The sequence below is a fragment of the Hemiscyllium ocellatum genome, chromosome 6, assembly GCF_020745735.1.
Source record: "Hemiscyllium ocellatum isolate sHemOce1 chromosome 6, sHemOce1.pat.X.cur, whole genome shotgun sequence".
In the NCBI taxonomy this organism is placed as follows: Eukaryota; Metazoa; Chordata; class Chondrichthyes; order Orectolobiformes; family Hemiscylliidae; genus Hemiscyllium; species Hemiscyllium ocellatum.
Genome location: NC_083406.1, coordinates 118110037 through 118398394, shown reverse-complemented (window position 1 = coordinate 118398394; position 288358 = coordinate 118110037). Strand labels below are relative to the sequence as shown.

The 288358-nt window shown below is 42.4% G+C and overlaps 2 protein-coding genes and 1 non-coding gene across 6 annotated transcripts; all 3 read left to right on the top strand.

Moving 5' to 3' along the window:
• Nucleotides 1–19163: 19163 nt before the first annotated feature.
• On the top strand, nt 19164–19235 carry trnak-uuu (transfer RNA lysine (anticodon UUU)). Its single transcript has one exon. It is a non-coding gene; the product is annotated as a tRNA-Lys (tRNA).
• A 30961-nt stretch (nt 19236–50196) lies between these two features.
• On the top strand, nt 50197–64256 carry tsku (tsukushi small leucine rich proteoglycan homolog (Xenopus laevis)). Of its 4 annotated transcripts, none has more exons than XM_060826307.1 (3): nt 50197–50441; nt 55302–55528; nt 59717–64256. In XM_060826307.1, exon 3 carries the CDS (start codon nt 59724–59726, stop codon nt 60801–60803), a length of 1080 nt encoding a protein of 359 aa, XP_060682290.1. In that variant the 5' UTR covers nt 50197–50441; nt 55302–55528; nt 59717–59723; the 3' UTR covers nt 60804–64256. The 4 variants fall into 4 exon arrangements, with proteins under 4 accessions (XP_060682290.1, XP_060682294.1, XP_060682293.1 ...); XM_060826311.1 differs by lacking the exon at nt 50197–50441 and adding an exon at nt 51078–51148; XM_060826310.1 differs by lacking the exon at nt 50197–50441 and adding an exon at nt 51172–51255.
• Nucleotides 64257–89545: 25289 nt separating this feature from the next.
• Nucleotides 89546–276149, top strand: acer3 (alkaline ceramidase 3). Its single transcript, XM_060826306.1, has 11 exons — nt 89546–89658; nt 127594–127704; nt 159729–159781; nt 169087–169139; nt 182507–182588; nt 183917–183952; nt 243835–243893; nt 249911–250012; nt 255579–255686; nt 261556–261601; nt 271462–276149. The coding sequence occupies exons 1-11, from the start codon at nt 89556–89558 to the stop codon at nt 271516–271518; spliced, it is 810 nt and encodes a 269-aa protein (XP_060682289.1). The 5' UTR covers nt 89546–89555; the 3' UTR covers nt 271519–276149.
• The last annotated feature ends 12209 nt before the right edge of the window (nt 276150–288358 follow it).

Sequence of the window (288358 nt, the reverse complement as noted above, 5' to 3'; positions counted from 1 at the left end):
GTTACCATTCACCAGAAATTGAACTGACTAGCCATATAAATACAGTGGTTATAAGAGATGGGCAAAGATGAGGAATACTGCAGTGAGTAATACAAACCTCCTGACTTCATCATCTACAAGACAAAAATCAGGAATGTGATGGAATATTGTCCATTTGCACTGATGGATGCAGCTCCAAAACACTCAAGAAGCTTGATGCCATCCAGGACAAAGCAGCTGACTTGATTAGCACCACATGCACAACCCTTCACCACTAACACTCAGTAGCAGAACTGTGCACCATTTACAAGATGCACTGCAGAAATTCATCAAAATTCCATAGCCAGTACCTTCCACAACCACTACCATCTAGAAGGACAAGGGCAGCAGATACATGGGTACACCACCCCCGCAAGTTCCCCTCCAAGCCCCTCACTATCCTGACTTGGAAATATGTTGCTGTTCCTTCACTGTCACTGGATCAAAATCCTGGAACTCTCCTCCTAACAACGTTGTGGATTTACCTACAGCATATAGACTGCAGCAGTTCAAGAAGGCAGCTCAACCTCACCTTCTCAAGGGCAATTAGGGCTGATCAGCCAGCAAAATCTGTGTCCCACAAATGAATTTAAAAAAGATTTAATTTAACTTCTACCATCCCAATAGTCAACAATACACCTAGAATTGAGTTATTGGCTGATCATAGCACTCAATTGGGCTGAGAGGTGGTAAATGGAATTCAATTCAGCTAAATGTGAGGTGATGCACTTTGGGAAGAATATCAGAAAGGCAGAGTACTGGATTAATGGAAAGATTCTTGGTAGTGTGGATGTGCAGAGGGATCTTCGAGTCCATGTGCATAGATCCCTGAAAGTTGCCACCCAGGAGGATAGTGCTGTTAAGAAGGCATACGGTGTGTTAGGTTTCATTGGTAGAGGGATAGAGTTCCAGAGCCGCAATATCATGCTGCAACTGTACAAAACGTTGGTGTCAGCCACACTTGGAATATTGTGTACAGTTCTGGTCACCCCATTACAGGAAGGATGGGAAAGCACTGGAAAAGGTGCAGAGGAGATTTACCAGTATGTTGCCTGGTCAGAAGGGAAGATCTTATAAGGAAAGGCTGGGAGACTTGTGTCTGTTCTCATTGGAAAGAAGAAGGCTAAGGAGGAATTTGATAGAGACATACAAGATGATCAGAGGATTAGATAGGGTAGACAGTAAAATACTTTTTCCTAGGATGCTGACATCAGCGTGTACGAGAGGGCATAACTACAAATTGAGGGGTGATAGATTTAAGACTGATGTCAGAGGCAGGTTCTTTATGCAGAGAACCTGGCGTGGAATGCCCTACTTGGTAATGTAGTCAACTCAGCCACATTAGGGAGATTTAAATAATCCTTAGATAAGCACATGATGATTTTGGGATAGTGTCGGGAGATGAGCTGAGAATAGATCACAGGTCAGCGCAACATCGAGGGCTGAAGAGCCTGTTCTGCGCTGTATTGTACTATGTTCTATGTTCATTGTTCAATCTCCATCAATTAGTCTACAACAGATCCAAATGTATAGGGAGAGAACTCTCAATGTTGGAAAGTTTTGGGAATGATAGATCCAAAGTCATTTCTCCCTACTAAGCAGTGATCATGTTACATTTTAAATTGCTCAAGTAACATATCCCAAAATCTGATTTTCTGAAAGCTGTGAATCTTGGCCAACTTTCACTGAGCACCAATCCTCTGGATCTAAACGTTTGTGCGCAAGTTCTACTTCAAAAACCTGCTCCACAAATATAGCTAGATTTTTCAAGCAGTAGGTAAATGAAGGGCTACAGGGAAAAGGCAAGAACGTGCAGTTGAGGATGATCAGATCAGCCATGATTTCATTGAATGGCAAAGTAGACTTGATGGGCTAAATGGCCTACTCCTACACCAATATCTTCTGGCCTTGTAGTTGAAATCCTCAGTGCTATACTGCAGGGAGTGCTGCATTGGTGGGACTGCAGACCTTTGAAAGAGAAATTAAATTGAATCCCTGTTCCCTCTCAGGTGAGTGTGAAAGATCCCACAGTACTTGGCCCCTGTGTCCTTGCCAACATTTATCCACCAATGAACAAAAGCTAAAAAAGAAAAATGGGTGAGTTGATTGTTTATGGGATCCTGCTGTGCTCAAATTAGCTGCTACATTTTCTACAGAAATAAGATGACTACACTTTGCATGTACTCTACCAACTGAGGTCATGGAAGGCCCTATCAAAATACAAGTGTTCTTTCCGTGCTTATCTAAATGGCAATTAATGAATTAACCTCCTCTTGTTTCCCAGCAACGTGTTGTGAGTGTTGACTAACTGCAGCTTGTGTGAGGTTTAATTTCCACCCTTTCTCTCTGTTTGCTCTTTGTGTACAGTTGGACATCTTGGAGGTGTCAAACATTGAGGGATGAGTGAACAATTGGGAAGAAAGCCCTTTTGCCTGCACAGATACATGCAAAAGATTCCCCAGCCGTTGGGATTCCCTGAGGTGGCATGGGAGTTCAGTGGTTAGCACTGCTGCCTCACAGCACCCAGGTCCCAGGTGTGATTCCACCCCCAGGTAACTGTGTAGAGTTTGCATATTCTCCCCATGTCTGTGCTGTGGTTTCCTCCCACAGTCCAAAGATGGACAAGTTAGGTGGATTGGCCATGGGAAATGCAGGGTTTTTACAAGGATGGGGGGGGGGGGGGGGGGGCATGGGTCTGGGTGGGGATGCTGTTTGGAGAGTCAGTGTGGACCTGCTTCCATTCTGTAGGGATTCTATGATTATTCTCCCATCTCTGTTGAAGTGTGCTCCCTGAGGTGGATCAGGGCTTTTGGATCAACTTGCCCTTTCCCTTTCCCACCAGTTGGAAAATAGTCAGGAATGAAATGGCTGTCTGATTCATACCAGACATGAGGAAATGAGCTGCCAAACTGCTGGTGGCCTGGGAATGTGAGAGTTTGTCATGTCCAGACCTGTTTAAAAGGTGGGGAGGGGCTTGAGCTGTTGTAAAGCCACCATTTCGACTGGGACAACACATCTATCCTGGGACAGGCTAAGCAAAGACATGCCAGAGAATTCCTACAGGCCTGGCAGTCCAACCACAACACCATAAACAAACACATAGATCTAGATGCCATCTATCAACCCCTCAGAAAATGAACAGGAAATGACATCACCACAAACCCCAGGAGAAAGATATAAATAGAACGCAGGAGACAACAGCTTCACTTCACTTGGAGGTCGCCACTGTTGATGTTACCTAGCCAGGTAATGAAACGTCTGGATATCAAACCTACAGCTCAGTGAGCAAATCTACACCCTAATCAGAACTAACCCTAATCCTACAGGTATACATCCTACAGGTATAGTGCACATCTTGAATGAGTACACACACAAACGTTCATTTGAGTAGTGTCTTCTGAAACCTTATCAAAGTACCTGACAGCAAACAAAGTATCTTAAAAGTGTAATTCCTGTTGTAATGTAGAAAACACAGCAGCCCATTTGTACACGGCGAGGCCACACAAATGGCAATGTGATAAAGACCAGATAGTTTCCTTTTGTGATATTTGTTCAGTGGTAACTATTGGCCAGGCCACTAGACAAAAGTCTCCTGTTAGTTTGCTAAATAACAGCCAAGTAAAAAATGAGGTCTGCAGATGCTGGAGATCACAGCTGCAAATGTGTTGCTGGTCAAAGCACAGCAGGTTAGGCAGCATCTCAGGAATAGAGAATTCGACGTTTCGAGCATAAGCCCTTCATCAATAACAGCCAAGGAATCTTTCATATGTACTTGTGCAAGCAAAGGGGTTTTCTTGCCAGTTGTGCACTCATCCCTCAACTTTTAAAGGGCTCTTTGACATCCCTCTGTGTTCAAAGAGCAGACAAGGCTTCGGTTCAATGCCTCTTCCCACAGACCAGCATTTGGCCAGTAGGTGGTCAGTTAGCTGGATAGTTGTTCTATCATGCAGAGTGACAGCAACAGCATGGATTTAATTCCTGCATGAACTGTGGTTACCATGAAGGGCTCTCCTTCTCCTCCTCTCCCCTTACCTGAAGAGTGATGACCCTCAGGTTAAGCCACTACCACTTGTCCCTCTAACTCCAATGAGAGAGAAGTCCTCTGGTCTGGTAAGGCTGTGGAGACTCTCTCTTTCCTCTGCCTAGAACTTTGTTGGACTGAGCCTCAGAGTGAGAGTGGTTCCAACTGCAGACATAGTCATAAACAGCACACAAGATGAACAAATTTGGGTGAAATATCAGATTGTGTGCAGGCTCCAGTAGTCAAATAGCCATTATGCAAATTCATGCATAACAGAAGGCAATGAGTGGCAACTGAGACAATTCCTGAAAAATGTCTGAGGTGATTGTAAACTGCTAGCACAATGAATTTTTGTTTGATAAAAATGATCCATTCAGCCCCTCAAACCTGCTAGCCCCTTCCCTCCATACTGGTTGTGGTTTTAGTTCTGCCTTTCCTGACTGTCCTCCATAAGACTTGAACTTCATGTCAATCAATATTCTTTGTAACTCAGCTTTGAAAATATTCAATGATACAGCCTCTGGTGCTCTCCCCCCGAGTAAGCAACAAATTCTCCTCATCTCAGTCCCCTAGTTCTAGATTTCCCCACAAGGTGAAACATTCTTTCAGCATCCAGCCATCAGTCTGCTCAGCATCTTTATGCTTCACTAAGACTTTCAGTAGAAAGACGAAGGTTGAGGGGGGACCTGATTGAGGTCAACAAAATCATGAGAGGTACAGACAGGGTGGATTGCAAGAAGCTTTTTCCCAGAGTGGGGGACTCAGTGACGAGGGGGTCACCAGTTCAAGGTGAGAGGGGAAATGCTTTCGGGTGATATACGTGGAAAGTTCTTTACGCAGAGGGTGGTGAGTTGCCAGCGGAGGTGGTAGAGGCGGGCACGATAGGGTCATTTGATCTGTATCCAGGCAGACACATAAATGGGCAGGGAGCAAAAGGATACAAATCCTTAGAAAATAAGTGACAGGTTTAGAACGAGGACCTGGATCGGTGCAGGGTTGGAGGGCCGAAGGGCCTGTTCCTGGGCTGTAATGTTCTTTGTTTCTTTGTTTCTTTGTTTGTATCACATTTCACCCTCCTCAACTCTTGTGCTCTCAGCCTAAGAATGTGGCGCTGTCTCCTTATCAACTCCATGTGATAGTGAAAATTCATAATCTGCTTAATCCTAATCTGTTTTGGAGCTCAGGCAATGAAACCTGATTCACTTGTGTCCATAATGCACCCATTAAGACCCTACACGTCATCAGCAATAATAGCACTACTTTGCTGGTGTCAGCTGACAGTAAGGTTGATCTAATCTCCACAGTGTATAATGTCAGCTTCACACGCAAGTCCATCCTCAAAACCTTTCACAGGTATTAGCAACACAAGCACTGCAATGGGATGTCTGGTGGGGCAGTGGCTAGTGTCCTGCTTTCAGAGCTGGAAACTCGGTGTTCAAATCCCAGTTCAGGACTGAATGAAAGGAAGGCATGCTCGCAAAATCAGTGAGCAGATGGAATCTTGACTTGTTTAAATCCTTCCACCAATAGCAGGTGGTAAAATTCAGATGGGTACCTGTCCAGTCATTTGGTGGTAAATAATCTGAACCTTCTATCATCATTGATCATAGCTCTGGCCTACAACATGCACATAAAATTGCAATTCCTTAAGGGAACTTCCAGAAGAAGTGGTAGATGCAGGTACAGTTACAACATTTAAAGCACATGGTGGCACAATAGATAGCACTGTTGCTTCACAGCGCCAGAGACCCAGGTTCAATTCCTGCCTCAGGTGACTGACTTTGCACATTCTCCCCGTGTCTGCATGGGCTTCCTCTGGGTACTCTGGTTTCTTCCCACAGTCCAAAAATGTGCAAGTTAGGTGAATTGGCCATACTAAATTGCCCATAGTGTTAGGTGAAGGGGTAAAATGTAGGGGAATGGGTCTGGGAGGGTTTCGCTTCGGCGGGTTGGTGTGGAGTTGTTGGGCCGAAGGGCCTGTTTCCACACTGTAAGTAATCTAATCTAAAACACATTGGACAGGTAAATGAGTAGGAAAGATTTAGAGAGATATGGGTTAAATGCAGGCAAGTGGGTTCGTTTAGTTTAGGAAATCTGATCAGCATGGACGCGTTGGACCGAATGGCCTGATTCCATGCTGTCTGACTCCATGACCAAGGTAGCTGGAATGGATCAGATTGTTGCCAGTAATACAGGATTCAATCCTCCGTCCAACCAGGCAGCAGCTAGAGCTGGCTCCTAGCCCAAACTAAAAAAGGCATGCCATCCATAACTGGGTGCCTTGAATAATCTATTTCCCAGCAATGTTACTTACATCTTGTAATGAAATAGTTTATTTTTACCTATTTTCTTAGGCTGTGCCAAATTGTTATTCCCTTTGAAATTTGGCATTCTTACATCTGCTGACTGCAAGATGAAAAACTTCAACAACACATCTCTCTTCAGCAGCCTTCAATGTTCTGTGATCCAGGTGTAATTTGTTTATTGTGCCCAAGGGGGAATTTATCTTTATCAAAGTGACGGATGTCAGTGTGATGATCAGACAATCATTTAATTTCCGTAAGGAAAATCTCTTGTGTTTTTACAACATCTTGCACAAACTCACACCTTCAGAGTTGATGAAGTTTTTTTTATTCATTCATGGGATATGGGTGACACTGACTGGCCCAGCATTTATTGTCTGTCCCTAATTGCCCTTAAGAAGGTGGTGGTGAGCTGCCTTCTTGAACTGCTGCAGTCCACGTGCTGACAATACCAACTGTATTTACTGTTGTAACATGAGAAACACAACAACTAATTTTTACACATCAAGTGAGATATCAGGATGGCTGACATTGATACTGACAACTGGGAGACATTCGCTGACACCGTAGGGATTCTATTCTATTCTACAGGGATAGGTTGTGTCTGGGTCGGATGCTGTTTGGAGGGTCAGTGTCAACTTGCTGGGTCGAATGGCCTGCTTAAAAGAAAGGGGTGGCACGGTGGCTTGGTGGTTAGCACTGCTGCCTCACAGCTCCGGGGACCTGGGTTCAATTCCAACTGTCTGTGTGGAGTTTGCACATTCTCCCAGTGTCTGTGTGGGTTTCCTCCGGGTGCTCTGGTTTCCTCCCACAATCCAAAGATATGCAGGTTAGGTGAATTGGCCATGCTAAATTCCTCATAGGGTTTAGGGATGTGTAGATTCAGTGTGTTAGCCAGAGATAAATATAGGGTAGGGGAATGGGTCTGGGTGGATTAATCTTCAGAGGGTCGGTATTGGGCTGAAGGGCCTGTTTCCACACTGTAGGGATTCTATTCTATCTCTGACTGGAAGGGCACTGACAGATAGAGGTAAAACAATAGGACTGGGTTAGGAACAATGCTGGGTTAGTATTCCCAAAGCCTGGATTCATGCTATGCAGGCATGGAGTTCAAAAGCCCCAGAGCAATTGACGAACTTAATATCAACTTAATAAATAACGACCGATGCCAGTAAAAGTGGTGACCACGTAATGACAGCATAATTTCTGAATTGTCACTCATTAATATACTTTGGGTTACTGTCCTTACCCAGTCTGGCCTACATCTAATGCTTGACCCATGCAATGCAACTGACCTTTATTATCCTCTAGCAGTTTGCTCATCACCACCATATCCAGTTAGGGATGGACAATTAATACTGGCATCGCCACCAATACTGACACCCCATGAGTGATTTTTTTAAGAAGTCCCCATCTCCAACATTATACCTGGTCCCTTTCCCCAATCCTTCTCTGTTTCCCCTGCAGATGTTCCAGATATAAATATCTTTATTCCATTAGCCAACGATAGCTAACAGAAAGTTGTTTACTTGATTGTCAGTCGCTGACCAGCATTGATTCCTGGTTTGTACACTAAGTCCTGCAGGGATACAATATAAAGGAAAGATAGTGTCACACTGGAGCTCAAACACCACATGAAATCCCGTTCGACTTGAGCAGTTAGTGTAGGTGCTAAATGAAAGCAAATAGAAACAGTTTGGTCAATGGGTTTGCTGTCAATGGGTTTGTTATATTCCTTTATTTTTCAGTCAGTTTGTTCCTTAATTCTTCCTATAACCTGTAGCTACCTGCTGGAACACACCTCCATGGATGCTGACAATCTTCCAATACCTCTGTCATCAAAGTTAAAAATCGCCCAACAGGTTGGACTATAACCTGGTGTTGTGTGATTTTTTTAACTTTGTACACCCCAGTCCAACACTGGCATCTTCAAATCATCTTTCAGCAAAAGTTTTCACCTGTTAATTCAAGGGGTATATGAACTGATGTGTACCTTCCTCAGTCCATTATGTAGACTCAAACTCAATTCATTTCAGATGAAATTAGTATATGTTTGTGCTATGAGAAAATTAACTTGCCTGGGGCAAGTATTTTGACTGTGGAGGAAGACTACACATGCTGATACACATATCTACATTCTGATAGACACACACTCACGCACACATATATAGATTCTGACACACACAGACTCACATATGTACATTCTGACAGACACACACCACACATGTGTACATACTGATAGACATACATAAACACACAGATGGACTCACATATTGACATACAAAGACACACATATTTAAATACTGCAACATGCACACATGGATATATTGACATACATATACACATATACAGAACTCACACACATTGACACGCAGACACATAAAACAAATGCTGATGCACATAAACACAAACAGAAAAACTGTAACCTGGTGTTGTGTGATTTTTTTAACTTTGTACACCCCAGTCCAACACTGGCATCTTCAAATCATCTTTCAGCAAAAGTTTTCACCTGTTAATTCAAGGGGTATATGAACTGATGTGTACCTTCCTCAGTCCATTATGTAGACTCAAACTCAATTCATTTCAGATGAAATTAGTATATGTTTGTGCTATGAGAAAATTAACTTGCCTGGGGCAAGTATTTTGACTGTGGAGGAAGACTACACATGCTGATACACATATCTACATTCTGATAGACACACACTCACGCACACATATATAGATTCTGACACACACAGACTCACATATGTACATTCTGACAGACACACACCACACATGTGTACATACTGATAGACATACATAAACACACAGATGGACTCACATATTGACATACAAAGACACACATATTTAAATACTGCAACATGCACACATGGATATATTGACATACATATACACATATACAGAACTCACACACATTGACACGCAGACACATAAAACAAATGCTGATGCACATAAACACAAACAGAAAAACTGTCAAACAGACGCACACCAACACACATACAGACATTACATATAGACACACGCAGATATGCACACTGTAACTCATGCATGTCGATAGATGTTTGGACAGGCACACAAACAAATACACACACACACACACACACACACACACACACACACACGCATAGAAATGTACGGAAAGGTGAACTGACAGACAATTACATAGATGCAAACACAGAGATGGACATAAAGACACATGGACACAACAACACATGAACATACACACAGGTACAAGTCACAGGGAAACACAGACACAGTGAATCAAGTAATTAAGCTCCTATGTAATTTACTTTTCTTTCCATCAACAATATATGAAAGAATTATTACCATTAAAAAGCTCCCTATTTAGCTAGCTATTGGCCAATAGATGAGTGAATCAGATCTGACTATGGGAAAAAAGCCCATGTTAATTAGCACCCACCTTTCCTTTGAAAGTCACTCTGTATCCTTTCAGCTATTATATCCGAAGAGGGTTTTGAAACTATGGTGTCTGGTTAATGATTATATGGAGCAATGTACTAGATGCCTTTTGCCACTGCCTTCTGCAGTATGGCTGACCAGCAAACCTTATTCCTCTCAGCACCCACCAGCACTGACTCTGTTGGACCACAGGATGAACACTCCTTCCAGGTTGGTAAGTCCTGCAGTTGGACCTGAACCTGGGACCACTGTTCCAGAAAGCAGGGACACTCATCCACCTCACCACAAGACCTCCGAGCCCTCACGGCTTGACTCACAAAAATCTGTCGATTTTAATGCTGAACCTCAACTGCACTCTGAGGGTTTTCCTGAAATCCCAGAAAAGTGGAAAGGTGACAGCAGAAAAACAGTCAGTTCAGTCCAGTATGTGTAAGGCAGTTCTTAGAAAGAAAAACTTAGTTGGTTTCACTTCTTCACCCTCTCCCCGTGGCCATCTAAATTTTCTTTTTGCTTGTTCGAAGGAAAGCATTTAAGATTTATAATATCGGTTGTGTGAATAAATGCCTTCTGATTTCACTCATGAACAGCCCAGCTCTGATCTTTTTTTAATTTCAAAATATACTTCATTCATAGAAATAAATCTTTGGTACCTGTACAATTTGTCATGTCTTTCATAGATATATACATTGCATGTCTTAACATTACAAAGAACAGATTGTATTAATCAAATTTACAGTTTTCCTATTCACAGTTCCCTTTTTTATCCATCCAGTCTCTTATTCTTTAGCTGTGGCTTCAGCGGAACCCACCTACTGAGTGGGCGCCCTGTTATACAATAGCAAAGGAACCTTCTTTAACTCCCAGTTTATGGGGTTGAACAGCCCAACTCTTATCTTTCCTTACTCTTCGGTTCCCCCATTGGAGGAAATAGTTTCCCTGTCTCTATGGTATGGGAATCCTTTTAACATTTTAAGCTGTTTGGTCAGATTAACCCTTGACTTCCAACACATCACATGGCTCCAAAGTGTGAAGGTCGCAAGCTGATCTATTTGGTAAGATTCCAACAAGTTTCCATGCTTTACATCCCTATGATTCCATGACTCTGTGATTCTCTAACACCTCTCTTTGGAGCTGGTGATTCAAATAGCTGCGCATTCCTGTAACACTGCTGCCCTCTGAAGAGCTGAACTTGCCTGTGCATGTTAATCGAGTGGGAGATGGAAGGTCCAGTAGGTCTGACCTCAGTGCATGGCCTCATCATAGCCTTGGTCCAAATGAGAACACAAGACCTAATTTCAGGGGTGAGGTAACAGTGACTGGCCGTGACATCAAAGCCGCATTTTATTGAGTGTAACATTGAGGAGGAGCCCAAGCAAAACTGGACTTAATAGGAATCAGGGAAATTCTCCACTGGTTAGAGTCGTACACTTTCATCTTGTTTCTCTTACAGAAATGTTTTATTTGAGTGAGAAAATAACAACAGAAATCCAAAACTGTTTAAACCTGCTAGAGGGGCCAGAGTGAAGATGGCGACTTGTTGTGCACCAGTGATGCCCAGTCAGAGCACATGGAAGCCCTTATAGAAAGACAGCAATGGCTATCCTTTCAGCTTTATTTCTCATTTTCTGAACTGATGCTTTGTATATCTGTAATGCAGTGTAACTCTTATTATTTTCTCTATTTTTTGTGTCTAAGATTTGTACCTGAATACCTTATACCTAAGATGGCACCATTGTAAAGTGACATTGTGCACTTTTCACTGTACTCCTGTTCTTTGGTAACTTGAGGACGCCTGACAATAAACCTAACTCTAATTCTAAAATATGTATTAGAAGAATTTGACTGTAACTAATCAATTAGTGAGTCTACCTTGAGAACATATCCTTGTCTACAAAACAGCGCTTGTGAAACTTTCTCAGGGAGACCCTCACAAGTGAGTTCAGGAGCCAATTTGAGGCATTGTAGCCTTTTCCCTGAACGTATCTTACAGCAATACTGAGAAAAAGGGTGGTCTTTGTGGTAGGACACATTTTACTTTCACCAAAATTCTTTTAGCGGATTTGGTCGAAGATGCTCATCAAATATCTTTCCTGCCCACAGTATTTGGGTTGATGATCCTCCAGGCACAATTGAAGTTTGCCCTGATGTGTCTCCTGAAGAACTGCCGTACAGCCCACAATCCTGTTTCATGAAACTATTCGGGAACAACTTCAACAAAAATCATCACATCTCCTTCCAGACCTACACTGCAAAGGGCTAGTCAGTGTGGAGAAGGTAGTGACACAGTGGCTATTTCTCTAAAGTAGTAATCTAGTAACCTCTGGCTAATGTTCTGTAAATATAGGTTCAAATCCCACCATGACAGAGAGCAAAAATGTCTCTTTCATTCTTGTAAAATCCCATCTGGGTCACTAATGTCCTTTATAGAAAGGTAATCTGCCATCTTTGCCTGGCCTACATTTGCCTCCAGAACCACAGCAATAGGATTGAGCAATAACAGTTGCCTAGCCAGTGACCGCCAACATTCTCATACCCACCAGACTGATTTCAATGTAATGTGTAAAAACCTGAATCAATTTTTCCACTATGACTTTCTCTAAGATTGCCCTCAAAGCAATGGCCTGTCGGAACTGAGTTTTCCATAACAGTAAGAATATACTGGTGTCCTGCTTTTGGTTTTCATAAAAGCTCTACTATCACCTTACTGGCACAGTTTACAAAACTACACAACCTCCTTTTGATGACCTGACCACCAAAATTGTTGGTTCATCAGTGACAAAAACAGGTATTGCTGGGGAAACTCAGAGCAACATGTGTGGAGAGAAAACAGAGTTAGTGTTTCAATTCCAGTGACCCTACAGGATGGTCAACAATTATTAACCAAGCCCAATAATTGTGTGGAACCTAATGATTCTATAAGTTCTATTTTATAAGTTCTATAAAAATGCAAGAGTTTCTTTTAACATCTGTAAAGCATGTCAACAGATCCCAAGGTTATAAAAGGTGCTGTATATTTGTAAACTTAGGGAGGTGATGACCTAGTGGTACAAAGTAAGAAAATCACACAACACCAGGTTATAGTCCAACAGGTTTAATTGGAAGCACACTAGCTTTCAGACAATCACCTGATGAAGGAGCGTCGCTCCGAAAGCTAGTGTGCTTCCAATTAAACCTGTTGGACTATAACCTGGTGTTGAGTGATTTTTAACTTTGTACACCCCATTCCAACACCGGCATCTCCAAATCATGACCTAGTGGTATTATTCCTAGACTATTGATCCAGAGACCTTGGTAATGTTCTAGGGACCCAGATTTAAATCTTGTCATGGCAGGTGGTGGAATTTGAATTCATTTTTGTTTTTAAAATCTGTAATTAAGAACCTAATAATGACCATGAAACCATTATCAATTATGAGGAAAAACACATCTGGTTGTGTAATGTTCTTTAGATAAGGAAAATGGCAGACTCACCATAATGTGATTGACAGTTACCAACAGGGATGGGCATTAAATGCCAGCCTAGCCAGCAATGTTCATATCCTGTGAATGATTGAAAAGAAATTCTTAGTTGTTAATTATTGCAATCTGGAGTGATATATCGGCCAGATCAGGTTACCATGGCAACTTTCTTCTTCTAAAGGACATTAGAGAACCTCATGTGTTGTTCCTCCAACAGTTTTATGGCCATCATTAGACTCTTAATTCTGACATAGCAGGATTTGATCTCCATTCCCCAGTCTGTTATCTGGGTCGGACTGAATTAATGGGTGACAATACCACTATGCCATCACCTCCCTCCCTCCCTCATTTGGTTGCCAAATGGCAAGTAGAGCAATTAGTGAGTGAGTGAGCTGAATCTATCGTTATCTTGTGATGTTGTATCTGCAGAATGCCCATAATTGCCACATGCACTAATAATCTGGCTCCGAGGTCAATGATTCTGTTAGCAAAGAAACAGTACGAGACAAGCAATCTAGCTTCTTGTGGAAGATTAGGCCAAAGAACAAGAGAAGAGTAATTTTAGGAAGGAGATCTTATGGCACAATGGGTCATGACGCAAAGGATAGCGTCCTTGCCTCTAAACCTGAACCTTCAAATTCAAGTCTGACTCCAGTGCTTGTTGACCTGTGAAGGCATGTTTGTAATCCAATATCAAATCCTTCTAACACTCGCCAGAGCCAGCTGGGAAAGATTCCAGGTCAGTTCTGTGATGGGAACAAAGTTGCACCCTCTGCCATCACTGTCTGTGGCCCCAGACTATAACATTGCCTGTAAAAGTACATATTCCAGCTGTGAATCAGGATCCTTGGGGGAGGAAGGGATGGTTGCAGTTGATTATACTGCCGCTGATTGGTGCCAATAGTATGGGGTTTAATCCCTGCTCTGATTACAGTGGATTTGAGCCCTGTCTGCTTACCCTAACAGTGTTGGTGATCATAATGCTGTAGATCAGACCTGACAGCAGTAAGAGAGCTGATGAAAATGAAGAGGAAAAGTTGGGATGAGTTGATTAAGGTTCAGAAAACATGGAAGCTGCCATCCTGGCCAATGGGACTGCTCATTATTGAAAGCTAGAGGGTCCTCCAACATCAGGAACCCATCTGATGGTCTGGAGCATTGTAAATAGCAGTCAAAATGCTGAAAGCCCATGCCATGCAATATCAAAATCCTGAATTAGCATCCAGCTCCAGAATCTGAAGCTTCCTCCCTCAATAAAAGGGAGCACTGCATGAGTGTTCAATTGTTCAAATTTTGATCATTGTGAGTCTGTTTACTGTTGAAGCTCACTGCACTTGCCAGATCAGAGAAAAGTTATCAAAACTGTCGAAAGAATTGGTGTGACAATACTATGGCTTCAAGAGGTGTATTTCCTCCTTTTTTTTAATGAAGAGAGCTTACATACTGAGCAGCTGCTCCACAGCCAATAAAGTAAGACCTTGGAGCTTATTTTAAATTGGAACAACAGAAGTAGCCTGAACGAATGGGGTCAAATTCCCACAGAACCAGGAGTTTTAGTTCTAGCTTTCAGCAGTTGCTGAGGTCTGGAAGCTGGATGTGGAAGCTCTTGTTCCTCTCTCTGTTACAGCTAAAAGCTGGGATTCTCTTCCTGCTGCTAGAATTGAGACAATCTATTTTACTGAATTTGCCTTTACCAAAGGTGTGTTCTGGGATGTTACTATATTGGAACAGTTAAATTGCAGTAGTTAATATATATATTAAGCATTTTGACAGAGTTACGTTAAGCCAATGGTTGCCTTTTATTTTTATTTTGTCCATATTTTAACTGTAGGATATGAATGACGTGGGTTTTGTTTCAAGCCTGGTAGTTTGACCAATCAAATTGCATCTAGAAAACAATGCTTTACATGTACCATTAAAATAAGAAAACGTTAGGGTCTAGACCATCGTCTTAATATATTTTGAGGGAATTTGGACTGGTCCATAGGGTACCAAAGAAGCATGAAGTAGGCATTTTACAGCCCCCATGCCTACAATGTGTTATTCCTGTAGATGACTGAGCCACTCTGTATAGCCCTGAGAGATATTAAATAAAGAAGGTTGTAAAGAATATTGGGATGAAAATGATCTCCTGAAATATGTTCAACTCACCTGAAGTGGGCAGTCAAAGGGAAATTTTCCTCAGACCCACAACCCCTCCAACATTAGCCTGAATTTTGATATGATTTAGTACCTCTTCCAGGAGACTGAATCATTTCAAGTGAAATTGAGGACACTCACCAATGGCAGGTGTGAGATATTCCAGATCAGTTCTGTGTATTGTGCTGTACAAGTGTCAGAGCTGGGAGGGACATGATGGATAATCCAGATTCGTCATCTCTCCATGATTACTTGTAAGCCTTCTGTACCCATGTGCCTTTTAGTAATCCCACACTGACCTCCTGACTTTTATCCTTCAGTGGCGCGTGCTGTAAAACTTCTGGAATGTGTCCGAGGAAAGAAACCTGTTCACATAGAGCTTAAGTGGATGGCAGAGTGAGCTCCTGTTGCAGGAGGAAGGATTGGATCCTGCACACTATAGGACATTGCCAGGTGATCCAATCGAGGTGCTGCGGATGATCCAAAGGGTTTACAGGGTTGATCGGGAGAAACTATTTCCTCTGGTTGGAGGAGTCTAGAACACAGGGTAAACCTTAAAATTAAAGTTAATTAGAGAAAACAGGGAACTTTTTAATGCCATGATGAATTTTCTCCCAAGGTGCATGTGGCAGAGTCTTGGATTTTAATAATTAATTCCTGGAAATTCCAAGACAATCCTGGAGAGTTAAAAGGAGAAAGTGAGGTCTGCAGATGCTGGAGATCAGAGCTGAAAATGTGTTGCTGGAAAAGCGCAGCAGGTCAGGCAGCATCCAAAGAGCAGGAGAGTCGACGTTTCGGGCATCATTCCTGAAGAAGGGCTTATGCCCGAAACATTGAATCTCCTGTTCCTTGGATGCTGCCTGACCTGCTGCGCTTTTCCAGCAACACATTTTCCATCCTGGAGAGTTAGCAACCCAATGCTAGAGATAGGTGAATCCAGTACATTTATTGACATCCTGACTTTCTGATTGCGCTAGCTTCAGTAGCTCTTCATTTGCCCAGGGTGGTGGACTAGTATTTCACTGGTCTGGTAATCTAGATGCCATCCCACCATGGCAGAAGGAAGAATTTGTTAAATCTGGAAAGAAAATGCTAGCCTAATGGCTAGTATGTAAACATTATCGTTCAAAATTCATCTGGTTAAATATTGCCCTTTCAGAAAGGGAATCCGCCATCTTTAACTGGTCTGACCTACATGTGACTCCAGACCCATAGCCACATGGTCGACTCTCAACTGCCTTCAGAAATGGTCCAGCAAACCAAACAGTTCAAGTACAACTCGGCAAAACACAAGGGACTGAGGAGGCTGGAAATCTGAAACAAAACCAGTCATTGCTGGAGAAACTCAGCAGGTCCAGCAATATCTGTGGAGAGAAAGTAGGGTCAACATTCTGGGTCCCGTCACCAGGGTTCATTGCATTCTCAGTTTTTTATATTAGTTCACATGATGTGGGCATCACAGGCTGGCCATGCCAGCATTTATTGCTCATCCTTAATGAACCTGAAAATGGTGGGAGTGAGCTGCCTTCTTGAACTATCGCAGTTCATGATGTGTAGATACACTCACAGTACTTTCAGGAGGACGTTCCACTTGTTACCCTCAACACCCGTGGCAGGGTGCACAACTGATCCCAGCAGTTGGATTGGGGACTTTGAAGGAAGGTGAACCTGCAGTACCAATGTCAATGAGTAGGTGGCAATATTTGCTGTGCCCATCACCTTAAAAGGTTGTTTGCAGCAACGAATGAGCTGCATTCAGCAAGAATTGCTCAGGTACTTTGGTGAATGTTTCTGTGAGGAGTTCCATTGGAGGCTGGGACTTGTGTAGGAGCAGCGTGACAAATGTTCCATCCGACTTGTTTTATTGCAGGTGTTGGGCATTGCATAGTCATTCTAACATAGCGTGCCTGCTTTTTGGAAACTGATGTGAAAAGAAGACCAGGGGACCCAGTCAGTTGCTCAGAGACGGTCGAAGCAGAAGACTGATACCTTCAAGTCTGCTCATCAGTCAGACTGGCTGAAGAGGTCCAGGCAGCAAAGCTGCTGTTATAACCGGGTGGAGGGAGGGGGCTTAGTGAAATGTTGGAACTCAGGTGTCATAGGCAGTCCTGAGAAGGCCAGTGAGATGCAGTCTTTGGAGAAAATATTGATGTACAGGTCATTCTGCTATAACACGTGAGTCATTAGTGCGAATTTGCTGTAACGCGATTGACAAATTATGACACCGTTTCTAAAGCGCGAACATTTAAACTGCGTGTTGGCTGTAACACGATTACATTGCCAACACTTTAAGCGGTGTTTCTAAAGTGCAATTTTTCTATAATGCGGAGCTGCACAAGAACACAACCATGGCATTATAGAAGAACTACCTGCAATTGTTCTGAAGAAGAATCACCGGACCCGAAACATTAACTTTGCTTTCTCTCCACAGATGCTGCCGAGTTTTTACAGCAATTTCTGATTTTGCTTGGGTAGCTGGGATGTGAGCAGTGGTTGTTTGCAGAACGGCTGAAGACCTGGGACCAGGCCTATGTTTGGATGTTGGAGTGGAGCCTGAACAAAACGGAGGTACAGAGTCCGAGGAGGAAAAGCTGAGCAGTTGGGTGGTGAGCTGAAAATGTGTTGCTGGTCAAAGCACAGCAGGCCAGGCAGCATCTCAGGAATAGAGAATTCGATGTTTCGAGCATAAGCCCTTCATCAGGAATGAGAGAGAGTAGCCAAGCAGGCTAAGATAAAAGGTAGGGAGGAGGGACTTGGGGGAGGGGCGATGGAGGTGGGATAGGTGGAAGGAGGTCAAGGTGAGGGTGATAGGCCGGAGTGGGGTGGGGGCGGAGAGGTCAGGAAGAAGATTGCAGGTTAGGAGGGCGGTGCTGAGTTGAGGGAACCGACTGAGACAAGGTGGGGGGAGGGGAGATGAGGAAACTGGAGAAATCTGAATTCATACCTTGTGGTTGGAGGGTTCCCAGGCGGAAGATGAGGCGCTCCTCCTCCAGCCGTCGTGTTGTTATGTTCTGCCGGTGGAGGAGTCCAAGGACCTGCATGTCCTCGGTGGAGTGGGAGGGAGAGTTAAAGTGTTGAGCCACGGGGTGGTTGGGTTGGTTGGTCCGGGCGGCCCAGAGGTGTTCTCTGAAGCGTTCCGCAAGTAAGCAGCCTGTCTCCCCAATATAGAGGAGGCCACATCGGGTGCAGCGGATGCAATAGATGATGTGTGTGGAGGTACAGGTGAACTTGTGGATTCTTCTGTAGATGAAGAACAGCAGGGGTCCTTTGCAGGTCTGTGAGAGTGTTGTCCTGAGCTGGGGTAGGGCTGATTGCAGCTAACCAACAAGGAGATGTAAATCAAAGGAGAAGCAAGACAGCCTTTTGGAGCTGCTGTTGTTGAGAGAGTCCTGAGGTTAGATCTCAGAAAATGAAGAATTTAAATTCCTTGTGAGGAAGGCCAAGTTTAATACGATTTGCTGATTCACAGTGTCACTTAATGTGGTGGATTTCTGAGAAATCTTGACCACATCTAACTACAGTTTGCCTACGGACCCATATTTACCTCAAGTTAATTCTAGATGTTAGAGTACTCCTATATTGTCGATTGTTCTACTTTTCTAATTTATTGCAGTAAAGTTTATTTTCATTTTAGTTCAAAACTGAGGAATATTGTGGTTTTATTCTTTTAGTATGTAGCTGGGTTTTCAAACTTTGTCCACTATAAGCAAAAATATTACTGGTTCTGAACAATAATATCACATAAAGGTAATTGTCTGGGACTATAACACTATGAAGTAAATAACTTGGGTTGATCTTAAGATTCCCTGGTGGTTTAGTGGTTAGAATTTGGCGCTTTTACCGCCGCGGCCCGGGTTCAATTCCCGGTCAGAAAACGGTTGCACTCTTAAATTATGTTCGTTAATGTATTAAGGGGCGGCACGGTGGCTCAGTGGTTAGCATTGCTGCCTCACAGCGCCATGGACCTGGGTTCAAGTCCTACCCCGGGCAACTGTCTGTATGGAGTTTGCACGTTCTCCCTGTGTCTGCGTGGGTTTCCTCCGGGTGCTCCGGTTTCCTCCCACAGTCCGAAGATGTGCAGATTAGGTGAATTGGCCATGTTAAATTGCCCGTAGTGTTAGGTGCATTAGTCAGGGGTAAATGTAGGGGAGTGGGTCTGGGTCGGTTGCTCTTTGGAGGGTTGGTGTGGACTTGTCGGGCCGAAGGACTAGTTTCCACACCGTAGGGAATCTTAAAAAAAAGAATCTAAACTACAATCAGAGCAAGCTCTGCATCTTGATCGCTTGAAGAAACAGTTTAAAATAATGGTTTCACCTTGCTGAATTCTGTGAAAGGTTCTATGGCTAATCCCCTTGTCTCACAGTTGGAATGCTGCAGTAGGACCTGTCCACACAGGCACTCCCAATGTAGTTCTGAGACAGATCTGCACAGACAAAGGCAATTTACTTTTCAGAGAAGGTATTACACCAGATCTTCCCAAAATGGGCAGTTGGGACTCCAGGTGGGGTCTGAGCTGAAATTTTGGGGTCCCAATCTCCATGGCCACTTTGAGTTAAAGCAGTTAATTGCCTGCTGTAACAGGCCCCCACTCTCCCAGTTCCCCACACTCCCCACACTGAGAGTTCACAACAATTCAAAGGCCTTGAAATGGGGTCACAGATGGAAAATGTTCTGGAAGCGCTGCATCAAACAGAGGACCTGTCTGCCCCCTCACATCAACCCCACGGCATGATGTCAACAAAAAGCAGGGCAATTCTTTTCGAACCCAGTGTCAATATTTATATAATATCTAGCAAACACAGATTGTCTTGTTTTGTTGTTTATGGAAGCTTGCTTCCTACATTATAATGACACTCGGTAAAAATCTGAGAACACACCTCAATCCACGCTGTGGGTGCACCTACAACAGAAGAACTGCAGAGGCTCAGGAAGCTGACTGGCTGACCACTACTTTGTCTGAATGGGCAATGGTGATACCCACATCTCCATCGTACATCTTACATCCCCAAGTAAGATTTAAAAAGAATGGCTACATTTCAGAAGTACTTGACAGGCACATTGGGACATCCTGAAGTAACTCTTTATTACTTTAATAATAACGCAGGAGTGTTGTAAAATCACAGCTGACCTGCCTGGCAGTGTCTGTGGAGAGGAAGTTTAAAAATCACACAGCACCAGGTTATAGTCCAACAGGTTTATTTGGAAGCACTAGCTTTCAGAGCACTGATCCTTCATCAGGTAACTAGTGGGGCAGGATCATAAAACACAGAATTTATAGCAAAAGGTCACAGTGTCATGCAATTAAAACAATATATTGAACAAACCTCGATTGCTGTTAAGTCTTTCATCTTTTAAAACAGTCTTTCAAAACAGATTCAGCATTTTGACTTTTCTTTGGATCACATTTTACTTTTATTTTCACAATTCCTTTTCTTCTCAATTTGCTCACTTTAAAACTTCATCTTGGGGTGCAGCAGTAGTGACCCTACATCTGGGCCAGGGGATCCAGTTTCAAGTCCCACCTGTACCAGAAGTGTGCCCGCACAGGGAGATCCAAAATATCTAAAACTTTATTGAGGCATTCAATTTCAGCCAACAGCCTTCAATCTGCCAGGTTTGTGCAGAGGAGGGGACAGGGATTAGAATCATCTCCCTTGTGGGTAACAAATAAATAGATGGCATGGGGTCTGTCATGGTAGTGGGATCTCTTTTCCAAATTCATGATGGGTTCTCCTTCAATCAACATCATTGAGAGAGAAACATTGAGAGATTTTACCATGTGGCAGAATGGATCTTGCAACTGATCCTGGGATTGCAGGCTTAGTTAAAGATTTCTAGAATCCTAGATCCTAGAATCCCTACCACGTGGAAACAGGCCCTTCAGCCCAACAAGTCCACACCAACCCTCCAAACAGTCACCCACCCAGACGTATTCTCCTACCCTTTAAATTGTACATTTAACCCTGACTAATGCACCTAACCTACACATCCCTGAACACTATGGGTAATTTAGCATGGCCAATTCACATAACCCGCACATCTTTGGACAATGGGAGGAAACCCACGCAGATACAGGGAGAATGTCCAAACCCCACACAGACAGTTGCCCGAGGCTGGAATCAAACCCGGGTCCCTGGTGCCGTGAGGCAGCAGTGCTAACCACTGAGCCACCATGCCAATACAATCATCAATGTAACGGAGAAAAAGGTGGGGAATGGTTTTCTTATAGTCATTACAGTCATTATATTTTACTAATATAAGATTTTTATTCAAAAGACATGTGGATAGATACATGGATGGGAAAGGTTTGGAGGAATATGGGCCAGGAGCAGGCAGGTGGGACTAATTTAGTTTGGGACGGTGGTTGGCACTGACTGGTTGGACCAAAGGGTCTGTTTCCGTGCTGTATGGCTCTATCTCACCATGGCAGCACCGTGTACTATCTACACGATGCACTACAGCAGCCCTCTATCAACAGTATTTTGCAAACCTGGAACCTCAGCCACTTGGAAAATATTGTGACACCACCAGCTGAGAGTTTGTTCCAAATCACCAATCTGATTGGGAATAATACTGGCATTTCTTCAACGGCACTGGGTCAAAATGGTGGAACTCCCTCTTTGACATTGCCGTGGGTGTCCCTACACAGTGGTTCAAGAAGAGAGCTCACCACCATCTTCTCATGGGCCATGGAAGCTCCTTCGAATCGACTCACTTCCTCCAGATCAAAGGGTTCACCACAGGCATCCGTATGGGCCCCAGCTATGCCTGCCTCTTTGTATGACATGTGCAACAGTCTATCTTCTGCAGTTATACTAGCACCATCCCCCACCTTTTCCTCTGTTACATTGATGATTGTATCGGTGCCACCTTGTGCTCCCAAAATGAAGTTGAACAGTTCATCAACAAACACCATCCACTCTCTGACCTCAAGTTCACCTGGACCACCTTTGTCACCTCCCTCCCCTTCATGGACCTCTCCGTTTCTATCTCCAGCGACTGACTCAACACGAAGATCTATTTCAAACCCACCAACTCCCACAGCTACTTGCACTCCACCTCGTCCCACCACACCCCTGCCGTAAAAATGCAACCCCTTACTTCCAACTCCTCTGTCTCCACCATAACTATTCCCAGGTGGTGCAATCCCACTCCAGGACATCTCAGATGGCTTTCCAGGGATCTTCCTGCACATCCAAACACCTCATCTACTGCTTCCGTTGCTCTTGATGTGGTCTCTCTACATCTGGGAGACAGAACGCCAAATCGTGGAGGGAACATCTCTGGGATGCAGGCACCAAACAACCCCACTGCCCTGTGGCTAACCACTTCAACTCCCCCTCCCACTCCGCCAAGTACATGCAAGTCCTGGGACTCTTTCACTGCCAAATCCAAGCCACCCGAATCCTGGAGAAAGAACGCCCCACCTCCTGCCTTGGGACCCTTTAACCAACATCAACTTCACCAGTTTCCTCGTCTCCCCTCCCCCCACCTCATCCCAGATCCAACCCTCTAACTCAGCACTGCCCTGTTGACCTATCCTACCTGTCGTTCTTCATTCTCACCTGTCTGCTGTGATTATTACCCCCCCACCTGCATCTACCTATTGCCATCCCAGCTACCTTCCTCCACTCCCAAACCCCTAGTTATCTCTCAGCCCCCTTCCTCCTCCACATTCCTGATGAAGGGCGTATGCCTGAACCATCCTTCCTGTTCGGACGCTGACTGAAGTGCTGTGCTTTTCCAGCGCCACACTTTTCGAATCTGACTCTCCAGCGTCCGCAACCCTCACTTTCTCCCCATCGGGGATAGGCAGATAATGCTGTTTTCCCAGTGATGCCCACATCCTGTGAACTAAATTAAGGGAAATGGTTTCCTTTTGTTACCTCACGCAGTTTACATTACCTTTAAGGTCAGTTGTTCTTTGAAAAAAATGTACTTTGTGCATAAAATGTTCTTTATCAACATTCGCAGGCACTAAAGCAATTCTGTACATTCTTAGCATGGCAAGAAAATCAAAGATTGGAATTTGATATTCCGTGCAGTTGCGAAAACCAAAGACATTTCTTACACATGCAGGATACCATCTCCGTGCACTGATGTGAAAGGCCGGTGTTGGACTGGGCGGTGAACAAATTCAGAAGTCACATGGCATCAGGTTATAGTCCAACAGGTTTGTTTGCAATTACAAGCATTTGGAACACAGATCGTTCATTAGGTGACGAGGAAGCAGCACTCTGACTGTTTGTGATTTCAAATAAACCTGTTGGACTATAACCTGGTGTCATGTGCCTTCTGACTACATACTCTGAGGCAACAAAAAGGTCTGATCACTGAACAGACCCTTGTTATATTTTGGTAGAAAGACCTTAGACAGTGGTCTTTCCCCACTTTGCCTTAGCAGCAGCTGTTCCCAAGCTTTAATGCATTACCTTTAAGTTTTATTATTTAAAAAGTTATACAACAGCATCGTGTTGTGTTGCAGTGCTAATGCTGGCTACACTCCAAGCCCCTAAATGCCACTCCCTCCTAATTCAATTGAACCTAACAAGCCAACTAAATGCCAGTTATGAAGGTGTTTCCACAAGTCATAGTCATAGAGGTGTACAGCATGGAAACAGACCCTTCGGTCCAATCCGTCCAATCCTCTCGCAGCTCATTCCATACACGTACCACCCTCTGCATGAAAAAGTTGCCACTTAGGTCTCTTTTATATCTTTTCCCTCTCACCCTAAACCTATGCCGTCTAGTTCTGGACTCCACGACCCCAGGGAAAAGACTTAGCCTATTTATTCTAGCTATGCCCCTCAGAATTTTGTAAACCTCTATAAGGTCACCCCTCAGCCTCCGACACTCCAGAGAAAACAGCCCCAACCTGTTCAGCCTCTCCCTGTAGCTCAGATCTTCCAACCGTGGCAACATCTTTGTAAATCTTTTCTGAACCCTTTCAAGTTTCACAATATCTTTCCGATAGGAAGGAGACCAGATTTGCACGCAATATTCCAACAGTGACCTAACTAATGTCCTGTACAGCCGCAACATGACCTCCCAACTCCTGTACTCAATACTCCGACCAATAAAGGAAAGCATACCAAACGCCACCTTCTACCTGCGACTCCACTTTCAAGGTGCTAAGAACCTGCATTTCAAGGTCTCTTTGTTCAGCAACACTCCCTACGACCTTATCATTAAGTGTATAAGTCCTGCTAAGATTTGCTTTCCCAAAATGCAGCACCTCGCATTTATCTGAATTCAACTCCATCTGCCACTTCTCAGCCCATTTGCCCATCTGGTCCAGATCCTGTTGTAATCTGAAGTAACTCTCTTCGATGTCCACTACACCTCCAATTTTGGTGTCATCTGCAAACTTACTAATGTACCTATTATGCTCGCATCCAAATCATTTATGTAAATGACAAAAAGTAGAGGACCCAGCATCGATCCTTATGGCACTCCATTGGTCACAGGCCTCCAGTCGAAAAACAACCCTCCACCCCCACCCTCTGTCTTCTATCTTTGAGCCAGTTCTCTATCCAAATTGCTAGTTCTCCCTGTATTCCATGAGATCTAACCTTGCTAATCAGTCTCCCGTGGGGGACCTTGTCGAATGCCTTACTGAAGTCCATATAGGTCACATCTACTGCTCTGCCCTCATCAATTTTCTTTGTTACTTCTTCAAAAACTTCAATCAAGTTTGTGAAACATGATTTCCCACATGGAGAAAGTGAGGACTGCAGATGCTGAAGATCAGAGCTGACAAATATGTTGCTGGAAAAGAACAGCAGGTCAGGCAGCATCCAAGGAGCAGGAGAATCGACGTTTCGGGCATAAGCCCTTCTTCAGGAATGCCCGAAACGTCGATTCTCCTGCTCCTTGGAATGATTTCCCACGCACAAAGCCATGTTGACTATCCCGAATCAGTCCTTGCCTTTCCAAATACATGCACGTCCTGTCCCTCAGGATTCCCTCCAACAACTTGCCCACCACTGAGGTCAGGCTCACCAGTCTACAGTTCCCTGGCTTGTCTTTACCGCCCTTCTTAAACAGTGGCACCACGGTTGCCAACCTCCAGTCTTCCAGCACCTCACCTGTGACTATTGATGATACAAATATCTCAGCAAGAGGCCCAGCAATCCCTTCTCTAGCTTCCCATAGAGTTCTCGAGTACACCTGATCAGATCCTGGGGATTTATCCACCTTTAACCGTTACAAGACATCCAAGACTTCTTCCTCTAATCTGGACTTTTTGCAAGATGTCACTATCTATTTCCCTACAGTCTATATCTTCCATATCATTTTCCACAGTAAATACTGATGCAAAATATTCATTTAGTATCTTCCCCATTTTCTGTGACTCCATACAAAGGCTGCCTTGCTGATCCTGGAGGGGCCCTATTCTCTCCCTAGTTACCCTTTTGTCCTTAATATATTTGTAAAAACCTTTGGATTCTCCTTAATTCTATTTGCCAAAGCTATCTCATTTCCCCGTTTTGCCCTCCTGATTTCCCTCTTAAGTATACTCCTACTGCCTTTATACCCTTCTAGCGATTCACTCGATCTTTCCTGTCTATACCTGACATATGCTTCCTTCTTTTTCTTAACCAAACCCTCAATTTCTTTAGTCATCCAGCATTCCCTATGCCTACCAGCCTTCCCTTTCACCCTGACAGGAATATACTTTCTCTGGATTCTTGTTATCTCATTTCTGAAGGCTTCCCATTTTCCAGCCGTCCCTTTACCTGTGAACATCTGCCTCCAATCAGCTTTTGAAAGTTCTTGCCTAATACCGTCAAAATTGGCCTTTCTCCAATTTAGAACTTCAACTTTTAGATCTGGTCTATTCTTTTCCATCACTCTTTTAAAACGAACAGAATTATGGTCGCTGGCCCCAAAGTGCTCCCCCACTGACACCTCAGTCACCTGCCCTGCCTTATTTCCCAAGAGTAGGTCAAGTTTTGCACCTTCTCTAGTAGGTACATCCACATACTGAGTCAGAAAATTGTCTTGTACACACTAAAGAAATTCCTCTCCATCTAAACTTTTAACACTATGGCAGTCCCAGTCGATGTTTGGAAAGTTAAAATCCCCTACCAAAACTACCCTATTATTCTTACAGATAGCTGAGATCTCCTTACAAGTTTGTTTCTCAATTTCCCTCTGACTACTGAGGGGGTCTATAATACAATCCCAATATGGTGATCATCCCTTTCTTATTTCTCAGTCCCAACCAAATAACTTCCCTGGATGTATTTCTGGGAATGTCCTCCCTCAGCACAGCTGTAATGCTATCCCTTATCAAGAATGCCACTCCCCCTCCTCTCTTGCCTCCCTTTCTATCCTTCCTGTGGCATTTGTATCCTGGAACATTCAGCTGCCAGTCCTGCCCATCCCTGAGCCATGTTTCCATAATTGCTATGATATCCCAGTCCCATGTTCCTAACCATGCCCTGAGTTCGCCTGCCTTCCCTGTTAGGCTCCATGCATTGAAATAAATGCAGTTTAATTTATTAGTCCTACCTTGTCCCTGCCTGCCCTGACTGTTTGACTCACTTCTGTTCTCAGCTTTACCCGTCTCTGATTGATCTCTTTCCTCACTATCACCCTGGGTCCCACCCCCCCTCCTCCATCCCCCACCCCCTCCCACCTTACTAGTTTAAATCCTCCCAGGCAGTTTGAGCAAATTTTCCTGTCAGTATATTAGTCCCCTTCCAATTTAGGTGCAATCCGTTCTTCTTGTACTGGTCACTTATACCCCAAAAGAGATTCCAATGATCCAAAAATGTGACTCTTTCTCCCATACACCAGCACCTCAGCCATTCATTCATCTGCTCTAACCTCCTATTCCTGCCCTCACTAGCTCATAGCACTGGGAGTAATCCAGATATTACTACCCTTGAGGACCTCCTTTTTAAATTTCTGCCTAACTCTCTATAATGTCCCTTCAGAATCTCAGCCTTTTCCCTTCCTATATCGTTGGTTCCAATGTGGACAATGACCTCTTGCTGGCCCCTCTCCCCCATGAGAATATTCTGCATCGTCTCTGAGACATCCTTGATCCTGGCACCAGGGAAGCAACACACCATTCTGCTTTTTCTCTGCTGGCCGCAGAAACGTCTGCCTGTACCTCAGACTACAGAATCCCCTAACACAATTGATCTCTTGGAAGCTGATGTACCTCTCGTTGCATTAGAGCCAGTCTCAATACCAAAACTTGGCTGTTCGTGCTACGTTCCCCTGAGAATCCATCACCCCCTACATTTTCCAAAACAGCATACCTGTTTGAAATGGGTATATCCACAAAAGAGTAAAAAATGAGGTCTGCAGATGCTGGAGATCACAGCTGAAAATGTGTTGCTGGTCAAAGCACAGCAGGCCAGGCAGCATCTCAGGAATAGAGAATTCGACGTTTCGAGCATAAGCCTTTCGAGCATTCCTGATGAAGGGCTTATGCTCGAAACGTCGAATTCTCTATTCCTGAGATGCTGCCTGGCCTGCTGTGCTTTGACCAGCAACACATATCCACAAAAGACTCCTGCCCTAGGTGCCTACCTCTCTTACCCTTCCTGGAGTTAACCCATCTGTGTGACTGTATCCGAGACTTTACCCCCTTCCTATAACTGCCATCCATCACATACTGTTGCTGTTGCAAATTCCTCATTGCTTCTATCTGTCTCTCCAATCAATCCACTCAATCTGATAAGATTCGCATCCAACAGCATTTATGGCAGATATAATCCGCAGTAAGCCTTAAACTGTCTTTAAACTCCCACATCTGACAAGAAGTACATATCACTGCAAAGGCCATTTTTGCTCCTTCACAATCTACAGACCCAGAAAATAACACCGTCTTATTCCTCTACAAACACTGCCCCAGGTTAAATTAATAGCTATGGCTTATATTTTAAGTTTAATCAAGAGACTTATCTCCAAAAACATATAATCAAGAAAGAACCTACTGTACTCACTACTGCAGCCTTTCTCTTGGACAGACTTAAAACAACAATTAACTTATCTGATTCTGTGCTGTGAACTTCACCCAACAGTTCCTCCAAGATTAGTTGTGAATTTCACTGTTTGCTAATTTTCCAAGATGCACTCCGATGTCCAGCGATACACGAATTTAAAAACAGCAAAGGCAGTAACTGTACAGATTCTCTCTCTCTCTCTCTCTCTCTCTCTCTCTCTCTCCCCCCGCACTGACCTCACCAGGTGCTTCCTTTGTCTGCTCTTCTCCCTTTTAAAACTGCTGTTGTTTTGACTTTTTTTTCCTAAAGTTCCAAAACAATGCAACAGTATATAAAACAGGAATTGGTGTTCCTGGAATTCGAGGAAATCACCTCCAACACCTAAAATACCTCAAAAAAAGGAGCAGCTCTTACAGCCAGAAATTCTTCCCGTCCTCCATCTTGGATTACCCAGAATCCGTGTTTATCTTGAGAAAGTAACAACTTCAATTTCTAAATCACTTTCATTCTGACCAGCTGTCTGCATTGTCTGTCGCCAATAATTCCATTTATAAACATTCCTCACAAGTTGGGAAATGTATTGACCAGGAAGACTGATGAAGGGCTTATGCCCGAAATGTCGAATTTCCTGTTCCTTGGATGCTGCCTAACCTGCTGTGCTTTAACCAGCAACACGTTTTCTCGGGTGAGCTGTTAACATTGTTGATAGCTAGACAATATGTTGAAGGTGTTTCACATTTGCAGAGTTACATTGCACTTTGCTGAAAAACTGCATACATTCATGTAGAACTCGGACCTCAAAAACTGCAGGAATTTATGTAAAACTCTGTTATCTCACTTTTTAGATTAGAATCAATCTAAACATCAGGTCATAGACAGAGAACACAGGGGCCAACACCTTCAACATATTGTCTAGTTATCACCATTGTTGGCAGCTAACCCGAGAATGCAACTTTTAAAAAAAGGGTTTTGTGATTTACACATGAAAGAAGTGAAACTATCACTGTATTCTAACAGATGAAAGGCTTAACAGACAATCAATTTTTCAATGTATAATTTCAGTTACATCACACTGCAAATTTTTGCTGTAAATTCTGTGTTACGATCGAGCCCTCCACTAACACCTGGTGTAGGAGCATCGCTCTGAAAGCTAGTGTGCTTCCAATTAAACCTGTTGGACTATAACCTGGTGTTGTGTGATTTTTAACTTTGTACACCCCAGTCCAAGACCGGCATCTCTAAATCCATAATCCATAATGTCTTCGGTGGAGTGGGAGGGAGAGTTAAAGTGTTGAGCCATGGGGTGGTTGGGTTGGTTGGTCCAGGCGTCCCTGAGGTGTTCTCTGAAGCGTTCCGCAAGTAAGCGGCCCATCTCCCCAGTGGCCTCCTCTATATTGGGGAGATGGGCCGCTTACTTGCGGAACGCTTCAGAGAACACCTCAGGGATGCCCGGACCAACCAACCCAACCACCCCGTGGCTCAACACTTTAACTCTCCCTCCCACTCCACCGAAGACATGCAGGTCCTTGGACTCCTCCACCGGCAGAACATAACAACACGACGGCTGGAGGAGGAGCGCCTCATCTTCCGCCTGGGAACCCTCCAACCACAAGGAATGAACTCAGATTTCTCCAGTTTCCTCATTTCCCCTCCCCCCACCTTGTCTCAGTCGGTTCCCTCAACTCAGCACCACCCTCCTAACCTGCAATCTTCTTCCTGACCTCTCCGCCCCCACCCCACTCCGGCCTATCACCCTCACCTTGACCTTCTTCCATCTATCACATCTCCATCGCCCCTCCCCCAAGTCCCTCCTCTCTACCTTTTATCTTAGCCTGCTTGGCACACTCTCCTCATTCCTGATGAAGGGCTTATGCCCGAAACGTCGAATTTCCTATTCCTTGGATGCTGCCTGACCTGCTGTGCTTTAACCACCAGGGCATTTGTGAGCCTTCTCTAGAACATTGTGTCCACTTCAGGTCGCCCAGTTATAGGAAGGATATTATCAAGTTGGAGAGAGTCAGAAGAGATTTACCAGGATGTTACTGGCTATGGAAGGTTTGAGTTAAAAAGAGAGGCTAGATAGGCAGGGGCGTTTTTTCACTGGAACATAGGAAGTTGAAAGGCAAACATATAGAAGTTTATAAAACAATGAGGTGTACAGATAGTGTTAATGGCAGTTGTTTTTTCTCTAGACTCAAGACTGGGGGCAGATGTGTAAGGTGAGAGGAGAGAAATTTAGAAAAGATATGAGGGTAAGATTTTTCACACTGAGAGTGGTTCGTGTGTGGAATGACCTTCTTGAGGAAGTGGTGGCTGTGAGTACAATTACAACATTTAAGACACATTTGGCTAAGTACATGAATAGCTGAAAATGTGTTGCTGGTCAAAGCACAGCAGGCCAGGCAGCATCTCAGGAATAGGGAATTCGACGATGAAGGGCTTATGCTCGAAACGTCGAATTCCCTATTCCTGAGATGCTGCCTGGCCTGCTGTGCTTTGACCAGCAACACATTTTCAGCTGTGATCTCCAGCATCTGCAGACCTCATTTTTTACTTAAGTACATGAATAGGAAAGGTTTATAGGGACATGGACCAAGTACAGGCAAGTGGGACCAGTTTAGTTTAGGATTGTGGTCAGCACGGACTGGTTGGACTGAAGGGTCTGGTTCCGTACTGTATGACTTTATGTATCTATTTTTCTAAGAATTAGCTGCCTTTAACCATGATCCTCAAAGCACCATCTAAGCTGGACCGGTAAGGGTAAGCCTGACCTCCCAGTCACTTCCCATTTCAAATCCCTTTCCCACTCGCTCTCTGACATGTCCATCTTTGGTCTCCTCCATTGGCACAGTGAATTGGACTGTAATTTAGAGAAACAACACCTTATCTTCCGCTTGGGCAGCCTACAGTCCAGAGGACTCAACATTGAGTTCTCCAAGGTAAAAACAATGACTGCAGATGCTGGAAACCAGATTCTGGATCAGTGGTGCTGGAAGAGCACAGCAGTTCAGGCAGCATCCAACGAGCAGCGAAATCGATGTTTCGAAACGTCGATTTCGCTGCTCGTTGGATGCTGCCTGAACTGCTGTGCTCTTCCAGCACCACTGATCCAGAATTGAGTTCTCCAATTTCAACTCCCTTTCCAATCCCACTTCCTCCCTTCCATCCCTCCAACTGACCCCTCTTCCAGCTACCAACAGGATACATTCCTCCTACTGACCTACTAGGTTGTACCTACCACCTGTATTCATCTATCACCACCTCACCACTCTGTCCCTCCATGACCCTTACCCCCCTTCTCTTTGTCTGGAGCTCTCCCTACCCCACCTCCATTCCTGAAGAAGGGTAATACTCAAAACATTGACTTCTCCACCTCCTGATGCTGCCTGGCTTGCCGTGCTCTTCCAGCCTCCTGCTTGTCCACTTTAGAGTCCAGCATCTACAGTTTCTTTGTCTCCAATCAGATAGCCCAAGCAACTAAATCAGGCAGAAAGTCCTGTTTCAGGAATATCTGATGTGATAACAGTTTAAAGCCAGTGTTACGTTAGTATCCTGGGGTGAACAGCAGAGTTACTTGGAACATATCTCTCCAGCGCAGTAATTATGTGCTAATGGTCTTATTTCTGTCCTCACGATCCATCTGGCTTCATTTCCTCTGTCACATAAAAAATGCACTTTTGATTTGGTTAATTTGTATAAGCCTGTTACACAAAAGAACTGTTTTTGTAAGTTAATGCAATTATGTTTGGAACAATGCTGCCATTGATGGCTCTGTGTTCATTGTAGAAAATAAGACAACTGCTGGCTTAATTACCTCTATCAAATCCTCTCCCCTGACTTCTCTCTCTACCTTCAACAAGTATAAGGAGGTTATGGTCTTCTTTGTCACTGTGATTGCAACCATCTGGTTATTGCTTCCTCCTCTTCCCACTGCACAAAACCCCATCCAAAGTCTGAAAAAGAGTTATACCAGATTTGAAATATTAACCCTGTTTCTCTCTCCACAGATGCTGCCGAGTTTCCTCAGGCCATTTAGCCCATCAAGTCTACACCAATCCTCCGAACAAGATTCCCACCCAGATCCTCCTGCCTACCCAATCCCTGTAACCCTTCCTTTCCCATGGCCAATCCACCTAACCTGCACATCTTTGGACTGTGGCAGGAAACTGGAGCAGCTGGAGGAAACCTATACAGAGACCAGGAGAACATGAGTCAAGAGCATTATGCTGGAAAAGCACAGCAAGTCAGGCAACATCTGAGAAGCAGGAAAATCAATGTTTCATGCAAATTCCCTTCACTATGAATGAGACTGGGAGTCTCGGGGTGGAGAGATAAAAGGGGAGTGGAGTGTGGGACTGGAGGGAAAGTAGCTGAGAGTGCAATAGATGGATGCAGGTGGGAGTAATGGTAATAGGTCGGAGAGGACTGTGGAGTGATAGGTGGGAAGGAAGAATGACAGTTGGGGCAGGTCAAGAGGGCGATGCTGAGCTGGAAGGTTGGAACTGGAGAAAGATGGGGGAAGGGGAAATGAGGAAACTGGTGAAATCCACATTGATGTCATGGGGTTGGAGGGTCCAAGGCGGAAGTTAAGGTGTTCTTCCTCCAGGCGTCGAGTGGTAAGGGAGTGGTGATGGAAGAGGCCCAGGACCTGCATCTCCTTGGCAGAGTAGGAGAGGGAGTTGACATGTTCAACCAGAGGGTGGTGGGTTGATTGGTTCTGGTGGCCCGGAGATGTTCTCTGAAGCACTGTGCAAGTAGGCATCCTGCCTCCCCCATGTAAAGAAGACCACATTGAGAACAACGGACACAGTAAATGACAAGTGTGGAAGTGCAGGTGAAACTTTGATGGATGTGGGGCCTTGGATTGAGGTGAGGGAGGGACGTGTGGGTGCAGGCTTTGCAATTCCTGTGGTGGCAGGGGAAGTGCCGGGAGGGGAGAGTGGGTTGTTGGGGGGCCTGATGTGGAAGCCACAGAGGGAACAGTCTTTACGGAAAGTGGATGGGGGTGGGGAGAGAAATATATCCCTGGTAGTGGAGTCCATTTGTAGTTGGTGGAAATGGCAGAGGATGATGCGATGTATACGGAGGTTGGTGTGGTGGAAGGTGAGGACCAAGGGGATTCTGTCCTTGTTGCGATTGGAGGGGTTGAGTTCGAGGACAGAGGTGCAGGATTTGGATGAGATGCACTGGAGGGCATCATCGACTACACAGGAGGGGAAATTGCAATCTTTAAAAAAGGAGGTCATCTGGTGTGTTCAATGGTGGAACGGGTCCTCCTGGGAGCAGATGCGGTGGATGCAGAGGAATTGGGAATTAAGGAGAACATGCAAACTCTACATAGACAGTCACCCAATGCTGGAATTGAACCGGGGTCCCTGGTGCCATGAGTCACTGAGCCACTGAGTTAGCCTCTAGCTATCCCATAGCTGATTCTACATCCTCATGACTTCCTTATGTAATGCATGCATACAAACAAACACATGAGGAGCAGGTAGGTCACTTAGGCTCTCGAGCCTGATCTGATATTCAGTAAGGTCACAGTTGATCGGATTGCTCCACATTCCAGCATAACCTTTCACCCCATTCCTTATCAAGAATCTATCACACTCTGCCCTAAAATATCACAGACTCTATTCCCATCACCTTTGAGTTCCAAGGGCTCACAAGCCTATGTGGAAAATCATTTCCAACCATCTCTGTCTTAAAAGGGCAATGCTTTATTTCTGAAAAGTGATCCTTAGTTCGAGATACAAACAAAGGAAGAAATATTCTCTCCACATCTACCCTGTCAAGACCCATCGGGGCATGTCCCGTCTTACTCTTCACAGGTCCAGTGAATATATGCCCAGTCTTCTAGCCTTTCCTCATAAAACAACCCATCTTTCCAGATATCAATGAGTTTCATCCCACCATCAAACTCAGCGTTGACTACTCTCTAATATCTGTCTCATTCTTAGATACTTGCATCTCCATCAAGAATGGGCACCTCAGCACCTCACTCTACCGCAAATCCACGGAAACCCTCATGATGCTACACTTCTCCAACTTCCACCCGAAACATATTAAAACAGCCATCCCCTATGGACAAGCCCTACGCGTACTCACGATCTGTTCAGATGAGGGGGAACATGACGAGCACTTGGAAGTACTCAAGGATGCCCTCATAAGAATGGGGTACGATGCTCAACTCAGCGACCGCCAGTTCTGATGTGCCATTGTGAGAAACTGCAATGACCTCCTCAGGAGACAGACACGTGCTGCAACTGACAGGGTACCCCTCGTTGTCCAGTACTTCCCAGGAACTGAAAATTTATACCAAGTTCTTTGTGACCTGTAACACATTATCAATGAGGATAAGCACCTCGGCAAGACCTTCCCCACACCTCCACTACTCACCTTTAAACAACAGCCAAACCTCAAACAGATCATTGTTCGTAGCAAGCTGTCCGGCTTTCAGGACAACACCATACACCCTTGTCACGGTAGACACTGTAAGACGTGTCAGAGTGTCTACACAAGTACCACCGTGACATGTGGGGACACTACCCACTGTGTAGGTAGCAGGTACTCATGCAACTCAGCCAACATTGTCTATCTCATACACTCCAGGCAAGGAATGCCTGAGGCGTGGTACATTGGCGAGACCAAGCAGAGGCTACAGCAACAGATGAATGGACACCATACAGCAATCAACAGTCAGGAGTGTCCCCTCCCAGTTGGAGAACACTTCAATGAACATCTGGGACATTCGACCTCAGATCTTTGGGCGACCATCCTCCAAGGCGGACTTCAGGACAGGCAACAACGCAAAGTGGCTGAGCAGAGGCTGATAGCCAAGTTCGGTACCCATGGGGATGGCCTCAACCGGGACCTTGGGTTCATGCCATACTAAAGGTGACTACACCACACACACACACACACACACACTCTCATACACAAGCTCTCTCTCATATGCTCACACATGCACTCCTATACTCACATCACACACGCGCACTCACACAGACTCATACCCCTTTACACTCACACTCATACACATACACACATACACATTCTCTCACAGACACTCAAATCTGCATCCCAGCACCCCTCCCACCCCACTGTGCATGCACACATACATATAAGTTTGCAGGGTGAATTTGTACTTGAAGAATTACATTTTATTTTGCACAAAAACTGCATGAATCCATGTAAGATTCTGTAAATCCCTTCTTTTTTAGAGATAGAATCAGTCTGAACATTGGGGCACAGACATCCTCACACAGGGCACCTCACACCTTCAATGCCTTATCTGGGCCTAATGGCACCTATTGTTAAAGTTCTCTTGAGAATATAACTTTTAAAAAGTTCTGCGATTTACATGTGAAAGAACTAAAAACAACATGTTCATTCTAAAAGATTACAACACTAGGTTATAGTCCAACAGGTTTAATTGGAAGCACACTAGCTTTCGGAGCTTTTGGATCATGGAGGGCTCGATCGTAACACAAATATATAGCAAAAATTTGCAGAGTGATGTAACTGAAATTATACACTGAAAAATTGATTGTCTGTTAAGCCTTTTATCTGTTAGAATACAGTGATAGTTTCACTTCTTTCATTTGTAAATCACAAAACCCTTTTTTTTAAAAGTTGCATTCTCGGGTTACCTGTTAACAATGGTGATAGCTAGACAATATGTTGAAGGTGTTAGTCCCCTGTGTTCTCTGTCTATGACCTGATGTTTAGATTGATTCTAATCTAAAAAGTGAGATAACAGAGTTTTACATAGATTCCTGCAGTTTTTGAGCTCAGAGTTCGACATGAATGTATGCAGTTTTTGAGCAAAGTGCAATGTTACTCTGCAAGTGTAAAACTCTGTTATCTCACTCATCTGGTGTTGTGTGCTTTTTAACTTTGTACACCCCAGTCCAACACCGGCACCTCCAAATCATTCTAAAAGATGAGAGACTTAACAAACAATCCAGGTCTTTTTCAATATATAATTTCAGTTAATCACACTGTAAACTTTTGCTATAAATTCTGTGTCTTACAATCTTATACTCCACAACCACCTGATGAAGGAGCATCACTCCGAAAACTAGTGTACTTCCAATTAAACCTGTTGGACTATAACCTGGTGTTGTGTACCCCAGTCCAAAACCAACACCTCCAAATGATCCTTTCCAGATATTAGTCATAGAGGGTCATAAAGATGAACAGCACATGCACAAAGCTATGTTGACTATCCCGAATCAGTCCTTGCCTTTCCAAATACATGTACATCCTGTCCCTCAGGATTCCCTCCAGCAACTTACCCACCATTGAGGTCAGGCTCACCGGTCGATAGTTCCCTGGCTTGTCTTTACCGCCCTTCTTAAACAGTGGCACCACGGTTGCCAACCTCCAGTCTTCCGGCACCTCACCTGTGACTATCGATGATACAAATATCTCATCAAGAGGCCCAGCAATCACTTCCCTAGCTTCCCACAGAGTTCTCGGGTACACCTGATCAGGTCCTGGGGATTTATCCACCTTTAACTGTTTCAAGACATCCAGCACATCCTCCTCTGTAATCTGGACATTTTACAAGATGTATTTCCCTACAGTCTATATCTGCCATATCCTTTTCCACAGTAAACACTGATGCAAAATATTCATTTCGTATCAAGTAAATTTTCTCTGAACTGCTCAGAACATATTTATGAGCTTCCGTATCTGAGGTGATCAGTACTGTACACAGTACCACAGGTTCAAATTATCTTACCCACAAACCCTGCACCTTCCTCTCTCGAACACATTCTCGGAGTACTGATAGCCAACTTCCCTTCAGTCCTCACAATATAAGTGATATTGTAAACAGTTCCCTCTCCTCAGCTACTGTCTCATTTACTAGCATTGTCACCCTGCTACTTGGTAGAACAATCTTTACTATCTCTGTCCTTGCAAGCTCCCATCCCAACATCAATAGCCCTTCTAATGGCATTTCCAGCCAGTAGATGATGGTATTGTGATAATGTCACTGGACTATGAATCTGGGAACGGAGGCTGTAGGGACATGAATTCAAGATCTACCACAGCAGCTGGTGGAATTCTATTCAATTAATTAAATCTGGAATTGAAAGCTAGTCTCGGCAATGGTGACCTTGCAACTACCATTGATTAGTGTAAAATCCCATCTGGTTCACTAATGTCGTTTATGGAAGAAATTCTGCCATCTTTACCTGGTCTGACCTACACAGAATCCCTACAGTGTAGAAACAGGCCAATGGCCCAATAACTGGATCAGTGGTGCTGGAAGAGCACACCAGTTCAGGCAGCATCCGAGGAGCAGCGAAATCGACGTTTTGGGCAAAAGCCCTTCATCAGGAATAAAGGCAGTGAGCCTGAAGCGTGGAGAGATAAGCTAGAGGAGGGTGGGGGTGGGGAGAAAGTAGCACAGAGTACTTTGGGTGAGTGGGGGAGGGGATGAAGGTGATAGGTCAGGGAGGAGAGGTTGGAGTGGATAGGTGGAAAAGGAGCTAGACAGGTAGGACAGGTCTGGACAAGTCATGGGGACAGTGCTGAGCTGGAAGTTTGGAACTAGGGTGAGGTGGGGGAAGGGGAAATGAGGAAACTGTTGAAGTCCACATTGATGCCCTGGGGTTGAAGTGTTCCGAGGCAGAAGATGAGGTGTTCTTCCTCCAGGCGTCTGGTGGTGAGGGAGCGGCGGTGAAGGAGGTCCAAGACCTCCATGTCCTCGGCAGAGTGGGAGGGGGAGTTGAAATGTTGGGCCACGGGGCGGTGTGGTTGATTGGTGTTGGTGTCCTGGAGATGTTCCCTAAAGCGCTCTGCTATGAGGTGCCCAGTTTCTCCAGTGTAGAGGAGACCGCATCGGGAGCAACGGATACAATAAATGATATTAGTGGATGTGCAGGTAAAACTTTGATGGATGTGGAAGGCTCCTTTAGGGCTTTGGATGGAGGTGAGGGAGGAGGTGTGGGCACAGGTTTTACAGTTCCTGCGGTGGCAGGGGAAGGTGCCAGGATGGGAGGGTGGGTTGTAGGGGGGCGTGGACCTGACCAGGTAGTTACGGAGGGAACGGTCTTTGCGGAAGGCGGAAAGGGGTGGGGAGGGAAATATATCCCTGGTGGTGGGGTCTTTTTGGAGGTGGCGGAAATGTCGGCGGATGATTTGGTTTATGCGAAGGTTTGTAGGGTGGACGGTGAGCGCCAGGGGCGTTCTGTCCTTGTTACGGTTGGAGGGGTGGGGTCTGAGGGCGGAGGTGCGGGATGTGGACGAGATGCGTTGGAGGGAATCTTTAACCACGTGGGAAGGAAAATTGCGGTCTCTAAAGAAGGAGGCCATCTGGTGTGTTCTATGGTGGAACTGGTCCTCCTGGGAGCAGATACGGCGGAGGCGGAGGAATTGGGAATACGGGATGGCAGTTTTGCAAGAGGTAGGATGGGAAGTCAGTTGTCATTAATGGAGATGGAGAGGTCCAGGAAGGGGAGGGAAGTGTCAGAGGTGGTCCAGGTAAATTTAAGTCGCCCAAGGCTGGACTCAAACCCAGCTCCCTGGTGCTGTGAGGCAGCAGTGCTAACCACTGACCCACCATGCCACCCTACATGTGGCTTCACATGGTTAACCAGACTGCTGTTAGTCTGCAGTCACATGTTAGTCAGACTAGATAAGGTCAGCAGATTAACTTCCCCAAAAGACCTGGATGGAATGTGTTGGTGAAGTTGATGAATTGTTCAACCTCCTCGTGGGAGCATGAGGTGGCGCCAATGCAGTCATCAATGTAGCGGTGGAAGAGGTGGGGAGTGGTGCTGGTGTAATTACAGAAGATTGACTGTTCTACGTAGCCAACAAAGAGACAGGCATAGCTGGGGCCCATACGTGTGTCCATGGCTACCCCTTTGGTCTGGAGGAAGTGGAAGGATTCAAAGGAGAAATTGTTAAGGGTGAGGACCAGTTTGGCCAAACGAATGAGAGTGTCGGTAGAAGGGTACTGTTAAGTCCACACTGACCTTCCGAAGAGTAACCCACCCAGACCCATTCCCTGACCTATTATTCTACATTTCCTCTGACTAATGCACCAAATCAACACATCCCTGGACACTATGGGCAATTTAGCATGGCCAATATCACCTAACCTGCACATCTTTATGCTGTGGGAGGAAACCCACGCAGACACAGGAAAAATGTGCAAACTCCACACAAACAGTCGCCCAAGGCTGGACTCAAACCCAGCTCCCTGGTGCTGTGAGGCAGCAGTGCTAACCACTGACCCACCCATGCCACCCTACATGTGGCTTCACATGGTTAACCAGACTGCTGTTAGTCTGCAGTCACATGTTAGTCAGACTAGATAAGGTCAGCAGATTAACTTCCCCAAAAGACCTGGTTCAAAAAAGATTTACAAGGATGTTGTCAGGGTTGGAGGATTTGAGCTATAGGGAGAGGCTGAATAGACTGGGGCTGTTTTCCCTGGAGTGTCAGAGGCTGAGGGGTGACCTTATAGAAGTTTATAAAATCATGAGGGGCATGAATGAGATAAATAAACAAGGTCTTTTCCCCAGGGTGGATGAGTCCAGAACTAGAGGCATAAGTTTAGGGTGAGAGGGGAAAGATGTAAAAGGGATCTGATTTTCATGCAGAGGGTGGTACGTGTATGATATGAGCCACTAGAAGAAGTGGTTGAAGCCAGTACAATTACATTTAAAAGGCATCTGGGTGAGTACTTGAACAGGAAGGGTTTAGAGGCTGTGGGCCAAATGCTGGCTAATGGGATTATTAGGTTAGGATATCTGGGCAGCATGCATGAATTGGACCGAAAGGTCTGTCTGCGCGCTGTACATCTGTATGATTCTATGACTCTATAATTAGTCCAGTAACATTACCACTGCATGATTGCCTCCTCAAATGCAAGGTGCAGTATTGGTCAGTTTTGAAGACACAATACATGTCTGGTCTATAACTCCAATGAGGAGAAAGTGAGGACTGCAGATGCTGGAGATCAGAGCTGAAAATGTGTTGCTGGAAAAGTGCAGCAGGTCAGGCAGCATCCAAGGAGCAGGAGAACCGACGTTTCGGGCATAAGCCCTTCTTCAGGAAATCTTTTCTTCTTCAGGAAATCTTCTTCAGGAAAGAAGGGCTTATGCCCGAAACGTCGAATCTCCTGGTCCTTGGATGCTGCCTGACCTGCTGCGCTTTTCCAGCAACACATTTTCAGTTCTATAACTCCAATGGCAAACTAAGCTTGAGACCCAGACCACCCACGTGGGCACCTGTCGTTTCTGGCAAGGCGTACACAACATAATGGGCTACAAAGCAAAGTTGAACAGAATCTTGGGCAACAGTACATCCCAACTTGATGAGCTCACTGCATTCTACTCTTGCTTTGAATAGAAGGTTCATGAAATGACATCACCTATTCTATTGGCCTTGGATGCACTTGCATCCATGGTCACCACCACAGACGTTAGATCAGTTTTTTTAAGAGTGAACCACGGAAAGCGATCGGCCCAGATGGAATTCCTGGTTGTGCGCTCAGATCCAGTGTGGACCAGCCAGCAAGTAACCTCTCCTTACTATGATCTGAAATCCCTACCAGCTTCAAGAAGACCACCACCATCCCTGCACCAAGGATAAATCATTCAGCATACCTCAGGCACTACTGCCCAATAGCTCTGACCTCCATAATTATGAAATGCTTCGAGAGGTTAGTTAGTCATGGCCCACCTCAACTCCAGCCTCCCAGGTTGTCTCCATCCTTTGTAATTCACCTACCAGTACAACAGGTCCACAGCAGATGCCATCTCTCTGGCCCTACGCTCATCCTTGGGACATCTGGAAAACAGGATATCTATGTCAGGTTCTGACTTATTGTCTACAGTTCAGCCTTCAATATTATAATCCCAAACAACCTCATCTCTAAACTCCGAGACCTCTGTCTTGACTCCTTGGGAACTGAACTGGTCCAGCCATATAAATACTGTGGCTAGAGTCAAAAGGTGTGTCTCTGGAAAGGCACAGCAAGTCAGGTAGCAACCGAGGAACAGGAGAGTCGAGATTTTGGGCATAAGCCCTTCATCAGGACATTCCAAAACATCAACTCTCCTGCTCCTCGGATGCTGCCTGACCTGCTGTGCTTTTCCACTGACACACTTTTCAACTCTGATCTCCAGCATCTGCAGTCCTCACTTTGTCCTAAATACTGTGGCTACAAGACCAGGTTTGAGGCTGGGAACTCTATGGCGAGTAACCCATTTCCTGTCTCCCTCACGCCTGTTCTATCAACAAAGCAAAAGTCCGAAGTGTGATGGAACATAGCCCACTTGTCTCAGTGATCACAGCACCAGCAACACTATGGAGGCTTGTCATCATCCAGGACAAAGCAGCCCACTTGATTGGCACTACATCTACCATCTTCAACATTAACTCCCTTTACCACTGATGCACAGTGGCAGCAGTATGCACTATCTACAAGATGCACTGCAGTAATTCACCAAGGTTCCTCTGAGAGCACTTTCCAAATCCATGACCTCCACCATCGAGAAAGGACAGATGCATGGTTCTGCATGCCCCTTTTCCAAGCCATTCACCATTTTAACATGGATCTGTATCATTGTTGCTGAGTGAAAGCTTGAGAACTCATTTCCTAACAGCGTTGGGAATGTAATCCCAAGGGCAATCAAAGCACCAAAAATGCAGCTCACCACCACCTTCTCCAGGGCAAGTAGAAATGGGCATTAAGTGCCCAGCAATGCCTGCATCCCATGAACAAATTAAAAGAAAAAATGGCTCGATCTCAAAGTTCATTTTATGAGCTCCGGTGAAACACATTGAGAACATTTTGTTACAATAAAGGCACTACATAACTATTTGCTACCACACTTACTCGGGCTACAACGGGATCTTGGTTAAGAGTTCAGTAATTTTTTAGGGACACCTGTACAATGTTATGTTCAGAAAGGAGGAATTTCTTAGTGTCATTGAGCTAAGAGATGAGAATCCAAAAGTCCAGGACGGCCACCCCCTTATTTTGCAAACATTGCAAATTTCTGAGCGTGGCCCAGATTTTATATATCACAAGATGTTATCATAACAACTCCAAATTCAGAAGTAACTAACAATTACCATGTAATTATATCGACCAAACCACTTTCATCCTGGCAAGCTGTCTGCACATCTATCACCATTAAATCTAGTTACAATCATCATTCACAGGATAAGAGACAGACTGGGCAAACATTCTGCTGTTTTAATTCTTTTATCATTCCCTGGTGTCTTCAGACTGATGCTAATAACTCTCTTCAGGGTATTTTAGCAGTATGCACATTTGCTTTGTTTACAGGGAGCGGGTCGGAGCCTGGAAAGCATGTTGTCTATTCCGGTTTCTGACGGATTACATATTTCCCAATATCCCAAAGAAACATAGGAGCAGGAGTAATGCCTTTCAGGCTTCTGAACACAGTACACCATTCAACATGTTCATGGCTGATCTTCCATACCATCCCCCAGCTTTCTCCCCCACGCTCCATGGCACCTTCCACCTCTAGAAATCTATCTATTTATTTCTTAAATACCTTCAAGGACTTTGCCTCCCCAGCCCTTGGTGGTAGAGATTTCAGTTAACGGCCTGCCTTGTACCCTGAGATTGTGACTCTTTATTCTGAAAACCCAGCTGGGGAAATCATCAATCCTGCATCCTGTCTATCGAGCCCTGTCAGAACGTTATACGTTTCAGTGAAATAAGACCAGATGTAGGAGCACGAGTTGGCCATTCAGCCCATTAAGTCTGCTTTTCCATTCAATGAGATCTGATAATCCTGACTCCACTTTCCTGTTTTTCCCTCTTATAACCCTTGCTTCCTTTACTGATTTAAAACCTATCACAGCCTTGAATATGTTTAATGACCCAGTCTTAACAGCCCTCTGCAATCAAGAATTCCACAGATACACTGTCCTCTGACAGAAGAAATTCCTCCTCATCTCTGTTAGATATGTGACCATTACTCTGAGATTAGGCCCTTTGATCCTAGGAAAATATCTAACCACATCAATCCTGTCAAGTCCCCTGAGAATCTTGAATTGAATTGAATTGAATTTATTGTCACATGTACCGAGGCACAGCGAAAAGCTTTGTCTTGTGAGCAATATATACAGGCAGATCACAGAGTTAAGTAGCATAGACAGTAAATAATAGGTAAACAGCGACAAAAACACAGGTACAGGCAAATGTTAAGAGTATGTGAGTCCATTCAGTATTCTAACAACAGTAGGGCAGAAACTGTTACAAAACCAGCTTGTGTGTGTGTGTGTGTGTGTGTGTGTGTGTGTGTTCAGACTTCTGTACCTTCTCCCCAATGGTAGAGGTTGTAGAAAAACATTGCCAGGGTGGGTGGATTATTAAGAATGCTGGCAGCCTTTCCTTGACAGCAAGTGTGGTAGATGGATTCTATAGATGGGACTTTGGTCTTTGTGATTGTTCGGGCCAAGTTCACCACTCTCTGTAACCGTCTCCGATCTTGAATAGTACAGTTGCCATAACAGGTAGTGATACATCCAGACAGAATATTGTATGTTTCAATAAGATTACATTTTATTCTTCTATATTCCAAGGATTATCTGCCAAATGCACTCAACCTTTCCTCATAAGACAGCCCCTTTATACATATTATCAGCCTAATGAACTTTCATTGCCTCCAATGCTCATAGATTTTCCCTTGGATCAGGGGTCCAAAACTGGTCTCACTACTCCAGCTGTGGTCTGACTAGTACCTTGTATCATTTTAGTAAAACTCCCTACTTTTACACACCATTCTCTTTGAAATAAAAGCTAATAGTCCATTTGCCTTCTCTATTACCTGCTGAATTTGGATGCCAACATTTTGTGATTCATGGACGAGAACTCCCAAATCCCTCTGTTCTGCAGTCTTTCTCCATTTAAGTAATATTAAACTCCTCTATTCTTCCTGCCGAAGTGCATAATCCCACATTTTCCCACATTGTATTTAATCAGTCATGTTTTTGACCTCCTGCTTAACCCATGTACATCCCTCTACAGACTGTGTCACCCTCACCACTTGCCTTCTCACAGAGAGTCATACAGTACAGAAACACACCTTTTGGTCCAACTAGTCTATGCTGATCATATTCCACACTAACCATTCCCCTTAAAAATGTGCCCCCTAGTTTTGAATTCCCTCACCTTGGAGAAAAGACCTTTGCTATTCATCATAACTATGCCCCTCATTTTTTATAAACCTCTATAAGATCATCCCCCAACTTCCTGCATGTTTTTGTATCTTTTGCAAACTTGGCGACAGCACGTTCTTTTTTTTTATCCACGTCGTGAATATATATTATTAATGATTGTGAGCCGAGCACTGAGCCCTGAGGCAGCAGTACAGGTTGCCAGCCTGAAAACAGTAAAAACAGATCATAAAAACAAAGAGCTACTGAAGATGAAAATCTAAAACACAAACAGAAAGTGCTACAAAAACTCTACAGATCAGGCAGCATCTGCAGAGAGAGAGGCAGAGTTAACATTTCGGTGTCCAGTGAGGTTTCATCAGAACTGTCAGAACACCAATCTGGCAAAGGGTCACTGCTCTTGAAATATTAACTCTACTTCTCTCTGTACACGTGCTGCCAGACCTGCAGAGTTTCTCCAGCACTTTCTGGTACTGATTGGTACTAATATCAATGGCTGACTCCTCCAACCTTTCCATCAGTTTGACCAGTGTCACCAACACAGTTGCCTGTTGCTTCTGCATCTGCGTGCACATTTGCATGTAGTTATGAATGACTGATTTAATGAATTCATGAGTTAATGAGCTTTGTTGTCATGTGCACTCTAAGGAGTGTAGCAAAAAGTTTGCAATGTCGCTATTTATGGTGCCATCTTAGATACAATGTACCTAGGTACAGATTCTCAAATATTTAGTACAAAATCAAAAGAATAATAAATAAAAGTCAGCATAAGAATAAAAAGAAAGAGAAGTACTCGATTTACAGTCCTTTCACTCCACTCCACGCCAGCACTGAGCCTGTAGACAGCACCAGGCCAAGTCCCCAGACCACGCTAGGCTTCAAAGTTCAAGGTTCGCTTCCAGTCCTCAAAGGCCTCACCTCCCTGGCACAGCCTTCCGTCTGGGACATACTTCCCTGGGACGGCCTTCCATCTGGGACATACCGCCCCGGGACGGCCTTCTGTCTGGGACATACCTCCTGGGACGGCCTTCCGTCTGGGACATACCTCCCCGGGACGGCCTTCCGTCTGGGACACACCTCCTCGGGACGGCCTTCTGTCTAGGGCACACCTCACTAAGACAGCCTTATGTCTGGGACTCACCTTCCCAGGATGGTCTTCCGTCTGGGACAGAACTTCCCCAGGACGCCTTCTCTCTGGGACACACCTCCCCAGGATGGCTTTCCGTCTGGGACACACCTCCCCGGAATGGTCTCCGGTCTGGGACTCACCTGCCCGGCATGGCCTTTCATCTGGGACACACCTCCTCCCCGGAATGGTCTCTGGTCTGGGACTCACCTGCCCGGATGACATTCTGTCTGGGACTCACCTCCATGCTGGCCTCCCCTCCAGGACTCACCTCCCGGGGATGGCCTCCGGTCATGGACTGTGTGTCCTCCCTGCCTGGGACTGAGCGAGTGTCTGGTCTCTGGCAGTCTACTGAGTGCCAGCAACTTGGGATGCTTCTTTCTCATCCAGTTGTGAAGACCTGGTCGTAGTGTGTTCACCAGAATGGGTTCCCAACTGTACTCTTGCTAAATACCCACAGAGGTGGGTAACTTTGTATACCCACAGAGGTGTCTATATCTGAGTTGGTGGCATCTTCAGGAGACAGTCAGTGTTTCATTGAGAATTATGTGGCTTCCCCTTCTCCCTCAGAGAGGAGGAGAAAATGTCTTTAATTGCCAGTCACTTCACAGCAGAGACAGTGCAGGTGCCACCGGTACCTGCAGGAGACAAAAGAGAGAATGAGTTGTGAAATAGGGTTTTGGTGAAATTATATTCATGGTGGCAGTAATGGGAGAGCAGCATAGAAACTGGCAACGAATTATATTTGGTTATAGAGTATTAGAGATATACAATATGGAAACAGACACATGTTGACTATCCCTAATCGGTCCTTGCCTTTCCAAATACATGTCCATCCTATCCCTTAGGATTCCCTCCAACAACTTGCCCACCACCAACGTCAGGCTCACTGGTCTATAGTTCCCTGGCTTGTCTTTACCACCCTTCTTAAACAGTGGCACCATGTTAGCCAACTCCAGTCTTCCGGCACCTCACTATCAATGATAAAAATATCTCACCAAGAGGCCCAGCAATCACTTCTCTAGCTTCCCACAGAACTCGCAGGTATTGGGGATTTATCCACTTTTAACTGTTTCAAGACATCCAGCACTTCCTCCTCTATAATCTAGACATTTTGCAAGATGTCACCATCTATTTCCTACAGTCTCTCTCTTCCATATCCTTTTCCATAGTAAATATTGATGCAAAATATTCATTTAGTATCTCCCCCATTTTCTGTGGCTCCACACAAAGTTCACCTTGCTGATCCTTGAGGGGCCCTATTCTCTCCCTAGTTACCCTTTTGTCCTTAGTATATTTGTAAAGACCCTTTGGATTCTCCTTAATTCTATTTGCCAAAGCTATCTCATGTCCCCATTTTGCCCTCCTCATTTCCCTCAAGTATACTCCTACTTTCTTTGTACTCTAAGGATTCACTCGATCTATCCTGTCTATACCTGACATATGCTTCCTTCTTTTTCTTAACCAAACCCTCAATTTCTTTAGTCATCCAGCATTCCCTATACCTACCAGTGCCAAGATGTGGAAGTGTCACAGTCCTTTCCCCTAAAGCAAGGATCTGCTCCATACACAGTGTGAGGAAATGGATGCCAGGCACCTCAAAACCCATAATAGAAACAAAGAACTGTGGATGCTCAAAATCTGAAACAAAAACAGAAAGATTTTCATTTCTCTCTGGCAAGACAGCAACTGTGACCCAATGCTACCACAGACATCACATGCAATTACACTTGCCAAAGGGCACTATATTTTTCACACAATAAGCCTTTTCCCTTGAATAATTTACTATGAAAACTGCCAGTCAAAGGCAGTGATGTTAGTACTGTAAGCATTCTTTTGTACCCCAAAACCCATCTTGCCTCTCTCTTGCAGGATATGGTCTGTGTGGAGTTTGCACATTCTCCCTGTGTCTGCGTGGGTTTCCTCCAGGCGTTCTGGTTTCCTCCCACAGTCCAAAGATGTGCAGGTTAGGTCAATTGGCCATGCTAAATTGTCGGTAGTGTTAGGTGCATTAGTCAGGTAGATATAGGGGAATGGGTCTGGGTGGGTTACTCTTTGTAGGATCGGTATGGACTGTAGGGAATCTAATCTAATCTAATCATACTTTCTTCTGGAATAAGTCAAAGTGAGATGTAAGTAGCTTGCACAGCTTTTAGTGCTGATACAGTGAAAGAAAAATGGGGTGGTGGTCCAAGTGAGTGAACAGGCAGTGCAGAGCAATGCGGGGCTAATAGTATGAGGGTATTGAGGTAGCTGAAAGGAAGGGAGAGGAGATGATGCATGCAATAGTGAGAGTAGTAGCTGGTGGGAGGTGCAGCAGTTGCAGCTACAATGAGTGTGAGGTACCTCTGTGGAGTCTAGGAGGTCATTAATCTTTTACTCACACTAACTCAGGTAGTGACTTCATTATAGACTGGCAGGATCTGATGCTGTTGTCTCCTCTTATGGGCCTGAGCACCACCCGTTCCCCCGACCTCTCAGCCCCTATCGATGAAGTGGGGTATCAATTTATCTCTACTGACCCTCTCTGGGGCAATCTTCAGGAACTGTGAGGGGCAGCTCCAGACTGACTACATTTGACCCCTTGGTGCTTGGGGATTCCAGCTGTGATGTACATGATAAGGCAGCTGCACAGTCAACTGGCTTCTCTCACACAGAGAAATCCACAGTGAAATTTTCCAACACTGATACTCAATCGAGAGGGAAGTGGTGACCCAATAGTATTCTCACTAGACTATTAATCCAGAGATCCAGGTAATGTTATAGGATCCTGGGTTCATAATCCTGCCATGGTCGGTAATGAAATTCTGAATTCAATTAAAAATATCTGGAATTAGAATAGATTAGAATATTCTTTATTGTCATGGGTACTGCATTGAACGAGTACAGATAAAAGTTTTTACGATGTCGGTCTCTTATGGTGTCATCTAGGTACCAGCCCGAAACATTGACTCTCCTGCTCCTCGGATGCTCCCTGACTTGCTGTGCTTTTCCAGCACTACACTTTTCAACAAGTACCTGGGTACAAATCTTGGATACAAAAGAGTAATAAAAAGTACTTGCATTACTTTACAGAGTTTTAAAAAGTTAGAAATAAGACATTGTTAAAAGATTGACTTTACAGCAAGGAAAAAAAATTCAAATAAATTTCATTGGAGCAACTCAGCACAGGATGCCCACATGTGGTCTGACTGTCTGCACCAGACCCCAGTCCACCAGGCCTCCCCGGTCCACTCCAAGCCTCCAGTCCGTTCTGTACCAGCACTAAGCTGCTTCGAGGTAAGTTCCAGGGCTGCCTCCCCTATGCCGGTCTCTGCCCAGGGCTTGCTGCCTGCACGCTGCTCTGGGACTCACTCCCCTCGATGATAACTGTGAAACAGTTGCTGATTGTCAGGGAGGGGAACCCCATCTGGTTCATTAATCCCTTTTGGAGAGGGCAACTGCCATCCTTACCTATAGAAGCAAATTACTGCCGATGTGGAGTCTGTACTGAAAACAAAAATTGCTGGATATCAACGTGGGTCAGGCAGCATCCATGGAGAGAGAGCAAGCTAATGTTTTGAGTTTAGATGGCTCTTCAGAGCTGACATGAAGCTTGCTCTCTCTCCATGGATGCTGCCTGACCAGTCCTGAAAAAGAGTTACACCTGAAATGTTGACTTCTCCACCTCCTGACTTGCTTTGTTCTTTCAACCTCCTAGGTAAAAACAAGGACTGCAGATGCTGGAAACCAGAGTCTAGATTAGAGCGGTGCTGGAAAAGCACAGCAGTTCAGGCAGCATCCGAGGAGCAGGAAAATCGACGTTTCGGGTAAAAGCCCTTCATCAGGAAAACTTTCAACCTCGTGCTTGTCCACCTTGAATTCTAGCATCTGCAGGGTTTTTTTTTACTTCTAACTGCTGTGTGCTGTGATCTGCAGCCTTTCTTGTTTTCAGTGCCATCCTTACGTGGTCAAGCCTAATGTGACTCTAGACGCAAAGCAATGTGATTGACACTCAACTGCCCTCTGGGCAATGAGTGAGGGGCAATAAATGCTTGAGATAAATAAATGCTAGTCTGACCGGTGAATAACTTTTTAAAAATCTTAGCTGCATTTTGTTTTGGTAAAATTCAGCCCAAGCTTTCTGGTCCAGATCTCATCTTAGCACTGTGATAGTCATGGAGGTTGATTGAAAATCCATGAAGAGAAAGTGAGGACTGCAGACGCTGGAGATTAGAGTCAGGATTGTGGTGCTTTTGCTGGAAACCTGGATGTTCCTGCTCCTCGGATGCTGCCTGACCTGCTGTGCATTTCCAGCACCACTCTCTCGACTGATGGATTTTCAAGATCAGAGAAAAGCACTGCAGGTCAGGCAGCATCCGAGGAGCAAGAAAATTAACGCTTCGGGCAAAGAGCCCTTCAACACCAACGAGCGTCAGTGGGAAAATTTGATACAACTCTCACGTTCCATTTTAGAACGTCACCCGGACGCGGCGCCGCTGCTGATTGGCCAGTCGCTCCCAGTGTATCTATCGCCCCCACGTGGTGTCTGGCGGGAAGTGGAGGCCTTTCCCAAGTCATTGTGCAAACTGGTGCATATGTGGCGGTACAGAGGTGAGCGTTCGTATTGCTAACCTAGGTTCCACCCCCCCACCCCGTTCACGGGGCTGGGAAGCCAAAAAGGGCGTGCATGATCGCTGCTGATATCTCGCTCAAAGCCCTAAATCGGGCTGAGATAATGCAAACATTGCAGTGAAACTTGCAAGCCGACTCCCCGAGGGACTGCTCCCGGCAGAAGTTTGGTGGCTCTGACAGTACACGTTGCAGAGCCGGTAAGTCAGTTAAACTTCTCAAGACGCGAGACGCTCTGATGGGGTGGGGGGAGAGAAGTAGGGTCGTTCTTTTCACGGGAGGGAAAGTTGGAATTCCTCCCCATCCGAATCCACATGTTAATTTCAACACGGGTTCGTTCACTCAAAGCGGACTGCACCGTTTATAGTTTAGGCGATTATTAATCCCTCAACAACTTTTGAAACAAATTCGCTTTTCTGTTCCTCCTTCCCAATCGGTTCTCAATCTTGGACCCCGTGCACTTAGATTGAATCTGCATAGCGACGAGGCAGAAAAATGTAAGACGATTTATTTCTAGAAAATGCACAGACTTCAGTTTTCGTAGGGAAAAAAACACGCATGTTTCAAAAACACGATTTTCAACGGATTAGTTGCATTTCCAAGTCTTTTTTTTAAAAAAACCAAATTCTATACCAGAGTTTGAGATCTATTCGTTAAATGCAGCACGGGTCAAATTTCAAGCCCTGAACTCTGGTATTGCTCATCCCCCTCCCCCAGGCGCTTTTATTGTAAATGAGAGTTATTTCATCACCGATTTCTGATTAAACCGGGTGAAAAATCGGGATTGTTCGATAATGTATAACTGTTCTGTCCAACGTGGAAGCATTTTTTTTAAAGTAGGGCTTTATTAAGCTGTGCGGTTTGTGATTTCTGGAATTGAAGAGGTGGGGGAAGGATTTTCTTTTAGGTGAGTTCGACTGAGTTTTGTTTGACTTTGTCAGGACAGGGAGCTGCGGTTTCGGTGCCGCAGCCTCGCTGGGGCGCTGCAGGTTGCAAGTGAGTTGGCGCTCAGGGGTGAGTTGAGTCTCAGTCGCTACTGCTTTTGTGCGGAGTTCTGCCGCCCTCTCCCCAACGCCCACCGGGGTCTCACCAGTTCAGCCTCTCTCTCTTTCTCTCTCTCTGTGTGCGAGGGCTGGAGGGAGGGAAAGTTTTTTTTTGCCTTTGTCCGTTTCCAGTGTGAACATTTTGGGGGAAAAAAGGGACAAATGTCCAGTCAAAAATATGTGAGATGCAGCTGGCGATTTACCAGGGAGGACTTTCTGACAGAACACCTCGTCAGAGGATCTCTGTCCACTCGCAACTGATGTGAAAACAGCGCTTCGAAAGGTGGTGTTCTCAAATAAACCCGTTGGACTATATAACCTGGTGTCCTGTGATTTTTGACCGTGTCACTTTATAGAAGTTAATAGCCTTGTAACAAGTCGAATAAAAGCAAACTGACCGCTTGTGCTGCAGATCTCAAACCAACACAGAAGTTGCTGGGGAAACTCAGCAGGTCTGGCAGCGTGAGGAGAGAGTAACAGCTAATGTTTCAAGTCCCATACGACGACTCTTCAAAACAGTGACAATTTTGATGTTAAAACTGGCACTGACGTCTCCTGCACATCATGAGGGGCAAGTCCTGCGGATGCTGGAGAGGTGACACAGAACAGAAAATGCTGGAAAAACGACTCAGAAAAAAATCTGTGGCGAAAGAAATTGTTAGCGTTTCGAGTCCAACTCGGTTACACTGAAACCGTAACTCTGTTTCTCTCTGTCTCTACAGACCTGCTGCGTTTTTCCACCAATTTCTGTTATTTCACTCACGTACAGGGGCCGTTTTGAAAAAAAAATCGAAGTTGGTTTAAAAAAAAATTGCCGGGGCGATTCAACAAAAGGGGCTTTCGGGAGATTTCAGGGTGTGATTGGAACCGTTTGCTCGAATGGCGGAGCATGTTGGATGGGCCGAATGGCTCGTAAATGGTATGGTTTGAGTGTGAGATTTCAGGCCCTGTTTGTAGTGAGGGAGAACGGTCATTGCCTGCATGGTCTGGTGCACGCCTTGTCAGCTAAATCTTTTGGGAGATTCTGTTTCTGTTGAGGATGGTAAATGAGATCCGGTAGCGCCTCCCTCTTCCAGTCCCTGATCGAAGGTGCAATATCACGGAATATCTGCATATTTGCTGCAGTCAAATTAGAGTGAAATCTGGTGCCAGGCAAGTCCACTCCCCTCCCTGGGGTTGTTCAGTGTTGTGCTGAATTCCCCCCCCCCCCCCCCCCCCCCGTTGGAAATGATTAAATTGTGAAAAGGCTGCGAGTTAATGGTCAATATTTACAAAGAGGGCAAGAATTTTTAGTCAGAAGTCATATGACACCAGGTTATTGTGGATACAGGTTTGCTGGCTGAACTGGAAGGTTTGTTTTCAGACGTTTCCTCACTATACTAGCTAACATTCTCAGTGAGCAACTGTTTGAAGCACTGGTGGTGGATCCCACTTTCTACTTAGAGGAACCTCGATTATCTGAATACCAATTATGCAACAATCGTATTATCCGAAGGAGATCTTGACGTCCCGATGGAAACATTACATCAAAGACATGTTTCCAACAGTAATCCCGTCTTTTGTTGCCAGTGATTAAACAGGCACCATCTCCAAATGACTGACTGCCCACCCTCTCTCTCTCTCTCGTCCCACACTTTCCCTGGAGTTCTACACAGGGGTGTATCCAAACCCCCTCTTCCCCACATAATCCTTCTCTCATTTTCTTGTACAGGGCAAATATGGAAACTATCAAAAGGTTGTGTGTGTAGCTGTGGCTGTGTGTGTGTTTGTGCTATTTGGAGACTTGCCCGACAAACGCAACTGCATCAGCAGCAGTCTTTGTTGGTGTCTAGTCCAGCTGCCCCGGAGAGGGAGTGGGGGGCAGTGTTGGACGGGCTTTGGAGCCGGGGGAGATGTTGCATGGGGTTGGGGGAGGGGGAGCGGCTTTTGTGCTGGGGAGGTGTTGCATGCGGTTTGGGGCAGGGGGAGGTGTTGCATGCGGTTTGGGGCAGGGGGAGGTGTTGCATGCGGTTTGGGGCGGGGGGAGGTGTTGCATGCGGTTGGGGGTGGGGGGAGGTGTTGCATGCGGTTTGGGGCAGGGGGAGGTGTTGCACGGGGTTGGGGACGGGGGGAGGTGTTGCATGGTGTTGGGGGCGGTGTCGGTGGCGGAGCCTCATGCGCTGTGTGCTATTGCGATCTCCTGAACGGGGAACAGACTTTAAAGACTCCGAGCCTTAGAGGAAAGGCATTTAATCAATTAACCGAATAATCGATTATCTGAACAAAATAGTGCCCGCCCATCACGTTTGGATAATTGAGGTTCCCCTGTATATGTTTGGGTTTCCTTGGGTTGGTGATGTCATTTCCTCTTCTTTTTCTCGGGGGTGGTAACTGGTATCCAAGTCATTGTGTTTGTTGGTAGTGTTCTGGTTGGAATGCCATTCTTCTAGAGTTAAGACATCTCAGAAATGGCTGCCAGACTACTCAGACCCTTTGGCATCATGGTAGCCCACAAACCCACCAACTCACTAAAACAGCAACTAATGAACTTGAAAGACCCTATACAGACAGCAAGCAAAACTAATGTCATTTACAAAATACTTTGCAAGAACTGTAACAAACACTACATTGGACAAAAAGGCAGAAAAGTAGCCACCAGGATACATGAACGTCACCTAGTCACAGAAAAGACATAACTCATTCTCACATGTGGATGAGAAAGGACACCACTTCGACTGGGACAAAACATCCATCCTAGGACAAGCCAAATAGAGGCACGTATGAGAATTCCTAGAAGCATGGCATTCGAATCGGAACTCTATCAACAAACACATTAACCTGGATCCCATTCCCCCCCACCCTGAGAAAAGTTACCGGAAATGGTGTCACCACAGGAAATGACATCACCGATACAAGGAAACCCAAACATATAAATAGAAAGCGGGCTACACCACCAGTTGGATGTTACCTAGTGTGGTGATAAGACATCTGAAAAACAAGCCTTCCAGCTCAGTGAGCAAACCTACATCCAGAACCTCAACCTGAGCTACAAATCTTCTCAAAACTCACTAACACCAGGTTATTGTCCAACAGGTTTATTTAAGATCACAAGCTTTTGGAGCACTACACTTTAGTCAGGTGAAGTTCTGACTTTGTAAAAACAAGGATTGCAGATGCTGGAAACCAGAGTCTAGATTAGAGTGGTGCTGGAAAAGCACAGCAGGTCAGGCAGCATCCGAGGAGCAGGAAAACCTGATTTTGTCCACCCCAGTCTAACAGCAGCATCTCCACATCAAGAATTTTTATGGGTGAGCCCAACCTTGTGAGTAACCTGATTTCAAAATCATCAAACTGTACTTTTTTAAAAAAAAATTACAATAGGAAAGCTATAGGGAGGGGCTGAATACACTGGGGCTATTTTCCCTGCAGCATCGGAGGCTGAGTGATGACCTTACAGAGGTTTATAAAATCGTGAGGGACATGGGTAGTGTGAACAGCCAAGGTCTTTTTTTCCAGAGTAGGGGAGTCCAGAAAGAGAGGTTTAGGAAAGATTTAAAAGGGACATAAGGGGCAATGTTTTAATGCAGAGGATGGTGTGTGTACAAAAATGAGCTGTCAGAGGAGATGTGGAAGCTGGTACAATTACAGTATCTTAAAAGACATCTGCATGGGTACATGAATAGGAAAGGTTTGGGGGATATCGGCCAAATGCTGGCAAATTGGATGAATTTAGGATAGTTGGTCTGCATGGGCAAGTTGAACCAAAGTGTCTGTTTCTATGCTGTACATCTTTGATATGTAAATTGGCAACGTCTAGTCAGTTTCTGCTATGACAATGTGTCCATTCCTCTCAGAGTCTGAGCCAGAGTCTTGAAGGTCAACAGAACCTGAAAGGCAGAATACTGAATTGAACTAGCGCTAAACAAAACCACAGAATACACAACTTTGGCAAGTCTTGTTTCATTTTAAGGTAGGACAAAGAACTGCAGATGCTAGAAATCTGAAACAAAAACTGTAACTCTGTTTCTCTCTCCACAGATGCTGCCAGACAGCTTGAGCTTTTCCAGCCATTCTCTGCCTTTGTTTCAGGTTCAACATTCCAATATCTTTTACACTGCTTGTGCTGACTGTGCCCGATCTATCCGAAGAGAGAGAACTGGAAAATGGAGTGCTGTGTTTGATTAAACGAAGAAAAAAAAATTACCATTAAATAATCAAGACTTTGTACTTTTGATTTTCATAAGCCCTGTCATCCTTAGCACTGGGTAAGAGAACAACTTATTCAGTAACTAAACTGTTGAATAATTGTATGTTAGATTGGGAGTGGTGACTGGGGAGAATCAAATGTGTAACATTTTAGTATATGGCCTGTCATGAGACTGGGTGGCAGTGAGAAGTGTTGCTGCCTATCACTGGGTTCAAGTCCCACTAGAGGGCTTGCTGGCCAAGGGCAGTACATTCACTATGCAGCCAAACCTATGTACAACAGGGAACAACTTGTCCCTTGGAAGTTGCTCCACCGTTCAATAAGATCACGGCCGATCTAAGTTTAACCTCAACTCTAGGTTCCTGCAGACCCGGAATATTTGTCCATCTCCTTTATAATCAAGAATCTATTTGCTTCTACCTTAAAATATTTAAAGGTTCTACATCAAGTGACTTTTGAGGAAGGGAATCCAAAGAGACTCAACTTTCTGAAGGGAAACAATAGTTTCCTCATCTATTTTCAATGGGTGCAGTTTATGTTTCAAGTATGACTCATGGTTCTGGATTCTCCTGTAAGAGGAAACATCCTTTCTATGTCCACCTGGTTAAGAGCCCTGAGGACCTTACATATTTTAATTAATTCACCTCTAACTCTTCTAAACCCCAGTTTGTTTAGCCTTTCTTCATAAGGCACTCCATCCATTCCAGATATTAGCCTCGTAAACCTTCTGTGAACTGTTTCCAAAGAATTAACATTCTTCTGTAAATATGATGCTCAGTACTTTACACACTTCTCCAATGGTCTCTCCAGTGCACCGTATAACTGAAGCGTAACCACTCTACTCTTGCATTCCATTCCCCGCAATAAACCAGAACAATTCTATTGGCTTTCCTGATTACTTGCTGTATCTGCATACCTTCTTGTGACTCAAGCACCAGGACACCCAGATCCCTCTACATCTGAGCTCTGCAACCTCGCACCATTTAGATAATGCGCTTTTGTATTCTTGCTGCCAAAATGGACAATTTCACTTTCCTAATTGTACACCAGATCTTTGCCCACTCACTTCACCTCTCAGTATCCCTTTGTGCTCTTGTCACCACTAAACTTATCTTTGTATCATCAGCAAATGTAGCTACCATATCTTTGATTCCTTCATCCAAGACATTTCTATAGATTGTAAAGAGTTGAGGCCCCAGCATCACTCCTGTGGCTCACACTTGTGACATCCTGCCAGGCTAATTTTAAAAAAACCTGGAGATTCTTGTAGAGAGAGGAGGAAAACTTCTTCAAGGCAGGCATCCTTGCAAGAGGATTCGCAGTAGGGTTAAAATCAACGAGGTAAAACTTATTTATTCCTACTATCTGCTTCCTGTCAGCCAGTCAATCTTCTATCCTGATGAAGTGCTTTTGCCTGAAATGTTGATACTCCTCTTCCTCGGATGCTGCCTGACCTGCTGTGTTTTTTCAGCACCACGCTCTCCTCTCATCTCCAGCATCTGCAGTCCTCACTTTCTCCTAATCTTCTATCCATGCTAATATGTTACTTTTCTCAATAACCTTTGATATAGCACCTTATCAACTGCCTTCTGGAAATTTAAGGACAATACATCTGTTGGTTCTCCTTGATCCACAGCTGGATTGTTGATTGTCCCCTTTTTGTGCTATAAATTATGCTGAAAAAGAATGCTTTCCTAGGATTTCTTTTGTGCATCTAACATTTTGCACTTATCGTGCATACGTATCTGCAACTTTAACTCCTGCTAAAACTAGAAATCACTAGATTGGCACAGTACAGTACCTTAAATGTCAGCAGAGATTGTGAAATTTCCAAATGAAGTATTTGTAGTCTTCCAAACAATTGACTGAATTCCATATATATTCTTCCATGGTATTATCTTCAATCTTCCTAGATATATCAAAATCTGACCACACCTCATAAGCAATAAATAAGTCATCGTTCTTTTTTCCATGCAAGTTAACAAATCTGCCCAAATCTTCATCCATGTTCGAATCCTCAAAGTGAAATTCTGAAAAAAAATGTTGTTTCTTATCCTGCTTTTGCATGAATAAAAGTCCTCAGCCACATTTTCTCTTTGTTAAAGAAGGAAATCAAGTCCACATGGTAGCTTATTCTTCCACTGGTCATGAGGCTGTTTTTCAGAAAACAGGAATAAGTAATCATATCCCAAAACTTTGACTCCAAACACCAGATGATGACTATTTAACCGGAGACTAGGTTACACATTTTTAGTGAGAGTTTTATTTGTTAACCACACTCTGTAAAACTTTGATCTACTGATTTCTAGCTCCCTGTATTTATGCAGCAAATTCATATCTAATTAACCTTTAGTACGTCAATCACTAGTTCCCTTGTTCCATTAGGTGTCAGGCATTCCTCTGGGTCATATTGGATGATCACAGGAATCAGCAGGAGGTTTCCTTGTCCCTATATGACCCAATGCAATGACATGTCATTGGGTCTGAAGTCATGTTTGAGGATTCCCAGGAACTCCCTCCCATCGGTACAACACAGGCTGCCTCCTCTGGTGGAACTTTTCTTTAAAACTGAACATACCTAACGATGGTGACATCAGTGTCGAGGGCATTGTCTGTAAGGTATGGTTCTGTGATTATGTCTATGTCAGGCTGTTGGTTGGTCTTTGGAACAGCTTGTTCAATTTTAGGACAAACCTTCAGATGTTAGAGGAGGACTTTGTAGAGTCAACAGGGCTGTGTATCATTGTTGTTTCTGACACCTTAGTCATTGATGGGTGGTCATCTGGTTTCATTCCTAATAACATTGAACTGGTCCTCATGCAGTGACCCAAGAGCACTTGCAGGCAAGTTCCGTGAGGATTGATATGTATCCTCATTATCTACAGCTTCTCTGGAACCAAAAACTAAAGATCATTATTATGCTAAAGGTTGCAGATGGTGGTGGTCCCATGTCTCTGCTGTCTTTGTCTTTCTAGACTGTAGTGGCTGTGGGTTTGGAAAATACTGTCTAAGGGCCATAGGTTTGGAAAGTGCTGTGTTATAATCCTTGGTGAATATCTCCAGCGTATATTATAGATGGTGTAAATTGTTGCTACTGAGGGTTAGTGGTGGAGGGAATTAATGTTAGTGATTGTGATGTCAATCAGCCAGGTGGCTTTATCATGGATGCTTCCTGATACCTGTTGGAGCTGAACTCATCTGGGCAATTGCGGCATATTTCATTGCAGTCCTGATTTGTGCCTTGTAGATGCTGGACAGAATTTGGGAGGGGGCAGGAGGTGAGGTACAAGATTCCTCACTTTGTTGCTACGATTACTTGTGTGACTAGTCCAGTTCAGTTTCTGATCAAGTGATAATCCCAGGATGCTGATAGTGGAGATTCAGTAATGGTAAGAACATTGAATGTAAAGGGGCGATGGTCATGTTGTCTCTTATTGGAGATGATAGTTGCTTGGGACTTATGTGGCAATAATCTTAGTTGCCACCTGTCAACCCGAGCCTGATATTGTCCAAGTCTTGTTGCATTGGGGCATGGACTACTTCAGTATCTGAGAAGTCGCAAATGGTGCTGAACATCTGCACTCTGACCTTATGGAGGGATGTTCATTGATGAAACAACGGAAGATGGTTGGGCCAAGGACACTGGCGTGAGGAACTCCGGTGCGGTAGCACCTTCCTAGAAGGAACGTCTTATGCATATTATACTTAGGAGAATTTTAAACACTTGATTAGATTAGATTACTTACAGTGTGGAAACAGGCCCTTCGGCCCAACAAGTCCACACTGACCCGCCGAAGCGCAACCCACCCATACCCCTTACCTAACACTACGGGCAATTTAGCATGGCCAATTCACCTGACCCGCACATCTTTGGACTGTGGGAGGAAACCGGAGGAAACCCACGCAGACACGGGGAGAACGTGCAAACTCCACACAGTCAGTCGCCTGAGGTGGGAATTGAACCCGGGTCTCAGGCGCTGTGAGGCAGCAGTGCTAACCACTGTGCCACCATGCCGCCTTTGATATTTTGCCATTTCAGTACCTTAAAGGATGTTAATTACCATCAACCCATTATACATTATTTTAATACTGATGTGAGAAATTCTGTGAAATCCTGGGGCAAAATTAGCCACAAATGCATGAGGAGGATTACAGGCAACCTTATTTTTCAGTGTGCTGTGTCCAATTCTATAAGATTGTTTCTAGACAGCCCTTAGTGACTAATCTCTCTTCTTTTACAATTTAGGTAAACAATGGCTTACTCTGCCTGGTTGATTTTGGTTATCTTCCTCCTGTCCTGTGATGATGGCCAGATGACGTGCTTCCCAGGATGTCACTGTGAAGTGGAAAGTTTTGGAATGTTTAGTAGTTTCAGTCTGACTAAAGTTGACTGCAGTGGGGTTGGGCCCCAGCTTACCGGTGTCCCCATACCGTTGGATACCTCTTACCTGGACTTATCCTCTAACCACTTGAAGACCATCTCCCCCTTGATGTTTACTGGACCTGGCTACACAACGTTGGTGAGTCTCGATCTTAGCTACAACGAGATTATCGGCATGCCTTTCAACACATTCTCTAAACTGAGATACCTTGAGACGCTTAACTTAAGTCATAATTCCCTGGAGGTGCTCGAAGAGGGAATATTTTCAAACTTGCCTCTTGGAGAAATTGACCTCAGTGCTAACAAACTGCATGATATCAACTTCGACATTTTCACATCCAAGGGACATGGGAAGCCCCTAAGTGTAGACCTTTCAGACAATCGAATAACCACTGTTGTCCGAAGTCTGGATAAAAGTGTTCCCAATATTTATAGCCTAGATTTGTCAGAAAATAAATTGGAGTCTGTGCCAACACGTTACCTTTCTGGTGTTCCACTACGCTATCTCTATCTCGGTCATAACCTCATCTCTAGTATTCCTGAGAATGCTTTCACGGGATTGCAAGAACTGACCCACTTATCGCTACGGAATCTTCCTAGACTGATGGAACTATCTCCCAATAGTTTTAAGGGGCTGCAGAACTTGCAGGTCTTAGACTTGTCAAGTTGTGTGAACTTGAAATTCGTAAATGTGGCTGTGTTTGGAGGCCTGAGCTCCTTGCAGGAGCTCTACCTGGAGAAGTCTGGAGTTGCAACACTGTCAAGTAACATTTTGAACTACCTGCCTTCCATTAAAAGAATCTCTGTTGGAACCAGCTTAATGAGATGTGGGAAGACGGCAAAAGAAGGCTCCTTCCATCGACAGTTTGGCTTTGTTCAGAAGGAACAGACGTTGCATTGCTTAGATATTAGTGGGTCCTCAGACACTGAGTATGTCTTGAAATTAAAATGAGCCAAATCTGAACAGCAGTGAAGGACGGGCCTTTATTTTTGATAACTGTGCCCTTCTCTTTGAATGAAACAATAAGTGCCTTCATTTACTAAACATCCTGATTCCAAAAATCTTTTTAAGAGTCCCTGCCTTTAAAAGCTTCACTTTCTTGTACAAATTTGTATGTGGAATTTTACTCCCATCGGATGCAAGTTGACTCCCTGCCTTTTTTAGTTTCAGTAATCAGGGGCATTCGGAGCAAAAATATACAGCAGTCTTCAACAAACACAAAAGCCTGCATGAATGTGCCTAGCCTAATTTGGCTTTCTAAGCAACTGTCTGTCCAAACATTGAGTGATGCTGTAGATGTAATTTCTAATTTGCACAATATCGTAACTGTGGGTGAGACTTGGAAATTCCAAGTTGTGATGGTGGAATGATGATCTCTTTCTTAAATTCTTGTATGTGCCACATTTTCATCCATCAGCAGAATTGTATTCTTCTGGAATAGAGTTTGTTTAATTTTTCAGCCTGTCGCTTAAATGGAAAAACTGTGCTACTTTGACATAAGTTGTTCAAGACAAGCTGTTGATTTCACATACTCAGCTTTATTTTTCACCTAAATCACACCCCCTTTTTCTTTGTTTTAAATAAATTTATAATTTAGATGTGTAATTACCTACCTCCACTTTGCTACAGTAAGATTAAATATGTGGCTCAGTAATAAAACTGAGGCATCAGATCACTTTACATTGTATTATATAATCCTCGCTGTTAGTCCAATGTCTTCCACTTTTGTATTGTTAAATCTGATTATTGATGTATTTCGTTTGATTTTTCTCTCAACTTAGGATGTAGGTTTGCTCGCTGAGCTGTAGGTTTGATATCCAGACGTTTCATTACCTGGCTCGGTAACATCATCAGTGGCGACCTCCAAGTGAAGCGAAGCTGTTGTCTCCTGCCTTCTATTTATATCTTTCTCCAGGCTGGGGTTCCTGGGGTTTGTGATATAGGAGACATTTTGGCAGTACCTGTTTTCTTAAACATTCATGCAGGAAGTACAGTTGTTCGCGGGTGGAACTCTCTCGGATGGCATTCCTTTCCCATCTTCGAGCAAGTTGTAGCGTGTTGCGCCCATAGGTGTTTGCAAGGTTTGTGAAGGTTTGTAGCTCAGGTTGAGGTTTAGGATGTAGGTTTGCTCGCTGAGCTGTAGGTTCTCTCAATCTCTAATCAGAAATTGTCAGTGTTTTAAAGTCACCCTCTGGTACCTCACTCCTAGTTTGTCATTCATTGAGAAGTGAGTGTGGATTAAGAGTGAGACCATTTTTGGGCTTTGTGGCTGAGAGCAGGAATCACAGCTGCACCTGATCCCAACCTCAACTGATTCAGGAGATGTACTTTCTGGTATGATGTGTCATTCAGCTGTGGGAGGCTTCACAGTGGAGGTTGATCCTGTCCTCAATCAGCATTCCAGTGGTCAGTGACCAGAAGCAGGAACCGTGACTGTTTTCATCTCCTGTTAACATTGATTCAAGTGTAGCATCTGAACATGGTGCAAATTTGACAAGATAGTTTAACAAGTGAGCTGAAGCATTTTATGCTTTAACCAGCTGAGCCAATAGGGATAACATTATGGTTTATTTTTTTCCTCTCTTCTTCCCTCCTCCTCTTCTTCCCCCAAACCCCCGTGCACATGCCCCACAACCACCATCACTCTACACCACCTGCTGATAGCTGGCTACCCAGAATATCTGGACTGTGCACTCAGTCCATTAGTGCTGCGCAGCTGTAGCTCTTGGCTCCTGTACAGGGCTCCTCTTAACCAAGGCCAGCCGTTTTGTAATGATGAGCTGAGCAGGGTCTTTTTGATTTGCCCAAGCCAAGCTGCAACAATCTTGCCTCAAGAAAAGTAAAGATAAACAGTGGTGAGTTAGTGGAAGCAGCTCATTTCAACATCCCAGCTGGTGAGGTATCCAATTCCAACATTATCCCAGGAAATATGAAATCAGATTTTAAAAAAAGACACCTGTGTCATTTAGAATTTTGACAATACAGCCTTTTGGCCCATTACTCTTTTTTTTGACATTTTCAATTGCTGACACTTGGTGAAACAGTTAAAGTTTTAATTCTTCAGCAAATTGTAGTTTGTTTCTATATAGAGTATGTTAGATGGTGTAACATCAGCATAGGGCCTTGAGTATTTGAAGTGGTGACTTAAGTGTTCAAGTTCCACCCCAGAGAACTCGGTTTTGGGCTGACACTTCAATGTTGCTTTATTGAAGGCACCGTCTTTCTGATGAGACTTCAAAGCAAGACCCACACGTCTTCATTCCGAAAGAAAGTGTAAGAGAACCCATGATATTATTTGGAAAAGGGAGGGTGCAGGACAAGCACACTCGCTTAAATGCAGTGGGCTTTGATGAAATCTCTATTTTTTTGTTTTTTAAAAAAGATTTTTCGTAATCTTAGATCCGGTGGGTTTGACATTCGGGGTTTCTGTTCTATGACTGATGTTCTCATCCATGCTAGACTTGATGAAAATCTTATATTTATATACATGGTTCTGTAGCACCGATCTGCTGCTTAAGGCATCGGTATCTTGCTATTCTTGGTGGAACAAGGTGTACAGAGTCAAGAGTATAAGTAATTACACTTGGTGTCCAGCTGTTGTCTCTGACCCTATTTTGAGTTAACATTGAGTGCATAAAAAGATATGAAAACAGAACTTCAAAACAGTACAGCTTTCCTCTCCCTTCCCCACTTTAGTGTTTTTGTTTCACTGTGCTTTATGAAATTATTGAGAAACAATTTAGTAGTTCCTTATCTTACAATGCAATTGAACTTTTGGACATATGGGTGCTGATTACATTCTGCACATTTAAAATAAAATGGTTGGGTCTTGTTCATTAAATTATAGGAGCCATCTGTCTGCTGAACATAGTGTCTCTGTCTAGCTTTCTGCTGATCTCCTAGGAAGTTCCATTTGAAGCATGGCTTATAGAAGAGAGCGCTTTTCGTGCGTGAAAGTGTACTGTCAAGGATGGCAGATGAATAGTAGGTACTTGGCTGCCTGCCAGGTGAGGTCTGGGCACAAGGAATCCATGCCTTCAAGAGTGAAGTTGAAATAAAAGGAGGGGTGAGATGGCTCTTGCCTTTGAGAGTACTGGTAGAGTTGCTCTTTTTATAATTGTTAATGACACTTGCTTTCATGGATATATGTAATGATATATGAACACTAATGTTGCCTTTGCATTCCTGTGGTGTATAGTTGGATAATGTGACAATCAAATCAATGCTGAGATGACAATAAAGGCTTCATGCACTTGCAAACTGCCACATGACACTACTATCTGAGAATTGCTGTCTTTCTCAGCATAATTTTCATTTGTCTCGTGGCCATTTTTACGGTTTCTCTTGGTTGTAATTTGAATTCTGATATTAAATATTGGTGAAATAAATTGCAGTTCTATAAAAGATTGGTTTGCAATTGTGGTATGCTTGTTCCTGAATGGGAAGAGGCTAGAACATTATGACTGTGTTTGTATTGGTGGTCGTGGGGGTGGGGTGGGGGAGGATGGATGGTAAACTAAGAGTTAAAATGTCAATTAAGTGTTAAAATAGTAATTCCCTATAGGTGTGTTAAAAAATATGAATGAAAAATGGGTTCTTCTTACTTTGCTAACTTTTGTTTCTCCTCTGTTCGATGTGACTAAATGTAATATTTAGTAATTGTATTTTCACACCTTATTCTTGGAGAGAAAATTGCAAAACTGTGGAAAGTTTCACAAACATTGACGCTATTTTCTCTTGGTGTTCATTGTGAATTCCTAGGTTTGTAGATGAGCAGGCTGGGATCTCAATGGTCCCTTCTTAGCCATAATCATCTTTATGCTAGCCTATTTAAGTGATTGGTCCTATGTAGCAAATGTGTTTAATGGGGTTCCTTAACCCAGGTGTTGCCAAATCTTGTGATTTAAAAACTGCACTGCATTTTTAAGGACCATTGTGCTTCTTGAAAAGTAAGTGATGCTCCCCTCCTCCCACTGAACTGATTGAAGTTTGCTGCATTAAAGATACTTAGAACACTGAAAAGCCCCCATCCGAAAGCAAACTTGTATCCCAACCTCCTCTGATGGGGACAACACCCAAGTGTCCCTCATTTATGTCAGTATTGTTGGGCTATTGCTCTGTAGAGTGCATCACAGCTCAACCCCGTCCTGTTTTTGCTCAATATCTGTGCACAGTTTCTTCCAGCAGATGTGCCCGTGTTTGATTAGGAATGAAAATGTGGTCGTTTTGTTTTTGCATTTCCCCTTTCTGAGGCTAATGAAGCCAACAGTTAAAAATCACACAACACCAGGTTATAGTCCAACAGGTTTAATTGGAAGCACACTAGCTTTCGGAGCGACACTCCTTCATCAGGTGATTGTCTGAAAGCTAGTGTGCTTCCAATTAAACCTGTTGGACTATAACCTGGTGTTGTGTGATTTTTAACTGTGTACACCCCAGTCCAACATCGACATCTCCAAATAATTAAGCCAAAGCTGGGCAGTGGGAGTAACTGAGTAGTACTTCCACGGCTCCAGCACAGGCGTAGCAAGCTGAATAGCCTCTTTCTGTGCTGTGATTTATTTCAACTGTGGAAAGTTTCACAAGCATTGACGTTATTTTCTCTTGGTGTTAGAATGTGGTCAGTGCTGGAATCCAATCTTGTCTCAATCTGTAACTCTGCTGTGGCTGACTCACTGGAGACCGTCTCGGGACTTGATCTTGTTGCCTGCTGGGTGGCATTGTTCAGTATTGCACTTCAAAGGGTTTATTCACTAAATCCTTCGGGTGGCTGCAGTGAGATGACTACTTGATATAGATGAGGGTAGCTCTTTTTAAAGAAAGTATGTCTCTACATAAAGCATCAGTTAAAATGTAAAACTAAAAGGCACTGCCCCATGACCTTTGAATTCAAGTTCTATTTGTGCTTATGGGAGCCATTCTGTAACTCAACTGGCAGATACAGAAGGTACCCTGTCCTCTTGACCTATAGAAGTTGCCCAGAGCTACAATTATCACACTCATCTCCATACGCATTGTTCACATTATATGGCCACCAGTAGTTTTGCACTTTTAAGTCATAAAGATATTGTTTCCAAGCTCAACTCCAAGAACCACAACACACCCAGTGCACTGCTGGGAAATGCTGTATGTTTGGAGGCTCCATGTGTCACATGTGATGTTAAAACTGAGGCCCATTCTGCCTCTACATGTGGACACACACTGGCAGAGGCCCAGGGAAGAATGCCAAAAAGCTTCCTTTCACCAATATGTGTCCCTCAATGATCTTCATTTTAAACAGAACATAATATGGTCATTATCATGCTGCCTGTGGGATCTTGCTATGTACAAATTGCTGTGCTTGCTACATTATTACCACCTATTGTAACAGGAAAGCTTATAATGGGATATTGAGTTTAGCTGTGTATTCAACAGCTTCCTGAGTTTTCACAAGAGGTAAGGTACCTTTTCCAAAAGAGGCAGTTTGATGTGGTGAGTTCTGAAACCATGACCACAATTGAATTTTGAGTTGTTCCTCACCTTTAATTTGTGAAACGGGTAGCCACATCATCCATGCCTAGTGTAGTTGATGCTCCAACCATGTTTTTTTTACTATTCATTAAGAATTTGCCAACTAATGTCATCAAGAATGTGACTGAATGTCTGAAAGTGGCCTCCAATCTGAAAAGTGTGAAAACATTTCCTGCAAAAGAACATTAGTTGTGTTATACAAGATATAAATCCTTTGGGATGTCGTTGTTGGGAGTACTATAAGTACAAAATTTCTTTCCATTCTGTTTCACTCTGCAGAAAGCTTCTACCTACCAACTCTCAATATTAACAACGATTAGTCACATTTCCGCCAGTCCTGCTGAATGATGAACATTTTTGTGTCCTTCCTACTCTACACATCCACCAAACTTCCTCTCCAATCCCCCCACCAGACAGACAAAACTGGTCAAGATACATTGCATTGGAGTGACAGGAATAAACTGAACATGTCTAATCTGAGCTCTTGTATTTTAAAGAAAGACAGGTTGTACTCCTGAAATAGTCTCTGAAGCTCCTGTCTTGTATAGGCACCACAGTATGCATTCAGCCCTGTGTTTGGCAGAGAGGAGGAGCCATGGAGGGACTGCAGTACTTTCATAGGCAGTTTCTGTAGGCGTGAGCTCTGCAGCATGTTTGGGATTACACAGTGGAGCTCTATGAAGTGAACTGTTTTTTTTCCGAAAAAGCAAGGAATGCTCTCGCCTGAGCAATGTATTGTGCAAGAAAAGTTATAATCTCAGTATGGCTAGTCATATTCACTTGGTTAACTAGGATGTGACTTTTCCAAAAGTTGTTGTTAAATCTCATTTGTTAGGAACAGTGATTTGGCACAACACAACATACCATATGGTTTATATATAAGCCACTGAGTCCTGTTATTTGCTCTCCATCATTATGCATGAGAAATTATCAAAGTTGTTATGAAGGTGATTCTAAAAGGAACTTGTTGGTAAGATGTTAAGTCAAGGCCTAAATTCCTTAGATGGATATTAAAGATCCCCTGGCATTGTAGGGGAGTTGGCCCCCAATTCCTGGTAAATATCTCTTCATCAGCATCATTAAAACACTATCTGGTTAATATCTTACTGATATTGGTGGGAGCTAACATGTGCATATTGTCTGCCATGTTTCCTGTATTACACAGTGAATGTACTTCAAAAGTACACAGTTGGATGGAAACGTTTCTGAAATAATTCACAATAAATTTATTGTTGTATGAATGCTGTAAAATACCATTGCAACATTTACCTATCTCACCATGAGTTTAGCCCACCCTCCAATGAAGATGCTCAATCCTCCTGAAGTACAAATCCACAAAAGGCAAGCTGCCTATCATAATCACACACAACTGGCCACCCACACCAGGCCCTGCTTATGGGAATCAAGAGCCTTTTGGACCTGAATAGGAACAGTGGGGGAGTCTGAACTGTTCCGCATCTTCTCAGCATAAACCACTGGATGGAGACCAAGGGGTTGATTTTCACTGCCTTCAGCAGGCAGTAAAAGTAAATTGCATAGTCCTACCAGACCATTAGAAAGAGGGTTGACAGGTGGTGGTTTATTGTGGGAGTCAGTCGCCATGCCTCAGGCAAGGGGAGAGGTTGAGGAAGAGAGCCCTTCGTCGTTACCTCAGCTGGTGTGGGAATTAAACCCACAGTGTTGGCATCACTTTGCATCACAAATCAGCTGTCCAGCCAACTGTACAGCAGGCAGTAAAGGTCTTGAAACCCTTTTTGTTTAAAATGTGTCCTTCACAGAGTTTCGATGGATGTGATATAATTCAAAGAATTACAACCACTACTAACAACAGTGATGCAATTAACCCCCTTTTTTCAGGTGTTTTAAAATGTAAGTGGGAGCTCAATTATTATTTTAGGTCAGCGCAGATCAGGACACTGCCAAGTATGATGAAACATAGGCAACACATTTGCACACAGCAAGGTTCCACAAATAGCAATGTGATACTGCCCAGATAATCTACTTTAGTGACGACATTCAGTAAATGTTGGGCAACATCTTGCTCTTAGTCAAATAGTGCCACAATCTTTTTACATCTATCTGAGGGGGGGGTGGGGGGGGAGCTGGGTCCTTAGTTAATCTCCCATTCGAAGGATAACAGCTCTGATAGTGCAGCTTTTCTTCATGAGTGAACTAGTTTCGGCCTAGGCAAGATCTCCAAAGAAAAAGAATGTGCTTTAAAGGCATTATGTTAAAGCGCTTATAGTCAATTCAGAAACATTCGCTTCTAAAGTGGGTAAAGTAGCACCTTACTCTGCTTACAACATGTTCCCACAAACAACAAAACGATTATCACAGGAAAGTCTGTTTTAGGGATGTTGATTTATGGATCAACCTTGGCCAGGACACCAAGGAGAATTCCATTCTTCAAAATGGAGACATGGGACCTTTTACATTCACCTCAGAGAATAGTCAAGGCCTCAGTTTAGAACCTCATTCAGTAGTGTTGTACAGATACATCAGCCTGGATTTTGTGTCCAACTGTCGGGAGATTTTAAAAGGTAAAATAAAAACAATGACTGCAGATGCTGGAAACCAGATTCTGGATCAGTGGTGCTGGAAGAGCACAGCAGTTCAGGCAGCATCCAATGAGCTGCGAAATCGATGTTTCGGGCAAAAGCCCTTTATCAGGAATAAAGGCAGTGAGCCTTAGGCGTGGAGAGATAAGCTAGAGGAGGGTGGGGGTGGGGAGAGAGAAGCATAGAGTACAATAGGTGAGTGGGGGAGGGGATGAAGGTGATAGGTCAGGGAGGAGAGGGTGGAGTGGATAGGTGGAAAAGGAGCTAGGCAAATCGGACAAGTCATGGGGACAGTGCTGAGCTGGAAGTTTGGAACTTGGGTGAGGTGGGGGAAGGGGAGATGAGGAAGCTGTTGAAGTCCACATTGATGCCCTGGGGTTGAAGTGTTCCGAGGAAGATGAGATGTTCTTCCTCCAGGCGTCTGGTGGTAAGGGAGTGGCGGTGAAGGAGGCCCAGGACCTCCATGTCCTCGGCAGAGTGGGAGGGGGAGTTGAAATGTTGGACCACGGGGCGTTGTAGTTGATTGGTGCGGGTGTCTCGGAGATGTTCCCTAAAGCGCTCTGCTAGGAGGCGGGATGTGGACGAGATGCGTTGGAGGGCATCTTTAACTACGTGGGAAGGGAAATTGCGGTCTCTAAAGAAGGAGGCCATCTGGTGTGTTCTGTGGTGGAACTGGTCCTCCTGGGAGCAGATACAGCAGAGGCGGAGGAATTGGGAATACGGGATGACATTTTTGCAAGAGATAGAGTGGGAAGAGGTGTAATCCAGGTAGTTGTGGAAGTCGGTGGGTTTGTAAAAAATGTCAGTGTCAAGTCGGTCGTCATTAATGGAGATGGAGAGGTCCAGGAAGGGGAGGGAGGTGTCGAGATGGTCCAGGTAATGGAATGTGTTGGTGAAGTTTGACCCTGACCTTAAATTTACCTGGACCATCTCTGACTCCAACGCATCTCGTCCACATCCCTCACCTCCGCCCTCAGACCCCACCCCTCCAACTGTAACAAGGACAGAACGACCCTGGTGCTCACCTTCCACCCTACAAACATTCGCATAAACCAAATCATCTGCCGACATTTCTGCCACCTCCAAAAAGACCCCACCACCAGGGATATATTTCCCTCCCCACCCCTTTCCACCTTCTGCAAAGACTGTTCCCTCCGTGACTACCTGGTCAGGTCCACGCCCCCCCTACAACCCACCCTCCCATCCTGGCACTTTCCCCTTCCACCGCAGGAACTGTAAAACCTGTGCCCACACCTCCTCCCTCATCTCTATCCAAGGCCCTAAAGGAGCCTTCCACATCCATCAAAGATTTACCTGCACATCCACTATCATTTATTGTATCCGTTGCTCCCGATGTGGTCTCCTCTACATTGGGGAGACTGGGCACCTCCTAGCAGAGCGCTTTAGGGAACATCTCTGAGACACCCGCACCAATCAACCACACCGCCCCGTGGTCCAACATTTCAACTCCCCCTCCCACTCTGCCGAGGACATGGAGGTCCTGGGCCTCCTTCACCGCCGCTCCCTTACCAACAGACGCCTGGAGGAAGAACGCCTCATCTTCCTCGGAACACTTCAACCCCAGGGCATCAATGTGGACTTCAACAGCTTCCTCATTACCCCTTCCCCCACCTCACCTGAGTTCCAAACTTCCAGCTCAGCACTGTCCCCATGACTTGTCCGATCTGCCTAGCTCCTTTTCCACCTATCCACTCCACCCTCTCCTCCCTGACCTATCAGCTTCATCCCCTTCCCCACTCACCTATTGTACTCTATGCTCCTCTCTCCCCACCCCCACCCTCCTCTAGCTTATCTCTCCACGCCTAAGGCTCACTGCCTTTATTCGTGATGAAGGGCTTTTGCCCGAAACGTCGATTTCACTGCTCCTTGGATGCTGCCTGAACTGCTGTGCTTTTCCAGCACCACTGACCGAGAATGGAGATTTTAAAACACTTCCTTCACAGGTTGTGATGTTTCTGGTTAGGCCATCCCTAATTGTGGGTGAGATGTTCTTGCTGAACTGCTGCAGACCATGTGGCAGACTTAAATCTATCAGCTATTTACTGAGGATGCTGTCAAGTGAGCCCACGCTGAATAAAAACTAAGGTATTTTGTGATGTTCCAAGACTGAGAGTTATTTTGTGTTTTTTTAATGAAGTTAAAATATTCAACATAATGATAATGCCAAGTTTTGCTTACTTACACATGCCTGGCATGTGACCCCAACAATTTGGTAGGATTTTCTTTTTTGGTTATTCTTTGATGTGATGATGTTGCTAGCAAGGCCAATGTGCTGCCTCGCCCTAATTATTCATCAACTGAGTGGCTGGTTAGGCTATTTCAGAGGGCATTTAAGAGTCAACCATATCAGTGCACTCCCGTAGTTATATGTAGGCCAAACCAGGTAAGAATGGCAGATTCCTTTGCAAATGACATTAGCAAACCAAATTGATTCTGACAATCAATGATAGTTGCATGATCATCATTACTGAGCCTATATTTCGATTCAATATTTAAATGAACTTAAATTGCACCAGCTGTTGTAGTGGAATTTGAACTTGTTCAGACCATTAGCCTCGAGCTCTGGTTTCTAGTCGTTACATTCCTGTTATGCCATTGTTTCCCCTGCTGAATGGGGAGTGACCTTAAACACATTATCAAATGAAACAATTTTAAAGAGAGAAACCTGGCAGTATTTGTTTACAAATCTCTGAGGTGCCCCAGGTCAGATTAACAAATTAATAAATCTTATGACCTTCTGGGATTTATGAATAGAAGCACAAAGTACAAATGCAAAGGTGTTATGCTAATTCAATATAAAGCAACAGTCAGATCAATTTAAAGCACTCCATTTTATGAGGGTACAGAGGAACTTCAGTGAAATGGTTTCAGAAATGAGGAATTACAGTTATGGGGACATTTCCATAAAGCTTCTCTTCAGAGCAGAGAAGGTGAACAGATTTTCAGAAGTGTTTATGAGCAGGAAAAATTTATATGAAATAAATAAGGAGAAACATTTTCCAACGACTGAAGGGTCGATATCCAGAGGGTTTGTCAAAATAACCAGAGAAGAGTCAGTGAATTTCTTAGCCTTGAGCCTTAAAATGAGATAAGATGTGTCAAGGGAGAACTGACACACAAAAAGAAACTAGTCTACTGGTAGGAGCCAGTGAAGTTCCATTAGGTCAGCAGAGATACACTGGGAATGCCAATAGATAAGGAAGACTTAACGTCCATGCAGTGCATTATCAGACCACTCAGAAAACGCTTCAAAGTTCTTTATAGACAATCAGATGTACTTGTAGCGAATGTAGAATTAAGTACATTTCTTCCAGATGGAGCCTTTTCCCTGCAATTAATCTGCCCACATGTTTATATGGGGTTCCTGGGCCAGTTGCTTCAGGAAATGTAGAATTCAACCATTTTGTTTAATTAAAAAAAAACCTCATAGCTTTACAGGTTCCTTAAAATGCAAAAAATCTAAATGGCACTTAGCTTTAATTATATTTAAGGTGATGATTAGATTGTTTCTTTCCTGACGATTAAACTCAACAAATTAATCCACCTTTCATACTGAAGAAGAACAAAGAAGTCTGTGAATTTCTGCATACATGTCCTTATACTAAACCTTGCAAAGGATTAAGATGGTCAAAACATGAGGTCTTACTTCAAGGCCCCCTACAGTAACATTCATCAGTCAAAAATAACTTAATTTATTATGTTAATGGTTAAATCATCAGAAGGATCTTAACAGATCAATTATTAAATAAAATTTGACACTGAGCCATGTTAGGATATATTAGCACGGATGATCTCAAGCTTGATCAAAGAGTTAAAAATCACACACAACACCAGGTTATAGTCCAACAGGTTCATTTGGAAGCACAAGCTTTTGGAGTGCTGCTCCACAACCACCTGATGGGGGAGTGGTGCTCCGAAAGCTAGTGCTTCCAAATAAATCTGTTGCACTATAACTTGGTGTTGTATGATTTTTTTTAAACTTTGTCCACCCCAGTCCAACACCCGGCACCTCCAAGACATGTTGGTCAAAGAGGTAGGACTTAACAAGCAATTTAAGGTATGAGAGCAAGTTGGAGAGAGATTTAGGGAGGAGATTCTGGGGAGTTTATGGATGAGCAGCTTATGGCATGACTTACAACAGATAAAATATAATGTCAGCTAGCAGAACAAACTCCATGTTCAGAGATCATCGTGTCCAAATTGGACATCGCTTTTCCCAGACCACACTGAGGAATTTGGGGCATTGAGGACAATATATCAGCAACACGATTAGGGGGAGTGGACCAAAAACAGTTCCAACAAACCTCTGCTTTTCTTTCAACCTTTTATGAGTAAAATGCCACAGTAGGCAGATACTTCTAGAGTAACCATCAGGAGATGTCTCAGAGGTGATGGTCTCTTATATTTCCAATTAACAAAGTTACAATAAGGAAAGCAGATATGGATGCAGTCGTACATGTGAACACCATGTCACTGACATCTATGTGTGTTGTATGTTAGGAAAGCTTCCTTTATGAGGTAGATCTAGTGTCAGCCGTGACTCGTGATAGCATTCTTGCCTCTCAGTTAAATGGTTATGGGTTTACTCTACACTCTATAGACATCAGCACATAGTCTAAGTTGAAAAAAAAATGAAAGAACTGTGGATGCTGGAAATCAGACACAAAAACAGAAATCGCTAGAAAAGCTCAGTAGTCTGGGAGCACCTATGGAGAGGAACCCGAGTTAATGTTTTGGGTCCAGTTGCCTTCTTCAGACCGAAGTTGATACCTGAATGCAGTACCAATGCATTGATACAAAATTGCTGCTATATATCTGTTCTCCCTCTTAGGTGAACAATACACTATTTTGAAGAATAACAAGTGAATAGTTATCCGCCAAACAACATCACTAAATATTAGAGTATTTGATTTTCATTACGCTGCTGTTTGTGGAAGTTGCTGTCACAATTTGGCAGCTGTTTCCTAAATCACAACAGTGACAATACTTCATAGTACTTCAGGATATCAAAATATTGTGAAGGAGGCGATATAAAAGCACGTCTTTCTTTCTCCCTTGATTTACATCTCTAATTTCTGACTAGAAAACTTGGTAGTGACTGACATGTATAATGCTGCAGTTGATGCATAATGTTGCCAGAGCGATTTCCATGGAAATTCAGAAAAATACAACTGCCCTTTTCAGAATTATTGATGTTATATTCCTCTGCCCTCGTGTACTCAGACTGGGGAATCTTTGTCTGAACAGAGTTGCTGAATATTTGGCATTTTGAAGTACGATAAATTCATATATATGTGTGTTGAGAAGAATTTCTGTTTTACCACTTTACACACCCACAGAAATTCTGAAACACAGTTGCTGCAGAATAGTGATTAATGGTTCAGCCACAGCCACAGCCCAAATAATTGAGTACCATGGCATACTGATAATATTAACGGAGTCATAATCCATAACCCTGGACTAATGATCCACAGACAAGAATTTAAAGCCAACCATGTTAACTGGAGACCCTAAATGCAATTAAATTTATCTTGAATAAAAAGGCAGTGTCACTATGATGAAAACAGGCTGAATCTTAACAGTTATGGTTAAGTTCAATTTTACTGAGTTTCACGGAAGGTTTCTCTCTGTGAGACCTAAGCAAATTTTCTCACATTATCATTCTCAACTCAGCTCACTAACTGTTGAAAATGTGTTGCTGGTTAAAGCACAGCAGGTCAGGCAGCATCCAAGGAATAGGAAATTCGACGTTTCGGGCATAAGCCCTTCATCAGGAATGAGGAGAGGGTGCCAGGCAGGCTAAGATAAAAGGTAGGGAGTAAGGACTTGGGGGAGGGGCGATGGAGATGTGATAGGTGGAAGGAGGTCAAGGTGAGGGTGATAGGCCGGAGTGGGGTGGGGGCGGAGAGGTTAGGAAGAAGATTGAAGGTTAGGAGGGCGGTGCTGAGTTGAGGGAACCGACTGAGACAAGGTGGGGGGAGGGGAAATGAGGAAACTGGAGAAATCTGAGTTCATCCCTTGTGGTTGGAGGGTTCCCAAGCGGAAGATGAGGCGCTCTTCCTCCAACCGTCGTGTTGTTATGTTTTGGCGGTGGAGGAGTCCAAGGACCTGCATGTCCTCGGTGGAGTGGGAGGGAGAGTTGAAGTGTCACTAACTGCCTACCTTACCCATCATGTCTGATGCTAGCTGAATTCTACCAGTTGCCATTATTGAAGGAACTCACCACTCACCCAGATAACTTGGAATAGAATGGCATTGCTGGTGCCATCTTCAAAGTTCATTGTGCACTCACACAATCACTGTCAGTCTGGAGTTGCCCAACAAGGTTTGTGACATTTGCCTTGTCATAGCAGGTCAGCAGAAATTGACTGCCTGTTTTGTGGATTGGCCAGTGGGAAGCAGTGACCATAATACAATAAGCTTCAATCTGCAATTTGAGAGGGAGAGGGTACAATCGGAAGTGACAATATTTCTGTTGAATAAAGGGAACGATGGAGCTATGACGGAGGAGCTGGCCAAAGTTCAATGGTGCAATACCTTAGCAGAAATGACAGTGGAGGAACAATGGCAGATATTTCTGTGTATAATGCAGAAGTTGCAGGATCAGTTCATTCCAAAAAGGAAGAAAGATCCGATGAGGAGGCAGGGGTGGCCGTGGCTGACGAGGGAATTAAGAAACAGATAAAGTTAAAAGAGAAAAAGTATAACATAGCAAAGATAAGTGGAAAAATGGAGGACAGGGAAGTTTTTAAAGAACAACAGAGGATTACTAAGAAGGAAATATGCAGAGAAAAAATGAGGTACGAAGGTAAACTGGCCAATAATATAAAGGAGGATAGAAAAGTTTTTAAAATCTGATTGAAGATTTGTAGCTCAGGTATCCGTTGTTGTGGTTCTGCTCGCCGAGCTGGAAGATTTTGCTGCAAACGTTTCGTTCCCTGGCTAGGGAACATCATCAGTGCTGTTGGAGCCTCGTGTGAAACGCTGCTTTGATGTTTCTTCTGGTATTTGTATTGGTTTGTTCTTTTAGGTATGTGAAAGGCACAAAAATGGTTCAGACTAAAATTGGGCCCTTGAAGACAGAAACTGGGGAATATATTACAGGGAACAAAGAAATGGCAGAAGAATTGAATTGGTACTTCAGATCTGTGTTCACTGGGAAGACACAAGCAATCTCCCTGAGATAACAGTGGCTGAAGGACCTGAACTTAAGGGAATTTATATTTGCCAGGAATTGGTGTTGGAGAGACTGTTAGGTCTGAAGATTGATAAGTCATCGGGGCCTGATGGTCTACATCCCAGGATACTGAAGGAGGTGGCTCAAGAAATCATGGATGCGTTGGTGATTATTTTCCAGAGTTCAATAGATTCGGGATCAGTTCCTGCGGATTGGAGGGTGGCTAATTTTTTTTTAGATTAGACTTACAGTGTGGAAACAGGCCCTTCGGCCCAACAAGTCCACACCGGCCCGCCGAAGCGCAACCCACCCATACCCCTACATTTACCCCTTACCTAACACTACGGGCAATTTAGCTTGGCCAATTCACCTGACCCGCACATCTTTGGACTGTGGGAGGAAACCGGAGCACCCGGAGGAAACCCACGCAGACACGGGGAGAACGTGCAAACTTCACACAGTCAGTCGCCTGAGTCAGGAATTGAACCCGGGTCTACAGGCGCTGTGAGGCAGCAGTGCTAACCACTGTGCCACCGTGCCGCCCAAATGTTGTACTTTTTACAAAAAGTGGGAGAGAGAAAGCAGGAAATTATTGACCAGTTAGTCTGACCTCAGTGGTAGGAAAGATGCTGGAGTCAATTATAAAGGATGAAATTAGGACACATCTGGATAGTAGTAACAGGAGTCAGCATGGATTTATGAAGGGGAAATCATGCTTGAATAATCTTCTGGAATTTTTTGAGGATGTACCTCTAAAGATGGATGAGGGAGATCCAGTAGATGTAGTGTACCTAGACTTTCAGAAAGCTTTTGATAAAGTCCCACATAGGAGGTTAGTAGCAAAGTTAGGGCGCATGGTACTGGGGGCGAAGTACTAACTTGGATTGAAAGTTGGTTTGCTGATAGGAAACAAAGAGTAGTGATAAACGGCTCCATTTTGGAATGGCAGGCAGTGACCAGTGGGGTACCGCAGGGATCAGTACTAGGACCGCAGCTTTTTACAATATATGTTAATGATATAGAAGATGGTATTAGTAATAACATTAGCAAATTTGCTGATGTAATTAAGCTGGGTGGCAGGGTGAAATGTGATGAGGATGTTAGGAGATTACAGGGTGACCTGGACAAATTAGATGAGTGGTCAGATACATGGCAGATGCAGTTTAATGTGGATAAGTGTATGGTTATCCACTTTGGTGGCAAGAACAGGAAGGCAGATTACTACCTGAATGGAATCAATTTAGGTAAAGGGGCAATACAGAGAGATCTGGGTGTTCTTGTACACCAGTCAATGAAGGTAAGCATGCAGGTACAGCAGGTAGTGAAGAAGGCTGATAGCATGCTGGCCTTCATAACAAGAGGGATTGAGTATAGAAGCAAAAGAGTTTCTTCTGCAGCTGTACAGGGCCCTGGTGAGGCCACACCTGAGGTACTGTGTGCAGTTCTGGTCTCCAAATTTGAGGAAAGACATTCTGGCTATTGAGGGAGTGCAGCGTAGGTTCACGAGGTCAATTTCTGGAATGGTGGGATTACCTTACACTGAAAGACTGGAGTGACTGGGCTTGTATACCCTTGAGTTTAGAAGACTGAGAGGGGGTCTGATTGAGACATATAAGATTATTAAAGGATTGAACACTCTGGAGGCAGGAAACATGTTTCCGCTGATGGAATGCTGACAGCCACAACAAGCTTCCTGACTTTGATGAGGTTTAATAACAGGGCAAGATTGAATTTCTCCCCTATCCCACTCTTAACCTAAAGAAGCTCGTTAGAATTGCCTCTTCGTCAATTTCTTGGTCACTCAGCCTAATGTTCCATTCATACGGCTCAATGTCAAATTATGTTCAATAATTGCTTCTATAAAGTGACTTGGAAGGTTTTACCATGTTCAAAATTGAAATAGATGCAAGTTATAGTTATCTTCATTCCCTTTTTTATTCATGCACAGATAGTGGGCAACACTCATAAGGTCAACATTTATTGCTCATCCCCAACTGCCCTGGACAAAGACGTCAAAGTTATTTTGTTGAAAACCTGAAGGACCTTTACAGGATTTAGTTTTTTTTTTCAAGTTTAACATTGATTGATGGATGATGTATGGAGACATGGCTATGACCTTGGGATAAGTAGTTGGAGGATGGTTGAGGGCAATAGCAGAAAAGTTAGGAGATACAGCCAGCCACATGGAAGATGTCATAGTGGCCTCAGGTAGTGAAGGTGGGAACTTGGAATGGCATTGGTAGATTGCAGACAGTGGTAGCAGTGTGGGTGGTCTTGAGGAAGGAAGGACAGAGGAACCTCGATTATCCGATCAACATGGGTGGGGAGTATTTTGTTCAGATAATTGAATTCTGGAGAGCACAGCTAGCCAATCATCGGGACCTTGCGATCTTGTTCGGATGATCCGAAATTCAGATAATCGAGGTTCCTCTTTACAGGCAGCTGGATTTGCTGCAATGTGAGAGAGGAACTACATGAAATTCCACAGCACTTATAGCATGGAATCTGGACAACTGATCCATGCCAGGAGAAAGTGAGCACTGCAGATCCGGGAGATCAGAGTCAAGAGCGTGGTGCTGTAAAAGCACATCAGGTCAGGCAGCATCTGAGGAGCAGGAGAATCGACGTTTCGGGCATAAGCCCTTCATCAGGAATGAGGCGTCGCGACCTTGAACATTTCTTCCACAACCTCCAGCTCTGGGCACACTTTTTCAATCAAGACTCCTGCCCACCCACCGAAGGCCCCTTCTCCTGCCTCCCCCACACCCCATCCACCCAGACACTCCATAATGGTCTGTTACCTGCCCTTGATCTCTTCATTTCTAACTGCCACCGTGACATTGACCGCCTCAATCTGTCCACACCCATCACCCACCCGCCCACCTTCACAACGCGCAACCCTACTCCAACCTAGGCTCTAACCCCAATCTCACCACTAAATCTACAGACAAGGCACCAACCTCTATCCTGCTGAAGCCAGGCACCAACTTACAGACACCTCCTCCTACTGCCCCCTTGATCACGACCTCACCTCCCATCACCAAACCATCATCTCCCAGATCATCCACAACCTCTTCACCTCTGGCGATCTCCCATCCACCCTCCAACCTCATCGTCCGTGAAACCCGCACCGCCTGATTCTACTTCCTACCGAAGATTCACAAACCTGACTTCCCTGGTCGACCCACTTTCTCAGTCTGCACCTGTCCCACTGAATTCATCTTTGCATTCCTTGACACGCCTTGTCTCCCTTAGTCCAGGAACTCCCCACATACATTTGGACACCACTCGTGCCCTTCATTTCCGCCAAGACTTTTATTTCCGTCGCCCCCAATGCCTCATCTTCACCTTGGACATCCAGTCCCTGTACGCATTCATCCACCACGACGAAGGTCTCCAAGCCCTCCATTTCTTTCTCTCATGCCGTCCCAACCAGTACCCTTCCACCAACACTCTCATCCGCCTAGCTGAACTGGTCCTCACTCCCAACAACTTCTCCTTCCAATCCTCCCATTTCTTCCAAACCAAAAGAGTAGCAATGGACACCCGCATGGGACCGAGCTATGCCTACCTCTTTGTTGAGTACATGGAACAGTCCATCTGCAGCTCCTCCAGCACAACCCCCTACCTGTTCCTGCTACATTGATGACTGTATCGCCACTAACTCGTGCTCCCACAAGGAGGTTGAACAGTTAATCAACCTCACTAACACCTTTTACTCTGACCTCAAATTCACCTGGACCATCTCGGACACCTTCCTGGACCTCTCCATCTCCATTTCCAGTGATCAACTAACCATGGACATCTACTAAAGCCCATTGACTCCCACAGCCACCTAGACTACACCTCCTCCCACCCTACCTCCCATAAAAACACCATTCCTTATTGCCAGTTCCTCCGCTTCTGTTCCCAGAATGACCAAATTTACTTTGAAAAATCCCAGATGGCCTCCTTCTTCCAAGACTGAAATTTACCTTCCCACGTGGTTGTTGATGCCCTCTAGCGCATCTCCTTCACTTCCCGCACCTCTGCCCTTGAACCTGACTCCACCCAAAGCAATAAGGACAGAACCCCCTGGTTCTGTCCACCCCAAAAACCTCCGGATACATCGCATCATCCTCCACCACTTCCGCCACCTACAAACAGACCCCACCATCAGAGATATATTTGCCTCCCCAGCCCTATCAGTGTTCCAGAGAGACCATTCCCTCCATGACTGCCTCCTCAGATCCACGCCTCCCACAAACCCACACCCAACTCCCGGCACCTTCCCCTGCTACCATGGGAAGTGCAAATCCTGCGCCCACAACTCTCCCCTCACCTCTGTCCAAGATCCCAAAGGATCCTTTCACATCCGACAGAAATTTGCCTGTATCTCCACCAACATCATCTACTGTATCCATTGCACCCAATGTGGTCTCCTCTAACATCAGGGAGATAGGATGTCAACTTACGATCATTTCAGAGAGCATCTCTGGAACACCCGCACCAATCAACTCCACCACCCCATGGCTGAACACTTCAACTCCCCCTCCCACTCTGCTAATGACATGCAGGTCCTGGGCTCCTCCATCGCCAAACCCTTACCACCCAACGCCTGGAGAAAGAACGCCTCATATTCAGCCTTGGGACCCTTCAACCACACAACATCAATGTGGATTTCACTAGTTTCCTCATTTCCCCTCCCCCAACATTATCCAAGTCCCAAGCCTCTAACTCGGTACTGCCCTCTTGACCTGTCCATCATCTTTCCCATCTATCCGCTCCACCCTCCTCTCCGACCTATCACCTTTTCCCCAACCTTCATCTACCTATTGCATTCACAGCTATCTTCCCCCAACCCCACCACCTCCCATTAATCTCTCAGCTCCCCCCGGATCACAAGCCTCATTCCTGATGAAGGACCTATGCCCGAAACGTTGATTCTCCTGCTCCTCGGATGCTGCCTGAGCTGCTGTGCTTTTCCAGCAACACACTCTTGGCAACAGATCCATGCCAATGTTTACAGAGTCATACAGCATGGAAAAAAACCCTTCGATCCAATTCATCCATGCTGACCCAAGTTTCCAAACTAAAACTAGTCCCACTTGCCTGAGTTTGGCCCATATCTCTCTAAATCTTTCCTATTCGTGTCTCTGTCCAAATTTTGTTTAAATTTTGTAACTTTATTTGCATCTATGACGTCCTCTCACAGTTCATTCCACATATGAGCTACCCTGTGTGAAAAAGTTACCCGTCAAGTCCCTTTTAAATTCTTCACATCTCATCCTAAAAATATGGCCTCGTGTTTTGACCCCCCCCCCCCCCCCCCCCCCCACTCCACTTTAGGGAAAATATCTTTGCTATTCACATTGTCTATGTCCCTCATGATTTTATAAACCTCTATAAAGTCAAACCTCAACATCCTACACTCCACTAAGCAGCCTATTCAACCTCTTCTCAGTTGCTAATGGAAATGTCCTGAAGTTTAACATAGAGTCTCTGGAACAATTCTGTAGAGTTGAAACTAAAATAAAATAACTTTGTTTACTTCATGCTTTTTGTTTACTATGTTTTCAATTCTTTGCATGACTTTGCCCTGCCCGATTTCTGTAATCTCCCTCAATTCCATGATGCTCAGAGGTATGGCTTTATTCTAATTCTGGCCTCTTCTGCAACCTAATTACAACTACTCCACCATTTTAATGTGACTTTTACATCCAAAGCCCTAAACTTTAGAATTTATTGCCTATATTTCCCTGTTTCTATCTCATTCTTCTCCTTTGATAAGTAACTACTTCTTTAATCCTATGCATTTGACCAATTTGGTCATATCTTTTATGGCTGGGTCTCATATGTTGATTTATAAGGTTCAAGCAAAGCGCCATGGGTTTTTTATGTTAAAGTACTAAATAAATCAAGTTAAAAATCACACAACACAAGGTTATAGTTCAACAGGTTTATTTGTTGCTTCCGTTGGATTATAACCTGGCATTGTGTGATTTTTAACTTTGCAAAGGTGAGGACTGCTGATGAAGGACTTTTGCCCGAAATGTTGATTTTCCTGCTCCTTGGATGCTGCCTGACCTGCTGTGCTTTTCCAGCACCACATTCTTAACTCTGATTTTTAACTTTGTCCATCCCAATCCAACACTGGCTCCTCCAAGTCATAAATAAATCAAAGCTGTTTTGTGAAGCTATGTTCATTTAAATTCATTCACACAGTCAGACTAGCAGTTATTCCACATCCCCAATTCCCCAGAGAGCAGTTAAGGGTCATCCACATCGCAATGGGTCTGAGGCCACATGAAGGCCAAATGAAGTAAGGGTGGCAGCTTCCTTCCTTGAAAGACATTGGTGAACTATTTTCTTTTCCTGACAAATGACAATAGCTTCATCGTTAGTTTCATAATTCCAGATTTTAAAAAAAGTCAAATTCTACTGTCCATCATGAAAAGATCAGAACCCATGTTCCCAAGTCTCTCGATTAAAAGTCTCCTAACAACACCGCTGGGCCATCACCTCCCCTTGTTTCTTAGTATCATATTTCATTCTTGGACTTCAGTTCTGCATGCACTACATTTTTCAAATCTCATTCCACTGCAAGGGCACCTATGCTGTTGTTACTTGCTAAAGTGATTATTAATTGAACCTCCCATCTCTGCAGACTAACATCATTTACTAATTGTGTGTAATTATCTGTTGCCTGGTTGCTATAGTCATCTTTCCAAAGCTTCTCCGTTTTTCTTGGGAGGTTAAATCCCTTCTTTTGGCAGAATATAGAAACAGCCTGTTTTGACTTGTCTAACCCTGGAAAAGTAAAGCTTGCCAAATATTATAAGTAGCTGCTGTTGGTTTCTCCAGCTCTTCTTTTATTAAGAAAATGAGCCTCTCGGACAGTTGGTTCAGGGATGAAATGCATTGACTAGGTGGTCAGTGACTAATACACATCAAATAGGTCACAGGTTCAATCCCTAACCTGAAGAAAGTTCAGTAATCTCAAATAGAACAGCAGTAGTTATCAGCAGAATCACTGGGCTAGGTGAGGGTAAACATGATCTGCTGTGATTCAAAGGGCAGCACTCTGAACTAAACCTGCAACCTCACTACACTCCTTCACAGTGGTTAGATATAATCAGCATATCCTAAGTGGGCGGAAAAAGTTTTCACATTTCGTCTCATGTCTCCACAAAATTATACACATAGGAGCTGATGCAGATTATTCAGTCCATCAAGTCTGCTGTCTCAACAGATGGATCCTCAATATCTCTTGGCAAAAGAATCCCAGCTCAGAATATCACTTGGCAGGACAAAGACATCAACTCAAAACTGGAGCATGGTAATTTCATCAGCATACGCTCATTGTTAAGTCAACAATGTCTTCACTGGCTTGGCCTTATTCATTGGATGGACAATGGCTGTATACAAAGACCATATGTATAGTAAATTAGCTACTGGGTCAATATTCTAAGGTACCTAATTCTCTGCTAAAAGGACACTTGCAAATGACGTATGATAATATCCGACATACATACTGACAACTGGAAGAGAGTCAATGATAGCTAGGACCTCTGGAGCCTGACAACTTGGAATTTTTTCATGTATTTATTCATAGGTGCCATTGTTATTGCTGTGCCTAACTGCCCTCAAAACGTTCCCACCTCAAACCACTGCAATCCTTAGGGTGTAAGTATATTCACAATGTTGTCAAGAAGGGAACACCGGAACTTTGACCCAGTAACAGTGAAAGAATGGTCATACAGTTCCAAATCAGCTTTGCAAGTGATTTGAACAGGAACCCGCAGGTGTGGTGTTCCCATGCATCTACTGTCCTTCAGTTTCTGCACAAGAGTAACCGCCAAGATGTTATTCGGAGATTCAGCAATGGTAATGCCACTCAGTGGCAGGAGGAGGTGATTAGGCTCACTCATTTGAGGTGGTCATCGCCTGGCACTTGCGTGGTGCAAATGTGATTTGCCATTATCATCACATTCCTGAACGTTTGTCTTGGCCATGCAGCACATGGACACAAACTGTTTCAGTATTGGAAACAATAAGCAGAAGATTAGCATGATCATATTGAATACTGAAGTAGGTTCAAAGGCCCATATGATGCACTCTTGACCCTTTCTTTTTTTCCCAAAATAATTTGCAATCTGATGAAAGGCAACAATAATTGCTAATTATTGCCAATCAATCCCAGCATTGAAAATTAACTTTAAAATCACAATAAAAAAAAGGCTAAGTTTGTGAGAAGATTTGTAGCTTGGGTGCTCGTTGTTGTGGTTCTGTTCGCCGAGCTGGAAATTTGTGTTGCTGACGTTTCGTCCCCTGTCTAGGTGACATCCTCAGTGTTTGGGAGCCTCCTGTGAAGCGCTTCTGTGATCTTTCCTCCGGCATTTATAGTGGTTTGAATCTGCCGCTTCCGGTTGTCAGTTCCAGCTGTCCGCTGCAGTGGCCGGTATTTTGGGTCCAGGTCGATGTGCTTATTGATTGAATCTGTGGATAAGTGCCACGCCTCTAGGAATTCCCTGGCAGTTCTCTATTTGGCTTGTCCTATAATAGAAGTGTTGTCCCAGTCGAACTCATGTTGCTTGTCATCTGAGTGTGTGAATACTAAGGATAGCTGGTCATGTCGTTTCGTGGCTAGTTGGTGTTCATGGATGCAGATCGTTAGCTGTCTTCCTGTTTGTCCTATGTAGTGTTTTGTGCAGTCCTTGCATGGGATTTTGTACACTACATTGGTTTTGCTCATGCTGGGTATCGAGTCCTTTGTCCTGGTGAGTTGTTGTCTGAGAGTGGCTGTTGGTTTGTGTGCTGTTATGAGCCCTAGTGGTCGCAGTAATCTGGCTGTCAGTTCAGAAATGTTTTTGATGTATGGTAGTGTGGTTAGTCCTTTGGGTTGTGGCATGTCCTCATTCCGTTGTCTTTCCCTTAGGTATCTGTTGATGAAATTGCGGGGGTATCCGTTTTTGGCGAATATATTGTATAGGTGTTCTTCTTGCTCTTTTTGCAGTTCTGGTGTACTGCAGTGTGTTGTGACCCTTTTGAACAGTGTCTTGATGCAACTTCTTTTGTGTATGTTGGGGTGGTTGCTTTCGTAGTTTAGGACTTGGTCTGTGTGGCTTTCCTGTATATCTTTGTGGTGAATTCTCCGTTCGGTGTTCTCTGTACCACCACGTCTAGGAATGGGAGTTGGTTGTCCTTTTCTTCCTCTCTGGTGAATCGGATTCCTGTGAGTGTGACGTTGATGATCCGGTGTGTGTTCTCTATTTCTGTGTTTTTAATGATTACAAAGGTGTCATCCACATATCTGACCCAGAGTTTGGGTTGAATTTGCGGTAAGACTGTTTGTTCTAACCTTTGCATTACTGCTTCTGCTATGAGTCCAGAGATGGGTGAGCCCATGGGTGTGCTGTTGATTTGTTCATATATTTGGCTGTTGAATGTGAAGTGTGTTGTGAGGCACAGGTCCAGTAGTTTGAGTATGCAGTCTTTGTTAATAGGTTCCCCGTCTTGTTGTCTGTTCTGTATGTCCAGCAGATTGGCTATTGTTTCTCTGGCTAGGGTTTTGTCGATAGAGGTGAACAGTGCCATTACTTCGAATGAGACCATAGTTTCTTCCTTGTCTATGTGTATATTTCTGATGATGTCCAAGAATTCCTGTGTTGACTGTATAGAGTGTCTGTGTTTCAGTTTCTGCTGTAGTTCTTTAGTCAGTTTGTGTGATGGTGTCCCTGGTAGTGATACTATGGGTCTGAGTGGGATGTCTGGTTTGTGCACTTTAGGTAGTCCATAGAATCTGGGGGTGTTGTTGCTTTCAGGTTTCATTCTCTGTCGGTCAAACCTGGTTATCTGTCCATTTTTTTGTAGGTTCCTTAGTGTGTTGTTTATCCTATTGTTGAGCTGTGGGGTGGGGTCAAACCCCCTCTTTTGGTAAGTGTTGGTATCTGCAAGTAGTTGTTGCGCTTTTTGGATGTAGTCTGCTTTGTCCAGGATGACCATCATTCTGTCTTTGTCTGCTGGTAGTATGATTATGTTCTTATCATTTCTTAGTGCTTTTAGTGCTTCCCTCTCCTTGGTGTTGAGGTTATGTGTTTGTCTTTTCCTTGTTATCAGGGGTACGATACTTTGTCTCACTGTTTGTAACGTCTCTTCTGTCAGTCCATTGTTTCTGAGTGTGCATCCTAGTGCTGCTAGAAAGTCTGCTGTCTTGGCGTCCCTGCGGTTGTAGTTGAGTCCCTTGGCCAGTATTGTTCTTTCCGTGTCTGTGAGTTATTTGTGGGAGAGGTTTCTAACCCAGGAGTGTGTTGTGGTGTCCTCTCTGTTGTGTGTTAGTTTGGCCATTTTTTCTTTTAGTGCCGTTTTTTTGCGGTGCGTGGTCCTGTTCTGTACTATGGTGATGGCCTGTTCTATGGTCCAGGTCCATTCCTGATTGGTGGTTTTTGAAATTAACGATTTTTGGCGGGCAATTTCTTGCCTGTATTTGTGTAGTCTGTTGTGTGCATCTGTAATCATTTCCTGGATCATCCTGAATCCGTTCTGTCTGGCTGTGTACCTGGCTTGTGGGTTGTTGACTGGTGGTCTGTATCTGACACATGGAGGAAGGATTCGATTCTTTCGGCATTTGAGCAGGAACCGGAGTTGTTCGTATGTGGCGCTTAGGCGGTTGGCACAGGATTCCCAACTCCTGGCTTGTCTTAGCGTCTCTTGCCCATAGGTGTTCAAAGTTTGGGAGAAGAACACCTACACAATGTATTCGCCAAAAACGGATGCCCCAGCAATTCAATAATAGATGCCTAAGGGAAAGACAATGGAATGAGGACATGCCACAACCCAAAGGACTAGCCACACTACCACACATCAAAAACATTTCTGAACTGACAGCCAGACTACTGCAACCACAGGACTCATAACAGCACACAAACCAACAGCCACTCTCAGACAACAACTCACCAGGACGAAGGACCCAATACCCAGCATGAGCAAAACCAATGTAGTGTACAAAATCCCATGCAAGGACTGCACAAAACACTACATTGGACAAACAGGAAGACAGCTAACGATCCGCATCCATGGACACCAACTAGCCATGAAACGACATGACCAGCTATCCTTAGTATTCACACACTCAGATGACAAGCAACATGAGTTCGACTGGGTCAACACTACTATTATAGGATAAGCCAAATAGAAAACAGCCAGGGAATTCCTAGAGGCATGGCACTCATCCACAGATTCAATCAATAAGCACATCGACCTGGACACAAAATACCGGCCACTGCAGCAGACAGCTGGAACGGACAACTGGAAGCGGCAGATTCAAACCACTATAAATGCCAGAGGAAACATCACAGAAGCACTTCACAGGAGGCTCCCAAGCACTGAGGATGTCACCTAGACAGGGGATGAAACGTCTGCAACACAAATTCCCAGCTCGGCGAACAGAACTACAACAAAAAAAAGGCTATTCACCTCATTGAATCTGCTCTGCCATTCAATAACATCATTGTTGATCTGATAGTGGCCTAAATTCCACTTTCGTGCCTGTCTCTCGCAACTTCTGTTCCCTTGCAAATCAAAATAGTGGGTTGCATGCTGGCACAGTGGTTAGCACTGCTGCCTCACAGCGCCAGAGACCTGGGTTCAAGTCCCGCCTCAGGTGACTGACTGTGTGGAGTTTACACATTCTCCCCGTGTCTGCATGGGTTTTCTCCGGGTGCTCCGGTTTCCTCCCACAGTCCATAAATGTGCGGGTTAGGTGAATTGGCCATGCTAAATTGCCGGTAGTGTTAGGTGTAGAGGAATGGGTCTGGGTGGATTGCGCTTCGGTGTGGACTTGTTGGACCAAAGGGCCTGTTTCCACACTGTAAGTAATCTAATCTAAGTAAAACATTTGTCTAATGTAAAAATAAAAATCTTAATCATATCCACTGACTTAGCCTCCACTACTATCTGTGGAAGAGAATTCCAAAGGCGAATGACCTTCTGGGTCCATTTTATGTTTTTTTGTAAAGTATTAAAAGAAAGAATATGAATGTGAATGAAGGCCAATGAGAGGAATAGCTAAATCTTGCCTCTGGTAAAAGACTTACTTGCTTTGAAAATTCACTATAGCCAGGCCAAAACATTATTCCTTAAAGACCATTTGAAATAAGATTTGAATTAGAGGTTCTTTCTTCACATGACATGTACTAAATCGAAGGAATTATCAACTTCACAAAGCTATGAATATTCGGTCTTTCCATATACTCAAGACAGAAGTAGATGGATTTTGGTGAATTCTAAGTGGAATAAGAGGATCTCTACAGCAGACAGTGGTATAATGATAATGTCATTCGACCAGAGGTCCAGGCTAATGCTGGACAAAGATTTGAATCTCACCATGATGGCTGGTGGAATTTAAATTCAATTACTAAAATCAAACTCAGAATTAAAGCCTTGGGATTTTTCTTTCTCTAATTCATCATCCCATTCTGGGGAGAGATCAGTTAACTGGACAGCTAGTTTGTAAAGTCGAGAGTGTGGTGCTGGAAAAACACAGCAGGTCAGGCAGCATCCGAGGAACAGGAGAATCGATGATTTGGGCATGAGCCCTTCATCGATTCTCCTGCGCCTCGGATGCTGCCTGACCTGCTGTGTTTTTCCAGCACCATATTCTCGACTCTGATACTCCAGGATCTGCAGTCCTCACTTTCTCTGAGCTAGTTTGCAAAGCAGTGTCATGCCAACAACTCACCATGTCAACTCTTGCATGAGCTGAGGTTACTATGATGGCCCCACCTTCTCAACTTTGTCCCTTGACTGAGGTGTGGTGATCCCCAGATTAAACCACCACCAGTCATCACTTTCTAATGTCAGAGCAGTCCTCCAGGACTATGGTGACTTTACCTTTAACGACCCATTTTCACAAACAAAATGCTTGAGAGAGGGAAAAAATGAGTTATATGAATAAAGGTCAAGCAAAGGAATTGCAAAAGATTTGGAATGTGGTGAAAGGCAATGACAATGGATTACTGCCAACTAAATAGTGATTGAAATCGTATTAGTTTAGGAGAGTTTTTTTTAAGAGATCGAGGTTTAAACTAGGGTGATTATATATCTTCTGAAGAAAAGGTTATTTCTCAGTTCCGCAGAAGTCATGCTGGATTTGAAACATGAATTCTCCCTCTATTGAGGCTGCCAGACCTTCTCCAGTCTGTCCTTAATAAAAGCTTCTCTGCCTTTAATAAAACAACATATTGGATCCCCGCAGTATTTTAGATTTTTTTTAAAAAAGAAAGGTGAAATATTGATCCCTCTTTAAGAAAGTCCGATCAGGAGGAAGTGTTTCATAGAGAGTTTGAGGTGTGAGTGGGAAGTGTGAAGGTCAAGGCAAGGCAGGGCCAAGGCTGCAAGGGGAGGGTTGCCATGGTGACGGGGCCTAGTCCCACCGCCTCTCCACCTCCTCCTTCAAACATGGCGCCCGTCTATGACCGGCCAGGCTTCTGGGGAGAGCCCACCTCCACTCTGGACTGGTGTGAGGAGAATTACGTCGTGTCTTATTATGTTGCCGAGTTCTGTAAGTTCACCAAATTAATCATTTATTTTTCCTCCGCTTTTTGTTTTAATCCGTTCCTCACCCTCCGAGCAGCTTCGGGCCTGCCTCCCGACCTCGTTCTCCCAGTGACCTGAAGTTCAAACCTCATCCCCCCCCTCTCTTTCTTTTGTTTTCAAATAAACATTTAACCCATTCTACAATCCCTCACTCCAGAAGAGAAGAATTTAAGGCTGACATCGTTTTAATTTTAAAAAGAAAGCAAATAAAACGTGCCGGCCGGAATGCTACTGCGCATGTCAGTCCTTTTAAAATAATTTTTAAGAAGGAGTTTGTATCGGAATTACAGAGTTGTAATTGTGTTGTTTTGTTTAGATTTTGGCAGACGTTTTCATTACCGTGTCAAGCCCTCAATGGAAATTTTGTTGCGTGTTTGTGAAAGGTCTGCATTTGCCCTTGGACACTGGTTGCATTTCATGTGTCCTTTGAATGACTTCAGTAAAATGTTGTGTGTATAAACCCATATCTGTCATGTCATTTTTGGCTATCTGCATGAAAGCCATAAACACTGTATTCGTTGTACAAACTTACTTTTATTTTGACATAATACAGTGATTTTGACTTTTTTGTAAATTTGTAGCTCACTAATTTTAGATTTTGTTCTAGGGGCATGGATGCCTGGTTTACTGCGTGCCTATACTTCTCTTTCCCTGTGAAGGTGATTTAGTTTTCCCAGTTGGTGTAATTCTTTGCATGATGGTATTAGGTGGGAATTTCAAGATTGTGGCTCAGTGTTGTTAGTAAGCTGGTGTACATCAGTGTCAAAAATGGTGTGTGTGCGCGTGTGTGTTTGTATGTATATCTATGTTTTTAGTGTTATTTCAGCCCCTACTGTGATGGAAACCACAGGACCAGTCGAATTTGAACTGTATAATATTATTTTGCCAGATATGCATGATGATCTAGTTGATAGCAAATGTTTCACTTAAAGATCACACTTTTTAAAAAATATTTTTATTGAAAAAATTTTCTTTACAACATTGTAATTTTACAAAAATATGAAAATATAACATTTATAATAAAAATAAATAACAAACAATAAACCTACTACTCTACAAAAGAACTCACAACCACCCTCATTACACATCAGTAACTAAAAAAGTAAATAAATAACACTGGTCAGCATAACAAGACATCAGCTCTCAACCTTCGATAGCCCACGTTTTTTCGAAATTCTTCGTCTCTGGACATTAGGTTATTAAACCAAATCACCATGGCTAGACAAAAGCCCTAATTAAAATGGCGGAGAGATCTGCTTCTAAATAATTCAAAAAAGACTGCCATGTCTTATAAAAATTGTCCATTTTCTGATGCACCATATTTGTAAGAAAATCCAAAGGAATGTATTCCATAATTAACTTATGCCATCTCAGTAGACCCAGGGGGTTCTCAGATACCCAGCACTTCAGAATGTTCTTCCTCGTACAAAAAGTGAGGATGCTGAAAAGCTTTCTCCCATGTACATCTAAGGGAGCTAAATTTGGCAAACCCAGGAGAAGAGAAATCAGGTCCACCTTGACTTCGGTCCCCAACACCCCCTCTATTACTCCTGCCACAGTGCTCCAATATGTGTGGAGCCTGTGGCAGGACCACAAACAACAAGTGAGGGTACCTGTATTTATTTTACATTTGGGGCAAGTTGAAGATGCTTCCTGCTTAAATTTTGCAAGACGATCTGGGGCCAGATGAGCCCTATTAAGAATCTTTAACTGCATAGCACGGGTCCTATTACATATTGAAATCTACCTCGTACTTTCACAAATGTCCTCCCAAGTTTCTGGAGTGATCTCTACCACAAACCCACTCTCCCAGACCTCCTGTAATCGCTCAATGTTACCTGAGGAGCCTCTCCCCAACAAATGAGAGTACTTGCTGAAAGAGTGCTCTTAGCCTGAAGCACCCTCTTTTCCGTATCAGATCTATAACCTTCAGTCAGAAGTGTAGTCTCTTTTCGGATAAAATCCCTGATCTGTAAAAAAAAAATGGGAGAGGTCCCTGCTCGATAATCCATACTTATGAATTATTTGATCAAATTACATTATCATTTCATCTTCAAACAGGTCACCCAAACAAGAGACTACCCTATTTGCCCAGGACTTAAACCCGAGATCCATTGTCCCTAGCCGGAAACCTGGCATACCAAGCATGGGAGTTGGGAAAGATGTTTTAGACATATTATCCTCCATCTGTCTCATTGCCCTCCATGCTTTGACAGTGTTAATAACAATTGGATTGCAGTAATGTTCCGCAACAATCCTAATTTTGACCAGAAACAGCAGGTTAATGAGAGGGCACTGCTTGGGAGGCCTCAATGTCCAACCATATCAATGTCGAGTCCTCACAGGCCCGATCACTCACAAAAGATAAGACAGAGCTCAATTGATATCTTCTGACATCCAGGAGTTTCACTCCTCCCAATCCCTGGGGCATTTGCAATTTTGTAAGCTTGATAAGAGGCTGCTTATGGCGCCAAATAAAAGAACTAAGCCAACCATTTAATTTCTGAAACATTTGTCTGGGAAAAAGCAAGGGAAGCATCCGCAGACGATATACTGAGCAAGGAAGAACATTCACTTTAATAAGAGCAACTCGACCTCACCATATTGGAAGAACGCCAGCCCCATCTTTGAAGGTCTTGATTAATCTTGTCAAACAAATGAAAAAAATTAGCCCTGAATATCTGATCAAAACTAGGGGTAACAGAGAGGCCCAAATAAGGAAAGCCTCCCTGTGCCTACTTAAAGGGGAACCCACCTTCAACATCCGGTATTCCCCTAAGACCCCCACGTAGGTATAGTCTCCGATTTTGAAAAAGTGATCTTATAATGTGTGAAAAAAAAACAAATGAATTAATACATTGTATCAACTGAGGCACCGAATCTGCTGGGTTTGAAAGAAGAATGAGAACATCATCCACAAATAATGTGATCTTCTGCACCTTTGACCTTACCTTTTGGGGCAGCTATATTAGGGTCCCCACGAATAGCCTCTGCCAGCGGCTCAATCACCAATGTGAAGAGCAAAGGTGAGAAGGGACAGCCTTGCCGACTGCCCCTACCAATGTTAAAATTATCAGACTGTATACCATTAGTGAGAACTGCTGCCAGAGGATCACTTTAAAGTACCCTTGCCCTCACTGAGGACGAACGATCAGTCCTCAGCAAAGGACTCGCCTTCATCCCCTCCGTCCATGCATCAATGAATTTAATACACGTCGTGACGTTGAACAATTCTTCTTTCGCCTCCGCCTCCGAGCTTACTTTAACAATCAGGATTCCCGGCCACCTTCCAAGGACCCCTTCGCCCACCTCCAACACACTGCATCCACCTGGACACCCCGCGCTGGCCTATTACCTGCCCTCGACCTCTTCATTTCCAACTGCCACCGAGACATTAACCACCTCAACCTGTCTACCCCACTCCAACCTCTCACCCTCACAACGCGCAGCCTTCCAATCCCTCTGCTCCAATCCCAACCTCACCATCAAGCCAGCGGATAAAGGGGGCGCACTGGTAGTCTGGCGCACTGACCTCTACACCGCTAAAGCCAAACGCCAACTTGAGGACACCTCTTTCTACTTCCCCCTCGACCATGACCCCACCCCCCCATCACCAAACCATCATCTCCCAGACCATACAGAACCTCATCACCTCAGGAGATCTCCCACCCACAGCTTCCAACCTCATAGTCCGGGAACCCTGCACTGCCTGGTTCTAAAAATTTCTTTCAATACATAAGAAACAAATGACAGGCAAAAGTAGACATTTGGCCACTTCAAACTGATGCTGGAAGCCTAGTGATGGGAGATAAGGAAATAGCAGGAGAACATAACAGGTACTTTGTGTCAATCTTCACAGTGGAAGACATGAGTAATATCCCAACAATTAAAGGGAGTCAGGGGGCTGTGTTGAGTATGGTTGCCATTACAAAGAGAAAGTGCTAGAAAAGCTAAAAGGTCTTAAAATTGATAAATCTCCTGGCCCCGATGGGATACATCCTAGAGTTCTAAGAGAGGTGACTGAGGAAATAGCGGAGGCATTGGTTGAGATCTTTCAAGAGTCACTGGAGTCAGGGGAAGTCCCGGATGATTGGAAGATCGCTGTTGTAACCCCATTGTTCAAGAAAGGATCAAGACAAAAGATGGAAAATTATAGGCCATTTAGTCTAACCTCGGTTGTTGGTAAAATTCTAGAATCCATCATTAAGGATGAGGTTTCTAAATTCTTGGAAGAGCAGAATCTCCACCTCCTCCAAGATTTCCGTTTCCCCGGCCCCCAATGCCTCATCTTCACCATGGATATCCAATCCCTCTCCACCTCCATCCGCCATGACCAGGGCCTCCAAGCCCTCCGTTTTTTTTACTCTCCAGACGTCCCCAACACTAAACTTCTACCGACACACTAATTCGTTTGGCCGAACTGGTCCTCACCTTAACAATTTCTCCTTCGAATCCTCCCACTTCCTCCAGACCAAAGGGGTAGCCATGGGCGCACGTATGGGCCCCAGCGATGCCTGTCTCTTTGTTGGCTACGTAGAACAGTTGATCTTCTGTAATTACACCAGCACCACTCCCCACCTCTTCCTCTGCTACATTGATGACTGCATTGGCACCACCTCGTGCTCCCATGAGGAGGTTGAGCAATTCATCAACTTCACCAACACATTCTACCCTGACCTTAAATTTACCTGGACCATATCTGACACCTCCCTCCCCTTCCTGGACCTCTCCATCTCCATTAATGACGACCGACTTGACACTGACATTTTTTACAAACCCACCGACTCCCACAGCTACCTGGATTACACCTCTTCCACCCTACCTCTTGCAAAAATGCCATCCCGTATTCCCAATTCCTCCGCCTCTGCCGTATCTGCTTCCAAGAGGACCAGTTCCACCACAGAACACACCAGATGGCCTCCTTCTTTAGAGATCGCAATTTCCCTTCCCACGTGGTTAAAGACGGCTTCCAACACATCTCGTCCACATCCCTCACCTCCGCCCTCAGACCCCACCGCTCCAACTGTAACGAGGACAGAACGCCTCGGTGCTCACCTTCCACCCTACCAACCTTTGCATAAACCAAATCATCTGCCGACATTTCCGCCATCTCCAAAAAGACCCCACCACCAAGGATATATTTCCCTCCCCACCCGTTTCCGCCTTCTGCAAAGACCGTTCCCTCCGTGACTACTTGGTCAGGTCCACGCCCCCCTACAACCCACCCTCCCATCCTGGCACCTTCCCCTGCCACCGCAGGAACTGTAAAACCTGCGCCCACACCTCCTCCCTTACCTCCATCCAAGGCCCTAAAGGAGCCTTCCACATCCATCAAAGTTTTACCTGCACATCCACCAATAACATTTATTGTATCCGTTGCTCCCGATGCGGTCTCCTCTACATTGGGGAGACTGGACGCCTCCTAGTAGAGCGCTTTAGGGAACATCTCCGAGACATCTGCACCAATCAACCACACCGCCCCATGGCCCAACATTTAAACTCCCCCTCCCATTCCGCCGAGGACATGGAGGTCCTGGGCCTCCTTCACGCTGCTCCCTCAATACCAGACGCCTGGAGGAAGAACGCCTCATCTTCCGCCTCGGAACATTTCAACCCCAGGGCATCAATGTGGACTTCAACAGTTTCCTCATTTTCCCCTTCCCCCTCCTCACCCTGGTTCCAAACTTCCAGCTCAGCACTGTCCCCATGACTTGTTCAGACTTGTCCTACCTTCTTATCTTCTTTTCCACCTATCCACTTCCACCCTCTGCTCCCTGACCTATCACCTTCATTCCCTCCCCCACTCACGTATTGTACTCTGTGCTACTTTCTCCCCACCCTCGCCCTCCTCTAGCTTATCTCTCCACACTTCAGGCTCTCTGCCTTTATTCCTGATGTTGGGCTTTTGCCCGAAACGTCGATTTCGCTGCTCCTTGGATGCTGCCTGAACTGCTGTGGTCTTCCAGCACCACTAATCCAGAAACTGGCTTTCAACATCTGCAGTCATTTGTTTTTACCCCATCGAGTAAATACTTCACCCAGGCCAAACTGCTGTAAGTTATAAAAAAGGTACTGCCATTCCTCCCGGTCAAATGCCTTCTCCGCATCCAAGGAAACCACCAACTCTTGATCCGACTGTTGCTGGCTCACTTCAATCATATTATCAGTCTCCTCACATTATTAGAAGATCTGTGACCCTTTATCAGGTCCGTTTGATCCTCAAAGTTTGGGAGAAGATTTGTAGCTCGGGTGCTCATTGTTGTGGTTCTGTTCGCCGAGCTGGGAATTTGTGTTGCAAACGTTTGGTCCCCTATCTAGGTGACATCCTCAGTGCTTGGGAGCCTCCTGGTGAAGCGCTTCTGTGATGTTTCCTCCGGCATTTATAGTGGTTTGTCTCTGCCGCTTCCGGTTGTCAGTTCCGGCTGTCCACTGCAGTGGCCGGTATTTTGGGTCCAGGTTGATGTGTTTGTTGATAGAATCTGTGGATGAGTGCCATGCCTCTAGGAATTCCCTGGCTGTTCTCTGTTTGGCTTGCCCTATAATAGTAGTGTTGTCCCAGTCGAATTCGTGTTGCTTGTCATCTGAGTGTGTGGCTACTAAGGATAGCTGGTCGTGTCGTTTCGTAGCTAGTTGGTGTTCGTGGATGCGGATCGTTAGCTGTCTTCCTGTTTGTCCTATGTAGTGTTTTGTGCAGTCCTTGCATGGGATTTTGTACACTACATTGGTTTTGCTCATGCTGGGTCCTTCATTCTGGTGAGTTGTTGTCTGAGGGTGGCTGTTGGTTTGTGTGATGTTATGAGTCCTAGTGGTCACAGTAGTCTGGCTGTCAGTTCGGAAATGCTCCTGATGTATGGTAGTGTGGCTAGTCCTTTGGGTTGCTGCAAGCCCTACTATTATAGACAATCCATTTGATCCTCCTTTATAGAGGGCAACACCCTTCTCAACTTCATGAGAATCTTCAATAAAATTTTAGAATCAGAGTTTAAAAATGAGATGGGTCTGTAAGAAGCACAGTCTTCCAGGGTGTTCCCTTTCTTGAGGATAAAAGAGAGATTAGCCTCGCTGAAGGATGGCGGGAGGCAGTCCCGACTAAGTGAATAGTTATACATGTCTAGCATCAGTCCTGACAGTATATTTACAAATTCTTCATAAAACTCACTGGGCAAACCATCAGGGCCGGGCGCCTTCCCACTTTGAAGTCACCTCACCACCTCCTGTAGCTCTTGGGTTGTTAACGGAGCACAAGGGAGAGATGCCTATTCAGCACACACAACAGGAAGATCCATATTCCTAAAAAAAAGACTCCAGCTTATCTCATCTGTCCTCACAGCATTCAGACTGGTAAAGTTCAGATTAAACCCTGAAACACCTCATTGATCTTTTTAGCATCATAAGTAAGAGTCCCATTCCCTTTCCTAATAGAACTAATAGACTGGGAGGCATTCTTCTTACTGACTAAATATGCCAAGTATTTACCCAGCCTATCCCCATACCCAAACAGCCTATGCTTCGCAAAGGAAAGTTCCTTTCTTGCTGTATGTGTTAGCATGGAATTTAAGGTGGATCAGAGAGCTGTGATCCGCTGTCTACTGCAATATACCGTTTCAGCTGCCTTCAGTCGTGCCTCAAGCAGATATTACTGCTCTCCCTCTGCTGCTTCTGGCTGGCAGTATATGAGATATTTATCCCTCCAGCATAGGCGAACAGTGGAAGGATTACTAGTTGGATCTGAGTTGGTGGCCAAGAAAACTTCAAATTCCCTATAGAATAGTCTTCAAACTTGCTGTCCTTAAGAGTGAAGGGACCCATTTGTCAGTACTGTGAGCCCATTGCATCACCCTTAATCTTTAACATTAAATACACCGTTGCATGATTAGAGATGTAAATATTCCCAATTCAGTAAAAAAACTGAGGGAGCTAGGAAATGATCAATCCTTGTGTGACATTTAATGAGGATTGGAAAAGAATCTAAAAATCTCTGCTTGTAGGGTGTAACGTCTCCAAATGTCTACCAACCCCAGTTCAACACGTAGGCTGCCCAATGACTTAGATTTTGAACAAAGCTTTGGGGAGGCCTTTGGGAATTCTATCCAGCAAAGGAACCATAAGACAATTGAAGTCCGTTTTCTCCCCCCCCCAACCCCCTGTACTAACATGCCCCGATGCCAAGGCCATCAGCTTAGTGCATCAGTCAGAAATTTAAGAGGGTGGGCTGGAGGGCAGTAAGACATATTCCTTGCCATGTATGGAGGCCTTAAGAATAACAAACTGACCATACTTTAACACAATCTATTAAATTAAATGGGAGACACTTCTGGATGAGTATTGCTGCTCCTCTGCTCCTAAAAGATGGGAATAACACCCAATCAAACCCACCCTGCTGTAACTTAAGTGTTCCTCGTCATTAAGATAAGTCTCCTGTAACAGATTCCTGAAGAACGGCTTATGCCCGAAATGTCGATTCTCCTGCTCCTTAGATGCTGCCAGACCTGCTGCGCTTTTCCAGCAACACATTTTTCAGCTCTGATCTCCAGCATCTGCAGTCTTCACTTTCTCCTGTAACAGGGAAACATCCACCCTCTTCTTTATAAGGCTTGACCTTTTTTCTTTTAACTGGCAAATGAATCCCTCTGATATTCCAGGTGCACCATTTAAGAATGCTGCTAACTATGATCCTTTACAATTACCTTTGACCTGCTGAGAGGAAGCATTTGTCTTACAATGCACTGACCATACTCAAAAGGAGTCTATTTACAAAAAAAACCCCAAAAATTAATTACAAAACACAAAAGACACTGATGGGGTAATCTACACCCAGCCTACAGAGGACGCTTACATTTCCTACACATACTTCCATCCCCTCCCCCTTCCAGTTCGTGCCACACTTCAAACCCAAGCAATGGAAGAGACCAAACAAGGGACATTGTAAACACAAAAGGTAGAACAAAACAGTGAGCAGTCTGCCTACCCCCCACAATATATCAATACCACTCCAGCTCTGAGAGAAAAAAGCCCATTAACAACAGCTTCTTTGGGAGAAGAGTGAAAGTATAAGAAATAAAAGCAAGACAAAAATAAAAATCCCACCGTTGTCCATGTCTGTAAACACATCTACATTATTTTAAAGTGTCCAAGAAGGTCTTGGCTTGCTCCAAGGAATGAAATGACGGCACCGTAAGTAATACAAAGCACTGCTGTGTATCTCATTGAATATTGAATACCGAGGTCCTTGAACTTGCTCTTAACCTCATCAAACGTTTTCCTTTTATGGTTACTGCCGCGGAAAAGTCCTAGAAAAACGTTATCTTAATTCCCCAATAGATCTTTCCCCAACCTTCTAGAAGTTTCCATGACACTCTACTTGTCCCTGTAGCGTTGAAATCATATCAGAACCAGCCGGGAGTGCTGACCCTGACTGGATTTGTGCATGCAACCCGGTGAGCTCTGTTTACCTTCACCTGGTCTGCCCTCGGCATCCCAATCAAGAAATTGTGACAACTAGTCTTCAAAAGAACCTGCTGGCTGCCCACCTTCTACTCCCCCTGGCAAGCCAATGATCCGGATATTTTTCCTCCTACCTCTATTTTCCAGGTAATCAACTTTCTCAGTCAGGGCCCCAACCTATTTCTCAAAGTCATGGATCAGCCCCAGCGAGGACTCAACCTCAGTCTCCGATGCTGTGGTCCGCTGCTCAACCTCTTCAGCTCGCTTCCTGAGCCCTTCCAACTCCTTCTCTTGCTTTTGCAGCATGGTTGAAATGGGCTTCAGTTGATTACGAGTCTCTTCCCTCATCTCCTGGACCAGCTATCAGGTTGCTCCAAGTTCCTCCACAATGTTCTGCGCATACATTTCTTTCACAGCTGCAGAGGGAGCCACAGCTGCTTCCCTAGTTGCAGACCCGGATCCACCTGCTGTTTTCGAGTATCCCGAGTATTGAAGCTTGGCCATTTGTTTACCATTAGTCGTTCTTGCACGCTCGAAAAAGGATTTAAGCGGTTGTTTTACCATTTAACAATAATTTTTTCCAATAAAACTAAAGTGGGGGGTGAAAAAATATTACTATGTTGGGTTGGGGTGAAGAGCTCAGCAAGGCTGATGTATTTAGATTACCGCCATCTTGAATCCCCCAAAAATCGCACTTTAACCTTTGGCTGAAAGACTTAACCACAGAATACTACAGCTGCTCTAATGTCAATGTTAGTTTGAGACAGCTTAAGAGAATGAAGGTTGTATAAAATGGTAATACAAATCTTAACCCAGATCACTTTTGGTTGTGCCAAGATTACAGAGGATAAAGTGAGGACTGCAGATGCTGGAGATCAGAGCTGAAAATGTGTTGCTGGAAAAGCGCAGCAAGTCAGGCAGCATCCAAGGAGCAGGAGAATCGATGTTTCGGGCATGAGCCCTTCAGGAATGATTCCTGAAGAAGGGTTTATGCCCGAAACGTCGATTCTTCTGCTCCTGGGATGCTGCCTGACCTGCTGCGCTTTTTCAGCAATACGTTTTCAGCCAAGATTATAGACCACACTACAACTTGTATGTTTTTTTATAAAACAAAGAACTGTAGATGCTGAAAATCTGAAACAAAAGCAAAAATTGCTGGTGACACTCAGCAAATCTGACAGCATCTGTAGAGAGAAAGCAGAAATTGCTGGTGACACTCAGCAAATCTGACAGCATCTGTAGAGAGAAAGCAGAGTTAACTTTTCTGGCCCACTGACCTTTTTATAGAGGTTTATCAAATCATGACAGGCATGGATAGGCCTTTTCCCCGGGGTTAGGGAATCCAAAACTAGAGGGCATAGGTGTATGATAAGAGAGGAAAGAGTTAAAAGGGACCTGAAGGGCACCTTTTTTCACACAGGATGGTGCCTGTGTGGAACGTGCTGCCAGAGAAGATGGTGGAGGCCAGTACAATTATAACATTTAAAAGGCATCAGAATTGGTGCATGAATAGGAAGGGTTTCGAGGGGTATGGGCCAAATGCTGAAAAATGGGGCTAGATTAAGTTAGGATATCTGGTTGACATAGGGAAATTGGACTGAAGGGTCTGTTTCCGTGCTGTATGACTAAATGACCCTTCTTCGCAACCCCTGAAGCAGGGTTAATGGATCTGGAGCATTGTACATTTTCTTTGTTACTTTTAAGATCAAAATGTTTAGTTAATTGATTTAAAAAATAGTATGTCATAATTTGGCGATGTCAGTATTGGACTGGGGTGTACAAAGTTAAAATTCACACAACACCAGTTTATAGTCCAGTGATGTCACACTGTAAACCTTTGTTATAAATTCTATGCCTTACAATCTTATTTTCCACAACCACCTGATGAAGGAGCAGTGCTCTGAAAGCTAGTGCTTCCAAATAAACCTGTTGGACTATAACCTGGTGTTCTGTGATTTTTAACTTATAAAAAAAAAGTAGGCTTTGAAGTAGAAATGGCAATGGGCAGAAACAACGAATACCATGCAGACATTTGGGCCAAAGAAAATTTGGAATTTGCTTGCAGTTTGACTCAGCTTCACACAGCAGCCAGAGAGAGAGATTTGATGGCCATAAAGTGATCTTTTGATAGAGGTTGACTTTTGTGCATTAGTATTGGAGGACATAGAATCAATGAAGATCACTGATTGTTAGAGCTGGTTGTTAATGCTACATGTCTGGTTGCAAGTGGAATGATGAATGCAGATGATGTCTGCAGGTGAAAGTTTTTGATCAAGTCAATGGCGGATGCTTCTGGGACTTCAGGTCATCGTGGGTCACTGAGCAGCAGCTGTTTGAGATGATAGACTTTGTTGGGTTCAGTAGGAGTTAAAGTTTATAAGTTACAGACTTACATGGGAAAGGATGATGTGACAGAGTGTGAATGATGCAGAAAAATCAAAGATGGCAATGCATCAAGTACTGCTATGGAGGCTAAAACATTCAATTGTTCAGAATGGAATCGGATGTTCAGATGGTTTGGGTAGGGGATGAATTTTGCTCAACATTAATTTTTCTTACTTTTTATGTTCCTGTGTACTGTTGAACATAATTCACAATCAGCCATATTAATAACACAATTATTTGGATGTTAACTTAAAAACCTTCTGCCTTGGGTTTTTAAAAATCATTTAGTGATTGATAACTATATATTAATTTCTGAGAAAGATACGTTAGACAGCTTTCTGTGATAGGCACACTACTCCTAGATTATCCCTTATTTTGAAAAGAAATGGAGGGGAATAGTGCCGAGAAGTGTCCTGGTGATAAAGTTGCAGGTGGTGAACACAAAAATATGGCTAGAACACTGGACGAGAAGCTTGATGTTATAAAGCGTTTGGAGTCTGAGGAGAGAATGTGATATAGCTCACTTAACAGGAATGAGGGAGTCTACCTCACACGCCATGATAACCCTCTGTCCCTGCGTTTAGAATACTTTTTAAATGTATTGTGTGAAATTTACTTTTGTTTCATTGACAAATATGATTTATACCTTCATTTAGGCTGTACTATACTTTGTATTAGACCTTTGGGTGACTTTTGAGCGATCATGAGTGATTTTTTTTCTTTGGTCTGCCCCTAACTTCACTTTTCCCATTGGCCCATTATTTTTATTATGCAATTTTCTATTAAGCAAGATTTCACTAGAATGCAATGACGGTGTTATAGGAGAACTACCTATAGTTAAGATAGAACCAAAGAAAACAAAGGGCGGCACGATGCTCAGTGGTTAGCACTGCTGCTTTACAGCATTACGGACCTGAGGTCAATTCCTGCCTCGGGCAACTGTTTACGTGGAGTTTGCACATTCTCCCCATGTCTGCATGGGTCTTCTCCAGGTGCTCTGTTTTCCTCCCACAATCCAAAGATGTGCAAGTTAGGTGAATTGGCCGTGGGAAATTGCCCATGGTGTTAGGTGCACGAGTCAGGGGTAAATGTAGGGGAATGGGACTGAGTGGCTTACTCTTTGGAGGGTCAGTGTGGACTTGTTGGGCCGAAGGGCCTGTTTTCTCACTGTAGGTAATCTAATCTAATCAAATTAATGACTTGGAGAGAGCAAAGTGTAATCCATTCACATTTGCTGATGTTTCAGAAATAGATGGAAGGGCATATTGTGATGAGGACATAAGGATTCTGCATGAGCTTTAGGTTGAGTGGATAAAAATGTGCCAGATGGAGTCCATGTATTTTAGTATGAAGAATTAAAAGGCAGAAGTATTTTAATAGAAAAAGTTGTTAAACATGCAGCATATAGAAATCTGTGCATTCTTGTATATGAAACATCAGTGATTTTGCAGGTGCAACAAGTCATTCATGGGACTTGTTCATTCATGGGATGCAGGAGTCATTATGTAGGCCAGCATATAATGTCCATCTCTAATTGCCCAAAGCACAGTTGAGAGTCAACCTCACATTACTGTGGGTCTGGAGTTGCATGTAGGCCTCACCAGGTAAGGATGGCAGTTTCCTTCCCTAAAGGCCATTAGTGAACCAGATGGATTTTTTTGCCAATCGATCTTGCTTTCATAGTTATCTTAATTCCAGATTTTTACTGAATTCAGATTCTACTACCTGTCATGGCAAGATTCAAACTTGGGTCCGCAGAATATTATTTGAATCTCTGGATTAACAGTCCAGTGGTAATACCACTAGGTCATTGCAAGCACAGAAGTCTTGTTATAACTGTACAGGGTATTGGTGAGGCCACATTTAAAGTGTTGGGTACAATTTTGGTCCCTGTATTTAAAAAAAAAAGTACCAATATTGGAGGCTGTTCAAGCAATTCATTAGTCTGATTTTTGGGAAAGAAGGGTACAATATATCAAGAATGGCTAAACAGGTTAGGCCTTTATTCAGATTAGATTACTTACAGTGTGGAAACAGGCTCTTCGGCCCAACAAGTCCACACTGACCCTCTGAAGCGCAACCCACCCAGACCCATTCTCCTACATTTATCCCTGCCCCTAACACTACGGGCAATTTAACATGGCCAATTCACCTAACCTGTACATCTTTGGACTGTGGGAGGAAACCGGACCACCCAGAGGAAACCCACGCAGACACGGGGAGAATGTGCAAACTCCACACAGACAGTTGCCCAAGGTGGGAATTGAACCCAGGTCTCTGGCGCTGTGAAGCAGCAGTGCTGACCACGAGAGTATAAAGGGGCGATGTTATTAAAACACATGTGATTTTGAGGGAGTTTGACAGGGTAGATGTTGAAAAGTTGTATCCATTCATGGGGAAATCTCAAACTAGAGGAGATAGTTGCAGAATAAGAGGACACTGATTTAAAACAGATATGTGAAGGAATTTTTTTTTCTTGCAGACAATAATGAATGTCTGAAATTCTATGCCCCAAATAGTTATGGAGGCTAGATCAAGAAACTATTTAAAGTGATAGTAGTCAAATTTTGAAATATCAGGGAGTTGATGGCCATGCTGAGCTAACAGGAAAGGGGACTTGAGGCCTGAGGCAGACTAGCCATGATCTTGTTAAATGGTCGAGCAGGCTTAAGGGGCCAAATGGCTCCCTCCTCCTTCAATTTGTTTTGTCCTTTTAAAGACTTCAGATAATTTCATATCAAATGTCTTAAGGTCAGCATTTAATGATTGCTGTAGATGCTCTTTTGAAGCTGGTGTTGAACTGCATTCTTGAATCTGGAATGAGTGGATTGCCTTATGAGGAAAGGCAAGACTGGCTAGGCCTGAATCCTCTGGAGCTCAGCAGAGGTTAGGTGAATTAATGTACAGTGCCAACCCTGAAGAGACTTAACTGTTTGGATGTGAAAAGATGTTTTCTCTTGTGGAAGAATCTAAAATTAGGAGTCATAGTTTAAAAATAAGAGGTTGTCTGTTTAGACAGGTGAAAATTTTGAGGCTTGCGGGACTTTGGAATTCATTACCTTAAAGTGTAGTGGATGCAGAATCTTAAATATTTTTAAGGAAGAGGACGAAAAATGCTTGATTATTAAGGGGATGAAAGATCATCAGGCAAATGCAGAAATGTGGAGTTAAAGTTGAAATCAGAGCAGCCATCTTATTGAATAACAGAAGAAATGAAGGAATGAGTGACCAACTTTTTGTTTGCTGCAGTCCATGCGATGTAGGTATGCTCACGGTGCTGTTAGCCATTAATTTGCAGGAATTTTGCACTAGCCACAGTGAATGTGTGGCAATTATAGCTCCAAATCAGGATTATGTCAGATTTGGAATGAAATCTGTAGGTGTTCCCAAATACCTTCTGTCCTTGCTCTTCGTGGTTGTAGAGGTTTTAATTTCAGGAGGTCACTAAGTGCTGCTGCATTTTTGTGGTGCATCTAGTGGATAACATACCACTCCATTGGTAATTCAATTAGCATCTAGTTCTCAATTAAGTGGATTGGTGCTAACAAGCTTCCTGTGCCTGGCTCCCTGATTTATAGATTCAGGAGAGACTATAGACATTCAGAGACTCGTCTCTTGCCAAAAAATATCCAGATTCTGACCTGACATTGTAGTTGTGGCATTAATATAGCTGGTCCACTGAGCCTCTGATGAGTGATAGGTCTCAGGATGTTGGTGGAGGATTTGGTGAAGATGATACCAATTGAATGTCATTGGGTGATGTTCACAATCTCTCTTGTCTTAGTGCATTTGTATAGACTGCTTCATTATATAAGGAATTGCATTTGGTGCTGAATACTCTACAATCATAAGTGAATAGCTCCTTTTCTGGCCTTTGTGATGCAGGGCAGGTTTTTCAATTTTGATTTGGTTGTACATAAGTGCCCAGAGGGGCTGAGGTGTTTCTGGGACAGAGATGATTGGCTTCTCAACCATAGCCATCTTCCTTTGTACTGGCTATGATTCCAGCTGGTGAAGAGATTTCCTCCTGATCAATATTAAATACAGTTTTGTCACGGCTAAATGTTGCTACATTCACTCAACTGCAGCCTTGATGTCAAGGTCATTCACTCAACTCACCTGAAATTCAGGTCTTTTGTCCATCGTTGCATAAATGTTGGTGTTTACCTGCAGATTTTCCAGCTTAATAAGCTGCTAATTAGCAATCTAAGATCATCTCAATTTTTAAAATACTGTTGTTTAAATATAATTCAAGTTGGTCAAGGAAAGGCACTTTTATCAAAACAAGAATGTGTTTGGGAACATTTATTTTCAGAAGGGTTGAAAAGCTTAGACTCGCCTGCATCTAAAGGTGGCTTGTGATTATTGTGTACTTCCTGTCTTAATTTTTGGATTTCCATTACATGTGGATTTTATTACAGTAATTTCCAATCAATGTGCATTTAAATAGAGGCACATTACTTCCTCTCCTTTCTGCATATTACAAACTTACAGTTTAATAAGTCTGCTCACTTGTGAAAGTTGTTTGTCTATTAACCTTGCTTGTCTCTCCTTTGGCTTTGGCCAATGCTGGCTTGACTGACATAGCTCTGGAGAAGATTTACATTCTGAACAGTTACCTGGCTGTGGCTCAGTGTAGTATTTTAGTGTCAGAGTCAGAAATTTAAGGTGCTCGGAGTTCCACTCTAGAGGCTTGAGCGCAGTGTGTAAGCTGATACGGCAGTGTAGTTTTGAAGGAGTACAGCAGTGTCAGTCATGATGTGGAGGTGCTGGTGTTGGACAGGGGTGGATAAAGTTAAAAATCACACAACACCAGATTATAGTTCAACAGGTTATTTGGAAGCACTAGCTTTCGGAGCACTGCTCCTTCATCAGGTGGTTGAATAGACAACCACCTGATAAAGCAGCAGTGCTCCAAAAGCTAGTGTTTCCAAATAAACCTGTTAGACTATAACCTGGTGTTGTGATATTTAGCAATGTCAGTGTTATTGTTCTTTGAGTGAAGTCAGAAGTCTGCCTGCAGGTGAGCATGACAGATTCTGACAGCCCTTGAGAGAGAGCCTGGAAAGTTCTCCTTGGTGTACTTCAAAGGCCAGATGGAATTTGATTTCAATAAATCTCTAGAATTAAGAATTTAAAAATGACAGTGAATCTGTTGTTGATTGTCAGAAAAACCCATATGGTTCACTAATGTCCTTCAGGGAAGGAAGCTGCCAGCCTTACCATGTCAGGCATACATGTGACTCCAGACCCTCAGCAATGTGGTTGACTTAACTGCCCTCTAGGCAGTAAGGGATGTACAATAACCGCTAGCCTAGCCAGCGCTGCTGTCATCCTGCGAATGACTTAAAACAAATTACCCTGCACTAAAACAGATTGTCTGTTCATTAGTACTTTGCTGTTTATAGGAGATTTGTGCACAAATTGACTGCCATTGCAACAGTATCTATGCACCAAAAGCATTTTATCAACTATAAAATACTTTTGGGATAGCCTGAGGCCATGAAGGTTAGTAGTTGTTTTAATGTTGCGCGAGGCTGCTATCTGCATTTGCAAAATGTGTGTCTCATGCATTCAACAATAAAGCATGAAAATTAACTTGAGATTTGCTGCAGGTGTCACCAGGGAAAGCCTTTTTCTTTTCTTGGGAGTGAACTTGAATCAATCTAAAATTTATTTTGAAATTTTCACTAACTCTGTTGGAGCTCCCAGTAAGAGCACACATCATGGAAAACAAGAGCAGAGAAATTCCATCTCATAGGTGCTCACTTTTATACTTAGCTTTATCTGTAGATTTTTAAAACACAAATCTGCTTTGTGTTTTAGCACCAACTGAATCTAGGGTGCAGACTACTTTTGACAAATTGGTAAAACTCTTTGCAGAAAGTGCACATTTGCATGTCTAGCAATTTGATTCAAACAATCTGAGCAGCACTACAAAATGGGATTTGAGTTGTTCAGCAAAAATAAATTAACAGAAAAATTGAATGGAATGCCTTTGAATTAAGAGGGCTTGACAGCATTTCCGACAGTGATATTAACGTACTTATACAAAGCAAAAATGCCAAACTTTTGGCAACTATGTCTTCAGAGGCATTTGCCCCCCTCCATTAACTCAGTTTCCTAAACTCTTGATTCTTGCATTGTCTGGCCTCTTTGTATTGTTCGCTTATATTACAAGTTTATTCTCTGAAAGCAAAACAGATTGAGCCAGGATAATGTTTTCTAGCTAGGATTAAAATCACTTTTTGTATCCAAGGTGTAGCTATACTTACTCAGGGTCAGATGGTCTTCTGATTTAATTTCAGTTGCCTAAATGTGGGGGTAGTGGAGATAGAAAAGTATTACCTTGATTTTTCTGAATGAACTTTGGTTTTTATCTTTGTTTCTTTAAAGTCTTTAAGGAGATCAAATTCCCAGGTTTTTTTATTTTTGTACATGTGGGCCAGATCAGGTAAATATAACAGATTTCCTTCCCTAACTGACAGCAATGAGCAAAATAAATTTTTACACCAATTAACATATTACTGAGACTAGCTTTCAACTTCAGATTAATGTACTTGAATTTAAATCCCACCTTGGTTTTGAACCCACATCGCTGATGGTCTGTATCTCTGAATTACTAGTCAAGATTAGAGTGGTGCTGGAAATGCGCAGCAGGTGAGGCAGCATCCGAGGAGCAGGAAAATCAAGTTTCGGTTCCTGATGAAGGGCTCCTGCCCGAAACCTTGATTTTCCTGCTCCTCGTTGCTGCCTGACCTGCTGTGCATTTCCAGCACCGCTCTAATTTTGATTCTGATTTCAAGCATCTGCAGTCCTCACTTTTGCCCATCTCTGGATTACTAGTCTAGTGACATTACCATTACACCACCATCCCCCATATAAATTGGAAACAATTCTATAGGCTGTGTTCCATGCAGGTCTTCTCCTTTGAGCCTTTTTTGTGTGTCACTCTGCAAGTCCCAGATCACCCTGAGTTGGAATGCAGTGTGCGATCCCTTCACTTTTGCCTGGTCAAATCCTGGAACTCCCTACCTAACAATGGCACTACATGAATGTTAATGATTTAGAAAGCTGGCATACCCCCATCTTCTTAAGAACATTTAGAGATGGTACCAAATGCTGGCCAAGCCATGGTGGGAATAAATAAAACAAAACATTTGTCGAAACTTTGTGATAAACTATTACATGATCCATGAATTGGACTGCACTATTACTGAGATACAGTAATGCTGCACAGACTTCAAACGTTTAAGTGCAAATTTCCTAAAATACATCGCTCACATTTGACCCTACTTCTGTATCAGAAGGTCCGGGTTCATATCCCACCTATCTCTAACGTGTATCAAAACAGGGCTGATTAAATATAATGAAAGCTGCTAAGTTGGGTCTCTGTTTTGCTTCTGTTAACCATTTGTTCCAAGATATGGTGGTGGTGGAGGGTTGTTTTTCAGACTGGAGGCCTGTGACCAGTGGAGTGGTGCAAGGATTGATGCTGGGTCCACAACGTTTTGTCATTTATATAAATGATTTGGATATGAGCATAAGAGGTCTAGTTAGTAAGTTTGCAACTGACGTCAAAGTTGGAGGTATAGTGGACAGCAAAGAAGGTTACCTCCGACTACAACAGGATCTTGATCAGATGGGCCAGTGGGCTGAGGAGTGGCTGATGGAGTTTAATTTAGATAAATTTGAGGAGCTGCATTTTGGGAAAACAAATCAGGAGAGGACTTATCCACTTAATGGTACAGTTCTAGGAAGTGTTGCTGAACAAAGAGACCTTGGAGTGCAAGTTCATAGCTCCTTGAAATTTGAGTCGCAGGTAGATAGGATATTGAAGAAGGCATTTCCTTTATTGATCAGAGTATTGAGTACAGGAGTTGGGCAGTCATGTTGTGGCTGTATAGGACATTGGTTAGGCCACTTTTGGAATATTGTGTGCAATTCTGGTCTCCTATGTGAAACGTGAAGGGTTTCAAAAAAAGATTTACAAGGATGTTACCAGGGTTGGAGGATTTGAGCTATATGGAGAGGTTGAATAAGCTAGGGATGTTTTTCCTGGAGCGTCGGAGGCTGAGGGTGACCTTTATAGAGGTTTATAAAATCATGAGGGGTTTGGCTAAATTTGAACCTGAGGTCGGGGAGTCCAGAACTAGAGGGCATAGGTTTAAGGTGAGAGGGGAAAAGGTATTAAAGAGACTTAAGGGGCAACATTTTCATGCAGAGGCTGGTACGTGAATGGAATGAGCTGCCGGAGGAAGTGATAGAGGCTGGTACAATTGCAACATTTAAAAGGCATCTGGATGGGTATATGAATAGGAAGGGTTTGCAGGAATATGGGCCGGGTGCTGATAGGTGGGACTAGATTGGATTGGGATATCTGGTCGGCATGGACGAGTTGGACTTGAAGGGTCTGTTTCCATGCTGAACATTTCTATAACTCTATATAAACGTCTCAACTGACTACAATATTTGTATGTGTGCTTTTGTGACTTTTCTCCACAAGCAATGCAGACATTTGTCAGTTTTGAAAGTGGCTGTACTACTAGTGTGTGAACAGAGATTAGTAATAGCTCTTGTCCACTTTGTTTATGCTGTCATAGAGGAGCTGAGCCTCCAGGCTTGCTGAACATACTGGGGAATCTGCTTAGTTAGGGAGATACTAAATAGGCCAATTAACTGAGCGATCCAAGCTGTAGTAAAGAAGCTCATTGTATTTCAGTCAGTATGCAAACATGCTGCCCTGATTTCATGATCTTTACTCACGAGCATTTCAGACTACCTCAGCATCAATCGGGTCTCCCCTGCTGATATGCATAAGATTTGGCTACTTGTTAAAGTGGCAAGCATATGTGAAATCATTACCCAATGGGTTGTTTTGTACAAAGCTTATCCACTTAAATATCTCTGTCCTGCAACATTTCAAACAGAATCAATGTAGTTACAAAAAATGATGTTGGGTCTCACTTATATCCCTTTCTGTGTGTTAATAGACCTATGTTTAACCTGGCTTAGTATGATAAGGGCAGTTCCTGGTTTTAATCTTTCGTTGGTTGTGAGCTTTGTGATTTAAACTGATAAAGTAGTCACGCACTGCAGCATCCAAACAGTAGAGATTAAACAAAATATTTTAGATTTTTTCGCTCCTATTGTTAACTAATACCTTTCTTCTTTTGAAAATCTTTATAAAAATCATCTATAAATAGTTCTAAATCAGTTCTGTAACTTCGTTGTAGAGAGAAAAAAAAACAAAACATTGAAATTTTGACATTTCTCTGAGCTTCTCTTCAGTTGCAAAAATAGGCACTTCTACTTGTGCAAGAACTTATTTATGTTCATTTTGAGGCACCGAGCAGGTCTGATAACTGAATGAATCCTCATTGTACTTTGGCAGACAGCCTTGGATGGCAGTCTTTTCCCACTTCAGCTTGGCAGCAGATGCCCCAAGCTTTAATGCATCCCTTACCATGTCATCTTGAACCCTGGAATATGCCAGTCTGCAACCAAAAGAGAAAATGCTGGAAAATCTCAGCAGGTCTGGCAGCATCTGTAAGGAGAGAAAAGAGCTGATGTTTCGAATCTAACTGACCCTTTGTCAAAGCTGCCAGTCTGTAACACTTGATTGAGGTCAGATCTTTGCACTGAAAGAGCAACATATTTTGGGGAGACCAAACAACATTTTTCAACAAGATGATGGTCCTCCAGGTGCAACCAATGTTTGTCTTGGTGTGTATCCTGGGCAACAAACCATAGACCACAGTGTTTTGCGTAATGAGCTACTAGGGTGTACCTAAACAAACCAATGCATCTTTCCAGACTTTCTTTGCAAAGACATATTCCAGAAAGTTAAAAATCACAGGTTATAGTCCAACAGTTTTATTTGGAAGCTGTAGTTTTCCGAGCACTGCTCCTTCGTTAGGTGACTGTGGAGCATAAGATCGTAAGACACAGAATTTATAACAAAAGTTTACAGTGTGATATATCAGAAATTATATATTGAAAAAGACCTGGATTGTTTGTTAAGTCTGTCATCTTTTAGAATGACCATATTGGTTTCAGTTCTTCATATGTAAAACCCATAACTTTTTAAAGTTACATTCTCAAGTGAACTTTAACAATTGGTGCCATGTCGGCTCAGATAATGCATTGAAGGTGTGAGCTGCCTTGTCTGTGTCACAATGTTCAGAATGAATTCTAATTGAAAAAACTGATTTATGAATCTTACATGGATTCATGCAGTTTTTGAGCAAAATAAAATGTAACTCTGCAAGTACAAATTCACCCCACAAACATTTGTGCGTGTGTGGGGTGGGGTGGGGGGGGGGTGGAGGGAAGCTTTATGAGTGTCTGAGCGTGTGTGTTTGTGTGTGAGTGTAAACGGGTAGAAGTCTGAGAGTGGGTGCGTGAGCGTGTGGGAGTGTATGTGTGAGCATATGAGAGAGGGTCTGTGTGAGTGTGTGTGTGTCTGTCTGTGTGTGGTGCAGTAGGGTCACATTAAGTGTGACATGAACTCAACGTCCCGATTGAGGCCATCTCCATGGGTACAAAACTTGGCTATCAGCCTCCGCTCGGCTACTTTGCATTGTTGCCTGTCCCAAAGTCCACCTTGGAGGACGGTCACCCGAAGGTCCGAGGTCGAATGTCCCAACTGCTGAAGTGTTCTCCAACTGGGAGGGAACACCCCTATCTGTTGATTGTTGTGCGGTGTCCATTCATCCGTATGAGATAGACAGCGTTGGCTGAGTCGCATGAGTACCTACCATATACATGGTGGGAGGTGTCCCCTGTGGATTGATCAACACTCTAACTCTCATATGCTCACACAAATACTGCAAGCAAGGATGCTCTGAGGCATGGTACATTGGCGAGACCGAGCAGAGACTACGGTGACGGATGAATGGATACCGTACAACAATCAACAGACAGGAGTGTCCCCTCTCAGTCAGAGAACACTTCAGCAGTCCGGGGCATTCAACCTCAGACCTTTGGGTGACCAAGGCGGACTTCAGGGCAGGCAACAACCCAAAGTGGCCGAGCAGAGGCTAATAGCCAAGTTTGGTACCAGTGGGGATGGCCTCAACCGGGACCAGGTTCATGTCACACTACAGGACCTGCAATGCTTTTCCAGCACTACACTCTTGACACTACAGATCACCCCAGTGCAATACGCATGCACATACAGACAGACGGATGGGCACGTGCATTCACGCAGACCACCTCTCATACACAAGATCTCTCTCATATGCTCACACATACATTCCCACACACTCGCGCGCACACACCCGCTTACAGACTTATACTGCTTTACACTCTTGCTCACACGCATATATGGACTCTTTCAAAATCCCACCCACCCCCTCACACAAATCCACATGCGCGTGAGTTCATCTGCCTTCCCTGTTAGGCCTCTTGCATTGAAATCAGTGCAGTTTAATTTATTAGTCCTACCTTGTCCCTGCCTGCCCTGACTGTTTGTTTGACTCATTTCTGTTTTCAGTTGTACCCGTCTCTGATCGATCTCTTTCCTCACTATATCCCTTGGTCCCACCCACCCCCACCTTACTAGTTTAAATCCTCCCAAGCAGTTCTAGCAAATTTCCCTGCCAGTATATTAGTCCCCTTCCAATGTAGGTGCAATCTGTCACTTCTACCCCAAAACAGATTCCAATGATTCAAAAATATGAATCCTTCTCCCATACACCAGCTCCTCAGCCATGCATTCATCTGCTCTATCCTCCTATTCCTGCTCTTGCTAGCTCATAGCACTGGGAGTAATCCAGATATTACTACCCTTGAGGACCTCCTTTTTAAATTTCTGCCTAACTCTCTATAATCTCCCTTCAGAATCTCAACCTTTTTCCTTCCAATATCGTTGTGACCAGAAATCCCGCAGTCACTTTACAAAAGCAGGATTATTTCTTTAATAAAGCGCAGTGAGTGGAAGATAGTTAACAAAGCAAATAAGATGCATAAAATCAAGAATCTAGCCAAGACTTGTCGATCTGAGCAACCTTTAATACTGAACTAAGTATTTGCAGTCAACTGTTAATTGCAAATTGAACGTGTAATTTCACTAGCATCTCTCCTGTGACATTACTCAATTTTATAGTTTTAAAGCCTCTAATCTGGTTTGCTTTTTAAAGGCAACCATTTGTGGTATGCAAATATAGGTAATAAATTTCTGTTTAGAAAGTTATAATTTGAAGGTAATTGTAAATTTCATTTGGCCAGTCAATGACTTGCTCAAATTCTCATCACTTTGTATTTGCAACATTGTGTGACCTTGAAGGGTAGTAACTGCTATAGATAGATACATTGGTTAATAGATATTACACAGTGTATGAATATGTGGTTCATAAAACCTGGTTTGTAGGTGTTTGATCTATGACAGAGGTTTTAAAATAGTTGGTAACTGCATTTGTCACTGTGACAATAAAATTATATTTAAAAATAAAATATTTTTGGATGGAATGCGGGTCAGGGTAGGCCAGTATTAATTGTAAATCCTGAATTGTTCAGAGGGCAGTTAAGGGTAAGTCATATTGCTTTGGACTTTGGAGTCACATGTTGGCCAGACCAAGTAAGGACATGAGATTTCCTTCTGTAACGAACATTTGCAAACCAGATGGGATTTTACAACAATCACTGATTGGTTACATGGTCACTCTTAGGCTAACTTCTTAATTATAGAGATGTAGAGATTACAGCATGGAAACAGACCTTTGGTCCAACTTATCCATGCTGACCAGATATTCAGGGCGGCAAGTTGGCTCAGTGGTTAGCACTGCTGCCTCACCGCACCAGGGTCCCAGGTTCAATTCCAGCCTCTGGCGACTGTCTGTGTGGATTTTGCACATTCTCCCCGTGTCCGCTTGAGTTTCCTCCGGGTGCTCTGGTTTCCTCCCACAATCCAAAGATGTGCAGGTCAAGTGAATTGGCCATGCTAAATTGCCCATAATGTTAGGTGCATTAGTCAGAGGGAAATGGCTCCGGGTGGGTTACTCTTCAGAGATCCGGTGTGGACTTGTTGGGCCGAAGGGCTTGTTTCTACACTGTAGAGTGTCTAATCTAATCTAGTCCCATGTGCCAACATTTGGCACGTATCCCTGTAAACCCTTCCTATTCAACTACCCATCCAAATGCCTTTTAAACGTTGTAATTGATTAATTCCAGATTTTTATTGAATTTAGACTTCAACATCTGCTATGTTGTAATTCCAACCATGTCCCCAGAGCATTATCTGTGGTTCTGGATTACTAGTCCAGTGATATTACCACTGTGCCTTCATGACCTCATTGACAACCACAGTAGATGGATCAGTTAGCTCAGTTGGCCGGATAGCTGATTTGCTATCAAAAGCATGTCAACAGTTTGGGTTCAATTCCCGCACCAGCTGAAGTTGCCTGTTAAGAACTCTACTTTTCAACCTCTTCCCTTGCCTGAGGCGTGGTGACTCTTAAGTCACCACCAGTCACCTCTTTGTCTCTGACAGAGCATTCTGGTAAGACTATGGCAGCTTCCCTTTTACTTTTTAGTTGGGTGCTTAATTAAGTGAGAGAAAGCTAAGTGTAATGTCTTTCTTTGAAATAAATGCTTTCTTGAGACTGTAAGCAGTGATTTAAGGGTGGGAATTTCAGTAAAGAGTAATGTCAGGTATGTGCAATTTTATTGCCAAGTCCTTTGGGGCACTAAAATCCTCTAATTGTTGTTATTAACTCCAAAATTTCTGAATTAAATCAGGAGAAAGCATTTTCTAATGTACTATGCTGAGGCACAGTGCTAGTGATCAGAAACCTGTCAATGAGTGGGATCTATCTAACATAAAAAATTCAAAAACATCACTAAATGTCTACTACAAAATAGCTGCTGAGGCTATTGGCCGTTAATTGATTTCAGGGGATGTTTCTTTTGTTGGGCAAGTTTCTCAAAGATTGGCAGCTGCTAACCTAATTTCAGGAAACATTTGACTAATGAAGAAGCCATTTCACCTGTTTTTGATTGTTAACGTGTAAAACCATTTGTTGCTATGATTGGAATGGTGTTGATAAGTTAGCTGTTGATGCCTCTCTCCTTGCAACTCTAAACTGCCCGTTAATAAGTTGCTGATTTGAATTAATTAGGAATCCTTTGGCCATGATGCCAACATTTCAGGAATGATCATTTAAAGAAAGTGGCAACGTTTATTGGAGTGAACTGACTCTTTGTACAGTCACAATGAAGCAGAAGTCATGTTGGTAATGGTTTAGATAAACGTCTGTGGTTCAGCCAGTTTTTGCCTGAGCCATTTTGAAAAGGAAATTTTTACTTAAACTTCAGGTAGTGCTGTTTCCAAGATCAACTATTAAATATTCATGTTAAGAGGAGTTGATGTTTGTTGTAAGTGTATTTAGGAATAGAAAGTAGCTTTTGGTAACTGCAGAGAAAATCGTGTTTTAGCCAGTTTATTTTATATTACAATACTTTTGTAGCTTTTACTTCCAATTTGTCTTGGGGCGGGGGGGGGGGGGGGGGGTGGTGCGGTCAGTGTTAGATGTATTTAAATGCTTGTACTTCACTTTATTACCACTTAGGTCAAAATTGACAATGCAAGGTCAAACTATTTGGTTGTACTAAAACAGGAAATGAGCAATTGGTAAGAAAAAGGGAACAGAACCTTGTTTCTTGATATACTTTCAGCATCCTGTGATCAGTTCATTCTTGAATCTTTGTCGGTAACACTTCTTTCCCCCTACTCAGAACACTCATTGTGTCATTGTGGCTGAAATTGTAAACTCAATATTACCTTGTGCCAGTTCCCTTATTTCAACTGAAAAATCCAGATGGAGGACTGAGGAAGTAATGTTTGATGCTGAACACATTTCGTTATTGAAATTACAGTATTCCAAATCTCTAGGTAGTTATCGAACTTCAGGAGTGAGGAGCAATTGCAGTTTAGGAGAAATGAGAGAAAAGGGGTGGGTTTGACCTTGCACCAATGCCACCTTAGGGTTTCAAGAGCTTTACGATCTTTTGAAGTGTACTCACTGCTGTGATTTAAGAATTGTGGAGCACCTTCAGCTTCCCTGTACATTTTAAGCTGGGATCTTTTCTGTCCTGCCAAAGTGCATAACCTCATATTTTCCCACATATATTCTATCTGCCAAATCTTGCCCACTTACTTAACCTGTTGACATACCTCTGTAGACTCTGATGGGAAGGCAAGTAGCAAGAATGACACAATGTATTTCAACTACAAACCTGGTGATAGTATGTTCACTTCCATCATTCAAGCCATTAATATAGGCATATTGTAAATAATTGCATACCCAGTACTGACTCTGGTTGCACCCCACTCCAGTGGCAATTTATAGGTTGCCACTGAAAATGCCCCATCTTTCTAGATTCTTCTTCGTCTCAGTTATCCATTTTTTTTCCTTTATTCATTCACGGGATGAGGGCATCATTGGCTAGACAGCATTTATTAGTCGGGGAGAAAGTGAGGTCTGCAGATGCTGGAGATCAGAGCTGAAAATGTGTTGCTGAAAAAGCGCAGCAGGTCAGGCAGCATCCATCGAACAGGAGATTCGACGTTTCGGGCATAAGCCCTTCTTCAGGAATGTTGCGCTTTTTCAGCAACACATTTTCAGCATTTATTACTCATCCCTAATTGACCAGAGAGCAGTTGAGAGTCAACCACATTGCTGTGGGTCTGGAATCCCATTTGGCCAGACCAGGTAAGGATGTCAGATTTCTTCCCCTAAAGAACATTAGTGAACCAAATGGTAATGCTAATATTACTCATGCTAATATACTACCTTGCAACATCATGGACTAATATGTTAAATAGCCTGTGTAATACCATATTGAATGCCTTTTGAGAATCCAAATATATTGCATCTAGTGGATCCCCTTCATCTGTCCTGCATGTTACCTTTTCAAAGAACTGCAATTAAATTTGTCAGGTATTATTTCCCCTTTCTGAAGCCTTCTGACTCTTCTTGATTTTATTATAGGTTTCTAAATGCCTTGCTGTTACATTCTACATTAGGAACTAACATTTTGCTCATGACAGACAATAAGCTAACTGGCCTTTAGTTATCTTGTTTTTTGTGTCACTCCATTTTTTTAAAGAAGGGCATTGTATCAGCAGTTATGAATCCTCTGCGACATTTTATGAATGTAATAATTTGTGGGTAATTACTACTAGTTCATCCATTATCTATGTAGTTATGTTGTTTCAAATTCTATCATGTAACCCATCAAGTTTAGGGAATCCATTACCCTGTAGCCCCATTACTTTCCCTCGCACTTACTGTTTGGTGATATTTTTTCCTGCTCCTTTTCCATTTTTCAGGTCCTTGACTATTCAGTATTTTTGAAATTATATAAGTTTTCTTTACTATGGATCAGGATGCAAAGTATTTAACTCCTGTGCCATATCTTGTTCCCCATTATTATTTCTCTAACTTCATTCTCTCAGGAGCCTGTGTTCACTTTGGCCTCTTTGTTTTATTTAACATATTTGAAGACACTCTTGCTGTCTTGTTTTATTTTGCTTGCCACTTTGCCCTCAGTTTATTTATATTTATTTTTGGTTATCTTTTAAAACTTTTCCAGTCTTCTGGTTTACTACTAATCTTTGTTACATTCTAGGCTTGTTTTTTTTTTCAATCTAATACTGCCCTTAACTTCCTTGATTAACCTTTTTTTAAAACCATTTTCCCTCCCTAGGAGGAGGGGAGGCAATGGCCTAATGGTATTATGGCTAGACTATTTTTCAAAAATTCATCTAGTATTCTTAGGACTCCCAGCAGATGGTGGAATTTGAATTCTATTTTGAAAAAAACAAATCTGGAATTAAGAATCAATTGACCATTATCAATTGTTGGTTTAAAACATCATTTTGCTCATAATGTCCTTCAGAGAAGGAATCTGCCATCCTCGCCTGTTCTGATCCACATGTCACTCCAGAGCCATTTCACTGTGTTTGACACTGAACTGTCATCTGAAATGGTCTGGCAAATCACTCACCACTACCTTCTCAAGGACAACTAGGGATGGGCAATAAATGTTGGCTCAGTTAGTGATACCCATGTGCTAGAAGTGGGGGGAAAAAAATTCCTCCCTTACTAGGATGTATCTTTGCTGTGCATCATTAATTATTTTCTTAATTGTTTGTGTTGTTCTTCAATCATCTGCTCAATTCCTTTCAGTCCATTTCAACCATTTCTGCCCTCATTCCTATGACATCATTCTTATTTAAGTTTAGCACAGTTGTTTCCAACCAAGTTTCTCACTGTCAGTTTGAATGCTGAATTCTACTATGGTATAGTCACTGCTCTCCAGGGCAAAGTCAGAAATCATACAACACCAAGTTATAGTCCAACTTGTTTATTTGAAATCACAAGCTTTCAGAGTGTAGTCCCTTTGTCAGGTGTAGTGAGTGGGAAGCACATAGAACACAGAATTTGTAGGCAGAGATCAAAAGATCATACAAATGGTATGAGTGGAATGTTGAATAATAAGTATGTGCAGGTGGCCAAGACTGTTAGATGGTGTGAGTAAACTGTCAATAGCTGAATAACTGAAGGCATCACTTATAATCTGACGAAGTGAGGCAGAGAGATACTTATAAAAAATTAAATATAAGTTAGTTGAGTCCATGAAAGGGGATTGGCATTTAGCCTGTTCTTAACTAGGCTGTCCTTTCAATGAGTGTGGTGCTGGAAAAGCACAGGTCAGGCAGCATCTGAGGAGCAGGAGAATCAACATTAAGGCCTCATTCCTGATGAAGGGCTCCTATCCGAAATGTCAATTCTCTTGCTCCTTGGATGCTGTCTGACCTGCTGTGCTTTTCAGCACCTCACACACTCGACTCTGATCTCCAGCATTTCTCCTGCTCTTTCAATGAACACTTTGAAGATAGCCATGCTCAAAGTTCACAAGTACAGAATTTTAAACTGCCGATTTACATAAATTAACACTTTTAGCACCTTTTTATCTAACAATTGCACGCACTCAGTCCAAGCTTAACATTTGAAAAACTCCATTTCTGACATACAGTTCATCCTTTACCTGGTCAGAAATTTTACTCCAGGTTTGTGCTCAATAATGGAGTTTTTAAAAAAAATTCATTCATAAAATTTAGGCATTGTTGGCTGTGCTAGCATTCATTACCAATCAGTAGTTGTCCTTGAGCAGGCCTTCTTGAGCTGTTGCAATTCATTTTAGACCGACAGTTACTCATCAGGGAGTTCCAGTATTTTGACCCCGCAACATTGGAGGAAGAGGGTCAGGATACTGAGTCATTTAAGTCAGGCTTGTGAATGGCTTGCAGGGTTGGTGTTTACTTTTATTTGCAACTGGGTTGTTCTCTTTATGGAAGTGGTAAGGGATTTGGAAGATGCTGCCTCAGGATCCTTGGCAAAACTCTGCAGTACATACTACTAATGAACATCAGTAATGGAAAGACTGTGTTGGTTTATGGATGTTGTTGATCAAGCGGGACATTTTGTCCTGTATGGTGTCAAGCTTTTTGAGCGTTGTTGGATATGCACACATCCAGCCAAATGGGGAGGATTCCATCACATTCCTGATTTGTGCCTTTTGGACAGTAGATGGTCTCTGGAGTGTCAGGAGGTGAATCCAGCACTGCAGGACTTTTTTCCATGACTTGATTTTGTAGCTGCAGTAATTCAGCGGCTAGTTCAGTTCAGTTTCTAGTCAATGATAACCCCAGAATCTTGATAGTGAGGGATTCAGTGACCGTTGTGCTGTTAAATGCTAAAGGGAGAAGATCAGATCTCTGTTCCTAGCGATGATAATTTATGTGGCATGACTGTTAAAGGGTTAAAAAAATGCTTTCCCTCAATTCCCTATTAAATGTATTAGTGTCTAGTTTTACTTATGACTTGTAGTTTTGAACAGACAACAGTACTGACTTCATGGCAGAATTGCCATGTATGTTGGATGATGTGCTGCTCATAACTGGATAGACATTTTTTAGGTTACCTCTCCATCTTCCCTATTTTTACAGCAATGTCCCACTACATTAAATTATGTCCTTTTTGTTATTAACATTGATTATAAAATATCAAATATTTTAATTCATGTTACCACTGGTATTATTTTTTTGGGATGTTGTGTAGGAAATATCTGCACTTGAAGTTTCATCTGGCGAACAAACCTTTTTCTTGACTTGAACCTGTGGTGGGTGCATACTTTGAAATACAAAGTACTCTAATTAAAGTGCTACAGCTAAGGCTATTTTTTTTTTATTTGCTTTATGTCGGTATCAGATTTTCAAGTTAACTATTCCCCATTCAACAATAGTGCCATTTGACTATTTTTCACAGTAATACAGTTGGAAAGTCTGAATCCCGCAACCAGTACTGCTGTCCAGTTGTATTGAAGAGCTCTGTCTGATATTTTCCATTCTGTACAAAATCGGCTGATCTCTGCCAGGGGTCCAATTTGGATGCTGCAGTTGGTTCAAGGAAACAGGGAGGAGAGAGAAATTCTCATTCGTAATGTTTTTTCCATTGACTCCTTCAACAGTGGGCATGCGTGTATGTTTTGTTAAACTAGTAATACTCTGTACTTTTGAAGGTAATGAGTGGAGGGGAACAGGATTAAGCCACAGAAAATATCTGTGCATCTGTTGAGAACAGAAATAAGGCCATTCAGCCCATTGAGTCTGCTCTGCCATTCAATCGTAGCTGCTAAGTTTCTCAACTCCACTCCAGTACAGAGGAACCTCGATTATCTGAACGAGATGGGCAGGCAGTATTTCATTCAGATAATTGATTATTTGGATAATTGATTCAGTGCCTCTCCTCTGGTACTCAATTTTCTGAAGTTTCCTTTTTCCTTGCTCTGCCTGCCTCGCTCCCTCTCTCTGTCTGAGGATTTGTTTCTGAGCATATACACACTTGTGTGTAAGAGGCCTGCAGAACCCCGCCCCTGCCTCAGAAGTACATCCCTGCTTTTCTATTCAAGTCCTCTCAACATAAATGCCATCCTTGCATTTGCCTTCCTGACTACTGACCAACCCTGCAAGTTTACCTTGAGAGAATCCTGGTCAAGATCTCCCAGGTCTCTTTGCACTATAGACTTCTGAATTTTCTCCCCATTTAGAAAATAGTCCATGTTCCTTTTCTTATCAAAGTGCATGACCTTGCACTTTCCCACATTGTACTCCATCTGCCACTTCTTTGCCCATGCTCCTAATCTCTTTTTTTCCAAATCCTTCTGCAGTTTCCCTGCCTCCTCTATCTATCTTTGTTTCATCTGCAAACTTAGCCAGAATGCCCTCCATTCCTTCATCTAGATAATTAATGTATAAAGTGAAAAGCTCTGGCCCCAACACTGAGCCTTGCGGGAAACCACTTGTCACCAACTACCTTCCTGAGAAAGACTCTTTTATCCCCACTCTCTGCTTTCTGCCAGACAGCCGATCTTCATGGAATAGAAGTGTTGCTTACTGCCTTGAGCTGAGTAAATTGGGCCTAGATTCTGAAGTTTAGAAGAAAGAAAGATGATCAGATTGAAACATGGAAAATTCTGAAGGGGCTTGACAGAACTCCTGGCTATGGATAAAGGACTAATCATTTAGGATTGTGATGAGAAAAAAGGTTTCACTCCATTGCAAAAGTTTGGAAATGTCAACCTGGAGGATTTTGACTGCTCCATCATTGAGCATTTTCAAGGCTGAGTTTTGTTTGGTTTCTTGCAACATCGAAGGTTATGGAATAGGGCAGAAGTGAAATTGAAATGAAGGTTGAGCCTGCTATGCCATTCAGAACCAATCAACCAACTGGCCTTATCTTGCATTATGTTGGTCAGTTATTGGAAATTTTCGTACAAATGAAACAACCGAAAAATCACGCATTAAGCTTAGTAATTTTAATAAGACGAAGAAACATGCATGTTTGCTGTAATGGTAAAATAATGTAACTTGGAGCTTCGCACATTCCCTTACTTGCTGTGAAATCTTCTGGGATAATTTCAAAACTTCTCCATGTCTCTCTAAAATGCAGACTATTTATTGCCACTGCTGTGCTGGCCAATGGAATAAAATCAGAACATGTTGGAGGAGCTTTGCAGGTTTGGCAGAATCTGTAGAGAGAAAAACAAATATTTCCCCCAGTATGACTTCAGAAGGCAGCTCACCATCCCCCTTACACACACACACAGACGCACGTGCACACACACACACACACACACACACACACACACACACAGGCACACAGACACACACACACAAAATCTGGTCTTTGCAAGCTGTGGAAAAACTTATATTCCGTCAAGATTGCTGTGTTATTCTACATCATGGTTGATCATATACCCCAGCATTCTATTTTCCATGTCACTCAATGTCATTAGTTTTGTGAAATTTATCAATCTTTGTACTGAGTGTACTTGATGATAACCTCTAAAGTTTTGGCTCCTGTTCCAGACCTGAAGCCATCAGTTTTATTTCCACTTTATTCTCTCATTGAATTCTAAAATGGCTGCCAGCAAAAGTATAAGTGAGCTGTTTTGACAAAGTTAAACAATTCTTCAACTGCTCAACTTTTCTGGGGACTGTGGCATGATTGACCCTGTCCACTCCTATCGTGTCCCATAGTGGAAGTGATGTTTCTAATTTCCCAAGATCTGAACTGGTATTCTATCATCTGTCCACTTTTCTCTATCTCCAAAATATGTCAGTTGGACTTGCAGCTAGCAACAGAAGGTAGCTTTTGTCCCTCAGTGTGGACTGGATTTAACAGATCTGTGAAGAGTACGTAGTGTGTTGACTCATTGTATCACACAGTTACTGAAAACTGATATATGAGAAAGGAGTCTGTGTGAATACTGTAGTTGAGCTGTATTCGATGCTTAGGATGTTTTTAGATTGGCACATTTATGCAGTGTAACCTGAATAGAAAGGTTTTGGACTGCTGTGGCTCCAATGCAGTCCATTTGTATATCCTCAGATGAACATTCAGTAAAATTACACTTTTTTTTTGTTTTGCTTGGACTTAGTTTTCATTAATAAGAGGAGGGGATGTATTCCTACTTTGTTTTCAGAGTGAAAATTTGCACAGTAAGCATTCTTCCTTTGTCACCTTTTCTACTAAAAAACGTGTGGAGCATTAAACACAACACATTTGAGTTTCAGAATGTCTTGTCAGCTATGGAATTGCTGCACATTGATTCGAGCGCCAATTATTTTTCCTCTAAAAATGAATGCTATTTAAAGATAAAAATCACGTAGTGTTTTGTTTCAGGGTGACTGTCAAGTGTATACTGTCACATGTTTTGTCTGAGGTGGAGATTGTGTTTAACCTGTTGAAATCCATGGTTTCAATGGTTGTATTTAGGGACATCATGAAGTAAGACTGAAAACAAAAACCGAATGTGCTGGAGAAACACAGCAGTTCTAATAGCATTTATAGAGAGAATAATGTTTATGTTTCGAGTTCAGTGACCAATTGGCAGAAGTGACTGAGATTGGGAACAAAAGTCTCTGAGGATTCTGGAATTAGTTGCACTTAGAAGTTCACATCATCTGAGCTCTGATGGCTGATGATTCTAACGGTATGGTATAGCAGGCTGGACAAGACTGAGGCTTGTTCAAGAATCTGGAAGGTATTTTGTAATCAACCTATTCAGAAGTGTTATTTCATACGTCCTGGAGCAGATGGACCCAGATCTCCTGGCGCAGAGGTAGGGGCACTGCCACTACACAATGAGAACCTTCAGGAATTTGTAAAAAGGCAATTATAAAGTTGCTGCAGCTTTTTGTTAACTTGAAAATAACATTGTTTAATCTGTGCCATCCAGACCATTGTGCGCACAATTGAGGGGTCCTATAAGACGTGCCATTTTGACAAGGCTGTTTTCATGGCATTCTGTTTCATTGTATAGTGGTGGCAGCTGGAGATCAGGCCAAATTCTAGAAATGGTGATAAAATTCTTGATAATGGAGTTGAATCTTTAAGGACTCTGTGACTGAGAGTGATAGGTTGAATAGGAGAAAGTGAGGACTGCAGATGCTTGAGATCAGAGCTTAAAAATGTGTTGCTGGAAAAGCGCAGCAGGTCAGGCAACATCAAAGGAACAGGAGAATCGACGTTTCGGGCATAAGCCCTTCTCAGGCTGAATAGTCTCAACCAATTTGTACGATTTAACATGTAATGTATAATTTATGTAATTTATTATTTATCACAGTTTGTTTTTTGATTCATGTTCTAATGACCTAATATAAAATTTAGTGTCAGGTCAGTTTGGTTCTTGTGTAGCAAAAAGTATTTTGGTTTAAATCAAGAGAGTCCAACCTGTTTGAAAAGGGTTTGCATTTTGATTTTTGTCACTCATGAGGTAGTTGAGCAAACTTTCAGGAAAATAATGCATTTTAAAGTTATTTTGCTATTAATAACCATTAACCCCTCCAGACTGATCTTAAGACTCTGTGACGTTGGTCTCAGCTCTGCATTCTGCAAATGGATCCTCAGCTTTCTGACCCACAGACTGCAATCGGTGAAGATAGGTAACTGCACCTCCACAATAACACACAACACTGGAGCCCCTCAAAGTTGTGTCCGCAGCCCTCAACCGTATTGTTTGAATGCCTACGACTGTGTTGCCAAATTTCGAACAAATATCATCGATAAGTTCACTGATGACACCACCGTAGTAGGATGGAGATCTAACAACAATGAGCCAAACTTCAGATGGGAGATAGAGGGTTTTGTGACATGGGTGCAATGAGAACAACCTCTCCCTTAACGTCAGCAAAATTGAAGAATTGATCATTGACTTTAGTAAGAAAGGAGGAGAACACACTCCTATCTACGTCAACAGAACTGAGGTCGAGAGCGTCCAGTTCCTCGGAGTGATGATAACTGACAATCTGTTCTGGTCTTATGTAGTTGCGACAGTCAAGAAGGCACAACATGCCTATTCTTCCTCAGGCAGCTCATGAAATTTGGCATGTCCATAAGGATCCTCACCAACTTCTACAGATGCACAGTTGAAAACATACTGTCTAGGTGTATGACACCTGCTCTGTCAAGATTGTAACCAGCTACAGAGGGTGGTACACGCAGACCAGGCCATCTCAGAAGTCAGCCTTCCATCCATAGACTCCATTTACTCTGCTGCTGCATAAAGGTTGCCAACATCAAAGACCCTTCGCACTCTGGTAGTGATCTCTTAAAACCTCTTCTGTCAGGCAGGAGATACAGAAACCTGAACACATGCACCAGTTGGTTTAGGGACAGCTTCTTCCTGGTCACTATTAGACTATTAAATGGGCACTCCAGCCTCAAATAATGCTGATCTTGCTAACATTGCACAGGGCGTACAAGAGAGTTCAATGTAACCTGTATGCCTTTGTCTAAACCTTTTGTTCTGTACATCATTATGAGCAGTACAGGCAGATCATAAAAGGCAAACAAAGGTTTTCACTACTTTGGTACATGTGACAATAAATTAATCAATAAATAATCAAATCAACAAAAGTTTGCATTTTTATGAGCAAACTTCAAATGAGAAGAATACCAGTCTTGCCAGAAATACCCATTCATTAATGGATATAATAAAATAATGTCCACGTTGCTGAGAATTTATTTTGTTTCTTTTTAGTGCCACGTACAAATCTTACAAATTTGGACCAAACACAGTTTAAACAAGTTACTTGCTTGCTACATGTTTGAACTGGCATAATGAAGGTACTTCAAACCTTCTATCTTTATAAGGAAAAAGATGATTTCTGTCTCAATTGGAACAAATCAGAAAGCAGATCAATCATAGAAAAATTCAAATTGATTACATTTAGAGCAATTATGACGAGATTCAATAATCTCAAGTTTGATCTCTGTATGAAATATTTAACATGTTGAGAGAATGGCTGAATAGTAGAAAAATAGCTAGAGTTTACTTGGGCAGTGAAACCTTGTCTGAGGGGCAACGCTACACCTATTGCAACACCATTCACAAGTTCTAGATAATGTACAAGAGTTGGCAATCAAAAAACATTTGATCTGGTATTGGTGATTGCAGAGTCCCTCTTGCATCAGGTTGGGGAACATTTGCATGATACCAAGAGCACAAAGTGAGTCTGAACAGCCATTGCTTTCTCTTACTGAAGAATCTTATATAGGTAGGACAGTGATTGGTGGTATTATATGGCAGTCTCTTGGAGCAGCTTGGTCTATCCATAAGACCATAAAATAAAGGAGTAGAATTAAGCCATTTGGCCCATCGACTCTGCTTTGCCATTCAATAATGGCTGTTTTGTTTGTTGGCCCCATTCTCCTGCCTTTTTATCCATAATGCTTGATCCCCTGACCAATCAAGAACCTACCTACCTTTGTCTAAATACACTCAGTGACTTGGCCTCATAGCCCTCTACAGTAATGAGTTTCACAGATTAACCATTCTCTAGCTGAAGAAATTCCTCCTCGTCTCAGTTCTAAACAGTTGTCCCTTCACTCTGAAGCCTCCTGATCCTGGTCTCTCCTTCAGTCCACACACCATCCTGACTTGGAATTACAACTCTGCTCTTTCATTGTTACTCAGTCAAAATTGTGGAACTCCCTCTTTAATGGCACTGTGGGTGTTCCTGCACCCCAAAGACTGCAGTAGTTCGAGATGACAGCCCATTGCCATCACCTTCGGGGCAATTAGGAATGGGCAACAAATGCATTGATACTCCTGCCTCATTAACAAGTAAAAATAACATTAAGAAGAAAATAGAAATTTGGAGGCCTGTTCCAGTGTTCCACATTAAAGATGGTGCGACATTATTCTGAGTAGAAGAAAAGAAACAGTGTATAAGTTATGTCTGCTATCTTGACTAAGGTCATTTACCGGTCATTTGTCTGGATGTTGCCTTCCTGATTTGTGTGGCTCAACTACTTGGTTTGTTAAGGGTTTCATCAGAAGAGCTTTCTAAATTATTTGTTGACCAAGATGTGCAGCTAAATCGCAATGTATTTGTATTCCGAATTCAGCTGGACTTCTTGTGTAGACCAAACACTGCAGCGATTGTTAGGTCCTTGGCACAACCCTCACTCACTCACTCTCTCTCCTAATTCTGCAGGGAATACTGTAAGTAACCTGATTATGATTCTACCTCCTATCTATGGTGCGATTCAGACTGTAAGAGATGGCCTTGAAACTCGCTACCTAGCTGCATTTTTGGGTCTTGCAGGTATGTTCTTATTTTGAGTGTTGTTCCATTTCCAATTTGTGGTATTTGCTGCTAAAATGTCTTTTTTTTTGTTCAAATTTTGTATTTTCATTTTATGCTATGCACTGATGAATATCAATGATGTGGAGTTGAACATATTTTTCTACAGCTTGCTCCTAATGGCAAAATTGAGTATCCTGCTAATTGCCAACTTTTTTTCTCTATGGTCTCTTGCCAGCACTCGGCGAACTCTCCAAACAATGCCCCAAAGATCCACAAATCCCCACCCTTCAGTGAAAGAATATTATTTTAATTCACTACATCAGACTGACATTGATGCCTTTGAGCATCACAATGTTACATTTAAAATTCATTTATCATAATCTTTTGTCCCTTAACCTTTTAAAACAAGTAATACATTTGTATTGACGGCACTGGAAGACCTGACTTTGAACAGATTTGGTGCTCATGCTCTGTGATTTTTCTGTTCAAATCCTTGTCCTGACTGTTCAAGAAAATCAACCCAAAAATGGCAAAATATTATTGCTATTGTGTGGCAAGCAATCAGCAGGTTGATAGTAGGACATGCTTGATCCCTATAATTCATCTGATTTGCTGTTAGCCTCAGCAAAGTGTAATTGGCCATTTGAGACAAAATCTTACAAATGTGAAATTTGCACGAGGGAAGGGGAATCTTGTTAAATCAGGGTTCCCTGATCCCTTGCCAAGATTAACTAAGTATCCTGTGTGAGTTAAGTTAAAAATCATACAACACCCAGGTTATAGTCCATCAGGTTTATTTGGAAACACTAGCTTCTGGAGTGCTGCTCCTTCAGGTGGTTGTGGAGCATAAGATCATACGACACAGAATTCATAGCAAAAGATTACAGTGTGATGCCACTGAAATGATATGTTGAAAACACTGGATTGTTTGTTTAGTCTTTCATCTTTTGGAATGAAAGAAACAACAGTAAAGACTTAATTTATGCTGTGCCTTTCAGGATCTTGGGGCTGCCAGTGAGTTACTTTTGATATAAAGAAATGTAGCAACCAGTTTGAATAATAATGTCTCTCAAACTGCAGTGTAGTAATGACCAGGCAATTTGTTTTTTTTGTGTGTCAGCTCAAAGATAAACAGTAGTCAGAATGCTGCCTTATATCCAGTGTTCATCAATTTCTCAGCTGTTTGAGACTATGATATCCAGGTCAGGCTCTGTATTGACTTGAGCTTATGGTTTTGACCTAAGCTGCATGCCCACGATTTTGTGCTTGCAGGAACCTAGACAATAGTCCAATGCAGAGCTTCAGAGATTCCTGTGTGTTCCCACGCCTAGAATCTTCTAACTGGCATGGTTGAGGTTAACTAAAAACACATTAAAGGTTGGCTCTGAGAGCTTTATAGCCAGTATTTTCTGTGTTTTGGACTACAAGACGTATTTAGAGTCGTAGAGATATACAGCACAGAAACAGACCCTTCAGTCCAACTCATCCATGCCAGTCAGATATCCCAACCTAATCTAGTCCCACTTGCCAGCACCCGGCCCATATCCCTCCAAACCCTTCCGATATGTATACCCATGAAAATGCCTTTTAAGTGTTGTAATTGTACCAGCCTCCACAACTTCCTCTGGCAGCTCATTCCATACACATACTACCCTCTGCAAGAAAAAGCTGCCCCTTAGATCTCTTACCTTAAACTTCTATGCCCTCTAGTTCTGGACTCCCCCACCCCAGGGAAAAGACTTTGCCTATTTATCCTATCCCTCATGCCCCTCCTCTTAAATCCTCCAACCCTGGCAACATCCTTTGTTAATCATTTCTGAACCCTAAAAAGTTTCACAACATCTTTCCAATAGGAAGGAGACCAGAATTGCATGCAATATTCCAATAGTGGCCTAACCAAAATCCTGTACAGCCGCAACATGACCTCTCAACTCCTGTACTCAATACTCTGACCAATAAAGGAAAACATACCAAACGCAGCCTTCACCATCCTATCCACCCGTGACTCCACTTTCAAGGAGCTATGAACCTGCACTCCAAGGTCTCTTTGTTCAGCAACACTCCCTAGGACCTTACCATTAAGTGTATAAAATTTGCTTTCCCAAAATGCAGCACCTTGCATTTATCTAAATTAAACTCCATCTGCCACTTCTCAGCCCATTGGCCCATCTGATCAAATTGCCATTGTATTCTGAGGTAACTACCTTCACTATCCACTACACCTTCAATTTTGCTGTCATCTGCAAACTTATTTATCCACTGATATATTAGCAGAGAAGTTATTTCAAACAGTTTAGGCCTACTTTTGGATCTCTTTCTGGCTGTACTTTTGAAAAGTTCCCCTCATTCCCATTAATGTTTACAATTTTATACAAAATATGCAAAAGGTGAAAGGGATGATTGAACTATTACAGGACTGTCACTTCAGTAAATGAATTTGATATACTTGTTACGCAGTGTTAAAAATATATTTCAATTTAATTTGGATCAGTTTAGAAGAAGGCCATTTGACCTACCTCATTCCATCCATGAAGGATTCTGTTCCTCCAACTAACCAAATATAGTTTTAACATCAGCTTGAACAGTCCGCAATATTATCTAGAAAACTGTATCTTGGATAATATTTGGTACAGTATTGGCAAGGTGGCTTTGTATACTGAGAGGGCAGTATGCTGCCTGTTCGATTAAACTGATAAATCTTCAAGTGTGTTGTGTACCCTTTACCCCAGCTAAGTGGTAGCAAATTCATTTTCTATGTAAAAGTAAAATAATTAATGTTTAGCTCATGATATGCTTGGTTCCACATATGTTCTATATAATAGTACCTTCAATGCTTTTCAAGATGTTTTTAACTATGTAAGTGTGCAGACATACAGTTATTCCTCATTCAATTGTGTTCTGAAATGTAAACTGAGAACCAGTGACCACTTAGATCACGGTAAATGCTACCGAGCAACAACAGGGAGCCTTTGGATCTTTACCTTTAACTTGGTGCTGTTTAACCTACTAATCATCAATTTGTTCAGAAAGGAAGCTTTTTAATGACTTTGCTTTTCTCTCAAATCCATTTGAGTGACCACCATTCTTCAAAACCAATATTTCCACCCAGGAAATGAACTCAAGCTATAAATTCTGAAAGGTTGACCTCCAGTCTTTCAGTTATGACAGGAAGTTTGCCTTTGTCCCCCATTCCTAGAATTCAACTGTTACGTGGTATTTAGAAGAGAAAATATAGCATGAAACATTAAATCGTTTGGGATTGCTGTGTTCTTGCAAAGCTCCTCACCAACATTGTTCTGTGATCAATGATACCTCGTGCAGTCATGTAATAAAGTACTAAAAGGGACCACACCCTTAGTAAAATAGATCATGCACAATGTCTAAAGTTTTAAAGGGAATATTGTCTGTCATGCTCTGTTTCCCCTGTTCCCTGAACATGAAGATTAGTTTTGATGCTGAATTGCAAATGATGGTCTTGTGCTTGATGGTTACTGTGCCAAGGTGAGAATGAAAAGAAATGTTAAAGTTTAAGCATATCAGTTAGATAACCTAGCACGTTGCTTTACATTCACAATTAAGTATATAACTTGGACTGCTTTGAAATTACTATTTGTTTGTATCAATTAAACTAAAGGAAATAGATTGACTTTTGTCTGCCATACTGCTCAGTTAATGAATGATGTACAGCAAGCTTTGTTTTAAACGGCACCTTATGAACTGGCATACTCAATAAACTGGCAACAGTTATACACCTGAAATACCAGAAGTTTACAGTATCATTGTGATCTCTGCATTGGCCGAGTAGTCAGTTAATGCAAGTGAGAAGAGATAAGTTCTATTTGTTGTTATTTGTGGTGTAAATAAAGCATAACAGTGGTATGTGTACCCCCTGCATTACATCTCTATTACGAGGTATATGTTTTTATGTTGATTATGTGGACTACTTGATCAACCAGTAGCACTCCTGGTCTCATAGGTGCTGGTTAATTAAAAAGTTAAAAGCAAATTACTGTGGATGCTGGAATCTGAAACCAAAAGAAAAAAATGCTGGAAAATCTCTGCAGGTCTGGCAGCATCTGTGAGGAGAGAAAAGAGCTGACGTTTCGAGTCTGACTGACCCTTTGTCAAAGCCCACAAAGGATCAGTTAGACTCAAAATGTCAGCTCCTTTCTCTTCTTATAGATGCTGCCAGACCTGCTGAGATTTTCCAGCATTTTCTCTTTTGGTAATTAAAAAGTTGCTGCACTTGCTGATTTCACCTTGGTATGATTCTATAATTTGCATTCCAGACTTGGTCATACGTCTGTGTGCATTGTGCATGTCTGTATGTCGGACATGACATTGTTGGCTGGCCAGCATTTATTGCCCATCCCTTGTTACCTTGAGAAGGTGGTGGTGAATTGCCTTCCTGAACCAGTACAGTCCACATGCAGAAGATTGACCCACAATGCAATGGCCTGTAGTCATGGCTGAGTGGTTAAGGTGATGGATTAGAAATCCTTTTGGGGTTTCTCTGGGCAGGTTCAGATCCTGCCAACTATGTTTCCACAGTTTGCAGAGCTTAAATTATGAGTTATTGCTCAAAGTCTAGCAAACCCACACTTTTTTTTTAGGGCAGTACAGTTGCTCAGTGCTTAGATCTGCTGCCTCACAGCTGCAGGGACATGAATTCGATTCCAGCCTCGGGTTACTGCCTATGTAGAATTTGCACATTCTCCCCATGTCTGCATGGGTTTCCTTTGAGTGGCCCGGTTTCCTCCCACAATCCAAAGATGTGCAGGTTAGGTGAATTGGCCATGCTAAATTGTTCAGGGGTGTGTAGGTTATGTGAGGGGTAAATGTAGAATAATAGGGCAGGGGAATGGGTCTAGGTGGGTTACAGTTCTCAGCGTTGGTGAGACCTACAGTTCTCAGGTTGTCAAGTCAAATGACCTGTTTCCACACTGTAGGGATTTTGGAAACAAAAGTTTGCTTATGGAGGCAATTCAAGGATTTTGACCCAGCAACAGTGAAGGGACAGCAATTTACTTCCAAGTCAGGGTTGGAGGGAAACTTGCAGGTGGTAGTGTTCCATATACCTACTTTGCCCTTGTCCTTCCAGTTGGAAGTGGCCGTGGTTTTGGAAGGTGTCTTAATGAATTTCTGCAGTATAATTTGTAAATATTACACACAGTTGCTCCTATGCATTGGTGGTGAAGGGAATGAATGCTTGTGGAAATGGTGCCAATCAAGCAGGCTGCTTTGTCCTGCATGTTGTCAAGCCTCTTAAGTGTTGTTGGAGCTGCACACATCCAGGTAAGTTGAGAGTATTCAGTCATACTCCTGACATGTGCCTTGTAACAGGCTTTGGACAGTCAGGAGATGAGTTATTTGCTGCAGCATTCCTAACATCTGATCATCTCTTGTAGCCACTGTGTTTAGTTGGTGAGTCCAGCTGAGGTTATGGTCAATAGTAATCTCATGAGTGTTGACAGTGTGGGATTTAGTGATGGTAACATCATTGACTGTCAAGGGGCAGTGGTTAGATGGTCTTTTATTGAGATGGTCATTGCGTGGCATTTGAATGGTGCAAATGTCACTTGCTACTGTCAGCCCAAGCCTAGATATTGTCAGATCGTGTTGCATTTGAACATGGACCGCTTCATTATCTGAGGAGTTGTGAAAAGTGCTGAAGATTGTGCAATAATTGAAAAACATCCCCACGTCTGACCTTATGATGGAGGGAAGTCCATTGATGAAGCAGTTGAAATTGGTTGGATGTAAAACACCATTGGGTGTAAAACACCTTGCAGAGATGTCCTGGACCTCCAAACACCACAACCATCTTCCTCTGTGCCAGGTTTGACTGTGACCAGTGGAGAATTTGCCCCTGATACATATTGATTCCAGTTTTGCTAGGGCTCCTTTAAGCCACACTCTGTCAAATATGGCCTTGATGTCAAGGGGATGTCACTCTCAACTCAGATGACAACTCTTTTGTCCATGTTTAAACCAGTGCTTTAATGAAGATAGAACCTGAGGAAAGGTCACTCGACCCAAAGCGCTAACTCAGATTTTTCTCCATAGATGCTGCCAGACCTGCTGCGCTTTCTCAGCAATTTCTGAGAAGTGATCACATGTCTGGTTTTATGCTTCTCTCTATAAAAATGCTTAAACGATATAGTTTGAGTGAAAGAGACTGTTAGCTGTTCTGCATTCTTTATTTCTTTTTGTCTATTACTGGTGAGAATTTGGTTATTGCTGACACATGCATCTGAAATAGACTTTGTGTTCTAAGCAGGACTTTGAACTTGGTAGAACCATTGGGCAGTTAGCTCAGATGGTTATAGCGTCATGTTAATAATGCCAAGGTCATGGGTTCAATCTCCACACTGGCCAGGTGTAGCATTGGGGATTGCAAGTGGCAGGTTCGCACTTGGAGTCTGTGTTTAAGGGTGGCTCAGTGGTTAGCATTGCTGCCTCACGGTGGCACGGACCCAGGTTCGATTCCAACCTTGGGTGAGTGTCTGTGTGGAGTTTGCGTGGGTTTCCTCTGGGTACTCCGGTTTCCTCCCACAATCCAAAGACGTGCAAGTCAGGTGAATTGGCCAAGCTAAATTGCTTAAAGTGTTCGGTGCATTAGTCAGGGGCAGATATAGGGTCAGGGGAATGGGTCTGTGTGGGTTACTCTTCGGCAGGTCAGTGTGGACTTATTGTGCCGAAGGGCCTGTTTCTGTAGGGAATCTAATCTAATCTAATTGCCCCACTCCATGCATTATGAGATTATAGTACCTTCAGAATTCTTACTATTATATTACTTTCTGCGCTATACTACTGGTGCACATTCAAGCAATGGGGACTTTGTTGGCTGGACTAGCATTTTTTGCTCATCTTTGTTTTTCTTTGGGAAAACAGTGGTGAACTGCTGCGGCCCATCCATCGACAGTGCTGCGAGGCAAGGGGTTTCGGGGTGTTGATATAGTGATCAAGATGTTGAGTGGCATCAAATGAAACTTGCTGGTGGTCATGTTCATATGTATCTGTTGCCTTTGTTCTTCTAGCTGGTATTGGTTGTGGCTTTGAAGTGTTGTTTAAGGAGTCTTTAGTGAATTTCTGCACTGCATCTTGTTGTTGCACACTGCTGCTAGTATTGTCGTTGTGGAGGAAGTGGATGTGGTACCAATCAAGCTGGTTGCATTGTCTTGGATGATGTCTGGCTGCTTAAAGTATTGTTTGAACTCCATTCCTCTGGACAAGTGTGGAGTATTGCATTCTCCACTCCATCTTGCTTCTGTCTTGTACCTTATAGATGGTGAACAGGATTGGTCAGTCAGGAGGTGAGTTATTCTCTGCAAAATTCCTCGATCTGACCTGTTCTTGTAACCACTGTATTGAGATATGTCTCGCCTATTTTTGTTTCCAGTCAATCATGTAAGTGTTGGGTTCTCTCTTGTTGGAAATAGTCATTGCTTGATACTTTTGTGGTACAAATATTACTTGCTGTTTGTCAACCCAAACTTACATATTATCTAAGTCTTGTGGTATGTAGGTATGAACTTTAGCGCATATTTCAAATGGCATTGAACATCGCACAGTTGTCAGTGAATATCACCACCTCTGACTTTATTGAGGAGAGGTCATTTCAGAAACAGCTAAAGATGACACTATTCTGAGGCGATCCTGAAGTGGTGTCCTGGTGCTGAGATGACTGATCTCTAATAACCACAACTATCTTCCTTTGTGCTCAATATGACTCTGAATTAAAGAAGAGTTTTCCCGATTCTCATTGTCTCTGGTTTAGCTGGGATTCCTTATTCAATGCTCAGTCAAATGCATCCTTGATGTCAAGGGCAAGAATTCTTGCCTTACCTCTGGAATTCAGCTCATTTGTCCTTTTTGAACTACATGAAGTCAAGAGATGAATGGCTCTGGCTGAACTCCATAAGACATAGGAGTGGAAGTAAGGCCATTCAGCTCATCGAGTCCACTCCGCCATTCAATCATGGCTGATGGGCATTTCAACTCCACTTACCAGCGTTCTCCCCGTAGCCCTTAATTCCTTGAGACAACAAGAACTCGATTTGAGTATCAGTGAGCACATCATTGCTGAGCAAGTTCTGCTCAATTACTCTGTTGATGATCCCCTCTATTGTTCTACTGATGAGCTGACTGGAGTGGTTATTAGTTGGGATATATCCTGTTTTTATGTAGACAAACAATACCTCGGCAATTTTCCACATTGTTAGGTAGATGCCAGCATTATTGTTGTACTGGAGCAGCTTGGTTAGGTGCAGTGCATGTTTTCAGAATATTGTTAGGGCTCATAACTATTGCAGTATTTGGTATCTTTTGGTCATTTCTCAATATCATGGAGTGAATCAAATTGCCTGACATTTGACATTTGAAATGCTGCAAATCTCCAGAGATAGCTGACATTGATCATCCACTTAGCACTTCTGACTGAAATTGTTGTAAATGCCTTTATCTTTTGCACTGGTGTTATGGGCACTCCCATCATTGAGGATGGGCATGTCTGTGGAGCCTCCTCTACCAGTGAGTTATTTAATTGTCCACCATTAATGATTGGATATGTCTGAACTGCTGAATGTAGATCTAGTCTGCTGTTTGTTGAATTGTGTAGCGCTGTCTGTCACTTGCTGCTTATGCTTTTAGGCATGCAAATAGTCGTATTTGTAGGTTCACCTGGTCGATGTCTTAATTTTAGGCATGCCTAGTGCCACTCCTGGAATACCCTCCTGCATTCTCCATTGAACTAGGAGAATCCCCTGGATTGATGGAATTAGCAAAGCGGGAGAATAAGTTTGACCTTGAGGCTGCAGATTGTGTTTGAATTCGTGCTCCCTTCTCATAGCTCGCAGCTCCCTAGTAGTTCAGAACTCTGCCTACCTCCTGTTTAAAAGCTTTCAGTGATCTAACCTCCACAACACTCCGTATTAATTCAGGAAAAGTTGGTTGTTGTCACTACAGGAGATGTGACAGGACTATCGGTACAAATCACTACCTGATGATGATCAAACAGAAAAAGCGAAATAAGTCAGTGTCTCCGTGATAAAGCAGAAGAAACAGGACGATTATCTCCATAATGAGTGCTGACTGTTAGGTTTCAACATGAAATATCAGTGATTGTCGTTAAACATGCTGTTGACTTCCTTTTTTTTTAAAAAACTAATAACATGGCAAGCTGAACTCCTGATGACCATGATTATTGCACCCTGTCATTACGAAGGCATAGTGTGGAAATCTGATGGAACAGTTGTGGTTTCTGAAGGCACTATCCATTCCTTCCATCTGAGTCATTTTCAGTTTGTGTTGTGTCATGCCTGTCAAAAAACCTGAACTGGCCTTTTTCTACTAGTAGAGGTTGAGGGCTACAACTCCTGCGTGCCTTGGTTGTACTAGTGCATATGTAGAATGAGCTTAAAAATCACAGGTTATAGTCCAACAGGTTTATTTGGAAGCACTAACTTTCGGACTGCTGCTCCTTTATCAGGTAGCTGTGGAGCAGCATCATAAGAAACAGAATTAATTGCAAAAGAGTAATCTTTTGCTATAAATTCTGTCTATAGTCCTGCTCCACAGTTACCTGATGACATCTGACCACCATAACTGTGTGCCAGGTGTGTCTCTAAACAACAGAGATTTTCCCTGTTTTCCATTGAGTCCAATTTTTCTAGACTCCATGTTGTCACATTTGGTTAAATGTGACCTTCCTGTCAAAGGCAGTCAATCCCACCTCACTCTGGACTTCAACTTTGTTGTCCATGTTTTGACAGAGGCTGTAATGTGATCAGGAAGTAAATGGTCTTGGTGGAACCCGAACTGGGAGTCAATGCACAGGTTATTGATGTGCAAGTGCAGGTTTGAAAGCTCTGTTGGTGTCCAGTGTTCCTCTTAGCTGTAACATGGCACTCCAATGTTTTCTGTGCTGCAGTTGTATCAGCACGCCCACGGCATCATTGACTTTCTGGTTCCAGAAATTTCTCCCAAACACAGGCCTCGGAGGCCCATGTGGCCATTAAGAAAAGGAGAGGGAATGCTGTTCTATCATTTTACTGGTGATCAGGACCAGACTGATGGGGTGTTAATTGAATAAATTGGGTTTATCCTGCTTTGTGTGTAGAGGGCATACCTGGGCAATTTTCCACATTTTTGGGTTGATGTCAGTGTTCTAGATGTACTGAAACATCTTAGCTAGGGGCACAGCAAATTCTGGAGTGCATATCTACAGTACTATTACCGGTATGTTGACAGGGTCTTTGCAGTATCCAGTGCTTCCAGCCATTCTTGATACAGAGTGAATTCAATTGGCTGAAACCGTGCATCTGTGAAGTTGGTGATCTCCAGGGTATGCCCAGTTTTGGGTTGGTTGTTTGTTTTGGATCTATCCCATTTAGCATGATGATAATGCTGCACAGTATGATGGAGGCTAGCCCAAAGTGAAGATGGAACTTGCTCTGCACAAAGACTGTGTGCAGTGGTCATTCTTATAGATACTGTCATTGGGTAAGGATGATGATGGAAATTTGTTTTCCTCCTCAATGGTTCCCTTAGCACCTGTCAGCTCAGACATTGATGCCCCTTATCCAAAACACATTTTGCACCCTTGCTACGTCATGTTTTCCCCCAAGTGATCAACATATGGAAGCACTGATTCATCAGGTTGCGATATGTTGTAATCAGGAGTTTTCTCATTTCATATTTGAAATTTTGCCATCATCATTATTGAGGGGAACTGTGTCCCAACTCTGTACAATTGTTCTGCCTGCTATGCTGCTGGATCAGACATGCCAATGGGAGAGGGCATACCCAGGGATAGTGATGATGGAGTCTGGGAGCTTGTGTATAAGATATTGTTTCATGAGATTGATTGTCTCAGGCTGTTTGACTAGTAAGGTTGTTCTCCCAATTTTGGCACTTGTCCCCAGATGTTGGTTAAGATGAGTCTTTGCAGTGTCAATAAGATCAAGAGAGTTGTTGTCTTTTCCGGTGCCTAGGTCTGGTTTAGCTGTTTTCAGAGAGCAATTAAGAGTCAGTCATATTGCTATGGGCCTACAGCCATATCCTGTTAAGAACATTAGTTTTATAATTATTATTATTGTGCTCATTCCACCATCTGCTGTGGTGGGATTTGAACCTGGGCTCCAGTGCATGATCTAGGTCCTGGATTACTAGTCGATTGATAACAGCATTTTACCATCACCGTTCCACAGAAGACCAGGAGATCAAAAATAAGCAAAATTGGATGTGATCTCACCAACAATGCTGAAGCACAAGTTTTCTCCACTTATATTCAATTTCTCTCGCTGTAACATTTTAGCTTTCCTAATGGTTCAAAATTAGGGGTATATTTTTAAATGAGAGTAGAGAAGGGACCTGAGGGGCAACTCTTTCACACACAGGATGTTTTGTATGTAGAATGAACTACCAGAGGAAGTGGTAGATGTAGTGCCAACATGTAAGATAATTTGGATAAATTCATGAATAGGAAAGGTTTAGAGGGAAATGGGTCAAATGCATGCAATTTGGACTAGTTTAGTTTGGGAAACGTGATTGGCATGGATAAATTGCACCGAACGGTCTGTTTCCATGCTGTATGACTAATTACTTGCTGTATGACTAATTACTTGCTGTATCTAGTTCAGAGGAGATTTACAAGAATGTTCAATGATTGTCTCGCGTTCCTCTCTCCCATTTCCTGATTTAAGGAAGCTTTTGGGATGTAATGTGCTTTAGTAAAGATCAATGCAGGTATCTGTTCAGTTTAATCTTGGACATCGTGATTTCTTGAGCTGCACCACAGTTTAATATGCACTGCAATTCCAACAGCCTTAAGTTTGAACCAGTCATTGTACCTGTAATGCTCCCTTATTAGATGCTGGGATTGACAGGAATACAGCGTAGAACAATGAACTGATCAATTAAACTAGATTTACTTCAATGCAAGAGGCCGAACAGGGAAGGCACATGAACTGAAGACAAGATTGGAACGTGGGACTGGGATATCATAGCAATTACAGAAACATGGCTCAGGGATGGGCAGGACTGGCAGCTTAATGTTCCAGGATACAAATACTACAGGAAGGACAGAAAAGGAGGCAAGAGAGGAGGGGGAGTGGCGTTTTTGATGAGGGATAGCATTACTGCTGTGCTGAGGGAGGATATTTCCGGAAATACATCCAGGGAAGTTATTTGTGTGGAACTGAGAAATAAGAAGGGGATGATCACCTTATTGGGATTGTAGTATAGACCCCCCAGTAATCAGAGGGAAATTGAGAAACAAACTTGTAAGGAGATCTTGGCTATCTGTAAGAATAATAGGGTGGTTATGGTCGGGATTAACTTTCCAAACATAGACTGGGTCTGCCATAGTGTTAAGGGTTTAGATGGAGAGGAATTTCTTTCGTGTATACAAGACAATTTTCTGATTCAGTATGTGGATGAACTGACTAGAGTATGTGCAAATCTTGACCTACTCTTGGGAAATAAGGCAGGGCAGGTGACTGAGGTCGGGGGAGCACTTTGAGTCCAACGACCATAATTCTATTAGTTTTAAAATAGTGATGGAAAAGGATAGACCAATTGAAGTTCCAAAGCGGAGAAAGGCAAATTTTGATGGTATTAGGCAAGAACTTTCAAGAGCTGATTGGGGGCAGAAGTTTGCAGGTACAGGAATGGCTGGAAAATGGGAAGCCTTCAGAAATGAGATAACGAAAGTCCAGAGACAGTATATTCCTGTCAGGGTGAAAGGGAAGGCAGGTAGGTACAGGGACTGCCGGATGACTAAACAAATTGAGGACTTGGTTAAGAAAAAGAAGGAAGCGTAGGTCAGGTATAGACAGGATAGATCGAGTGAATCCTGAGAGTATAAAGGCAGTAGGAGTATACTTAAAAGAGAATCAAGAGGGTACAAAGGGGACATGAGATAGCTTTGGCAAATAGAATTAAGGATAATCCAAAGGGTTTTTACAAATACATTAAGGACAAAAGGGTAACTAGGGAGAGAATAGGTCCCCTCAAAGATCAGTAAGGTGGCCTTTGTGTGGAGCCGCAGGAGATGGGGAGATACTAAACGAATATTTTGCATCAGTATTTACTGTGGAGAAGGACATGGAAGGTATAGATTGTAGGGAAATAGATGGTGACATCTTGAAAAATGTCCATATTACAAAGGAGGAAATGCTGGATGTCTTGAAACAGTTAAAGGTGGATAAACCCCCAGGACCTGATCAGGTGTACCCGAGAACTCTGTGGGAAACTAGAGAAGTGTTTGCTGGGCCTCTTGCTGAGATATTTGTATCGTCAACAGTCACAGGTGAGATGCCAGAAGTCTGGAGGTTGGCTAACGTGGTGCCACTGTTTAAGAAAGGTGGTAAGGACAAGCCAAGGAACTATAGACCAGTGAGCCTAACGTCGGTGGTGGGCAAGCTATTGGGACAGGATGTACATGTATTTGGAAAGACAGGGAATTATTAGGGATAGTCAGCATGACTTTGTGTATGGGAAACCATGTCTCACAAACTTGATTGAGTTTTTTGAAGAAGTAACAAAGAGGATTGATGAGGACAGAGTGGAAGATGTGATCTATATGGACTTCAGGAAGGTGTTCGACAAGGTTCCCTATAGGAGACTAGTTAGCAAGGTTATATCTCATGGAATACAGGGAGAACTAGCCATTTGGATACAGAACTGGCTCAAAGATAGAAGACAGAGGGTGGTGGTAGAGGCTTGTTTTTCAGACTGGAGGCTTGAACTCCAACTAGCCACCAAACGACATGATCCTCTCTCAGTAGTATCCTTACATACAGATAAGGAAGGACACCACTTCGACTGGAACAACACATTCATGCTAGGACAAGCTAAACAAAGATACGCACGAGAATTCCTAGAGTTCCGTTTGGAATGCCATGCTTCTATCAACAAACACATTGAGTTAGACCCCCATCTACCACCCCCTGAGAAAAGGAGCAGGGAGTGACTTCACCATAGGAAATGGCATCACCAACCCAAAGAAACCCAAACATATAAATAGAAAACAGGAATTTTCAGCATTGCTTTGCCTGAGGGCCACTGAGGATGTTACCTAGTAGGGTAATGAAACGTATGGAAATGAACCTTCCTGCTCAGTGAGCAAACGTACATCCAAAAGGTTTGTTTCCATGCTGTCCATCTCTATGACTCTAAGTGGTGACCTAGATATTACATGTTGAACAGCCATCTTTTATAGGATGCTATTGTATGATTCTGACAATGAGTAGGCTTGCACCAGTGACTTCTGAGGTGAACAAGTTCTAGTACGAAGTGCAAGAACATTTGGCTAAAAATTGGGGGAAAAATACATTTACACAAAATCCACCATTGTTTGAGTATATTTGACACTCTGAAATGGTGGTCCTATGCTTCCTAAACTTGAGGGAATCCAAAACTCTGCTCTCATCCTTCTTCACATCAAGTCAACTTGTTTGTCCTCCTCTTTTCCCCTCCACTCCTTCATTGTTGGCTGTGCCCCTTCAGCCCCCTCCGCGAATCCCTTGTCAGGTTCACATCCCCCTACCAACCCAACCTTCACTCCCGGCACCTTCCCCTGCAACCACAAGAAATGCAAAACTTGCGCCCATACCTCCCCCCTCAATTCCCTCCAAGGCCCCAAGGGATCCTTCCATATCCGTCACAAATTCACCTGCACCTCCACACACATCATTTACTGCATCTGCTGCACCCGATGTGGCCTCCTCTACATTGGGGAGACAGACCGCATACTTGCGGAACTTTTCAGAGAGCACCTCTGGGACACCCGCACCAACCAACCCAACCGCCCTGTGGCTGAACACTTTAATTCCCCCTCCCACTCAGCCAAGGATGCAGGTTCTTGGCCTCCTCGATCGCCAGACCATGGCAACACGATGGCTGGAGGAAGAGCGTCTCATCTTCCGTCTAGGAACCCTCCAACCACAAGGGATGAATACAGATTTCTCCAGCTTCCTCATTCCCAACCCCCCCACCCCCACCCCACCTTATCTCAGTCCCAATCTTCGGACTCGGCACCGCCTTCTTGGCCTGCAATCCTCTTCCCAACCTCTCCGGCCTATCACCCTCACCTTAACCTCCTCCCACCTATTGCATTCCCAACACCCCTTCCCCAAGTCCCTCCTCCCTACCTTTTATCTTAGCCTGCTTGGCACTCCCTGGCAATTGTATTTACCTACTGTGTGGAAACAGGCCCTTCGGCCCAACAAGTACACACCAACCCTCCGAAGAGAAACCCACCCAGACCCACTCCTCCACATTTACCCCTTCACCTACCACCACAGGCAATTTAGCATGGCCAATTCACTTAACCTGCACATTTTTGGACTGAGAGAGGAAACCGGTGCACCAGGAGGAACCCCACGCAGACAAGGGGAGAATGTGCAACTCCACAGAGACAGTTGCCTGAGGCAGGAAGGGCTGAAGAAGGGCTTATGCCCGAAACATCGATTCTCCTGCTCCTTGGATGCTACCTGACCTGCTGTGCTTTTCCAGTAACACATTTTTCAGCTCTGTGCCCCTTCAGCTGCTTGGGTCCTAAGCTCTTGTATTCCTTTGCTTTAACTTTAACTTTAACATTCATCCTCTCTTTCTTCCTGTAACTTCTAAAATTCTTACCTTCTGAATTAAGTTTTTGGCTGGCTAGCCTAATATCCCCTTGTGTAGCTGGATGTTAAATTTTGTATTATGATGTTCCTGTAATGCACCATAGAACTTTTTATTACATTTAAAAGCATTGTATAAATCCAGTAGGTGTTATTGAAATACCTTGAGGCATTTCATCACATTAACAGCATTAAGTATGTACTTTTTTAATCACAAACAAAACATTTTTTTAATTGTACTGCGGGGTGTTCCACATTCCACAGTGGTTAGCACTGATCCCTCACAGCGCCAGAGATCCGGGTTCAATTCCCGCCTCAGGCAACTGTCTCTGTGGAGTTGCACATTCTCCCCTTGTCTGCGTGGGTTTCCTCCTGGTGCACCGGTTTCCCCTCTCAGTCCAAAAATGTGCAGGTTAAGTGAATTGGCCATGCTAAATTGCCTGTGGTGGTAGGTGAAGGGGTAAATGTGGGGGATTGGGTCTGGATGGGTTTCTCTTCGGAGGGTTGGTGTGTACTTGTAGGGCCAAAGGGCCTGTTTCCACATTGTAGGTAAATACAATTGCAACATTCAAGAGGTATTTGGATGGGTATATGAATATGAAGGGTTTGGAGGGATATGGGCTGGGTGCTGGCAGGTGGGACTAGATTGGGTTGGGATATCTGGTCAGCATGGACAGGTTGGACTGAAGGGTCTGTTTCCATGCTGTACATCTCTATGACTCTATTTCAAATAGTCTGAGTTTGAATATTGCACATTCCATGCATTGCAAATCATTGAAATTCTAATCACAACAATGAAATTGGCTGCACTTTCAGAAATATTGCAGCCTTGCTTTCAAGATGGGTAGCATAGTATGTGCAGTGTCTATGAAATCTGCCTTTGAGTACTTGAACAGTCTGGCTTAAAATAATACATTCTTTCACATTTCTTGATTTCTTTTTTCCCTTAAAGGAGGAGAATTTTTCAAGAATTTGGAAAACTGGAAAAGACTGAGCAATGAAAACATTTGTAGCAGTTCACTCATTCCTCCATCTGAAGAAGGGTGGTTGGACTCAATGTTCCTTCCGATTATGCTGCCAGACCTGAGTTTTTCCAGCAATTTGTTTTCATTTGTATTCCAGCATCTGCAAATTTTTTAACAGAGAGAGTTCTAGGCCTGCAGATACACAATTCCCTGAAAGTGGCAACACGTGTGGAAAAGGTAGTAAAGAAGGCAGATCGGATGCTTCCCTGTTATTGAAGAGATTTTGCCCAAAACACTGATTCTCCTGCTCCTCAGCAGCTGCCTGACTTGATGTGCTTTTCCAGCATCACACGCTCAACTCTGCTTCCCTTCTTTGGCAGGGAGTCAAGTGTAAAAATTGACAAGTCATGTTGCAGCTGTATAGAACTTTTAAGGCCACGTTTAGTTCTGGTTGCCATACGTCTAGGAGGATGTGAAAGCATTGGCGAGGGTACAGACAAGGTTTACCAGAGTAGTGCCTCATTTGGAGGGTGTAAGCTTTGAGGAAAGATTGGAGAAACTTGGTTTGTTTTCACTTAAACTTCTGAGGCTGAGGAGTGACCTGATAGAGGTCTACAAAATTGAATGGCCAGAATAGAATGAATAGCTGGAGTCTATTTTTCAGGGTAGAAATATTAGTTACTAGGGGGACATAGGTTGAATGTAAAAGGGAGAAAGTTTAAAGGAGATGGTTGAGGAAGCCAGGATCAGACAAGGCTTGAGAGAATTACAAGGTAGCCAAGAAAGAAGTGAAGAAAGGACTTGGGAGAGTTAGAAGGAGGCATGGAAAAACCTTGCTGGGTAGGACTAAGGAAAACCCCAAGGCATTCTACACTTATGTGAGGAACAAGAGGATGGCCAGCGTGAGGGTAGAGTTGATCAGGGATAGTGCATGGAGTTGGAGGGAACTTGTGCCTGGAGTCTGAGGATGTAGGGAAGGTCCTTAATGAACACTTTGCTTCAGTATTCACTAGTGAGTGGGAACTTGCCTTTATGTGGACAGCGTGAAACAGGCTATTATGCTCAAACAGGTTGATGTTAAGAAGGAGGATGTGCTGGAAATTTTGAAAAACACAAGTTTGGAAATGTCCCCTGGGCTAGACTGGCAATACCCAAGGTTTCTACGGAAGCGAGGGAAGAGACTGCTGTGCCTTTGGCGATGATCTTTGCGTCTTCACTGTCCACTGGAGATGATTTGAGGGTGGCATGTGTTATTCCCTTGTTCAAGAAAAGGAATAAGGTTAACTCTAAATTATAGACCAGTCAGTCTTACGTCAGTAGTGGGCAAATTATTGGAGAGAATTATGAGACAGGATTTATAATTATTTGGAAAAGTATAGCTTGATTAAAGATAGTCAGCATGATTTTGAGGGGCAGGTCATGCCTCACAAGCCTTACTGAATTCTTTGAGAATGTGACGAAACATATTGAAGGTAGAACAGTGGATGTAGTGTACATGGATTTTAGCAAGGCTTTTGAAAAGGTTCCTCAAGGTAGGATCATTCAAAAAGTAAGGAGACATGGGATACAGGGAAATCTGGTTGTCTGGATACAGAATTGGCTGGCCCACAGAAGACAGAGGGTAGTAGTAGATGGAAAGTATTAAGCCTGGAGCTCAGTGACCAGTAATGTTTTGCAGGAATCTGTTCTGGAACCTCTGCTCTTTATAATTTTTAAAAATGAGTTGGGTAAGGAAGTAGAAGGGTGGGTTAGTAAGTTTGCCAATGACTGGAAGGTTGGTAGGGTTGTGAATAGTATGGAGGGCTGTTGTAAGTTGCAACGGGACAATAACAGGATGCAGAGCTGGGTTGAGAAGTAGCAGATGGAGTTCAACCCTGAAAAGTGTGAAGTGATTAATTTTGGAAGGTCAAATTTAAATACAGGTTATGGAGTGAAAGGCAGGATTCTTGGCAGTGTGGAGGAACAGAGAGATCTTGGGGTCCACTTCCATAGATCCCTCAAAAGTTGCCACCAAGTTGATAGGGTTGTTACGAAGGTATATGGTATGTTGGCTTTCATTAGCTGGAGAATTGAGTTTAAGAGCCACAAGGTTATGCTGCAGTTCTGTAAAGCCTTAATTAGATCACACTTGGAATATTGTGTTCAGTTCTGGTCACCTCATTATAGGAAGGATGTGGAAGCTTTAGAGAGGGCGCAGAGGAGATTTACCAGGATGATGTCTGGACAGAAGGGCATGCCTTATGTAGAAATGTTGAGGGCTTTTCTCATTGGAGCGAAGAAGAGTAAGAGGCAATTTGATAGAGGTGTACGAAATGATTAATGACGTAGGTAGAGTGGATAGCCAGAGACTTATTCCCAGAGAGGAAATGGTTATCATGAAGGGGTATGAGTTTGTGATTGAAAGGTGGTTTAGGGAAGATGTCAGAGGTAGTTTTTTTACTCAGAGGTGGGTGCATGGAATGCACTGCCAGCAGTGGTAGTTTGAAAAGTGTGTTGCTAGAAAAGCACAGTCAGTCAGGCAGCATCCGAGGAGCAGGAGAATCAATATTTCGAGCATGAGCTCTTCAGGAATGAAGGAGTGGCCCAAAGGGCTGAGAGATAAATGGGGCTGTTTTGTGGGGAGGTTGGAATGAGGCTAAAGGGTAGGTAGCTGGGAATGTGATAGGTAGATGAAGGTGAGGATGTGATGGTGACAGGTCAGAAAGGAAGATGGAGCAGATAGGTGGGAAGGAAGATGGACAGGTAAGACAGTTCAAGAGGGCAGTGCCAAGTTAGAAGGTTGGATCTGGGATAAGGTGCGAGCAGAGGAAATGAGGAAGCTGGTGAAATCCACATTGATCCCATGTGGCTGGAGGGTCCCAAAGTGAAAGATGAGGCATTCTTCCTCCAGGAGTAGGGTGGCTAGAGTTTGGTGGAGGAGGCCCAGAACTTGCACGCCCTTGGTGGAGAGGGAGTTGAGTTTCAAGGGTAGGGGTGCGGGAAGTGGAGGAGATGTAGTGGACCATCATCGACCACATGGGAGGGGAAATTGCAGTTCTTGAAGAAGGAGGCTGTCTGAGAGGTGGAATTGGTCCTGCTGGGAGTAGATGCAATGGAGGTGGAGGAATTGGGAGTAAGTGATAATAGAGTCAGATATATTAGGACATTTAACTGGCTCTTGAATAGGCATGTAGATGATAGTAAAATGAAGGTTAGTTTGATCTTAGAGTAGGAAAAAGGGTCGCCACAACTTAAGGGCTAAAGGGCCAGTACTGTGTTCTATTGTTCTATGTGAGAAGCAAGTCTTTTTTGGAATGCACTGCCTGAGAAGTGGTAGTTTTTGTATTTGCTTCTATGTTGAAGAGGAATCTTGACAGATACATGAGTAGGCAGGCAATACAGGGATACAGATTGGTTAGAGGCAAAAGATTTCCAGTATAAAAGGTGTCATGTGTTGGTAGAGATTTGATGGGCCAAAGAGTCTGTTCCTGTGCTGTTCTTTGTTCACCAGGTGGATTGATGCATCATCACCTGTGCCAGAATAATTCTATGATTTTCTGGTACTTTTACTGATTGCCTTAAATCTCACCTCTCATTATTGAATTTTTGCCACAGGAAACAATTTCTCCTTGTTTACTCTGTCAAAACTCTTAATGATTTTGAATGCCTTTATCAAAAAATCTCTCAACCATGAGCTCCATAGGTGACAGTTTAAGTTTCTCTGTTTTCTCATTAAGAACTCTTTCTTCTCTGGTATGACACTGACTAATCAGCTGTGCAAGGCTTTGACATCCTTCTGAATGTTTGGTGTCCATAATTGACCATAATGCTATAGCTGGGGTGATTGTTCTATAAAGGTGAAGCATAACTTCTTGCTTTTGTACTTAGTGGAACATGTTGATAAAACTAAAGATCCATTTGCCTTTTTAACAGCTTTTCAACTTGGCCTGCCATCTTCAAAGGCTCTTGTACATAAATTCTCAAATTATTTTATACTGTGCCACTAGAGACAGATAGGTTGACCTGGCAGACCATTATCACTACTTTGATCAGTTTCACACACAATCACCTTTTATCTCAGCAATTTCTTTCCGATCAGAATAATGCAATTAAAATTAATTAACAATGGATAGTAATGCTACATTATAAAAGACTGAACAAACGTCTGATGAAGATTCTGGATGTAGGTTTGCTCACTGAGCTGTAAGGTTTGTTTTCAGACGTTTCACGACCATACTAACATCTTTGGTGAGCCTCTGGATGGAGCACTGGTGGTGTAGCCCACTTTCTATTTATATGCTTGAGATTCCTAGGGTTGGTGAGGTCATTTCTTATGGTGACATAATTTCCTATGGTGATATCATTTCCTGTTCTTTTTCTCAGCGAACAGTAAATGGGATCCAAGTCAATGTGTTTGTTGTTAGAGTTCCGGTTGGAAAGCCATGCTTCTAGGAATTCTCGTGTTGTCCCTGTTTGGCTTGTCCTAGGATGGGTGTGTTGTCCCAGTCGAAGTGGTGTCCTTCCTCATCCGTATGTAAGGATACTAGTGAGAGGATGTCATGTTGTTTTGTGGCCAGTTGGTGTTCATGTATCCTGGTGACTAGTTTTCTGCCTGTTTGTCCAGTGTAGCATTTGTTACAGTTCTTGCTTTATCAACAAACACATTGACTGGGATCTCATTTACCATCCCTTGAGAAAAAGAACTGGCAATCCTATCACCATAGGAAGTGGTATCACCACAGGAAATGGCATCACCAACCCAAGGAAACTTAAACATATCAATAGAAAGTGGGTGACACCACCGGTGCTTCATCGGAGGCTCACTGAAGATGTTACCTAGTACGTTGACAAAATGTCTGAAGACGAACCTTCTAGCTCAGCAAGCAAAACTACATCCAGAACCTCAACCTGAGCTATAAGTCTTCTCAAAATTCGTCTGATGAAGATGTTGGCTGAAAGCTCCTTTCTCCTTCCATTTCCTGACCTACAGCAATTTTGTCAATCCTCATTGATTTAAACATGCAACAGGGAGAAAGTGAGGTCTGCAGATGCTGGAGATCAGAGCTGAAAATGTGTTGCTGGAAAAGCGCAGCAGGTCAGGCAGTATCCAAGGAGCAGGAGATTTGACGTTTCGGGCATAAGCCCTTCTTCAGGCCTGAAGAAGGGCTTATGCCCGAAACGTCGAATCTCGTTAAACATGCAACAGGCACGTAAGCACCTGATTGATCGAGAAATATATCACCATTCCTTCAGTGTTACTGGATCAAAATCCTGAAACTCCCTCACTTAGTGTCATTGTGCTCGTACCTACACCACATGAACTGCTGTGTTTGAAGAAGGCAGCTCACCCCTATCGCCTTAAGGGAAACTTGGGATGGATAATAAATGCTGGCCCATGGAAACTTCAAATTCCCCTTCGATCCACTCACCATCCAAACTTGGACACCAATCACCATTCCTTCAGTGTCACCTCATCAAAATTATGGAACTCTCTCCTTAACAGCACTGCCAGTCTACCAACAGGACATTAACTTCAGTGGTTTAAGAAGACAACTGACCGCCACTACCACAATTACCACCTCCAGGGCAAATTGGGATGGGTAATAAATGCTAGTCCAGCCAATGATACCCAATCCCATGTATGAATGTAAAATTATGCATTAAACAACACGTGAAGTTGAAGCTTTTTGTTTTGCATCTTTCAGGACTAGGATGCAAGAAGTGAGAGTTTGAGCTAGTGCTATTTTGGTGCTAGGTGTTTAAGCCTATGAGTATCAAAGACTGGCAGGTAGTATCAAACAGCACAGTCCTTAACCATTCACAGTGCTCAGTATGCTGACTATTCTCAACTAGCCTGTGTTTGCAACCTTCCAGTCACCATGTCCATTACTAAGTAAGATTATGGTATTTGAAAACATTTATTAAATTATCTTGCTCAGAAATATACTGGAAGCCAATTTAAGATTATTATTTGGGCTTACAGTGTGATTCATTTGTGTGCGCGAGAAGCTCATCTATTCACAGGCGTCCTGTTCTTTGTCAGCAAAAGGAATTTATTCACATGGCAGTTTTTGCATTGAGGTTATGGAGACTATCATTTCCTTCTGCAACCACCATGGCAATGGCAGTTTCCTGACCAATCAGAGTTTATCTGGCAGCCCTGAGTTTATTCAGCTAGGAATGACACATAGCTGTAAATCAGGTAAGTGAAAGGAGGGAGGAACTCAAGGAAACTTAGTCATCAGGAAGTTGTACTAAGTAAATTGTTGATGCTGAAGACAAACAAGTTCTGTAACAAATCCTGATCCTCTGATCTGAAAAGAAGTGAGGCGTGAGATGGTTGATATGTTAGTCTAGGTTCAGGGAACATTCCATTAAATTGGAGAATAGGGTAAGTAACTCCCTTATTCATAAAGTGAGGGAGGCAGAAGACAGGAAACTACAGGCCAGTCTGCTTAACATTGTCAGAGGGAAGATGTAAGAAGCTATTATTAAAGACATCATAGCAGGACACTGAAAAATTAAAGTTAATCCAGAAGAATCAACATGGTTTTGTGAAAGTGAAGTCCTGTTTAACCAATTTATCAGAATTATTTGAAGAAATAACGTGCTATTAATAAAGAGGAGCCAGTGGGCATACTGTGCTTAAATTTTCAGATTACACTTGATAAGTTGTTTGATAAAGTTTCTTTAATTCATTCACAAGATTTGGACTTCACTGGCTGAGTAAGCATTTATTGAAGGAAATAAAAGCTTGTAGTGGAAGGGTCTTACATAATTAAGATTAGCTAGCTAATTGGAAGCAGGCATTTTCTGGTTGTAAAGATGGAAAAAAATGGTGTGCCACAAAGATCATTGCTGTTGCCTCAACTTATTACAATTTATTTAATGACTTTAATGAAGACATTGATAAGTTATTCTTGATAACTGCACTGATGGCATAAAGATAGGTAAACAAGAAAGTTGTAAAGAGCACATGAGGCTACAAAGGGAAAATATTGAGTCAGCAAATATCTGGCAGATGGAGGGCCATGTGGGGGAATGTGAAATTGTCTATTTTGGTAGGAAAGAGAAACAAAGCCTATTATCTAAAAAGTGACAGGATGCAAAAGGATCTGGGTGCCCTTGTGTATTAATCACAAAAGGTTGCTATGTGGGTACAACAAACAATTAAGAAAATTGATAGAATGTTATTGTTGGTGTGAAGGAAATTGAATACACACCTGAGGCATAAAATGCTTGCTTATACACTGCATTGGAAAGACCTCATCTGGAATATGATGTACAGCATTGGTTTCCTTATTTAGAACATAGATCATTGAAACATACAACACAAAACAGGCCCTTCGGCCCATGACGTTGTGCCGAGGATTATTCCTAATCCAAGATAAAATAACCTAACCTATGCACCCCTCAATTCACTACTGTACATGTGCATGTCCAGCAGTCGCTTAAATGTCCCTAATGACTCTGCTTCCTCCACCATCACTAGCATTGCATTCCATGCATTCACAACTCTCTGCGTAAAGAACCTACCTCTGACGTCTCCCCTATATCTTCCTGCAAATATCTTAAAACTTTGATCCCTCGTGCCAGTCAATCCTGCCCTGGGAAAAAGTCTGTGGCTATTGACTCTATCTATGCTTCTCATTACCTTGTATACCTTGATCAGGTCACTTGTTTTCCTCCTCTCCAGAGAGAAAAGTCCAAGCTTATTCAGCCTTTCTTCATAAGGCAAGCCCTCCAGGCCAGGCAGCATACTGGTAAATCTTCCTTGCACCCTCTCCAAAGCCTCCACATCTTTCCTATAATAGGGCGACCAGAAATGGGCACAATATTTCACGTGTGGTCTCACCAGGGTCTTGTAGAGCTGCAGCAAAACCTTGCGGCTCTTAAACTCGATCACCCTGTTAATGAAAGCCAAAACACCATATGCTTTCTTAACGGCCCTATTCACTTGGGTGGCAACTTTGAGGGATCTATGTACTTCCACACCAAGATCCCACTGTTCCTCCACACTGCCAAGAATCCTGTATTCAGCATTCAAGTTCAACTTCCAAAATTCATCACTTCATTTTTATCCAGATTGAACTCCATCTGCCATTTCTCAACCCAGCTCTGCATCCTGTCTATGTCACGCTGCAGCCTGCAATCACCCTTGATACTATCAACAGCACCTTTGTGTCATCAGCAAATTTACTAACCCACCCCTCGACCTCCTCATCCAATTCATTTATAAAAACTACAAAGAGCAGAGGCTCAAGACCAGAGCCATGCAGGACCCCACTCAACACTGACCTCTGGGCAGAATACTTTCCATCTACAACCACTCTCTGCCTTCTGTCAGCCAACCAATTCTGAATCCAGACAGTCAAATCTTCCTGTATCCAATACCTCCTGACTTTATTAATGAGCCTACCATGGGGAACCTTATCAAATGCGTTGCTGAAGTCCAGATACACCACATCCACTGCTCGACCTTCGTCAACTTGTCTGGTCACCTCCTCAAAGAACTCAATTAGATTTGTGAGGCATGACCTGCCCCTCACAAAGACATTCTGACTGCCTTTAATCACACTATGCTTTTCCAAATATTCATAAATCCTATCCCTCAGAATTCTTTCCAAAGCCTTGCTGACCACAGACATTTGACTGACTTATCTGTAATTGCTCCGAAGTTTCTCCAGCAACTTCTGTTTCTGTTTCAGATTTCTTGCATCTGCAGTCCTTTGTTTTAATTTTAATTAAGCCAGCCTGATTTAAGCTTTTCATTATTTTTGGGGATAAATTTCTGGTGACTTCTAAACAAGTTAGCTTCCTGTCTAAAAAAACTGAAGACTGGTCAGACTAGTGGACTTATTGTACTCTATGTTACTTTCCCCCCACCCCCACCCTCCTCTCATTTATCTCTCCACCCTTCAGGCTCTCTGCCTGTATTCCTGATGAAGGGCTTCTGCCTGAAATGTCGATTTTACTGCTCCTCAGATGCTGCCTGAACTGTTGTGCTTTTCCAGCATCATTCTAATCTAGACTTCCATTGGTGACATGTTGCACCTTTGAGCCGTGGAGCAAAGCAAAAGCAAATCCATATCTCAGTATAGGTAACCATACTAACTGAATATTTCAGCTGAGGGGATGCAGAATTTCAGAGAAGAAATTAAACCAAAACCTCCGTCAGCCATCCCAAGTGAGTGTCAGATCTCATCACGATTTTGAGGGAATGCGTTGGAATCCATCTCAGTGATCTGGTTAATATTTATTGCCCAGTCAACATCACTGAAATGGTATTGGGTCATTTATTTCATAATCATTTGTAAGAGCTTGCTGTGGGCAAGTAGGCTGCTATGTTTTAAAGTACAATATTGATTACATTCCAAACAAGTACTTCAATAGCTTCAAAGTACTTTCAAGGCATCCTGTGGTTGTGAAAGACACTGTATAAGTGCAAACTCATGATTTGCTTTTGGCAGATTAAAAACACATGTTACTGCAAACAATTTATGACTCTTGCTCCAATTTTCTCCTCATCCAACATTTTGCCGTAGCACAGATTTCTCTTAAATGTGGCTGACAGACGTCACTGAATTGGCTTTGCTGGTAGGACATGCCTCATGGAAGCGTGCACTTGATGTACTCCCTCTGAAGAGAATTACATTAAGAGTTTCCCATTTACTTTGGATTAGGTACTCATCATGCATACAGTTAAAATCCTGAAATTGTGAAAATATTTTCATGTTTTCATACCTGAAATCTGAAACATTACAGCATGAAGTAACCAATCAGCCGTTGTGCTTGTGCTGCTAACTGTTCTTATTTGCTTATCCATTCCATATATTCATAACATTTCATATGGAGTTGAATGCAGTTTTAAGAAAGAATGTAAGTTATTATTTCTACTGTAGTTAAACCTCCTGTGAAAAATAATTCTTCTGATTTCCCACTATTAAGTGATAATTGGGCCATGATGCTTGAAGCCGATTAAGTTATTAACCAATGGGAACAGGCTTTTCCTTTCTATTCTAAAATCTTCAACATATTTGAAAAATTTCCAAACTACTTGACCAAAAAAAAGTCTGTCTTTCCAGCTTTAAGTTCTCTTTCTGATACTTCATTTCTTATTTTTAAGTGTAGATTTCCTAGGTTGTGGAGCAGTAAGTGGCATCTATTCTGCTAGTAGGAGTTTATTTGGAAGATGTTCATATTGTTGACTTTTTGCATTTAATCAGGAAAGTAATTATTTAGCCTAGCTCTGGACTCCATGTCGAGTTCAATAACTTTAGTGCTTGAGTTCTCCTATGTCCTTACCCCATCAGGCCTTGCTATCATATAGTAGATAAAGACTCGTCTACTGAGGTGGTATGGGCTGAGGTTAGGAACAGGAGGAGAGGTCACAATGCTGGGAGTTATTATAGGCCTCCACAGAAAGGAGCAGAGTGGTCATTATGGGGGTCTTTAACTTCCAGAACATTAACTGGAAATGCTATAACCCTAGTAAGTCAGTTGGATCAGTTTTTGTGCAGTAGGGTTTCCTGACACAGTATGTCGAAGGGCTGACGAGGGGAAGCCACACTGGGTCTGGTGCTTGGTAATAAACCAGGCTAGGTGTTTGCTTTAGTGGTAGGTGAGCACTTTGGAGAGAGTGACCATAATTCAATTACATTTAGCTTCGGAATGGAAAGGGATAGGTACATGCTACAGGGCAAGAGTTATAGATGGGGAAGGGCAATTATAATGTGATTAGGCAAGAGTTAGGTGGCATAGAATGGGGCAGTAAAATGCACAGGATAGGTACAATTGAAATGTGGAGCTGGTTAAGGAACAGAGATTGCGTGTCCTTGATAGGTCTGTCCCTGTCAGGCAAGGAGGAAGTAATAAGGTAAAGGAACTATGGTTTACTAAAGAAATTGCATCTCTTGTTAAGTAGAAGAAGAAGGCTTATGTGAAGTTGAGATAAGAAGGTTCAGATGAATAGGTAGAATAAAGGAGAACCCTAAAGCTTTCTTATAGGTATGTGAGGAATAAAAGGATGACTGGGGTAGGAATTAGGGTCTGTCGAAGACAGAAGTGGGAAGTTGTGTGTGGACCCTGTGGAGATAGGAAAGGTGCTAAATGAATATTTCGCAACTGTTTTTCACTCAGGAAAAGGAGAATATTGTAGAGGAGAAGAATGAGAGATGGGCATTAGACTATAAAGGACCGAAGTTAGTAAGGAAGAGGTGTTATCAATTCAAGAAGTCCCTTGGGTCAGATGGGATTTATCCGAGGATTCTCTGGGAAGCTAGGCAGGAGATATTGGAGCCTTTGGCCTTGATCTTTGAGTCGTCATTGTCTACAGGATTACTACCAGAACACTGGAGGATTGCAATTGTGCCCTTGTTCAAGAAGGGCAGGAGAGATTAGATTAGATTAGATTCCCTACAGTGTGGAAGCAGGCCCTTCGGCCCAACCAGTCCGCACTGACCCGCCGAAGAGTGACTCACCCAGACCCATTTCCCTCTGAGTAATGCACCAAACACTATGGACAATTTAGTATGGCCAATTCACCTGACCTGCACATCTTTGGACTGTGGGAGGAAACCCACACAAATACGGGGAGAATGTGCAAACTCCACACACACCGTCACCCGAGGCTGGAATTGAACCTGGGATCCTGATGCTGTGAGGCAGCAGTGCTAACCACTGAGCCACCGTGCCGCCCTTGAAAAGTAGAGATTGGATGACACGGGTAATTACAGACCCAGGTAATTACAGGCTGTTGTAGGAAAAGTTTTGGAAAGGATTATAAGAGAGAGGATTTATAATCATCTAACAGCAGCAATTTGATTTCAGGTAGTCAACATGGTTTTGTCAAGGGCAAGTCACGTCTCACAAACTTCATTGAGTATTTTAAACAGGTGAGGATAGGGTAGTTGACCTGGTGTACATGAACTTCAGTGAAGCCTTTGATAAGTTCCACATGATAAGTTGTTGGGGAAAAAAATGCAGAGGCATGAGATTGAGGGTGATTTAGCAGTTTGGATTAGGAGCTGGCTTTCCGTAAAAAGGCAGTGAGTGGTGGTTGATGGAAATTATTCAGCCTGGAGTTACTAGTGGTTATTAGTGGTGTGTCACAAGGATCTGGTTTGGGACCACTACTGTCTATCATTTTTATAAATGACTTGGACACAGGCATAGATGGATGGGTCAGTACGTTTGCAGATGACACTAAAATCGGTGGAGTAGTGGACAGTGTGGAAGAATGTTGCAGATTGCAGGGGGACTTGGATAAACTGCAGAATTGGGCTGAGAGGTAGCAAATGGAGTTCAATGCAGCTAAATATGAGGTGATTCACTTTGGTAAGAATAACAGGAAGGCAGAATACTGGGTCAATGGAAAGATTCTTGGTAGTGTGGATGTGCAGGTGTGATTTGGAACTTCCAGTTAAACCTGTTGGACTATAACCTGGTGTTGTGTGATTTTTAACTTTGGATGTGCAGAGGGATCTTCAAGTCCATGTACATAGATCCCTGAAAGTTGCCACCCAGGTGGATAGTGCTGTAAAGAAGGTAAAAACAATGACTGCAGATGCTGGAAACCAGATTCTGGATCAGTGGTGCTGGAAGAGCACAGCAGTTCAGGCAGCATCCAACAAGCAGCGAAATCGACGTTTTGGGCAAAAGGCTTTTGCCTAAAACGTCGATTTCGCTGCTTGTTGGATGCTGCCTGAACTGCTGTGGTCTTCCAGCGCCACTGATCCAGTGCTGTAAAGAAGGCATACGGTGTGTTAGGACTTTTTGGTAGTGGGACAGAGTTCCAGAGCCGTAATGTCATGCTGCAACTATACAAAGTGCAAGTGCGGTTGCATTTGGAATATTGTTTACAGTTCTAGTCGCCATATGTCGGGAAGGATGTGAAAGCATTGGAAAAGGTTCAGAGGAGATCTACTAGGATGATTTGCCTGGTCTGGAGGGAAGGTCTTATAAGGAAACGCTGAGAGACTTGGGTCTGTTCTCATTTGACAGAGACATACAAAATTATCAGAGGATTAGGCAGGGAGGGCAGTTAAAGTCTTTTTCCTAGGATGATGATGTCAGCTTGTATGTGGGAGCAAAGCTACACATTGAGGGGTGATAGATTTAGGACAGATGTCAGAGGCAGGTGCTTTACTTAGAGAGTGGTAAGGGCATGGCGTGCCCTGCCTGCTAATGTAGTTAACTCACCCACATTAGGAATATTTAAATAATCCTTGGATAAGCAAATGGATGATGATGGGATAGTGTTGGGGGGATAGGCTTAGATTAGTTCACAGGTCAGCGCAACATTGAGGGCCGAAGGACCTGTTCTGCACTGTACTGTTCTATTTTCTATCATATAAAATGGAGAGAACTGCAGGTGCTGTAAATCAGAAACAATAACAGAAGTTGCTAGAAAAGCTCAGCAAGTTGGCAGCATTTGTGGAGAGAAATCAGAATTAACATTTTAGGTCTGATGACCCTTCTTCAGAACACTCCCTCCACCTTATCCTCTGCATATAAACCAACCTTTTCCTTAGAACTGATGGCAGGTAGGAAGGGTCACTGGACACAAAACATTAACTCTGATTTCTTTTCACAGATGCTGCCAGACGTGTTATTGCTGCTATTACATACCACCTATTGTTAGCCATTAATAGTCCCCAATAACAGCTATTCACCCTCCTAGCCTGATTGTTATCCACTCTTTCGTCTGTGCAACTGCTCTTCTCTCTCTTTGGGCTCTATCCCCACCTATCACTTACTCCTTATTGCTTCCGCCCATCCTGTCTTCTGCATGTAAACTGACATTTTCCTAGCTACCACCAGTCCTGAGGAAAGGTCACTCGATCTGAAGTGTTAACTCTGATTTCTCTCCACAAATGCTGCCAGACTTACTGAGCTTTTCTAGCAATTTCTATTTTTGTCTCTGATTTACAGCATCTGTGGTTCTTTTGGTTTTTACTTGGTTTATTTTGCTCCTCAAGCCAATTCCTTGACAAATGATTGGGGCACCTGGACAGAGGAGATTAAGTCATTGAAAAATGAATTGATTTTGTTGGCGATGGTCTGGGATGTTAGCGTCAATGAGGTGACGAATAAAGTGTAGACAATAATCCAGCGACATTGAGTTTCTATGTTTGGAGACTTGTTGGTGAGATAAAATACTAAGAAGTGTAAGTGAAAAACCTTTGTTCCTGATATTGGAAAGAGGGTGACTGGTAATATATTCTGACTTTTGAATGTCTGGCCTTGCCTTTGCACATTTGCCAAGAACACACAAAGCATAGAGCCTTGTTTTGAATGTAGCTATGTAACCTAAATGCACAATTAAAATGAAAGAGAATTAATTAAAACAGTTTACTGGCAATAGAATAGCTCTCTTGTGATTTTAGACAGGAAGTAGGTTTAAAGGATGGCTGCTTAATTGGTTTTGGACATGGGGGGTGTGGGGAAAAGGGGGTGTGATGAGTTGCAGAGGATCTTATGTGGCTTAACTGAAGCACAGTTGTTGAAAGTGCCAGTTCAGCACTTTGCAGTGTTCTGTCTGAACAAACAGTAAACCTTGTGTATGTTGCGAGTGGGACCATATATAGAAAAGAGTAAGAAAGTCAAAGTTGCAATTAGATAAGCTTTTCAGCTTGACGCTGAGCTCCCTGGTATAACCTGCCAAATATCAGTTGGCACAAATTCAGGATTAGTGCTGTAAGAGAGCTTGAGCTTGAGAATTTTTTTTCATGGAAAAAACTCTTGGGATATTTTGCCAGATGTTGTTATTAAAACCAGGTGAATAAAGATCTGCAGGGGGGAATTAACTGAGTGTTTCAGAGAAAATGCAAAATGGTTCTATAATCTTTGGAAAGAGAGCAGAGATGTGGATTCAAATAACTGGAAGCTCACACAATCATGCTCAAATCTGAGATACTAAACATTTTGAGCAGCAGTTTTGCACTTTTTTGAGGATAAAGAGTAAAGTACCTGCGGGTCCTGTGCGATTGATATATTTTTATGTAACATTCTCCCTGAATAGTGTCAGCGGCCATCTATATGACGTGTGCCAAAAAAGGCAGCTTTTAATCTATTCTCATTTTTTTGGACATCTTTAATTTTATTCTGTTGGTGTATATGAAAAGATTAATCTTGAAAATGTAGGCTGAATGGTCTGCTGCTGTTCTACAAATATCAATGATGGCCTGGTACTATAACAGATGACATCATAGTTTTAAAGATCCAATTTGTTTTGTTCAACTGAAACATGGCAAAATCTCAGTAATGTTGAAAAAGGCTAAAACCTTAAGCATAAGCTACTAAATTGCACAACTTTCTGGCATTAATGTGAAGTTATTTCATGAGTTGTGAAGTGATTTACTTTGTTCTTTCAGTCTTTGATATTAAATTGATACTGAGATTTTGCCCATTTATACCTATGTTCTCCCCATCTCCCAATCTTTTAATTCTTGTCCTTTTATTGTTTCAGCTGTGGGAATAGGGTCCTGGTGCTTCCACATGACATTGAAATATGAAATGCAGGTAAGCAACTGCGCAGCTATCTCATTCACTAAAGGTTCGGTTTCTTGGCTACCTGTTTATATTTTGAATATTCTTAGTATGTGTGACAATTTGACATGATTTATTATTGTCACATGTACCTAAGTACGGTGTTTTGCGTGCAGTACAGATAGATCATAGCATACTAGGGCATACAGTTCCTAATATGATTGAAGTTATGGCTGCACAGAAGGTGTACAAAACACAAGTTCACAACAGTTAACATCATACTTCAACTTCATAACCATAAGAAAGAAGAGCAGGGTTAAAATCTGGTCCACCATGTCGATGAGATGGTCAAGAAAGCACAACAATGCTTGTGCATCCTCAAGAGGCTAAGAACATTTGGCATGTCAGGAAAGACCCTTACTAATTTTTATAGATGCACCATTGAAAGCATTCTGTGCAGATGTATCATGGCTTGGCATCTGCTCTGTCCAGTCATGTAAGAAACTACAGAGAATTGTGAACACAGCCCAGTCCATCATGCAAACCAAATGTCCATCCATTGACTGTGTCTATATTTCTTGCTGCCAGGGAAAGGCAGCCAACGTAATCAAAGACTCTTCCTACCCCAATTTTATAATCTGTTCCAACCTCTTCCACCAGACGGAAGATACAAAAGCTTAAACACACACACAACAGATTCAAGAACAGCTGGTTCCCTGCTGTTATTAGGTCCTCCCAAATTTTAAATATAATATTGACCTTGCAGTCTGAGCACCTTCTCTGCAGCCATAACATTGTATTCTTGCTCTGTTCTATTAACCTAATGTACTTTATATGAAGTTAAAAGTCACACAACACCAGGTTACAGTCCAACAGGTTTGTTTATTTCGAAGCACTAGCCTTCAGAACGCAGCTCCTTCATCAGGTGGTTGTGGAGTATAAAATTGTAAGGCACAGAAGCTATAGCAAAAGTTTACAGTGTGATGCAACTGAAATTATATATTGAAAAAGACCTGGATTGTTTGTTAAGTCAGTCATTCTAAAAGATGAGAATGTTGGGATCAGTTCTTTCTTTTGGGAGTGGCACGGTGGCTCAGTGAGGCACTGCTGCTTCACAGTGCCAGGCACCCGGGTTGAATTCCAGCCTTTGGGGACTGTCTGTGTGGAGTTTGCACATTCTCCCTGTGTCTGTGTGAGTTTCCTCTAGTGCTCCGGTTTCTTCCCACAGTTCAAAGATGTGCGGGTTAGGTGGTTTGGCCATGTTAAATTGCCCATAGTTTTAGGTGCATTAGTCAGAGGGAAATGGATCTGGGTAGGTTACTTTTTGGAGGGTTGGTGTGGACTTGTTGGGTGAAAGGACCCGTTTCCACACTAGGGAATCTTAAAAAAAATGTAAATCCCAGAACTTTTTTTTTAAAGAAGTTCTCTGGTAAACTTTAACGCTAGGTGCTGTGTCAGCTCAGATAATGCATTGTAGGTGTGAGGTGCCCTGTGAGAGACTGTCTGTGCACCAATGTTCAGACTGATTCTATTTCTAAAAAAGAATTTACAGAATCTTACATGGATTCATGCAGTTTTTAAGCAAAATAAAATGTAATTCTGCAAGTACAGATTCACCCCACAAACGTGTGTGTGTGTGTGTGTGTGTGGGTATGTGTGAGAGAAGGGCAACAGACAAACGGAAGCACCAACCCTGCAAGTTCCCTTCCAAACCTTGCACCATAGAGTTGGAACCATATTACTATTCTTTCACCATTGTTGGGTCAAAGTCTTGGAATTCCTTTATTAACAGCATTGTGAGGATACCTATGCTATGTTGACTGAGGTGATTCAAGAAGGTGTTGTGCAACATTGTTGTTTGAGGGAAATAATTGGAGGAGTCGGTTAGCTCAGTTGGCTGACTCGCAATGCAGAGTGATGCCAGTTACAATAGCTCAATTCCCACACTGCCTGCGGTCATCATGAAGGACTCTCCTTTCAACCTCTTTGTTCATCTGGAGCATGGTGACCCTTCGGTTAAACCACTACCACTTGTTTCTCTCTAAGAGAGCAACCTTGGTCTGTTAGGACTTTGGCGACTTTGCCTTTACGTAACTGTCTTGGTAAAAATGGAAGAGAAACGCTTGCAATTCTGTACCGCTGACATTTAAAGCATCAATAGCATTCTATGTACTATTTTATATTATTATAGTTTTCTTGTTTCTTGATTCCTCAGGAGTGCGCTGGCGCAAGCTTTCACAGGTTGCGCTTATCCAGTTTTTTCCCACATTTAATAGATGAATTTTTTTAAAACACAGTTTATTTGTGGGATGTGAGCTTCAATGGATGGGCCAGCATTTATTGCTGATACCTGATTGCCCTCAAGAAGGAGATGCTTTCTTGAGCTGTTGCAGCTCATTTGGTGTAGATACCCACACTGCTGTTAGTGAGGGAATTCAACCTAAGATTTCAACTCAATGACTGTGAAAGCACAGTAATGTATTTTCAAGTCAGGACAGTGACTGACTTGGAGGGAAACTTGCGGATGGTGGTGTTCCCTTGTATCTACTGCCGCTGTCCTTCTGAATGATGGTGGTCATGTGTTTGAAGGGTCTTGTCTAAACAGCCTTGATAAATTTCTGAAGTGCATCTTGTGGATTTGGTGGAGGAACTGGATGCTTGTAAATGTGGTGACAATAAGATGGGCTGCTTTATTCTGAATGGTGCCAAGCTCCTTGAGTGTTGTTGGAGCTTTTTTGTCCAGGCAATTGGGAATTATTCCATTGCATTCCTGACTTGCGTCTCTTTGACAGTGGCTAGGCTTTGTGAATCAGGTGAGCTTATCACTTCAGAATTCCTAGTCTCTGACTCTCCATTGTAGCCATGTATTTGTATAGTTCAATTCCTGGTCAGTGGTAACCCTCCCAAGGTGCTGATTCTATACTGCTTTTAATTGTCAAGAGCCGATGGTTACATTCTGTCGAATGATAGTTGTTGCCTGGCATTTGTGTGGCATGGCTGTACTTGGCACTTCGTGGTACAAACCGATGTTGTCCAGGTCCTCCTCCATTTGAATACGGACTGCTTCAGTGTCTGAGAAGTTGCAAATGATGCTGAATATTGCACAATCATCAACCAGCAACTCCACATCTGACCTTATGATGGGAAGAGCTGTTGTGGTGTCATGGTAAAGTTCTTACCTATGGGCCAGAAAGCCTGGATTCAAGTCCCAGTTGCTTTTCTAAAACAAATCAATTATTCAGAAGTATTTTTGGGAGGGTGTGTGGTAGGCTAGTATTCCAGAGCTCTAACTAATACAATAGAGATGAGAGTTAAAATCCCAGAAACTTAAAGGCTCTTGTGCTGCAGTAGCAGTGTCCCTACTCTGAGCTAGGAGATCTGGTTCAAGGGCCAGTTGTGCCAGAGGTGTATAATGACATCTCTGAGCAGGTTAATTAGAAAGTCCCTGAGGAAGTATTGCAGAGATGTCCTGGAACTGGGATAACCGATCTCAAACAGCCATAACCATCTTCCTTTGTGCTAGATATGACTCCAGCCAGTTGAGTTTTGGCCTCTTATTCTCACTGGAGTCTTAACTTTGCCATGGGCACTCCCAGTCAAATGTAGCCTTGATGTCAAAGGCAGTCGCACTCTCCTCTCATCTTTTGGAATTCAGCTTTTTTGACTGTTTGAACCAAGGCTGTAATGAGGTCAGGAGCTGAATAACCCTGGCAGGACCCAAACTGAGTGTCAATGAGTGCTGCTCGTTAGCACAGTTGGGACCCCTTGTGTCACTTTACTGATGGTTAGGAGTAGATTCGGAATTTTAGGTTTAATCATTCTTCTGCTGATGTAACCAAAATTGTATCTTGGATATTGCTTTTTTCTTCCATCTTCCTGTATAGTCGGGGAGTTAAGGGGAATGGAATTGTTCCTCAATTCTTTCTGGTCCCTGCAATTTTGAAGTATACATATGTGGAGTTTGAGCAAGACCGATTGAGTATAACCTGTTTCCACTGCAAATAACCTGTTTCCTCGCCCACTTACCCTAATCAAGGTTGCATGACCGACAGTGTTTGCAAGGCATTGGTTGTGTTCCTGGCTGTGGTATCTTCCTCAATATCTTGCATTTACATTGTTCCAGTTGGCTTGTAAATTCCCATTGTTTGAGTGCTTCCTCTGAGAATTGCAGCAGTCCTCTTGCTACTGTCAACAGTTGGTATCATTATCCAAGTCAAAGTTTATCATTGATCTTCAGAGTGACTTAGGTTTGCGCTGGTATTTGGACTTCATTAAAAAGTTAGGCAATTAGTTAACTATCTTATAGTTATGATTTGGAGATGCTGATGTTGGATTAGGGTGTACAAAGCTAAAAATCATACAATAACCAGGTTATAGTCTAACAGGGTTGTTTGGATGCACTAGCTTTCGGAGCACTGCTTTTGGGGAACACGATTTATTATGCATTACATGCAAGGAACTACTCATGTTCCTGATGTTTCCTGCTTCTCTATCCAATTTTACCCTTTCCTGAGCTTTGACTTACCCCTTTACGTTTCTCCAGTTTTCACTGTCTTCCCCCTCCAGTTTAACCTGTCGTCCTTGAGCGTGTTAAACTGAGATGAGAAGAACCTGGAAATACTGTCACTTTAAAGTTCAACACCATCGTAACTTGGACATGTCTAAGTTCTTTCATTGTTGCATCGCCCAATGCCATTCAATATGGTGGATCTTCTGATCCATCTTCTCAAACAACAACTCAGGTTGGTCAGTAAAGATGAACTTTGCTAGCAAAATCCACACCCCTACAAATAAAAGGGATGAGGGAAAAGTACCTGGATAGTGAGGTATGACCAGAATGCTAATTGTCACTCAGACCAATGTGTGACGTGTAATTTAACCTCCAAGTTAATACCATATCAGGATCTCTGAAACAGCTGAACTAACAACTGAATGTGGGTGTCAGCACAGAACTAGACATTTGTTACATAGTAACAGAAACAGGAGTAGGCCATTTGGCCTGTCGAGCCTGCTTCACAATTCATTAAGATCATGGCTGATTGATCTCAATTCCTCCTACCTTAATTCCTCTACCATGAAAAAAAACCCATCAAACTATGTCTTGAATATGTTTAATGAACCTGCCTCTCCTGCTTCCTTCGGGAAAGAATTCCATAGATTTACTACTCTCTGGGAAAAAACTTCCTCCTCATCTCTAATCTAAATCTACTTCCCCTAAGCATGAGGCCATATCCCCTAGTCATCGTCTCACCGACCAGCGGAAACAACTTGCCTCCCTCTATCTCATATATCCCTTTCATAATTTTATATGTTTCTATAAGATCCCCTCTTGTTCTAAATTCTAGCATGTACTGTTCCAAGCAACTCAACCTCTCCTCATAGGGTAATCCCCCTCACCTCCGGAATCAACCTAGTGCATCACCTCCAAGCCAGTATATCCTTTCTCAAGTAAGGTGACCAGAACTGCGCAAATACTCTGTGTGGCCTCACCAACACCTTGTACAATTACAGCAGAACCTCCCTGCTCTTAAATTCAATCCCACTAGCAAAAAGAGCCAGTATTCCACCTGCCTTCCTGATTACCTGTTGTACCTGCAAATCAACTTTTAGCAATTCATGTACGAGCACTCCTAGGTCCCTCTGCACAACAGCATGTTGCAATCTTTCACTGTTTAAATAATACTCTGACCTACTATTTTTATTTCCAAAGTGGATGATCTCACATTTTTAAGCATTGTACTCCATCTGCCAGGCCGTTGCCTACTCACTTAACCTATCTAAATCTCTGTGCAGACCCTCCACATCCGCTGCACAGTTTGCCTTTCCATTCAATTTAGTGTCATGAGCAAACTTGGATATGTTACACTCTGTCTCCACTTCTAAATCATCTATAAACATTATGAACAGTATGAGATAGACAACGTTGAACGAGTTGCACGTGTAATGATGATATCTGTGTCGACACTCTGACACGTTTGCAGCGCCTGCCATAACAGGATTTTAGAGTGTTGTTGTCCTGAAGGCTGGGCAGTTTGCTGCAAACAGATCATTGTTAGCAGAGTATTGACATGGATGCCACCATTACACATAAGGATACCTCCCACCATGTGCGCAGCGAGCACTTGTGCGACACGGCCAACATTGTCTATCTCGGACGCTGCAGGTAAGGATGCCCTGAGGCGTGGTACATGGACGAGACCGAGCAGACGCGACAACAATGGACGAATGGACACCGTGCAACAATCACCAGGCAGGAGTGTTTCTTCCCAGTCAGGAAACACTTCAGCAGTCTGGGCCATTCGGCCTTAGAACTTTGAGTGACTATTCTCCAAGGCAGACTTCGGGACAAGCAACAATGCAGAGTGGCTGAGCAGAAGCTGATAGCAAAGTTCAGTACCTATCGGGATGGCCTCGACCGGGACCTTGGGGTCATGTCACACCACAGGTGACCCCACTGCACGATATACTCTCTTACACACACATGCTCCTACGTATTCACATACACATGCTGACCCTCTCTCATAGACAAGCTCCCTCCCATATGCACACATGTACACTCTCTGCACTGTCACCCAGGCACGCACTCTCTCACAGACACATAACCCATCACACTCAACCAAACTTACACACATACATACACCACACACTCTTTCATGTGCGCACACACCCACATGCACAATCACTCTGCCACTCCTACACGCGCACACAAATTTATGGAGTGAATTTGTTTTTGCAGAATTACATTTTATTTTACTCAAAAACTGAATGAATCCATGTAAAACTCTGTAAATCCCACCTTAGACATAGAACCAGTCTAACTCAGCATTGAGACACAGGTAGACCTCACACCTTAATGCATTGTCTGTGTTGAGATGGCACCTATTGTTAGAAAAGATAGACCTTTCTTAAGCATGTAATTTAAAAGAATTCTAGGATTTATACATCAAAGAACAGAAACCATCATGTCCCAATTCAAGAGATGAAATACTTGATCTAAAATTGTTTAATGTATCATCTCCATGACACTGTAGTCATTTGGCTATAAATTCTGTGTCTTATGATCGTATTCTCCACAGCCACCTGATGACGAAGCAGTGTTTTGAAAGCTATTGTTTCCAAATAAATCTGTTGGGTTATAACCCGGTGTTGTGTGATTTTTAACTATTTCTTCTTTAATAGCCTCCAGCATTTTCCTGACTATAGATGTTATGCCAACTGGTTACAGTGCAGGAAGAGATTATTTAGTATTTCAAGTCTGTATTTGCTCTCTCTCAGCTTCTCACCCAGTCTTATATTCCAGTCTCATTCCTCTAACCATGTATATTGTTCCTTTTCAAATAACTGTCTAATTTCTTTTGTGGGTCTTCCCTCTGTTGCACTCTCAGTCATGCATTTCGGAGCCCAACCGCATACTGTATGATAATATTTTTCCTTCTATCACTTATGCTTTTTTAACGCTTTAAATCTGTGTCCTCTTGTTCTAGATTCTTGCAGTGAGAATTCTTTCTATTCATTTACTCTGTCTGGATGACTCTTCATTGTGAATATTTCAACTGTATCTCCTCTGAGCCTTTGCTTCTCCAAGGACAGTGGTGCCAGCTTCTCCAATCTGTTTTCATAACTAAAATTGCTAATCACTGGATCCTTTCTTGTAATCCTCTTCAGCACTCTATCCAATGCCTTCCGAAAGTGTGACACCCAGAATTGATGTAGTACTTCTACTGAGAGGCTAAACTTTTATTTTACAGAAGTCGCCTGAGTCGGGAATTGAACCCGGGTCTCAGGCGCTGTGAGACCCGGGTTCAATTCCCGACTCAGGCGACAGACTGTGTGGAGTTTGCACGTTCTCCCCGTGTCTGCGTGGGTTTCCTCCGGGTGCTCCGGTTTCCTCCCACAGTCCAAAGATGTGCGGGTCAGGTGAATTGGCCATGCTAAAACTGCCCATAGTGTTAGGTAAGGGGTAAATGTAGGGGTATGGGTGGGTTTCGCTTCGGCGGGTCGGTGTGGACTTGTTGGGCCGAAGGGCCTGTTTCCACACTGTAAGTCTAATCTAATCTAAAAAAAAGTCAACGTAACCTTCCTACTCCTTTGTGCTATTCCCTTATTGTTAAAGCCTAGGATATTGTTTGCTGTATTAACTGCTTTCACAATTTGCCCTGCCAGTAAGCCTAACCCAAGTCTCTCTGCTTTTGCTAACATTTTAGAATTGCACCCTTTGTTTTATATTGTCAGTGATCTTCCTGCCAAAATGCATCATCTCTCACTTCTCCATATTGAACATTACCTGCCTCTTATCCGTCCATTCCTCCAATTTGTTTTTGATATTTCCAACTTTTGTGTCACCAGCAAAATTGGAAATTACACAAAGGCTATGATCAATAATGTGTATGGAAAATCTGGTATACTAGCACAAGCCCTGGGAACCTGTATGACAAACTTTCCCCCAGCCTAACAAACATCCTTTTAACCATTCCAGTATCTGCAGTTCTTGGTTATATCCTTGAATTGTTACTTGCCATAATTCTTTACAGATGCAAGGCTGTGGGGAAAGGAAATGAGAAGGGAAGTTTCCCTGAAATTTTCTATCTTTAAATCAATTTTATGTTTTTAAAGTTGTTTCACTTCAAAAACATAAAATTGATGTAATTATGCAATTAATTTTGCATAACTTTCAATCTGGGGGAAAAAAACTCTGATATTCATACTCTTACACTGCTCATTATGGTCTTAACACCCGTCTTTCTCCTCTAAGATTGTGTGCATTGAATGGAAAGATTGACTGAACCATAAAACCCGCAGGCTAAAAGAATTTTGTTTATAGAAGTATTATGAAGTCCAAAATCTCCAATATCAAGTTTTTTTTTAAACCAGTTTCTCAGACTGTGGAAATATAGCGTCAAATTATTGCTATATTTAAAAAAAAACTTGCAAGATCTTCAAAAATAGAGTCTCAATTAAGGGATAAAATAGTGGTTTTCAATTGCTTTGACTCTTCAAAGCTCTGCTTCTCTCCCAGAATGCACACTTGAATCACCAGAAAGCTAATAGTTGTATTTGCTATTTAAGTTGCTTAATCACAAAAAATCAATGAGCAGTTCTAGGGAGTCTTCAGAAGCTAATTATGAGGCTTTTTAAAAGCGAAAACAGAAATGCAATTTAATTAGAAAAAGTATTTGGTTCCATTGGTCTGCAGGTGCCTTTAACGTGTGTGATGGAATCGTTAAAGTAACGTTGCAGACACCTTCAAGCTATACTAATATAATTTATGTAGGAATTATATTGGATATACTGTACTTTACCAGTAAAATTCATTCTCTTATTTTCACTTTTTGTCCTAGTTGTTGGATGAACTTCCCATGATCTACAGCTGCTGTATATTTGTCTACTGCTTGTAAGTACTTGAAAGTAGTTTTGGATTCTCATCAGAGTTTATAATTCATGACTTATTTTGCATAATTCAAATTCTAAAACAGCCAAACTTGCAGAAGGAAATCTAGTTAAACCATAATCCCATTCCATCACTTAATCTTCTCTGTGCCATTTTTTGTTCTATTAACTGCTTCTGTTCCCATTAAAAGTATGTTTCAGCATCAAAGTCAGAAAGGAATGCTCAGAGTCTTCTGTTGCACAACTTTTTAGCTTGGGCTTTTTCTTTTTCATTTGTGCTGTATGTTTGATAATGCTGTATGTTTGATAATGCTGTGAAATATTAAAAAGATATGTGTATGCCTGTCAGCAAATCTGTCTCCACAGGCTATATTTTGGCTGCAATTAACCTATCAGTAGAGGAATGAATTCTGTAGCATTTATATTTCACAACCCTAACCCCACCAATTGACCAATTGGTTGAAGTTTATTAAAACTTAAAAACAGAAATTCCTGAAGAAACTCAGCGGCTTCGATAGTATCCATGGAAAGAAAGCAGAATTAACTTTTCAAGTCCAGTGATTTGATTTTATTATCGTCACATATATATTGAAAATAATTTTTTACGTGCTATCGAGGTAAATCATAGCATACATAAGTATGTTGGGGTAACAGAACAGACTGTAGAACACCTCAGACACCCCAAAGATCTTGAAGCAAGAATTCATGGCATTGACGAGATGGACCAAAGGCTCTGTTTCCATGCTGTGCAAACCTATGTCTCTGTATAATTCTTACTCTAGAGTGTTACAGGTGCAGAGAAAGATTAACGTGAACATAGGAGGCCAGCACAGTGGCTCAATGGTTAGCACTGCTGGCTCTCAGCATCCAGGGACCCTCATTCAATTCCACCCTCGGGTGACTGTCCTTGTGGAGTTTGCACGTTCTCCGTGTGTTTGTGTGAATTTCCTCCAGGTGCTCCATTTTCCTCCCATAGTCCAAAGATGTGTAGGTTAGTGGATTAGCCATCCTAAATTGCCTATAGTATCTAGGGATGTGTAGGTTAGGTGGATTAGCATGGGAAGTGCAGGGTTACAGGGATAGGCTGTGGGGGTGGGACTCAGTTGGATGCGCCTCTCAGAGGGTCATTATGGACTTGATGGGCCAAATAACTTGCTTCCACATTATAGGGTTATATGATTTCTGGACCATTACAAAGTCTGAGAACAGCGGGGAAAAAGCTGTTCATGAATCTGTTGGTATGTGTTTTCGAACTTCTGTATCTTCTGCCCAGCAGAAGAGGATGGAAGAGATTGTACCCAGGTTGGGAGTGGTCTTTGCTTATGTTGGCTGCTTTCCAGAGGTAGCAGGAAGTATAGATGGAGTCACTGGATGGAACGCTGTTTTGTGTGCTGGGCTGGGCTGTGTTCACAATTCTCTGTAATTTCCTATGGTCTTGGGCTGAGCATTTACAATATCAAACTGTGATACGTCCAGATAGGGTGCCTTCTATGGTGCATTCATTAAAACTGGTAAGAGTCCTTATGGACATGCTGAATTTTCTTAGCTTTCTGAGGAAATAGAGGTGTAGGTGTATTGTCATGACGTTAACATAACGTGGATAGACCAGGATAGATTGTTGGTGATATTACTCCTTGGAACTTAAAGCTGTCAACCATCTCCCCCTCAGCACCATTGAAGATAGGGGTGTGTTCTCCACTCTGTTTCCTGAAGTTGATGACCAACTCCTTCGTTTTACTGACATTGAAAAGAGATTGTCTTTACACGATGCCACTGAGCTCTCTATTTCTTTCCTGTACTTTGTCTTGTTGTTAGGAGAGAGTGAGGACTGCAGATGCTGGAGATCAGAGTCAAAAAGAGGGGTGCTGAAAAAGCACAGCTTGTTAGGCAGCATCCAAGGAGCAGGAGAGTCGATGTTTCAAGTATAAACTCTTTATCAGGAATGTCTTACTGTTTTAAGATTCAACTGACTACGGTTATGTCATCAGCAAAACTGTTGATGGAGTTAGAGCAGAATTTGGCCATATAGTCATGAGTGTATCAGGAGTATAGTAAGGAGCTAAATATGCAGCCTTGTGGAGCACTGGTGTTTAGGATTATCATGGAGATGGTGTTGTTGCCTAACCCTACTGATTGTGGTCTGTGGGTTAGGAGGTCAAGACTCCAGTTGTAGAGGGGGTTGCAGAGTCCTAGGTCTTGGAGCTTGGAGATTTGTTTGGTTGGAACTATGGTGTTGAAGATAGAGCTGAAGTCAGTAGTTAGGAGTCTGACCATAGGTATCCTTGTTATCTAGAAATTTCCAGGGATCAGTGTAGAGTCAGGGAGATGGTGTCTGCTGTGGACCCTTTGCCACAATAGACAAATTTATAATGGATCAAAGTAATCTGCGAGGCTGGCATTGATGTATGCCATGACGAACCTCTTGAAACACTTCATAATGAATGATGTCAGACCTCATCGGGGAGGGATGCATTGTTGCCAGCGATTCAACTTGACTTCACTTTGTAGCTTGTTCTTCAGTGATCCTTCTTGGAAGCTTCAATGTCTATGTCTCATTGTTAGATTGCTCCAGTAATGTTATTGAATGAGATCAATTCTAGTTAAACAAAAGATGCTGTAACTCTTAACCAGCTGAGAAACAAATCCAGACTCAAGAATGCATTTTGTTCTTAAGTCACATTGTTGTAGTTGTTGTAGTTGTTTTGAATACAAACTAAATAATTGTAGAAGAGGAGCACTGCAGCACTATGCACTGTGGCAGCGTCCAAGTACCTTGTGACAGGCAGTCCTTGTTCACATTAAAATGTTTACAACTTTTATCAATGCTTTATAATGAGTAAATATGTTAAATATTGACATATAAGTAGCTGCGCTGATTTAGAGACAAAACAATCTGTGGCAAGAAATGTGCACTATTTGCAATTCTTTATATCTGATGAGTCAGTTCTACTTGGTATTAACTATTTGGTAACGGGCAGGAGTTCTGTACTAATAAACTATTTATTTAGCTTCTTCAGGCTTCCTGAATCGTTTGCCTGTTTGAACTGATTATCTCATTCTTATTTGGCTGTTCATTCATCAGCTGGTTATGGGATCCATTTTATTGTGTGAATCTGATAGAAAGTCTTAAGAGTGTCTTAAGAATTATAATGAGAATTGTGTTTTGAGTATTGGGAGATTTACTGGAGATTTTTTACAAGTCTGAAAGTTTTTAATGAAGTTGACAGGGCGAGGATATTTCCATTAGCAGGGGATTTAGTAACCAAACGATACAGATGTAAGATAACTGGTGATAAAGGGGGATGAGAATGTTTTCAATGTAATGAATGGGAGACTGTCAGTCCCAGGAAGCAGGTTCAGTAACAGCTTTCAAAATAGTGTGGGATTAATATTTGAAGTGGAATAGAAACTACAAAGCTATAGGAAAAGAGCTGGGAATGTATTGATAATTGGATAACTATTTGAAAGAGCCAAAATAGACCTGATGAAAAGCAAAACACTGCAGATGTTGGAAATCTGAAATGAACACAGCAAAAGCTGGAGAAAATCAGCAGGTTTGGCAGCATCTGAGGAGGGAGAAAGAAGTAATGTTTTGAGTCTGGCATGACTCTGGCAAAAGTTGCTATTTATTCTTTCTGTATTTTTGTATTGCAACAGTGAGTGGAAGTTAACATAACATAGTCATAGTCATAGATGTACAACGTGGAAACAGACCCTTTGGTCCAACTCATCTATGCTGACCAGATATTCTAAATGTTCCCATTTTCTAGCGGTTGGCTCATATCCCTCTAAATCTTTCCTCATCATATACATGTCCAGATGCCTTTTAAATGCTGTAATTGCACCAGTCTCCAATATTTCCTCTGGCAGCTCATTCCATACACGCACCACCTTCTGCATGAAGAAGTTGACCGTTAGGTCCCTTTTAAATCTTTCCTCTCTCACCTTATGTCCTTTAGTTCTGGACTCCCCTACCCTGGGGAAAAGACCTTGGCTATTCACCCTATTCATGTCCTTTATGATTTTACAATCCTTTATATGGTCACCCCTAAGTCTCTGATACTCCAGGGAACATAGTCCCAGCCTATTCAACCTCTCCCTATAGCTCAAACCCCCGATCCTGGAAACATCCTTATAAATATATTCTGAACCCTTTCAAGTTCGACAACATCCTTCCAATAGGAGGGCGACCAGAGGTGAAGGCAATATTCCAAAAGTGGCCTCACCAATGTCCTGTACACAACCTCCCAACTCCTATACTCAATGCATTGAGCAGTAAAGGCAAGTGTACCAAACACCTCCTTCACTAATCTGTCTACCTGTAACTCCATTTTCAAGGAAATATGAACCTGCACTCTAAGGTCTCTTTGTTCAGCAACAGTCCCCATGACCTTACCATTAAGTGTACAAGTCCTGCCCTGATTTGCCTGACCAAATGCAGTGCCTCTCCTCAGTCCATCTGATCACGGTCCCATTATAGTCTGAGGTAACCTTCTTTGTTGTCCACTACACCATCAACATTGGTGTCATCTAACAATCTGACTAACTATACCTCCCATATTCACAACCAGCACCGATCGTTGTAGCACACAGGTCTCCAGTCTCAAAGACAACCCTCCATCACCTCCCTATCTCCTACCTTTGAGCCAGTTACGTATCCAAATGGCTAGTTTTCCCTGTATTCTTGTGATCTGACCTTGTTAACCTGTCTACCATGGAGAACCTTACTGAATGTCTTACTAAACTCCACACAGACCATGTCCACTGCACTGCCTTCATCAATCCTCTTAGGCACGTCTTAAAAAAACTCAAATCAAGTTAGTGAGGCATGATTTCCCAGGCACAGTGCCATGTTGACTATCCCTAATTAGTCCTTGTCTTTCCAAATACATATAAATCCTGTCCCTCAGAATTCCCTCCAACAGCTTGCCTACCACCAATGTTAGGCACATTGTTCTGGCTTTTCCCCATCAGCTTTCTTAAACAATGGCACATTGTTCTGTTCGCCGAGCTGGAAGTTTTTGTTGCAAACGTTTCGTCCCCTGGCTAGGCGACATCATCAGTGCTTTGGAACCTCCTGCGAAGCGCTTCTTTGATGTTTCTTCCAGTATTTATAGTGGTCTGTCCTTGCCGCTTCCTCTTGTCAGTTTCAGCTGTCCGCTGTAGTGGTTGGTATATTGGGTCCAGGTCGGTGTGTTTGTTGATGGAGTTTGTGGATGAATGCCATGCCTCTAAGAATTCCCTGGCTGTTCTCTGTCTGGCTTGCCCTATGATAGTAGTGTTGTCCCAGTCGAATTCATGTTGCTTATTGTCTGCGTGTGTGGCTACTAGGGATAGCTGGTCGTGTCGTTTCGTGGCTAGTTGATGTTCATGTATGCGGATTGTTAGCTGTCTTCCTGTTTGTCCTATATAGTGTTTTGTGCAGTCCTTGCATGGTATTTTGTACACTACATTAGTTTTGCTCATGTTGGGTATTGGCTTCTTCGTTCTAATGAGTTGTTGTCTGAGCGTGGCTGTTGGTTTGTGTGCCGTTCTGAGTCCTAAGGGTCGCAGTAGTCTGGCTGTCAGTTCTGAAACGCTCCTGATGTATGGTAGTGTGGCTAGTCCTTTTGGTTGTGGCATGTCCTCGTTCCGTGGTCTTTCTCTTAGGCATCTGTTGATGAAGTTGCGCGGGTATCCGTTTTTGGCGAATACCTTGTATAGGTGTTCCTCTTCCTCATTTCGCAGTTCTGGTGTACTGCAGTGTGTTGTGGCCCTTTTGAATAGTGTCCTGATGCAGCTTCGTTTGTGTGTGTTGGGGTGGTTACTTTCATAGTTTAGGACTTGGTCTGTGTGTGTTGCTTTCCTGTATACCCTTGTGGTGAATTCTCCGTTCGGTGTTCTCTGTACTATCACGTCTAGGAATGGGAATTGGCTCCAGTCTCCCAGCACCTCACCTGTGGTTACTGATGATGCAAATATCTTAGCAAGGGGCTTAGCAATCACTTCACTCGCTTCTCAAAATTCTGGGATACACCTGATCAGGTCCTGAGGACTTATTCGCCATTATGCATTTTAAGACGTCCAGCACCACCTCCTCTGTAATATGAGCACTTTTCAAAATATCGCAATTTATTTCCTCAAGCTATCTAGCTTCCATATCCTTCACCATAGTGGACCCTGATGCAAAATACTCATTTAATATCTCCCCCATCTCCTGCAGTTCTGCACATAGGCAGTCTTGCTGGTCTTTAAGGGTCCCTATTCCCTCCCTAGTTACACTTTTGTTGCCAAAAGCTTTCTCGTGTCCACTGTTTGCCCTCCTGATCTCCCTCTTCAGTAAACTTCCACTGCCCTTACTCTTCTCGGGATTCACTTGATCCCTGTTTTCAAACCTGGTACACACTTTCTTCTTTTTCTTGATCAGAACCTCAGCTTTCCTCGTCGTCCAGTATTTCCTACATCTACCAGCCTTATCCTTCACCCTAACAGAAACATACTGTCTCTGGGCTCTCATTATCTCATAAGAATTGAACTTTTGAACAGCGGCTTGTTATAAAAAGGCAATAAACACATTTTCAGGCTGGGAACTAGCTCAGAAAGGCTTGATACCTGGAGTTAAAGCTGTCACAGACCAGAGTTGAATTGGCCATTCTTATTATCCTCTCTTGTATTAAATAGAATTGTAAAAAAAAATATCTTTTGTAAGTAGGCAGTGGTGTGTTTCCCCCCAAATTTGGTTATGAAGTCAAAGTTAAAATGATCTGCAGCAAATTGTTTAAGGTTACAACAAAATAGAGTTTGTTGTTGCATTCAAAACCCAGGGGGATTGGCTCATGCATATTTATACATGGGCATCATAAGGAGAAACAAAAGATAAAGGAAACAAGTTAGAAGTTGATTTAAATCCAATATGTTACAGAGTTCAATTGAGATTCTTCAATTGACAGTGCACAGAGGTCTCCCTTCTAGAAGTCCAGATGGAGTGCAGCTTCTAGTGAAGGTGCAATAATTATAAGCAACATATATACAGATGTTCCGATGTTCCTCACATGATTGTGGAATTTCAGAAATCATTGCTGGCACGAGACTCTGAGACCTGCATAGTCAATAATAAACTTAGAGGGGACCTTTCTGCTTTCTTTCCAGAAATCAGATTCTTGAGAGATTGAGACTGGTAACAGGTGTTCAGCAAGGCCTGGAGCTTCTTACTCTTCTGAATTTACAAGCAGATGATGAACAGAAATTCAGAGTTGTATAATTAAAGATGATCCAAACAAGTCAATTTCAGTAATGTCACTGGGGCTTAGTGTTGAGACACTCAGCTAATGAGGTGAATATGATGTGCCTCATCAAAATCCATTGTGTATTATAGCAGATAATTGTGGAATCATTGGCTTCAAGTCAAGTCATAATGGGTTCCTATGTTCAGACCTGGCTGAGGTAGACATTTTGTCAACTAGTCTTTGGTGTTGGCCTGGAAGGAATGTTTGTACAAAGAGTGCCTGGCCTGATAATTGCTGGGAATTTCTGAAAGCAGTCAATTTGTAAGCTTTGTGTTTGAAAAGAGCTTATTTTAAAATAAAGACAGGATAACAATATAATTCTTTAAAGAAAAAAAAACTAGATTGTCTGCTTCCTGCCTTATTGGAGTGAAATATTATTAGTCCATATTTTAGCAAAATGGTTAATTCTTATGTGATAAAAGTTTTACAATATACTGCAATATTGCAAATTTGGAATTTTAAAATAGAAGCAGATGTGTGATTTCAGTTCTGTGGAGGTAACTTTAAGGCCAGAAGCTACTTGGAACAGAGAATTAAATACATAATTTTCAAGAAGGCATGTCATTCAATCAGCTGCCTAGCAGGATACCTGTGTTACTAATGTATGAAATGTTTATACAGCTGAGTTTATGGGGCCACGAGTTTCGCTTTTGATTTAGGTTCAGGTTCAGAAGCAAGAACAAATTCCACTTCGGAAGGGTTTTAGTTAGCAAAATCTCCAAGCTGTGAGAGTTTGTTAGAAATTGTCAGACTGAAAAGACTTGGACTGGCAGTTCCTGAAGGAAAACTGGACAGAGTTAGTTAAGTAAATCATGAAAGAGTTGAGATAAGAGTGATATTTCTCTAGGATTTGAACATCTGCAAGAGGTATTGCTGAGAAATGCTAAAATTTAATGTTGCTCTTTGTGAAGATCTTTCTAAGCTGTCATATATAGGTGTGTTTCTTTTGTGTGATTTACTTGCATTCTTTTGTTAGAGAACATTTGCAGTCTCATTTATTATCAAGTGAATAACCACCATGGTAACCAACTACAAAAATTAACCTGATGATCTATCAAACCAGTTTTGCTCTGGAATCTGATTTCTCCACCATTAACAGCAGTTGGGATCATAACATTTAGTTTATCCTTGATTACAATTTCCTCTGTGACCTTACCCTACCTCATCTAATCTGAAATTCCCTCCAATCTTACAACCTCCCAGAACACTGATCTATTTCTGGTCTGTTAAGGATTCCCCATTTCAAACACTTGACCATTAGTCATATCTCAAACTGAGTCCTAAGTTCTGGCATTCCCTCTACAAAACGTCCCATCCTTCTACTTCACTTTTCTCAATTGAGGTCATCCGTAAATCACACCTTTTTAACTCTACCTTTGGTCATCCATCCTTGTATCCCTTTAAGTAGCTTGGTGTCAGATTTTGTTTTTAAGTGCTTTTGTGAAGCATATTGGGATGTTTTATTCTTTTAAAATTGCAATATAAATGTAGGTCATTGTTGTAGATCTGAGAATACTTAGAAGTCCAAACTCTGGTGTGTTTAGCAATTATGGAAACTCTATTTTGAATGAGTGTTTACAGTGAAAATGTTAGTAAGGGAGTCTCAATATATTAATGTAACTGAGAATTGACTACATATCTGGTAGCAGCCAATATGAGGTGTTCTTGATTTAGAATACTGCAGTTACTAAACAGACAGTGATCTATGACGCCATATTTGATAAGTAATTGACCATGGAAACCAAATGCAAAATGCTACTACATGCTCATTGATCCATGAATAGTAACCAATAATTTAAAATGTCCATTGCTTTCCAGCATTCTGCTGCATTTTAGTTAATTACTTAATTGAGGTGAGGCCTAGAACTTAGGAGCAGAAGTAGGCCATTCAACCCTTTGTTTTCTACATCTAATGCCAGACCAGATTCAATGAGGGGCTTGGATAAAGTGGACAGGAAAGACTTGTTTCCCCGAGCAGCGAGGTCAGTTATAAAAAGAAGGATTAAAAGAAACCGGTTGAAGCACGAGAGGGGATTTAAGGGAAATCCTATTCACCCACTGGGTGATGGGTGTCTAGAATTCAGTGCCCAATAGGAGCATTGACATACAGAAGGATCTGAGCGTACAGGTCAACAGATCTCTGAAAGTGGCAACACAGGTGGATAAGGTAGTCAAGAAGGTAAATAGCACACTTGCCTTCATTGACTGGGGCATCAAATATAAAAATTGGCAAACTGTATAAAACTTTAGTTAGGCCACATTTGGAATATTGCGTGCAGTTTGGGTAGCCACACTACTGGAAGGACGTGGATGCTTTAGAGAGGGGGCAGAGATAGTTTACTTGATTGTTGCCTGGTTAGATAAACTCTGATTGAATGGAAAGATGAAGGCTGAGGGTTAGAGGTCTACAAAAGTGAGAGGCATAAACAAGGCCTATAATCAGAGGCTTTTTTTCAGGGTGGAAAGGTCAACTAAAAGAGAGCACAGGTTTGATGTAATGGGGGAAAGTTTAGGGAACAAGTATGGGGAAAATTTTTCACAGAGGTTGGTAGATGCCCAGAGAGCACTGCCAGTGGAGGTGGTGGAGCAGGCACATTAACAGCATTAAGGTGCATCTTGATAGAAACACGAATGGGAGCTCAACAATGGGATAAAATCTATGCTTGGGCAATAAGCGGATTGAAATAAGGATTAGGAACCGGCCCAGGATTGGAGGGCCTGTTCCTATGCTGTAATGTACTGTATTTGGCAGTTGAGGTCGCAATCCTGAACTCATTTAAAAGGAACCTGGATCTACAGCTGAAGTGTTGTAACCTGCAACTTGACAGACCTGGTGCTGGTAAAATGAGGCTAGAATAAACAACTAGTTTATTTAGCTGGAGAAAACACAAAGGGCTGAATAGACGCTTTCTGTACTGAAACATTTCTATCATTCTGTGCTACTTCGCACCATGCTGTGTGAGCTATATCAGATAGATTATCATCCTGGTCAGTTGTGAGGAGTCCAAAAGCAACCCTTATTGTGCCCAGCACACATGTGGAGCAGACTTCAGAGGTTACGTGACCCACTACCTAATCCTGTTTGTTTCCACGTGGTGAACTGCTGGGGTAGAAACAAGTAACTTCTTTTCCTTTTTTTTGGAGTAGTATGAGAGTAAAAATGAAATACTGCGGATGCTGGAAATCTGAAATAAACAGAATGCTGGAAAAACTCAGCAGTTCTGGCAGCATCTGTGGAGAAAGAAACCGTTAACATTTCAAGTTCAAAATGACATCTTAGAACACTCTCATGAAGTCTACTGAAGAAGATTCATACTGGATTTGAAATGTTAACCCCAATTATAGCATTTGATTTTCCAAATTTGGCTTAGATCAGCTAACTCAATACAGCTGAGAAATCAAACTCCATAGTCTGTGTAACTCTACCCAATTCAGAAATCTTCTGGTTGAATACAAAGTATTTTAATGCTGCATTTCTAGATCTAGCATACGATATCAGAAGTACTTTATGCCACTGGAAAGAGTTGTGAAATTCATTTGCTTGGTCTTTTCATTCTATTTTTTTTTGTAAATAAACCATTGAATAGGAATCTAGATTCATCCTATTTCAATAATGTAGCCAAAGATGTAGGAACATGTCTAAGACAAAAAAAACCTACAGATGCTGGAATTGAAAATAGACAGGCTGGAAGAACACAGCAGGCCAGGCAGCAATAGGAGGTGGCGAAGTCTGAGTTTCAGGTATAACCCTTCTTCAGGAAGGTTGATGAAGGAGCAGTGCTCCGAAAGTTAGTGTTTCCAAATAAACCTATTGGACTATAACCTGGTGTTGTGTGATTTGTAACTTTCTTCAGGAAGGGCTGTCTGGAGACAGCCTTGCAATCTGACCCATAGCATAAATGTGGGTTAGTTAATGCCCTATCGGGTTACAGACCATCAGTAAAGTAAATGCAGGTAGTTGCTCTCTGGGTCTCTGTTTTAAGAAGAGCTCAGGCTAACTAATTAAACATTGTTAAAAATAACACAACACCAGGTTATAGTCTGATAAAGGAGTGGCACTCTGAAAGCTAATGTGCTTCCAATTAAACCTGTTGGACTATAACCTGGTGTTGTGTGATTTTTAACTTTGTACACCCCAGTCCAACACTGGTATCTCCAAATCATAATTAAACATCACATTTTTAACTTCTTACACCCCATCCAACACTGGCATCTCCAAATCAGGCTAGCTACAAATCCTGAAAAAAAAATCAGAGAGCACTTCTATCCCAGAATAAAAATAAATCTAACCCAACAACATAAAGCTTTTTAGCCATTTGGGCCCATGTAATTCAAGACATTAAGATGAAGAACTTTCTCCCTCTGAGGGAATGAATTTATGGAATTGTTACAGAAATCTGTAGAGGCTAAGTCATTCAGAATATTCCAGACTGCGATGGCCAGATTTTTAAATCAGTGAGGTACTTGAGTGTTGTGGGGATAAGGCAGGAAAGTGGAGTTAAGGATTGTCAAATTAGTCACGATCTCATTGAAAGGCAGAACAGACATGATGCACTGAACAGTCTAATTCTGCTCCTACATTTATGGTCTTAAAATGAAATTGGATTTCTACTTATTTTCTAACCAACAAATTCAGAAATTTTATTGCACACCTCTGAAGCAGGTGGGACTTGCACCTAAGCATTCTGGTCCAGAGACAGAGGACACTGCCACAAGGCTGCTCAAGAATTGTTTGAATCTCGGAGAGCTTCTCTCCACAGAAATCTTTAGTAAAAGACCAAATTTCCAGATTAAATATTGAAAAGAAATGTATTTCTGTTTCACTGCTTTTAGATAGTTAATTTTTAAAAATATCAGACAATTCTTAGTTGTTGCTTCTTTATTCAGTAATTTAATAAAATTTGCAAATGTTGACCTCCTTTCAAGATAAAAGTGTTCACCGTTTCAGTTTGAAAATGTTTTTGACCTTTTGCTATTTACACAATGTTATTTGCTATAATTAAAAGTTTTCTTTTGCTGTAACATCTGAAAATGATGAGATGTTCGGCATGTTTTCATTTAAGTTCAATAATTTGCAGTCGTCGTAATGTGGCACAATGCAAACCATAGAGAGTCGGTAGGAATCCTGTGTAACATTATGCTCGATGTCAAACTGACACATAATGAAGTTGCATTTTCTACGGTGGTATCAGAGCACTTAAGCTACCCCAGTTTACTCAGAAGCTTGAGCATCAGGTGATCAGACAAAGAAGGCCAACTTCTTTAAGAATGTGCATGCACTAAATTCTTTTTTGCAAGGTTTGTAGCTCAGGTTGAGGTTTAGGGTGTAGGTTTGCTCGCTGAGCTGTAGGTTTGATATCCAGACGTTTCATTACCTGGCTAGGTAACACCATCAGTGGCAACCTCCCAAGTAAAGTGAAGCTGTTGTCTCCTGCTTTCTATTTATATCTTTCTCCTGGATGGGGTTCCTGGGGTTTGTGATATCATTTCCTGTTCGTTTTCTAAGGAGTTGATAGATGGCATCTAGATCTATGTGTTTGTTTATGGTGTTGTGGTTGGAGTGTCAGGCCTCTCGGAATTCTTTGGTATGTCTTTGCTCAGATATCAAACCTACAGCTCAGCGAGCAAACCTACACTCTATGCACTATATTCCTTTGTGCAAAGCCATGGGTTGAAAGAGAAAAAGATCAAGCTGTATTCTGTTTCCTGTTACCTGGATCCAGTGTTGCTTTAGATAAAGAAAACTCCAGCTCAACAAAAATGTTCCCCACCATGTAACCTCACAGCACTTTTATTTAAATACATACAATAAGATTTACTTGCTTGGGTCAGATATCTAGCAGCTACTCCCTGATGGTTGAGAACTTGTTAGTTGCATTTCACTGGCCAGAGTCTTGAAGAGAGAAGTAGTGAAAACCAAAAGGCTTTGAGTAATTTTTGGTCCTAGACACGTACAGAGAAGATGATAAATTGAAGTTGACCTTGAATAGTATATCTTTGAAAATTAGAGTCCGTGATTTCCCAAATATGTGTATAACACTTTTATCAAAAATAGGTTTGTGTCCTTTTAGGTCTCTTGAGTCTAATATTCTGTTATTTTGTTCAGGTACGAATGCTTCAAACACAAGAACACGCGCAACTACCTTCTAGCTTTTATACTGGTACTATTCAGTGGGCTAGTGACCATAGTAAGTTTATATTCCTACTTCTTTTAAAATTACTAACCGTGCAGGATATTCACTTTTATATTGCATGATAACTGTTTCAAAATAAAGATGAGTTTTTGATTGGGACCATTGTCTTTGAATCATTGGTGGTCTTGCATCAATGAAATACTTTTGCCCAATCTTTAATTCCAACATAATATTATTTATAGTGGGAGATTGAATCATGCTAGGTAACATCATGAGCAAATGTGTTGGCACTGAGAGAAGCCAGCAGCTGTACTGTACTTGCTTTTTTTAAAAAGTTGATGTAAGGGTGACTTCGGTCATTGAAAGAAAGACAGACTTGCATGTCTTTAGTGTCTTTCACAATCTAGGGACATCCTGAACAGCTTCACAGCCAATAAGGATTTTAATGTATTCACTAATATATGGGAATGTGGCAGATATTTGCACAGTGCAAGTTCCTACAATTTGAGTCGGATAAGTGACTAGCAAAGCTATTTTACTGGTTTTAGCCAGGACATTGAGAAAACTCCCCTGCCTTCATAAGTAGTGCTGAAGGATCTCTTACATTTGCCTGAGAAGGCTAATGGGCCTTGGTTTAATATCCCATCGAAAAAATGGCACCTGCAACAGTGTAGCATTGAGAAGTGTCAACCTACATTTTGAGTTGAAGTCTCTGGAATAGGCCTTTTAGATAACAAGTTTCTGACTCCCCAGCCAAAAGTGCTACCAAGTACTACTACCTGAGATTTAGGGATTCTTCTTGGAGTATGGCTCTTCATTGTGAGTTTTCCTTCCAAATATATTGCAGGAGTCCACCTCTCCTACTGTTTGAGCATTTCAAGATAGTGGCAACCCAAGCAATTTCCTACTGAATGTACCTTCTGTCCAGAGTGGTGATTGGAAGCTTGGTGATATGAAGGGGATTGCCCCTGTATTCACGGTTGTGCAGGGACTTCAAGGTGTTGCCCTAATGCCATGATTAGCAACTTGATGCACATTTTGTAACCGGTACAATGTGTATGAAAGTCAAAATTAAAGTAGCAAAGTGATGAGAAGAAATGTAAACAATCCTGCAGTTTTTCAAGTGAATTGCATTAAGACAAGGCAAATAATGTTTGCACTTGTATATATTGGAACTACTGGAATTCTATGTGGGGCTTGGAGAAAGCCTGGCATTTTTCAACTTAATCTGCCTTAATAACTACTCTTTTTGACTTGGGTGTTGATACTTGGGTGTTCCTTGACCGAAGAACAATTGGGAATATTTAGTGATCCATTGGTTATTTTTAAAGGCTTTTTTTGTTTGTTCTGTGTTCCAGTTATGTTGTTCTTGTTTTGAACAGGTATATCTCCAGTGGAAGGAGCCAGTGTTTCACCAGGTTAGTACTACTAAAGATTACGTTTGGAAGAAGTCCTCTCAATTGGAATGTGAAGAATGGCAGAGTGATTACTTTGAATTCAATAGTTATTAAATTCACAGTGAATGACAAGTTGGTCCTTTCTCCAAAATTCTAAAGATAGCAAAGATAATGGAGTGCTTTTGGCCCATCTAATTTGTAAATGCTCACATAATTGGGATAACATTTTAACATGGATAGAAAATGGTTGGCTAACAGGAGATGAATATCTATGGGGACTCTTTCCCTGCATGGCAAATTGAAACAAGTTGTGTGCTGCAGGGATCATAACTGGGATTTCAACCATTTGCAATTGACACAAATGTCTCAGATGAATGCTTGGAATGTGTAGTTGCCAAATTTGCTGATAACATAGGTAGGAAAGTTTGCAAAGGGACTGTAAGGAGATTACAGAGACTGTGGCTTGATTTTAGGGTGAGAGGGGAAAGATATAAAAGAGACCTAAGGAGCAACTTTTTCATGCAGAGGGTGGTACTTCTATGGAATGCGCTGCCAGAGGAAGTGGTGGAGGCTAGTAAAATTGCAACATTTAAAAGGCACCTGGATGGGTATATGAATAAGAAGGGTTTGGAGGGATATGGGCCAGGTGCCGGCAGGTGGGATTAGATTGGGTCGGGATATCTGGTCGGCATGGACCAGAATTGGACCGAAGGGTCTGTTTCCATGCTGTGCATCTCTATGACTCTATGATAAGTCAGGTAAATGAAGTATAATGGGAATATGTGAAATTGTATGTTTTAGACAAGAAGAATAAAAATGAAGTGTATTACCTAAAAAGGCTAGACTTTACCGAGCTCTGAATGCAGAGGGATCTATCAGAGGTGTGTAAATCAGTACATAAGTCTCAAAAGGTTACTCTATAGGTAAAGGGAATAATAAGGAAATCTAATAGAATGTTACAAGTTATTGTGAGGGAGTTTAAATACAAGAGTAGGGAAGGCTTTGCTTTACTTGTACAGGGCACTAATAAGACCACATCACACTAGTGTTGGTTTCCATACTTAAGATATGCAAATTCATTGGAAGCAATTCAGCGATGATTTACCAACCTAATACTTGGAATGAATGGCTTGTATTGTGAGGAAAAGCTGGACAGGATCTTATATTTGCTGGAATTAGTAGAGTAGCAAGTGCCTTAATTGAAACTCCCAACACTCCTGAAAGGTCTTGGCTGGGTAGCTGTGGAGATGTTGTTTCCTCTCATGGAAGAATCCAGAACTAGGGGTCAGTGTTTAAAATAAGGGGTTAGCCATTTAAAACAGAGATAAGGTGAATAATTTTTCTTGGGCAGATTGTGAATCTTTGGAACTCAAAAGCAGAGATGGCTAGACTCCTGTTAAGCAAGGGAATGAAAGGTTATTGGGTAGGGAGGAACATGAATTTGAGGTTACAGTCAGGTCAACCATAATCTTATTAAATGGCACTGTTGAGTTGAGACACAAAAGCTCTACCTCTTGCCGTTTGTATGTGTGTATTTTAGCCTGCTACATTGACATAGGTTGGTTTATGAAGCCATGTGATGCCATAAGCGTGGGTTTAATCCTCACACTGACTGATGTTACCATGAAGGATTCTACTTTGCCATTGGTGAGGCCTCTTCTGGTGTACTGTGTCCAGTTCTGGTCTGCCTGTTATAGGAAGGATATTATTAAGCTGGGGAGGGTTTAGAAGAGACTTAGCAATGTTGCTGGGAATGGAGGGTTTGAGTTATTAGGCTGGGACTTTTTTCACGGGAGCATAGAAGGTTGAAAGGCAACCTTACAGAGGGTTATAAAAATGAGGGATCTGGTTAAGGTGAATGGCAAATGCCTTTTTCCCTAGCGGTTTCAGGCCTAGGGGTTGTACTTTTAAGGTGAGAGGAGAAAGATTTTTTTTAAATAGACATGAGAGGCAATTGTTTTACACAGTGATTTGTGAGTGGAATGAACTGCCAGAGGAAGTGGTCAAGATCAGAAGTCACATGATGCCAGGTTATAGTCCAACAGATTTATTTGAAATTACAAGTTTTCTGAGCACTGCCACTCAATCAGGTGAATATTTAAAAGACATTTAGATAAGTGCAAGAATAATATATGTTTGGAAGGATATGGACTAAGTGCAGGCAGATGAGACTAGTTTAGTTTAGTTTGGGATTATGGTCAGTTGGACTGAAAAGTCTATATCTGTGCTGTATGACCCCCATTGCTGGAGATGTGGCTCTCAGGTTAAATGACCACCAGTCACCTTTCTCTAACTGGACAGCAGGTCTAGTAAGACTATGGTGACTTGACTTGACCTTGACATAACTGTAATAATTTTAAAAATCACACAACACCAGGTTGTGGTCCAACAGGTCTTTTTGAAAGTACAATCTCTAAAATGGAGGAGGGGGAGGCATGTTGTTAAATCATTAAGAAATGACTTGCTGTGGCATGTCTCAAAATGCAGCATTGCGTAGGGAGGCCAATTACATCAGAAAGTTTCTGCAGATTACTTAAAATAACCTAACTTGAGTTTTGTCATGTCCATGTGGCTACTTTTTTTTTACTGGGATGTATGGAGTGCACTTTTAAATACACAGTTTAGTGAATCTGAAAGCTACATCGTTTCACCATTCGGCAATTAAGTTTGCTTCTCGTGATATTATACTCCCTACTTTGCCAGCCACAAAACCACAGGTTGGGTGTGATACAAAATTAACTTTACCATTGCTGCAGGCAAGTAGATGAGCATGGGAATTAGGTAATTATTCTAAATGATATGCAATACATTTTTTCAACTGGTTGAAAGGAAACGCAAGTCTGGGTGGAGTACGAGTTATGTAGTTGACACTTGGAAAGGTTCCACTAAATCATTGAAACATATAAAATCCTTAGAGGACATGACAGGGTAGCTGCTGAAAGGCTGTTTCCCTAATGGATAATTTAGAGCAGTACATAATCGATTCAAAATAAAGGAACAGTTAATAGAATGTTTAGAACGGAGATGAGGCATTTCTTTACTCAGTGTTGAGATTTTTTTGCAAATCTCTTTCCCCATGACCTGTGGGTGTTTGTTTGTTGAGTATATTTAAGATTGGGATCAGGTGGACAGTGGATTTGAATCTGGACAATGGTCTTATTAAAAGGAGGAGCAGTCTTCTGCTCTTATTTCTAAAGTTTTATTAGAATCTACTCTACTCTACTCTGTGTATCGTCTGGTTTCTTTACTGAAGAATCTACAAAATAAAACCAAACTAGTACCTAAGGGGAAGTAATGCAGTTCAGTCAACTTTCACCTGGATTTCAATCTAGTCTTAGCTAGCAAGATGAAAACTGTCTCTGCCTGCTATCTGTATGTGAAATGGATGACAAAAGCCCATGGTGGCCACAGGCCTATAATACATCCTCATTTGGACAAATTGGGCATTGTAATGGTTGAGGCTGGAGTAGTATGCTGTCACTCTCGTCAAACTTTTCTACAGGTCGAAACATAAACTAAAAACTTGTTTCCCCCTCAGTTATATCAAAATGACTAGTCAAATACCATAACTATGTCAGGTTTTGAACAACACAATCCAGCAACCAGGTTCATTCTGGAATCTAATCATTAGTTTATCATCAAAACAAAACTTGCTTAATGAAGATGCAATAATTGTTCAACACACGCAGTTAGCAATATGAAAGTATAACTGCTCATCCTTTCAAAAGAACAAAAATGTTGAACACTGATCTCAACGAGAAATGAAAGTGATCAGCTGGGCAGTCTGTTCTTGGTAAACTCACCTGCAGCTGACCCTGTTCTTGGACTTTCCAACAATGGAACCAGATAATAACTTGCATCTAATAGAAAAGATGGCAACATATTTCTGGTAGTTTGTTTTTCTTATTGGGTAAATCAGGCCACCTTCACACAGTTTGTGCAGTACTTTCTACTATGCTTATGCAATATTTATTATGTACTTTTTGCCCCCAAATTCTTTTCATAGAATCATGGAAACCATACAGTGTGGAAGCAGGCCATTCGACCCATTGAGTCTATGCCGACTCTCCAAAGAGCATCCAAGCCAGACCTGCCTCTTTCCTCCCCCCCCCCCCCCCCCCCCCCGAAATCTTGCATTTCCCATGGCTAATCCAGCTAGTCTGCACATCTCTGCATTGTGGGAGAAAGCCAACACAGACGTAGGGACATGGTGCAAACTCCACACAAACAATAGTTGGAAGCTGAATCAAACCCTGGGTCTCTGATGCTGTGAGGGGCAGCAGTGCTAACCATTGAGCCACTGTACCGTCCACAGGACTGTGCCAGCTGGAGTCTTCTGGCTTTTCCATGTTGCATCAGGTCACGAGCCAGTGTAGCCACTGTCATCAACTGAAGTGCAAAATGTGCAAACTTTAAGTATTTGTTACTTCAAGAAGAAATGGCACTTGGTGGCAAAAATAGCATAGCCACAGGATTTTTCCAAGGATGACGCACTTGCCTTAATATCCTTTAGGAAGGGCATCTGTAGTCTTATTCATCTGATTGACATCTGACTCCAGACCCACAGTAATGTGGTTGCCTGTTAACTCTCCTCCAAAATGGCTGCGCAAGGCATTCAGCTCAAGGGCAATGAGGCATATCCAGAAAATGTTGGCCATGGTTAATGGTGACCAGAACTCATGAAAGAATAAAAAAGTTAGCCTTGCCATTACTCTCCTATCCTTTCTAGGATGACACAACACAACCAGTGACCATTCAGTCCATTTTGTATCTGCTGTCTCCAGCAGAGACTTTTGTTTTTTTTCACCGCTACTGTTTTGTTCCTCTGTGGTCTCAAGTGCCATGTTTTACAGATTCATCCTTTCTCTATCTCTCGTGATTGAGAATCATTCTACATATTTTTTTCTCCAAAGTTCCTCACCTTACACCATCTTCCTGTCATTGTACAATTTTCGGACTTTTAAGCCAATGCAATAGTACCTAACCAGATTACCTTGTCTTCACTCCTACTGCTTTCAAACTTGATAATGTTATATACAACAAATTTTTGAACTTCGTCCCTTTTATTGAGGCTCCTTACTTTGCAGACATGTAGTGAAAGTGTTGATTGAGGTCCTAATGTGGTTAAGTTCCCAGTACACTAGTAAACATTTGCTAATTTTTCATGGAGATGGTGTTCGATGAATAAAGGCATGTCTTAACTTTTGTATTTTGGCCACTTATACAATCATAAAATCCCTACAGTATGGAATCAGGCCATTTGGCCCATCAGTCCAGACCCAACCCCCTACCCTATCCCTGTAACTCTGCAATATGTTGTTGGTTGTTTTGACAGTATACTTGCTTTATATTCTGGATTAGTGGTGCTGGAAGAGCGCAACAGTTCAGGCAGCATCCAAAGCGCAGCAAAATCGACGTTTCGGGCAAAAGCCCTTCATCAGGAAGGGCTTCCTGATGAAGGGCTTTTGCCCGAAACATCGATTTCGCTGCGCTTTGGATGCTGCCTGAACTGCTGTGCTCTTTCAGCACCGTTAATCCAGAATCTGGTTTCCAGCATCTGCAGTCATTGTTTTTACCGACTTGCTTTATATTGTCCAGTGCACCTAAATAAATACGGAAAGAGCCTAGTGAAGTCTAACTCTGACACATAAACACAAGCAAAGTATTTTGTGAGAGATTTGAGAAGCTAATAAAGAAATGAATGAATAAATACTGTTTTTGTGGTTTTACAAGAATGTGGCAAGTACAAGACTAAGCAGATTGATGTTATAAAAAATGTCAAACATTACAGTTTATTGCTAAGGGAACAAAATTGAAAGGCATAGAACTTGTATTCGATTTATATTAAACCTTGACTAGTTGAAACCAAGAGCACCATAAACAACTCTAGTTGCCATTTAAAAAAAAGGTAAATAGACATACTGGAGAAAATGTAAAAAAGAAATAAGGATAATTTCAGTACTGCAAAATTATATATATAAAGAAAAGATACCTCTGATCACATAAATTATGAGCGTTTGACCCTGGCAGACATGTTTTGCTATTCAATAAGATCTTGGCTGATCTGATTACATGCCTGGTGATAAGTTGAGTCTAGTCTGTTGAAAGAAAAGGAAATTATGGACGACTTGATAAGAGTAGACCCACAGCATGTGGTGAACTAAAGGCCATCCATAAAGGATAATCATCAAGAAATAAATGCAGAATTCAGCCTAAACCTCTCGACTTAAGGCGTGAGACTGTAGATCTTGCTATGAAAGGAGTGATTCGGATGGATGGTATTGATGCATTAATGGCAAGGAAAGTAAGCCCATATGGGAAAATAGTATAGCAGGTTATGCTGAGATTAAATGAGGAAGGAAAGAAGGAACTTGAGTGGGAAATAAAGGCTAGCCTGGACTGCTTAGACAAAGTGACCATTTTCTGTGACCATTCTTTATAATCCTGTGTTTGTGTAATGACGGCTACACTGCTATTGTACCAATGTCCCTTTTTAACCTTTTCTAATAAAAGTGGCCAAAAGCAACAGGCTTTATTTTCCACAGGATAAACCAGCAGTAGCTCACAGTGAGTGTAAATATCCTAGCTTTTTGAGGATTTGTGAACGTTATGTTGTTTCTCCAAATGCCTGATTGACTGACAGAAGGTGTTTACTTTTTCTGCTAAATAAAGATTCAAATTCATACTGAAGATGCATTGTCTGCAGATGTTCCTGACAGCCTTGGCTTAGTGGTTACACCCTCCCATCTGACATGAAGCCAAACGTGAAGGATGCAAGTACCATTCCAGAGATGAGCAATTAATCTGGGCTGGCTGTAGTGGCACAAGTGTAGTGTCCAAACCTCTGAGCCAGGAGACTGAGAGTCAAGTCCCACCTGATTCAGAGGTGTGTAATAACATCTCTGATTAGAATTTTTTTTGAATTGAGGCTGATACTTCAGTAAAGTGCTGTTGGTGTTTTGCACTGTCAAATCATCTTTCCGATAAGATGAAATCTGTTCTCTCAGTTGTCTCTTGGGTGCTGGCAGGTGGGACTAGATTGGGTTGGGATATCAAGTTGGCATGGACGAGTTGGACAGAAGGGTCTGTTTCCGTGTTGTAAATCTCTATACTCTATGACTATGAGTTTGTCATGAAAGATATTTTTATTTGTTCATCATGCGGGTGAAACATCATCTTTGATAAGGCTGTGGTGAGCGACCTCTTTGAATTGTTCTGTTCATGCAGTTTAGATACTTGAAGTATTGGGTAAAGTGTTTCATGATAAGCCTGTATATGGGCCAAGTTTTGTGGCATGCAAACATAGAATACTTCAGTGCTGAGGATTTGCAAGTGGAACTGTACATTTGAAATCACAACTGAACATCCCTGAAGGCAGTGAAAGTTCCAGATGATGGATGGGATGAAGCTGTGAGACTACCTGGGAACAAATTCTCTCTCTCAACTGTATATATTGCACCTCATCTCTGAGACAGGAAATGTTGAGGGATAGTAGTAGAGGGATTTTAAAGCATTTCCTTTTGGCTTGAATGCATTACAACATTCCATAGTGGCATAAATCCATTGTTCCATAATTAAGAAAAGAAAATGCTGCAGATACTCTGATGCAGCATCTGCAGAGAGAAATGAAGTTCAAGTTTCAGGTCTGAGGCCTTTTCATTAGAACCAATGTTCCCAACAATTTGCATATCATGACAAGTAGTTGCATTTTGTCTTAAAAAAAAATGCTACTTGGTTTTGACTTCTGTTGAGGAATATAAGGGAAAATGGGTGTTTACAAAGTTACCTTGACTGAAAACAAGTGACGTCCCAGTTTAATTTGATGTATTGCTGTGACAGTTGTTTGATTGATTTGCCAAATAGGTAACTCGGAGGAATCCAATTTGAAACAAAATCTGCTCTTCAGTTTGTTCAAATATGCATTTTCTAAGGGTTTTTCAGTACAAAACCAGTTGTTTAAACTCAGCTCGACTCTAGAAATTGTTTCCAAACAATTTATCAGCTTGGCCTTTGCAAGCCAAGTCTTTTATCTGAAACATTCAAATAAACATGCCATCTTTCAAATCTTCTGTCTGAATCTTCTGCAGAATGTTGACTACTCAAATAGTTTAATAATAGGTGAGATGATTATGTACTATAATTTAACTAAGTATAAGAGCTTAAACTGTTGATTTATTTTGTTATGAATGTCTTTTTGTAGCTGTAACCAAGTTATCTTTCTGCTTATTATTTGAAAGGCTATTTATTTGGCAATTAACATTTATTTGAGTGTAACTTTGCTTCACTCAAAGACCAGAACCACCCTGTTTAAGCACAGAATTGCATCACTGACTTGAGTTTTCCCCTTCCCGAGCATTCTTTCAAAATTTGTCTTCAGCGTTTATCTTAAGAATGTAGGGACTGAGAACTCACCTATAGGAACTATCAGAAACATACATGGAACAACATCTGGAATAAAAGAATTCCATGTAACTTATGTCCTGCATTGCTGTTCTGATATTGTGAGTGATCCTGCAGTGTGACAGCTTTACTAGGAACTGTCTACAAGCCTACAAAAAAAAACAGCAAACAAGAAATAAGTTTGCGTTTTTAAGGTTCAGTTACACAGGGCTTGTGGCTGCAGTTTAGTGGTGCCTATTCTACTGAAAAGTGAATCTTGTAGCAGTTAGTTCTAGTTAATTGTTATTAACAAGGCTTTGATTTCTGCATTATAAAAGGTTCTGTATAATGTTCAACATTAAATTCATTTAGTTTGAAAAAATATTCTGACTCTAGTAGATATTGTTCAAACCAAGTTTAATAAACAAGATTCCCAGGCAGAGTCAAAGAAACTGATAACATTCATGAAACTAATAATGCATTCAAAGTGAGTTAATCCAGTTCTGTTGTGCTTTCCTGTTCAGTGACTCATCAACTGACTCCAGATTGACAGTGGCACTCACAAGTATAGTAACCCTGGCATAACATTCAAGACTATGGGTCAAGCGTTGGAGTGTGGCATTTGTGTAGATTTAGAGTTTGTTGTTGGTGTAGTTATTATGGGCTAAAGGATTTCTACTATATTCTGTGATTCTAAGCCCTCCCAGGGGAGTCATGAAAAGACTGCCCTCTCCTATTTTTATTTTACACCTTCAGAATACAGTACTCACTTGTTGAAGCTGAAAACATTTTTTATAATTATCAAGCTTGGAGACAATGAAAACCTAAAGTTGCTGGAAAAGCTCAGCAGGTCAGGCAGACTTAACATTTTGGGTCCGGTGACTCTTCTTCAGAGCTCTGAGTTCTGAGGAAAGATCACCGGACCAGAAACGTTAATTCCGATTTCTCTTCACAAATGCTGCCTGATCTGCTGAGCTTTTCCAGCAATTTCTATTTTTGTTGGAGTCGATGAATTCAAACTTTAAAATTTATAAGTAGGCTTCTTTTGGAAGAAATTGCTTTTGACAGAGAGAGAAAAAAAAACTAAGGATGCACAACAAAAGGATAGGGAACCTTCTTTTGTTTTCTACTTAACTGTGTGGTTAAGTTACTTGACTACACAGTTAACAGTTAACTGACTACACAGTTAAGGACTACTTAACTGTGACCTCAAGTAAAAACCTCATGCCTCAAGGACCCCGAAGAAACAATATTCATTATTTTTCTTTTTGTACCGGCCCCTTATCAATTTTGTATATGTTTGTAAAGACAACGTCACATTACAGATGCCCAACATTTGATCTTTATTATTTTTCTTGGAATGAGCTGGTAATAAACTTGCTGTTTCTTTAATTCTGGAAAAGCTTGTATTTGGCTCCTTACAGCTGCAGTAGGAATCAACTACACTAACTGGAGATAGTCAAAGCCTTGTACTTGAAACAGCGTAAGCCTTTGTCGCGGCCAACTGGAGAGATTGAAAAGAGGACAGCTGTTTCACCCCTCGTCATCTGGTCATATCACTGATATTCTTGCTTTTGGCCTTCATAGTGGTAGAGACATTGTTGAAATAGTCTTGTGTTAATTGTTCTGTTGCAATCTTGTTTGTGTCAGGTGGCAGTAGCAGTCCCTTGATGAAAGAAATGGGTATTGATATGTGGCAAGGTGCTCAATAAAATAAGTTCCTTTATTCTTGATAGTTATTTCAGTGGCACCCATTCTGAACAAAGCATCATAGATGATCAACAGAAGAACTTCTTGCTTTCAGGTACCTAGCCTCAGCCCCTGTAGAAACCAAGAGTAAAGTTACAGTCCTCTGACAGCCCCTGTCTTCAGAGTGTTGTGAGAGACTTATTACCCTCTGTTTGCTCAGGCTCCTTTATCAGATTTGGTTAAATGGTTTATGTAAGTCTAGGGCTTATGTCGTTCCTTTGGCACTTGGCTCTTCCATCTGTGATTGGATTAAGGGTAGGATGAAGTCTGCAGCCACCTGGCTGCTGTGGAGCACAAACTGAATATCTGTAAAAAGGTTATTGTTCAATGCTTACTCACCAATGGCACAATTAATGCTACTTTCCAACACTTTGTTGATGATCGGGAGGAGCATCATGTAGGAATCTATTCAATTAAATTGATGGGGAATACCTTGTCATTTATAAAAATGATTTGGATGTGAATATAGGAGGAATGGTTAGTAAGTTTGAAAATGCCACCAAAATTGGGAGTGTAGTGGACAGTGAAGAAGGTTACATCAGAGCATAATGGGACCTTGATCAGATGGGCTGAGGAATGGCAGATGGAATTTAACTTAGATAAATAAGGTGTTGTATTTTGGTAAGTCACATCAGGTTGGGACATATACTTAATGATAGGGTCCTGGGTAGTATTGTTGAACAAAGAGATTTATAGTTTCTTGAAGGTGGAGCCACAGGTCGATAGGGTAGTGAAAAAGGCATTTGGTTCACTCCTTTATTGGACAGTGCATTGAGTATAGAAGTTGTGACGTCCTGTAACATCTGTACAGGACCTTGGTTCAGCCACTTTTGGAATATTGTATTCAATTCTGGTCTCCGTGCTACAGAAAAGATGTTGTTAAACTTAAAGGAATGCATCAACTATTAAGGATGTTGCCAGGATTGGAGGTTTGAGCTCTAGGGAGAGGCTGAATAAGCTGGGGCTATTTTCCCTGGAACATCTGAGGCTGAGGGGGTGACCTTTTAGAGGTTTATTAAACCATGAGGGATAGGGTTAGGATGAATTACCAAGGTATTTTCCCTATGGTAGGGGAGTCCAAATAAGAGGGCCGAGGTTTAAGGTGAGGAGGGAAAGATCTAAAAGGGATCTGAGGGGCAACGTTTTCACACAGAGGGTTACACTTATATGGAATGAGCTACTAGAGGAAATGGTGGAGGCTGGTACAGTTACAAGGTATATTTTGATGTCTGGATGGATAACTGAACAGGAAGGAGTTCAAAGGATATCTGACAAATGGGACTAGATTAATTTGGGATATCTGCTTGGCATGGACGAGTCGGACCGGAGGGTCTGTTTCCATGCTGTACAACTGCATGACTCTGACCCGGGCACTCCTCCAAATTGTTGGGTAGGTGTTACCATTGTTTTGGTACTGGAGTAATTTGGTTAAGTAAATAATTAGTTGTGATGCACAAGCCTTTAAGATACATATGCTCATACATTTCATGCCAGAGTTAGGATATTTTCAAGATAATAATGCATCCGGTTGTATGTTCAGATTTTCAATGACAGAGCTGGGATATTGTCAGGACAGTGACGTGTTTAATTCCAAAAATAATTAATATTAAATGACTGGAAGTTGGTTGTTTGAGAGCGTGGACTTCAGTTGGAGGCAGAGTATTATTCTCCATTTTGAAGAAGCAGGTTTTTCTCCAGTCACTAACATAATTGAATAAAAGCAAAATACTGTAAATGCTGGAAATCTAAAATAGAGTGCTGGGGAAACTCGGGTGTGCTGAAAGAGAAATTAGAATTAATGTTAAGAGTCCAGTATGACACCTTCAGAATTGCTAAAAATAATGAATGTTTTGTGATTCTCAGTGACTAGGGCTTGATCTGGGAAAGCCAGAGGATCAAGCAACCATCATTATGTGCAATAGACCACATTGGAAATTCAGTAACTGAAATCTGAACAGTGACTACTTTGTTGAATTTATAAATTCTGTTTGCAAACTGGAGCATCTGTCAAGTTAATGGAATGAATAAATAGATTGCTGGGACATGGGGGTTTGGTGGAGGAAAGCATGGGGGAGGTGGTGGTGGGAGAAGCTGAATGGTTTTTAAGAATTTTAAACGTCTAGTTGAATATATTTGAAATCAAGGTAAGTGTTCTGTAGTGAAACGTTTCCACATACTATGTAAGCCACTCTGCACTTGGAACTTCAAAGGTACAGTTTTAACTAAAATAACTGAATATAGTCTGTTAGCCATTCAACCAAGTATTCTAACTTTGTTCAGTCTGGAGTCCAAGAAACAGCAGTGAGATGAATGACCAGTTTGTTAGGTTTTTTTTATGCAGCCTGTTGAAAGGCAGCGTTGACTGTTGCATTGAGGAAACTTCTCACTTGGAATGTGCAGTTAAATTTTCCTTCATAACCACCAGACCATGCTCACAGGACACCTATATAATATGTTGCTTTTCACAGTGTTATTGTAACTATACAGGGGACCCGCAATGCTATATTGGAGCATGGATGCTAACTTACACTGTGAAGTTATGACCTGTGTGACTAATCTACAGAAAGTAACGCTGCAGATGTTAAAGATCGGAGAGAAAAACAGCTGACCATTTCAGATATTTACAGTGGCCATTAGACCTGCTGAAGATTTCCAGCATTTTTAGTTTTCAATATTCATTTAGTATCAAACTGGGTGTGCAGTATGTTTCTCTTCTCATTGCATCAACAACATGAAACGGTGTGAATGCATTTTCTTTTTAATTGCATAGTTTATTTCCCTCATTTAGTGAATTTGTTTGCTTTGTACTTTTAGGCCTCTTCTTGAAAATAATGCTTTTGCAGTCCCCTCCCTCGTTCTTTATTTGAATGTTCACAATATAGAGTGTAAAGTTTCTGCTGTTCAGTTAATTGTGTCACTCTGACCATAATAAATATGTCATTTATAGCTTGTTAAAAACTACTAATTAAAGGGAGGCTTTGTCCTCTAGTATGAAGTGTACTGTTTGATCACACGCACACCTTTTAAATACCACGCACCTTGAAGAAATTAGTAGGTCTGACATCTTGGAACTTGAAAGGTACAGTTTTAATTAAAATAATTGATTATAGTCTGTTAGCCATTCAACCAAGTATGCTAACTTTGTTCAGTCAGGAGTCCAAGAAAACTTTAGTTACAAACACAGCCAGCAATTGATGGAGAAACGTAGCAGGTCTGGCAACATCTGAGGAGAGGAAACAAAGATAATGTTTTGAGTCTTGTTACCCTTCTTCAACACGTTTCAGCTGGATTTCTAAAGCAATTTCTGTTTCTTTGTTTCAGATCTACTGTTGTCTTATTTTAGATGTTGACCACTCCACCTGATCTGAAAATGTGTTGCTGGACTACATTCCGACCAACAAAATTTGGACCCAACCAGGACAACCTGTAATTCCAGCAACACATTTTCAGCTCTGATCTCCAGCATCTGCAGACCTCACTTTCTCCACTCCACCTGATCTAGCTTCAGGAAAGAATGGAGGCTCTGGCATTGCCTGATGTACACTTCCCAATAGGGTAGTGAAAGCAGATTCAATAATAACCAGTCAAGCAAAATATATTTAAAAGAGCTACTTTTAGGGCCATGGGGAAAAAAGCAGGGAATTAGCATTACTTTGATAGCTGTCTCAGTGTTAACACGGATGGCTAACTGGCATTTCTTTTGCAGTATTTTATTTTATTTGATAATACAATAATTAATGCAGTTAATGTGTTTGGTTGTTTTTTTTAACTGCTTAATCACCAAGCTTTAGAATCACATTGACGCCACTCCACCATGGGGACCTGTAACTCCTTTATTGGTTCAGTAAACCAGCACAGCTGTAAGGTTTTAGACAGCAAGAGATTTAAATGTATCTGCTTCCTGTCATAGACATTTGTGATACTATGATATTTCCAGTATTGTTTTGAGCCAGTATTCCAGAATGTAGTTAATCTGCAACTTAACCCAGTTCAATTGCATACGCACTTTGTATATCAAATGGAACTTTTATTCTTGGACTTCAGTATTAAATATCGTTAGATTCTTTGTGCAGTGCGTGTTAAATATTTTGGAGGATTAGCTTTGCGTTTAGCCTTATATGTAGAGGGGAACTAAGGCTCTCAGATATTGTTTATTAGTAATAAACAAATATGACTGAAAGCTCTTGGTTGATTAAACATTTTCTCTTTTTCTGCTTTAGTTTTTTTGTTCCTCAGTTCTAAGTGGGATTATTCATAATTTCATACAATGCTTTCAGAGATCACTGAAATCCCCTTAGCATATGCGAGTTCATGGTTCTTTGTTTTTCTATCTCTTTCCTCTTCCACCTGCAGCAGGAACTAGAGTAATTCAGCATGCATCAGAAATATGCAAGCTAAAGTGCAGTTTCTCATCTGCAGATGGAACTGTATCCAGATGCAAGAACAATAATGCAACACCAAAGTGGTCTGTCTCAATGCTATTTCTTTTCTTTGTAGGCTGACGAAGGCGATGATATCCACTATACCCACAACATGTTAATATTCAGATCAGGAATCAACATCCCCTCAAAAAGATGTTCATATCAACAAACAGTTGATTTTTTTTAGGTGAAAGGATGGGTATGTGAGCCATTTTAAAAAGTAGTATCCCTAAGTAATGCTCCAGTGAAAGTGCATGAAACATTTGCTGTTTCTGAGGAAGAGTTGCTTTTAAACTTTGTTGAGGTGCCAAGTTTGCAAATTGGTTCCACTGGGAGCTTAGCAAAGGGCTGACATATTTTGTTTGCAGATCACACATGGCTTGGAATTGTTCTCTACTGTTTCCAAAGCTTAATGTTATCCCAAGGATGTGTCAAAACCTTTACAGCTGTGAAAATGAATATGCAAATAGTATGGTGCTATGTTCATCCTGCTTTGCAAACATCTGCTTGAAGATTAACTCTGTGTGCAACACATTAGGGTGAGCACGAATTTACTCCAACTTGAAATCTTAATGTTTGGTCCCCAATGCAACCTCTGATCTGAAACTTCCAATTCCACCCATGTCAGTGCCATTATCTGAGGCTAAATGGATTGTTCTGGAGATTGTGTAATTGTTTGACCTGAACTGAATTGCCGACTCCCTATGCTTCCCATTGTCATGAATATATGCGTCCATTCAGTTAAGCTACAGGTTGTATAAGGAAAGATGGGAGCCTGGTCACGACCATAAAAATAATCAAGCCTAGAGAGAACTCGAGAATGGATACAGCCATCAAGGCTGTATTATTCTGACACATGTACAGCTATGTCTTCTCAACTATGAATTATCCTACACCTCACCTGCTGCTAGATTATTTAGGTAAAACTTTTAATAGCATAGAACACCAGTTGCTTTAATGAGTTTTGTTTCAGTGTAAATATTACAGAATGAACATTTTATCTTTGGATTCATGGAAATTTAAGTGCTGATATATATTGAAAGGAGGCTCAAAGTTCTGAGTTCATTCATGATTCATAGTGTTGAGCTTAGTATTCCTGACACTTGCTACATAATTGCTAGAATGCTTATCAGTATCAGTATGTGTAAATCTATGGATATGCAGCATGCTCTACATCACATGTATTCCAAACCATTTCTATATTGATTTTCTCTTGCAAAAGGTTTCGAGAACATTTGCATAACACCAGCTGTAAACATAGCCTTCACACCCTAGAGACATCTATGTTAGTAAATGCAGTTGTGAGGTGTACATTATACAGACAAATAAATTGCAGATGCAGCAATCCAAAGTAGACAGGCAGGAGGCTGGAAGAACTCAGCAGGCCAGGCAGCGTCAGGAGGTGGAGAAGTTGACGTGAGTCCTGAAGAGGGGTTACACCCGAAACATTGACTTCTCCACCTCATGATGCTGCCTGGCTTGCTGTGCTTTTCCAGCCTCTTGCCTGTCAACTTGTGAGATGTATACAACAGGAAAACCCCTAATACAAGCCCTGGCTTCTGATTTACCTTAAGGTAATCGCCATCTTTCAGTTTATGGAGAATTATCCATGACTTTGCTCCTGACGAGGACTGTCAACCAAGGATTCCTTCTGAAAGTCATTGTGTGTGTTGCATGAGTACAACAGTGCTGTTTCTTCTGGATATTCTGGTCAAGTAGCCTGCTGAAACTCAGTGTAGGCTTGTACCTGAGTGGTCGTTTGAATGTGGTAATGCACAGTTGTTGGGGCACCTAGTTAATAGTATTCTAGGTAAGAGTTTTTTTCTGTCATGTAAAATCACCACATTGCTTACACAGCATTATATTATAAATAAACAGACTCCAGCAATAAATACAATTTCACCACCCCACCTTTAAATATGTATTGTCTAACAGTATTTGGAACTACATTATGTGCAAGGAATCATTATGAAAACAGAACAAACTTCATTTGTTTAACTGATCTCTGCTTCCTAAAGTAAACAATGTATTAGCTGTGCCGCACTGAGTCATAACATCATGGGTTCAAACCTCCAGTCTAGGGACTTAAACATGAACACAAAATCTAGTCTGACTTTCCAGTGCAATACAGAATACTATTTCTCTCTCATCAGCATTAGTTTTACATTGCTCTTTGTGAGACTTTGTGTGCAAACTGTTTACCCTATTTTCCCTAATACAACAGTGACTAAACTCCAGCAATACTAAATTAGCTATAAAATATTTGGGAAACCCTAAGGTCAAAGGGTACTTTTAAAATGAAAGTCTGTGTTGCTCTTCATTTATGTGTGCATTCAGTTCTAAGCATGGACTTCAAGGAGGATGTATTCACCCTGAAGGAGCTGCAATCTATCTTTGCCACCAAAATATTGAAGAAGAAAGTTACATTGAGCATGTTTAAAAACATGGTTTGTATTCTCTTCAATTTAGATAATTGGGGGTGATCCAATTGAGGTGTTCCATATCATTTAACAATCTTAGAGTAATGGAGAGAAGCCATTGTTGGCTTCATTAGTACATGTGCCAAAGTGTTGATCTGAATGAAGACTTGGATATCACAAGGGCAGGACTAGTTGGATGTTCTGGGATTTAGATGTTTCACAAGGAATAAAGAGGAAGGTAAAAGAGGTGGGTGACTGGCATTGCTGATCAGGAATAATATCACAGCTGCAGAATGGTTGGAGGGTGACAAATGTTATTCCCTTGTTCAAGAAAGGGAATAGAGATGACCCAATGAATTACAGACCAGTCAGACCACCAATCGGTGGTGGGCAAATTACTGGAGAGGATTCTGAGGGACAGGATTTATGATTATTTGGAAAAGCTATGACTTGGACGTTCCGGTGTTAGATTGGGGTGGAGAAAGTTAAAAATCACAATACCAGATTATAGTCCAAGAGGTTTATTTGGAAGTATTGGAAGTGGTGCTCCCAAATAAACCTGTTGGACTATAACCTGGTGTTGTGTGATTTTTAACTTTGTTTAGAAAAGCATAGCTTGATTAGAGATAGTCAGCATGCTTTGAGAGGGGCAGGTCATGCCACACAACATCAATGTGATGTAACCCTGCTAATCATTCTGCCATGTGGAACCTTGTCAAAGACCTTGCTAAAGTCCTTGAAGACAATATCTACTGCTCTGCCTTCATCTATCTTCCGTGTAATCTGTTCCAAAATTTCAATCAAATTTGTGAGACACTATTTCCTATGCACAAAGTCATGCTGACTATCCATAATCTGTCTTTGTCTTTCTCAATGCGTGTAGATCCTATCTCTCAGAATTCCCTCCAACAACTTACCCACTACTGTAATGCTCATTAGTCTGTAGTTCCATGGCTTTTCCTTGAAGCCTTTCTTAAATAACAGCACAAAATTAGTCACTTTCCAGGGCCCCTCAATTTTTTTTTAAACTTCCCATAATGTCCTGGGAGACACTTGATCAGGTCCGGTGGATTTATCTACCTTTGTATTTTAAGATCTCAAGAACCTCCTCTTCTATAATGTGGATTCTTTTCAAGATATCATAATTTATCTTGTCTAATTCTGTAGCTGCCATGTCTTTGTCCATGATAAATACTGATGCGAAATATTCATTTAAGACCTCACCCTTCTCCTGTGGTTCCAAAAATAAACAACCTCGTTCATCTTTAAGGGACCCTATTCTTCTCCTAATTAACTTGTTTTGCCCTTAATATACTTGCAGAATCTCTTTGGATTCTCCTATATCCTATCTGCCAAAGCTATTGTATGTCCCTATAGGTCTGATTTCCCTCAAGTGTACTCCTATGCACCCTATATTCCTCAAGGAGTTCACTCAATCCCAGCTGTCTATACCTGACGCATGTCTCCTTTTAATTGACTAGGCCCTCAATATCTCTCACCATCCAATGTTTCCCACTCCTGCCAGCCTTACCCATGCTGGCTCTGAACTCTCATTTTCTCACTTTTGAAAGTCTTCCACTTGCTAGACATCTCTTTACCTGCAAACAGCCTCCCACAATCAACTTTTAAAAGATCCTTTCTAATGTCATTAAAATTGACCTTGCCCCAACTTCGAATTTTAACTTGTGAACCAGGCCTTTCTTTTCCATAACTATTTAAAAGCTAAAAGAATTACATCACTGGTACCAACGTGCTCCCTCATTAGCACCTCAGATATTTGCCCTGCCTTATTTACCAAAAGATGGTTCAGTTTTAGCTGCAGCTGCAAATGTGTTGCTGGTCAAAGCACAGCAGGCCAGGCAGCATCTCAGGAATAGAGAATTCGACGTTTCGATGCTCGAAACGTCGAATTCTCTATTCCTGAGATGCTGCCTGGCCTGCTGTGCTTTGACCAGCAACACATTTGCAGCTGTGATCTCCAGCATCTGCAGACCTCATTTTTTACTCAGTTTTAGCTGCACTCATCCAGACAAATGGAGAGATGTTTTTACTCGCTCCTGAGCATTGTTATCGCTGGCTGGCCAGCATTTATTTCCCATCCCTAGTTGCCCTTGAGAAGGTGATGTTAAGCTGCCCCTTTGAATTGATGCAGTTTCCTGCTGTAGGTGGCCTAATGTATTCCTGGTTTCATGTCCGTATTTATCATGGACAAAGGCATGGCAGTTACAGAATTAGACAAGATAAATTATGATATCTTGAAAAGAATCCATCTTATAGAAGAGGAGGTGCTGGAGGTCTTAAAATACAAAGGTAGATAAATCCATCCTGTAGATGGTATTCAGACTTTGGGAGGTGAGGAACTGAGTTACTTGTCACAAATTCTAATTACGCCTGCAAATTGTATCTATATCTCAGTGAAAACGCTTGGACATCTAAAATTCTGGAAAGGGGTAAGATGGTTCTTTGCATGACTCTCATCACTGTGCTGTCCTTGTATTGTGTACTATTCTTGAAGAGATTAAAATTCAAACTATATTCATATAGAATCATGGGAGCGGTTATTCCCACTCTCTGACACTTTCCCAATATCCCTATATTATTGTCTCCAGATATTTACCAAATTCCTTTAAAACTTGCTATTAATCCTATTCCTACCACCCTATTGTGCCATGTATACAAATCCTAACCACTCACTTAAGTCTGTTACTGAGTTATCAGGTATGGCTCCCTTTCTAGTTTGACATGTGAGCTAATTTTCACAATCCTTTTAGTTGCAGAATACACTTGAAGGAGATGTGTTAATCAAGGTGCACTGTTTTCACAAAAACAAAATTTAACCTTGTTCAGTTAATGTAAAACAATAGTTCTGTCATTGTAAACATGAAAGCATATTTATCATGACTCTATTTCTCTCAACCTACCTCAGGATGCTTTTTAAAACCTACCTCATTGACTCCATGATTTTGATCACTTTATCTTAACATAACTTTAGCTGGATTTCTAATTTTGTTTGGTAATCATTCCTGAAAAGCATTTTAACATTGTTTAAAAAGGGTCTAAATACAAGTTGTGGCCATGTCAATATTGTACGGACGTACACCTGTGTGTTGCATCCTGCGAGACTGTTAAGCAATGGAGTCTGCTTGACCTTAGCCGCATAATGTCGTTTTTATACAGTAGATTGGAGATTATATTATTCTTCTTAAAGTATTTCTAAAGAGCTATTTAGTTGAATAAACAAAATGTTGGAAGCCCTCAAGAGCTCAGGGAGTGACAATGACCAATCATTTTAATTATCAGTTAAAGATTTAATAGTTTCTAAATGGGCACAGAACCAGGAAGAAAAAGGTTGGAAGATCTCTGCTCAGCTCAAAGACATGACTGACTAAATTATAAACTGGGTGATGGTGCAAGGCAAAAGTAGGTGATAGCGAGACAAAGTAGATGTAAATTTGTTGAATAAGTCTTGCATCTGACTGGTGTAGGCGATAGTAGCTTTTTTGGATTTATTCACGAAACATCAGTTATGATATTGCATATGACTGTGTTTTGCTGGTTAAAGCACAGCAGGTCAGGCAGCATCCAAGGAACAGGAAATTCGACGTTTCGGACCAGAGCCCTTCATCTTGGAGAGGCAAGGATTAGTCACTCAGCATGGTTGTGTTAAGAGGAGGTCATGTCTGATCAACTTGACTGAACTTTTCAAAGAGGTGACCAGGAATCAGATGAGGATAATGCATTTAATCTAGACTAGGACTTCAGCAAGGTTTCTGCTAAGGTTGTTACGGAAGACTGATAGTCAAAGTAAGAGCCTGTGGAATCCCAGGAAATTTAGCTAATTCAGTCCAGAATTGGCTGAGTTGCAGGAAGTAAAAGGTGATTGTTCAGGGGTGTCTTTGTGACTGGAAGCATCTAGATGGTTCAATAGGAATCTGTGTTGGGCTTTTGCTGTTTAAGGGAGAGATGTGATTGGCGAGGGCACACACATTTCCCAGGAAAGTGTCTCTGGGATGGCTACTTGTGGTTGTGAAGAGAGGTTAGATAGATTGACATTGTTTTCCATGGGGCAGTGGCGACTGAGGGGGAACATGTTTGAGATGTATAAAATTGAGGGGCATAGAGTAGACAGGAAGGAACTTTCCCCTTGGTGGCATAATCAATGAACGGGAGGTAGGAGCTTTAGCGAAGATATAAGGATTTCTTTCACCAAAAGGATGGTGGGAACCTGGAACTCACTCCCTGTAAAGGGTATAAAAGAAGAACCCCTTATACCATTTAATAAGTATTGAGAAGTGCACTTCTAATACAAACACATGCAAGGCTATGGGCTAAGTGCTGGAAATGGGTAACTAGGTGCTTGCTTTTGACCAACATGGATTCAAGGGGTTGAAGGGTCTTTTTCTATGCTGTTGACTTCTCTGATTTTATGACTGTAAGTATGTGTTTATGCATCCCTTTTAATGCTATGTTGAGTGCCTCTGAATTGGTTATTGCCAGATAAAGTTTTTTTCTCAATGTTGCTGATATTTAAGGTGATGCATTTTTTTTAATGCTTGTTAGGATTAGAGTTTGACTATCTTAAAGGGAGAGAAAGCATCACATATAATGCAAGCTAAGATTCTTCATAAAACCTCAATCCTGTCTTTCCATACGCTGTTCCAATTCCCTGCATTCATCTCCATAAATCACTGACTAGGCTGTGCTCTTGTGCCTTGACTGGTTTTATGTGCAAGCGCAGATGGCATATGCTGGTGTGCTGTTGTGCTCTGGTCAGCCCTGGAGCTATGAGTTAGAGACTGAAGCCTTATGCCCAGAATGTTTGCAGTTTTGCTGTAGTGATGTACTATGTGAAGTCAGCCACTTCTCCACAACAGGGAAACAATGCGACTATTCTAAAGCTTGTTAGAAGAATTTTGAGAGTATACTTAAAATAATTTTTTTAAAAAAAAATCCCTTCAGTCACTATTTTAAGTTTGTATCAACTGAATTGCACTTTTAAAAGTGGCTTTTGGGTTGCCTTTAGCGGGTGCTTACGTCCTGCCTGAGCCCCTCATCTGGTTCCAATCAGTATAAATCCTCTGGCAGTTCAGTGCAAGGTCTGTTTCCTTTGAGTCATGCTGTTTCTATAAAACATTAAACATGTGGTCCTGTTAGACGATGTAGGCTGTCCTGAGTTGACACTTAACTATTTAATTCCCTAGGTGTCTTATCTTTATTTATGGATTCAGCCTCTGATCCTTAACATTGCTGTTGATGCAGGCAATGCTGAATGTAGCACCATAATTCATACAGACCAGATGATTTAATTGAAATTTCCATTTGACCAACAATGGAGTGAATCCAGTCAGACTGGATTCTGTAGTCCTTGTCAAGCATGTTAGAGATGTCCAGTTCCAAGCGATTGATTGTGACCAAGGGACTCTAGTCAGAGGCACAGGCAAACATTTCTGCAGCCAACAATTAGACATCAGAATGTTGTTAAAACTAAAACAACTGCAGATGCTATAAATCAGAAACAAAATGGGCAATTGCTGGAAAAGCTCATGTCTGCCAGCATCTATAGAAAGAAATCAGACTTAACATTTTGGGTAGAGTGACCCTTCCTCAACCACCATCAGATTGGTGTGTTGCTTTCCTGGTGCCAATGTTGCAGTTGTCTGAAATGGTGCAGAATATTCTCAAAGGGGAGAGGGACCAGCAGGAGGTCGTTGCACACGTTGAAACCAATGACATAGAAGAGAAAAGGATGAGGTTCTGAGGAGAGAATATAGGAAATTAGACAGGACATTAAAATGTACGTCCTTGAGGGTAGTAATATCTGCATTACTCACAGTGCAACATGTTATTGAGAATAGGAAGAGGAGGATAGAACAGATGAAGGCATGGCTGAGGACCTGGTGCAGAGGAGAAGGATTCACATTTTTGGATCATTGAAATCTCTTCCAAGGTAGAAGTGACCTGTGTAAGAAGGACGGATTGCACCTGAATTGGAAGGCGACTAATACGCTGGTGGGGAGATTTGCTAGAGCTATTCGGGAGAACCTGAACTAGTAGAGGTGGGGGGTGTGAATGGTATGCAGAGGGATAGTGAGTAACGAGGTCAGTCTGAGGATGGTGCTATTGGGAATAGGAGTAAGTTAAACAGTCCTGGGAGGCAGGAACAAAGCAGAGAATGAGGTAGGTCTGATAAATTATACTGTGTTTATTTCAGTGCCAGAGGCTTAACAGGTAAGGTTGATGAACTTTGCACGATTGGGAACGTGAGACTGGGATAACGTTACAATTACAGTGGCTCAGGATTGGACAGGACTGGCAGCCATAGGAGGAATAGAAAGTTAGTGAAAGAGGAGAGGAAGTGGCATTTTTGATTAAGGATAACATTACAGCTGTACTTACGGAGGATATTCCAATGAAGTTATTTGGGTTGGAACCAAGAAATAAGAAAGGGATGTTCACAGTGTTAGGATTATACTATAGACCCCCAATAGTCAGTGGGAAATTGAGAAGTAAACTTGTGAAGAGATCTCAGTTATCCATAAGAATAATAGGATCATAATGGTAGGGGATTTTAACTTTCCAGAGCATTAGCCTGGGTCTCTGGACTAATCTGTGTTTTTCCAGCACCACTCTAATCTTGACTCTAATCTGCAGTACTCGCTTCCGCCCCTCTGGACTAATCGTCCAGTTGAGTTTCCACTTTGCCACTGGCCCCCCCATATAGTATTCTGTTTTGGATGTAGGTTTGCTAACTGAGCTGCAAGGTTCATTTTCAGATGTTTCATTACCTTACCAGGTAACATCTTCAGTGGACCTCATGCAAAGCAATGCTGAAAATTCCTGCTTTCTATTTATTTGTTTTGGTTTCTTTGGGTTGGTGATGTCATTTCCTGTGGTGACAATAGACAGTAGGTGCAGGAGTAGGCCATTCTGCCCTTGAAACCAGCACCACCATTCATTATGATCATGGCTGATCATCCTCAATCTGTATCCTGTTCTTGCCTTATCCCCATAACCCTTGATTCCACTATCCTTAAGAGCTCTATCCAACTCTTTCTTGAAAGTATCCAGAGACTTGGCCTTCCCAGCCTTCTGGGGCAGAGCATTCCACACACCCACCACTCTCTGGGTGAAGAGGTTTCTCCTCAACTCTGTTCTAAATAGCCTACCCCTTATTTTTAAACTGTGTCCTCTGGTTCGGGACTCACCCATCAGCGGAAACATGCTTCCTGCCTCCAGAGTGTCCAATCCTTTAATAATCGTATACGTCTCAATCAGATCCCCCCTCGGCCTTCTAAACTCAAAGGTATACCAGCCCAGTCACTCCAATTTTTCAACATAAGATAGTCTCGCCATTCTGGGAATTGACCTCGTGAACCTCCGCTGCACTTCCTCAATAGCCAGAATGTCTTTCCTCAAATTTGGAGACCAAAACTGCACACAATATTCCAGGTGCGGTCTCACCAAGGTCCTGTACAGCTGCAGGAGAACCTCTTTGCTTCTATACTGAATTCCTCTTGTTATGAAGGCCAGCATGCTATTAGCTTTCTTCACTGCCTGCTGTGCCTGCATGCTTGAAATCACTTCCTGTTCCTTTTATCAGGGGGTGGTGGATGGGGTCTAACTCTATGTCTTTGTTGATAGAGTTCCGGTTGAAATGCCATGCTTCTAGGAATTCTCGTGCGTGTCTTTGTTTGACTTGTCCTAGGATGAATTGTCCGAGTCATAGAGATGGTACAGCATGGAAACAAACCCTTTGGTCCATGCCGACCAGATAGCCCAACCCAATCTAGTCCCATCCAAATGCCTCTTAAATGTTGCAATTGTACCAGCCTCCACCACTTCCTCCACCCGGCAACTCATTCCATACCCGTACCACCCTCTGTGAAAAAGTTGTCCCTTGGGTCTCTTCTATATCTTTCCCCTCTCACCCTAAACCTATGTCCTCGAGGGAAAAGACTTTGCCTATTTACCCTATCCATGCCCCTCATAATTTTGTAAATCTCTATAAGGTCACCCCTCAGCCTCTGACGCTCCAGGGAAAACTGCCTTAGTCTATTCAGCCTCTCCCTATAGCTCCAACCCTGGCAACATCCTTGTAAATCTTTTCTGAACCTTTCAAGTTTCACAACATCTTTCCAATAGGAAGGAGACTAGAATTGCACGCAATATTCCAACAGTGGCCTAACCAATGTCCTGTACAGCTGCAACATGACCTCCCAACTCAGTGGTGTCTTTCCTCATCCCTATGTGAGGATACTAGTGAGACGATCATATCTTTTTGTGGCTAGTTGGTGTTCATGTATCCTGGTGGCTAGTTTTCTGTCTGTTTGTCCAATGTAGTGTTCGTACAGTAGAGCGAACAGCCAATGGGGAACTTCAAACCAGCGTCTACATACAGACCAAATATTGAACTGCAGAAGCAATCATCCCAACACCCACAAACAAGCTGCATCAGAACTTTATTTCAACGAGCCAACACACACTGCAGCACAGAGGAACTACGCAGAGCAGAGGAAAATCACCTATACCATGTATTCAAAAAGAATGGGTACCCAATGAACACAGTCTGCCGATTTCTCAGCAACAAGCAGACAAAACACGGCCAGAAACCCTAGCCACTCTCCCTTACATTAAAGACATCTCTGAAATGACTGCCAGACCACTCAGACCCCATGGCATCATGGTAGCCCACAAACCCACCAACACACTAAAACAGCAGCTAATGAACTTGAAAGACCCTATACAGACAATGAGCAAAACTACATTGGGCAAACCGGCAGAAAACTAGCCACCAGGATACATGAACACCAACTAGCCACAAAAAGACCCAGGAACAATGAAAAGAACTGGAACCTATAAAGATCTTTGAATGTACTTTTTAAATAAAAACCATTCGTGCTTTATAGGAACATTATAAAACAAGGTATGATGCTAAACCATAAAGGTGTTATTAAATATATGACTAAAAGCTTGGTATTTAAGGGCTATTTAAAGGAGAAAGTGAGATAGCAAGGTGGAAAGTTGTAGGGAGTAGATTACAGAAGTTCAGGCCTAACTTGTTGAAAGCATGGTCAGAAACAATGGAGCCATTAAAACTGAGGAAATTCTCTGCTAGAATTTGATGTGCTCTGATATCTCGGGAGGTGGGGCTGCAGGCAATTACAGGCATGTGGAGGAAGGATTTCAAAGCAAGGCTGAGCGCTTTAAAATCAACGATTTGTTTGACTGAAAGTTAGCAAATGCAGGTGTATTAAGTGAACATGAATTGGTGCCACTTAAACCACAGGCAATAGAATTTGTGATTATCTCAAGTATACAGAGGGTAGAAAATGGAAGACTAACCAGGGGTACATTGTTACTTCTAGACTTGACTAGTCCAAAGGCATAATGAAGGCTTCAGAAAGAGATGACATGAGAAAGGAGCGAAAGTAGGCAAAGTAATGGAGGTGAAAATTGGCAATCTTTACAATACTGTAAATGTTTGTTTTCACTTCATAGGATCTGGACAAGGTCATTGACAAGGCCACATTTGTTGTCCATTCCTGATTTCCCTAGAACTGAGTGCTGCCTTATTTTCCCAGCGTGACCCCATTTTCAGGCTCAGAAATTGCTACAAACCCTTAGTGAGAACTGCGTATGTGATACCATGGCAGCAATTATGCTCAAATTTCACAACCCCATAATTTTAGTATGTAGCACCATTTGGACTACTGACCCCCACTTTGGCACTCCTGATTTACTGGATGTATTTTGTTTCCCTCCTTGAATTAAAAGTAACTGAAGCTAGTTGTCAGGTTCTTCCTGCTATCCCTAACTGGGACCTGGCTGATGGAAAATGTCATAAACAGTGCCACCAAGCTACACACCTCAGCAGCAATCTGCTCATTAGCACCCATTTTGGGCTCTGCCTGGGCTGCTGAGCTCCTGACCTCCTTTATAGCCTTTGTTCAAACATGGACAGAAGATCTAAATTCCAAGGGTGAGGCAAGAGTGACAGCCTAATTGACATTAGGATTGCATATGGCAGTATGTGTCATCAGGAATGCTAAGCAAATCTAGAAACCATGGAATGGAGGGGAAGGCTATCCATTGGTTGGAGTCATACCTGGCACATAGAAAGATGGTTGTGGTTGTTAGAAGTCTATCATCTCAGCTTGAGGACATCACAGCAGGGTAGTTCCTCGGGATAGTATCCTAGATTGGCCCAACCATCTTCTGCTGCCTCATCCATATCATAAGGTCAATTGTGAAACCATTGGCAATGTTTAGCACTATTCGCAACTCCTTAAATGCTAAAGTAGTCACTGTCCAAGTGCAACAAGACTTGGACATTATCCAGGTTTGGGCTGGAAAGTGTTAAATGACATTCACAAGCTTTTCACTGTGCCTTGGTACACGTGACAATAAATTCAGTTCACGCCATAAAATTTTCATGCAATGACTAAGAGGTTTCAGAGGGCAACTCACCACTATTACTTTCTGAAGGACAACTAGGGATGGGCAATAAATGCTTACCCAGCCATCTTTAAAAAAAGACCACCAAAGCTAAACACCAAACCTTGACATCTGTTCTTTACGATCCAGTACCATAGCCAGGAGTGTTGCATTTCCAGTGTTATAACTAAGATGCTGAAGCTACTTTGGTGTTGGAACATGAAACTGAAAACTCTGTTTCACCAGAAATCAGTGTGCACGGCATTTCTGAAAAATCATTGAAATAAATTGGGTCATCACTTCCTCCTCCATATACATTACAAAGTTATGTTCAGAAAATAAGCTCACCAATTTACAAGTTACACTTCCAACAGTTGAGTAATGCATATTTCCGACTGTACAATTGCTCTTGGGGATCATTTTCTCCCTTTCCCAACTATCCACAAGAACAGAAGCAAATCTGCTCGAGTAAGATAAAAATGGGCAGATGCATTTTTATGTTGACCATAACTCAGATATCTTATGATCACTGGAAAGAGCTGTTGGCACTATGTACTGCTTACCTGCCAAACCTGTTAGGGTATGTTAAACATGTCATGGGGTGGTGCAAAGCCAGAATGCAGAAATCCTCTGTATAATCAGTGAGATGTTTTAATAATTCCATCGGTTCATTTCAACTCGGTCTCTCTTTACAGATGTATCTATTTGAAAGAATGACACTTGACTCCATTCCTGCTTTCTAGATTTCTCAGCACACCAGCTAGATGAAAACTTTTTTCTTCTCTGCTAATTTTTGCTTCAGTTAAAGATGTTGACCCATTGTTGGAATTCAGTTCCTTTGATTGCTCATCTCTCTGAAACCCCTGGCAATCAAAATTATGTCTCAACCATCATGCTTGCGCTCTCTCTCAAATTTTTGATGTTTTTCCTTCTACTGTACATTCCTGTAAGCAAGTATGCTTCTATTGTTTGTGACCTCTCTGCTATTTCTTTGTCTGAGATCAACTATCAGTCTCCTTGAATAGTAGAGACTTCGGAGTGTTAAGGGAAGGAGTGAGGTATTATATCATCACCTGAGCTTCGAACTGATAATTATTGCCATTACTTTATGTGCAGGTATAAATTGTGCACCCAAAATACAAGTCTTGCTGAAAGATGATTTTAAAGTGCTTGGCAGCAATTGCGTGTAATCTCTGTTTTGCCATCTTGTGTTCCATTGATCATAAGATATAGGAATATGAGTACACCCTTTGTCTCCTCAACCCTTGCGTAGAGTCCATATGGGTGGAGATAAGAATTAACGAAGAAGATGGCACTGACAGGTATAGTCTGAAGGCTGTAGCTGTTCTGTAGGATGGGGATTAAATCAACACATAATGAATGCATGTAAAAGTGAAGATAGTCTTTTAACTATGATGGTTTAAATCTTCACAAGGATTGGGAAAATTAAATTAGCAAAGGTAGCCATGAGAAAAATTCATAGAATGTATTCGGGACAGATTCTTAAAGCAATATGGACCTCCATTTTGGATTTGGTAATGTGTATTGAGGCACATCTAATAAATAATTTCAAAGTCTAAGATCCCTTGGGGAACAGTTAGCATAGCATTGCAGAATTTAGCATTTAGTTTGAATGTGAAACTTTGGTCAGAAACTTTAAGTATGTTTAATTCAAAGATAATTACATAGGGATGAGGACAGTTAGCTGGAGTGGACTAGGAAAGGGGTTTAGCATAAAAGACAGTTTCACAATGGCAAACGTTTATGAAAATAGTTCATGACTCACAGGTAAGATATATCCAGTGAGGAAGGACAATGCCAGGAAGACGGAAGATAGACCATGGTTAACCAAGGAAAAAAAGGATAGTCTTAACTTGAAAGAGGAAAACGTCAAGAGTCAGGGTATTGGTGAGCCAAAGCATTAAGAGAGGTTCAAAAGTCAACAGCAAATTACCTGCTACACAATGAAGAGGGGGAAAGCAAACTAATCTAATCATTCAGAGTCGACATGGCTTCATCGGGGGAAACCATGTCTGACAAATGTCTGAGAAATTTTCAGGGGGTAATAAGCTGGATTGATAAAGGGGTACCAAAGATATAATCTATTTGGATTTACTGAAGGCTTCAATAAGGTACTGCACATATGTCTACTTAATAAGACAGGAGCCCAGAGTGTTGGGGGTAGTATTTTAACATGGGTAGAGGATTAGCTAAATGAAAGACAACTGCGATATGGGCAAAAGGGCTAATGTTCATGATGACAACCTGCTAGAAGTGGATGCTACAGGGATGAGTGCTGGAAATACAAATATTTCCAACATGCATGGATTTGATTGAGGGAAGTAAATGTCCTATCGCCAAGTTTGCGGGGAGACAAGAATAAGTGGGAAGGCAGGTACCGAGGTTGACAGTTTACAGAGAGATTTAGATAAATGTGTGAGCAATGACGAGGCAGATGGAATATAATGTATGAAAATGGGAGGTTATGCATTTATGCAGAAATAATACAGGAGCTGAGTATTATCTAAGTGGGAAAAGATGGCAGAAACATGCAGCATGGAGGGTCCTGATGCATGAATTGAAAAATTAAGTTCAGTGGGTAATAGGGAAGGTAACTTGACTTTTGGCCTTTATTTCAAAGGTAGCAAGGTCTTGCTAAGCATACAAGGTAATAGTCAAACCACAGTGAGAGCACTGAACAGTTTTACTCCCCTATTTAAGTAAAATTACACTGGTGTTCGAGGGCTTTGGGTGCACTAGTAGTGTACTCTCTGTCTTATAGGTTTGGGATCAAGTCCCATTTCCTCTAAATGTGTCATAACATGTCTGAACAGGTTGATTTAATATCTATACTGGCATTGAAGACATTCTGGAGAAGGTTTATTGGGTTTTTCCTGGGCATTGAGGGATTTTCTAATAAAGTAAAGTTAGGTATGTTGGGCTCGTACTCATCAGAGCTTTGAAGAGTGCGAGGATATTGTATTGAAATCTACAAAATTCTTAGAGGACTTGACAGGGTAGATGTGGAAATTTTGTTTTTCCCATGTGGGAGAATTTGGGACTAGAGGGCATAGTCTATATAAGGGGTTACCCATTTTAAGACACAGATGAGGAGGAATTTGAGTTACCATTAGAGAAAAATAATCTGTGGAAATCTTACCACAGAGGGCTACCAAGGCTAAGTATATTAGAGACTGAGATGAACAAATTAATTAAGGGAGTCAAGAGTTGTTGGAATAAGGAGGAAAGTAGAGTTAAGGATTATCCAATCAACACTAATCTCATTGGTGGAACCAAATTGATGAGCCAAGTGGCCCACTACTGCTCCAAAGTCTTATGGTCTGTAGTTCCAAATCAAGATGGTATGTGGCTTGGAGGGGAATTTGTATATCCCATACACCTGCTGTTCTCTTCCTTCACAAATAACTTACCCACCACAGATGTTAAGATTGCTGTTCTATCGTTCCCAGCCTTTTCTTTGCAGCCCTCTTAAATAATGGCACAACAGTCACTACCCTGCAATCTTCTGGGACCTCACCTGTGGCTAACGGTGATATCAAGCCAAGGCCCCCACAACTTCTTCTCTAGCATCTTGCAGTTTTCTTGGATATATCTGGTCAGGACCAGTAGATTTATTCATTTTCATACATTCTAATGCATCCAACACCACCTCTGCTGTGATATGGACTGTCCACAAGATATCACCGCTAGGTTCCCAAGTCGTCCTTGTCTTTCTCAATGATAAACACTGAGGTAAAATATTCATTGAGAACCTTGTCCATCTCCTGCGGTTCTACACATACATGTCTGTTTTGGTCCTGAAGGGGGCCTATTCTGTCTCTACTTATTCTTTTTCCTTTAATATGCTTAAAGTACCACTTTGGATTCACCCTAATCTTCTCAGCCAAGGCTATCTCATGCCTCTCTTTGCCCTCCTGATTTCCTCCTTCTGTAAACTCCTATATACCTCCAGGAATTCCCTTGATCTCAGCTGCCTGTACCTGAGCCACGCCTCTTTTCTGGTCAAAGCCTCAATATTTCTTGTCATCCAGGGTTTCCTATTCCTGCCAACTTTGCCCTTCACCATCAAAGGAACATATAGAGGTTGAACTCTAGCTATCTCGCTTTTAAAGGCTTCCCACTTACCAGAGATCCCTTTGTCTGCAAGCTCCTGTCTAATTCCATCAGAATTCACCTTGCCCCAGTTGAGAACTTGAACCTGTGGACCAGTTTTGTCCCTCTATAACTACTTCAAAATTAAAAGAACTATGGTCCCAAAGTGCTCCCCCACCGTCACCTCTGTCACTTGTCCTGCTCCTATTTCCCAAGAATAGGTCAAGTTTTGCGCTTTTCTGAGTAAGACAGACCCTCTGTATACTGCTCCCCCCACCATCTAAGCCCTTAATGGTCTGGGAGTCCCAGTCTATGTTAGGAAAATTAAAATCCCCTACTATGACAACCCTATTGCTCTGGCAAGTCTCCCCAAGCTTCCTGCATGTTTGTTCCTCTAATGTCCATTGACTATTTGGGGGCATGTAGTACAACCCCAATAACATTACCATCCCCTTCTTATTTGTTATCTGCATCTTGAGAAGATTCTGAGGGATAAGTTGTACATGCATTTGGAATGACAAGGTTTAATTAGGAATAGTCAGCATGCCTGTGATTGGGAGATCATGCCTCTCAAATTTGTGAAAGTTTTTAATGAAGTGACCAGGAAGGTTGAAATTCTATATGAATTTCAGTAAGGCCTTTGATAAGGTTCCACGTGATAAGCTGTAGTAGAAGGTTAGATCGCATGGAATCCAGGATGAGATGGCAAATTGGATACCAAACTGGCTGGATGGTAGGAAGCAGAGGGTAATAGTGGAAGGATGTCTGTCGGACTAGTTTGTCCACTGTGACCAGTGGAGTGCCTCGGGTCGGTCCTGGGCCCGTTGCAGTTTGTTATCTATATCAATGATTTGGATAAGGATGTACAAGGCATGATTAGTAAGTTTGCTGATGACGCTAAACTCATAAATATTGTGGACAATGAGAACAGTTATCAAAAATTGCAGCAAGATCTTGATCAGCTGGGGAAGTGGGCTGAGAAATGGCAAATGGAGTTCATTATCGATAAGTGTGAGGCATTGCTTTTTCGAAAGTCAAATCAAGGTAGGGTTTCATGGTGAATGTTGGGCCTTAATGAGATGAGTGGAGTAGAAGGATCTTGGAGTTCAGGGTTCATAACTTGTGACGCCATTTTCAGAGAATTTTTTTTCAGTTTTGGTCACTTGTTATGGGAAGGATGTTATAAAACTGGAAAGAGTGCAGAAGAAATTTATGAGGATGTTGCCTGGACTCAATGGTCTGAGTTATAGGGAGAAATTATACAAGCGAGGACTTGTTTCTTTAGAACATAGGAGACTAAAGGGGGGGCTTTATAGTAGTGTATAAGATCATGAGATGCAAGGATAGGGTGAATACACACCATCTTTTTCTCAGGATTGGAGAATCGAGGACTAGAGGGCATCGTTTTAAGGTTAGAGAGGAAAGAATAAAAGGGAACCTGAGGGGCAACATTTTTACACAGAGGGTGGTATGCATATGGAATGAGTTGCCAGTGGAAGTGCTTGAGTCATGTACATTAACAATATTTAAAAGCCATTTGGACAAATCCATGGGTTGGAAAGGATTAGAAGGATATGGGCCAAGTACAGGCAATGGGGTTAGCGTGGACATATGTTTTGGTCAGTATGGATCATTTTGGACTCTTATGACTCTGTGAGGTCATGGGTTCTGAAAGTGTTGTGAAAGGAGCCTTGGTGAGTTGCTGCAATGCATCTTTGCAGGTGGTACACACTGTTGGTGGGGAGTAAATGCTGAAGGTGCTGGATGTGCCAGTCAAGTGGCTGTTTTCTTCTGGATGGTGTCAAGCATTTTGTGTGCTGAAGGGCCCTCCAGACAAGTACCGTAGTGACTATTCTATCCCATCCCTGATTTGTGCCTTTTGACTGAACTACAGCGATTGCATTTCGAGGCCAAAGTGGAGGACAGATGAATGTTATGGTCCAGAAGGGGCCATTCCAATCCTGAGATTCTGGGTTGACATAGTCATGGTTGGTCACAACAGACAGAGCAGCTGTACACAAGCTATAGTGGATATGCAAGGGCGATGCAAGACCTGCAGTGAGAGCAGGTCCCCTGGCAGGAGTAGCAACAAGCAGCAGCAGATGGTAGATATTGACATTGCCCTAGCTGAGCCAAATGGCCTACTTCCATATCGCAATTTCTAAGAGGTTTAGACTTTCAGGAGGCTTTGAAACTGAACTTTATTCCTTGGTCGCTTCTTTCTCAAATTCATTTTGACACAGATGCATGTGGAAAACAGGAAGGTCCTTCGCTAAAAGGCTGTGGATACTGAGGGATGATTTTGAAGACAGCAATTGAAGACAACAATTGCACACTTGTTGGCTAAGTGTGTCAGAGATGTGGTGCAAAGTCAACTAAGTAGAGTTGATACACTGAATAGCCATGATCTAATTGAATCAGTCTGGTGAGCATTTATTGCATCTGCTCCAAAGCATGTATTTATTGTCTTGATTTATGTCACGTGTACCTAAGTATAGTGAAAAGTTTTGTTTGCAAGCAGTACAAGCAGATCATAGTAAGCAAGGGCATACAGATCAAAGGGTGAGAAAAAGCTTAGGCATAGTAAGGCATCCAGGTTACAACGCATAGGATGTGAGCTAGGCAAGATCAACATTAACAAGATAGTAGTTATTATAGACGTGGAATTTAAGAGTCTGGAATGATTATAAAAAAATGTTTGAGTTAGATCTGCTGCAAGGAGCTTGGAATGAACCACCCTGTGTCGGTGCTTTCTTGTACAGGTTAGTGCCTCGAAGAGATTTGCATGAAAAATCAATATTAAGGCAAAGTTAAAATATTTTGCAACAAAAGCATTTTATTAAATTGACATATTAACAACCATACCATTTTGCATGGAAACATAATCACTTGGGCCAGTAGTGCAGTGTAATGCAAGTGAAAATACAATGTTGACTTGAAAAATTAGTGTTTCTTCAACAAATGAATAATGTTCGCAATCCACTTTTATTTTCTGATTTCATTTATATCTTGGCCCATCTCAGGGAAACAGACTGGTAATTGAAAGTATTCGACGTGATGCCAAAAATGTTCTCTTTCACTCTGGTAAGCTGGACAATTCTGTCTTTGTTGAAGTGAAGTAACATTGTTCCATTATGAAACTCCACTTCCTGCTCCTGGAGTGAATAATGGCTCCCAGCTCCTTAACTTGGAGCTGAGGTTTTCATTGCACACCCCTTCTTTCAGCTTGCTCTTTTTTACTTTAATCAGCCGCTACAACACGTTGTTCCTTCTGAATTTTTACTCAGCTTGAGTTGTACTTTGCGATAGGTTTGACAGCCTGTGACGCAGCTAGATTGTTGTGGAATTGGGAGCAGCTGCACACTGAAAATAGTGTTGTTGTATTGCACCCGAATGTGTGTGTAGCTGATAGGATCAATATATATTGCCCATCTCTCTTAGCTATACAGAATGTGGTGAGCATACTTTAGTATAATTGTTGGCTGGCTGCGCTACTTCAAAAGTAGTCATTTTTTGCATATAACAACTTACAGCAGGGTCATGTGATTTTTCTATATTCGACTTGGAATGAAAACATCTCATGAAATAGGTTTCTTTAAACATAAATGTATTAACTTTATGACATCAAACCAGTTCAATGAAGGCGCAAGATGGGTTAATACACACAAGTTGTAATTTGAAAATAATTCTTTAAATTTTTAAACCATGCAAAATAATCACTTCATGTTAAGGGGAAAAGAACTGAATTTTCTTTGCAGATTCACTTTAAAATGAAAAACACTTTATAGCCAATAGTCATAGAAATCTACAGTGCAAAAAAAAAACCCTTTGATCCATTGCATCAACACCAATCAATAAAACAACCACCTAACTACTCTAATCCACTTCCCAGCACTTGGCCTGGTATGCCTTGATGGCCTTGGTATGGCAAATGCACATCTAAATGCATCTTAGATATCATGTGTTTGTCTGCTCCTACCACCTTTACTGACAGTGAGTTCCATATTCCCAGCACACTCTGGGTGACAGTTGTTTTCACATTTATCTAAACTGCCTGCTGCTTACCTTAAATCTATGCTGCCTGTTCATTGATCCCTCCAACAAGGGGTACATTTCTTCCTATTTACCCTAATTTATGCCCCTCACAATTTTATACATTACAGTCATGTCCCCTTCTCAGTATCCCCTGCTCTGAGGAAAACAACCCCAGTTTGTCCAATCTTTCAAAGACACGTACTCTGTTACACTCAGACAAGCACACCCACATACACGAGCGTACGCAGACAGACAGACACACGTGTGCATGCAGACAAACAGACGTGTGCACACAGTCTCTCTCGCTCTCATTCTTTCTCCCTCATGCACACATACGCGCATGCACACTTATAAGTCTATGAGGTGAATTTGTATTTGTAGATACAGTCTGCTTTGTTCAAAAAGGACACAATCTGTAGGCAGTCAGTCAAAGTGACATTTTATAAAATCCTACTTTGGAACTAGAGCCAGTCTGACTTGATTGGAATACAGAAAGTCTCTAACCTCACATCTTTAATGCATTGTTTGAGCTGTCACTTTTTTTAATACTGATAATACCTTAAATTATCTTGGGATTGTGACTTGAAAGAAATTCTGAAATTTGCATATTAATTAATCAAAACCTGCATCCCCATTCAAAGTGATTAAAGACCCAACACAGTCTAGGTTTGTTCAATACATTGCATCAGTTGTATGATACTATGATCTTTTACTATAAATTCTATGATCCTGCCCCACTGGTGAAGGAGCAGTGCTCTGAAAGCTTGCACTTTCAAGTAAACCTGTTGGACTCTCACCTGGTGTTGTGATTTTTAAGTTTGTCCACCCCAGTCCAACACCATCACTTCCACATCAATCTCTCTTCATGACTGAAACTCTCCAGCCCAGACCACATCCCTGGAAAATCTCCTCCAAATCCTCTCCAGTGCGATCACATCTTTGATCATGTGGATTCCAGAAATGCACACAATATTCTAGCTGTGGCCAAACCAACATTTTATACACCCTCTGCTGTTAAACTCTGTGCCTTGACTAATAAAAGGAAGTATACTATGTACTTTCTTAACCACTTTGTCCACCTGTCCTGATATCTGAAGGGACTGGTGGGCATGCACACTGAGGACCCTCTAATCCTTGGTGCTACTGTTCATCCTGAGTTGATGGTGGTTATTCTTGAAGACAAAAAGGACAATGTATTGAATGTTCCAAAGCCTGTCAATGTGGTGTTCTAGCATATAAATGGAAAGATAAACAGGAGGATAGCATGTATGCACATGGATTTAACCTTGAGGCAGATTAGGAATGCAACAAAAAGGAAGGATAACTTAGGACATCTTATGACTTCCAATATCTCTAATGATAAGAATGTTAGCATTAAGGCACTTTACCTGAATGCTCGTAGCATTCGTAATAAAGTAGATGAATTATTGGCACAGATCATCGTGAATGATTATGATGTGGTAGGCATCACAGCGACATGGTTGCAGGGGGTTCAGGACTGGCAGTTAAACCTCCAAGGGTTTACAACTTATCGAAAAGACAGGGAGGTGGGCAGAGGGGGCGGGGTGGTCTTGTTAGTTAAGAACAACATTAAATTTATGGCACTGAATGACATAGGGTCGGATGATGTGGAGTCTGTGTGGGTGGAATTGAGGAACCACAAAGGCAAAAAAACTCATAATTGGAGTTATGTACAGACCTCCTAACAGTGGTCAGGACCAGAGGCGCAACATGTACTGGGAAATAGAAAGGCATGTCAGAAAGTCAAGGTCACGGTGATCATGGGGGACTTCAATATGCAGGTGGACTGGGTAAATAATGTTGCCAGTGGATCCAAAGAAACGGAATTCTTGGAATGCTTACAGGATGGCTTTTTGGAACAGCTTGCCATGGAGCCCAGAAGGGAGCAGGCTATTCTGGACCTAGTGCTATGTAATGAACCAGACTTTATAAAAGATCTTAAAGTAAGGGAACACTTAGGAAGCAGCGATCATAATATGGTAGAGTTCAGTCTGCAGTTTGAAAGAGAGAAGGCAAAATCGGCTGTAATGGTGTTACAGTTAAATAAAGGTAATTATGAGGGCATGAGAGAGGAACTGACGAAAATCGACTGGAAGCAGAGCCTAGCAGGGAAGACAATAGAGCAAAAACGGCAGGAGTTTGTGGGTAAAATTGAGGACACAGTATAGAAGTTCATCCCCAAAAAAAGAAAGATTATCCGGGGAGGGATTAGACAGCTATGGCTGACAAAGGAAGTCAGGAAAGGTATCAAAGAAAAAGAGAGAATCCTATAAAGTGGCCAAGAGCAGTGGGAAATCAGAAGATTGGGAAGGCTACAAAAACAAACCGAGGATAACAAAGAGAGAAATAAGGAAGGAGAGGATCAAATATGAAGGTAGGCTAGCCAGTAATATTAGAAATTATAGTAAAAGTTTCTTTCAATACATAAGAAACAAACGACAGGCAAAAGTAGACATTGGGCCACTTCAAACTGATGCTGGAAGCCTAGTGATGGGAGATAAGGAAATAGCAGGAGAACTTAACAGGTACTTTGCGTCAATCTTCACAGTGGAAGACATGAGTAATATCCCAACAATTAAAGGGAGTCAGGGGGCTGAGTTGAGTATGGTTGCCATTACAAAAGAGATAATGCTAGAAATGCTAAAAGGTCTTAAAATTGACAAATCTCCTGGCCCTGATGGGCTACATCCTAGATTTCTGAGGGAGGTGACTGAGGAAATAGCGGAGGCATTGGTTGAGATCTTTCAAAAGTCACTGGAGTCAGGGAAAGTCCCAGATGATTGGAAGACCGCTGTTGTAACCCCATTGTTCAAGAAAGGATCAAGACAAAAGATGGAAAATTATGAGCCAATTAGCCTAACCTCGGTTGTTGGTAAAATTCTAGAATCCATCATTAAGGATGAGGTTTCTAAATTCTTGAAAGAGCAGAGTCTGATTAGAACAAGTCAACATGGATTTAGTAAGGGGGGTCGTGCCTGACAAACCTGTTAGAATTCTTTGAAGAGGTGACAAGTAGGTTAGACCAGGGAAACCCAGTGGATGTGGTCTATCTAGACTTCCAAAAGGCCTTTGATACGGTGCCACACGGGAGGCTGCTGAGTAAGGTGAGGGCCCATGGTGTTCGAGGTGAGCTGCTGGTATGGATTGAGGATTGGCTGTCTGACAGAAGGCAGAGAGTTGGGATAAGACGTTCTTTTTCGTAATGGCAGCCGGTGACAAGCGGTGTCCCGCAGGGTTCAGTGTTGGGGCCGCAGGTGTTCACGTTATATATTAATGATCTGGATGAAGGGACTGGGAGCATTCTAGCGAAGTTTGCCGATGATATGAAGTTAGGTGGACAGGCAGGTAGTACTGAGGAAGTGGGGAGGCTGCAGAAGGATCTAGACAGTTTGGGAGAGCGTTCCAGGAAATGGCTGATGAAGTTTAATGTGAGCAAATGCGAGGTCTTGCACTTTTGGAAAAAAGAATACAAGCATGGACTACTTTCTAAATGGTGAGAAAATTCATTAAGCCAAAGTACAGAGGGATCTGGGAGTGCTAGTTGAGGATTCTCTAAAGGTAAACATGCAGGTTGAATCCGTGATTAAGAAAGCGAATGCAATGTTGTCATTTATCTCGAGGGTTGGAATATAAAAGCAGCGATGTGCTACTGAGACTTTATAAAGCTCTGGTTAGGCCACATTTGGAGTACTGTGTCCAGTTTTGGGCCCCACACCTCAGGAGGGACATACTGGCACTGGAGCGTTTCCAGCAGAGATTCACATGGATGATCCATGGAATGGTAGGTCTAACATACGAGGAACGGCTGAGTTTAGGAGGTTAAGGGGAGATCTAATAGAAACTTACAAGATAATACATGGCTTGGAAAGGGTGGATGCTAAGAATTTGTTTCCGTTAGACGGGGAGACTAGGACCCATGGGCACAGCCTTAAAATTAGAGGGGGTCAATTCAGAACAGAAATGTGGAGACATTTCTTCAGCCAGAGAGTGGTGGGCCTGTGGGATTTATTGCCACAGGGTCAGTGGAGGCCGGGACGCTAAATGTTTTCAAGGCAGAGATTGTTACAAGGAATTAAGGGCTACGGAGAGAATGCTGGTAAGTGGAGTTGAAATGCCCATCAGCCATGATTGAATGGCAGAGTGGACTCGATGGGCCGAATGGCCTTACTTCCACTCCTATGTCTTATGGTCTTATGGACTAATAATGCATAATTGTCTGGGGAGGCACATCTTGTTCAGGAAAGGCCAATATTGAGAAGTTATTTCAGCCGACCTTCCAAAACTGCAATCGAGGTTTACCCTGACCTGTCAGCAAGTGTTTCAGAAACATGAGCTAATTGTTCTATGACATGTTTTCTTCAATTCAAAATCAAATACTAAGCCAAATAGAACAGCCATAAAGCCCAGTCCTAAAACAGTTTTCCCTGAAGTGAGTTCAAACTACCAAGACCAACAATTATCTGGAACCATGTGGTTTCCAAAAAACGACTTGGTTAAAAAGAAATTCCACTGTGTCTTTTCATTAACATGAATCATGCATAAGTCAAATCGAACCACTTCAGATCACAAATTGTTTCATTGTGAAATGAAAGGAGAAATCTTCTTCAACAGACTCCTTCCTGGAGGAAAGTGAAGTGAAACACAAACAGAAATCAAAATTGCTGGAAAAACCCAGCCAGTCTGACAGTATCTGTGGAGGGAAACTGGAAAAAGGCAGCTGGACTTGGAACATTAACTCCACTTTCTCTCCATAGATGCTCCAGACCTGCAGAGTATTTTCAGCAATTTCGATTTTTGTTACTGATCTCCAGGTTCGACTGTTCTTTGCTTTATTTGTGAAGTAAGGCAGGGTTGTGTTTTCACATCAGTGCTGTTTGGCATCATCTATTTGCATCATTTTTTCTAATTTAACCTACTTTTTCTGATTACACTCTTCTGGTGCAGCTGGGACTTGAACCAGAGCCTTTCAGTCCAGGGGTAGAGACTCTAGCTCTGCACCACAGAGTGTCCTTGACAGTGAGTCACTAGACCAAGGTAACTTGTTCTGATACTTATATATGAAGCATAGAACATGTCACACAGGTATCAGAGCAATGTACAAAATAGCAGCCAAACACTTCCTGCAATACCTGATTTGTCTGGCTGGCAGACCATCAGGTTAAGAGCACATTGATCCCAAGTGATGGAGACATTTCAGGTTCCATGCAGCGTAGGCAAATCTGAGCAGATTTCTAGAATTGAGATTTCTCAGCCCAGATATGTGGTGTGAGTTTGACATTTACATTGGTACTGGTATTTAGCAACTCAGTACTTGTAAATATATCACATTTGGAGCTTTCTTTTTCCAATTTTGAAGGGGTGGAGGTGGTTGCGATTCTGTTTGCAAGGAATATAGCTAACCAAAGTTAAGTGCCAGCAATCCACATGATGCAAAGTAGCAACTTTGAAAATTGATTTTCTTTCCAGCACAGTATAAATGGTTTAGAATAATGGATCAAACATTTCTGTTCGCAAAGTGCGTTTATGGTATTGAATTCTTTCTGTACTTAATCGGTGATCTATGTATGTTCACGTTGTCCAGTTGCTTTGGTTATCTGTTGTGATTTGTCTTCTGAGGAGAAGAAAAATGATATAAGTTGGGGTACTCGCTCCCCTTGTAGAATGGAAATTAATGCAAAATGAATAGAAATGGATGTGCTATTCACATCTATACCAGCTTTCTGGTGTTAAGTATTTAGCTTGGAGACAGTTAACTCTGGAAGTCCATTGATTTTGAGTTTTGAGTAAGTCCGAAAATAATCGAAGGAATGAATTCCACAGCTGAATTTTGTCTTCATATGCCCAATTGTGGAAGGGAGCCCCACCCAGTCACTTACATTTTGAGATCTTTCTGGAAGCATGTTCAGACATTAGTTAATCCTTTGCCATGTTGATATTTTATATTTAAAGCAAAAATGTCTATCCCTCCATGTGTTCATGGCTTGTGAAATGCGTGTGATCCCTTTTAACATTTGAAAGATTTTGGAATATTTTATTAAAAGCATTGTCAAACAAAATTTCACCATGATTAAACAAAAGTTACATAATGAAAAAGCATCAAGATAGATGACTAAAAGATTAATTGAAGGGATAAGAATTTAAAAGTATCTTGGAGGAGAAATTTAGGAAGGAAATTCCAGAAATTTTGCACTTGGCAGACAAGCATAGACTACCAACAGAGCAACGGAAATCATGGATTCGTGAAAGATTTGGAGAAATGCGGGGATCTTAGATTAATAGGGCTTGAGATGTTTCCATAATTAGGAAGGGGAAAAGCCATAAAGGGATTTGAAAACAGTTTGTAGAATGGCAACCTATTCACCATTATCAGTTTCAACTATTTTCATTCCCCTAATGATCTACACCTTAGAGAGGCTGAGAGATAATACTCATCAGGAAACCCCGCAGTGAAGTCAAATGGCTTGTACCTGCTATATCTGTTACACTACAGATCCACTTGTATGAATAGGAAGGGTGTACCAGGATGTGAGCCAAGTGCTGGCAGGTGGGACTATAGATTGGGTTCGGTTATCTGGTCGGGATGGACGCATTGGACTGAAGGGTCACATTCTGTGCTGTACAACTCTATGATTCTATGACACTTAGCAACCTCAAGGTAGAAAAATAACTTGTAAACTCTGGACTGCTGCAAATCTGCATTATACTGATAAGTGTGATATCAAATAAAGATTTTAGGGACAGTTGACAATCAGTGGAGGACTTTCAAAGAAATTTTTCAAAGTGCTCAGCACATGTATATTCTAGTGAAAAGGAAGGACTGTAAGAAAAGGGGTAATATGCCATGGGTGCCTAAGTAAATAATGGAGGCTATCAAATTGAAGGAGAAGGCATACAAAGTGGCCAAAAACGACATGAAACTAGAAGATTGGGGAAACTTTCAAGGTCAACAGAAAGCCACAAAAAGAGCTATAAAAAAAAGTAACATAGAATATGAGAAAAAAACTAGCACAGATTATAAAGAAAGATAGCAAAAGTTTCTATAAATATATAAAACGAAAAAGAGTGCTAAAGTAAATGTTGGTCCTTTCGAGGATGAGAAGGGGCATATAATGAAATGGCCGAGGCATTGAACAGGTATTTTTTATTGGTCTTCACAGTGGAAGATATTAACATGCTAGTAATTGACAAAGAGTCGAAGATAGGTGAGGACCTGAAAACAATCATCATTATTGAAGAGCTAGTGTTGGGCAAACTAATGGAGCTAACGATAGATAAGTCTCCTGGCCTTGATGGAATGAACCCTACGGTACTAAAACAGGTGGTGGGAGAAATAGCAGGTGCACTGGTGGTAATTTTCCAAAATTCACTGGACTCTGGGGCAGTCCCAGCAAATTGGAAAACAACAAATGTGACACCACTGTTTAAAATGGGAGATAGACAAAAGATGGAGAATTATAGACCAGTTAGCTTAACCTCTGTAGTGGGGAAGATGCTTGAGTCTATTATCAAGGAAGAAATAGTAGGGTATCTCGATAGAAATCGTCCCATTGGACAGACACAGCTTGGATTCATGAAGGGCAGGTCATACTTGACAAATCATTTGGAATTCTATGAACGCAGTTTGAGCAAGGTGGACAAAGGGGATCCAGTGGATGTGGTGTACCTAGGTTTCCAAAAGGCCTTTGACAATGTGCCACACAAGAGGTTGCTACGTAAGACAAGGATGCTTGGCATTAGGGGTAGAGTATTAGCGTGGATGGAGGATTGGTTGACTAACAGGAAGCAAAGAGTGGGGATAAAGTTGCAGGTAGATAGGATAGTGAAGACTTTGGTATACTTTCCTTAATTGGTCAGTTTGTTGAGTACAGGAGTCAGGAGGTCATTGTTGCAGCTGTACAGGATGTTGGTTAGGCCACTGTTGGAATATTGTGTGCAATTTTGGACTCCTTCCTATTGGGAGGATGTTGTGAAACTTGGAAGGGTTCAGAAAAGATTTACAATGATGTTGCCAGGATTGGAGGATTTGAGCTATAGGGAGAGGTTGAATAGGCTGGGACTGTTTTCCCTGGACTGTCAGCGGCTGAGGGTTTATAAAATCATGAGGGACATGGATAGGATAAATAGACCTCTTCCCTGAGGTGGGAGAGTCCAGAACTACAGGGAATAGGTTTAGAGTGAGAGGGGAAAGATGTAAAAGAGACCTTTTTCACTACGAGGGTAGTTTGTGCATGGAATGAGCTGCCAAAGGAAGTGGTGAAGTCTAGTACTATTGCAACATTTAAAAGGCATTTGGATGGGTATGTGAATAGGAAGGGTATGGGCCAGGTGCTGGCAAGTGGGACGAGATTAGGTTAGGATCGCTGGTCGGCATAGAAGGGTCTGTTTCTGTTTTGGATGTAGGTTTGTTCACTGAGCTTGAAGTTTCATTTCCAGACGTTTCGTCACCCTACTAGGTAACATCTTCAGTGGGCCTCAGGCGAAGATATTACCTAGTAGGGTGACGAAATGTCTGGAAATGAACTTTCAAGCTCAGCGAGCAAACCTACATCCTAAACCTCAACCTGAGCTACAAATCTCAAAACTCACTACGGTCTGTTTTTGTGCTGTACTTCTCTGACTCTAAATGAGTGCCATTGAGGCTGGCAGTCAATGAATACTGGTGTGCCTCAGGATCGGTGTTAGGACCTCAATTATTTATGATTTATATAGATGATTTGGAGTTGAGGACTGTGTGGTGTGTCAATGTTTGCAGATGACACTAAGTTGCATGGCAGAGCGAAGTATGCAGAGGACTGTGAAATTTTGCAGATGAACATAGATACATTGAATGACTGGTGCAAATGTGTTGCTGGTCAAAGCACAGCAGGCCAGGCAGCATCTCAGGAATAGAGAATTCGACGTTTCGAGCATAAGCCCTTCATCAGGAATGCTGATTGGCATTCCTGATGAAGGGCTTATGCTCGAAACGTCGAATTCTCTATTCCTGAGATGCTGCCTGGCCTGCTGTGCTTTGACCAGCAACACATTTGCAGCTGTGATCTCCAGCATCTGCAGACCTCATTTTTTACATTGAATGACTGGGCAAAGATCTGGCAGATGGAATACAATGTTAATAAATGTGATTCATACATTTTGGTAGGAATAACAGTTAAAAGGACTGTTACTTGAATGGCAAAAAGTTGCAGCATGCTGCTATGCAGAGAGACCTGGGTGTCTTTGTGCATGAATCGTAGAAGGTTTAAAAGCAGACAAGTAATGTTGCAGCTATACAAGGTGTTGGTGAGGCCACACCTGGAGTACTGTGTGCAGTTTTGGTCTCCTTACTTGAGAAAGGATGTACTGGCACTGGAGGGGGTGCAGGGGAGGTTCACTAGGTTGATTCTGGAGTTGAGGGCGTTCTCTTACAAGGAGACACTGAGTAGATTGGGATTATATTCATTGGAGTTCAGAAAAATGAGGGGAGATCTTAGAGAAACAGAAAAAAATTATGAAGGGGATGGATAAGATAGAAGTGGAGAGGATGTTTCCACCGAGCAGATAAAGCTCAGACAAGAGGGCATAGCCTCAAGATTAGTGGGAACAGATTTAGGACTGAATTGAGAAGGAAAGTCTTTATCCAGAAGGTTGTTAGTCTATGGACTTCCTTGCTATGGGAAGCAGTTGACACTACATCAGTAAATGTTTTTAAAGCCAAGGTGGATTTCCTTTGAAAAATAACAGAATTAAGCGATATGGTGAGAGCGCATGTTCTGAGTGCATGAAAAGATCAACCATGATTTTATTGACTGGCGGAGCAGGCTTGAAAGGCCAGACAGCCTACTGCTCGTTGCTTTTAATGTTCTTATGTAAATTAGTACACTGTAGGTATTAGGATTTCCATCTATGTTTATAATTATTGATATGATGAAACATGAAATAGGATGGGAGGAGTCTTGTTTGAGCATAAATAGTAGCCTAGCCCAGTAGGGTGAGTGAACTATTTCTGTTCTAAGTTCTATATAGTTAGAGAAAATTTATTCTGTTTGCCAATAGCTAAAAATTATAGCTTATTTCTTCTATTAATTGATGCTATGGCAATAAGGTCAAAAAGTCTCAATGATTGATGGATAGTTAGTTGCTGTTATGGAGATGGGCTAGAGATTTTCCACTGAATTGGCAAAAGTACTGCTCTCATCTGTACTTTCATGTATGTATCCTTTGTGGTTACTTGCAGCATTTACTAAAAGCTATTTTGAGTTTGGGTGTTGCTAACCAGAGCATTGTAAATGTGCAGCACTGAAGATGGCTGAATTTGTTGTGAAAAGAATGTGGCTACACTGTAGCAACGATGATGAAATTTCATTATAAAATTATTGCACTCCCTTATTTTAAGGGGCAGTGAATTGGAATTGGGTGTATGTGTGCATTATTCATTAAAAGTGGCAGGCTAGGTATAGAGCAGTTTTAAAAATAATTGATATTCTAGATTGTTTTTGTATTTTAATAAAATTCTAGGCTTCATTAAGAGCAACATAGACTAGGGAGTTCATGTTGAACCTGTAAACAATACAGTTAAATGTATTGTGTGCAGTTCTAAGAGTCTAATGATAACCACAAATCCATTGTCAATTGTTAGAAAAATCCATCTGGTTCACTAATGTCATTTAGGGAAGGAAATCACTAAACTGGCCTGGTCTGAGATGCATGTGACTCCAGACTCTCAGCAATATGGTTGATTCTTAACTGCCCTCTGGACAATTAGGGTTGGGCAATAAACACCACCCTGCCATCGATGCCCTCATTCTGTGAATGATTTTTTAAAAGAAATGTTCTGGACACCACAGTTTAGGAAGGATGTGAACACATTAGAGAGAATGCAACAGAGATTTAAAGAATGGTTCCAGGGAGGAGCAATCCCAATTATAAGGTTAATTTGGAGGAAGCTGAAAATGTGTTGCTGGTTAAAGCACAGCAGGTTAGGCAGCATCTCAGGAATAGGGAATTTGACGTTTCAAGCATAAGCCCTTCATCAGGAATGAGAGAGAGTAGCCAAGCAGGCTAAGATAAAAGGTAGGGAGGAGGGACTTGGGGGAGGGGCGATGGAGGTGGGATAAGTGGAAGGAGGTCAAGGTGAGGGTGATAGGCCGGAGTGGGGTGGGGGCGGAGAGGTCAGTAAGGAGATTGCAGGTTAGGAGGGCGGTGCTGAGTTGAGGGAACCGACTGAGACAAGGTGGGGGGAGGGGAAATGAGGAAGCTGGAGAAATCTGAATTCATACCTTGTGGTTGGAGGGTTCCCAGGCGGAAGATGAGGCGCTCCTCCTCCAGCCGTCGTGTTGTTGTGTTCTGCCGTTGGAGGAGTCCAAGGACCTGCATGTCCTCGGTGGAGTGGGAGGGAGAGTTAAAGTGTTGAGCCACGGGGTGGTTGGGTTGGTTGGTCAGGGCGGCCCAGAGGTGTTCTCCTGAAGCGTTCCGCAAGTAAGCGGCCTGTCTCCCCAATATAGAGGAGGCCACATCGGGTGCAGCGGATGCAATAGATGATGTATGTGGAGGTACAGGTGATCTTGTGGCGGATGTGGAAGGATCCCTTCGGGCCATGGAGGGAAGTGAGTGTGGAGGTGTGGGCGCAAGTTTTACATTTCCTGCGGTTGCAGGGGAAGGTGCCGGGGGTGGAGGTTGGGTTGGTGGGGGGTGTGGATCTGACGAGGGAGTCACAAAGGGAGTGGTCCTTGCGGAACGCTGATAGGGGAGGGGAGGGAAATATATCCTTGGTGGTGGGGTCGTTTGGAGGTGGCGGAAATGACGGCGGATGATACGTTGTATGCGGAGGTTGGTGGGGTGGTAGGTGAGAACCAGTGGGGTTCTGTCTTGTTGGCGGTTGGAGGAGCGGGGCTCAAGGGCGGAGGAGCGGGGAGTGGAGGAGATGCGGTGGAGGGCACCATCGATTACGTCTGGGGGGAATCTGCGGTCCTTGAAGAAGGAGGCCATCTGGGCTGTGTGGTGTTGGAACTGGTCCTCCTGGGAGCAGATGCGGCGGAGACGAAGGAATTGGGAGTATGGGATGGAGTTTTTGCAGGGGGCAGGGTGGGAGGACGTGTAGTCCAGGTAGCTGTGGGAGTCAGTCGGTTTATAGTAGATGTCTGTGTTGAGTCGGTCGCCCGAGATAGAGATGGAAAGGTCTAGGAAGGGGAGGGAGGAGTCTGAGACAGTCCAGGTGAATTTGAGGTCGGGATGGAAGGTGTTAGTAAAGTTAATTAATTAGTTAATTAGTTAATTTGGAGGAAACCTAGAAGCATAGAAAATAGGTGCAGTCGTAAGCTATTCAGCCCTTCGAGCTTGTACCACCATCCATTGTGATCATGGCTGATGGTGCAATCTAGGTATCCCATTCCCCCCCTCTCTCCATACCCTTTAATCCCTTTAGCCGCAAGGGTCACATCCAGGTTCCTCTTGGGGGACAGTTCATTACAGATATTCAAGAAGGGTCAACAGTTTCCTGTGGTAGAGAATTCCACTGGTTCACAACTCTGAGTGAAGAAATTCTTCCACATCTCAGTCCTGAATGGCTTTCTCCTTATTCTTAGACTGTGACCCCTTGTTCTGGACTTGCCCATCTGTAGGAACATTCTTTCCGCATCTAGCTTGTCCAATTCCGTCAGGATTTAATATGTTTCCGAGGTTCCCCCCCCCACAAAATCTTCTAAGTTCCAGCGAATACAAGCCTAGTCGATCCAGTCTTTCCTCATATGTCAATCGTGCATCCCGCTGCCAGTCTGGTGAACCTTTGCTGGACTCCCTCAATAGCACACTCTTTCTTTCTTGAAGATGAGAAAGCTAAGAGAAGATCTGGAGCAGGTTTTCAAATCATGCTGTGTCTGTACAGGGGAGAGGGAGAAACTTTTTTTTCCCCTGCTCACAAGAGGGTCAAGAACCAGAGAGCTCAAGTTTTAATGTCTTTTGCAAAAGCAGCAAATGCAAGGTGAGAAACTTCTTTTATTGAGTGAGTAATTATTGTCTAGAATGCATTGCTTTGAGGTTTGATGGAGGTAAATTCAATCGAGGCATGCCAAGAGATCGCTAATAAATAGGAACAACATGAGGTGTTGTGTGGAAAAGGCAGGATATTGGCACGAAGTTAAAGTGCTGAGAACGACTACAGACACAATGGGCTGAATGGCCCCTGCATCATAACAATTGTGTTTCTATGTCCTAGTCCAAATTAAGCATTCCCCAGGTCAGGTTTGGCAGAGCACCGCATTCAGTTACCTCCACTCTGCCTCAAAACAAAATTAGCACAATACTATGAGTTTATGATAGCATCCATCTCATCCTTTTGTTCTCATGCAATCCCTGCATGATCCACCCTAGATGAGCTAACCAATTCCCATTATGGACTGTTGTTCATATCATTACTCTATAACTTTCTCAATTAATCACACAGAGGGTGGTACGTGTACGGAATGAGCTGCCAAAGGAAGTGCTGGAGGCTGGTTCAATTGCAACATTTAAAAGGCATTTGAATGGTTATATGAATAGGAAGGGTTTAGAGGGATATGGGCCGGGTGCTGGCAGGTGGGACTAGATTAGGTTGGGATATCTGGTTGGCATGGATGGGTTGGACCGAAGGGACTGTTTCCATGCTGTACATCTCTAACACGAGTGTCAAACTCGTGTTCTGAACTGTGGAACTTCTTAACCTAGGAACCAACTTTGTTTGAACAATTTATTCTCTACGTTCTCTATTAAAGCCTAAGTTTTGGCAGACTCATCTACAATTTCATCTTGTGTGTGTGTTAACAAACAGGGGAGACATTGGACTCATATGAAATAGATTGCATTTTATTGAGAACAATTTCTGCTTATTTCTTTATTACATAAACAGATTTATTGTTTTAAATTGACATCATCTTGCCAACAGTTCATTTTCAGGAAGAAAGGTTTCATGTAATGGTACATGTGTAATCATATTGAATTATGGAATGAAGTGCAAACTGTGAGGGAGCTTATTGTTATAGTCTCTAAACTAAGCTGTCTTTACTTGATACTGACCTGATAACATGACAGGTGAGGAGGGGTGAGTCAGTTCTCCTTTCCTCAACCCTCCCTTTTTTTTTGTAATTCAGTAGTGGGCATCGCTGGTTCAGCCAGCATTTATTGCTTTTAGCTAGTTCCCCTGGAGTAAATGGTGCTGGGCTGCCTCCTCGAACTAATACGGTCCATGTGCTGTAAATAGATGTACAATGCCATTCGGGAGAGAATTCCAAGATTTTGACCAAATGACAGTGAAGAAATGGAGATATATTTCCAAGTTAGGGTAGTGAGTGGCTTGGAGGGGAATTTGCAGGTTGTGGTGTTTCCATGAATCTATTGTTCTTGTTCTTTTAGATGATAGTAGACATGGTTTTTGAAGGTGCTGTGTAAGGATGTTTTAGTGAATTTCTTGCAGATCTTGTGGGTGACTATTGTCATTGAGTGCTGATGGTGGAGGAAGTAGACGTTTCTGGATGTGGTGCTATTCTATAAGATGTTTTTTCTTCTGGGTGGTATCAAGCTTTTTGAGCATTTTTGGAGCTGCACTCATCCAGGCAAATGGGGAGTATTCCATCACATTCCTGACTTGTGCCTTGTAGGTGGTGGACAGACTTTGGTGAGTCAGGAGGTGAGTTACTTGTTGCAATATACCTAATCTCTGATTTGTTCTCATAGGCACAGTATTTGTATGGTGAGTCCAGTTTAATTTCTGGTCAATAGTAACCTCCAAGATGTTGTTAGCGGGAGATTATGTTGCCTTACAATAGATTCTGTAAAAAGCAGTTTGAACAATTTGTACATATTTGTAACATGTAGATTGATTTCAAAGTCAAATTGCCTGCCTTACAACAGATTCTGTAAAAAGCACTTTGACCCATTGATACGTATTCCTAACTCCCTTCTTATTGGCACCTGGATGGGCCTACATCTAGTGAATCACAGCAGTTCAGTGCCGTCATCTTGAGGGCATTTTGGGATGCACAGCAAAGGCTGACTTGACCAGCAATGCCCATACCCTTTTAAATCTTTGTTAAAACTATCAACAGTGAAATCACAGTAATGTTGTGGCTAGCCTTTATTTATCAAGAATAAAACTTCAACATGCATATACCAAGCTTGATTCTTGAGGAATCCAGATGTAAGGTAGGTCATCATCAATTTGCGGCTAGTTGGCAGTAATGTTGGTGAGTCTCCATCTCCCGTGTCTAAGGCATCTCTTGCATCATCCTAATTACATACAGTATTCATTGAAGGGATATGTTAATGTAGTAGGAATGCTGCATGGCTAGTAATCCAGAGGTTGGGAGTTTAAATGCCACCATCTGAGTATTTGAAGTTTGCATTTAAAATTTTAAAGTTCCATTGGGGAAGGTGATTGTAAAGCTGTTAGTCATAAAAAGCCAACCTGTTCAGTAATGTCTGTGGTGAGAAAGCAGAGTTAAAGTTTCAAGTCCAGTGACCCTTCAGATTTCTAACATCTGCTGTTCTTTGTTTTATTTATCTGTTCAGTAATGTCCTGTGAGGAAGGAGACAAATTGTCTTTGTCCTGTCTAGCTTGTATATAACTCCAGACCTATATCAATCTGCTTGATATGAATTTTCATTCACTTCTGAAGCATCAAAAAGCTCGTGGCCATTTAAAGTTGAGTCTGATCTTTAACATTTCTGTTCTGAAGATGTAATATCAAACTTTCAGCTATGTGCACTCGGTTCCTCTGTCCATAGATACTGCCAGACTGCTGAGTTTTCTATGTATTTTCTGTTTTTATTTCAGATTTGCAGCATCCCAGTATCTTGCTTTTATTATCCTGACAGTTAGAGCTTTGCAACAAATGTTGACTTTATTAGATATGCCTTGATTCAGAGGCTTTATCTTTTGTAAAAAGAAACCTGATATCTAGTTATTGGGACATTTACCTTGGTATTTAACTTGTGTGATTGCACGTGTTACAGAATTAACTTTATCTTCTCCCCTCACAGCTGCAATGTATATACATAAGTGCTGGGGAAAAGTTCAAGTGGTTTTCATTGCTGTACATCAGTTGTAAACGGAGGAAAGATTTCACAACACAGATCGTGCTCTTAATACTTGAACAAATTACTTCTTTGCCCTGAAAGGGCAAAGTGTGATTTTATTTAGGATGCACATGAAAACTGAATAAGTTTGTGCTGTGAGATTTGAAGCAAATTGCAATGTTGCAGTTGCCTTCAGTGAACCCCTTGGGAGGATGTGGTTGAGTAATTATTCAGAATTTTACTTTCTGATTATTGGCCTGTGACTCCTAGGTATCTTCATCCATTAGAATTGAACTTCGGCATGTTTGCTGAGGGTGAAATGGTAACTGAGGGCAGGTACTGGAGAACTGGCAACATAAATAGAACCATAAACTTGTAAGAGTTAGCATGTTAAGTAGTAGAGGAGCATAGGAAAAGGAATAAAAGTACAAATATCATCAATGGATTTTATCTGAAACAATAATAATAGGTTGTATAATCCTCTACATTAGAATGAAGTAATTTTGTCTTTATGGAGCATCTCTAATCTGCTTGGAAATGACTAGCCGTAAACCTTTGGAGTCCCCTTAGTTTAACCCCCATTCATCTTCTAACCCATACCCTGTCCCTTACCACATGCCAAAATCAACAAAAATAATTAAATAGATTTGTATGCTGCAGCAGAAGAGGTCACCACAATCAGAATGCTGGAAGCACATTTTTTACAGGCACTGCCAAATTGAAGTAAAAAATGAGGTCTGCAGATGCTGGAGATCACAGCTGCAAATGTGTTGCTGGTCAAAGCACAGCAGGTTAGGCAGCATCTCAGGAATAGAGAATTCGACGTTTCGAGCATAAGCCCTTCATCAGGAATAAGAGAGAGAGAGCCAAGCCGGCTGAGATAAAAGGTAGGGAGGAGGGACTAGGGGGAGGGGCGATGGAGGTGGGATAGGTGGAAGGAGGTCAAGGTGAGGGTGATAGGCCGGAGTGGGGTGGGGGCGGAGAGGTCAGGAAGAGGATTGCAGGTTAGGAGGGCGGTGCTGAGTTGAGGGAACCGACTGAGACAAGGTGGGGGGAGGGGAAATGAGGAAGCTGGAGAAATCTGAATTCATGCCTTGTGGTTGGAGGGTTCCCAGGCGGAAGATGAGGCGCTCCTCCTCCAGCCGTCGTGTAGTTGTGTTCTGCCGGTGGAGGAGTCCAAGGACCTGCATGTCCTCGGTGGAGTGGGAGGGGGAGTTAAAGTGTTGAGCCACGGGGTGATTGGGTTGGTTGGTTCGGGCGGCCCAGAGGTGTGACCTCATTTTTTACTCGAAGATTTTAACCTACTGCGAATCCTCTTACAAGGATGCCTTCCTTGAAGAAGCTCTCTTCCTCCCTCTACAAGGATTTCAGTGAGTCCCTCTCTCACTGCACCCCCCAGGTCATCTCCTCTGCACAGAAGCTCTTCAGCCACGTTCTCAAACAGACTCGTTACCACAGCCACATCTCCTTCCTCAGCACCTGTCTACGGAACCGACTGATCCCACACGGACTCCGAACTACATTCCAACCAACAAAATTTGGACCCAACCAGGACAACCTGTACCTACAACAAATCCGAAGCCTCCAGCAACAGACCTCCCTCCGGATCCTCCGCTCCACCCTTGCAGCCATGCGTCGCTACCTACACTCCCTGCAATCAGCCCTACCCCAGCTCAGGACAGCACTCTCACAGACCTGCAAAGGACCCCTGCTGTTCTTCATCTACAGAAGAATCCACAAACTCAACAAACAGTTCTTCCTAGCCCTATCAGAGATTAAAGACAGTAAGTACCAAAAACTTTCATGTACTTACCCCCACACTCGTGGCCCCTCAACTATTCCAGAATCTTCCACAGGCCTGTCGGACGCCATTACACATGTGGCCTCCACAGCGCCCGCGGCACCAAAGGCCGCCGCCCACCGTGACGTCACTTCCGCCCCCACCGACCTCGGAGCCCCCGCGATCGCCGCCCCTACAACTGCCCCGGTGACCACCACACACACAACCGCTTCCACAATCGCCGATGGACCCGCGACCCACGCGGCCACCGGGAATGACCACCACTCCTCCGTCGCCGCAACCATTTCCGCCCCTCCGGTTGCCGTCGACGCAGCCACTTCCGCCCCCACTGACATCACTAACCTGCAGGAGCACAAATCCTCAGGTTTCCCCGCCCCCACGCCGTCTTTCGTCACTACGCATAACCCCGCCCCCACGCCATCTCCCGTCGCTTCACGTAACCCCGCCCCCACGCTTATTTCCGTCACGACGCATGACCCCGCCCCCACGTCGAGCAACGTCACCACGTCTAACTCCGCCCCTACTTCGATCTCTGTCCCCGCCCCTAACCCCGCCCCCAGCTCCAGCTCCAGCTCCAGTCCCACACCAGGTCCTAGCTCCCAGCCTTGCCGGATTTTCACCATCCCTCCAGATCTCCCCCTCTCTGAGGATGAAAGATCAGTCCTCAGCAGGGGCCTCACCTTCGTTCCCCTACGCCCTCGGATTAATGAGTTCAACACGCGGCGAGATATTGAACAATTCTTCCGCCGCCTTCGCCTCCGTGCCTACTTTCACAACCAAGACTCCCGCCCACCCTCTGACGACCCCTTCTCCCGCCTCCAACACACCCCATCCACCTGGACACCCCGTGCAGGCCTCCTACCCGCCCTCGACCTCTTTATAGCCAACTGCCGCCGTGACATCAACCGACTCAACCTGTCCACCCCTCTCACCCACTCCAACCTCTCACCCTCAGAACGTGCAGCCCTCCACTCCCTCCGCTCCAATCCCAACCTCACCATCAAACCCGCAGACAAGGGAGGCGCGGTGGTAGTTTGGCGCACTGACCTGTACACCGCTGAAGCCAAACGCCAGCTCGCGGACGCCTCCTCTTATCGCCCCCTTGACCACGACCCCACCTCCCACCACCAAACCATCATCTCCCAGACCATCCAGGACCTCATCACCTCAGGGGATCTCCCATCCACCGCCTCCAACCTCATAGTCCCACAACCCCGCACCGCCCGTTTCTACCTCCTGCCCAAAATCCACAAACCTGCCTGCCCCGGCCGGCCCATTGTCTCAGCCTGCTCCTGCCCCACCGAACTCATCTCCCAATACCTCGACACGGTCCTGTCCCCTTTAGTCCAAGAACTCCCCACCTACGTTCGGGACACCACCCACGCCCTCCACCTCCTCCAGGATTTTCGCTTCCCCGGTCCCCAACGCCTTATTTTCACTATGGACATCCAGTCCCTGTACACCTCCATCCCCCATCACGAAGGACTCAAAGCCCTCCGCTTCTTCCTTTCCCGCCGCACTAACCAGTACCCTTCCACTGACACCCTCCTTCGACTGACTGAACTGGTCCTCACCCTGAATAACTTCTCTTTTCAATCCTCCCACTTCCTCCAAACTAAAGGAGTTGCCATGGGCACCCGCATGGGCCCCAGCTATGCCTGCCTCTTCGTAGGATATGTGGAACAGTCCATCTTCCGCAACTACACTGGCACCACCCCCCACCTTTTCCTCCGCTACATCGATGACTGTATCGGCGCTGCCTCGTGCTCCCACGAGGAGGTTGAACAGTTCATCAACTTTACTAACACCTTCCATCCCGACCTGAAATTCACCTGGACTGTCTCAGACTCCTCCCTCCCCTTCCTAGACCTTTCCATTTCTATCTCGGGCGACCGACTCAACACAGACATCTATTATAAACCGACTGACTCCCACAGCTACCTGGACTACACCTCCTCCCACCCTGCCCCCTGTAAAAACGCCATCCCATATTCCCAATTCCTTCGTCTCCGCCGCATCTGCTCCCAGGAGGACCAATTCCAACACCGCACAACCCAGATGGCCTCCTTCTTCAAGGACCGCAGATTCCCCCCAGACGTGATCGACGATGCCCTCCACCGCATCTCCTCCACTTCCCGCTCCTCCGCCCTTGAGCCCCGCTCCTCCAACCGCCACCAAGACAGAACCCCACTGGTTCTCACCTACCACCCCACCAACCTGCGCATACAACGTATTATCCGCCGCCATTTCCGCCACCTCCAAACGGACCCCACCACCAAGGATATATTTCCCTCCCCTCCCCTATCAGCGTTCCGCAAGGACCACTCCCTTCGTGACTCCCTTGTCAGATCCACACCCCCCACCAACCCAACCTCCACCCCCGGCACCTTCCCCTGCAACCGCAGGAAATGTAAAACTTGCGCCCACACCTCCACACTCACTTCCCTCCAAGGCCCCAAGGGATCCTTCCATATCCGCCACAAGTTCACCTGTACCTCCACACACATCATCTATTGCATCCGCTGCACCCGATGTGGCCTCCTCTATATTGGTGAGACAGGCCGCTTACTTGCGGAACGCTTCAGAGAACACCTCTGGGCCGCCCGAACCAACCAACCCAATCACCCCGTGGCTCAACACTTTAACTCCCCCTCCCACTCCACCGAGGACATGCAGGTCCTTGGACTCCTCCACCGGCAGAACACAACTACACGACGGCTGGAGGAGGAGCGCCTCATCTTCCGCCTGGGAACCCTCCAACCACAAGGCATGAATTCAGATTTCTCCAGCTTCCTCATTTCCCCTCCCCCCACCTTGTCTCAGTCGGTTCCCTCAACTCAGCACCGCCCTCCTAACCTGCAATCCTCTTCCTGACCTCTCCGCCCCCACCCCACACCGGCCTATCACCCTCACCGTGACCTCCTTCCACCTATCCCACCACCAACGCCCCACCCCCAAGTCCCTCCTCCCTACCTTTTATCTCAGCCGGCTTGGCTCTCTCTCTCTTATTCCTGATGAAGGGCTTATGCTCGAAACGTCGAATTCTCTATTCCTGAGATGCTGCCTAACCTGCTGTGCTTTGACCAGCAACACATTTGCAACTGCCAAATTGAAAATGAGTTCAGCCTTCTGTAAGGCATTCACAGCATTTGAAGGCATGGTTGCAAAGTTTCCAATGCAAAGAGTATGTTTGGGAAAGTATTCCTAATCAGTACAGAACCAGGAGGAGGGGTCAAAGACAACTCTGGCTATGGTTACAGCTTTCTGTGACTTGTTCATCAGTAACTTTCAGATTGAAGTCTACAAAGCTAGTGCTTTGCCAAAATCTGAGTTCTGACCTATCTACTCTACTCCAGCACTTTTGAGGAGAGTTGCATGTAGTTTTCATAAAATGTCCACTTGAGCTGTAGAAAATCATCCAGTAATACAATTTTGTATTCTGTTCCTCCAAACATGGGTTGTATCTGGATAGAAGATTTTACACTGTAACATATTAAGCTAGGGGCAAGGTGAGGACTGCAGATCAGAGTTGAGAAGTGTGGTGTTGGAAAAGCACAGCCATTCAGGCAGCATCCGAGGAGCAGCAGAGCTCCTGATGAAGGGCTTATGCCCGAACATTGACTGTCCTGCTCTTCAGATGCTGCCAGAACTGCTGTGCCTTTCCAGTTCCACACTTCTCAACTCTTATTAAGCTAAAGTAGTTAGGGTTTCACGTCTGACAGGTAGAAGCAATTTGAGGTACTTGGAAATAATTTTTGCTCAACAATTAAACCTTTGGCTTGAGTGGTGCTTTCCACAAGTCATTGGGATCCACTCGTACTAAATAAACCTTGTCCTGGATTTCAGATGCAGAAACCGTTTTAATGTCACATCAGTTAAGCTTATTTGCGTTAAGGATTCGTAATGCAAGACCTCCCAAAATGCTCATCTCATAGCTGTTTAGAAGAATAAGAAGTAGTCATATTGTAACATTGTTACAAGAAGTAGTCTTATTGTAATTCCCTGAGGGGAATTGACAGGGTAGATACCAAGTGGATGTTTTTCCTCGTGGGGAAATCTCGAACTGGGTGGGTACCATTTAACGTTTAGAAATAATGAGCCTTCAACTTAAATTAAGGTAAGGAGGTTTTGTTTTTTTTCTGGGGGTTGCCAGGCTTTTGAATTCTCTTTCCTTTGTGAACAGTGAAACATTGAATATGTTCAAGGCTGAGTTAGTTTTTGATCCACAATGATATTGGGGGCAGGCAGAAAAATAGTGTTAAAACCATGATCAACTCACCCACAGCTCGTTGAATAACCGAGAACATGTTGGAGGGGCTGAATGTCATGAGCTGTCGTGTTCAAATGTATGCCAATCCTCATATCCATCATGGTATCATTGTTTTTTTTCTAAATTCCAAGTATTTGATTTTTCATACTCAATGTCTAACTTAAATTTAGGGTTAATTACACTTCTCTACTCACGCATCTGATCATAGATTTAAACAGAGAATTACCTAACTCGTACTAACGTCCGTTCAATACTATTTTTAATTCAGACCACAGTTGGGCAGAGCCTAGTTCTACCCTAATGTTTACTGAAAAGCAATATTTGTGACTATCATGGAGCTGTAAAGATTTCCAAAATTGAGCTGCTTGTCAATGTGTGCATGTAGACTTTATTTGGCTAGCCTTAATTGCTAAAATGAAAATCCTCATAATCTGTGATGCAGCATGAATTAATATTTTAATTTGCTGGGAAGTCTGAGGACAATGGGATTATTGTCGGGGGACTATTGCTTCTTTTGTCATTTTTGTGGATGTTTATGTGGCACCTTTTGTGCAATTGATCACCTATTTCTGTATACATAGTGTGACCTGGCCACTCAATAGATGTGAAGCAGAAAAGCACAGCAGGTCAGACAGCATAGAGGAGCAGGAAAGTCGACGTTTCCGGCTGAAACCCTTCATCAGCACTGACACAGGGTTTCAGCCCAAAACGTTGACTTTTCTGCTCTTCAGATGCTGTCTAACCTGCTGTGCTTTTCCAGCTTCATATCTGTTGACTCTGGCTTCCAGCATCTGTAGACCTTACTATCTCTTGGCCACTCAACTTTGTATTCTGTGGTTATTCACTGGCATTTTTTTATTCATTTCTCCTCCCCAAGACTCTGAATTGTATTGGGTAGGGTTCTAATGACAAAGGTTTCCTATAGGTTTGGGAATCATGATTGATTTTTATTTCCTCCCTGCTATTGCTTAGGAGGGACTAAGTGGGCCTAGTGATGCTGCTGAGTGTTGCCTAAGCAAAGATCAGCACTTTTTATAAGTTATAAATCCCATGACAGTCTACTCATCAGTATTTAGTACAAAATTGGACAGTGTTTTTAATCTCCTAACTGACCAGACCGGGGTGAGCTTATATTTGTCACCTCGTCTTTTTAGCATGAGTCTTTGTATTTGTATTGATGAAATTGTATTGATTTTTCCTAGTTTTTGAGACTACTGATTTTTAAGTGCACAAATAGGTTATCAGAGCTGCTTTTAAGGTCCACACAATTAGCACATAAAGTTACTTGTTCTTGGCTATTGGGAATTCAGTACCAAAAATTCATGCAAGTGAGTATAAGAACACAGCATAACCAGGAGCAGGAGTAGGCCATCTGACCCCGCAAGCCTGTTCCGCTATTCAATGAAATCATGGCTGATCTTCTTATGGACTTAGCTCCATTTATCCACCTACTCACCATAACTCTTAATTCCTTTACTGTTCAAAACTCTATTTATCTTTGCCTTAAAAACATTCAACAGGGTAGCCTCATCTGCTTCACTGGGCTAGAAATTCCACAGATTCACAACTCTTTGGGTGAAGAAGTTTTCCTCCACTCTTTCTTAAATCTGCTCTCCTCCATCATTATGTGCTATACACGATGTGCAAAAAATACGAAAGGAGCTTCATTGTAATTTCCATTTAAAATTGGTGTTTCACCGGAATGTTTCCCACTCAAAGAACATCTGGAGAGACTTCAGCAAATATAGGAAAGGTAAGGTTTGCATTGCCAGTAAGAATCAAGGTGGGGCTTTAACATTGTAAACCCTGACCTGCTAAGCTCAGTGTGAGTTTGGTTTTGCACTCTGAATTGTTCAGTAATCTTCCATTTGAATTCTAACCACAAGTTAAAATTCCTTGGGTGGTGCATTGCACTTCTGAAGCAGAACAGGTATCCTTTGCCAAAATAAACTTAATATATTGTGTAAATAAATGCGTCATTTTCATATTTGTAATAAAGATGAAAAATATGAAGCTTAAATCTGTTTTCTTTCAGCCAACCACTGATTCCAGCAGACTGATAGCATATCCAGCACTAATACAAGTGTAGTGATTATAAATGTTTGTCAAAAATGTTTAATAGAAATGCATGAATATTTTCCCAAGTGCTAAGGTAATAATGATTGCAAAGTCTTTAAAACTATCAGATTTACTGTGTCCATTTGAACTTAGTATTTGATTTTCTTTGGTCTTTGCAGGTTATGTATGGCTTCCTAGTCGGCTGTTTAGTCCTACGATCAGTATATGTTGTCACATGGTAAGTAGTATTCCAGCATTGCACAACTTATTACACCTTGGATTTTAAAACTGAAGTGGACAGCAAAGAAGGTTATCTCAAGTTACAACGCGATCTTGGTCAGATGGGCCAATGGGCTAAGAAGTGGCAGATGGAGTTTAATTTAGATAAATGTGAGGTGCTGCATTTAGGGAAAGCAAATCTTAGCAGGACTTATACACTTAATGGTAAGGTCCTCGGCACTGTTGCTGAACAAAGAGACCTTGGAGTGCAGGTTCCTAGCTCCTGGAAAGTGGAGTCGCAGGTAGATAAGATAGTGAAGGTGGCTTTCCTTTATTGGTCAGAGCATTGAGTACAGGGGTTAGGAGGTCACCTTGTGGATGAACAGGACATTGGTTAGGCCACATTTTGAATATGGCATGCAATTCTGGTCTCCTTCCTATTGAAAGGATATTATGAAACTTGAAAGGGTTCAGAAAAGATTTACAAGGATGTTGCCAGGATTGGAGGATTTGAGCTATAGGGAGAGGTTGAATAGGCTAAGGCTGTTTTCCCTGGAGTGTTGGAGGCTGAGGGGTGACATTTATAGAATTTATAAAATCATGAGGGGCATGGATGGGATAAATAGACAAAGTCTCTTCCCTAAGGTGGGGAGCCCAGAACTAGAGGGCATAAGTTTAGGGTGAGAGGGGAAAGATATAAAACAGACCTAAGGGACAATGTTTTCACACAGAGAGTGGTGTGTGTATGGGATGAGTTGCCAGCAGAAGTGGTGGAGGCTGGTACAATTGCAACATTTAAAAGGCATTTGGATGGGTATATGAATAAGAATGGTTTGGAGGGATATGGGCTGGGTGCTGGCAGGTGGGACTAGATTGGGTTGGGATATCTGGTTGGCATGGACGGGTTGGACCGAAGGGTGTGTTTGTGTGCTGTACATCTATGACTGTATGTCTCTTGTCCAGAAAGGTTATTTGTACTGCACAATGTTGTGATGTGTTACCTGGATTTTTATCACTCTGTGGTTGTAAATCTATTATTGGCAGAGTATTATCAGCTTATTTTGTAATAGATTTGTACTTCAAACTATTACATCTGTCAGAGGTCAGGCATCATACCTGATGTGCAAATTATGTTGCACGTTCACCTTGTGACTTAGATATTCATAAAATTGCCTACATATCAATCTGAGGCATATATTGGAAAAATGGACTTTTTCATTGTTTTTCTTAAATCTATAGTTGCTTTTACAATCAAGTAATTATGATTAAAAATGACAAAGGAACAAATTACTTTTAATTTCTTTTTAAACTTTTGACTGTCACCTGCAAACCTCCCTTCAAGTTACTCACCATCCTAATTTAGAGAAATGTTGCCATTCCTTCAGTGTTTGTGATCAAAAGCTTGGAATGAGTTCAGCTGGTGATATCCACATCCCATGAGGGAATAGAAGGTGCAGGAGCTGGGATATCCTATACTTTCTCCAGTATTCAATTAGCTGAACATCTACCTCAACTCTACTTTCCCACTCTATTGAATTGAATTGGATGAGGTTTATTATCACAGTGAGTACAGTGAGAAGTTGACAAGTCACCACTTACAGCACCATCTTAGGTACAAATCATCATAGAATCCCTACAGTGTGGAAACAGGCCATTTGACCCAACAAGTCCATTCTGACCCTATGAAGAGTAACCCACCCAGACCCATTCCCCAACCCTATTACTCTACATTTTCCATGGACTAATGCAACTAACCTACACATCCCTGAACCCTGTGGGCAATTTAGCATGGCCAATTCACCTAACCTGCCCATCTTTGGACTGTGGGAGGAAAGCAGAGCGCCCAGAGGAGATCCAGTAGACACTGAGACACTGTGCAAACTGCACAGACAATCGTCTGAGGCTGGAAACGAACCTGGATTTCTGGCGCTGTGAGGCAGCAGTACTAACCATTGAGCCACCGTGCCGCCCAAACAAAAGTACCTAGAACAGATTCTTGGTACAAAGCAGAAAACTAAAGGAAACAATCTTTAAAAAGTTAACCATTACAGTCTTTCTTACTAAAAATTAGAAAACATAGAAACACGCTCAACCGTTCAACACCACAGTCCATAAGCACCTAAACACGCTGGGCTTGCACTCGTCATCCGGGCTCAATGTTCCCCAATCCAGACTCTACCTTGCCACAGGCGCTGCCCTGAGCTGCCTGCTCTCGCCACCTTGTAACCTGTTCCTGCTCCTGCCGCTGCCTCAGGCTGCCGGCTCCCACTGTTGACGCCTGTTGGCTCAGGCTGCATGTTCCTGCTCTCACAGCTGCTCGAAATGACTGCCATTGATGCCGGGGCCTGTCTCACTCACCCTCCTTCATTTAATGCTCAATTATCTATGAGAGTCAGAGAGATGTACTGCATGGAAACAGACCTTTTCTGTCCAACTCACGATGCCGATCAGATATCCTAACCTAATCTAGTCCCATTTGCCAGCACTTGGCCCATATCTCTCAAACTTTTCCTATTCATATACCCATCCAGATGCCTTTTTAAATACTGTAATTGTAATAGCCTCCACCACTTCCTCTGGCAGCTCATTCCTACACACACCACCCTCTGTGTGAAAAAGTTGCCCCTTAGGTCTCTTTTACATTTTATACCCTCTAGTTTTAGACTCCCTGACCCTAGGGAAATATCTTGTTTGTTCACCCTGTCCATGCCCCTCATGATCTTATAAACTTCTATAAGGTCACCCCTCAGCCTCCAACACTTAACGGAACACAGCCACAGCCTATTCAGCCTCTCACTATAGCTCAGATCCTCCAACCCTGACAGCATCCTTGTAAATCTTTTCTGAACCCTTTCAAGTTTCACAATATCCTTATGATAGAAAGGCGATCAGAATTGCACACAGTATTCCAAAAGTGGCCTAACCAATTACCTGTACAGCCACAACACAACCTTCTAACTGCTATACTCAGTGATCTGACCAATAAGGGAAAGCATACCAAACACCACCTTCACTATCCTATCTCCCTGCAACTCTACTTTCAAAGAACAATGAATCTGCACTCCAAGATCTCTTTGTTCAGCAACACTCCCTAGGACCTTACCATTAAGTGTATAAGTCCTGCTCTGGTTCGCTTTTCCGAAATGCGGCATCTCACATTTATCTAAATTAAACTCCATCTGCCACTCCTCAGTTGAATATACACATTGTTTGTGCATCCGCAGCCTTCTCAGTTAGCGTATTCTAAATAAAACTGGTTTGTTTTTGTCTAGTTGACTATTTGAATCTCACTTGGGAATGAACCTGGTATGTGGTCAAAATGAACCTGGTTAGTCTGACCTGAAGGTTGACCAATGGACAAACTAGCTTCTGCCTGACCTAGGAGGGCACAGAGGATATACTTTGTGATAGGTCTTTTTAAAACTGAATAGTTCTGCTTTATAAAAGTTGTGCCTTTGTTAATACACTAGTAACACCATACAAGTGTAATAAAAAAAAGGTTGTTCGGCAATTCAAGATTTGAGTTTTGCTGAAAAACTGTATACTTTGTTAAAGATTTTATTTGGGCACTCTAAAACAATTCACAATTCGACACACTTCTAGCTACAAATATTGGTGCACAAGGTTCTGTTTTTCACCTGTTTCAGCTCAGTAAAATGGGTGTGACCAGTCTCTGATTCATTGGTCAAGCATTGCCCTGAGTAACCAGCCAATCTGTCTAGTTTAAAATGTAAGCAAAATTTGACCGTTAACAGTCAGTCAATTTTAACTGGTGCTTTTACCATTACACCGCCAATACAAATTAGAGTCTAGTTTGCCAATCAATCGCCCCTCCCTTCTCATACAGTGCAAATGTTTTGTTTTCTCTTTACTTTGACATTTGTTACGAATTGTCCTGGAGTACAAGATGACCAGCAGTAAAGTAATGAATTTGATTAATTCTGGTTGTACAATTAACATTTTGACTACTAATCAGGTTCGTTTTGTTGAAGGATGTGGGTCTGTTGACTGGATGGCCACTTTGTGATACCAATATTGTGGGTTCAATTCCCATACTGGCTGAGGTTGCCACAAAGAACTTAACCGTCTGAATTCCTCCCCTCACCTGAGGCATGGTGACCCTCAGGTTAAATTATTACCACCAGCTGTGTCTCTAATGAGAGAGTAATCTATGATCTAGTATGACTATGGCAATTTTACCTTTAGATTAGATTACTTACAGTGTGGAAACAGGCCCTTCGGCCCAACAAGCCCACACCGATCCGCCAAAGCGCAACCCACCCATACTCCTAACCTAACACTTCGGGCAATTTAGCATGGCCAATTCACCTGACCCGCACATCTTTGGACTGTGGGAGGAAACCGGAGTATCCGTTGGAAACCAACGCAGACACGGGGAGAACATGCAAACTCCACATAGTCAGTCGCCTGAGGCGGGAATTGAACCCGGGTCTATGGCGTTGTGAGGCAGCAGTGCTAACCACTGTGCCACCGTGCCGCCCGTTACCTTTGATTGAAGGCCTGTGCCAATATGAGAAGACTGAGTCTTGGGTTTATTAATTTAGTTTGCTGTCAGATATCGAGATTCACTTGTCTACCATTCAGACGTTTACATTGCCAGCAAATTGACAAATCACGTGTAAAACACTGCATTGTACATTTGCAAAATGGCAAGAATCACACATGATGTGGCTTTAATCAACAAGCAATATAGAATCACTAAGGAAGATATTTAATGGAAAAAAATTATCTGCATTCTAATCTCTTGTTCTGTAGATAATATATTTTTTTAATAACTTATTATAGACTACACAGGATCTAATTCAACCAAACTCCTTTAGGCTTGCTGCACTGTTCTAATTCATTAGATACGTTCACTTTCCAGGGCTGCTCAGATTTGAATAACCAAGGGATATGGATTAAAAAGAGCTTAGAAAAAGCAAGGTAAATAGGGAAGTAAATCATAGGGAGTTAAAGCATTAAAGAGACAAACATGCATTACTGAGCACAGTTTCAAAAATATTATTTCTTGTGATGTGTGTTTGTTTTTCTTTTTGTTTGTTTTGAATATAAATGTAATTCGGTCATCTTGAACTTTGGCTGCTATTCTCCCACATTTGTGATCTTTAGAGCACTTTTTTCTATGTTTCAATTTAGTGTGGGAGTGATAAAAACAGGGTCATTCTAGTTCCTGCAGAGTTTAATGTTAGCTTTGAGCTTGAGAAGCACATCACTGAAAGACAAATTAGACAAATGTTCCCTTGTGGTATCTGTGATCAAAACCATTAATATTTTGTTGTTGTTCTAGTTAAAACAAATTTTTTGAAATGCAATCAACATGTCCTTATATAATATGGGATTTACTGCTGTATGTGGTGTAAAGTTTCTAGAGGATTTTGGTTTTACATTGGATCTTCTCCCTTGAAATGATATCAGATTTCATGATCTTCAAATCTTGGTTGCATGTTGTTTTCTGTTGTTAGAAGAGTGAGATTTAAATTCATAAAAATGATTACATTTCATTAGAGCATTCTATTGCTATGAAGTCAAGATTTGTTTGAAGTTTGTTGATGACACTATCAATTTATACAAGTTTCTGACCTCTATGATCCTGAAATTTAATAGAGATTTTATGGCACTGTTTGAAAGTTTTACTTCTGTTGGAACTGATGTGGCATTGAGAGACATCCATAAGATTTGTGGCTATTATGACATGTCAACTCAGTTCCAATATCTGTGCCTTGAAGAAGTGAACAAAGCTAATTCATTCGTTATGAGACAGTTATCTACCAGTTTCATATCACAGTGTAATAAGTAGTCGAATTTGAACTTGTTACTTTAACCAGCACCAATCAGGGCACTTTTTAAAATCATTTGTTTATTCACAATTTGTAGAATACAAGTGGTTTGGTTCTCACATCTAATGATCTATAAGTACTAGCTATAAAATACTTTGAACACTCAAAGAGCATGAAAGGTGCTATATGGATGTAGGTTCAACAACTTAATGATCTTTTTAAAACATATTTTATCCAGGGTTTACCCTTGGCTGAGGCCCCTTGCCTACACATCATTAGGTGTATTTCTGATGGGCTTCATTCTATGGAATGTAGACAATATCTTCTGCAATAATTTAAGGTAAGGTTTATCTCTTTCAATTGATTTTAAAACTTTCATCCTCATTTTCAAATCCCTCCATGTACTCACCATTCTCTTTCTTCTGAAATCTCTGTGTGCACCCCCCCCCCCCAAAGACCGGTATTCTGTTTCACACATAGGTATGTTCATAAACCTGGCACTTGAGTGTGCCTGGTTTTGATTGCTCTAGCATTGGCGGTCATGATTTCGGCTGTTTGGATCTTAATCCTTGGAATGTTGTCCCTAAACTTCCCCTTCATCTCAAGGTGTATCTTTTCTTTCAAGGCACTTTGTCCTGGATTTTCGTTGTTAGATTTTGCTTTAACCTGTTCCTATGAGGCAAGTTGGTTTTTATCAAATGGAGCTGAGTAAGAGACGTTGTTTTTAATCTTTCACATCCAGTGTCAGTATAAAACATTCAGAGATTAAGGTTGGCAATGGTGCAGGGTAAAGCTGCTCCAAGAAGAATTACGGGACTAAGTGTCCATCAAGAAACAAAATTGAATTTTAAATGTGTTCCCTAAATATTCATGGTAAAATTAAGACTGTCAACAACATAAGTCACTGAGCTAGCAATCCAGAGACCCAGGCAACTTTTCTGAGGACAGTGCATCAAAACCTACCATGACATATTTTAATTTGATTCATAAATCTGAAATTAAAAGCTAGTCTAATGGTGCCAATGAAACCATTGTCAATTGTCATTTTAAAAAATATCTACTTCATTGATATCCTTTAGGAAAGGAAAGCCTGCCGTCCTCAACTAATGAGGTCTACACGGTACACTAGATCCACAGCTATGTTGGTGACTCTTAAATCCTTCTGAAATTGCCTAGCTAATCACTCAGTTATAGCTAACTGCTACAAAGTCTGAAAATGAATAGGGTACAAATGACTCTGACTCTAAAATAAAGAGGACTTGCTCCAATTGTACAGGTCTTTTGTGAGACCACACCTGAAGTATTATGTGTAAAACTGTAAAATATAGGATCAGAATTAGGTCATTCAGCTCATTAGATCTGTTTCACCATTCGATCATGGCTGTTATATTTCTCAACCCTATTCTCCTGCTCCTGTAACCTTTGATTTGCTTACTAATCAAGAGTCTATCTCTCCCTGTCTTAGATACACACCAGTTCCACAGATTCACCACCCTCTGGCTGAGGGGTATAAATTTGGTAATTGAAAAGGAAGGATATACTTGCATTGGAGTCAGTACAGTGAACATTGCTGGCTTGGTAACTGGAGTCAGGTTCATCTATAAAGAGCTCTTGGGTGGCACGGTGGCTCAGTGGTTAGCACTGCTGCCTCACAGCACCAGTGACCCCAGTTTGATTGCAGCCTCAGGCGACTGTCTGTGTGGAGTTTGCACATTCTCCTCGTGTCTGCGTGGATTTTGTCCAGGTGTTCCGGTTTCCTCCCACAGTCTAAAGATTGCAGGTTAGGTGATTTGGCCAAGCTAAATTGCCCATAGTGTTCAGGGATGTTTAGGTTAGGTATGTTAGTCAGGGGAAATGTAGAGTAAGAGGGTAGGGGAATACGTCTGGGTAGGTTACTTTTCGGAGGGTTGGTGTGGACTTGTTGGGCCAAAGGGCCTGTTTCCACACTGTAGGGATTCTACAAAATGTGTTTATAAGCTCTCGTTGAAACGTTCAAGATTCCCTGGCTAGATCATTCGAGAACCAGGGGCACTATTTTACACAAAGGACCAATCAGTTCGGACTAAGGTGAGAAATCCCTTCACTCAAAGGGTTGTGAATCTTTGAAATCCTCTATTTGAGGGGATGGTGGATGTATCATCACTAAATTTTGTTCATTTGTGGGTTGTAGATGGTACTGGCAAGGGCAGCATTTGTTGCCTATCCCTAATTGTCCTTGAACTGAGTGACTTACTGGCTATTTTAGAGTCAACTGCATTACTGAGTGTTTGGAGTTACAAACAGGCCAAACCAGATTTCCTTTCCTGAGGGCATTATTGAACACCAGATAGGAGCTTATAATTATTGTGGTCATCATTATGGAGTCTCATGTCATATTCCTGATTTATTAACTGAATTTAAAATCCTCCAACTTCCATGCTGGATTTGAGCCAGTGACCTCGCGCAAAAGCCTGGGTGATTGGATTATGAGTCCAGTGATATTACCCTTCCACCACAGTCTCCTCAATTTTTTATTGAATATATTGAACATTCTTAACACTGGAATAGAAAATGGACCATCCGTGATTGAGAATGGAATAATGTGGAGTTGAATCCCAACATCAGCTATAACCATAGGTCTTCTCCTGCTCTTTTTACTTTTATTATTAAAAGTAATGACAGTCATTTACAGTAATTAGGAAAGTGACCTGGGGCAGTAGATTTGAGGTTTTCTCTCTCTCATTTATGATGAGGAGTAACATATTGGCTGAATTGTTGATGGGAAATTTCTCGAAAGATATGATTAAGAAGAGAGGTTTAAAAAAAGTATATCCATTAGGAACAGGCAAAGAAGTAGAGCTGATTGGTCTTCTCTATCTAAAGAACTGACACAAATAAGATGAGGCAAATGGCCACTTTTTGTGCTAAGTTTCTATGATATGTAATCCCGAATATAATCTATGAATTTTTCTTGAAATGTTTAGACCTTTCTCAGCAACTTTCTCCCTCCTTGTCCTCCAGCATCAGTTTGGGCTGAGATCAGTTGGGAGTGCTTCACCCAAGGGGTTATTATACATTCGGGCCTTATAAGGAATGTGATCTACTCATGGGCAATTTTTCAAACATCAGTGAATATTGGAAATGCACCAGATGTTCATCCTTCCCTAAAGATGGTCCTTTCAACTACTGGAAGAGTTAAAGTTAACAGAATAGAGATGGAAAATTAGAAGGGGACATGATAAAGCGTTAACTTCATTGCGCAAAGATTCTTTGCTTTGAGAAATTAATTGTTCCAAAGATTTGACATCTTTTTTTTGTTCTGGTAACTGGTCATATGTACCAGAAAGATTTAGGCTAAACTTTATTTGTTCGTTTCACATGGGCATTTTTTTGTTTTGTCCCTAATTGCTCAGAGGACCATCAATTCTCAACCACATTGCTCTATGACTGGATACACATTATCCAGGCAAGTTAGGGATGACAGATTTTTCTTCCATAAAGGATATTAGTGAACCAAAGGGGTATTTATGACAGTTGACTTGGTTACTATAATGCTAGCTTTATATTTCCAGTTTGTAAAATTGATTTCAGATTTCGCCATCTACTGTGATGGAATTTAGGTTCACTTTGTCAGAAGATTTGCCTGATACAATCCAGTGACATAACCACTGCACCATTACCTCCCCTTAGTCAGTGTAGTCTAAGGGGAACTGCAGGTGGAATTGGCTTCAGTACCCTCAAGTGAAGGAATCTGTTGATTTCTATGGAGTCAGATACATATCTAAGGAGACTTTTATATCCCACTGAGTTTGTGCCAGTTCTCTGTAGGACAATTTAGTCAGTCCCATTGTGATGCTGCATTCCTGTGGCTCTGCAAATTTAATTTCCTCGGTGGCCCACCCAATTTCCTTTTGAAATCATTCATCATCATTCTTATTTTAAAAGTTATCTGTTATGTCTACACTCTGTCTTTTAGAATCATACAGCATGGAAACAAGCCCTTTGGTCCAACTCATATGCCTCTAAACCCTTCATATAGCCATCCAGATGCCTTTTAAATGTTGTATTTGTAACAGCCCCCACCACTTCCTCTGGCATCTCATTCCATATACACACCACTCTCTGTGTGGATGCAGTTGCCCCTTAGGTCCCTTTTCAAATCTTTCCCCTTTCATCTTAAACTCATCCACTCTAGTTTTGGACTCTCCCACCCGAGAAAAAAGACCACACTGTCCATGTCCCTCATGATTTTGTAAACCTCGGAAGTCACCTCTGAAGCTCTAGTGAAAAATGCCCCAACCTGTTCAGCCTCTCCCTACAACTCAAACACTCCAGTTCTGTGAACATCCTTATAAATTTTTTCTGCACCCTCTCAGGTTTAACAACATCCTTTCTAAAGAAGGGTGACTAGAGTTGTACACAGTATTCTAAAAGTGGCCTCACCAGTGTCCTGTACAGCTGCAAAATAACATTCCAACTCCTATATCCAGTGCTCTGACCTATAAAGGTAAATATCCCAAGCGTCTTCTTCACCAACCTATCTACCTGCAACTCCACTTTCAAGATATTATGCACCTGCACCCCTCGGTCTTTTTATTTGGCAACACTCCCTGGGACCTACCATTAACTGTCTAAGTCCTACCCTGCTTTGCCTTATTAAAATACTTAGCTAAATTAAACTCTATCTGTTACTTCCTGTCCATTGTCCCATCTGAACAAGGTCCAGTTGTACTCTGAGATAAATCTTCTTCATAGTCCACTACATCACCAATTTTGGTGTCATCTGCAACATTCTAGCCACATATCCTATATTCATATCCAAATCATTTATATAAACTACGAAAAGCAGTAGACCCAGCGCTGATCCTTGTGGCACACCTCTGGTTATCACCCTCCAGTCTGAAAAGTAACCCGATACCATTATCATCTGTGTGCTAACTTTAAGCTAATTTTATATCCAATTTCTTCCTTCCCGTGCACCCATCTGCATCTCTTGCCCCAAAAGCATTTAATCTGTGACCCTAGTTCTTGTACACTAATGATAGGACAAGCTTTCTTACATCAAGTAGAAAAAGAAACCATCATCTTGCATAATTCTATAAAATCTCCCCTCAGTTTTCTTTGTGGTAATGAGAGCAATCCCAACTTCCATCTACCCTTGTGTCTAAAATGCCTCATCTCTGGAAGTATTTGATTGGACCTCCCTTTCACCCCACCAAGAAGTGTGCTTCCTAAAATGTGGTGGCCAAGCTGAATGCAATACTCCAGTTGTAGACCTTTATAAAAGTTTTTGATTAACTTGTTTTTGTACCCAATATCTCTACTTATGCAGCCCAAGATCCCTCTGTTTTGCCAACTATTCACAACACCCAACCCCTCCTACAATAATTGCACATGCATGTTCTGACGACCAGATCCCTCGGTTCTTGCATGCTGTTTAACAGTTAAACAATGAAGTCTACAATCATAGAATTATTACAGCAAAACGAAAGCCATGTGATACATTGTGTCTGTGCCAATTTGTGTATTTCCTTCTGCCTAAATGCAACACCTGTGTTAAACTCACACATGTCACTTGTCTATCCATTCTGGAAGCCTCTTGATATCTCATTACAATCGATTCAGTGTTTTGTATCATCACCAAATTTTGAAATTTTACTCGCTGTTCCAATATCCAACTTGCTTGATAATTGCTGGAATGTGTGTGTGTGGATGTTGGGTGAGGACACAGATTGCCTTGGCCAAAAAGCTGAATCTGTTATTGTAACTCATGGGCAACCATAATGGGCTACTTGATGAAAGAACCACTGACATCCATGGAACTGCCCCAAGTAAGTTGCTAACTTTGACATTGAAATTGCTAATAATGGTAATATACATCTTTGGACAGGTTTTGAAGTGTAATTCGTATCTTTTTTTATCTTTAGGGATATCCGGCAAAAGTTACCATTCCAAATTCTAGGTGCCGTGACTCAGTTTCATGCTTGGTGGCATATTCTAACAGGCCTCGGCTCCTATTTACACATTCTTTTCAGGTAGGCTTTATGTCAATATACTTGGCTCGCTGTCTCTCTTAAAGATGCAAAATGATTTTAAAGCAATGTTTTGGCTCCTTTCTCCTATGAAAATACAGATTTCTATTTGTTGATTCACCCAAGAGGTAGAGCACAGTGGCTTTAAAGTCTGGATTTTGTTCCTACTACCACACTGTGTGGGTGCAACTAAGATGGTAAAGTGCCTGTTAAGTATTTGTGTGGATTCTTTGTTATCTATGCATTCATTACATCAACAAGCAAAAAGTACTTTGTCAAGGTGAAACATTTAGGAGTAAGTGAAACATGTAGCCGGAACTTTGCATTCTAAAGATGATAACTTAGAAAGAGTAGCCAAAGAGAACAAAATGAGCAGCGACTGTTGGCTAAAGGGTGAGTTAGACACGAATATGCACAGGAAAGAGTATAGACCTATCAAAAAGGGATGGTCTTCTGCCTAGTTTCCCTTCCTGTTCCTAAAGGTTCTATTGTTTTGAGGATTTTTGAGTTTGAAATGCGCATCTGTAAACTTGCGATAAATGTACCTCAATACTTCAGAAATAAGCTGACTTAAAAGCAGTAGCGCTTCAAACTCTGCTTAAAAGCACAGATGAAGAGAGAAAGTAACCAGTTTCTCGGTTTTGAAATGAATGTATATATAAGCATGAGACGCAGTTAAAGATTATGTCATAACCATTTACCCTTGTCAATCGGGTGTAGTTTTTAACTGAGAAGAAGAATAATTAATTCAGGAAAGGCCAGCCTGTCAATTCTGTTTAATCCTACATCAAATAGTGAGTATTCTTCCCACAACACCACCTGTTGAATTTCTTACTTTTAAGAAACATCAAGCTCTTTTGCTTGCCTTTCTTGGAAGAATAAAACATGTACTTATAGCCCGGGAACTGCAGCTATTTACAGAGACAGCCCATCTCACCTCTTCCAGGCAGTTATGGAGAGGCAATAGAAGCTGGTCCAGTCAGATGGCCTACATCTTAAGAACAATCTCCAGGTGCCTACTCAATGGTATTTTAAAAAGCTGACCATTGTCTCTGAATGTTTATTCCATTTTAGCTATTTGCTTACAGAAGAAAAAATCTAATCTCTCTCTGTTCAAGAAGCTTAATGAACTTTGAGCACAGGATGGGAAAGCAAATACATTATCCACGTTCTAAAGCTTGTTTATATCAGCCCTTTTTAAAGCTTTAATTGTTTTGTAAACTCTGTAATCCATCTCCTCTAATTGCTGTATTTCTCCAATGAAAATAAATCCAATTGCTTTAGGTCTCTTTATGACTTTGTCTCAAAGACTTGTAACTGACCTGCTCTAACTAACTAACTACTCTTCTCTACAAACTTTCCTTTTTAATGCTTTGATATAAGGTGAAACCCTATTGCCACATTTCAAGGATACCTTTACAATTAATACTGATTCTTGATAAAGCAAGGATTTTTCACTTGTGGGATGGGCGCATCACTGGCTGGGTAAGCATATATTGCCCGTCCCTAGTTATAGAGTCATAGAATTATACAGTATGGAGACAGGCCCTTCCTGTCCAACTCTTCCATGCCAACCAGACTTCTCAATCTGACCTTGTTCCATTTGCCAGCATTTAGTCCCTATCCCTCTAAACTCTTCCTATTCATATACCCTTGAGAAGATGGTAGCGAGCTGCCTTGAACCGCTGCAGTCCATCTGCTGTGGGTTGACTCTCAATGTCCTTGGCAAGGGAATTCCAGGATTTTGACCCAGTGACAATGAAGGGATGGCGATATATTTCCAAGTCAGGATGTTGAGTGGCTTGGAGGGATCTTGCAGGTTGTGGTGTTCCCATGCATCAACAGCCCTTGCCCTTCTCGATGCAAGTGGTCATGGATCTGAAAGATGACTTGCAAAGAGGCTTGGTGAATTTCTGCAGTGGATTTTGTAGATGGTACACCATACTGCTACTGAACATCAGTGGTGGGGGGAGTGGATGCTGATGGATGTGAAGCTTTGTGCTGGCAAGTACAAAGCTTCTGGAGTGTAATTGGAGCTGCACTTATCCAGGCAAATTGGGAGTATTTCATCACACTCCTGACTTGTGCCTTGTAACAGGCTTTTGGGAGTCAGGAGACTACTTACTCCACTATGCCTAGCATCTGACCTGCACATGTTGCTGCTGTATTTATATAGCAAGATCAGTTTATGGGTGATGATAACCCCCAGGTATTGATACAGAGAGATTCGGTGATGATGACACCATTAAATGTCAAGGGGCGGTGATGGTTAGATTGACTCTTACTGATAACAGTCATTGCCTGGCATTTGTATGAAATGAATGTTACTTCCCATTTGTCAGCCTAAGCCTGGATAGTTTCCAGATCTTCTTGCATTTGCAAATGAATTGCTTCAGTATCTGAGGAATTGCAAATGGTGTTGCACATTATGCAATCATTGGTGAATATCCTCTCTTATGACAGAGGGAAGGTCATGAACGAAACAGGTCACCTCAGATGCTATCCTGTAGAACTCCTGCAGAAATGTCCTGGAGCTGAGATGACTGGCCTCCACGAAGCACAACTATCTTATGTGCCAGGTATGGCTGCATCCAACAAAGTTTGCCCCTGATTCCAGTTCCATTGATTCCAATTTTGCTAGGTTTCTATGATGCCACACTTGGTTGAATGCAGCTTGATGTCAAGGGCTGACACTGTCACCTCACCTCTGGAATTCAGCTGTTTTGTCCATTTAGAACCAAGGCTATAGTGAAGTCAGGAGCTGACTGACAGAACACAACCGGGCAGCACTGAGCAGGTGCTGCTTGATAGCTCTGTCGATGACACCATCCATCACTTTACTGATGATTGTGAGTAGATTGACAGGATGGTAATTGGCCAGGTTGGATTTGTCCTGCGTTTTGTGTATGGGACATATTTGGGCAGTTTCCATATAGGTGGGTAGATGCCAATGTTGTAACTGTACTGTAAGGATGTAACCAGTTGAGACATGGCTTCCAATGCTGGCTTGAATTTTATTTCTCAGCTTCTGTTTTGTTCGTTCTCTTTCAATTGTAAGTCAAAACTAGCAATGAATGTTTGCGGTTGAAAATTCAAGCAGTTCACAAAATAATGAAATGCTGCCATGAAAAGACCTACTTAACATGGGCACAGAGAACACCAAATGTTAGAAATTTTATCAACAGGTTAGAAATTAGAAAACAAAAAATTCACTCACTCCACCCCAAGAGAACTAGAGACATTCAACACGCCCGGAGAGGGACTCAGTTGGAAACCTTAAAGTTAAGCTAAATGCTCCTCTGCTGAGGTGGGATATCAAACGCTACAGAAATATGTCATTGATTCGATTTTTTTAAAATTCAGAAATGCATTTATGAAGTAGCCAGTCTTGATAAAGATGTCGACTATAATTAAGTGGTAACACACTCTCACCTCCTCTTCAGAAGATTGGATTTTAAACTTACTGTAATCAAGGCTGACATTTCAATGCAGTACGGAGGGAGTTCTGTGCTGTCAGCTGCGCTGGCTTTCAGATGAAGGCCATTAAGTTTAAAGAAAAATATCCCATGGCACTATTGAAGGAACACTGGGATATTTTGAGGTTGCAAAAGGTATGTTATAAATTTGGATTCTTATTTCTTTAATGGGTGATTTGAGATGGAGCACAGTGATGTAGGAGATGGGAACGTTACTTTTATTGATTCTGGGTACAGAGGTGTTACAGGATGACTGATATTCTCTTGCTGTTGATAGTTACGCTGCTGCGCATTTGGCTTATATGTTTGCTAATGCCAAGTGAAATACGCTTATTAATTCATTCTGCATGCCTGACTTTGGAACAAGAGGCCAGAATAAATTCATTTTTTAACAATGTTTATAAAACAGTCTGTCAAAGGCAGGGATCAGGGGGCACATAGCAAAGAAATGGTTGGAGTCAAAATGCCAGACTGTGACCTCGGAGTCATGCGCAGGGTCAGATTTAGACTGTGAGAATCTCAGAAAAATGAAAAGGAATGTGTACTAATTAAATGGGGTTATGTTTTAAATGCATTCAGGCTGGAATTGGCTTGTCATTCTGACAAATTTTATTTTGCTAGTTGCAAATGCTGTATTGAACTTGTGGGTGTAATCTAGGGGCAAGAACACAAGTGTAGAGAAAACGATGAGGCTGAGAAGGGGTGGAACCGTTTTGAGTTCATGGCACAAGTTTATCCATGTTTTGCTGCCATCCTGGGGAGGAGATGATTGGAGAATTGTTTTCAGCTCTCCGATTATAAAGCAACATCCTTGATTGCAATTCATGGCAGTGGTTTTGTCTTTAACCTTGTTTCATTTACTTTTCTGCTATGTCTGTGTCCTTTGCAGCTCTTTTCAACTCTCTGCGCAGCTCTGTTGCTTTTCTGTGTCAAAGTTGGTGGAGGAATAATTTTTTAAATGCTGGTGGAGGGTCATACCACCTTAATAATTATTAACAATTGAATTTCAGTGAATGTAACTTGTGAACCCATGTACCACACTTGACAACCGTGACTACGCTACGTATCATATTTTCTGTTAAGCATTTTGAGGTTGGGAAAAGCAGTTGTTAAATTTGACTTTAATCACGCAAAGCACCCCTACTGTACGAGTCTGAAATTAAAATGTGAGCAATATGATTGATAGATAATGTTGTTCAAACACAGTGACTGTTCTGCACATGTATGGGCAGGCATGGCTATTGTGCTCCACCAATTTCTCAACAATTTCAATGAGATGAAACACCAGTAGATTTTTGGTTTTTTTTTGTTATTTGTTCATGGGATATAGGCGTAGCTGGCAAGATCAACATCTGTGGCCCATCCCAAATGGAATATCACCATATTTAAAAAATGCTTGTATTCATCAATCATGTCTCTCAGCCCCTGAATATCTCAAAGTGCTTTATTAAGTACTGTTGTTATTTTGTAATGTGGGAGATAAGCAACCAATTTGAGGGAGAGTAACCTCCCACAACAGCACTCTGAGAATGATCAGAATAGTTTTTTTCTTTGCTGTCGTAGATTGCAGATAAATATTAACCTGAACACACAAGATTTCCACTGGTTGTCTTCAAAGCAGATGCCATATAATATTTGACATCCATCTGAGAAGGCAGATGGGACCCCAGTTTGGTGTCTCATTCAACAGATGAATTTTGGATTCATCCGATGTTTAAATACCTATAAATGCATTATCCTGATGACCTGGAGAGTGCCAGAACGTGCAGTGACATAGATTGCGCAAAATACAACTGACCTGATCAGAGAGGCTAAAACCAGGGGCCATCGTTTTGTTTTAAAAAAGGAGAATGTCACGTAGGTCTGGAGAAATGTTTTTACTCCGAGGGTTGCGAACCTTTGGAATTCTTTTCCACAGAGGGTTATGGATGCTCAGTTTTACATATGTTCAAAGTAGAGATTGGTTGATAGATTTCTGATTGGCATTGTTGTTTGAGGATGTAGAGGGCAAGTGGAAGATATGGAAGTATTCAATCAGCCACAATTACATTGAATAGCAGAGCAATCTTGATGGGCTGATTGGCCTACTCCTGTGCCATTCCTAGCCATGGAACAATGTCCCTGCATGCCAGGATTTCAAAAGAGGAATAAATGGAAGTTGGAGATTCGGATACTTGTTTTGCAACTTGTATTTCTTCATAGCCGTGGTGCACACGAATGTGAATATTTAACCACTTAAACTGGTTTGGGTTAGACGGTATTGCAATCTAAAGACCTTGCCAAGACCAACCAAGCAGAATAATGACCAGTGCAATTGTACCGTGATGTAATTGTCACAGATATCAGCTGATAATCATGTAACGTTAATTCTGATCAAAATTACTTTTTATTTTCAGTATGTATACGAGAACTCTATATTTGAAATACAGACCTAAAGTGAAGGTAAGCCAAAACTGTTCATGTGTATATTGGTGGTTATAAGTTAAAGTTGAGGTTTTTTGTAAGATAAGGTCATAATGTAATGAAACAGGAAGAATGGTTTCTCTACACATAAAGATACAAATAGAACATTACAGCGTAGCACAGGCCCTTCAGCCCTCGATGTTGCACCAACCCCTGTGAAACCAATCTGAAGCCCATTTAACCTGCACTGTTCCATTTTCATCCATATGTTTATCCAATTACCATTTAAATGCTCTTAAATTTGGCGAGTCTATTACTGTTGTAGGTAGGGTGTTCCACGCTCCTATACTGAGTAAAGAAACTACCTCTGACATCTATCCTATATCTATCTTCCCCTCAATTTAAAGCTATGTCCCCTCGTGCTAGCCATCACTATCCGAGCAAAAAGGCTGTCACTGTCCACCCTATCTAACCCTCTAATTATCTTACATGTCTCAATTAAATCATCTCTCAACTCCCTCAGCCTTTCCTCATAAGACCTCCCCTCCATACCAGGCAACATCCTACTAAATCTTCTCTGAACCCTTTCCAAAGCTTCCACATCCTTTCTATAATGTGGCGGCCAGAACTGTACTCGATATTCCAAGTGTGGCTGCACCAGAGTTTTGTACGACTGCAACATGACCTCATGACTCTGAAACTCAATCCCTCTGTCAATAAAAGCTAACACACAGTATGCCTTCTTAACAACGCTATCAACCTGGGTGGCAATTTTCAAGGATCTATGTACAATGGACACAGAGATCTCTCCACTCATCTACACTCCCAAGAATCTTACCATTAGCCCAGTAGTCTGCATGCCTGTTTGCTCCTTCCAAGTGTCTCCATCTTTTTTATTGGGCACGGAGTACGTCATTTAATTGCTCTGTGCCTTAAACCCTTGCACTGACATTTACTCTATATCACTTGAAACCTGAAGTTAGCAAAAACTCTGTCAATCTTAGATTTGATGTGGAGGTTTTGGACTGGGCTGGACGAAGTTAAAAATCCCACAATACTAGGTTATAGTCCAACAGGTTTATTTGGAAGTATTAGTTTTTGGAGTGCTGCTCCTTCATCAGATAGCTGTGATCTCAGGTTTAACATTGTAGAGGGTGCTACCATTCATCATGTATTCCCTTGCCTTGTTTATCTCCCCGAAGTGCATAATCTGTCACTTATCTGGATTGATTTCCATTCCATTTATCAGTCCATATACATCTTCCTGTAATCCAAGTTTATCCTCCTCATGAATTACCACCCACCAGTTTTATGTCATCTGTGAACTTTGCTATATTCAAGTCTCAATCATTTATCTTTGCCACAAATTGCAAGGGCCCTAACACTAATTTCTGCAGAACCCCACTGGGCACAGGCTTCCAGTCAGAAAATCACCTCTCAACCATCACCCTCTGCTTTCTACCACGCAGCCAATTCTGAATCAGTTTAGCCAAATTTTATTGCATCCTGTGCACTCTTACCTTCACTATCAGTCTCCCAGGAGGGTCTGATTAGATTAGATTATTTACAGTATGGAAACAGGCCCTTCGGCCCAACAAGTCCACACCGCCCTCCGAAGAGTAACCCACCCAGATCCATTCCTCCAGACTAATGCACCTAACACTGTGGCCAATTCACCTGACCTGCACATCTTTGGACCGTGGGGAGGAAACCGGAGCACATGGAGGAAACCCACGCAGACACAAGGAGAATGTGCAAACTCCACACAGTCAGTCACCCGAGGTGGGAATTGAACATGGGTCTCTGGTTCTGTGAGGCAGCAGTGCTAACCACTGAGTCATTGTGCCGCCCCACGGTGTTATCTGTTCTGGGATCCTTGACAAACTACACATTTGACTATAATGTTACAATACTTATGATTTTTTAAAAAATATCAGTTCTAGATTACTGTATGAGTACTATACCATAGAGTACGTGCCAAGAATAGATATTTATCACACAATTCTCCTCTAAATTTAGACACAATCTTCAAACATACCTTAAGGAAAAGAAAATTGAATATTCAAACAAATATATTAAGAGGGTTGTACTATCAGACCAGTATAGTTTCTTCAAGCAATGAGGCACCTTTACCTCAAACTTTCTTTATGATAGATGACTTTTTTTTTGGCCTGGACCTCGAGGCTGGGACTTTTCACTGGAATGTAAGAAGTTGAGGGGTGACCTTATAAAGGTGTATGAAATCATGAGGGGCATGGATGAGGTGAATAGCAAAAGTATTTCACCTAGGATAGGGAAGTTGAAAACTAGAGGGCATATTTTTCGGGTGAGAGGAGTAAGATTTAAAAAGTGACCTGAGGGGCAACTTTCACACAGAGGGTGGTTAGGATGTGGAATATACTGCTAGAGGAAGTAGTAAATGTACAACATCTAAAAGATATTTGGAGATACATGTATAGGAAACATTTAGCAGGAGATGGGCTAGATGTAAGCAAGTGGGACTAGTTTAGAATCATTGAATCCCTAGCGTGGAAACAGGCCACCTGGCCCAACACTCCAGAGAGTGACCCACTCCCCTACTCTATACTTACCTCAGACTAATGTACCTAACCTACACATCTCTGAACACTATGGGCAATCTAGCATGGCCAATTCACCCAACCCGCCCATCTTTGGACTGTGGGATGAAACTGAGCACCCGGAGGAAACCCACACAGACCCAAGGAGAATGTGCAAACTCCACACAGACAGTTGCCAGAGGCAGGAATTGAATCCGGCTTCCTGGCGCTGTGAGGTGTCAGTGCTAACCACTGAGCCACCATGCCGTTTAGGAAACTTGGTTGGCGTGGACAAGTTGGACTGAAGGGTCTATTTCCGTGCTCTATGACTCTTCAACCAATTTAAAATTTTTAAGGTACAGGTTTTATTAATCAAAATCCAATGAGTTGCATATTTGATAGGTTTGTATAATCAGAGATGTCAATGAGATTTGAAATTCAACATGGTTTGCATATAATATGCTTTAACGCTAAATATGCTTTACATAGTTGACAAATATAATATGGCTTATATAAAATGCTTCACTTGTGTCTTTAGACACCACTAGTAATACCCAAGTAACAATAACTGCTACTTCCAGCAACGTGGTATGTTTTATTAGATTGAAAATATAAATGTACTTCACTGGAATACTATAAATCAAATACTTCAGCAAAGCACATATGGAAATATTTAGGTCTGAGAATCAAAAGCTTGGCCAAAGAAGAATCTTCAAAGGTGGAAAGCAAATTCCAGATATGAAGGAGGATAGAGAAAGTAGTACAGAGCTTAGGTCTTAGGCAACTGAAGATGCACCCACTAATGTTGGGGCAATTACAATCAGATTTTAGAGGTCAGAGGGGCAGCATGGTGGCTCAGTAGCCAGCACTGCTGCCTCACAGCATCATGGACTAGGTGCAACTCCAGCCTTCAGCAACTGTCCGTGTGGAGCCCACCCAGTCTCCGCCCCCCCCCCCCCCCAACACCCACACACACACACACACACACACACACACACACACACACACACACACACACACAAACACACACACAATATCTGCAAGGGTATCCTCAGGATGCTCTGCCTCCTCCCACAGTCCAAAGATGTGCGGGCTAGGTGGATTGGCCATGCCAAAATTGCCCATTGTGTCCAAGGATGTGCAGTCAGGCTAAGTGGATTAGCCAGGGGAAGTGCAGAGTTTGTGTTTGTGGCAGTCTTTTCATGGAATTTTGTAGACGACGTTGGTTTTGTCCGTGGGTTGTACTGGGTCTTTTAAGTTTTAGTTTTTGTTTGAGAGTGTTGGTGGGTTTGTGTGCTACTAGGATTCCAAGGGGTCTTAGTAGTCTGGCTGTCATTTCTGTGAAACTTCTTTGATGTATGGTAAGGTGATTAGGGTTTCTGGCTGTGTTTGGTCTGCTTGTCGTGGTTTGTTCTTGAGGAATCTGTGCACTGATTCTAACACTACCTAGGACAAACAGGAAGAGAGTTAGCCGCCAGGATACACGAACACCAGCTAGCCACAAAACAACACGACCCTCTCTCCCATGTAGCCCTACACACGGAGGGAAAAAAAGCACCATTTCAACTGGGACGACACATCTATCCTGGGACAGGCTAAGCAAAGACATGCCAGAGAATTCCTAGAGGCCTGGCACTCCAACCACAACGCCATAAACAAACGCATAAATCTGGATGCCATCTATCAACCCCTCAGAAAACGAACAGGAAATGACATCACTATAAACCCCAGGAACCCCATCCAGGACAAACATATAAATAGAAAGCAGGAGACAACAGCTTCACTTGGAGGTCATCACTGATGATGTTACCTAGCCAGGTAATGAAACGTCTGGATATCAAACCTACAGCTCAGCAAGCAAACCTACACCCTAAACCTCAACCTGAGCTACAAACCTTCACAAACCTTGCAAAAACGATAAAGAGCCAGTTTACTGCAAACAAAATGTGTTCAAGCAAAGTTGCAAAGGATATTAACAAAAGATTTAACTTGTGTAGATAGGTATACTGCTCAAAAAAAAACACCCAGCATAAAGTAATATAGAAACATGCAGACCTTTAGCATAAAAGTCCTTTGACCAAGTAACAGTTAAATTCAGGAATAAGAATTATCTACCATCATACAAATGTTGGTCTGGAGCCAAAGTTGGCATTGTCTCTTGGATCAATTATGGATCACTGAACTCGCTTTTCTGGATACAGTGGTATCGATTTAAAATCCTCCTTTAAAATGAGGTGATGCTTAGGTCTTCCAGAGATCTTCAATGTCTTTCTGATGATTAGGTTTTTGGAGAAAATGAGAGAGGACAAAGGTTATTTCCCCAGGCAAGATATTTCTCTGACCATATGTTTTCAAATCCAATAGTTTTATGTGACCACAATCCGGGTCTGTGGTCTGTCTGAAAGTTTTGTAGACTTGATTGCTCAATAGAACAGCATGTATTCTGCAAATGCTTTTTTTTTCCCTGTAGCAGTTTTCTTTGCTTTGCAAAGTAGTTTTTCCCAAAAGGTCCAAGATACAGATGCAGATCTATATTCTGAATTAATAAAACACCTTCCTAACACTACCTTACTTGTTCCTCTTAATATCTTGAAAACTTAATCCTTCTAAATTCTAGGGAGTAATACCATAATTCATAATATTTGCTTTCACAATTCTCCAGGAGTCAAGCTGATGGAATTTGCTGGGATGTTACAACGGACAGTTTAATAAAAGGGCTCAATCTTAGAAAATAATGACCAAAACAATGACGACAAACTTTAAGGCAGGCTCACATTATTTCTGAATATTTTGGTGCTCAAGATTTATTGATGGTGGTAGTTGCACCTGCACATCTGAATTTTGTGCTCTTTACCTGAAAGTTCCAACAGGACTTGTCAAGCTGCACTCTGATTAAAGCATGCTGTGCAGAATCCCTTCAGTTAAGACTTTCTTGTGTTTAAATGTACGTTAACCAGTCGAATGGTGGAACAGACTGGATAGCCTATTATTTTTTCCTGTATTAAGTGATGTGGACAAGGCTACATAAATTCCTTACTCCTTACTTGCCTTTTCGTGCAGGAGCCACTGATGCCAATCCATTTGTATTCCAACAGGAGTTAGTATCTTAGTGGCTAGAGGCACGAGTTTTTTTAATATGTGGAAGTTAAAACACAAGAATACAAATTTCTGTGTACTCTGAATATTTTTGCTCTATTCTGTTTGCCAGTTTTTCTGAGATCTCTGAAATACAAGAATTCACAAACAGCTTTAGTAATTCAGAGTAAAATAGAAAATTAAGGCCAATTGGTGTTTGGGTATTGCTAATTTAAATGCAATGAGATACAGAGGCTGTTTATGAACCTAAATAATAGTATGTAATAGTGCTCATGTGATGCAGTGGTAGTGCCCCAATTTCTGAGCCAGGAGGCCTGGCTTCAAGTCTGTCCTGCTCAAGAGGTATGTCATAACATGTACAGACAAATTTGATCAAAAATGTCTAGAAAAGTGTCATGTTTACCAGATGGTCAATGCCAATGTCTCGTTCCACACAAACTTTATCCACATGTTTAACCTATTAGTGTATCCTTTATTCCTTTCATTTTGGGTTCATTCAACTTATCTATGGTGTTTGCCTGAACTATTAAATGTGGCAGTAGTGCAAAAACATACCTTGTTGAAATGTTCAGCAACTGCCAGAGATTGCCATGGTCAAACTTCAGGGATGACTAATGCCGCCTCTCTCTCTCCTACCCCACCCCACCCCACCCCCACCCCACCCCCCCACCCCACCCCACCCCCCCCCCCCCCAACCCGCCCACCAACAGCAAGTTTGCAGCGGTAACATATTTAGGAATAATGCAAATCTGCCTCAAAGTTTGCCATATTTGTTTTAGCGGGGTTTTATTTTGTTTCATAACCTTTCCATGACTTTCATTGAGATAAAGTTGAAAGCAAGATACTGTAGATGCTGGGAAACTGAAATGAGGATGAAAACTGCTGGAACAGAAACCAAACTTGCTGGAAAATCTCAGCAAATCTGTGAAGAGAAGTCGGAGTTAAAGTTTCTGGCCTGGTGACCTATCTTCAGAACACACAAATGCTGGTCCTGCTGCATTTTGGAACAAGGAACAAGTTTAATGTTTCGAGTCTGCGGCTTTTCATCAGTTTAGACACTAAGTCACTGACGTGGAATGTTACTGTTTATGCACAGGGATTGCTCCCAGTATCAACCCCCAGATCTTCTCAATTGAAACAAAATCTCCTGAGACGATTTGACTGGGTGGATGTTGAAAGGATGTTTCCCCTTGTGGGCCAATCTAGAAATAGGAGCCGTTGTTTCAAGATAAGGGACAGCGATTAAGTAATTTATTTTTTCTGAGGGCTGTGAATCTTTGGAATTCATTTCCTCAAAAGGCAGAAGATGCAGAATCTTCAAATATTTTTAAGGCAGAGTTGGATAGATTCTTGATTACCAGGGGGATGAAAGACATTGGGGATATACAGGATTATAGAGTTGAGGTTAAAATCAGACCTGCCACAATCTCATTGGATGGTGAAGCAGGTTTGAATGGCTGAATGGCCTACTCTAATTATTCCTTGTTCATTTGTTCCATTAATGGAGAGCTCCATCTGACACTCCATATTTGTCTCAGTCAAAGCATCTTTTTCTGAGCTGTGCTGTATTTTACTTGGACACTTTTTTCAGAAACATGTTTTGAATTGTTTTGCTCAGCAAGGAGGTTAGTGCTGTTAGAAATGGTTTGCTGCACCCAATATTGGCATCCCTTGCTCCTGGACAGGTATAATACTGTACATGAAGTCCTGATGGTAGCATAAGGCTGTGCTGGTCTCCATTTACACTGATGAACTCGAGCAGACAGTAAGCCCAGCATTTGCTTAACTCTCCCCTTGGTCTCTATAACCCCTAATATGCACTCAGTAGCACTCTGCACTGTCTCTGCAATCACTAATGTACACCCATTAGCACCGCCAAACAGAGATTGCAGCCCCTAGCATTTCCATACTTGCACTCCCCATAATGCATCCTCTGTAATGCAGTCACCAATAATGTGCAAACTCTCTCTTAAACCCCAGTATGTGTTCATTAGAATTATCTAGAGAGACAGCAACGCAGCGTGTAATCACTAACACTGTGTGCCGTATCTGTAACTCCCCTAATAGATACTTCCTAGCACAGACCACAAATACGTTGTGAATGAACATGCAGTCCCAATCATGCAACCACTGTCAATGCACGAAGGCTCTCTAATCCTGGATTTTGCACATTTTATTCACCATGGAAGGTGATAAATCTAAATTCAAACCTGGTACCTTTAAGATCATAAACCCAGATTCATCCAACCGAGCTGCCTGCAACTTAACTTCCAATTTTAGGTTATTTTCTGTTGTATGTAGAAATTTAAATATATTTAGTTGCAGTCCATTATTGCACTTAGTTTTCTACACGAAAGTAATTCATCATTTTTAAAAAGAGATGATGTTTACGATGCTGATTCATTCATCTTTATTGGGGAGCTCAATCCCAAATGGTGTCTCGTTTAAGGATCATTCTTGGAATGATGCACTAATATTAAGAAAGATGGGTTTATTCCTGCAATTTCCCAGATGGAACTTGATTTGAAATGTGCCACCTTTTAAACTACAGAGCAGAACCCATATCAGTCCAACAACAATAACAATTTGTGTTTATGTACCACCCTTACCATTACAAAACTTCCCAGATTCCTCACTAGCACATTAATCTGAGATTGAGCTGTATGAAAAGACATTAAGCTTGATTACAAAAAGGCTCGGTTTTAGGGCACACCTTAAGGAGGACAGAGGTGGTACAATGTTTTAGGGAGGGAGTTCCTAAGTTTTGGTCTAGGCATGAAACTCAGGAATGCACAAAACCAGAAGGAACACAAAGGTTTTAATTTAGGTAGGGAGGGATTTGAGCACGTGGATGTGCATTTAATATTCCAGACATTTATGGACTGGGAGCTAACATAAATCAATGCTCATAGCTCTTGAGTGAAAGAGTTAGGTTTTTATTTTTATTCATTCAGGGAATGAGGGCATCGCTGGCCAGGCTAGCATTTTATTGCCCACCCCTAATTGCCGAGAGCACACCTTAAGAGTCAACCACATTACTGTGGATCAGAACTCACATGTAGCTCAGACGGGGTAAGGACAGCTTAAGGACATGAGTGAACCAGATGGGTTTTTCCAACAATCGGCAACAGTTTCATGGTCATCATTAGATCCTTGATTCAAACCCAGGTAGCAAAAACCGTACCAGAGGTTCTGGATTCATAGTCTAGCGATAATACTGCCATCTTTCCTCCAGCCATCTGAATTTGGATAAGCACTCTCTCAAAAATGTGAGTTGAGAATAAATAGTCCTGCTCTGGCAAGTACCCTGCTTTCAAAGGACTACTTCACTTACACTGAGAATGCTGGAACACCTGGTATTATAATCATTTTTTTTTTGCTATCTCTCATTGAATAACAAATAGAACAAAACTACTGATTCTCAGTTCTTTCAAAAGCCCATATCCGAGAGGCCCAGAATCCCCTAAAGTAATTTAAAGCAGAGTGGGAAACAGGCACCATTGCATTCACACAGAAAGCTGTAGTTTGAAGGAGGGAGTTTGGGTGAATGGAATTGTTCCGTTTATTTTTGGTCAATATGCTGATGCCCTACTTGAGAGACATCCAGACGTAATCTAGACAGTAGATTATTCCAGTGCAGTACTGAGGGAATGCTGCATTGTCAGAGATGCTGATTTTTGGATGAAGTGTTGATGTCAGGCCTTGTCTACCTCTGTCAGGTAGACTTCAAAAAATCCAGTGGGGGTTTCTTGAAGACAACAGGGGCGTTCTCCCCAGGGTCCTGAACTAATGTTATCACTCAACCAGTATCATTTCAATGTGTCAGCAGGTGATAATTGCCAGGTGGAATCTCATTGTGCTCAAATTAACCTCTAGTTTCCACGTTACGGTTACTATAATTCAAAAATAGGAGTAAATGACTGCAGATACTGGAATTAGTACTGAAAACAACAAATGCTGAAGATCACAGCAGGTCAGAAAGCACCCGTGGAGAAAAGAGCAACCTAACATTTCGAGTCTGGATTCACTTCTCCAGAGCTAATGTGAATGAAGAGTCATCTAGACTCTATATGTTGGCTTGTTCTCTCTCCATGGATGCTGCCTGACCCACTGTGATCGCCACTATTTGTCTAATGTTTTCAGTCTAATTCAAAAGTACTTCATTTGGTTATACATTGTTTGAGGTGAATGGTGCTATAACAATGCAATTTCCACTTGTTTTAATTGTTTTTTTTAAATTTGCAGTTTCTGCTTGGTGTCTGGCCTATTATTTGGGTGGAACCTCCTCCTAAGAAGCACTAAAAATGCCAAGGATTGAAATCTCTGGCAAAGAACAAGCTGGACTTCAGCACTGAAAGCTGTTTTATCTAATTCTGCAAAGCGAGTGTAAATGAGTGGAAAATGGTTTGAAATGAATCATGGAGAGAAAGAAACACACTGATGATATATTTCCGATCATGCCGAGTTTTTGTATTTATTTTTTTAAAATGCTGCCAGGTGTAGTAGAATTATCTAGGAGGTTAATGTGTACAATGGGAAGTCAGAAATACTGCAGCTTGTGTGATCATGTTTGATAGAACTCTGATAATCTTCTGATAACCAACTTAATCAGAGAACAGCTAATGTTCTTTAGATCTTTTTACACTTGGCCAAACTATTGAACAAATTATGGACTGAAACTGAGTGGTTCACTGTACCCTAACATTTTTTAAAAATTTATTTGTCTCCTGTTCTCAATTCTGCCCATTTAAGGATCTTAAGAATTTACTTCACTAGACTTATGATGTCTCTCTGAAAATTCTCAAGACCAGAGGTGTGCATTGGGTAGTACCTCAACATGTAAAACAAAGGGCAAGTTCCATTCCAAGCCTTGGATTGGGAAACAAAGTACCTCATCTCAAAATGGGGGCTGGGGTGTTGTTTAGCGAGAAAGTACTGGTCCATCTCTTCTCATCCCTCCTGCTTTGAAGGTTTTGTTCCTGATCACTTTAACGCCAGTACTGCCACTCACACTGCTGGTTACTGAGTTTCAGTATTGAGAGAGACTTTTAGGGATTTGGGCTACAAAGCAAGGATTGTGGGGTGACGGGAAATGTCAGGATCACTCCTGAACTGCGATTTGAGTGAGAATGAACGTCATCGTTGTCCCTCTCATTAACTAGTGAAATGGTAACAGAGGGGGTAGAAAACATAATAGGGCTTTGCTTTCTAAGAATTTAATCAGTTTGTGCTGGTCACTGAAAAACTGAAAATTGTGTGCGTTTGGATTGTATTTAAACTGCATATCGTGTTCACTGTTCTTTCAGTAACCTTTTATATTGGAATTTTATAGCTAGAGTTTGTGTCCTTCATTAAAGCCCAAGAATTCAATGGGGATTCTGCTGTCAGATCTAATCGGGAATCATTGGAAAATATAAATACCATTTCTTTGGGGATTGTGCAAAATAATGATAGGAGGTAGCGAGTTCCCTGCAGAATTTCGGGGCTTAGTGTTATGCATTAGTATTTGAGCCTGGGAATGTGGCCTCTGCATACATTGCTAAGGGCTTTTAGCAGTCCTGCTCTTGTCATTGTATTATAAATTTTGTCTGTACTTGGTTCAGACATTTGAGGGTTAAAATCCACCTTATTTCAAAGTCATTTCCCCACTTCCTTCAACCCCTTTCTCCTCAGCTCACCTTTCCACATTTGTTCTAATCATGCAAGTCAAATCCCTTTCCAGGTTATCATCCTGGGAATGCACTAAAATTATTTTCTCATGAATGTCCAAGCACCATGATCTGATGCAAGGGGGAATTAGCCTCCATTCTGTTCTGTCTCCAACACAAAGTCAAATGTCAGTTACGTGGCAACATAGAAGTTTGAGAACTCAGCTCATAATTCATTGCTCCAAATTAATTTAGCTAGAGTGACATAGGATCCAGCAATGTAACCTTTATAAACAAACTGCAGGATTTTGTTTTTAAATGACTTAACAATGGGGAAAAGAGTGTTGCAAGACACAGCGTATCCATATTATTTTGTAAATGGGTGAGACAGGCTTTCACATTGGTTATTCTCTCACATTTTAAACTCTACTGCCCTGTACACTTCAAACAAAGGACTGACGATTCAGGTTCCCAATATTTCTAGCTCATGGTTTAATGAAGGATGATTGATTTGAGCCTGATGTGGTATGAGGAAGTGGTTTTACTGTATTGGTACAGTAGACAGAGTGCCCAGTAGCTGTGTCAGTGAACCCACTGCCTTTACCCCAGCTGCATTTTGGCACCTATCGTCAGAGAATAGGAGTGAAGGAAGTGCAAACTTATCTCTCCTGTGATCCAAACCAGAGTAGTGCCCAATAATCTCTCCATGCACACTTCACCATTCTCAACACACTTTCCCCTTGTTTCTGAACGCCTGTAAGTTTCTGAACAATTCAGGTGTGTCTTGTTAACACTTGCTACCAAACTATTTGAATTGCATTTATTGAAACTTTTCCATTTGTCACTTTAACAAACATTCAAAATTTTCACATTCCAGAAGCAAGTTTTATGGTATAACTGTATTTTTTTAAAAAAGAGACTGAGTGATGAGTAAATGTAATTTATTTCTACACTGTACAGTCAGCACAGCCATCACTCCAGTTTAGGAAGCCAGCTTCATTTCCCATTACACACCAGTGAGGGTTTCACAGGGAGGCTATAACAGAAACACTCTGCCAACTGAAACATGGAACCAAAGTTGCTGTCGCTAGGACCAGTGCAGTAATACTGTGCGTATCTTTGGGTTACCAATACATTTGGGGTTTTTAATTTTTCATTAAGTGGTGAAGGTTGGGAATCTAAGGAATTTAGCATCATTTACAGGCGAATGCAAAGAAAAAGTCTGGAAGTCACTACTATAGACCTGCGGACCAATGTTTAGACAAGAGGTATCTCTTTACCCCTAGCACCAACCACCGACACCACTCCCTCTTCTATAATAAGCCGTGGTGATTGTTTTCTTAGTTCAAATGAATAGTATTACCAAGGAGGTGAAGTCAGTAAGCAACGTCACTCTAGTTCAGTTTGTCCAGCTCCTGCTTCATAAGTACAGCCAACATTACAGCCATGAGTGAAGCAGCTCTTATAAAGTCAATCAATTTGCCAATTATAAGACAAAGTCTGTTTAATAAAAATCCTATCTACTAAGAACAAAAAAGTGATTAGCCAAGTACAGTTGGAGTGGTTGCAGCTTCACTGATGGGACACAACTTTGGAAAAGGAGCAGGTTGTTCTTCAGTTTTCATCATTGTGTGAGAACCATATTACCACCAAACTAAATGCATCGTGCAGTTTTGAATCATCTTTGTTTTTAAAATGTGTGCTTAAGTTATAGTTGGATTTAGGTTTGTTGCTGAGAGCATGACTTATTTTGGGGTGGTTTCAAAGGGAAAGGAGAGTTGGCTGAATCTCGAGTTGGCTCTGCCAGGAATGGTCACCATTTTGAGATTTGTGCATCTTTCACCAATGATGATAATTAGAGATTCCTACTCCTGAACATCCGAATCTGTCACTGCACACCCGCCTCCTCCCACCACCTCCAAAAAAAATCTCTCTCATGGGCACACTGTTCCACAGTGGTCCAGTCACTCGAAACCAAGGTTATGACAATCTAACAAACAGAATGTTTCGATGGAACACTGAGACTTTAAAACAAGGGTCAGAGATGAGGTGCCACAAGGGTGCAGTGTGGACATTGTGATTCTTTGCTTTTGATGTTCAAAACTGTCCTGACGTCCCAATGCCATGCCCCAAATGATCAAGTGAGAAATATGTGTAAATACTTTAAGAATTGTCCACCCATTCTGAAACTGGAAATCATGTGCCTAAGATCATTGCATTATTTAATTTCTTTTTTTTTCCTTTGAGTTTCTTTTACTTAATGCAGGGAACCAAAGTGTTTTGTTATTTTGATTTGGTTTTTTTCAATATTCAAGGGGAGTTTTGAAAAGGGATGTTTTCCTCCCACAAAATCAGACCTGGAGTAGGGTAATCCAGATGTGTTGAAAGAAATTCTGCTGTAATCATGCTGTTAATGAAGCTAGGAGCACTTTATGACCTTTGCCTGTTAAATGTGATATCACTAATACTTCAAAACACCCATCCCTCCCTCACTGTTGAGTGAAACTTCCTAAAGGTCATGAATCTCAAAGTCAATTTATTCTCTAGCTTTGAAATACTTACTATTTGTAAGTGTTGTTGCAAGTATACACCTGCGTTAGTAAAACTTCAGCTCTTTCCCATCTAATCTGAACATTCAAAGGCAGGACTTCCTGACTGGGATTGCAAACTCACCTCCACAATGGCCGTTATGTAGTTCTGCCCCAACCTCATTCTCACAGATCTTCTGTCCACCACCTAATTCTTCTCACCCCTCAACTCGCTCTCAGGTTTCAGAGAGATTGCAACAATTGTCAAGCCTTGAAATAGGGTGGCAGTGGGAAAAAGTTGGGGGAGCATTGGCTTTCAGTCTGCACCATATATTTTGTGAATTTATCCCTAACATTGGCAACAGATGCACATCGGCGTTTCATTGTGGACCTACACTGATGTTTAATCTCTGTCCACTCCGACAGCACTGATCTGTATTGCATGTGTGAGAAAGGTTATTAGAATATTCCACAATCAACTCATAAACTGACCAAATTTTCTTTATAATGTAATTTCTGTAATCATTTTATAAAGTGTCTCCACTGAATGTTGCTCTGCCTATTACAACAGCGCTAGACATCACAAGGTGTCCTTAGAATGCACACTCGAGGTGCCAGGAACGGGCAACAAAAGAAATTAACAGCACCAGTGTTAACTATGAGAAGACCATTTAAAATATTGGATTGTACACTATTATGAATTATGTGTAATAATATTTCAATATTAATGTAACTAACTTTTGTGAAAGATTAAAAGCTGACAAAAGAATATCCCTCTGTCTCCGTGTGTTATATACATTAAAGATTTTTCCTGTTTGCCATGATTTAAATTGGGACTTCCGTACATCTTGCCTCTTAAAAGACCCCATTTTCCCTTCAGCAGTACTTAATTAAATTGCTAGTGCTTAATTTGTGTGTTACAGGACCTATCAGCTAAAGATTTGAGTTTGCTAACTAATTATGCTTGAATTACTTGAATTTGAGTAATCTGTTCATTTTTGAACTGGAGCCAGTCAAAATGGTTACAAACACTGCCAGATTGTTGTCAGTGTTGTTTGAGAACAAAACCTATTGCTCCTTTAACCTGAATTGACCTTTCTCATGAGTGCAATGTTAAGCAATGTTTTAAAATAATAAAATAACCAATTTAATTGCCTTCAAACTTGATTCAAGGTCATAGCGTGTCTTAAATGAGCTTTTGATCTACAGTGTAGATCCCTGCTCCAATTACACAAACTGTGCTTGTTTTCCGAGCTTATAAATATTCGTATCTATCTCATCTGTCTATTCCTCTGGTACAGCTGTTTTGAGTGCCAATGTTGTGCATTCCACACAATCTGTTCTTTCATCTAAGCAGCTATTTGGGTCATAGGACAGAACAAAAAGCATTGGGCTTGGAAATGGGTGTAGGAGAGAGATTAGCCTTGTGTTTGGCACCTAGTTGTGTTGGACGGGTTCAGCCCTGATACAAGCAGTGGTCTTGTTAGCCTGGCATCTATTTGGTACACCTATTTTGGTGAGCTCTATTGCTTTTCAGAGATCATATTCTCGATACTGTCGAATCTGAGATCGTGTATGTTCTCCCTCTGCAGTTTCACCATGCTCAGACATGTTGTGACGCATTTCTGGAGCATGTGAGACTTGAACCTGGCTCTCCTGGCTCAGAGATCGAGACACTACCACAAGACTGTCTCTGAGATTTTATGCAATTAGCATTAGCTGGCTAAGCAGAGGGCTTGTGTTGGATGGCGATACACCACAAGAAATAGAACAGGAGGAGGCCATTCAACTTTTGACCCTGTTCTGCCTTCCAGTACGTTATGACTTCGATGGATTTCAAAGCATTGGAACTAAACCTGCACAAAATCTAAACTCCACTTTTGAGATTTTTTTTATTGAACCCCCCCAACCCGGGTGTCTGTTTTTGAGGAGTGCAGGAGGATAAATGGTTCCCCGTTTCCACTCTCCTCCTCGTGAACATGTCATCAGCCCTGAGCAGTTTGTCTAATTTCTCATTCAGTGAGAGCACCTGGGTAAACATGTTTATTAAGTAATAAGAGTATAGAATATTTCACAGGCAGCAGACGAATGTAGGGAAGATGTTTCCTCTTGTGGAAGAATCTTATACTAGGTGTCACTGTTTAAAAACAAGTGATTCCCCGTTTAAGACCGATGAGCATCTTATCCTCTGACAATCCTTTTGACCTCCTTCAAAAGGTGGTGGTGTTTTTTTTAAAGCAGAGGTGGATAGATGCTTGAAAAGCAAGTGGGTGTGGTGAGCGATGATTATTGGGGGTAGGCAGGGATTTGGAAGAATCAAGTCAGCCATGATTTTACTGCATGGCGAGCTGGGGTTGGAGTTACTTTCTCCTCATTGGTGTGTGTGTGTGTAGAACTGAGGCACTGTAAGATGAAGGAGTCTCCCATTTAAGATAGATGCGAACGCACTTCTTAAGAGTGTAGTTTTTGAATTTCTCTTTTCCTCATGAACAGGGGAGACTGGGTCGTTAAATATATTCAAGGTGAATGGGGGGAGACTGGGTCGCTAAATATATTCATTGCGAATTAGAGATTTTTTTTAATCTACAAGTAAGTAAAGAGTTAGGGGATGGGATGCAGGCAGGATATGGGTGTTGTGGCTGTAGTGTGTCTCTTTTACCTGTGGGATTTTACCTAATAAGGACATCAGGTGCTATACGAATGCAATGTTGGGACCCTGCCTACTAGTCTGCTGTGGATCTGCAAGCTGTACACAAACAGGTATCTGGTGGTTTTCTGAAATATCTATTTAAACTTATCACATTATACTTTATTAGCTCATGAGATGGGGTTGTTGCTGGTTAGACCAGCATTTATTACCCATCCCTAATGCGCTGAGGGAAGTGCTGAGTGGATGATCTCTCTCAGCCACCTCGAGTGGTCTCCAGTATCACAGATACCATCTTCAGCCAATTCAATTCAATTCACTCCATGTGATATTTGAAACCAGTTGGAGACACAAGATACTGCAAAAACGATGGGCTCTGACAACATTCTGGCAATAGTATTGAAGACTTGTGCTATAGAATTTGTGCTTCCCTAGTCAAGCTGTTCCAGTTCAGTTACAACACTGGCATCTATCCTACAATATGGAAAACTCTGGGTATGACCTGTCCATGAAAACAGAATTAATCCAACCTGGCATTACCACCCCATTAGTCCACTCTCAATCATCAATAAGGATCTGGAAGGCATCAGCAATAACCTGCTAGCTTGGGTTCTGCCAGGGCCACTCAGCTCCTAACCTCATTACAGCCTTGGTTCAAACCTGGACAAAAGAGCTGAATTGTAGAGGTGAGATGAGAGTAGTGCCCTTGACATCAAGGCTGCATTTGACCAAGTGTGGCATTAAGGAGCCCTAGCAAAACTGGAATCAATCAGAATCAGGAATACTCTCCATTGGCTGGAGCCATACCTGGTCCATAGGAAGGTGGTTTTGGTTGTTGGAGGTCAGTCTTTCCATTCCAGGACATCGCTGCAGGAGTTCCTCAGGGTCCTTGGCCGAATCATCTTCAGCTGTTTCATCGATTATCTTCCCTCTGTCATAAGGTCAGAGGTGGGGATGTTCACTGATTGTACAATGTTCAGCAGCATTCACAATTCCTCAGATGCTGAAGCAGTCCATGTTCAAATGCAAAAACATCTGGTCAGTATCCAGGCATGGGCTGACAAGTGGCAAGTAACATTCACGCCACACAAATACCAGGTAATGGCCAGTGGTATTATCACTAAAACTGTTAATCCAGAGACGCAAGTAAGACCTAGAGGACCTGGGTCTGAATGCTGCTGTATCAGATGGTGGAATTTGAAATCCATTAAAAATTCTGGAACTAAGAGTCCAATGGTGATCGTGAATCTACTGTTAACGGTTCATTAACATCCTTTCGGAAGGAAAGTGGAATCCTTATCTGGTCTGGCCTACATGTGACTCCAAACCCAAAGCAATATGGTTGGCTCTGGACAATTAGGGATGGGTACCTGTTTTCTTAAACATTCGTGCAGGAAGTACAGTTGTTCGCGGATGGAACTCTCTCGGATGGCATTCCTTTCCCATCTTCGGGCAAGTTGTATCGTGTTGTGCCCATAGGTGTTGGCAAGGTTTGTGAAGGTTTGTAGCTCAGGTTGAGGTTTAGGGTGTAGGTTTGCTCGCTGAGATGGAGGTTTGATACCCAGACGTTTGGGTAATAAATGGTGGCTTAGCCAGCGATGCCCACATCCCGTGAGTGAATTTTAAAAATGGAACAAGATCTGGACAATATCCAGGCTTGGGCTGACAAGTGGCAACACAAATGCCAAGCAATGACCATCTCCAAAAAGAGACAACCAAGTATTGTTACCATCACTAAAACCTCCACTATTAATGTCCTGGGGGTTATTATTGACCAGAAGCTGTGAACTGGACTAGTTACGGTATCCCGTATCCCAAATCCCAGTTCTGAGGAAGAGTCACTGAACTCAAAACGTTAACTCTGATTTCTCTCCACAAATGTTGCCAGACCCACTGAGCCTTTCCAGTTTTGTTTCTGATTTCTAGCATCTGCAGTTCTTTTGGTTTTGTTATAAATACAGTGGCTGCAAAAGTAGGTCAGAGGCCAGGAATATTGCGGAAAGTAACTCACTTCCTGCCTCCCCGAAGCCCGTCTACCTTCTACAAGGCACTTTGGAGCAGTGTTATGGAGGACCTTGCTGTTCTTGATTGTGTTTACATTTTGAACTTTGCTTCGTCTTCAGGTTCTCCTTCTCAATAAGCTGACTTTCAGAAAGTAGTCAGCTGGAATCACAAGATTGCAGACATTGTAAAGCATTAGACCAAAACTCCTGATCAAGTATCAACATTGGTGTAATCACTGCTTATCTACCAGTAGCCCCTGTTCACAAGGAGATATCAGGCCTATTATTTACATTACCACTCTTAATTCCTTAATCCTTAAAGGTGGAACATTACCTTTGGAAAAAAAAGTACATTTATGAGGCGTTTCATTTATCTCAACGCCCCAAAGTGCTTCACAAATAATTTGTTTATTTAGTTTCCCCTTAATTGCATCAGTTTTTACCTTAATGCTTCCTGTGAGAGCAAATTTCAGATTCTCTATGCTCTTTGAGGGAAAAAAAAGTGCATCCTCAATTCCTTATTGAATTAATTAGTGACAATCTTATATTCATGGTCCTGCTTTTTAATCTTCTCTCACATTGAAACAGCTCCTCTCTGTCTAAACTCCTGCCTCCCTATCTTAAAAACCACTCAAAGGCCCACTGTTTGTAATGAGAAAGCCACATCCTGTTAAGTCGTGACCCCTCAGTTTTACTGTCCTTCTTTGTGACTCAGCCTCTTTGTTCATGCGTGCACTGGCTGAAGGATGATTCTTGTCTCATCGTCTGCCCTCGTTTCATCCTGAGTCACTTTTCTGGTAACTTGCTGTTTCCCCTCCATCTGTAGCAGGGTGAGGTGGCAAGTGTCCAAGTCTATCTCAGCCCACGCAGGAATGGGAACTTGCATTGTAGGTATTAATTCTGAATTGGAGTCTGGATATTGAACAAACTGAGCTAAATATCTTCCAGTGGTTCTGAGTGGGTAACTGGACCCGTTGCATTAACTCTGCTTTCTCTACATAGATGCTGTCAGACTTGTTGAGTTTGACCACAATTTCTGATTTTGAGCTAATTGCACTTTTTTCCCAGCCTTAAAATGTGGGAACCAGACTTGTTCACATTGTGATTGGCAGCATCCTAGCTGCCCCAGGCATAGTGTTAGTGCAGGTTTGTGCATGTTGTATGTTGCACAGTGTACATAGGTCTGGAGGCCACACCCACGCCCACGCCCTCTCCCATCACCCAGTACAATACATTTGTTCAGAATATCGTAATCTAATCCCATCAAGACAAGAGCGCCAGCAAAATAAAAGAGAGTGATAAAATGTCTTTCTGTTCAATCCAGGGTTCGCATCAGAAAGCAAATGGTGAGAGAACTCCCTCTACAAAACAGGAATGACATTCCTCAAAATCCAACTCTCTGTTGGGGAGACAAAAGCAGAAATTGTTGGAAAAGCTCAACAGGTCTGGCAGCATCTGTGCAGAGAAATCAGAGTTAATGTTTCGGGTTCAGTGACCCCTCCTCACCAGACATGAAAAGTTAACTCTGAAATTCTGTTCTCAGATGTGCCAGACCTGCTGAGCTTTTCCAGCAATCTCTGTTTTTGTTTCTGATTTCCAGCAATCACAGTTCTTTGGGGTTTCTTCTTTAGATGGGCGGGGTGCAATGTAATTGGATCATGGAGCGAGTGCTCCATCTTGTGGCCATGTTGAGAACTGGGTCTCCTCATTGGCAGAGCTCAGTGGTATGATGGGGTAAAAAGTGAGGTCTGCAGATGCTGGAGATCACAGTTGAAAATGTGTTGCTGGTTAAAGCACAGCAGGTTAGGCAGCATCCAAGGAATAGGAAATTCGACATTTCGGGCATAAGCCCAGTGATGTGATGTCTGACTGGAAGTATTCTTCATCACCAGATGCAAACTGCAATAAAGTTAAAAGTATTTTGCAAGTTTTGTTTTTAAATGGGAATGTAACCTTAAATTTAGTTAGGCTCAGGTAGGAGATTATGGTAAATATTTACAAATAGCTGGCTTAAACTGAATTGTATTTAATTCCAGGGACCACATTTTCTTCCATGAGTGAGGGTGATGTTTGAGATTCCCCATTTGTTCCCACTGAGACTCTAATTTTATTTCTTCTGCATGGGTCTGTGAGCAACTGTGGGCTCCAGCGACAATAAACTGGATGGCACAGTTTCTACCATTCCCCAGAGTTTCCTGGCATCGTCAAGATCTAAGTGGGACAGGAATTGGTTCAGGAATCTGGGTACAGACAACATTCCTCCTCCCCACCTACCCATTGGAGGGATTAGCACCTCAATGCTGGGTAGATAGTTTTCCACCAACCTTTTCAGGGACTTGAACCTAGCTCCTGGCTCAGGGGTAGACCTCAGAGATACCCCTGCACCATGAGAGAACCCTTGTGGCGTAGTGGTAGTGCCCCTACGTCTAAGCCAGGAGACCCTGGTTCACATCCTACCTGCTCTGCAGGTGTGTCATAACATCTGAACAGGTCAGTTAGGAAGTATTGAACTCCCCATCAGGTGCTTTGGCCTCAGAGGAGACGCAGTTACAGTTGAATCATGTCGAATTGATGCAGCTTTTTGGGAGGGGGGGGAGAATCTTGTGAAGAGTCCTCCGATGCGTTGTGGTAGTGAGTTGAGGATTTCCAGGTCTCTCCGGGCTACCTCATAAACCTAGACCGTAGTCTTGAGTCTGAAATCCTGGGCATCAAATACTCTTTTCTTCAGTGGACAGAGAGCTGGCCTGGCACATTAGAGATGATGGTGAATTTTATCAAAATCAGAGGAGATGGTGGAGATGGACATTTAAGAGGCTTCTTGACAGATACATGAATAGGCAGCAAATAGAGAGATACACTTAAGGCAAAAGGATTTTAATTTAGAAAAGCACTAAATTCTTTTTTTAGATTACTTACAGTGTGGAAGCAGGCCCTTCGGCCCAACAAGTCCACACCGACCCGCCGAAGCGCAACCCACCCAGACCCCTACCCCTACATTTGCCCCTTACCTAACACTACGGTCAATTTAGCATGGCCAATTCACCTGACCTGCACATCTTTGGACTGTGGGAGGAAACCCACGCAGACACTGGGAGAACGTGCAAACTCCACACAGTCAGTCGCCTGAGGCGGGAGTTGAACCCGGGTCTCTGGCGCTGTGAGGCAGCCGTGCTAACCACTGTGCCACCATCGGGCCTTGACCATTCTCCAACTTATAACTTTGGGATATCTGGTCAACATGGATGAGTTGGACCGAGGGGTCTGTTTCCGTGCTGTCCATCTCTATGACTCTGTGTGTAGGCACAGTCTTGGTGAGACGAAGGGTCAGTTCCTGTGCTGTATTGTTCTTAGTTCCGAGTCTGTGTCAGTCTTCTCCCAAGATTCAGTCAATGTCCCAATCTCCCTGGACCAACCCATTGATCTGAATTGTTGGGGGGGTTTGCTGTGAAATTGGTTGGAAGAGGTATTTCCCAGGTAGAGTCACAGAGATGCACAGCACGGAAACAGACCCTTCGGTCCAACTCATCCATGCCAACCAGATATCCTAAATTAATCTAGTCCTATTTGCCAGCATTTGGCTCATATCCCTCTAAACTCTTGCTATTCAGATACCCATCCAGATGCTTTTTAAATGCTGTAATTGTACCAGTCTCCACCACTTCCTCTGGCAGCTCTTTCCAAACACGTACCACCCTCTGTGTGAAAAGGTTACTCCTGAAGTCCCCTTTAAATCTTTCCCCCCTCACCTTAAACCTATCTCCTCTACTTCTGGACTGCCATTTCCTGGTTAAAAAAAACTTTAACTATTCACCCTGTCAAGGTTTCATAATCTCTACAAAGTCACCCCTCAGCCTCTGATGCTCCAGGGAAAACAGTCCCAGCTTATTCAGCCTCTCCCTATAGCTTAAACCTTCCAACCCTGGCAACATCCTTGTAAATCTTTTCTGAACCTTTTCAAGTTTCACAGCATCATTCCGATAGGAAGACCAGAATTGTACACAGTATTCCAAAAGTACAGTCGTAACATGACCTCCCAACTCCTATACACAACTCACTGATCGATTTATTTACTGAAAGGCTCATTTTTTCACGATGGAGTTGGTAATGTCCTGGAGCACAGTTGCTCAGTAAATTATGCACAGAGTCATTGTTGACAGAGTGACCCTGACTGGGGGGAGATAGTGGTTTGCTTTGGGAATAATGGCTCAGAGACAAACAATAAAAGAAGATAATCTACATGTTATTGATAATCCGCTGAAAGGAAGGAAAATAGAGAGGTGTGATGGTGAAATGGTTTATTTAATTCTGGCTTGGTGTGGTCATTCTATTGGGATCCCAGTGTTAATGTTGTGTGACAGTAATCCAGATTAATGGTTTGAGGACCCATAAGAAAAATAACCCAATGGTGACCATGACCCATTGTCATCCAGTTCATTCCTGTCCTTTGGGAGGGGAAATCCCTCATCCTTACCTGGTCTGGCCTACATGTAACCCCTAGGAGAAAGTGAGGACTGCAGATGCTGGAGATCAGAGTCGCGATTGTGGTGCTGGAACAACACAGCTGGTCAGGCAACATCTGAGGAGCAGGAGAATCGACGTTTCAGGCATAAGCCTTTCATTCCTGTCGAAGGGTTTATGCCTGAAACGTCAGTTCTCCTGCTCCTTCAATGCTGCCTGACCAGCTGTGCTTTTCCAGCACCACACTCTCGGCTACATGTAACTCCTGACCCACAGCAATGTGGCTGACTCTGAACTGGCCGAGCCACATCTGAATGTTGGGGATATCTCTGCATTTTGATTTTATGGCATTATAATAAGCAAGGAGCCATTGCCCACATTTGGAAATGTATGAAAGTCAGCCAGAACCCGGAGAACACTCCTTCCTACGAGGCAAGACCTTCGGCAGAACCGTCGGATCAAATCTGGCTGAACTATCTGGGTTGGGATATCTGATCGATATGGATGGGTTGGACCAAAGGGTCTGTTTCCATGCTGTATACCTCTATGACTCTAAGGTGTATCAATTCCATTTAATTAAATAATTAACTAAATTAAATAATACAAAACAGAGACAAGTCCAGGCTCAGCTTGTGCCTTGTGTGCTGTAGGGCAGAGAATATGCATCTTATGAAAACATCCAGGTAGCGATTCATTTCCATGTTGAACTCTTAAAGAGACATCACTCCAAATGTGATAACACTGCACCCCTCTTTTCCCCTTCAAGGGAAAGCACTTGAACTTGGACAGTAACACGGTTACAGAGGTAGGGACAGGTAATTCTACAAGTCAATGAATCCATAAATTGAATTGATATCTCCTTCAGATCTTATCATAAAAATATTGGAATGAGATTTTATTGGCATGTGTACCCAAGTATCAGAACAGAGGGGTACAGTGAAACCACTGTAGGCACCACTTTGCTACAAAGCCAGAATTTAATAAAAACAACAGGAGAAATAAAAGAAGCAGAACCAAAAGGAAAGAAGAACGTCCAGATTTTCCTAAAGTTCCGTCTCAAAAAGGAATATGGAGCAGCCGTCCACTCTATCAGTCTTGTACAGATCACTGAGAGCCACATTCCTGTCACCGCTAACTCAGTGCCAGGAGGAGATTTGCTATCACTACCATCACTGACCCCAATCACCGGGAGGAGCGTACTTTCTGGTCGAGTGGGTTTTGCCAATGGCTGCACATGTCCTGCAGCGTGTTGCATCACTCTATTACCATCGGCAAGCGTTCCCTCATGATTCCTGTTGGATTGTATTGCTAGCACTGCCTCCTCTTACACCTCAGCATTGTCCCATCAGGTATCCCAACTTCATCTCACGGTGACTGTTGGAAACGTCGATGATTAACCACGGTCTCACTGTGGCCCACCATTGGACCAATTCCTCATCTCTGCCATCTTCATCCTCGCTGATTGTGATGAGAACTCCATCCTGCACCTCAGTCAATCTGAGTTGGTGGGGACTTGCTCAGGTCATTATCCCTTTCTTTACAGGACCGTCTCTGACGGAGCCAGTAACCCTGAATCCAGGCTCGGAGCTCTAGGGGGACACACGGCAAGCCCTGTTTTATTGTCGTGCACCTCAGGGCGAGTGAGTTAATGGTTTGAACCAGATGCTCGATGAGACTGTTTGATCTGGGGTCACGCAGTGAGGGTGTTAAACGGTTTATATCCAAGCTGCTGCCCATCCCTTTGAAAGATCAGCCACACCCTTGGGCCCACTTTCACAAAGAACTCCTTCAGGTGCACCGAATAGATGGAAGACCACTCTGCATGGCTCCTGCTCCAGCCACACTCCAAGCATCCCCTGGCTCTCGGACAATGTCAGAAACAGAGAAGGAAGCAGTGTGGGATGATGCGGCTCCTTTAACAAGGTTATGTTGTCTTTGCCTTTACTACTTGAGCGGGTTCGGACAGGCATGGGTTCCAATATATCTGGGTTCATCTACTTAAAGAAGCTTTTAAGTTTTAAAAAAGACCCCTTGTACAATGAAAGGGGAGTGGTCAGTTCTGCCTCTCTCTCTCTCTCACTCTCACTCTCTCTCTCACTCTCTCTTTCTCTCTCACACACACCTGGGTGTTTTTACGGATGTTGCAAGTATTTGGATCAGCGTCATTAAGTTAAGAAAGAATTGATTGGGTTTCTTCAGGATTCAGACTGGGAGGCTCCTAACTCAGTCTTGTTCTTGAGTGTGTATTTGTCAGGTTTTTCTAGGCAAGTAATGTTGTGACAAAAATTTCCAGCTGTTTTATGTTCTGTTCTCTTTTATTTGTGTTTGGTTCCGTACTCTGTAAATAAATTCTATTTTGTTTATAACTGAGGGGTTTTGACCAGCTGCATCACTCCTGAAATATCCACTTTACACCTGCTCAAAATAACTGGAAACATGAGGGTCTGGGCTACCTCCTTGCAATGAGGGGGGTCTGGCCTGGTCATTACATCAGTCATTGAGATAAAGTCCTTTCCACTCATCGTAAATAAATCAGCGATGATTTTGACCGAGGGACTGATGGGACATTGTGTGGGTGTTGAGGTTCTCTGTGGTCGCTCTGACATGTGTCACACATAAACCTTCCCCCGGATGGGAGCACTGCGGTTTCCAGGGCAACCGATCGCTGGAATTGCGTCTGCTCTGAGGTGCAATACAGCATCACCTTCAAAGCTGTCCTCAGCAACCAGTATGTGCCGGGAGAGTTATTGTAAACTCTGGGCTGACTCAATGTGCTGATTCTCGGTCTCTTCACCCTCCACGGGCGAACTCGCTCAGGGATAGCCACAATGCAGAGAGCTGTACACTTTGATGGGCCTGTCACTGCTGATCTTCTTGTCATCTTCACGCTGAGATACTGTGGCTGATATTACTGTTGCATCGTTAGTGTATCAATGCAGAGAGTTAGCGAGCCATTAATGCAGTTAATCCAGTCATTGTCATTTGTCCCGTTGGGTTCCCCTGATCCCAGTGCATGTCCTTCAGGGTTCGGACTGGGAGGATCCTGACTCAGTCTTGGTCTCGAGTCTGTATTTGTCAGGTTTTTCTGGGTAAATGCTGTTGTGACAAAAGTTTTCAGTTGATTGATTTTACCCAAGCACGGAGTTCGATTCACTGTGTGGAAAAACTGATCATGTTCCAGTTGGGAGTCATTCCACTCCGGATCTTAACTGTTGTTGGGAAACCTGTGCCACGTTTTACACTGACACAGGTCTCTGCATCCCTGCCTCCCTTACCGCATGCTGTGTCTGTCTTATCTCCCTTTGCTGCATTTGCTACATCTTCAGAGCAAGATTCCTTGCATTAACAGGCCCAATGTCTGTCTGCAAACATCTTTAAATGCAGGATGACATCCTGGTGGCTACAATACACTGCACATATCACCTAGCTTGCTTGAAATGCCGCTCATTCATGTATCCCCAAGTCTGGGCTCATTGTTTTCTGACTATATTGCACATTTCCAATGTGTACAACTTATTATTAAGGTGTAAATCAAGCAGAAGATACAGTTTCAGTGGCCACTTTGTTGTTGTTTACCTCACATTGATTTCACAAAGCTGGGATAACTTGGAATCAGCCAATTGCTGCAGCTAGTTTTAAGTCAGCAGCTTCCTGTTCAAAACCATTTTAGTCCATGAAGGTGCCAGGGATGAAGATCAGATGACAGAAATCAAGGATTGAACTTTGGCCTTTATTATAATATGAATGATGTCAGGAGTTGAATGGCAGAATCTATACTGGGCATCACTGAGCGGGTTATTATTGAGTGGGTGCTGCTGCTGGCACTTTGCAATGTGTTACTGATGATCGAGAGTAGAC

Excerpts from the sequence above, each read along its gene's own strand:
- tsku (XM_060826307.1), top strand. The coding sequence starts at position 59,724 with ATGGCTTACTCTGCCTGGTTGATTTTGGTTATCTTCCTCCTGTCCTGT.
- acer3 (XM_060826306.1), top strand. The coding sequence starts at position 89,556 with ATGGCGCCCGTCTATGACCGGCCAGGCTTCTGGGGAGAGCCCACCTCC. Across the intron at positions 127,705-159,728 it reads TGCATTTTTGGGTCTTGCAG|CTGTGGGAATAGGGTCCTGG; the intron begins GTATGTTCTTAT and ends TTATTGTTTCAG. Across the intron at positions 183,953-243,834 it reads AGGAGCCAGTGTTTCACCAG|GTTATGTATGGCTTCCTAGT; the intron begins GTTAGTACTACT and ends TGGTCTTTGCAG.